Source organism: Barbus barbus (genome assembly GCF_936440315.1).
Source record: "Barbus barbus genome assembly, chromosome: 4".
Lineage (NCBI taxonomy): Eukaryota > Metazoa > Chordata > Actinopteri > Cypriniformes > Cyprinidae > Barbus > Barbus barbus.
In genome coordinates this window covers 29,590,883-29,867,604 of record NC_136732.1, presented here as the reverse complement: position 1 = coordinate 29,867,604, position 276,722 = coordinate 29,590,883, and the positions used below count along the sequence as shown (strand labels likewise).

The 276,722-nt window shown below is 38.2% G+C and overlaps 10 protein-coding genes across 26 annotated transcripts; 2 read left to right on the top strand and 8 right to left on the bottom strand.

The window, feature by feature from the left end:
- Positions 1 to 4,335: 4,335 nt before the first annotated feature.
- LOC306864649 (nucleobindin-1-like) lies at positions 4,336 to 11,134 on the bottom strand. The gene is made up of 13 exons (XM_079408785.1): positions 11,054 to 11,134; positions 10,657 to 10,786; positions 10,453 to 10,560; positions 8,193 to 8,325; positions 8,012 to 8,115; positions 7,080 to 7,265; positions 6,900 to 6,990; positions 6,762 to 6,820; positions 6,411 to 6,503; positions 5,943 to 6,032; positions 5,676 to 5,849; positions 5,227 to 5,353; positions 4,336 to 5,088 (listed from the first exon to the last, which is right to left on the bottom strand). The coding sequence occupies exons 2-13, from the start codon at positions 10,768 to 10,770 to the stop codon at positions 5,000 to 5,002; spliced, it is 1,368 nt and encodes a 455-aa protein (XP_079264911.1). The 5' UTR covers positions 10,771 to 10,786; positions 11,054 to 11,134; the 3' UTR covers positions 4,336 to 4,999.
- A 481-nt stretch (positions 11,135 to 11,615) lies between these two features.
- Positions 11,616 to 14,706, bottom strand: LOC306866424 (G1/S-specific cyclin-D2-like; the record flags this gene model as incomplete). The annotated part of the gene is made up of 4 exons (XM_079411635.1): positions 11,616 to 12,165; positions 12,489 to 12,809; positions 13,391 to 13,606; positions 14,497 to 14,706. The coding sequence occupies 4 exons, from the start codon at positions 14,704 to 14,706 to the stop codon at positions 12,025 to 12,027; spliced, it is 888 nt and encodes a 295-aa protein (XP_079267761.1). The 3' UTR covers positions 11,616 to 12,024.
- Positions 14,707 to 16,452: 1,746 nt separating this feature from the next.
- LOC306868980 (TBC1 domain family member 17-like) lies at positions 16,453 to 28,648 on the bottom strand. Of its 3 annotated transcripts, XM_079415493.1 has the most exons (18): positions 28,569 to 28,648; positions 27,781 to 27,876; positions 27,567 to 27,644; positions 25,417 to 25,534; positions 25,154 to 25,340; positions 24,949 to 25,060; positions 24,693 to 24,863; positions 24,486 to 24,611; positions 24,299 to 24,402; positions 22,752 to 22,846; positions 22,549 to 22,665; positions 22,350 to 22,450; positions 22,169 to 22,268; positions 21,946 to 22,043; positions 20,744 to 20,860; positions 20,545 to 20,631; positions 20,258 to 20,452; positions 16,453 to 17,311 (listed from the first exon to the last, which is right to left on the bottom strand). In XM_079415493.1, the coding sequence occupies exons 1-17, from the start codon at positions 28,593 to 28,595 to the stop codon at positions 20,267 to 20,269; spliced, it is 1,920 nt and encodes a 639-aa protein (XP_079271619.1). In that variant the 5' UTR covers positions 28,596 to 28,648; the 3' UTR covers positions 16,453 to 17,311; positions 20,258 to 20,266. The 3 variants fall into 3 exon arrangements, with proteins under 3 accessions (XP_079271619.1, XP_079271618.1, XP_079271620.1); XM_079415492.1 differs by lacking the exon at positions 16,453 to 17,311 and having other exon boundaries at positions 18,422 to 20,452; positions 28,569 to 28,634; XM_079415494.1 differs by lacking the exon at positions 16,453 to 17,311 and having other exon boundaries at positions 19,648 to 20,452; positions 20,550 to 20,631; positions 28,569 to 28,629.
- Positions 28,649 to 30,154: 1,506 nt separating this feature from the next.
- Positions 30,155 to 36,851, top strand: LOC306866383 (uncharacterized protein). The gene is made up of 6 exons (XM_079411566.1): positions 30,155 to 30,275; positions 30,915 to 31,548; positions 31,625 to 31,892; positions 31,983 to 32,066; positions 34,692 to 34,861; positions 35,771 to 36,851. Exons 2-6 carry the CDS (start codon positions 31,165 to 31,167, stop codon positions 35,906 to 35,908), a joined length of 1,044 nt encoding a protein of 347 aa, XP_079267692.1. The 5' UTR covers positions 30,155 to 30,275; positions 30,915 to 31,164; the 3' UTR covers positions 35,909 to 36,851.
- A 954-nt stretch (positions 36,852 to 37,805) lies between these two features.
- Positions 37,806 to 47,291, bottom strand: LOC306868420 (tripartite motif-containing protein 16-like protein; the record flags this gene model as incomplete). The annotated part of the gene is made up of 4 exons (XM_079414572.1): positions 37,806 to 38,216; positions 39,322 to 39,461; positions 39,567 to 39,629; positions 47,237 to 47,291. 4 exons carry the CDS (start codon positions 47,289 to 47,291, stop codon positions 37,806 to 37,808), a joined length of 669 nt encoding a protein of 222 aa, XP_079270698.1.
- Positions 47,292 to 55,945: 8,654 nt separating this feature from the next.
- Positions 55,946 to 59,539, bottom strand: LOC306865186 (ER membrane protein complex subunit 10-like). Of its 4 annotated transcripts, none has more exons than XM_079409648.1 (8): positions 59,383 to 59,525; positions 59,185 to 59,251; positions 58,999 to 59,111; positions 58,753 to 58,866; positions 57,878 to 58,062; positions 57,484 to 57,577; positions 56,825 to 56,927; positions 55,947 to 56,245 (listed from the first exon to the last, which is right to left on the bottom strand). In XM_079409648.1, exons 1-7 carry the CDS (start codon positions 59,452 to 59,454, stop codon positions 56,841 to 56,843), a joined length of 732 nt encoding a protein of 243 aa, XP_079265774.1. In that variant the 5' UTR covers positions 59,455 to 59,525; the 3' UTR covers positions 55,947 to 56,245; positions 56,825 to 56,840. The 4 variants fall into 4 exon arrangements, with proteins under 4 accessions (XP_079265771.1, XP_079265772.1, XP_079265774.1 ...); XM_079409647.1 differs by having other exon boundaries at positions 59,418 to 59,524; XM_079409645.1 differs by lacking the exon at positions 56,825 to 56,927 and having other exon boundaries at positions 55,946 to 56,245; positions 59,418 to 59,539.
- A 5,361-nt stretch (positions 59,540 to 64,900) lies between these two features.
- Positions 64,901 to 94,029, top strand: LOC306868903 (myosin-binding protein C, fast-type-like). Of its 2 annotated transcripts, none has more exons than XM_079415364.1 (28): positions 64,901 to 64,965; positions 77,595 to 77,630; positions 81,543 to 81,626; positions 82,514 to 82,662; positions 82,741 to 82,858; positions 83,253 to 83,301; positions 83,965 to 84,021; positions 84,379 to 84,551; positions 84,740 to 84,872; positions 85,026 to 85,150; positions 85,279 to 85,384; positions 86,222 to 86,382; positions 86,521 to 86,686; positions 86,931 to 87,037; positions 87,131 to 87,160; positions 87,255 to 87,397; positions 87,529 to 87,688; positions 87,804 to 87,908; positions 88,058 to 88,246; positions 88,377 to 88,511; positions 88,649 to 88,816; positions 90,081 to 90,169; positions 90,287 to 90,482; positions 91,913 to 92,052; positions 92,599 to 92,758; positions 92,894 to 93,030; positions 93,144 to 93,330; positions 93,645 to 94,029. In XM_079415364.1, the coding sequence occupies exons 1-28, from the start codon at positions 64,944 to 64,946 to the stop codon at positions 93,674 to 93,676; spliced, it is 3,357 nt and encodes a 1,118-aa protein (XP_079271490.1). In that variant the 5' UTR covers positions 64,901 to 64,943; the 3' UTR covers positions 93,677 to 94,029. The 2 variants fall into 2 exon arrangements, with proteins under 2 accessions (XP_079271490.1, XP_079271491.1); XM_079415365.1 differs by having other exon boundaries at positions 77,595 to 77,640.
- Positions 94,030 to 129,123: 35,094 nt separating this feature from the next.
- On the bottom strand, positions 129,124 to 164,247 carry LOC306865459 (leucine-rich repeat-containing protein 4B-like). Of its 4 annotated transcripts, XM_079410063.1 has the most exons (5): positions 164,143 to 164,238; positions 155,287 to 155,448; positions 143,130 to 143,255; positions 134,904 to 135,401; positions 129,130 to 133,348 (listed from the first exon to the last, which is right to left on the bottom strand). In XM_079410063.1, exons 4-5 carry the CDS (start codon positions 135,147 to 135,149, stop codon positions 131,390 to 131,392), a joined length of 2,205 nt encoding a protein of 734 aa, XP_079266189.1. In that variant the 5' UTR covers positions 135,150 to 135,401; positions 143,130 to 143,255; positions 155,287 to 155,448; positions 164,143 to 164,238; the 3' UTR covers positions 129,130 to 131,389. The 4 variants fall into 4 exon arrangements, with proteins under 4 accessions (XP_079266186.1, XP_079266189.1, XP_079266188.1 ...); XM_079410060.1 differs by lacking the exon at positions 143,130 to 143,255 and having other exon boundaries at positions 129,124 to 133,348; XM_079410062.1 differs by lacking the exon at positions 155,287 to 155,448 and having other exon boundaries at positions 164,143 to 164,247.
- Positions 164,248 to 171,748: 7,501 nt separating this feature from the next.
- Positions 171,749 to 198,133, bottom strand: LOC306864665 (mediator of RNA polymerase II transcription subunit 25). Of its 8 annotated transcripts, XM_079408809.1 has the most exons (21): positions 197,934 to 198,114; positions 197,336 to 197,476; positions 197,216 to 197,261; positions 197,025 to 197,149; positions 196,802 to 196,900; positions 196,607 to 196,727; positions 194,637 to 194,796; positions 194,343 to 194,464; positions 193,116 to 193,191; positions 192,773 to 193,014; positions 192,596 to 192,682; positions 189,320 to 189,481; positions 187,820 to 187,905; positions 187,666 to 187,723; positions 186,197 to 186,304; positions 185,437 to 185,610; positions 179,076 to 179,183; positions 178,828 to 178,899; positions 176,896 to 177,054; positions 175,468 to 175,576; positions 171,750 to 175,284 (listed from the first exon to the last, which is right to left on the bottom strand). In XM_079408809.1, exons 2-21 carry the CDS (start codon positions 197,458 to 197,460, stop codon positions 175,178 to 175,180), a joined length of 2,346 nt encoding a protein of 781 aa, XP_079264935.1. In that variant the 5' UTR covers positions 197,461 to 197,476; positions 197,934 to 198,114; the 3' UTR covers positions 171,750 to 175,177. The 8 variants fall into 8 exon arrangements, with proteins under 8 accessions (XP_079264937.1, XP_079264940.1, XP_079264941.1 ...); XM_079408811.1 differs by lacking the exon at positions 189,320 to 189,481 and having other exon boundaries at positions 171,749 to 175,284; positions 197,934 to 198,115; XM_079408810.1 differs by lacking the exon at positions 178,828 to 178,899 and having other exon boundaries at positions 197,934 to 198,133.
- Positions 198,134 to 201,589: 3,456 nt separating this feature from the next.
- On the bottom strand, positions 201,590 to 251,001 carry LOC306861644 (synaptotagmin-C-like). The gene is made up of 13 exons (XM_079404039.1): positions 250,777 to 251,001; positions 240,226 to 240,592; positions 239,693 to 240,115; positions 225,060 to 225,464; positions 224,803 to 224,911; positions 221,942 to 222,121; positions 218,090 to 218,216; positions 217,547 to 217,765; positions 213,922 to 214,042; positions 213,201 to 213,372; positions 208,213 to 208,342; positions 205,479 to 205,569; positions 201,590 to 204,723 (listed from the first exon to the last, which is right to left on the bottom strand). Exons 3-12 carry the CDS (start codon positions 239,838 to 239,840, stop codon positions 205,483 to 205,485), a joined length of 1,698 nt encoding a protein of 565 aa, XP_079260165.1. The 5' UTR covers positions 239,841 to 240,115; positions 240,226 to 240,592; positions 250,777 to 251,001; the 3' UTR covers positions 201,590 to 204,723; positions 205,479 to 205,482.
- Between the last annotated feature and the right edge of the window lie 25,721 nt (positions 251,002 to 276,722).

Here is a 276,722-nt window from a genome sequence, read left to right as displayed (position 1 = left end):
GGTGCTGGCTCTTAAAGAAACACTCGCGCCTGCTTCACAAACACGAGCTGTTGCTAGGGCTAGGACCACTGTAACTGGGAGATATCATGCCTGTAAATGACACGGTCCAGCATCTTTCCTCGCGTAAGAGGACGAACGTGTTATTTTAAGAGCGATGCTTGAGCATTCATGGGCAAAAGGTCCAAATGATCAGCGGCGTTGGGTACCAGTGAGAACTTACTCGCTCTCTGTGTGTCGCCACATCCACTCCCTCTACCGAGCGCCTTCGGTATTGCGCCTCTGCACTTGATAACAATTTTCACTTCATTTTATTTATTTTTTCAGCGTCTCATTGCATCATCACTCAAGTGCGGATTTTATTGGGTTTATATTAGGCTACACTAGTCTATAAAGCGTTTTTTATATATATTAAAAATAATTTCTTTATTTAAACATACACATTTTCCAAGAACACACCTGAGTATTTGTTTACGATAATTGTGTTCAGAGATTAAATTAATATTTAGCATAATATTCCTTTCCAGTCCACGTGTCTGGCAACACCAGCAACATTACTCTAGTCTATAAAACATTTTATTTATATATTAAAAATAATTTCTTTATTTAAACATACACATTTTCCAAGAACACACCTGAGTATTGCACGAGTGGTCAAATTGGTGTAGCTATATAAAGTGTAGCCTATAGCTATTATATAAAGATTTTCATGAGGGTCGACGTGTATAGAAATTTCTGTCAGCCTAAATTTGCAAAGTAGCATATGTTCTTCTCATGCATGCTTTACATCTAGTCATGAAACACTCATAATAAGAAGCGCGCGCTGGAGGAAAACCAAATTCCCCGCTACGCGTCTCGAGCTGAGGAGCCCCTTTCAGTGGTGGAGGCCACAGACATGAGAGCTACAAACCAATGAGAAACAGACACCGGTGACTTCTCCACCAATAAACCAGACGACGAGGAGGGCTTCTGCATTGATAAACGCCAATAAAGCGGGGGGAGCGCAGGGTGGAGCTATGAGAAGGGTCCCGAAAGGGATGACGTAATGTGTTTTTAGGGGATGATGTCATCGTTTGCACAAGGAGAGGGTTTAAAGATGTGGTACAACTTGCAGCTGGAGAAGTGCTGCACAAGAACAATGTGGGGGATGTCTGCTTTTGCACCAGTCCAAATAAAAAAGCCTCGAATGATATTCTCTAAGCTTTTCTACTTTTTTACTTCTCATTTTGAGAGCCCCAAACTCTAAGCTTTTCTACTTCTCATTTTGAGAGCCCCAAAAGCACAATATAGGACTTCATATACAATTTTTACATAACAATTCGACGTGCATCTTAAGCATAACACTATTCTTATGCATTACAATGTATCCGTAAATTGCATAGCTTGTACTACTAGCATCTCTACCCATGCACAGCCGGTCACTATGGCAACAGAGGCAACATGGTGTCTATCAGAGTGTCTTTTGGAGCTGCAGCATCAGAGCCTTCCAAACCAGTGAGCACTTAGGGAAAGAGATAAGGACAGGACACTGCGGAGGTGCACTGGGATATAATTAACCCTAGTCCTCATGGGTTCAGGAAAAGTTCACAATGAGCAGCTGGTCACAACAAAGCCTCTAATTTAAGAAGACCCTAAATGATATTACCATTACAATAACTAAGGAGGATTTTTTTAGTTCACCCCCAAATTGACAATTTTGTCATCTCTTGCTCCCCCTCACGTTCCAATACCTTTATTTTCATCTATAAAACACAAAAGAAGATATTTTGAAGTTAAGTCTGTATCCACATTTTGGTTACTATTGAGTTGCATCAAACGACTGAAAATAAAATAAAAAATAAAGAACAGTTCTCAAAAATTCATTTATATTCTACAGAAGATGAAAATTATGAGTGATTTTAAGAAGTTTGCTGCTTAAAATTATAGGTCTTTATTGGCATGTTTCCATGAAGAACATTTAAACATTCATGGAATCTTTCAATTCCACAAAATGTTCTTTAAAGGCTCTAAAAAATAAAGGTTCTTTTTTTGGCATTTATGGTTCCATGAAGAACCTTTAAAATCCATGGAATATTTCCATTTCACAAAGAGTTCTTTATATTGGAAAAAGGTTATTCTGCACTCTTTAAAATAAAGATTATTTATTGGCATCTATGGTTCCATGAAGAACCTTTAACATTCATGAAACTTTTTCATTCCTCAAGAGGTTCTCTGGATAATTTAAATATTCTTCACAAAAAAAGGTTCCCCTTTTGGAACCCTTATTTGTAAGAGAACACAGATGTAAAACAGAACCCACACAGCAGATCCATGATCATCAATCCTTCATTTCTTTTACATTTAAACATTTATTCGAATTCTGTATTTTAGGTTCTTCTTATCTTCTTCTCAAATCTAGAAGTGCTGTGGGAAGTTTTATGAGCTCTTAGCTCCCTCTCCTGTCCATAAAGACAATTGCAATATGGCCCAGATAGAAAGACAGGAGGTGCTGTAGTGTTGAATAATAGTGCTGTGTTAACTGCTTAGTTGTCTCTTATCATCACTCAACCCTCACAGGCAGAGAAAGCACAGTGAGCGGAAAAGATCAAGGGTACAGATGTAGGAAATGTGAATGAGAGAATGTCAAGAGAGATTATCAAATACTTGGTCTTCCAGTAAGAAATCAGCCAAAGTGCAACTCTAATGCTCGCTTTCCTCCACAAGAACCGCATACATCTGCTTCAGATCTGCTTCCGATTTTAAAGATTTTAAAGGGGTAGTTCATCTAAAAATAAGAATCATGTCATCATTTACTCACCCTCATGTTGTTCCAAACTGTATGACTTATTTACTTCCATAAAACACAAAACGACAGCCTCGTGCACCATTAACTTTCATTGTATGGAAAAACAAAGATCTAAAGGTGATTTTTAAATGATTTTTTGGTGGATTAATCCATTATAAAACTTGAAAAACGTCATGATAGCGGTTTATGTAGAGGGTGACTGTGAAGAAAAGCAGAGAAATCACTGTTAGGGGCCTAACATAAACAAATGCGAGAAACAGGATGTGTAAACCAGACAGTCAATGCTCCAGAGACACCGTAAACTACCTACTGACTTCATAAGGGTTGGTATCAAAAAAATATATAAAAAATGAGGCATTATGAAAAGTGGATGATTCAGCAGCAGTCAGCCCACTCGGTGATGCAAATGACTCGAACAGAAGCCCTCTTTCACACTATCCAAAGCAAGTACTCGTTTCATCTGACTCTTCCCACAGTCTCTGACTCATCTTTCTTGGCTCTTTATTTTATTCCTCTTGTCCTCTATAAGCTAGAGCATTTTGCTGGTTGACAGAGTTCCCTGTCCTTGTGAAACGACATCAGACTGAAGCAAAACCTGTCTTTGTTTGTCACAAAGGATAATTAAATGAATTAAATGCATGAAAACAAATCTCTTGGAGCAAAACCCCTCAAGTAAACAATCCCTGTGAGAAGAGTTTAAATATGTGGACAGCACTTAGTTTCAGATTGCTGTACTGATGTTTGAGTGGAGGGACATTATTTACATATCTATGGTAGCATCAGTGGAGAGTGTAAGTGAAAGGTGTCAGCTGCAGCAGAAGAGGCAGAGCAACGAGGTCACTGGGGTTAGGGAGTGTCTCACAGAATTGGAATGGAATTTACAGCAAGTATGTGCCATGTGGCAAGGAGTGTGAGCAAATGACACTCAGCGCAGATCAGTGAATGCTTCAGAACAATGCCGCTGTCACTAGTTTTCACAGAGATGGAAAAACAACAAATTGACTTATTGGAAGAGAAATGCAGAACAGCTGAATCTGACATTTGGAGCCATGGAATTAGTTTAGTTCAGAAACAAATGGGCCGAGTCATCATTTGAATGGTTTTGATGGTATTTGTTGCAGATCACAATTTGAATTTAATGTTCAGTGTCACTCGTAGATCCAATAATTTGGATTTTTGCTGTTACACATGTTCATGTGATCAATACTTGTAAAGCAAAGCACTATAATCTTGAAGTATTGGTTGCGTTAAAGGTTTCACCCAAAAATGAAAATGTTGTCATTATTTACTTACACTGTAAAGTTGTGAATAAAACTCTATTGGAGTATGTTTGACAAGAAAATACTATTTTCAGGTTTTCTATGTAACATTAAATGTGTTACTTGCAGTTTGTTGTATTTACTAGCAATTCAAAAATTCAGTCAAAATTGTTTCTACATCTAGTTATTTTCAGTGTACCCTTTTCTTTTACTATATAAAAAGAAAAACAGTGTTCGTTCTAAATATCTTTGTGTTCTACAAAAAAAAGGAACAAAATGAGGTTTACTCAAAATAAGTAAATAAGAGATTTTTCATTTTTAACATCCCTTTAATAAAAACCACATTGTTTTACAGGATTTAAAATCTGATTGTAGCATTTTTTTTATTAAATATCCTTTATTAAATGAAAGAAATAAAATAGTCAAAATCAGTGGGATTTCAGATTACATTAATAAAAGTAGATTCTTTGCACATTGCTGTATCTGAATGTTTGATTTACAGTTCTGTGCTGTAAGTCTATTAGAAACCTTATATCAGGTTTTACTCACATAATGTGAACCACAGATAAGAACCACTTTATTCCAGTCTAGAAACACAACGAAAAGCAAGCAGGGCTGTAAACTGTGAAACCAGGGCAAAAGTAGCAATATTTAAGAAAAGACCCTGACTACCACCATACAAAGCCACATATCCGATATTAATTTGCCATTCTTTAGAAGGGAACATGCGAACGGTCTATATTGATGCCACTCTATTAGGCATTTGAGCATATTTAGTTGAGGATGAAGCAGAAAACACCATGAGTATGTATGAGGAGTTAATTATTGTTGTTCTGGTCTGGTTACGTTATGCTGAGAGAATAAGATAAGTCAATAGGCTTGTATGTGTATGTGCACTGTGCAATTCAAAGGCTGGTTCTTTAACATTTTAATTTAGGTAGAAGTGTGTATGTTTGTGTTAAGAGGTGTGATGTGGCAGATTCTGTGGTGGCTCAGCTTGCAGGTTATTTGGAACATTTCCATTCTGATCGACAGGGACTTTTACCACTGAAAAAGACAAAGCGGGCAATTTTTAGCATGCTGAAAAATTCACCTTCATAGTGTTAAACAGTCCATTTTTTATTTAAATATCAAGTAAGGTTAACCAAGTGTTGAATTACAGACTATTAATTTCATTTTTCTCACCCTGACTGTCTTCATTTGCTAGTTTCTGGATCTCTTGTTGAAACTGGAGCTCACCATGAGGACCTGATGGAGGCTGTCTATTCAGTGCCTGTTGCTCCTTTTGTTTTTGTGACATCTCCATTACTGCCTGATTAGAAGTAAAACAAGCTGTCAATTCTCTGGCATCGCAATAATGCATCAACAATTACTACAATATGCAGTACTGATGTTGTAAATTAAAATAATTTGTTTTAGTAAATTATATAATATCAAAATTTGAGTTTTTAAATGTGTTATTTAATAAAAATATCATTTGTATTATTTCACACATACACTTTTTATTTTTAAATATTATACAAGCATTCTTTCCAAAGAGAATTTGTAACAATAGCTAGAAATTATACAGCTATTTACATAAAGGCAACACCAAGAAAAGGGCTGCCAGCAACCAATTGAAATCAGTCTTTTACCTGCTGATATTCTCGTTTCTGGGCTTCTAGGGCTTTGCTTCTCTCTTTCAGGAGTTCCTGCTCCTGTCGTAATTTCTCCGCCCTTCTGCCAAGCTCCACCTCCCTATCCTGAAGTTCTGCCTCAAAGCGCTGCAGCTCCTCTTCTGTGTACACCGGCTTTGTATCATCCAGTGTCTTGAAGTAGAGAAAGATAATGAGTTGGCACAAAACACTGTCATGTAAAGACAGAATAATAAAGTCAGACATGCATCAAAATCTGGCTCTAACCTCCCATTCCTTTGGGTTGTTAAACTCTTTCTTCTCCGTAGATTTGAGGAACTCTTCCATGCTGACCAGTCTATCACGATTGAGATCTACCTGCAGGAAGCAGCGAGAGAGGAAAAAGCTATTTAAAAGGTAATAAAAAATGAACTGTGAAAAGAATGACTATTTCTTCATCTCATGCATCCTGAAGGAACAGAACAGATGGAGTCACTGCTGCTCCACACATTGTGAAAGTGTTAAAAAGCTGAAGGAGAAAGCCAGATAAAGGGAAAGAGAGAATGAAAGCGTTCTTACAACATTCTAACAGCTTATTCAGGGTTCACTTATTGCACATTTTAAACAATAAAATCAAAAGAAAAACATTATTTCATGTAAACAGCATTTAGGCTTTTATGAACTGATTTTGGTTTAGATTTAGCAGTGTGTAAACACACTCAATAAGAGTCACTGCAAAACAGGTGAAGGCTTTACGTTTTGCATGACGTGTTCTCGCATCCTCAGCCTCTCCTCCTCCATCTCCATCATGTCATCTTCTTCATTCTTGGGATCATACACCTTCTCCAGCTAAGACAGTAAAAAAGAAAAGATGAAAACGTCAGAAAGATGCTCGCCATTTGCTCATTTTCTGCATGTCAAGAACAGCTTTTATTAGCTTCATCAAAGGTGTCATCATGGATTCCTATGTTAATGATGTTTTGCTCAGGACAGCCACTAGAGCCCACTAGAGTCTTAAACAGCTGACTCAGTCACAGCATAAAGAGGCTTCCATCACTGTCAATAACAGATTGCAATGATTCACCGACCTCAAAGGTGAAACATTACCTCTTTTGTGAAAAGGGCTTCTAGCTCTTGCTCATCCAACACACCGTCACCATTCGAATCTAAGTGAGAAAACACAATTAAATTCATTTTGCCTGTGGAACGGCTGCTTATGGACTACTTGAGGACAAAAAGACTCACCGTGGAGCTTAAAGAATGTCTTGGGATTGAACTCCTGTGGATCCAGCCCATCGGTCTCTTTCCAGACCTCCCGTAACTGATCCACGCTACCCTGAAATGGAAGTAAAAAAGAAAGTTTTACCCAGGAAATACAACAGTCGATCTTTCCATCCATACATCTCCCGCTCTTCATTCTCTCACCGGTGCATTAACTTTAGGGTGTTGCCGGTGCTTTTCTTTCAGCTCCTCGATTCTCTTCTCCTCGTTCTCTCTCTTCTCCTGGTCCAAACTCTTCAGGTACTCCCTCCTCTCATGTTCTTTCAGCATCTCGTAGCGCTTAAACTCCTCGTGACGCTCCGCATCGTAATTCTCAAGATCTTTAGTGGCCTAACGAATAAGCACACACAAAAAAAAGTATATGACTATTCACTTTATTTCTTTTTCGGTTTGTTTGATTTTATTAATTATTTTTCAATTATGTGTTTGTGTTTTTATGTAATATTGTGGATTTTCACTTGTGGTGAATGGGTCCGTTATCTGTGCACTTTTTATTTTGAGTAGAAATAAAAAAGGAAAACAATTAGTATATTATAATCTGATAGAAACAGATACACAATAACAGAAGAAACAAGATGAAAGGATTTTATTCACTCGCATTTTATACTTTGCAACAAATACATGTGCCCCCTTTTTTATTCATGTGAATTTCCTTTTTTTTTTTCATTATGTATTTGTGTTTTGTGTTTTATTCTTTTCAAATTTTATTACCCTACATTTTATTTCACTGTTTTACTGTATGCTATTGGTTGGGATTTTGTTAATTGGGGTAATACAATATTGTGAAATTTTCACTTGTGGCGAATGAATCAGTTATCTGTGCACCTGTTCTTTTGGTGTAGAAAAATCCAATAAAAGCAGCTTAAAAAACGAGAAAAATATGTATACTATAATCTGATAGAATCTGATTAACACAAAAATAAGAAAAGAAGAAAGATCAGGATTTTATTTGCTAGCGTTTGAAAGGTTAAATGCAGTTGCCGAACAAGTATGCACTGAATGCTTCTCGATATGTGTTGTTGGTTAATGATTTTTTTTGCTATTTCACATTATAGCATGTTAGGAATAGGCGTTACCGTTACGATAAGCAGCTCCAGGTCTTTGGCTTCAAATGTATTTTGATTATGAGGGTCCAGATGTTCAAACTGCTTCAACAAGGAGACATGATCCATCTGAACACCTGCAATCACAACAAGCATTTGTGAACAGATTTTCTTGCTCATCAGTGTCACTTGAGTAATACATAAACACACTCACTCTGTGTGTTGGTGCTGTCCAGTTTAGCCTTCAGCAACATCCGGAGGCGTGAGACCTCTTGCCTCTTCAGTTCATCCAGTCGCGTCCTCACATGGTGGCCCACCAAATCCAACTCCTTACTGAGGCGTCCATTCTGAAACACAGTAGCTTTCCATTAAGTACAGTTGAAATAATAAAACTTCAATGATCAAAGGCAAAACAACGTAACAGTGCTGTGCACAGACTGTGCACATTTGGTATTTTCCTCATTCATTTTCTCCATAGGGATTTTTATAAAATCATGAACCAAACAAACCAGCTCCACGAACGAACTGAATCACAACATTACAAACTTTAATTTGAAGCAAAAAAGCATGACAATTTAAGAAAAAGAAAAAAGTACAAGTTCTATGTACTTAATGTCTTTTATGAAGCAATAACCTACGCGTCTCACATTACATAAAATAATAAAACTAAATATACAATATACACTCAAGCGGCCACTTTATTAGGTACACCTGTTCAATTGCTTGGTAACACAAATTGCTAATCAGCCAATCACATGGCAGCAACTCAATGCATTTAGGCATCTAGATGTGGTGAAGATGACTTGCTGAAGGTCAAACCGAGCATCAGAATGGGGAAGAAAGGGGATTTAAGTGACTTTGAACGTGGAATGGTTTTTAGTGCCAGACGGGCTGGTCTGAGTATTTCAAAAACTGCTGATCTACTGGGATTTTCACGCACAACCATCTCTAGGGTTTACAGAGAATGGTATGGAAAATCAGAGAATGGTCTGAAAATATCCATCGAGCGGCAGACGAAAATGCCTTGTTGATGTCAGAGGTCAGAGGAGAATGGGCAGACTAGTTAGAGATGATAGAAAGACAACAGTAACTCAAATAACCACTCGTTACAACCAAGGTATGCAGAATACCATCTCTGAACGCACAACACGTCGAACCCTGAAGCAGATGGGCTACAGCAGCAGAAGACCACACCAGGTGCCGCTCCTTTCAGCTAAGAACAGGAAACGGAGGCTACAATTCGCACAGACTCACCAAAATTGGTCAATAGAAGATTGGAAAAACGTTGCCTGGTCTGATGAGTCTCGATTTCTGCTGTGACATTCAGATGGCAGGGTCAGAATTTGGCGTAAAGAAAATGAAAGCATGGATCCATCCTGCCTTGTCTCAACGGTTCAGGCTGGTGGTGGTGGTTTAATGGTGTGGGGGATATTTTCTTGGCACACTTTGGGCCCCTTAGTACCAATTGAGCATCGTTTAAACGCCACGGCCTACCTGAGTATTGTTGCTGACCATGTCCATCCCTTTATGACTACAATGTACCCATCTTCTGATGGCTACTTCCAGCAGAATAATGCACCATGTCACAAAGCTCAAATCATCTCAGACTGGTTTCTTCAACATGACAATGAGTTCACTTTACTCAAAGGCCTCCACAGTCACCAGATCTCAATCCAATAGAGCACCTTTGGTATGTGGTGGAACGGGAGATTTGCATCATGGATGTGCAGCCGACAAATCTGCAGCAACTGCGTGATGTTATCATGTCAATATGGACCAAAATCTCTGAGGAATGTTTCCAACACCTTGTTGAATCTATGCCACGAAGAATTAAGGCAGTTCTGAAGGCAAAAGGGGGTCCAACCCGGTACTAGCAAGGTGTACCTAATAAAGTGGCCAGTGAGTGTATAATAACTGTACAAAAGTACGTTATAAATGTAAAATACTTGTCATTAATATAAATAAAATTCCTAAATAGTTAATAATAAAGTTTTTGAACCATGAACCAGCTCTGAGATGAATAACAACATTACAAGCTTAAAAAAAAAGCAAAACGTAACAAAAAAACAAGACTGTGTACTTAATGTCTTTTATGAGGTAATGACCTACACATCTCAAATTATATAAAAGAGTACAAATAATGATACAACAATGGACTAGCCACTGTATACAATTATACAATACATTATACATATACAATACAATACAGCCTAGAATTTAAATAAATATTTATTTGTAATTATTTTTAAATAAACAACATATGATAGATAAAATAAGTTTTGAGAGTACTGACCAAATAGATTAAAAATAAAGCTGAAATCACACTTGCTTGTGACTTCTGCAGAAGCTTATGTTATAACTTCATCTCTGAGCTCCTGCTAGGTGTGTTTTGAAGGATACTTCCAGCTTATCATTTTTATAAAGAAGAGGAATGGGACTCTCCCGTTTGGAGCCCTACTGTTTTTGTGCTTTACCTTGATGTCGTCTGTGTTGGCGGTCTGGAGTTTTTCTCTGAAGTGAGGGTCAGTCTCCAGCACCTCAATCACCTCTCTGAGGTAACGGTCGTAGTACAGACCAGTATCCTGAGATATGCACGTACAGCCAAAACAAGAGAGCATGTGAATATGGAACAGGTGATTAATGCACATGGCATGTTCTAGTCTTGAGACCAGTCTTACCACATTCTCCTCTGCTCTCTCCTCCTTGGGAGGGTCTTGGTGGCGATCTATAGGCACTGACCACACCACAAGACACAGAGACAAAAGCAGCAGCCCCTTCAAGCCTCCTGTCATCCTTGGACACCTTTGGCTACAAAGATTAGACAGCCTTTACTTTCACCCTTTAGAGACAGAGCGGTCTCTTTAAGCAGACAGGTTTATTTATATAAGGCTCATTGAGTACACGTCGATCATGACAAGAGAGAGCAGCCGAAGAAAGGAAGTCTGTGGGACAGTTCGCGAAAACACACTTTAACTTACATGTTTCACAACAGTCACAGTCATCTACCGACATCTGTAGTGTCGTTTGGTCTAAACTCTTCAGTCTAAATCAGATAAAAAAAGCCAGTTTTCTTACCACAGAGTCAGATCCTGTTTGAGCGGTGAGTGAAACCTGCAACAAAAACAAGGGCGGCCATGAGTTATGACGCAATCCAAACGCGACGCTTTCCAGAAACATGACCCAACAGTATTGTACAGTACACACAGTACAGTATTACACCGTTTGTTATTAAAATAATAAATGGGATACATTTTTTTATATATAATTCCATTAAGCCACTTTACCCAAAAAGGCCAATGTAATAAAACTGTCCCTTACAAATACAACAACAACCGTTTGTATGCAAGAAAGGTAGCCTAGCTATATCTATTTTTAGCCTATAGGCCTATATATATATATATATATATATTATAATTGATTATTACTATTTACACAAGGACCAAGATTGATTAATTTAGTTTTAGATCTTGCACAATGTTTTTCTTTCTTTCCTTCTTCTTTCTCATGTCATATTTTAATTGTTTTATATATTGACTTTGAGAGTCTTAACTAATTTATAGTTTTTTGAATATCTTGCAGCACTTCTTTCGTCATACATGTTGTTATATATAAATAGACTTTGAGAGACACACAATGTTGGCAAACATATAAACTTTATTTGAATTACTTGGAAAAATAGATATTAATTTTTATCCAACACTCTGATTACAAACAGGCTGAAACACTGACAAACAAAATAAATTAATATAAAAATGTGCACACAATAAATAATATGATCATTTAAAAAGTAGAAATGTAATACATAAAGTGAAAAGGATAACCTGAAATACATAAGTCATCACAATTACAGTTATGGCAATAGAAGTTAATAAATATGGCACAAGTAAATCGTAATCCCTCAAACAAATAAATAAAAATGATTATAAATTAGATCACTTCAGAAGTTACATAAGACAAAACATAAATGTCACATTGTGTTTAAATCAGTTTAACTGATAAATAAAAGTGAGGCACAGAATAAATATCCCTCATAAATCAACCCTGCATTAAAAGTCTATTTCTCTTAGGTCTGTGGGTGTGCTGGCTCTTTCCTCTTCAATATCACCATCTTTCTCCTCATGTGCTCCATTCCTCAGTCTCTCCCCGAGAGCTCCCTCTATCAGCTCAGTGCAGCACTGCAGCACCGCCTGTCAGCACAAGCAGGAACAGTTACAGATATTCAAGAATAATAATAATCTTTCTCTCTCAAAAAATAAAATGGTATAACTTTATTTTAAGGTATCTTTGTTACACAGGTTACATGTAGGCTACTTACAATTATGCATAATTGCATGCAAGTAACCCTAACCCAAAGCCTAAGCATAGAGTAAGTACATTAATATTACTCAGTACTTACATGTATAATTACACTGACTGTACCAGGGACACCTTAAAACAAGGTATAACCAAAATGATTATTATTATTGTATGTTTAGCTCTCTCATAGTCACTGAGATCAATCTTGGCTCACCACATCAGTCTGACAGAGTGTGGCCAGGGCAGAGGTCATGACACACAGCTCTCCCGCACTCTTGGCCCTTAAACCCCACAGGGCAGAGTTCAGTGCAGCCGCAGCCACCAGTGAAGGAGGAGTTCCCAGAAAGCGCGAGTCACACACACACAAGGCAACGAGTGTATCACTGTGGCGCCGCAGCGTTGCGAGAAAGTCTCCTGTATGCACGTCTCCGTCCCTGAGTTCCCCAAGAATGCGCAGGAAGTGTGGGCTGAAGTCCTGAGGAGTCACTGCTGCCACATCCCACCGCAGAGTCGCCAGCACCACACGCTCCATTTCCTGTTGGAGTAAGCATATATATAATACTGCCTATATACATATGTATGGGGTAGAGTGGGGGAAAACACCCCCCTTAAGGATCGTGTCATTTTTTTTCAGTGAAACAAAAGTTAAATGTGTTCAGAAGAGTTAGCATAGTTTTAGTGACAATGGCATCAATTATAAACCAAATATTAAAAAATGTCCAGTTTTCATGTTATTAGACTTTTAACAAAAATTACATTTGTGCCAAGGGGTGATGTAAGTTTAACCATGGTGAAAACTTACATCATTCTTGTCAACATAGTCCATAGTTACAACTTACAATAAAAATTGGTCTTGACTTTATCTTGTGGTTATTTTGGGAAAAACAGTAGGTGGGGTGTTTTTCCCCACTCTACCGTATGTCATTTTTATTACTATTTTTCCCAAAAACTTTTCACTTAAATGATTTAATTTATACTGGAAAAAGTGTTAAATTACAAAAATGCAAAACAGCACTATTTTCTAACGATTTATTTGAATGTTTCAGACTTTTGGACAGCACTGTCCATAATATTAAGCCTTTAGTGAATTATTATTATTTTTTTTTAAACACTCACCCGCAGGTTTGATGAGAGAAAGTCGTACTCTGCTGCCGCACAGAGCGTATCTGCACTAACTGTGTCACTTTCTGTCAGTTTTGAGGCCACCAGAACGCAAGCTGCAGCCAGACAGGATGGAGAGACAGGCAGAGATAGAGTGGCCGACAGATATCGATCCAACAGGGAGACAGCCAGGGGAAATACAGACTCATCACAGTCACATTCACAGCACACCTATGAAAACACAGAAGAGGAAGATTTCAGCAACAACAAAAAACCCTCATAGTCAAAGCAAACGTATAATGAACTGTAGAACTGTGTCCCTGTCATTTAGTTAGTCTGCTTAATCTTGATCTAAAGTCCTCAAATAATGTGCATTTAAAAGGATAGTTCGCTCAAAAAAGGAAAATGCTGTCATTATTTACGCACGCCTTTCTAAACCTGTATGACTTTCTTTAATAAAAAAAACGTCTCAGTCTTTTTGCCCATACATTGAAAGTCAGTAGGTCCAATGTTCTTTTGAAGCCTTTTGACTTTTTAATTATATGGACAAAAACATTTGAATCTTTATTTACAGTTTGTGTAATTTTTTTTTTTTAGGAGAACCATCCCTTTAATCATAAACATAAATGTGAAGTATATTTTTCTTTAGGGTAATAAACATAAGTATTGTTGTTGTTGTATATTTAGAACTAGACTTTCATATTTAATATTATTTTTAGTTTTTTTTCATAGCTTTATGCATCTCGAAACTTCACCTGTGTGACAGTCTGTTATTTTTGTATTTTTGGAGCCTAGGAATGCCAACCTATTTTCATTACAAATATATTTTTAAACCATTATAAGTAGTTTACTGATCTTCATAAAGCCCCAAAATCTTTCTCCGTGGTCCACTTTGCCAGCTTGTGTTAAGTTGTATAAGTGTTATACTTTAATTTTTTTATTTTAAAATTATTTATTTTAATTTATTTTTTAATGCTTTCATTAGTTTAATAATCTTTGTTTTAATGACTCTTTTAGGATATGCCCTACTTGTTAAAAGTGCTTCAAATACAAATCTTAAAAACATGAACAACACACTTGATGTCTAGCACTGGATTTTGGTTATTAGCATGCAAATCTACCTCCATGGTCCACTTGGTCAGTTCCTCTCTGCGCTGTGGTTCTCTCTGGATGAGAGAGATGTAGAGAGGAGAGGGCAGGTATCTCTCCTCTGACTGCAGAAGTCTCTGAATAACTCTCAGTCCGGAGGCGCTGGGGTCCCATGGGGCTCGGACCGAAGACTGAGTCCTGTCCTGGCCCTCTTCCTCCTCACACCACAGAGACACAGACATCACTCCTGCCAGCAGTTGTGATCCAATACTGAAGCTGTCCCAAGTGTGTTTCAAAAGTCTTGGTCCCGAGTGGAAGAGTTAGTGTCAACTTCCTTGCCCTTTTGAAAGTGCTTGTGTTTAAATGTGTGAGTGAGTGTCTGTGTGTTTCTTGCGTTGTTCTCACCCGCCTTCTCTCTTCGGTCCACTTATATATCCTCTGAGTGAATGGGTGACTGCTGATAAATAAAGTGAGAAAGTGAAGAATAAAGAGGGGTGTGTAAAATGAGTGGAGTAAAATGAGTGGACCACAATGCTGGCTGAGCAACAATGGCATCAACAGGTGGAGAGAGGGAGAGAGAGAGAGGGAGGAGCCCAGAGGGACACAGTAACAGCTTGTCACCGTCAGTGAGCGAAGAAAAGAGAGAGAGAGAGAGAAAGAGGTCATCACCAAACTGTGACAATAGGAATGAATAACAATAAGACAAGGATGTTTGTTGACAGTAAAGGGTATCAGATAAAGATGGTGCGATTACATTTACACATCTATATATCAAATAAAGATTTAAAACTGCATATGCAGTAATTCATGGACTTTGATGCATTTGACTCTAGAAAAGTCCTGCTAGTGGCTGAAGGTCAGGGTTTTAAAGCATTCTCAAGGCACATTTCACAAATATAGTCTTATAACTTTAGCATTGGAGGTATAAATATCATTTTTGGCTAAGAAATGTTACGTAAACTATTATATAACATAAAATTAAAAGGGATAGTTCACCCAGAAATTAAAATTCTGTCATTAGTTACTCACCCTCAAGTCGTTCCAAATCCAAAAGACCTTTCATCTTCAGAACACAAATTAAGATATTGTGATCAAATCCGAGAGCTTTCTGACCCTGCATAGACAGTAAAGAAACTGAAATGTTCCCAAGACCCGGAAAGGTAGTAAGGACATCGTTAAAATAGTCCATGTGACATCAGTGGTTCAATTGTAATTTCATGAAGCTTTGAAAATACTTTTTGTGTACAAAGAAAACAAAACTAATGCTACAAAATAACCCCACAAAAAGTATTCTCGTAGCTTCGTAACATTATGTTTGAACCACTGATGTCACATGGACTATTTTAACGATGTCCTTACTACCTTTCTGGGCCTTGAATGTGTCTATGCAGGGTCAGAAAGCTCTCGGATTTCATCAAAAATATCTTCATTTGTGTTCTGAGGATGAACGAAGGTCTTATGGGTTTGAAAGACATGAGAGTAATTAATGACAGAATTTACATTTTTGGGTGAACTATCCCTTTAACCTAGCATAGTGAGTTTAAAAAACATCAAAAGTTTGTATCTCTTGGAAATTGTGATTTTGGTCTCACATAAGACTTGATTATTGAATTGATATTCAGCGTTCAGTTTCAGTTTGTTTTTAATGATTAACTCAAAGCTGAACCATTTAAACATGTTACTAGTGTTGTAAGAAAACATAATTAAATATTTTTATTTATGTAAAACAGAAATGCATCATTACTTAGTAAATCTTTTAAAATAGTTTAAATAGTGTCTATTTAATTGTTATATTATATTATACATTGGTAACAGGGTTAAAATTTGCAAATGACAGTAAGGGAATAGAAAACAGAACTCGTATAATATTAATAAAATAAGATCAACATTTTCTAAGCACCTGACCTTTTAAGTCAGGGATTCCAAAATGTTTTGTCAGGCATGTTTTGTGACCTTAAATATTTAATTGAACTACCCTCTGAGATTTTCATTTAATATTTTAATTATTTAACAACACATGCACATATTCACAGTTCTCAGATGTCAGTTAATGTTCAAAAATGTAAAAGAGTTTTCAGTTAAATGTTTTATTTTATTGAACATGTTCAGTTTTTAGCACTGGATTTCGGTATTTATTGGTATTTATCACTGCAGTTTTTGTAGAAGCAGCCTTTTGAGGCTTCATTGCATATTCTAAACAAGACAAAGTTTTTGTCTAGTCTAGAATACGTAATGAAGCCTCAAAAGGCTGTTACTACAAAAACGGTAAGAGTGTAAGAGTGAAACTGATAACCCAGAACACCTGATTTTCCAGGTCTGAAATGACCTAAGCCTCAGAGCAGATGGAAAAGCTTTTTGAAACCTGATACAGGAGTGTGAGACAGAGACTGAGACTGATGGGAGATGGAGAGTGTGCAACTTTTGTTTTCGGTGCACTGAAGTCACACTTACTCACGTGCCACCTAATCCCCCCATCACACTCCACCCCCCGTTTTGTGTGGAATCTCATTGTCAAAGCAACTAGTCTCCCATTATGGCTCTCCATCTCACACAGACAGCACACACTCGTTCCGCCCCTCCCTGGGCCTGTGGCAATCTGGTGTCCTGTTTCAAGAGCGGTGGGTCCTCATGGGAGGGCTGGGCGAGGTATGTGCAACAGACAGTGGAGCCGGCAGGTCAATGAGCCGTATTGTCTCTCTTTACAAATCACTGTCAGACACCAGTGCCTGGCCTTCTGCTCCCACTCACTTCACACACTCGCACTCGACTCCTGGATGGCCCTCACAGTCACAGCAGGACACGTTTAAGTGGTGGTTTGTCAGGTGGCTGAACATTTCAGAAGTTGAGCTTTTGTATAAAAAAAAAGAAAAAAGAGTCACACTAAGTTGATTCTACCTTTCTTCACAGTAACATTTTTTGTTGTTATTTATAATTGAGTGCATTCATTCACAGGACATTTGTGTGAATTCTATTTTCTTCTTTAGCACTAAGAACAAAACTTTCGCCATGGCAATTTAAAAAAATTAAGTAATCATATAATATATTAGAATGATTTCTGAAGGTTCGTGTGACACTGAAGACTGATAACCCAGATAATAAAATTGTTTCTTTAAATTGTAATAATAATATAATAATTATATACATTTTAACTGCATTTTTCATCAAATACATTGAGCGCTGTTTAGTTCATTATATATGTATATAATTAGTTAGGGAAAAATAGCCTGGTTAGAAAATATTAACTTAATATTAATTTTTAATGTTTCTCATAAATAGAATTATAGAATATGGAGAAAGAAATGATTGTGGATAGAATAGTTATGCAGAATAGAGTAAACAATTATAGAGAATATAATTCAGATAATTTAGTTTTGGAATTTTTGCATTCATATTAAAATCTTTGACATTTGAGTAAATAGAAATAAATACAGAAACACGGCAATTGAGTCAATGTAAAAAACTGTTGAACGTGAATAGCATATTTTTTGGTTTGAGTTCATATTAAAATGTATTTCAAAAGTTTAAATTGTAGAATTTAATTTGTTTAATGTCTTGGCAAATTAGCAAACAGTTCAAGACATTGTTTAGATCCATAGAGAAGACACATCTTTGACTGACAGGAAGTTATAGATGGTTGCCAGGGTGTTCTGACTGGTTGCTAGGTGGTCGCTAACTGGCCCAAGTCAAATAAGCTCAACCCTAAGTCTCTACCCTAGTAAAAAAAATATATATATATATTTAAAATACATTTATTTCATACTAAGTCTAGTTCAAATCTATTAACATATTTACTGAAATATCGCTTGAGATTTACGGTCTTTACATGCAAGATATTTGAAGTGTCCCTGAAGTCAATTTGCAATAGTTCCACTTTAGCACAGTCAATATACTTCAGTAGGTCTTTTAGTTGGACTTCTGCACTACTTCCACACAATTAAAGTGCATTACGCACAAAATTAGTTTTAGCAGACTTTAAGTATACCAATTTATTATACCAAAAGTACAATTGCAGGGTATTTTTAAACACATAAATATGTAAATATAGCATGAAATAAGTGTATACATTTTAGTATATTTGTTTTTTTACTAGGGTATGATATTCAGATTTCTAAATATTACCTATTTTCATTTATTTTCAAACCACCAGGTGAAAACAGCAAGTCTGGATGTTTGTAAAAGTAATTGCAAAAGAATAACATATTCATCTCTCTCCCATTTGTGTAAGAAGTAAAGAGGACAGAACAATGGGAAAATGTCACGAGTCCGATATCACCCTCTAAAACCTGATGAAGTTCTCAAATGCACAAAGAGAGACTTCACTTAGACACCATAGAGCAGCTTGAACTGCTCCAGCCCTGGAAAACTAACTAGAGCTTAACTCAGAGCAGATTGAGTCTGAAAAAGACATGCCTGCCATAAAAGGGATAAGATGAGTCTCAGGAGTAAACGTGTGTGTTTGTATGAGACAAAGAAGGGTGGCAGATCGCAGGGCTGTTTAAGTGCCATGCTAAATTCATAAGTTGCAGCTGTATTCAAACAAACACAGTGGGAAAGTGAAGGGAGGGCGAGAGAGAGACAGACAGAGAAAAGAGGAGGACGAACAGTAGAAAGAGCAGTGAGCAGGACGGTGAGGAGGAGGCGTGGTTCTCCACCCCTCATTTTCCAGCTCATTTAGTAGGGCAGTGGACAACAGTGACCCCATTTACCCTGATCTTTTAACCCCAGTCAGACACCTGCTGATGGAGTGTGTGAATGTGTTTGCACTGGTGGTGAGCCATGCCGTTCTGTGCCAGACATAAATTAAACGGTTCAACAAAACATATGTCAAATGTAGAAATAAAAGATTTTCTGGTTCATTAATTTGTCATTTTACTAAAACATGGATTTTTGGTTTCTAAATAAAAAAGAAACTCCTAAATTCAAAATAAAAGTGATCTAATAAGTTCTCATCTCTCAGTTCATTCTCCTTTTAAGAGTTTTTTTTTTTCTAATCTGTTGTAATCCTCCAATTGATGAAGTGGTTTTATCCACTCATATGGAGAGAGAGGAGGGTAAAAACAAAAAATGTAAATACATTTAAAAAAAAAATCTTTATCTAGGACATTGACTTTTGCATTATTATTTTTAATTTATTCAAATAAAAACAAAATGTGGGCAAGGAATGAGAATAAATATCAGGAACTACATTTCAATGTTTTATTCTTTAGCCATATGAAAAAGCTTCACTTTAAAAACTAACAAAAGAAATCGTTCTTGCTACACTGCATGCAAAACGGTAGTGCACAGCATCTTCTTCTAGCTGTCACTGAGTGTAACAGTAAAGATAGGGAGACAGGCAACATAAACAGAAAGGCAGAGAAAACAACTAATATACATTATCATACAATACATAATGAATAACATGGTTTTGGGTAGTACGAGTATAGTAGATCAAACAATTAGATATCTAACGCTCATTATTGCATAAAATATTAACTGATAAAATATGAGCTGCGACTATAATGCTCACACTATAAACTGCAAGCATTCCCTCTCTTCAGTGACTCTGTCTGCAATGCCCACAGTCATTCACACATCAGTTTAAACAGCATGTGGATAATACTCGGCCCTTCTTAGGAAAGTACAGTATGAAATAGTCAGCTGATCTCATTTTTATTAGGTCGCTGCAGATCTAGATTTCAATCTCCAAATTACATTCACCATATTTTATAAACACGTTAATCATTATTTTTTGGGGGGAATATTCATCATTATGGTTAAATTAAAATCATCTGTTCCACTTCTGCCAATCACCTTCTGGAATTAGGGGCATGTAGGAGGCGGGTGCTGTGGTGTCTGTCCATTAAACGGCTGGCAGGATGAAGCTCCTCTGGCCTCGGACTGAATGAGAAGGGTGTCTGTCTCTGTGGGATCTGAGTCTGGACTCTCTTCTGATAAGCTGGTCAGGACGTGCAGCCCAAGAACCTCCTGTACTTTCAAAGACAGCTCCTGAGAACAGAGCAGTCAGAAAGCATTATGTAGTATGCATGGCCACTGTTATTTTTCATAGCATATCAGCAGTCATATCTGTTCCGTCTCACCTTACAATTTGTCAGCTGCAAATAAATAGCCTCTGCTCCACAGAGTATTGACTGCAGATCCAGCTTCATGGTCAGCTCATTAATGTGCTGGAAACACACACACACACAAATACACACTTAGAATCAACTGACTTACTGTGCAAGTCATTTTCCTGGTTCTGCTTTATATTTTCATGGGCTTAAACAATTCTGTGCTTACCTTCAGTATAGAATTAAAATCATGATTTGAACCAATCAGCTCCCCTTTTTGTGACTCAAGAATGAAGCAGGCCATAAGTAAGTGGAAGTTTTCACAAGGCAGACGGGTCCACAGAACCTGCAAAACATTGATGTAGCGGTGTTGTTATTGTTCAATAAAACTACTAAAATATTTTTTTTTAATTGAAATAAAGTTGAAATAAAATAAAATATAAATAGTAGATGAAAAACTTAAACTTAATTAGAAAATTAGAAAAGTTGCCAATGGCATCTAACTGAAATAAAATGAGTTGAAGTACTAAAACTACAGAAATATTTAAACATCTGAAACTAAAACTGAAATAAAAATAAAGGAAATTTAAGTAGAAATATAAAAAAAAAAATCTAGAAATACAGAAACTAAAACTAAAATAAAAATAAAATGTAAATAGAAATATTAAAAACGCTAAAACTAATAAAAATGACAAGCACAAAATGGCTTAAATTAAAAAATAAAATTTAAATGAAAACAAGAAAATAAAGCTACTTTATAACATATATATAAATTACTAAATAATACTTATATATAATAATAATAAAAAAACACTGATGAGAAGAGTTTTTAATATTTAATAAATTAATATTAAGAACAAATCAATATTAAGAACCAAAACGTTTGTGCTGCTTTTGTGTATGAATATATACCGATAGCAGATTGCATATTCTTTTAAGTTATTTAAACAGAATACAACATAAAACCACTGTAAGTTCACATGCTGGATGTGCTTAAAATATTTGAGTCCGTATATTTTGCTATAATATATTAATCAAAATTAATTATAAAACATATTATATTTTATATATTATTACTGATGATGAAAGTCTTAGAAAATATTACAAATTCGAGTCTCGGGCCGGCAGGGATTGTAGGTGGGGGTGGGGGGAGTGAATGTACAGCGCTCTCTCCACCCTCAATACCACGACTGAGGTGCCATTGAGCAAGGCACCGAACCCCCAACTGCTCCCCGGGCGCCGCAGCATAAATGGCTGCCCACTGCTCTGGGTGTGTGTTCACGGTGTGTGTGTGTTCACTGCTGTGTGTGTGCACGTTGGATGGGTTAAATGCAGAGCACGAATTCCGAGTATGGGTCACCATACTTGGCCGTATGTCACGTCACTTTCACTTTCACTCACTCACTCACTCACAAATAACCTCCCTCTTACCTCCCAAAGACTCAAAATGTCTTCAAAAGAGAATTCTCTCTTAAACCAAATCAGCAACCAACGGAAACAGAAACAAAGTGAACCACTGTCCTGAGAGTCTAAGAGAGAAAAAAACAAACAAACAAAAATAATTTAAACCAACTGTGCCACTGTGCATTAGCCAATAGAAAAAAAAACTCATATAGAAGGTAGAAGTTTATAGAGAATGTGTGTTTGTGTTTACCCAGGTAGTCACACAGCTCTGGATCAAGTGCTCTCAGTAGGAGGCTGAGCTGAAGCAGCTGCTGTTTCATGGCCTCTTGAGACTCTTCAAAGTTTTGGTGCTAAAGACAGATAAAGGCTTTATATCCAGAGCCAATGCATCGACTGAATAACACAATCAGAAAACAAGTGTGTTTACTGACCACTAAATCCATAAAGCCTGTCAAACACCAGAAGGACTCCACCTCATTCTGGGTAACAAAGAGGAGAGGAGACAGAAGATCACTCATCCCCTGGACATAACCTAAAGGGCAAAGTGAGAGAGAGAGCGATAAGACAGATAACAGCATCCTCTAGTGGTCAGTAGCTGGAATTAAAATGACATAAGGGAAATGCACATACCCAGATCGAAGTTATACATGCAGTACGTCATCAGTACGTCATGGAGCAGCTTAAGTCCTGGGTTCTCATTGCCAGAAAAGAAGGAATTGTGTCTGTCTGTTCGATTCACATCCCGTTCTGTCCAATCAAAGAGCAGGAGCAAATCAGATGTAGAAAGTGACTGTTTACACTTGCTGTAGGATCTATGACACAGCTAAACGTACCTATGAGGCTGCGGTATCCTCGGAAGAGAGAGTTCCTCATCTCCTGATCTTCACTGACTGATTTCCACTGAACCTTCATCCTGAAATACTCATCCCTGAAGAGAAAAATAACAAAAAATGTAAATAATAATTCACCCTGACGATCAGGGGTTTTAGAAAGGAAAGAGGCAGGGTAGACACATTATTGGCCTTATGATTCAGGTTTATGTATATGAATTAAGTAGTCATATGTGGTGGATTAGAACTTAGAAATGTAAGTATAATTCCTGTTAGCATTCAAAGTCTGAGGTCAGTAAGCTTTATTCATCAAAGCTGCATTAAATTACCCAAAAGTGACAGACATATAGAATGTTACTAAAAAGGTTTCACTGTTTCCACAAAAAATTATGTAGCACAATTGTTTTCAACTTTGATAATACTAAAAATGTTTCTTGAATGAAGAATGATTTCTGAAGGATCGCGTGACACTGAAGACTGGAGTAATGATGCTGAAAATTCAGCTTTCCCATCACAGGAATAAATTATATTTTAAAATATATTACAACACAAAACAGTTATTTTAAATGGTCATAATTTTTCACAATATTACTGTTTTTACTGCATTTTTGTTCAAATAAATGAAGCCTCGATGAGTATAAGAGAGTTCTAAAATTTACTGACCCCAAACTTTTTGACAGCAGTACATATCCTATGCTAAGCTTAGGTCTAAAGTGACAAATGACACAGGAAACCACAACAGCTGCAAATAGTTAACTGGGTTGAGGAACAAGTACACTATGGCCACTTACACACTGCAAGTTTCAGGAGTGACAACCTCAATTAAATACGGGAGTTAGTCCCGTAAATTATCGTTCCATGTGTGTACGGAACAGCAGTCTGAATAAGAATTTAGCCATTTGGTATGTGCCATTTTTTTGGCTAAAGACTCTTTTTGTCTGTTGATTTTAACTAAACTACAGCTGATAGACGTGCTGTGTTTTGTTTATGCTCGGGAGGCTGTTAGAGAGCGCTGTCTTGTGGTGTTGCCATGTCCGCATATTTACAAGCGCTTTTAGGCATGTTGTTTGGTCTTAGCTCATAAAAGCTAGGCACTTTATAAAGTAAATAAAGTAGTCTGCTGCAGATATGAGATACAAAGTATGATTTTTTTGGTGTTATAAAACAAAGCATTTGGGTGTTTTAGTGTTTTTTGTGTTTGTCCTTGATTGTTGTTGTTTTTTTTCTATGAGGATCTGGCAACACTGACACTTCACCGCAGGTTTCGTGAGCACACGTTTAAATACGTCATTAACAACTAGTTGTTCAGTTCAGTACACACTGCATAGAATTTCTGTAAATGCAGTTGTCACTGTCTGTATTTTTTTCGGGTGTTAATGTGGTTGTCGAATGCGGTTGTCACTCCGTATTTTAGTGAATTATGTGCATACAGAATGCGATTAAGGAGTAAAAGGTGAAGTGACAACTGATTTTAGCTGCAGTGTGTACGTGGCCTATATAACTTTTGACACCTTTGTGGTTTGCGTTAAAACAAAATGTGTTTAGCTTACGTTTTCACCTGAAGGATGTCCTCTCTCTCTTTGGTTGTGCTGTTCCACGGGTAGAACCCCAGTAAGAACTTCCACACCTCCTTCCGCAGAGATGGAACAATGCCCTAGAAAAAGCAGGAAAGATTTTAATCAATGGAAACGTCATTGGTTTGTGGCATATAAATAGGATTAAGAAAATATCACGAACCCCTCTAAACACCAGCTCCTTGACCTTCTGTGGATCAGTGACACGGCCCTCTGGATCCAAAAACTGATCCCAGTTATCAAAAGGATTTCCTCTTTTGACCTCCGGTCTGGGGCCGAGCTCTGCCCCCTGGTGGAATACACAATCTCTTTTCAGGTTTATGCACAATCAGCATTTATACACAAAGAGCCAGGACTCTATGTAACTCACACAGGTAATGAGCTCGAAGCCTGGCTCCTCATCAGCTGAGTGTGGGAAATGGGCATCCTGGGGAGAGCGGTTACCGAGGGGCGACTCTGGATGTCTAAGTGCTCCCCGGAAGAAGTTAGTCACTTTGGAGAATCCTCCGAACGTGGTCGCATAAGGGTCCTGAATGAACCTCTGTAGATATGACCAATCAGATAACATGTTTACAGGCCCATGTTTATGGCTTTAATCACATTAAAACACAACATATATAACTTACAGACACTAGATCTGCACTGGTATCATCAAAGAGGTGCAGCTCATCAAATGACTGTGATAGGGCCCCAGAATCATGTGGGTATGCCAGGAAGAGCCTACCATCCATGGGAGACCTTACAGCAGAATGTGTCACAAGAGTATGTAAATATATAGGTACTAAAATACAAAAGGGTTGGTTGAAAAAGATAAATTAGTATGCCACTCACGGGGCCAGTCTGATGTAACGCTGCATGGCTTTTAGCAGTTCTCTAGTGCCCCCTCGATGGAAGTGCAGGGGAGGGAGAGGATCGCCCCCTCTGGTTGTCATCACCAAGAAGTTTCTGCCCAGAGAGAAGCGAGCCCTCCGGAGAGAGTACAGCTCTGAAAGGGGCAGGGAGAACGAGCCCCACTGACCTGCCAAAAGACATAAACGTACGTAAGCATGTACAGAAGCGCACTTCATTTGAGAAGCACCAGTTTGGCGCAGTACCTGTTTCTCTGACTGGTGGATGCTCTTGCCGTCTTTCCTGCTTGACTGTACTGATGACGGCCCAGTCTGGCTCATAGCCTGGGTCAAACTTAGTTTCCTCTTCCCCTCCTTCCCCATCCTTTTAGAAAACAGAATATAAGAGAGATTAAGAGAGGAACAGAAGTTTAGGAAACAGGATACCTATCAAATTATGGAGCTGGTAAGATTTTTAATGTTTTGAATGTTCTTGCTCTCAACAAGGCTGCATTTATTTACTCAAAAACACAGTCAACAGTAATATTGCAAAATAATATTACTTACTTTTACTTGTACTTTTGTCATTTAGCAGACGCTTTTGTCCAAAGCGACTTACAAATAAGAAAAAGTAACTAAAACTAAAAGTTACAACTCTATAAATACTATATACCCACATATTGAAGAAAAGAAAGAAATTAAATAAAATTGACACATGCATATAACAACATTTCAATAATAAACATATAAATTAAAAAAACTAAAATAAAAAGCGATACTTCTATCCCTTGCCGGTGTCCCTGCCTGGTGGAGTTGCACGGCAGAGTTGATGGTCTTCACACTAAGAGGGCTTCACACGACGGCTGCCGCGGTATAATAACCAATCCAACAAATCACCATTTCAATTCAGCTGGACCCACTTTCCTGTTTATCAACTAAAAATGGCCAAGCAAGTGCACACACTGACAAGATACGCGATACAGTACGAGACCAAACGCGATTTCAGCACCTCTCATCCCAGTAAACAAAAATAAGCGTTTCCTAGCAACGGCAAATGCACTAAAAATGAGACAAGTAAATACACTTACGAGCTGATTTTAAACTTCCGCTGATAGACTGCTTCTCTTAAAGACTATTTCATTACACTTCCTTCTGCTGGCGCTTGACCCCACTTTCCTGTTTATCAACTAAAAATGGCCAAGCAAGTGCACACACTGACAAGATACGCGATACAGTACGAGACCAAACTACAAATTACAAATGTGTTCTATTTGAATACATTTTAAAATGTAATTTATTCATGTAATAGCATAACGGAATTTTCAGCAGTCCTTACTCTAAGCTTCAGTGTTGCATGATTCTTCAGAAATCATTCTGATATACTGATTTGGTGCTTAATCATTTCTTATGATCAATTATCAGTATTTTTCACGACTCTGTGATACATGTTTAAGGATTCTTTGATGAATAGAAAAACATTTATTTGAAATTGAAAACTTTTGTAACACTATAAATCTTTTTACTGTCACTTGATTAATTAAATGCTAAAAAAGAGAATTCCTTTCTTTCCAAAAGAAAAAAAAAGATCTTCCTGACTCTAAACATTTGAATGATAATGTACTTGTTAAGCATTTATCAGAGATTTGACCATTTACATTACATTTAGTCATTTAGCAGATGACTTTATCCAAAGCAACTTACAAATGAGAACAATAGAAGCACTCAAAACTAACAAAAGTGCAGTAATATTTTACTGCTATGACAAGTCCCAGTTAGGCTAATGCAGTACATGCAGCAAGGATTTGTTTTTATATAATAAATAAAAAGAAAACAAGTAGATAGAATAGAAAACGAATAGAGAATGCTTGTGTTAGAGGATCTTTTTTTAAATAAAAAAATTAAAAAACAAGTGAAAAGAATGGCAAATTAATACACAATGCTGTTAGAGGGTCAATTATTTTTTAAATAAAAAGAAAACAAGTAGTTAGAATAAAAAAAAAAAGAATAGTGCAAGTGTTAGAGGGTCAGGTATTTTTTAATAAATAAAAAGAAAACAAGTAGATAAAATAGAAATAGAGAGTGCTAGTGTTGAAGGGTCAAGTGTAAATCAAAGAGGTGCGTTTTTAGCCATTTCTTCAGGTCATGATGACTTGCCAAATAATTTTTATAGAAATGTATGGTTTTATTGTATGTGTGCAAATATCTTCAGTAGGACCAAACGTTTTAATTTCTATTAACTTTCAATGACCTCTATTTCCATGACTTTGCAAATCACAATTTACAAATTTCCCAAAATAAGTTTTTTCTTTGAACATGCTAAGTTTTAACATTTTAAATGAACGTGACAAGTGACCTGTGACTTTGAAGAGCAAACTTCATGGTGCTCCGTCCTCTACTCAAGTCATTCTCTTACCAACCTTTTTAGCGTAGAAGACAGCAGGAGCATTTCTCACATCCTCCTCAACAGGGCTCCACTCCATTGCCGGCTCTCCATCCTGAAAGAGTTTAAATATCACTTTGGTGTTAATAGACAGAAGAATTACTAACACATAACATCATTAATAACATATACGCACATGAAAGTGTTTAATAATAAAATATGTTAATCCTGATACAATGTGTTGATCATACCCGCTCAACTATCCGGATGAAGCCGGGGATGGTTGTGTCCTGATTGCTTCTTTTGGCATTGGTGTGAAGGTAAACACCCTCCTTCTCAAAGATCAGCTGATGAATGACATAATACATCACACTTTTACTACAGGACCAAATGTCAACAAAACTACAGATGAATAATTTGAAACAAGATGTCAATATAAAACGATTATCCTTCAGTTTGGATCATATCAACAGCATGATAAATGTTTGTTTTGTTCTAATAACCTAACAATAAAATAATTCTGGCTTTAATACTATAGTAGACATTTCCTGAAATCCCACAATAGATGAATAATTTAGCGGCTTACAAATAATACATTTCAGAAGTTCGATTAGCAACAGATAATCACATGGAGGAAGCGCTAAATGTCAATCTAGCAGCTAGTTTTCTATAATCTATAACACTTCATTGCGTTAAGACCAAAGCCCTCCAGTTAACTGGTTTGACCAGTAACCAGTTCAATAAAAACCTCCTTGCTGGAGGTGTTACCCAACGGGTGACAGTGGTATTTGAAATTTCAGTCCATCATAAAGACATGACAGTGACTAAACCATCAGGTTTGAACGACATGTCAGTCATCAGCTTGGGCTATCGCTAACTAACTAGCTCCAGCTATGGAAAAACGGTCTTTTCCTGAGACATTAAACACGTAAAAAGGTACAAATCTATAACGTTATATAGTTTTGTGTGATGTCATGTCAAATATGGCATCGTCGATATACTTATATTAAGGTTACTAACAAACACTGTCGCTACTCACCTTGTAACTCTCTGGCTTCGCCTCCATTCCTCCTCCGTATTTTGACCAAAACAATCACTCTTCCGTTTTTTTTCCTGCATGACTCCGCCCACATCCGCAGCAGCCAATCAGAAGCCAATTAAGCATGACGTTGTTATTTTGAGGATGGTTATGTGCTTTGTTGATTTTTACATAACAATGATCTGCAATACAAATCAAAAATAGATTCTTTGTTTAAAAAAGTCCTCCTCTCTGTCATAATTTGTCGTTTCAAACCCAAAAAGTTAAGACTTTTTTTTCTCCTTCAGTGAAGAACAAAAAAAAAAAAAAGGAAAGAAAGAAAGAAAGAAAATTAGCCAGAATAAAAGTCAGCATTTATTTTCATTGCATGGGATTGAGGCTGTCATTCTGCAGGATGTCATTCTCAGTCATGGAAGAAAGTCTTAGTCATGTTTAAAACACCACTGGGGTGAGTAAAATTAAGCCTTTTTTATTTTGCTCTTTAAGTTCTCTTACAAAACTGTTTATTATGTACAAGTACAAATCACTATAACTCTCGGTAGTAAGAAAACCACCTGGAGAAATGTGACCGATTTAGTGTGCACCAAATCCTTAGCCTACTGCACATGAAGTCCAGTAAATCATTATGTATTTATTATCAGCTTCCTTCAATGTCACCTGCTCGTATTTGTTCTTTCTGAATGTTACCTCTGCAAATGTGTTGCGCTTTAATGTTGCCATGTCCGCTTATTACGTGTCTTATAGCTTTGCCTGTACAGATGAACAAGAGCTGTCCATCATGTGTTGCACCGAATTAATGACTTCGGCTGTTGATACTTAAGAGTTCCAACAGGGTTTATTTCCAGAATGCACCCACGTTTTGGGGGGATTTCATGTGCTATCCCAGCCCCGTTGGTGCATAAATATGTTTTCCATAGGTGCATGTGTGCATATGGCCGAGATAATTATTCATGTATTGTTACTATAATCGAGCAGGTTGGATACATTACATATTTTGCAAGGCTATCGTTGTTAGTTGCATTTTAGTATTGGTTAATCCGAAGGTTTTTAATATGGGGTCCAGAGTGACCCTCAGGGGGCTGCAAAGGTGTGTTGGGGGTCCATGGAAAAGTTTAGGGAAAATCAGTGTAAAAAAAAAACAATCAATAAAAAACAATAAATAAATAATATAAATAAGATTAAATAAATGAATAATTTAAATATATCAATAAAAAATAAACATTTAAATGTTCATTTATAGTACAGTAGTGAGTAGAATTTTTTTAGAATGTAATGTTAAGAAAATAAATATTTTTCTAATATTTTAAATATTTACAATATTAATTTTTCACAGTATAAATTTGGTCTTTATACATGAAAAATGGAAAATAGAGATGCCTTTTAAATTTTAGGATGGGGTCCCTCGCACAAGGATGGTCATATTTGGGACCATGGCATCTAAAAAAATAAAACCACCTGGGTAAATCTACTTTTGTGTGTGTGTGTGTGTGTGCGTTTTAATCAACCCACACAAAGAACGCGTGAAAATAAATAAATAAAATAGGTGCGTTTCTTTTGCGCAATCTGGCAACCTGCACCTACTGTAAACAGCGCTGTGCTGGAGTCTAGGGGAGAGACAGGCACGGGTAACAAGCTCCTAACAAAGAGGGTTTAATAAAGTTTAGGAGTAAAGGACGATTGTGACAGAGGCGGGAGGATATAACGAGGGTATGTCAGTCACTTGCTTTTCATTTCACGAATCATCCCGATGCAGTTTTAATTGTGCAAAAAGATGAAATAGATTTTTAGCTGCATTGCTAACGCTGGAGCGCACTGGCCTGTGTATTTCACTTGGCCACTTACCAATGAACTGATCAACAAGCTCTAAAGCAGTTAATGTCGTAATGCAAATACCCCGCTGTTTAGCCGCTGATTTTGCCAACTGCATATTAAAGCTGACAGTGACAAACAAACAAACAAACAAAACAAAAGCAGCAGAAATCATGGCTGGCGGTTCGTCATGTTATCCCGAAAATGCGAGAAACGGACAGAACCGCTACATGCAACTGCACAAAGGCCTCGAAAATGATTTTTAGCATTGTGCAAAGCCTGGTCCTCATTTAAACCCTATAGGGTCAAAGTGAGTGCGGGGTTTGCAGTTGATGAGCTTGTTGATTATTCATATAAACTAGTTTTTAAGCTGTTCTACAGTTCCAAATGTGACCCTGGGCCACAAAAGTGCTACAAAAGCTACTTATGACTGGTTTTGTGGTCCAGGGTCACAAATCAAAATGCATGTTCATTTTGCCTAAATAAGTTCCGATAGTGTGCTCTTGATATTTATGCATATTATCTTTTCTTTTCTAGGTAACATCAGCAAGTGGTGGCATCCTCCCATCTCTCCCCTAGTTCTCTCTTGCACGCAGACACCATCACCCATTTCAATTGTGCCTCTTCTAACAGTGTCATCAGCATTAACTAAACCCAAGTTCTCATTACCAAAGAGTGCTAACCACAAAAAGACCAACACATTCACACACACCAGCATTTCAACATTCCAAAAGAACAAATTCCGAAAACAGTTCAACAGAGCCATAGGCTGTTGCATAAACACATCATGGCCTCGGTCACCAAATCCTCTAACCCCGAGATCCCCGATAATCACAAGGAGAGCTGGCTGGCGCTGCTTGCTGCCGCTGAGGCTTACAGTCAGACATCTGGTTGTGATCTGGCCATTCTGACCGCCTATAAGAAGTTCCGTCCTTCCGGGGTCGAGGTGGAAGGAACGAGGAATCACGAAGGGGGTGGAACTCAGGTGTGGAAGTTTGATTATGCGTATCATGTTTGGGGACCAGGGGCCCTAGCTGAGTCGTCACGGCGATACATGGATGACATCGCAATTTTGCATTCCACCACTGTACTAACGGCTCAGAGACACACGCGTCTGAATGCAGAGGAAGGAAGAGCCAAACTGGGCGTGGATGTGCCGTCTGACAGGCTGGTGAGTGCTATTTTTTTTTATTTTTAAGCAATTTTGAGTGCAATGCCTTGTGATTTACTGTGTCCTTTTTCCAAAGAGCTTGACTGGAGATGGAGTCGGGACTGTTAGTCCCAACATGAGGCTCTATTCTCAGAGCTACCCGTCGATCTACAGCCCAGTCGCTGCTATTGGCCAGCCAGGCAGTCAGCATGGGAACGGAGAGCGTGACTGGGAGAAAGCGGCGATGGAGGAATGTGAGAACGCAAGAGAAAGGACGGAAATTGTGGACTTGGAGGATGAGGAAGAGGAGGAGGAAGAGGAAGAGGATTTGGATGGGAGGAGACGTAACCTGAACGAATCGGCAGGTAAATGCACCTATTTTTTTTTTAGATAAGAAGGGGTTTGTAATTTCAGATCTCAAATTCAAACTGAATGGATCTCTCTGTCTTTCTCAGGTGTCTTTTCAATGGATGAGGATTCTTTGTCCCGGGACTGCGAGCCCTTCTTCGAGTCTGACGGGGAGGAGGAGAGCACTGATGGTGAATTACTGTTGTTGTTTTTTTAGTGAGATATTTTAAATGATAAATGTACCATATTTAAAATTCTGGTAAATTCCCAAAATTGTTATTGCCTATTTTTTCACATTTAGGCTTCACAGCATTATAATGAAAAATAATAACACGTGTTATTTATAGATAACATGTTATTCAAGTGTTATATAACTTTAAGTGGCTGTTAGATGGTGTTGAAATGTAAAAAAATAGGGGAAATCAGCTTATATAAAAATATCCCATTTCAGCTGATACAGTTCACCACTGTTCAAAATACGTTCTTTTGGCAAGGACACATTATATGGAATTAAGGATGTTCATTTCGGTTATTTCTTCTAACTGACAGCCACCGCTCGTTAACCAATTATTAACTGTTAACCGACAAGATTATTTTAAATTGGAATTTAATTAAATTAGAAAGGAAAAGTGTCTGTGACCCGTTAAAAATACTATAACGTTTGTTATCCGGGGATCAATATTACATGCGTGAAAAGCAGCAAACAACAGAACATGAGGATTCACATGGACATCATATCACATCACGCACATGCAGCGCTTCTGCGAGCGGAGAATATATATGCCATGTATATATGCAGTCTTTTGCAAACTGCTCCAGGTCATTCAGATTTGAAGGATGCCTTCTCCCAACTGCCATTTTGAGATCTCTCCACAGGTGTTCTATGGGATTCAGATCTGGACTCATTTCAGATCTCTCCAGCGCTTTGTTTGTAACCATTTCTGAGTGCTTTTTGAAGTATGTTTCGGGTCATTGTCCTGCTGGAAGACCCATGACCTCTGGTGGAGACGCAGCTTTCCGTCACTGGCCACTAGGTTGCGCCCCAAAATTCTTTGGTAATCATCAAATTTCATGATACCGTTCACACAGTCAAGGCATCCAGTGCCAGAAGCAGCAAAGCAACCCCAAAACATCTTTGAGCCTCCACCATGTTTGACTTTAGGGACTGTGTTCTTTTCTTTGAAGGCCTCATTTCTTTTTCTGTAAACAGTGCCATGATGTCCTTTACCAAAAAGCTCTACTTTTGTCTCATCTCTCCACAGTACGTTCTCCCAGAAGGATTGTGGTTTTGTCACATAAGTTTTGGCAAACTCCAGTCTTGCTTTTTTTTATGCCTTTGTGTCAGCAGTGGTGTCCTCCTGGGTCTCCTACCATGGCATCCCTTTCATTCAGATGGCGACGGATAGTGCGAGCTGACACTGTTGTACCCCGTGTCTACAGATCAGCTTGAATTTGTTTGGAAGTTAATTGGGGTTCTTTATCCACCATTCGAACAATACTTCGTTGTAATTTTTCATAAATTTTGCTCTTCTGTCCACGTCCAGGGAGGTTAGCTGCAGTTCCATGGGCTGTAAACCTCTTGATGATATTGCGCATAGTGGACACAGGAACATTAAGATCTCTGGAGATGGACTTGTAGCCTTGAGATTGTCCATGTTTTTCCACAATTTCTTCTCTCAAATCCACAGACAACTCTTCACACTTCTTTCTTTTCTCCATGCTCAGTTTTACACACAACACAAGGGTTGAGTCAACTTTTCTCCATTTTAACTGGTTGCAAGTGTGATTACTATATTGCCCACACCTGTTACTTGACACAGGTGTGTCTAAATACAAATTATCTATAGCTTATAGCTTCTTACATTTCTAATTCTTGTTCTTTTCTAAATACTGTTAAATTGAAAGGATTTGTTGTTGAGTGAGGGGAACTAAAATAGCCTAGCTATGTTTACAGTGTTTATTATAATGTTTGTAAACATTTCGCGTCGGCATTAGGCATATTTCTGAATGAAATAATAAAATGTGACTTATATGCGACTTGTTTTTTTTTTTTTTTTTCAATTTGTTTTTATGCGTGTAGCGTATTTTAACCATGCAGCAAACCTTTTAAAATATTTTCATAAATTAGGCCTACTGAAATTTTTTTTTTTATAAATGACTTTTTAAACCGTTTAACTGATTGTAATAATCGGTCAAAATTCTTACGGTCAGTTAATGGTTAACCGGCTAAAGTGAACATCCCTATATGGAATCAAAAGTAACAGTAAAAACATTTAAAATATTACAAAAGATTTCTGTTTCAAATAAATGTTGTAGTTTCAAACCTTATTTAAAAAAAAATAAAGTATCACGGTTTTTAAAATGTTAGGGAGCACAACTATTATTGATTGATGATAAATCCTTTTTGACGTAATCATTGAATGATTTTTGAAGGATCATGTGACACTGAAGACTACAGAAATGATGATGGCTGAAAAATCAGCTTTGCATCACAGAAATAAATTAGTTATATATATATATTCAAATATGTAACTATTATTATTTTACTGTATTTTTTATCAAATAAATGCAGCCTCTGTGAGCATAAGATACTTCTTTCAAAAACATTTAAAAAATCTTTTTGACCCCTAACCAGCCAATAACTGATATTGTACCAATATAATGTGTGATCTTCTTTTTTTTAAATCCTTATTCAGTAATTCAGTTTCAATCACAGTGAGTGTTCAAAGAGATCATTATCTGAATTATGACACTGTAACATCCGTTTGTTTTTATAGCTGTCGTTCATATATTTATATCTGTTTTATTGCTGCCAGGCTCTCTGAGTGAGGAAGCACCTCCCCCTCCGCGTGGCTTGGCGATGGGTCACCTGGCGTCTCGCTCTTCTAACCCCATGTCAATGGCTCGTTCACTGCCCGTGTCTATACCAGTGTGGGGCTACAGGAACAACCATGCCTCTCAGGGCGACTCCCACAGTGGAGAACGGGTCAGTTATTTATCCGCTTCATACATACCCTCACCCACATACCCCCTACAACAGCTTCATACAGACTGACAATTCAAATAGATTTTTTTTGCAGATTATGTATGCGCTTTTAATACAAAGGATGTGTAAAATTGTAGATGGCAAAATTATTCCACCTACTAGATTACTCATTTGGATCAAAATTTAAGACAAAATTGTATTTATCATTCATAATAAGACAAGTTCATAATTAATGTGTGCAACAGTTTCATACAAAATGGAGGACAGGGCCAAAGGAAATTCAGATTATCAATATAATAAATAAATGTATTTATAATAAATAAATACATACTACTAAAAAGTTTGGGATTGGTAAGGTTTTCCAATGTTTTTGAAAGAAATCTCTCATGTTCGTCAATCCTGCATTTATTTGATCAAAAATGTAGTAAAAACAGTAATATTGTGAAATATTACTACAATTATTAAAATAACTTTTTTTTTTTTGTGAAATATTTTTGTTGTATAGTGAAGTATAAGATTTATAAAAGGTTCATGACAATTAAAAATGTCCAAAAGTAAACAAATATATTGAGTGCTACATATTTTTGTGATGGGAGGGGATAATATTTCAATGTATTATGATAATTTTACCTCAAAAGACTGAGCCAGAACCAGTATTTTTCCATGACTATACTGTTTCTTTTTGGAAAGTCTATACTCTAAACATAAATGGGTGCAATATTATTGTACTGCATTATTGACACAGTTATCTATACAACATTTGCCAAGTCTTTTCTGATTAACACCCTCAATACCATTGTGATTATATGATGTGTTTTTGTAGAAGAAAAATTGAAGAATAGCAATTAATTATTATTTTTTCACATTTAATCACTTTTACACTTGATTAAAATGTATCTTTTATGTTAGGTGGGCTGTACAGACCTGGACCACATAGCTGCCAGTATGAAAGCCCTGCTGGTCCCTGGAGCCACAGATGGAACGGAGATGTTTGGAGCACTGCCACGACCTCGCCTAAACACGGGCGACTTCTCTCTTAAGCACTGAGAGTGGACGAATGCGTGCGTATGTATGTTTGAGTGTGGGGGGTGGGTGAACCGTGAGCATGTTTGTGTGCGAAACATTTGATTTGAACAGAACTGGAGAGTTTTATGGATGTTTTTAGCGAAGATGTTGCCAAAACTGAAGCTTTTCTCGCATATCATTAGTATTTCTATGGCATTGAAAGTAGTGAAACCTTTACCAACCCTTCACATCTGCAGCAGAAGGAGGAGAGGGTTGATTCGCATGTCTTAATTGGAGAATTTATTTTGGCTTTGACCGAATGGTTGTGGCAGACTTTAGTGACGTAGTGCATTTCATTGAGAAACACTAACAGAGCAAACGTACATCATTGTGTTACTAATCATACCCAGTAACTGTCCTCTGCAGTGTGGGATTTACTGATAGTATATGAGCCTATTTACATGCTGAGATACTCGCACATCCATCACCAGAGGAGCATTGTACATTAGCAAACACTACATGTACTTGGATATATAGACTGCTGCGTTCAGATGTGAATTCAGTATTGTATATTCCATGGCAAGATTGCCAAAGCTGACTAGATGTTAATGCGAATGCTTGCAAAAGATGTCACTCTCTGCCTGTGTGCGTTCACTTTTATTTCAGATACTGTCTTGAAGACTTTCTAAATCAATGCTTTGTAAAGACAATGAAAGGACAAAACATTTCGGAAACACGAATGTGTGGGATTTTTCTCCCACAAATGACAAGTGTTAGCATTATAACTTAATAATATGCTGATAACTGATACGAATTGTTGATTAGTATGATGACTTCTCAGAAATCTTGATAGACTGAAGGATATGTCAAATATGAGGGTGTACAACACTACAGATGTCAACCAGCTGTGTGTTCATCTTAAACATTTCACAACTGTTCAATGTTTAAGTAAATGCGTTTTCAATAAACAAATTGTTTGTTGTCGAATTCTGTTGCCCTTTGTGTCTTATTTGCATTTATAAGTTCAAAGTTTTTATCTTGGTGCGATTGAGCAGGCTGAAGAAAATATTGTGCAAACTCTGAGGAAAATCGAAGCTTCCTGTGCTCAGCAGAGGGCGGTGTTGTTTTTCTGCAGCTTTTAGTTCCTTTATGCATTTAGTAGGCTTTTATTCAAAGCATCTTGAGTTAGGCCTATACAGCAAAGCGATTCATCTTACATTTATCTGATTTCATTTCCATTAATCTCATTCAGGTTTGTATTAGCCAAGCCATGAATGCAAAAAAAAGTATGTTCTTACAGTCTCAGAGTTTGTAGCCTATATTTTGTGTACTTTTATATACAAAACTTTATTTGCGACTGCACAGAGCTGAATTTTGAAGGCACCTGAGAGGGTAAATTCTGTAAAAATGCTTTCAAAAGTATTTTTGAATGTCTGTCAGTAGAGAAAACCTTTGTGAACTGGGTCACGCTAACCAGATAAACACAGACCCCTTGATTATCCCCCAAGACCTTTACTTGGTTTTAAAGACATGTCAGCAATAAAAACACTCATATATCACACATTATTATTTTGAACTAGTTTATTAGACTACAGAGATAAATATTTCCTACAGTATTTGCATTTGCCATCACATGGAATATAAAATTAATACAGTGACTATTCAAAATAATTAGTATAAAGATTAATGCTACACCAATTCAGTTGCTGGTTAAAATACTAAATCACTACATTTTGAATCAACCGGTTACTAACAGGCAGATTCAGGTTTAGAATGCAAGTCTCCATTTACAGTTTCAGTAGTATTATGTTGTTACAGAATTTTTTTGTGTGTCTTACTCCCTACCAATGACTCTTTCTCAAACTTTCCTCTCCTCTTTCTTACATCACCCTTACCCTGTTTCTTTCCAACCCCTCCTTCTCTTCATGTGTTCACCCCCCTACTGATCCTTCTTTCGGATCCAGCAGTAGGAGTTCCTGCCCACCCAGAAACCAGGGAAGAGCTTCTCCTTGAAACTGGTTGCAAACCGATGAATCAGTTTGACCTCCTTGGAGCCGTTCTCTCCATCTTCGACTAGGAAAAACTTGATGATGCCAGCTGGCTGGTCAGCGTAGATGGCGATGGTGGGACAGAGGGGCGCCTGGAATTCGATGTTCTCTCCGTTGTGCCAGACATGGTAGCAGGATCCGGCCCAGCCCACACCCCACGACAGGTCATTCTCTCCCAGCCCACATGAGCCATCCTTAGCTTTCCGCCCTGCGCTTTCACACGCTGCCCCAATCACCACCCAGCCCTCGCAGTCCACCTCCCAGTACCCACGACTGCCCAGAAGACCCTCCTTACACAGCACCTTCAGGAGGATATTGTGAAAGTTATGGTTATTGCATGGTTACTACATGTTGACCATAACAGTCTTATGCATTACATTCTGTCATTTACTCACCCTCGTGTCATTTCAAACTTACATAGCTGTCCTTTTGAGTTGAACTTGTGAGTGAATGAATCATACCATGACTGGTTTTGTGAACCATATCAATGGATTCATTGAAATATTAGACTAATGATTTTTCAGCAATACAATCACATACATAGAACTATGAAATCCCATTTCCTCCAAATACAAATATCATGCTGAAAAATATGAGATAAGCATAATTATGACAAAAATGTGAGATGTCTATGTGCTATGACATAAAAAGCTGAAATTATGACATAGAAAGACATAAAAACTATGACAAAAAGTAAAAATTATCATTTAAAAATCATGACAAAAAGTTTAAATTGTGTGAGGCTAAGTTATACTTAGATAGAAAACAAAAATTATGAGATAAAAGTCATTGTGGCAAAATGTTGAAAATGAAATACTAAGTAATAATCATGAGATCGAAATATTTTGTCATAATTATGACTTTTAGTCTTATTATTCTAATTTAGAATGTCGTAAGTGATTTTTTTTTGTCTCAATCATGACCTAGCATTTCATAATTTCAATTTGTGTCATAATTATGGCTTTCATGCTTTTTTAATCCGTGCTTATGTGTGAATAAATGCCTAAATCAAATCTTTCTATCATATAAAACAATCATGTCTCTTGAGAAAACTTGGATTCACTCATACAGATTTATACAGATTATTTTTATGGTGCCTTTATGCAGTTTGTGAAGCTTGAAAATGTTAACTACTGTAAAACTAATGTAAAAACTTTCAATCAAAGAACAAAAATATGATTTTTCTTTTTTATTAAATTTTGTTCTGAAGGCTGAAAATCTTTGGAAAGACATGAGGATGAGTAAATGATGACATTTTTGCAAAATCTTTGCATGACTAAGCCTTAAAAACATAAGAAGATAATGCTAAATGAAAGAATTACATGAGCTGTTCAAAAATGGATTTTTATAAATCACACGACAGAACAAAAACAAAGTAGAGACAGATTCAGAGACTCACTTACATACCTGTGGTGAATGTTCATATCTCTCTGGCCTGTCTAGGACAGGACACACTTCCTCTGACATACGTGACACTTTGGCTCCACCTTCTGAGAGCCACAACATTTTCTGAGCAGTTCTGTCATCCAGAGAGAGATTTATCCAATCTGAGAGAGAAATAACATTTCAGAGGTCAAGGGCCTATTCAATTATAATACAGAACTATATAAAAAGCATAAAAACAAAACAATTCTTGTAATGTTTGTGCGTACATTTCATCAGCTCAGCTCTAGTATTGGGTTCAGCGATGTTGGGTTCATATGGTGGCAGCTTTTCTGTGATGGAAGGAAGAAGAAAGAGCGAGAGTTATAGGTCATTATATTCTATACCATGACTGCATAATCCTATTTAAATGTCAGCTGTCTAATGTAGGCCCAAGCTTCATGTGACTTCCATTGTATTATGATCCTCTCCCATTAACACTATTAAGACAGCGAGGCGTAAAGACAGCAGCACTCACCTTGAAAAAGTCATGGTAATGATCACACATGCAAACCATATTGTCAGATTTACATGCTATTTTGATCTGAATATAAGTGTCAGTTCTATTATAAGAACAGTATGTTCTCCAAACCTTAAATGACTTGTTGATAATGGTCCGTGAGGTGGTTTTAGTAGGCATTAAACATGGTCACCTCTGTGTCCGTGACCATAATAACACCTGCATTGTTTACCGAGCTTTAATGAATGATCATGTGACAAGTTTTAAAACAAATAGTTGAACTTCAGTTCACATATAAAATCTGAAAACTGTTACCTCATTCTAAACACATTAATATTTTGGAATAAATTTAAAATGCTAAGCATTACATTTATACTTAATATATATAACTTTAAATGCATGGGTAATGTAAGCACGAAAATACTATTGTAATGGTTGTTTTTAATAGTGTAATAAATGGGTTTTATTATTATTATTTATTTATTTAAATCCATGTTCCAGCTGACACATATTTCAGGTTTAAAAAAAAAAATGAAACATTACATCCGAGAAAACAACAAACCAATACAATTACACTATGCAGTTTTACATTAACAATGTAATTATTGTTCTGTTTATTAAAACAGTGTATTATTCATAAAGTTTGTGCTTTTAAGCATTTTTACATTAATTCAAAAATATACAAATGCAGCAATACATTTCATATTTCATGTGCATTTAGCCTTTTTTATATAATCTTATTTTTGGATATTCGGTCATCAGTGTTTGGTAAATGTAACTTTGATTCAGATGTAACTTTAATTCACCAAACTGACTGATAACAAAAAATCATTGCAGATTAAATTGTTTTCAAGTCATAATTTAAATGTTACATGACATAAAGCGGTGCTATCAAAATGAAACAGTTATGTAATCAGTCTTCCCATTAACACCATTATTTATTCAGACCAATTTGTGGATGCGGGTTGTGCACAAAAATGAGATTTATCATATGGCGTGAACGATGCAATAGGCCAATTATAGCGCGATCATAGCCCCATTCATTCTCTATTACTCACAGTATGCTCAGTGGGCTCAGGGGAGGCAAAAAAAGAGGCTACCTGCTGATGTAACTGTCCCTGTTGGACAGTGTCACTTTAAAAAAATGGTTTTGCAGGTTTGTATGTTTCTGAAGGGAGGGGTTTTGGAGAGCAGCTGTAGCAAAAGGGGGCACTCTGGGTAAGACTCAGCAGGACTACATAGTTTACAGTTACCTGCAGGATTTGCATCTGCTCTTGATCCTTTTCTTCCTGTAGGGGTAAAAATGTACATTAATTAAAACCAGAGGTTACCAACAAACCATTTTAAACAAAAGCACAGGCAGTTTGGAAATTATATTTATGCTGCACAAGCATTCTAGAGTCTTCCCTTTCCTTACATTGCTTTTCTGATCCTCCTTCCTTACCTCTCGTGCGCAATATATCACCCTGTGGTATGTCATTCATCTACCCCCACTGTTGTTAGCACTGAATCATATAGTTTACCCATGCCTGTCAGGGTTTAGGTTACATCTAAGAAGCATGCTAGCCCTAAACTTACATTCAACATGGACACACATCATAGGCTCTGACAGCAGTTTCCAAGAATACATTTTTGTTTCTGCCACACTTCATTTCAACAGTGTTAGTGGTGTTGGCATGTTTATGTCCAGCACTGTGCTTGCAGGTTTAACACTTTTCTCGTTACTGTTGATTTTCTCAAGCACCTTCTGAGAAAGCCATCTGCAATCATGTATTACAGCTCACACATTTTTTCTGCCTTCTTTTGTTAATGTGGACAGTAATATTAGCTGCTCCATTGGGTTATCGTAATTATCAGTGGTATTTAGTGCATTGGTGCAATTTTTGTCAGTTTAAGTGTGAATTGTATGTGAATTGAAGTAGCAGATTAGTGGCAAAAAGGGAAAAGGTCACTGTAACAATGAAACACAACTATCCACATAACATCCTGCAAACAGAGTGTGGTAGTGGCTAAAAATTAGGACTGAAAAGGAAAGGTTGCTGGTTTGAGTCCTGCAAGAAGCATTCCTCAATCTAGACTATATATACTATGTATTGTTTTTCAGTTAAATATCTAGAAATTAAAAAAAGATAATTTACTAGACAAGTAACACTGCATAATATGTTTTCAGAGAACACCTTTAAATGTATTTTTACTACAAAAATAGATTTTATGTTGAAATATTTGGATAAAATAATTCTATTTTCTAATTCTATTTTTTAAACTAAATCAGTCTATTTTGTTTAAATGCAGTTAAATGCAGCTTTTTTAAGTTTAAAAATGTTGAAAGGAAATTTTAGAAAGTCTATATTTTTGCCTTAAATCTTATATCTTATCCAGTGTTGCTTCACAAGAAAAAAAAAAAAAAATTTTAAAGTATACTTTTTTTAGCTATTTTATTTTCAGTATTTTATTTCAGTATTTTTATATATTTTTTTGTTTAATTTTTTTTAGATATTTTTAGTTAAAAACAAATCTAATTAAAAGTCTTCTTTTCAATGTAAGATTCTTTTATTAGCTGATTGGGTAAAAAAGTCTGAAATCTTCTCTATGAAGAATTTTGTCTCGCATTACAGTGACATCAGATACCATCAGCAAAAAAAAAGTCATGCTGTCAGTAATTCCTCAGTCACATTTAAGCAAGCCTGCGATGATGGTCGAAGCGGTTTGGACTTGAGACTCTCTTTTGATTGGCTGCGCTGTTCGGGTGGTGGGAGGGGACAAGGGTGACTGACATCACCATAATGGGTCACCTCTAAGTGATCGGGTCAGCTGTGTTTCTGCACATATAGGATGGGGACTTCTGTACACCTGTTCAAGACCCCCAGCGCTGTTTGCGATCTTGCTGACAATCACTGAGAACAGATTGTTTAAAGGTCACCATCATCATCCTTATAATTTTTTATTTAAAGTGTTATACACTGTCACAAATTGTGGCACAAACTGTCACTGCAGCGATACCCTTTCAAAAGGTACTAATATGTATACTTTGGGTACTAATATGTACTTTTGAACCACTGATATGTACCATTTAGGGTAAAATAAAGTATAACGATATAACTTCTAGCCTTTGTACCTCAGGATACCAACTCAGTGACAATTTTGTACCTTTTTTTCTGAGAGACACACATGTTCTCCACATATTACAACAGTGAAGCTCTAGTAGGCCATCAAAAAATTATGAGATACAAGCTCATCCAAATGGAAGATAAGGGGAAAAAATGAAATGTCACAGTCATTCATCTTTCTGCAGTGAAACCTTAGATATAATCCTGGTGCACATATAAACTCCATCAGTTGCTTGGGACTTAAAGAGGGAGTTATAGAGGAATGGATGGTACAGAGCGAAGGGAACAGAGGTGGTAAAGGGATCAAGGCTAGAGATTAGCAACTGCTGCTGACAGGTCACTCCATCAGTCATAGCCTGTTTCACCCTCTCTTCGGGACCTCTCCCTTATAGGGGCTGGTATGGAGGGAGTCGGGAAGAACAGGAGGGAGGGGTCGAGCATAACAGCCATGGTCATGAAGCAGAGCTCCAAAATAAAACAAATCAGAAAGATCTAAAAATGTCGGATGTGGAGTCTGTGTTCAAGCAATCTGAAGCCATGCTGACAGCCCTTCAAGTCAAGGTTTTCTCCCTGGTGTGAGATTCAACCCTGGTGTTTTGGGAGTGGTGACTTGGTGGAGAATGAGCATGAACGGAAGAATGCTGTAAACAAGCAGTACATGGAGGGGGTCCGGGTGAAAGTCTTGTTTCGAAATCCCCAATGTCCAATAAGGGATCATTCACAAAGCCTCGTTCACTCACATCTTTCACCAGACCAGCACGTGATTGTGAAAGACTGATGGCGGATTTAGAAGACATAGCAAACAAACACATAAATACATTCTGAACACACTCTAAAAATCAGTAGAAAAACAAAAAAGCTACTGGTAAATTTTTACCAGGACTTTATGTCAAATTTATGGACATTTTCTTTAATCCTAAAACAAAACACAATGCAAGGCGTAATAAAACAAGTGGAAAAACCTATGAAAAATAAATATGCAATTTTTTTTTACACATTTAAAACAAGATACATTTATTTTTTATATTTAAATATATTACATTATTAAACAACTGTGTAAAATATTAGGGTATTTTCCTTTTTTGAGCATCAGTTTAACAAAATTTAGTGAGGTTTATGCTTAAAAATAATTTAATTGTAAAACAAAAATGTGAAAGCTACTTATTTTTATACTATGTTTATGTATATAATTCTCTAAAGATTTATATTCTCTAAAAAAAGTTGTATTTTCTTGCAAAACATATGCTTAAGTAAATTAAAAATAATAAAATGAGCATGGCAATGTGGGAAAACCATGTTGTATTTTGTTTCTAAACATTAACCCTCGGGTTTACAGACAAGGCTTGGGCTTATGTAAGTCTGAGCTGTTTTAACTGAAAGAAACTTGCACTGACTGATCTTAAAATATATCAGTGTTTTGTCTCAAGATGGACACCAGTAATGTTTTTTTTTTTCTAAGGCACATTTATAAAAATTACTTAAATGTCCTAATTGAACTATGGCGTAATCCTGGTTTAGTCTAAGCCCTGTCTGTGAAACCAAGCATAAATGTTGTCAACTGAACCACATTGTCAGTGTTTATCAAATCTTTACAATAAGAGTGGCATCATATCAACTGGAACAACCCTCTGCTGTTGAGTAACTTTGAATTTGACCTCCTTTTAGCATCAGCAGTTATGTTGATGACCTCAGGGTCATTGCTGGGCTTTGGTGTCTTTCGCTCGTGATGACAGTGCAGAAAGCAAGCTGTTTGTGTTGGACACGTCCGTAGCGTGCCTTGGCAACCCCTGCCATGCTACAGGCACGCTGGTATGGTTCATATTTGGTGGCTGGATCAAGGAGACACTATGCATGATGATTTGAAAGGGAAGGCGATGGATATGATCTTGTGGCCCCCCAAGTGTTGTAAACCACATGCTGAGTGCCGGCCCTCTGTTGATTGCTTACTTGAAACAGGCCCGATGGAAAATAACATGAACAGACAGATGCACAAATAGAGGGATTCATGTCTGTAAAGGGAGATTTCAGAGGTGTGACCCTTCACAGGGCTGGGAAAGACACTCAACCCGCTCGGATAAGAGACTTTCTCAGATATTGGTTAGATCGGATCTCTCTTAACAGTGATTGAGTTGGTTTCCATGCTGACTTAGATTGCTGAGAATTACGCACTCACGGTGCACCATGTTATCTTGCCAGATACTGCCATGCCCAACTTGGCTAAATCTCAGAAGGCATAAATAAAACAAGAACAGTAGAGCTGTGGAGATGAGTTACAGTGGAGGGTTTTACACTTCATTACCCCTGTGATCAAGAAGGTGGCATGTCATCATTGATAAGTTAATAAGAAACCAGCAGGAGCCTCTTTTCATCTTTTAATGAGGTGCAAGCAGGTCCTAACTAGATGAAAAGCATATATTATATTATATTATATATATATATTTTAATTGTTAAGGCTGAAGGAGGTACAATGCAACTATATTAACACCTGAAAGAAGATTCATCTGATGAATGCTGGTCATTTCACTTGTATATCAATCTTACTGTGTGATATTGAATTTGGAAACATTTTAAAATATGCAATGATTTACTTGTAGTTATGGGCATACACAATATACCTTTCTAGTATATATAAATGCTGAGTAAAGCACAGCTACAAAGCCCTCCATATGTTTGCATTTGACCTCTTTAAAGTACTTAAAATAGTATGTAAGTCTAGAGGATTTTTGACAACATGCTTACCTTAAAATATATGCAGGCTCGAGGGAGTGTACAAGGTCTTATATGGCCATCCCTCCTCTTATAATAATTTGTTGTCAATGGATTGAGTACAGCAGCTGCTAAACCCTTTGTCACTGTAAAGACTATTATTATTTTCCTTTGAGATGTTAAGCTGTGCATAAGAGCCTGGAGAGTAACAGAATGACAATAATGTTCAAGGTGCCCTCTTCTCATACTGTTGCCCATTAGTCTTTCCTGTGTACCTTTGATCTGTGCTGTCTCAGAATATACACAAACTGTTAGAATAACCCTCCATCAAGTCAGCATTGTGGTGACACTTTTAGTTTGTGTACTGTCACCAGCACTGTAAATACTGCAGGTCTTAAGCACATAGACTTGGTTTAAAGTGTCTAGAAAGATGTCTGGTTGTATCACCAGGTGCATACCATAGTCTGAGGTGAATTATTTATTTCATTTTAGACACACACGCACACACACACACACACACACACACACACACACACACACACACACGCACGTTCATCTAAATAGGGACATTCCATAGATTTCAGAAAAGAATAATATGTATAAAAACTTTATTTACTTCATTTGTACACTTCATTTTAATTGAATTGAATTGAATTTTACTTTACTTTACTTTACTTTACTTTACTTTTTTATTTTATTTTATTTTATTTTATTTTATTTTATTTTATTTTATTTGAGTACATCCCCAAAATTAGGTTTTGGGAGGCTATGTCAGATTTTTATACACTACTGGGTACATAATTGTCCCCAAAATATGGCTAGGTAGGTACACACACACACACACACACACACACACACACACCTTTGTTTTCCAATTGCACATGTCAGTCTGTTTCAGTACCACATGCAGCATGTATTCATATCTACTATTGCTGCTGTTTTTTTATTTTGTGATATACCAAGATGACAATGCGATAAACTATCTTTAAAAAAAATATATTTTTTTTTTATACATAAAATAAATAAAATATATTTATAAAAAAACAAATTTACATTTTAAAATTAAGTTGTTTTAATGTGCATTTTACCTTTCCGTTTATATGACTTATTATTTTTAATTATTATTTTTATTATTTTATTTTATTTACTTATTATTTTTATTTATTTTTATTTTTAATCTAAATAAATATAATTATACCATAACCAGACTTTGTTCTCTAGGGCTTTTCCTCGGACAACTTATTTTTTCTTCTTCCCTTACATAGATTTGCTATCTTTCTGTATTATATTTTGTTTTGTATTTCTTTTTTTTATTATTATTTCTATGTACTATTTTATTTTTATTTGATCATTCTTACAACGTCAGTTTTCTCTGTCAATTTTATCGCCTTCCTTGAATATATTTGCAAAAGTTAATGTACAAATACATTATAAATGTTTTAAAAGATGCTGAAGTTTTACTTATTTATTTGTCATTGCCAGATTATTAAAAATATAAAGCAACATCCAATGAAGCATTGGTAGCAAGTTACAGATCTTAACAACAATAAATGCATCCTGGCACACAGCTGAGCCTGTTCTGCTGATAATGAACTGATATAGGTGAGGCGATGAGAGCAGCCCTTACCTGCTTTCTTTACTTCAGGCATGATTCCGTTGGTGCTTGGGACACTACTGGGCATTGCAGGGCTGGATGAGCGTCTTTCGACTCCAAGACTCTCTGTCTCTGGGTTCCCTTCTTATTCACTCCGTGGAAAAGGGGGAGGAAAAGACACTACCAGAGGGGAGGGGAGGGGGTCTGTAGGTGGTCGAGGTGCTGATCATGAGGTCCATCCTGTTATCTAAAGCACTCACATGTTACCATTAAATGAATCAATAAAAGGATATACATTATGACCACACGCATGCAGTTATAATTAAGAATCTAGATATGCAATGCCATGAAGACAGAATGGGTTCTTTGGCCTCAGAGTTCAGCAGGGGGGTCTGGCATTGCACTCACATTACTGTCACGTCTGAAGGACATCTTCACACGCAACACAAGGCATTTTTAGTTTACGTTGTGGGAAATGTTGTATCCACAGCAACTTTGCTAAAACTGAGGTATCAGAACATTATGACTTTGCAAATGGATCAGAAGGGAGCCTGTGATTTAGATTAACCTTACCGCATAAAAAACACACCTTGATTGAATGATTTACTGAAGTTTAATTGCAGCAAACCTCATGTCATGCCTCCCAAAATGACAATAGCATCAGTTTCTTAATCAAACGGATGGATCAGAAAAAACAGCAAAGCTGTACTAATCTGAGGTGGATCCGCTGAACTGCATTACAGGACATTATCACTCAGTAATGAGAGACATTTCTTCATCTCAAAGCTCTGAGTCTTAAATCACACGGTATTCTTTAATACTTGAAAGCAGACTGTTAATTATGTAAGTATCTGGCCTGTCTTCATTCCTGATAAACGAGACAGGTGTATTGCTCGTCCCTCAGACACTCATTCTTTTCTCACTCTTCCTCTTAGCACCTCTGTTCTCTCTTTATCGTTGTAATGAGAAACAGCTTCCCTTCCACGGAGCGCTCTGTTTCTTTAGCTCCTCACACTTTGAAGATTTGTAAATTAGGCGGTGGAATTTTAATAGGTGGCAACTGTACGCTATGTTTAGCTAAAATACAGAGCATTGTATGGGTATGTGAATGTATAGGACGCTTTAAGAGACACCCTAACCATGCCTCCCTCCAAAATAGCATCGGCAGAATGACAATGATTTGTAGGCTAACCTACTCATAGTTTGACACTGTTTGTGTGCTAGTCTGTTCTGCATAAATCAAATCAGACTATATATAATCTGCATAGCTTATTTCAGTTTGATGCTAGTTACCTGTGATTTATGCATTACAGACTAAAACATTATGTAAATTATGTGCAGTGATAATAGTAATTATCACATAATAAAAATAATATCACACATTATACAGACAGACAGATAGATAGATAGATAGATATTTTATATTTTGTATTATAATATCTATCTATCTATCTATCTATCTATCTATCTATCTATCTATCTATCTATCTATCTATCTATCTATCTATCTATCTATCTGTATAAAATAAATAAATAAATACAATATAATACTTAATTATTAAATATAATATTATTAATAATAATACATAATAAATATGATTGTCTATAATTGCGTATTATTAATATATTAATATGAAAACATTATATCATATATGATATTACACTTTTGATATTATTAATAAAATATGATATGATTCTAAGATGGCGCCGCAGATGGCAGCTGCTTTGCTCTTCGGTGTTTGTACTGTTTTTGTTTGTTTTTCCTGTTTTTTGTTTCTCAAACACTATCAGTTTTACCAGGGATGATCTGCTGAACATTCGGCAGAACACACCACAAAAGTTTTTACCGGATTTTGATTCGGACGTTTTGCTGGATATTATAGTTGGCGGAGCCATAGCTAGCTCTGGTCAAACACTTCAGGACGCAGATGGGGAAGCAAGCAGGCGCGCGATTTAGAACAGCATTGCCTAGCATCCATCTGGCGAATCTCTGCTCTCAACCCAACAAAACGGACAAACTCCTGCTTTCCCGGTTAAACAAGGACTTTTCAAACTCTGCTCTGTGTTTCTCTGTGTTTGCTGATCAGAGCAGATCGCGACGCGGAATCAACGGGGGAAATCGCGGCGGTGAGACATGATTCTACATCAATGAAAGGTGGTGTATAGCTGTAACAGTGTTAAAGAAGATGTGCTGTTCTGATCTAGAAACGCTTTTCATCAACTGTAAACATTTCTACTCGCCGCGGGAGTTCTGCTCGTTCATTCTCGTGAGTGTCTACATTCCACCGCAAGCGCACGTGAGCACAGCTTTACAGAAACTCGCTGATCAGATCACAGACACAGAACAACAACACCCGGACTCTGTTTTAATCATTCTAGGGGAATTTAATAAAGCATATCTCCCGTGAACTGCCAAAATACAGACAGCATGTTACATGTCCCACCAGAGACAGTAATATACTGGATCACTGTTACACAGCAATAAAGGACGCATATCACTCTGTCCCACGGGCAGCTTTAGGACTCTCTGATCACTGTTTGGTTCATCTTATTCCGTCCTACATGCCGAAACTGAAGTCAGCTAAACCTGTATTAAGGACTGTAAAAAGATGGACTAAAGAGACAGAGCGGGTTTTACAAGCCTGTCTCGACCTTACTGATTGGACTGTTTTTGAAGCTGCTGCAAACAATCTGGACGAGCTCACAGAGACCGTAACATTTTATATCAGTTTCTGTGAGGATATGTGCATTCCTACCAAGACTAATCTAACTTACAACAATGACAAATGGTTCACTGCAAAACTCAGACAGCTCCGTCAGGCCAAAGAAGATGCTTACAGAAATGGGGACAGAGTCTTGTATAAACAGGCCAAATACACACTGGAAAAGGAGATCAGAGTGGAAAAGAAGAATTATTCAGATAAGCTAAGGATCCAATTCTCTTCTAGTAATTCTGCTTCAGTGTGGAAAGGTCTGAAAGATATCACCAATTACAAGACGCCATCCCCCAGCACTGTGGAGAATCAACAACTGGCAGACGATCTGAATGAGATCTACTGCGGGTTTGAAACAACACCATTCACACCTCCTGCAACCCCCTTCTCCCCCACACCTGAACTGCAGATAAGAGAAGATGACGTGCGCCAGGTCTTCAAAAAGAACAAGAGAAGGAAGGCACCAGGCCCAGACGGTGTGACACCAGCCTGTCTGAAATCCTGTGCTGACCAGCTGGCCCCCATCTTCACACAGATCTTCAACAGATCACTGGAGTTGTGTGAAATCCCCTCATGCTTCAAACGCTCCACCATCATCCCCGTCCCAAAGAAACCTAAAATTACTGGACTTAATGACTACAGACCTGTGGCTCTAACATCTATGGCCATGAAATCATTTGAAAGACTGGTTTTGGCTTATCTGAAGGCCTCCACTGAACCCTTACTGGACCCCCTGCAGTTTACCTACAGAGCAAACAGGTCTGTGGATGATGGAGTCAACATGGGACAGCATTACATACTGCAACACCTGGACAGACCAGGGACTTATGTGAGGATCCTGTTTGTGGACTTCAGCTCGGCCTTTAACACTATCATTCCAAACCTCCTCCTGCCCAAACTAACTCAGCTCTCCGTCCCCACCTCTGTTTGTCAGTGGATCAACAGCTTCCTGACAGACAGGCAGCAGCTAGTGAGGCTGGGAAAATACACATCCAACACCCGTACGATCAGCACTGGAGCTCCTCAGGGCTGTGTTCTCTCCCCACTGCTCTTCTCCCTCTACACTAACGACTGCACATCTAAAGACCCCTCTGTCAAGCTCCTGAAGTTTGCAGACGACACCACACTGATCGGCCTCGTCTAGGACGGTGACGAGTCTGCTTACAGACAGGAGGTTAAGGAGCTGGCCATCTGGTGCAGTCTTAACAACCTGGAGCTCAACACGCGCAAAACTGTGGAGAGGATCGTGGACTTCAAGAGAAACCCCCCTGCACTCCCCCCACTCACCATCATGAACAGCACTGTAACAACAGTGGAGTCATTCAGATTCCTGGGCACCACCATCTCTCAGGACCTGAAGTGGGACTTTCACATTTATTTTATTGTGAAAAAGGCCCAGCAGAGGTTGTACTTTCTTCACCAGCTGAGGAAGTTCAACCTGCCACAGGAGCTGCTGAAACAGTTCTACTCTGCCATCATTGAATCTATCCTCTGCACTTCAACAACTGTCTGGTTCAGCTCAGCTACCAAATCTGACCTCAGAAGACTACAGAGGGTAGTCCGGACTGCTGAGCGAATCATTGGTACAACCCTCCCCACTCTCCAAGAACTGTGCTTATCCAGAGTGAGCAAAAGGGCTGGTAAAATCACTCTTGACCCCTCACATCCAGCACACTCCCTCTTCGAACTGATACTGTCTAGTCAACGCTACAGAGCTCTGAGAACCAGAACGACCAGACACAGGAACAGTTTCTTCCTTCAGGCAATCCATCTGATGAACACTTGACATTAAACGTGGAACACACAACACAATTATACATTATTTATTCACCACACATACTTTTTTTTTTTTCATTTCAAATTTGCACATATCAGACCTGTACACACATAATTGTCTATATTATATATTGTGTTTTTGCTATTTTGTACATTGCCTATTTGTATATTTGTACATTATTCTTTTATTATCTGTGTCCTGTCCTGTTGCTGTCTTTCTGTTGCACTGTAGAGCTTCTGTCACTATAACAAATTCCTCGTATGTGTAAGCATACCTGGCCAATAAAGCTAATTCTGATTCTGAAAAATATCACAAATATAATATTGCATCTGAATATGTGTAATGTTTGTGTGCGCATATTATCACATATTAAATTATTAAATTAATATGAATATATAATTACTATATGACTCTCTGTGGTCATTAAAAATCCCATGGCACTTCTCGTAAAGAGTAGGGGTGTAACCCCGGTGTCCTGGCCAAATTCCCTCTACTGGCCCTTGTCTATCATGGCCTCCTAATAATCCCCATCCACTTGATTGGCTCTATGACTCTCTCTCCTCTCCACCTGTAGCTGGTGTGTTGTGAGCGCACTGGCGCCGTTGTAGTGTGGCTGCTGTCGCATCATCCAAGTGGATGCTGCACACTGGTGGTGGTAGAGGAGAGACCACCCCTCATGATTGTAAAGCGTTTTGGGTGTACAGCAATACACAATAAAGCGCTATATAAATGCATAATTCATTCATACTATGTATGTTATTATGTATATTATATCACATTTAGTATTACATCTGTTAACATTATTATTAAAGTTTTTGTTTGTTCTACATAAATAAGTTTATTTAGTATATAAAATTATATGAATATATATATAGGGAAGCATCTAATAATTGCTTAATATATTATTATATTATTTGTATATATATATATATATATATATATATATATATATATATATGTGTGTGTGTGTGTGTGTGTGTGTGTGTGTATGTGTGCAATGTCAACTAAACAAAGGTGTGCTCTGAGTAACAGGTAGTAACCGTGACACTAGTCACATAGTGAGAGGATGTGAGATTTATGACTGTCCACTGACAGAGGTCTCTCCAAAACAGAGCTTTCTGTTTCCTTTTACTGCAATATGTATTGCTGTGGTCTCATGTGTTATGCAATTCTTCTTGTGGACACAAGTGGATTGGGTTTGAGAATCAGATGTTAGCAAAGGCTGAGCAAGTGACACACCATGTATCTCCTGAAAAACAACAAAATGTCTTATTCTTTTTCAAAATCATCTTATTTTGCAGATGTTTGGTGTCCTAAACACAATACTAATTAAGTAAAACTAGCATATCGTGTCTGTTTCTCTTATTTGGGTTTTTTGAGTCGTTTGAAAAAATACAGCGGCAAGCGTAGAGCGACAGAGTGAGCGAGAAAGAAATGCACTTACCGTGGCACACACACCTCTGTTCTGTCTCAGTTTCAACCATGTGCTTCTTGGTATCCACACATTCATCAGAGCTGCGATGATAGTTATACACTGAATTGGATCTCTATGTAAAGAAAATCATGAGTTACCTAACACCAAAAATTTACAGAGGGATAAACATTTGAGATTTGTAAAGTCAGATGTACACTTTTTACTTCTCATTAGCTTAAGACAGCTAAAGCGGTAGAAACAAATAACCTCCTGCTGCGTTGTCCTTTGACCTGGTACATTTTTAGTCCACCAGAGCTCTTTACAGAGGCCTGTAAGCACAAAGGTGACAGACCTTTACATACCAGCAGATCCTTTTACTTCCAAATGACTTTGAAATTCATTCAAGCTCTCTCCTCCTTGCTTTAGATTTTAACTGTGATATTGACTTTGGCCTGAAACAGTGATTGATCGAGGTCATTGACTTGTAGATGTCCTGCTCCATGGGACTACAAAATGTTTCAGAGAACACAGGTGGGTGGTGTGGTTAAGGATTTAGGGGAACGCAACAGAGTGTTGTCGGCGCTGAGCCTCATAAGATCCAGACTTACCACACACTGCCAGTTACACATGAACAGACCCAAGACAAACAGACCCACGAGCTGAGAATGACTGACAGCTGACAAAGATAGCCACAGGTCTGCGGGAGCCGGTCTAGAACATTCTCTCCCCAAGTTCGCTTCTGTTTACAGCACACACACTAATAGCATTATGATTAGCAACATCTTATGAAGCAGGATGGATAAAATCTCAAAAAGCCATGTCCGTCGAAGGTCAAACTTCCATGATTAATCTCAACCAACTGTGGCCATGAGCTGCCTTTTTTTCTGAATCTCAATAATAATAATAAAAAAAAGTGAATATTTTGTGTAAAGCTTCTGAGATATTATAATTATACTAATTAATACGAAATAATGGTTGAAAGTCAAACTAATTTTAACTGAAATGTTGAAATGTTTTTGTTTAGCTTTGCCGGTAACCTACCTTCCATTTTAAGCTCTTATTCTACTCTTTCTATTTGTAAATATATATAAAATGTAAGTCATTCCTGTGATGGCAAAGCAGAATTTTCAGCAGCCATCACTTCACTCTTCAGTGCCACATGATCCTTCTGAAATCATACTAATATGTGGATGATTTTCTGCTCAAATAACCTTTCTTAAGGTGGCAGAGAGAGCTCAACGCGCTACAACTTCAGAAAACACATGCAAATAGAAAAAGCACCAGCAAATTAAGAAAACATCTTCAACAGTTTGACAGCAGGTGCTAAAAATGCTCACAATGCAAACAAATAAAGAAACGCACAGCAAATGCTCGCAACACACCCAAATAAAGAATTTTATTTGCAGCGCGTTTCTTTGTTTGGTTGTGCTGTGAGTATTTGTAGCATGTGTTGTCAAATTGATGAAGTTGTTTTCTTAATTTGCAGGTGTTTTTTTCTATTTGCAGTGCGTTTCTTTATTTGGTTGTGTTGTGAGCATTTGCAGCGCATGTGTTGTCAAATTGATGAAGTTGTTTTCTTAATTTGCAGGTGCTTTTTCTAATTGCAGCGCGTTGAGCTCTCTCGGCCACTCTACTTTCTTAATATTTTTGATGTTGAAAACAGTTGTGCTGCTCAATGCTTGTGGAAATAGTGATGCATTGTTTCCAAGATTCTTTGATAAAAAACAAAGTTCAAATAACCAGCATGTATGAAACAGAAAATCATTTGTAACAAATTAACTGTCGCTTTTGATCAATGCAATGTATCCTTGCTGAATAAAGTATTAATAGATAAAAAACAAAAAATCTTACTGACCCTGAACTTTTTGATTATAGGCCTAATGTAAATTGTAATTTTATTTTCAAACAGTTTATTTTCTTAAAAAAATGTCAAGCTCAATACATCAGTCTCAGGCAATCATGAGGATTTAAAAAGCAGTATCCACCTTATTTTCACCGTATGAGTGGATGCAGTAATTTGTACATTTTATGGGTCTGGCTTCTGGTGTCATTGGCTTTTAGCTGCTTGATTTTGCAAACTGTTGTGTCTTACAATATTATTTTAATGCATTATCTTAATTATGAACACACTGGTTTGTAGTGCACATAGTTTAACTGTTTACTACAAGTTGTTATTCTTCTCATTATTTCCCTACAGCGGCTAATAAACCGCAAGTCGCGCACATGCCCAGAAAATGGCTTGCTTCCACATACAGAAAAATAAGGTGGGTATGGTATTGTTTTTCATGTTAAAACATTCAACGTTTAAGTCATTTGGCTATAACAATGTGCATTTTAATATTTTATCCGATTCAATACCTAGCACCTTTGATATTGTAAGTATATTACTGTCAGGCAGAATATATATATTTTTTTTACACCTTACTCTATTGCATTAATACTGAAATCCAAATATTTCTTTAAATTCAAAAGAGCTTTAACTAAACTAAAGAGAGCTTAAGTTATTTTTGTGACTGAATTTTCCCTGCAGGAATATTTTAATTTATATTAATTTAGTCTTGAGCTTATACCATAACCGTGATGAAGAGATATTTGGTTTACAGTAGATGACTAGTTTTTTATGGCATCAAGGTGCAGAGAGGTGTGGTATTACCAGCAACATTCAAAACAAACTAGCTCAAATGGCACTGGGCCAGGAAACAAGTGCAAGAGCTACATATAAGAGAATAAAGAGATTAATTTTTAAAGCTCTCCATTCACTGATCACCCGTTTCAAAATGCCTGTATTATTATTTATGAATGGCATGACTTGTAGTAAATAACCATGCTGACAACTTCAACGATCATCAAATTATTTTATTAAATCAGTAGTAGAAACGCAATCCAGCAATGCAGTTATAAGTTAAGTTTTTCAATCATCTCTCTAGAACGATCCTTCGTTTGTAAATGTTTGTGTCATTATGCATGTCAATGAACTCAAAATCTGGTTTAAATTATTATGTACAACCCAGGAGTTTTTGTTGCCATGGGAATTATCGTCCTCCGCCATTGGCCGCACCACCACCGGCTCCGCCTCCAGACTGATCCTGAGCTCCAGACATCATCAGGAACAGAACGAGAGGGACAATATACATCCACTGTTGATGAAAGAGAAAAGAAAAACACAACAGAAAGTTTGAACACATTTGCACACATTTTAAAATGCAACACATGACGGTTTCTCTCCAGAGTCAATGATTAGGTGCAGGACAATTACAAGCCATTGAATTAATCGGTTTCCCCAAGCAAATAATTTTCAGTTTCATCCTTCCTTGCTCTCTCATTGTCCACCACTTACTGCTTCTTACAAATTACTTTCCACTGGGAGGGAGAAATGAGACTGAAAAAAAAAAAACAGGAAAGAGTGAAGCAAGCAGCGTGGGTCATGAACATCTCTTAGCTTGAGACTACAATCACCTGCTAAAATTACCGGCCAACCTGATTGTGAGGCCCCTATTTAATCAAAACACCACTGATCTGGTCATGACCCAGCAGGAAACGTACACAAAAAGCATAAGAAGGACGCACACAAACAACTGAACACCAAGCCGAAACAGAAGAAGGATCAGAGGATTTGAGTTTGTATGTATGTGGGTACGTGTGCTGGCCCATATACACACACAACATTGAGAAATGCAGCTGGAGAGACCAAGTAGGCTAAAATGAGATTTCAGTACTTGAAATGAATGGAAATCAGCTCTGCTCTCTGGCGCCCCCTGGTGGGGCCTGTGCTGAACTGGTGGCCATGAGGAACACTGCACCTCCCAGAATCAAATACCACTGGAACACAGCACAGACCGGCACAAAGTCAACACAGACACAGCACAGTGAATGCAGAACAGCCGAGCACGACACACGCTGCTGGAGAATTAAGAGATCGGTCACAAAGAGGGACATTAGTACTGGTAGGCGTATTCAGGATGGGGCGGAACGGACCAGCAGCTTCAACACGGAGCAGAGCAGCAAATGAAATAACGGTTAGCTCAAAATATAACACCCAAAAACAAAGTAACGGTCAGCTTAGGCACGGCAGTCCACTAGTTCCAGAACACACTGTTAAACAAACACGGAAGAAAACATATGCTAAGAGACACAGTTGAGCAAAAATCTATAAGCAGGAATTGATGCCATTTGGACAGGAGGTGAAATAAAAGATGAGAGGAGATTAATGTAATAATACAAAACACTTTTACTACCTAGACAGCTGGGAAAAATGATCACATTAATTATTAGTCAAATACAAACATAATTATTTATGTGAACTTAGTTTTTACCAAAGTAAAAACTGTCAAAACAGTAATGTGACACTTCATACTGAAAAAATACAAATACTCACATATTTGGCAAAGAAGGATTTCTGCTCTTGTGGGTTTTTGCCTTTCTTTTCCATTTCTTGTTCCATTCTCTCAATGTAGGGTGCTGTTTCAGGTCTAAATCAGAGCCAGAAGAGACAAACTCATTTCCAGATGAGCTGATAATAACATATGCAGACAATGCAATTTGTGAGTGAAGTGTTTACCTCCTCTATTAAGTATTATTTTAAGGCTAACTAATATAGTACACATTTTTCTCAATTCATTATGAGACCTTTACAAACTTTCAGGGGTTCCCCAATAAGTCTTATAATTAAAGTTACTTATAATAACAAACTTAAGACAAAGGGGGCCTTGGAGTCAAAAAAGTATCAGAAGTAGCAGTCTGAGAAGGTGTGTGTGTGTGTTTGTACTCACGGAGGTGCAGTGACTGGCGACACGACACTTATTGTTGTGTTAAAGACTTCCAGGTCAACCTCATCCTCCACCTCTACCCCACGACATGACCCAGGGATTGTTACTATGGAAATGCCGATGATAGATCCACTGACATCAGTGTGAAGCGTGATGAGATCACTAAGGTGGGACTCCACCAGCGAGCACTTGGGAGAAAAGCAAGATATGTCCAATTTTGCATGCATACTATATCAAAATATTTATATTTATACATACACACTACACCTCATCTCTTATGCTCACCTTGGCTGCAAAATACAGTAAAAACAATATTGTAAAATATTACAATTTAAAATGATTTTCTATTTCAGCGTTTTTAAATGTCATTTATACCTGTGATGGAATGTATTCATTATTCTTCAGTGTCACGTGATCCTTCAGAAATCATGCTAATACGCACATTTGGTGCTCAAGACACTTTTTAAATCAGTGTCACCATTGCTAATATGCAATGTTAATAAGTTAATATTTTATACGTTGCTTTGATGAATAAATAGTTCAGAAGAACAGTATTTATTTGAAATAGACCTTTTTCTAAATTGTCTTTAACTTTTGATCAATTTAATGCATTTGCACTGGATTAAAAGTATTAATTTCTAATTAATAAAATCTTACTGACCCAGAACTTTAGTGTGTGTGTGTGTATATATATATATATATATATATATATATATATATATATATATACATATATATATATATATATATATATATATATATATATATATATACATATATATATATATATATATATATATATATACATACACACACACACACACTAATACTTGTAATCAAATATATCTAATGTTGTTATTTGCAGGAGGTTGACTTACGGCTCTAACGAATGTAGTAAGGTAACCTTCAGACTGTCTCTCTGTCTGTCGATCCACCTGTAGAGAGACTCTAGGCACTCGAATCCTGTACAGACCGTCAACTGCTGCCACATCCTGAAGGACACAGACAGAGAAAAACTATATCATACCAGAGAGACAGCAGATACACTTAAGACACTTCAACATGACATTCTTCCCTCCTTAGCCACAAATATCCTCGCTTTCCTACAAAAGGCCTCTTCTCACCTTCAGTGTGCTCCTGTCTTTCTCAGAGAGCTGGTTTTGGGAGAGATGCACACTGTTTTCTCTTCCACCCCTGAATTGTAGGGCACCACGAAGGCGAAATCTGGGGACATCATCTGAAACAAAGACAAACAGTGACTAAACTGCAAAGAGACACGCTAATTATTAACCAATTACCTTAATACTCACCCACTTCAAATGAGTGCTCTAGTGGCACAGAAAATCCGCTAAAATCGGTGTCCACAGCATCTCCTGACTGGCAGAAAAAAAAACATTCACATTCAGTCATTGCCATGCATTCATCTGCATTCATTCAGATCAGACAGCAGCCTAGCATGCTAACAAGCTCCCTACACAAGACAGCAAATACAAATACAATACAATCACCTGACTGTGAGGCTTCACAGATACATAGGACTTACCCTTCGACCAGTATTGCATTCGCCAGATTGTGTCCATAACAGCGTTACACCTGACAGAACAAGCGACAAGACTCTGATCGTGGCCATTTTGTCGCAAGACTTCCCCTCTGTGTAACCGGAAGTACAGTGTTTCAAAATAAAAGTCGTAGAAACATTAAAAATGCCGATCGAAGTACATGCATTATTATATTAATTATAATTTTTTAAATCATTAATATGTCTTCATGATAATTGTGCTTCGTTTCCTTTAACCATTAGAATGAACTAGAGAAGTTTTGTCAGACAAAAACAAAACCTGCTCTGACAAAAACAAGCCCCAAATAAACATCTTGCCTCACCTGAAAGAATATTTATACTTTTAGCACTCGATCGTGTTCATATTTTAACTACTTTCCTAAAAAAAATAAAAATAAAACATATTATATATATATTTATAACGGCTTATTTCTTTAAATTGGAAAAGTATGTGCACCAAAAACAGGACGTTGGCTGAAAGAAATGGTAACAAATATGTCAATGGAAAAATAACATATATTAAGAGATAAATATAAATACACAATTTTTGATGGAGTTTGGGGACCTTTCAAATTGTTTTTAAAATGTGGTGGAGTTGATAAAAGACTAGGAAAAGGTGAGGTGATATTTTATTAAACGACTAGCCTACATGTAGTTAATTAATATTACTCAGCACTTAAATCTATGATTACACTGTAACAAGGACATCTTAAAATGTAGTGTAAGCCTGCTTTTTGAAAAAATAAAGTACAACATACAAATGCAAGCACCTTTCTGAAGAAGCTCAAATGCGCTGGTTTGAAGCGGACATGGCAACACTGCGGTTGTTTGTGCTCTTGAGCGCGAGAGGGCGCGCCACGCACTAGAGCACACTTACATTGAAGAGCTGCTCAGATCAGGCTTCTCTCGCCGGGCGCAGTGGCGTGCGCCTGTAATCCAAGCTGCTGGGAGGCTGAGGCTGGCGGACCGCTTGAGCTCAGGGGTTCTGGGCTGCAGTGGACTATGCCGATCGGGTGTCCGCGCTAAGTTCGGTATCGATATGGTGCTCCTGGGGGAGCTCGGGACCACCAGGTCGTCTAAGGAGGGGTGCACCGGCCCAGGTCGGAAACGGAGCAGGTCAAAGCCCCCGTGCCGATCAGTAGTGGGATCGCGCCTGTGAATAGACACTGCAGTGCAGCCTGAGCAATACAGCAGGACTCAGTCTTTTGTGTTTTTCATCACTTTCTCATTTTATATTGGATTAAATTAATATATTAGCTTGCAAATGTACTTTTTTTATTTAACTTTTAATGTTATTTGGTAAATTAGTCAACGTTAGTCAATCTCCAAAATTAAAAATATGCCGATTTATGCGTTTTATTTGCAATATTGCACAAAAATTGGTTCATTTTAATGCCATTTTAGTGGCGAGAAAATAAGGGATGTACTGCCCTCTCTGTGTACGAAATTGAAATTACACCTGAATTTTGTGCAGCATGAATCACTGAACCAGTAGAAGTCGCTGCTCGCATTTGTTTTTTAATTCAGTTAATGAGAGGGATTTTTCTTCATGGTTATAATCCACATTTAGTGGTCTTTTTTTCTTTTTTTTTTTAGATAGCCTATCACTTTATGATTGCTTTATCACGAGTCTGCAATCAACATGGTTCACTGTAAGACAAAGTCAGATTTCCAAAAGACATTAACGGGCAAACTGGACAAAAACACATTCTTGAAAAAGATAGAGATCTTTAATGTACATGAAGGTTCAATAAATATGTGCACCCATTTACAGGGCTCTCTCTGTGTTACAAGTTGTGGTTAACCTGTTATCACAAGAAAAGAATCAAATGTAATGACTTCAGCTGGACACTAGAGAGTGGTTTAGTTACACAGGAGAATGTGCCCATGTTAGAAGACATTTCAACATGGCTCAAGTCACATGAATTGATTGATGACAAGACCTTTCCATTCATCTCAAATGGTTGTCTGCAATCATTATTATTCTAGGATCTTACTGTCAATATTCAGACGTTAAAAGCACATGCTGAATTTGGCATGTTATAGTTCATAAGGCCTACGAACTATACCTGATTGTTATTACACATCATTCTTTTCCTCTTCTTGGAACTTGGTTAGTGTCAGTCAAGACTGGAAAGTTTGCTTGTGATATAATGAGGCATGTAATACGTGATGTGTGGAGAAAACAAAGAAAGTTTAAGGGAATAACATGCAAAAAGTGTGAAAAATGTGTTTAGTTACAGCAATACTAGGTCTGAAATTACATCAAAAAGGGAAAAAGTTAGATGTTACTCAGTTTAGTTTAAAGATGACATTTTGGCAGAAATAACAGTGTGGTGAAAATCTTTGACTTTCATGTTTATATAATTTAATAAACTAGTCACGGTGTGAAAAATGACAAATTTAATAAACTAGTCACAGTGTGGGAAATGTTTTAAGAAAGTTTATTTCTTAAAAGTCCACAGGTCCAGAAGTGGCTGGAATGTAATGTATAATGTGTAATTATTTAAATAAAATGTTTTCCAGTTTAAGCCATTACAGACATGACCGAAGTTATGTGTGCTTAAAATTTCAGTGTTCCCCAACCACCTGAGAACTAATTTGCCTGAACATCTGTCATGGCAGTGAACCTTAAAGATAATAACTGCATTGACAACAGTTCCAGAATGAGCCATCAGGGCCGCAGCTTAATCACTAGCTTAGATAGATTACAATCAATAACAGTAGCACACAGCTGCTGTGCTCCACAAACTCATTTTGTTCTGTACTGTTCTGTTCCTATTGTACTGTAAATCAAAGTTAACAATTATCTTACACTCTTTCCCCCAATCAATAGTGCACCTATTTGTGCCACTCAGTACGGGACCCACGGATTGCTATTAAGATCCAAGGCAGGAGAAAAACAAACACACGCACGCCCTTTCAATTACATTAATCAGATGACAGCGAGGTAAGTGATACAGCGTGGCATATTGGCATTTCCATAACTGAACACATAAGAGCGCCTGTATGATTAATAGACTGTTTCAGCAGAAGGGCTTGGGTTCTCCATGCACTCATGCCATGTGATTTCCAAGACATTCCTACTTTGAAATGAATATATACCTCTTCCATCTAGTCATTGCTGTCTGTCAGCACACCCTCAGACAATGGTACAGCCCCACACTCCTGCAAGACTATAATTAGCCATCTCCTCACTGTAAAGGCATGTCTGTTACTCGTGTGTTGACATTTAGTCATAAAGCGTCATAACAGTTTTCTGCTTACATTTCATGATGAGAGTCGTTCTGCTCTTATGTATTTTGACATATGATTTATATTTTCTTTACCAAGCACTTATTACGTGTAATTGAATCAAATAAATGAAGTTAGCACTCTATGAAGCATGAAGTATCTTGTTTCCTGCCTGTTGTCTTCAGTATATCACTTTCCTTTCCACTGCATATGTCTTGTACTTGTACGTGCGTCTCTTCTGTCTCTTCTCCTCTGTAATATTTCTCTATTTCCTTTTCTCCTTGACACCTGCCTCTCAAGTTGCACCTTCTATAAATAGCACAGTCTCTGCCCAGTCTTCTCTCCCCCAAATTAAAGTTCAAAAGAGCATTCATTGGTGTGTCAAGCATAATAGAGCGTCACTGAACTCTACACTTGAAGCTTTAGCACCAGGGGCATGACTAAACTCTGATCTCCGCAGTTTTGCCTTTAAAGAGATCTGTACACCATACACAGGGCATTTTGTGATCATTGCATTTTATATTCTTTTTGTTTTAGCCAGTCGATGGCTTTTGAAGAAAATATCCTTTCAATTTGGTCATTATTATGTAATATCATATTCATTTTAGTCAGTTTTTCACAACATGTCTTCAGAGTTTACATGACAAAAATAATATTTTATCTGATAAAATTGACAAATATTGAAATATTTTATATACACTGCTGTTTAAAAATTTGGGGTCAGTGTCTGCTTATTAAGGCTGCGTTTATTCAATCAAAAATAAAGTAAAAACAGTAATATTGTGAATTGTTATTGCAATTTAAAATTAATGCTCTCTATTTGAATATATTTTAAAATGCAGATTTATCTTGTGATGGCAAATTTGAATCTTAATAACAGTGTACTGCTTAATATGTTTATGGAAACCATCATCCCCCCCCCCCCCACCCCCCAGAAGTCTTTGATTAATAGAACTTAAAAAAACTAAACTAAACTAAACAAACTGTTTTGTAACAATGTCAATGTTTACTGTCACTTTTTATTAATTTAATAATCCATCCTTTTTCCTATTTGAAAATCTGGAATCTGAGGGTGCAAAAAAATCTAAATACTGAGAAAATTGCCTTTAAAGTTGTCCAAATGAAGTCCTTAGCAATGCATATTACCAATCAAAAATTTTAAAAAGTTTTGATATATTTACGGTAGGAAATTTACTAAATATCTTCATGGAACATGATCTTTACTTAATATCCTAATGATTTTTGGCATAAAAGAAAAATCGATCATTTTGACCCATACAATGTATTTTTGGCTATTGCTATTGTGGTCCAGAGTCACATATGTATGTATTTGGGCGAGTTATTTAACCTAGGACCATAAAAGCTTTGGGCTAGTCTTAAAAGTTAGTCATCTAATTTTTTTCTTTAAGACTGGCCATCTTTTTTTTTTTTTATTATTATTCATTTAATACATTAAATCCTGGATTAGTCTTAGTTAAATCCAAAAATGAGACTGATTACCCCTTTGCTAACTGCTAGTTGGTCAAACTTGTATTTAAGACAGTCTTAACATACAGTAGAGGCTGAGTTTATGCAACTGACCCCAGCTACCAAAGCACAAAAAGCACCTCAGTTTAACTGCTTTCATTTAATCTTTAGCCTTATTATTTGTAAAACACAGTCAGTGAGTGTCTTGTGAAGGTCTACGAGCCTAATGAATGAGCAGAATTGTCAGCAGTTATACTTGTTGAAAAAAAAGGAGTGGTTAGATAGCTATAAGGTCAAAGGTCAGCCTGTCAAACGCAGTTAACCTCTGACAGCATTTCAGCAGCCTGATTCCGTTCTTGACAAGTCTCTCTTATTTTCTGAGGTAAGAGTCACTTCATAGATAATCACAGGTGTCAAGCAGCTCCACTGTAATGTGCTTCAAACAGGCTGTCAGTTAAAATATCTATGAGTATATCATGCCATTAGCGAATAGCCTGTTTCACAACACGCCTTAACAAGATATCCAATTAACATAGAGACACCCTGTTTGTTATAATGTTAAACTTTTTTCACTCTCTGTTTATCGTCTGCTCCTCTTGTCCAAGTTGTACTCCCTTAAGATCTCAAGTAACACTTGTTCTGTCACTCTCTCTCCCTGTATCGCTCTTTTTTCTCCTCACCCACCCTCCTCTATCTTTCTCAAGGATGGGGACGACATGCTTGCCAAGGTAGGAGGGAATAAAAGGGATGAAAGATGAGTAAAGTGTGGGAGAAAGAAAAGTCAGGGTGACCGACATATGACGAACCACCATGCCTGAACCGAAGAAGCCAGGTAAGCCTCTTTAAATTCATTTCAACATCGATTTTACATTTAACACTACGGTATATTTTCACACCACTATTTGTCATTTTATGTGTCACGTTAATGTAAACAATACTCTTTTACTCTGACTGGCAGAATGCTCGAGTGTCTGGCCCATACTTAACATCCATAAAAACATTAATTTGTTGATCATTTCATTCATCTGCTGAATTACTTAAATCTCGATCACTAGTTCACACTTTTTGTTAGCTAACTATCTGTTAAGGCTGAGAAATGCTGCTTAAAGGGTAAATCACGGGTCTGAATGTATAACTTGTTGTAAGGAGATGTTTAGATGGTCTTGGCTGTGACAAGCGCTGAAAGATGAATTTTATAGTTTGGCAGTATGGGCGACTATACAGAGAACATACCCAGTTTGAATTATGATTGTGATGATTACTTTAAGGCTGGGATACAGTGCACGACTTTTCAAATCTGAAGAGGTTTTTAAACACTAGGCATACACTTGTTGACTTTGCATATGGTTACAGAGGAAAACTGGGCATAATACACTAAAACGACTGAGGATCACACACTACCAGACTTTAAGGTGATTCTGAACACAAATTCACACAGAAACATGTGCCTTGTTGCTAGGAGACTTATGACAAATGAAAACAATATGTGTTCTAAAATTGGCTCGAAATATCAAACATGTTTGATATCCTCCATCTGGATGGAATTATCATCTAAATCTGTGTCCATCGTACACGATGCGATTTTCTGTGAAATGGGTCAAATGCGAGCTCCCAAAATCTGCAGACTGGCTCTGACTTTTGGCAACCAAAGGCAACTCCTCCAGACTGTAACTCTGGCTTTGTTGTGTTGTGTATTCCAGCCTTGAATCATTATGACTAATTATTAACCAATGGACAATACTTTTCTGTAATGGAACCCAATTGAAATGATCTGCGGTAGAATCCCGTTCCAAGAGGACTCATTATATGTGAATACTCAAAGGATATCACATAACGCTGCATGAATATGTTGTTTCGTCCTTCATTCAAAGACTCAATTCTTGATTGACCCTGCAGGTGACATTCTGATCATTATGAAAATGAATCTATTGTTTGAAGTAGTGCACAATTAAAAATCAATAGCATATCAAGTGTGGTCCTCAAAGTATTTTTGCTGATATTTGGAGGGGGTTAGTTCTGAACACACAGTATGATTTCATTCGCTGGCACTGATATAGAGGTAAAAGCTTTTCCTGCCACACCTTTTTATGGAGCTTTTAAGGAGAGTGAATTGCAGGCATTGAAGTGTAACCAGCAGATGGAATTAGCATCAGATAAGCATCAGATATCAAAAGTTGATGTCAAAGGATACCCATGTTCAGCCATGTAATGATGCTGTGAACTTGTGTATCTGACTGAGGCTCTAAAATATGACCTTCTTCATTTTCATTGTGCAGTACTGTCTCGAGGCAGAAAAAAATGACAGATTTGACAGACACTGAAAAATCTTCAGGTGAAAGAAGCAGTGCTGTTCAGCGTAGAAGCAGATTTGGAGGGCAAAATAGAGGTTGTGTTTCAAATCGAAGTCATCCTCATAGAGAAGTCATTACTCCAGCAACAGCAGGATAATAAGCAAAACTGCAGCTATGCAGTAACACTCTCAAAATGCATTTAATGTACAGGGAAGTAATTGTGGCTCTAAGCTGCTTAACGGTGGATGCTGTTAAGGAAAACAGATCAGAATGTTTGTAATTACTGTAAATGGAACTGGAAATTCCAGATATTTAGAACTAGAAATATGGAATAATACCCATTCTCAGGAAATGGAACCATTTATGCTAAAATTATAAATAATGATTACAAATAAAATTTTATTTTAATTAATATTAGTTTATTTTTAATTATTTGTTAAAATGACTAAAAATACATTTATACAAATAATTTGACAGGGATAATCAGAAAATGCAGATACAAGTGTGAGCATTTAAAAAAAGAAAACTACATAGTGAAAACATTATAATTTCCATTGCAGGACATTTTTATATTTATATGACCAATTGAAATGTATAAAATGTTTAAAAATAAAAGGAATTTTTAGAATTTTCAGACTTTGCTTTAAACATGAAACTATTCTGTAATGTAAAAAGCTCAGTATCTATGTTAAGTACGTCAGTTGGTTGTCATAGACATGTATTTAGCAAACACATGTCTCCTGAGTATGACCTTTTTAAAAAACACAAGGTCAGTTCAATGTCTTGGGTCTTATGTCACCATCCCTTCTTGAGATCTGCCTTGTCTCTGTTACGATTCAGTTTTTCCTTCTAACTCAGCCCCATGACTCCGTGTTAATCCCAGTCGGAGAGCATGGCATCAGAGTGTCAGATAACTGGATCATTTCACCGGAGCGTAACCTGTTGTGTCTTCTCTTGCCTATCCTTCTGTCCCACTTTCATTTTCTCATTCATCCTACCTCCACACTTCAGACCACACACGAGGCCCCTCTTTTAGTTTATTGCTTTTTAAAGATCACATTTACCACCCTCCACTTAAGTCCCCCTGTCACATGCAAAGGCCACTTTGCTCAGAGTGGGGAACTGTCAAGATAAAGTCTGTCTGGATCTCCTGAAGCCATAGTGACTGGCAAGGAGCACGATTCCTTAATAAACAGCTTCCAGAATAGCCCTGTGGCCTTGAGCAGCTTTTAGGAGGGTATGCGATTTTACAAATGGGCATGTTGACAGTGGAGAAGTGTTCAGAGTTGTGTGTCTCTGCATATTGCTCCATGATTATGGATACTTTGTAATGATAGTACTGTAATAGTGGGTCAAGGCTGTGCGCTATAAATTGTGCATTTGCATTAATATTGGATTGAGGCTGAAATAAAGCCCATGTGATATGTCACATTAATATAAATTACTTCACAAAGAGTCCAATATAATATCCAAGCTTTACCATAATAGTCAAATGTCTTGCCTGTGACAGTTTGAGATGAGTGAAGGATTCCTTGGGACTTCTAAAATGTCCTAAAATGATTATTTGCTTGTGCTGTTTAAGCATCTTCTGTGACAATATTGAGGCTCTTTTTCCATAAGCCTTTGTTGCCCTGCCAGGCTGAAATAATGTGGTTTCTGTCCTGGCAGGACAACAAGAGCTTGGTTCCCTGTAACCCTGCTAATGAAACACCCGGAGTATTGAGTATTAGGGAGGTTTAAGCCTCTTATTTGCCATCTGAAATGTCATTATGATGGTGCTCCCTTTTCCCAAATCTCCCTATTTTCACCACAATACAGCACAGAATGACACAGACACTCTCTGTGAACTCTGTGATCCAAAATGGACATATTCTTGCTCCATCTTCTTTTTTGACCCACACACATAAATATTTAATTATACATATACCAGTGGTTCTCAACCAGGGGGCTAGAGGGCCTCAGCACACCTCCAAGGGGGGATGCAAGATGCCTTAAAATTATTTAAACTATTTATATAAACAATTGTATATGTTTTGTCAAGCTCTATAATATTTTATCAGGAAGAAAAAATATATATATACTGTATATATCCTTTTAAAAAATCCTACAAAAGTCATGTAAAGTCATAGTTAATAAAAAAAAAAAGTTTTATTCAGTTTGAAAACTGCTGCCAAATCTTGACATAGACAATGACGTAAATAAATAGATAGATATATATATATATATGCATATTTGATGCAGATTTTTATACAACTTTATTTTATGTACAAATTGTTTTTCCAAACTGAGGTCATCATTGGACATCCCCAAAGGGAGGTTTTGTATGCCTGAAAATGTGGCTAAGTAATCCCATCCCCCAACCCCCCGACACACATACGCATACACACATATACAGTAACAGTGACAGTGATAGGTGTCTTAACATTCAATGTCTCATTTCCAGCTGGGGTAGTGTAGCATTACCTCATACCCGTTAACATCACAATGCACTCCTTGGCATGCGTCTCCTTCATGATGGATCACACGCAGATGTGGGAGCGCTTGCCTTTTGTGTGTTTTGTAATATGTCCTTCAACTTAACGTACGTAATGGGATATGTACTGCATGACCCGATATCGTTGTATGAGTATATTCATAAACCCTGTTGCATATTCCACACAACAGTCTTGTTCAGTCTTCCTCCTGGAGATCTGGAATCATGAAATATTCAAGAGAACCCAATGACCTTGATTAGCTGGTTCATGGGTATTTGATTAGATTTGAACTAAACTCAGCAGGAAGGTAAATCTCCTCGAGCGCCCCGACAAAACCACTGTGTTAATTTGTACCTCTTTATCCTTTCCTTCACCACCCAAAATCTCAGCGCCCACAGTATAAACAATTTCCATTTATGTAGAAGCAACATGCCCATTTAAAACATTTTTAATGCAACTTTCAAAAGAAAAAGTGTATCCTTAATAATTAAATTGCAGTTTAAGTAATAAAGTGTTTGCATGACTCAACAATAAGGATGGCTCACTGACCTGGGACAAATGTGAAAGAGCTTCAGGACATTTGACCAAATTGTTGCTTGCCCTCTTCAGTCCGCAACATTTCTATAATACATTTTTTACTATAATTTTTTAACATTTTTTTTTTTTTTTTTTTTTTTAATTTTTTTATTTGTTTATATATATATATATATATATATATATATATATATATATATATAAATGCAATCCTGCTCTTTTCCTTAATCAGTCCATGCTAAATATAGAAATGTATTATTACAAGTACAAGCAACGTTTCGGCCCACTGACAGTTTGTGTTGATTGAATTTGTTTATATTTAACATTTATTTTAAATTATTTAAAAGTATATTATTCTTTGTTCAATTTTCACAAATATAATTTTATTTTATTCATTTATTCATTTTTTTGCACTTAACATTATATATTATATACATATTTTAAACATTTTCTGTCAAGCAATTAGAAATGTAAATTATCCTTTACATGTGATGAAACAATACATTTATATTTGTGAAAAATATCATCTCTCCATCTTCAAAAACTTGCTCAAAACTTTTTTTCTTCCCAATAAAAAACAAAATAAGTTCAAATTTCTAATGTGCTCTTTTCCTTAATGCATGATGATCACAGACTGTCAAGTTCATTTACAGCTTGGTTTATTAAAAATGCAATGTGCTATCCTGAGTGTGGAAAAGAGAAAGAGATCACTGTCAGGAAAGAAAAGATGCCATAATTAATCTCAACATCATCACACCATAAATCACACCTTTTGACATTTATTTTATATGATAGCCTGTCTTTAGTTCATAAATACAGGGAGAGAGAATCATTTTAATTTAATATGTTTGAACTTCAGCTCATGGAAATATTTTTGTTGAATCAACTGTGATATTCAGTTTAACAAATTCATGTAAAATTATAACTATTCTTAGAAATTATATAGATTGTGATTACATACACAGCATGACCCATAGCAACCGGTTTATTTATATTCTCAGATCAGATGATCGTGATTAAACTGCTTCTGCGTCACCATCTCCCCAATCTTCATCTTTATCCTCACCACCTAATCTTTCCATGTATGTAGGAAAGAGATATTTACGATCTATTTCCATAACTCAAATCATCAGTACTGTCACGGAGAGATTGATAGATATTATAGCGTTTCTCTTAAGTGTTTCCTCTCGCTGCCAAAAGAATCACTCTCTCCATCCTCATAAAACAGGGAAACTTCATCATGTGTGGCCGACCCTCCCCGCACTTGTATCCACTCCAAATACTTCTAATGCCAAAGATACACCATCACACACCCGCTTGTAAAAATAGCTGCTTTCAATCTGGATCTGAGGAGCTGAATGAAGCCTGAGGGGATTTTTTTTTGTGATATCCTTACAAACACTACATATATCACTAGGCTGTTTCCATCAGAGTCTGTTTATCCTGAAATTGAAATATTTTAAAAGGATTTCAATATATACATTCGGCATCAGAGATGAAGTCAGGACCAGCAGCTAATTTCAACAAACTCCTTACAATAGGAATCCCTAGTTAATAATAGAATTAAAGGGTCACGGGCCTTGCACACTGAGTCCAAAATTTTCATATGCCTTTTTTCCTTTTGTATTAGTCATCCTTTCCTATCAAAATGCTTGCTACAGATAAGAAAACACAGAAAATCGAACCTAATCCTAATTTTTTTTATGACGGACGAAATTTTCGGAGGCAGTGTGCAAACGTGAGTGACACAATATGAGGTCACATTTATTTTTTAACGTGCAAAAATTTTGGACTAGAATTTCGGACTCAGAGTGCAAATACCTTTAGTTCATCCCAAAATTAAATTCCTGTCAGTAATTACTCACCCTCATGTCGTTCCAAACCCATAAGACCTTCACTCATCTTCAGAACACAAACTAAGATATTTTTGATTAAATCCAAGAGCTTTCTGACCCTGCATAGACAACAATGCAACTAACACATTCAAGGCCCATAAAATGTAGTAAGGACATCATTAAAATAGTCCATGTGACATCATTGGTTTAGCATTAAAGGGGTCATGACATGAATCTTTTAAATTTTGATATGTTCCTTGAGGTTTACTTATAATGTTAATAAAATTTTTGCACAAAAAACAAAACAAAAAACAATTTATTATTTTCAACCCTCATTCTGACCCTCTCTCTGAAATAACCTGTTTTAAGGGTCGTGTCCTCTAAGGCTTGTCAGGAATCAGCCACTGTAATGACAACATGATCAAAATAAAACAGTCATTTCCAGACAAAGCATTATGAAATCATTTACTTATGGATTGTGATGCAGCTGCAGTCAGATCTGTTTCATCTTTCAACATATGTTTCTTTGTGAACTCTCCATGACACTGTGCCTCCTTTACAAAGCAATATGCTCTGATCAGTCCTCTGACACAATCCAGGGTGCCATTAAAAATAAACTATCCACTTGTTCTTTATGCTGGGATCCTTCTGATAACTGTACAAATGCGACTGAGCTGTTTAAACCAAACGCGTCAAAGCGAACATTCTTTCACTCATGACTCAGTGTGTCATGACTGTGTCAGAAAGTGAATGTGCATCTGTATACTGTATCCAGTGTAGACAAGATAACGGCAGTGATTGTAATTTCGAATTGCTTTTGATGGCGACGCGACACTCGCATTCAGCGTAATCAAGTGTCAGATGTTAAGCAAGTGAACGCCAGTGGGCGGGGCCTATGGTGAGAAGTTGACTATTCATCGATGCATTGCTCTGGAGGCAGTGCTTATGCAAATGCTTGTGACGTCAGCTTGCACCTCAGATTCGAAAGAAGCCATTTTTGGAGCTTGATTAAATAAATGCATTGTTTATAATGAGGAGGACGTTTTGAGCTATGAAACTTGCAGGATGTTTTAATGGTACAAAGACCTCTTATATGCCAAAAGATTAAGGCAAATTTGATTTCTCATGTCATGACCGCTTTAATTTTATAAAGCTAAGAGAACACTTTTTGTGCGCAAAATAAACCAAAATAATGACTTTATCGAGAGTACCACGCCACTTGCATTTGCTGCAGCTGATGTAGAACATGTGCTGTGGCTTGTTTACGAGCAGAGGATGCGATTGCAATTGTTGAATAAAGTCGTTAATTTTGTTTTCAGTGCACACAAAGTATTCTCGAAGCTTTGTAAAATTACGGTTCAACCACTGATGTCACATGGACTATTTTCCAAGGAACATTTCAGTTACATTCTTATCTATGCAGGGTCAGAAAGCTCTCCAATTTCATCAAAAATATATACAAAGTTCTACCATGAAAATCTAGATGACGCAGTCTGATAGGTCTAACTCAATCTGAGCCAATGACCTCATTACCACATGGCACAGCTGATTGGTTCTCTCCTGTATCGGTAGCCAATGAGCTCTCTGCTAAACATTCAAATATATGACTAGTACTTGTTGTAGCAGTTTCGCAGCATGCTTCATAAACCCTCCACCTTCCCCAGCTCCACCTGTATAGATCTGCTACGAGGTGATTCATGTATGCTATAGGGGTTATTTCATGTATGTTATATTTGCAGCAGCAGTATTTCTTACATGCTCACAGCAGTATGTTCTGGATGTATTGGCAGTAGAAAGTCTCGGTACTTGCTCTGCCACAGCAGCAGCGGCAGCAGCAGTGTAGCAGATCTATTCCACCAAGACCAAATACATTAACATTGTCATGTACATTACCATGCCAATCCCTCCGAGAGTTGTCATGACAGAACTTAATTTGTGTTCCTAAGATAAACAAAGGTCTTACAAGTTTGGAACGACATTAGTAATTAATGACATAATTTTCATTTTTGGCTGAACTATCCCTTTGAGGGATACTTAATGGGTTTGTTGCAACTGGACCACAGAGCCTCAACTTTATGGGTTAGGTTAAGACTTAGACCAGAACTGGGTATGGATGCAGATTTCAGATTCAATTTGTTTCCAATTTACAAGCATTTTATTCAATTCCAATTCACTTTGATCAATTAACTTTCGCAAATTTCAGTGATAATATATTACGATCTATATCCATAACTCAAATCATCAGTATTGTCATGCAGAGATTGATATTTAGACATAATAAATTATCTCTCAGGTAATGTTAGAAATTTTGTAGGGATCTTTCTAAACTAGTACATAAGCAGATAATTTACTAATTTAACAGTTATAATAATACAACCAGAAACTAATGCTGTGGATACTAATGGAAATCACTTTAAATCGCATTTGTTGTAGAAATAGATGAATACAATTATGAACTTATGGGGACTTCAGCTATAAACTCCCAAGAAAGTGGATAGAAAGTTTTTGATTGTTTCACTGAGAGAATCAACTCATAACAGTCATATGTTTGTGACTGGAACTACACTGTTTGTGCTTCGTTTTTGATTCCCTAAAAAGGAGTCATTCATAAATATTTTAGCTTGCTGAAAAGTTTGAGATCATTAACCAAGACCCAGATCCAGACCAAGATATTTTCTATATTACGTATCTTAATTGAAATGCATACTATTATTCAGTACCATAACACATTTGTTGACAATTTAAAACATTAATATGGGATTGGATTGGCCATATAGGATAAATAACAATAGACTGCGGTTTCGAAGGGCAGAGATCACATGTTTTCTTGTATTAGTCACACTTGAAACACATTTGAGCCTGACTCTGAACAGTCAGATATCCTTTCAGGTTTTGTTTGTATAACACTGTATGTGACAAGTCGCAGTGCATTGGAAGCATATATGTGCTGATATGCGAAAGGCATTTGTCGACATTAACGCAGGGTGGTGTAGGTCGACAAGTTAACTCAAGGCCACTCGGAGTGAGAGATTTGACAATGTTGTGAAGTCTATCTTCCTCCATTGGCCTGTCAAAATGGTTGAAATCAGCTGTGTGTGTTATTATATGACATGCTCTCTCGTTTCTTTTTAGACAACCTGAACTGAACTGTCCTCAATTGCATCTGTATTTTGATTAGTGAGGAAGCTTTTATTTCAAAAAAGACTTTTACCTTTGGTGAAGAAAGAGATATAGAGAAGTAGTGAAGTAAATGTCATAAGAGATTAGCTTCGTGAAAATTCCACAGAGTTTAGTTGGCCAAACAGAGTGAGGAAGCGACGAGAGAGAGAGGAATACAGAGTAGAGAGTGATTTGTCAGCAAAGTGAAGGAGAGAGTACTAGCGCTGTAGGCTAATGTAACTAAAGTGAGCAAATTCTGAGTGCGGCCACGAATATGATTTAGTTTCAAATGCTGATGCTGGATTTCAGCCTGCTCTCAATTTCAGGGCATCGTGTGATTTGTTTTGCTATGTTACAGAATAGCTGTGTGACCCAGAGGCCAGTGGGGGTGGCGTCTCTAAAACAACCATGGATTAGCAACGTAGGACCTTCCATGTTTGGATCAGACAGAAATGAATAGGGACGTAAAAATTGATATATTCTCCAGCCTATATATGGAGTATGTGAGGATGGAGATATACTGTATGTAATCGTAGATGTGGTATTTATGGAAATGGATTCACATTATCGACACAGAGAGCGGCAAAGGAGACGAGAGGGCATTAGACCACTCGTTTACACTTTTCTCATATGTTGTTTATGAAACATACTTTTAGATATCCGAGTCTTCTCATTGCTAATTTAACACGACCACATTAAATTCGGTCTAGCTCACTGACCATCTCTGTCTGGCTCTCTTTTTCTCTCCTGTGAAAGCCCATGTCTGCCTCCCTCAGTGTACCTTGTTCACGTTTTAGGTTGTTCATAATATTATATTTTATTTTATTTCAACTTTACTTAAAATTAACTACCAAAATAAATTTGATAGTTTTAGTTAACAACTAGTTAACAATAATACTTCGATATCAGGGCCGAGGCAAAAAGCCTTTAGGTTTTTCATAATATAATATTTTATTTTATTTCAACTTTACATAAATTAATTACCAAAATAATTGTAATAGTTTAAGATAACAATAATACCACTGCTGCTGTGAAGGTGGTTAAGTGTACAATACTTTACATCACTGTGCATTAGTGTTTTAGCACTAGCATTAGGGCTACATTGGCCTTCATTTGACTTCTTACCTCACCTACACTTTTAGAACGTGTGTGTTTGTGTTGAGTGTGTGTGAGTGTCTGTTAGTATTTAGCACTGAGGATGTGTGTAGCAGCAACAGGGACCAAGACTAGCAAGATGGAGAGAGTGCTGACGACTGGAAACCAGAGAAGAGCCAACAGTTGAGTTGAGCAGGAGATCAGGAGCCCTTAGAGAATTTAGGTTCAAAAATATAATTAGGAAAAGTTATCTGTCTCAAAGTAGCACAGTGTTATTTTAATATTAGTTACATACTATTGTAGTATTTAATAATATTTTGAAATGGAATACATTTTTTTTGTTTTCAGTTTGTGATTAAATGAAAAGTTGCAACATTTCTAATTTTCATTTAAATTTTATTCCAGGTTTTTAATATAATATTTATATTTTATTTCAGCTTTGTTTCAAAAAACTTTTTTTTTTTTTTTTTTTGCTTAAAATAATAATGATATCACATCAGTAACATTTTGAGACACATTCTAAGATATTGCTTTTGCATAACATAAATGAGTGAGTTAGATGTTCAAATCACCACCAATTTTCTCCTTTAGCTTAACCAGCAAGATTGTCTTGATTTACCAAGGAAATAAAAGATGATTAATAGATGTTTACTTGAGCTCAACAGATGAGAGCAAGAGTATTATATTGGTTTCCATAGCGACAGCAAACCACATGCATAGCATTGCAGTGGCGTTAGCAATGGATTTAGGAGGACAGTGCCATTTTAATGAAAAGCTGACTGGGTCCTCCACCTTAGCAAAGATTTTTAACTATATTTTAGCTAAGCAAATTAACACTGCCAGGCCAATTCATTACGGGTAAGGTGAGAGCTGCTCAGAGCATTTGAGTATTTCCCAGTAGAGTTGTTAGTTTGTGTATAGTTTGTGTATAGTCATGAACTTCAGCTGTCTGGTGAACTCGCTGCTCTACCCTTTTTCGGGTGGACATCTTAGCCAGCTCTTTAGATCCTGAGGCAGGGGAAGCATTTATAAATCGCTGGATTGCCACATCCCGCTCCTCCTCTGGGATGAGGAGATATACCAGAAGTGTCTGAGCCCCATTAACATATTGCAATCTGAAAGACAAACCTAATCAAAAATAGACGTGTCGGTACTTTGGTATGCAAGCAGATCACGCAATCTGACCCCCAGGGCTTGGGCCAGGTGCAGTGTCTCATATCCTTAACACTAAATAGTGAAGGTCTGACCACTCCTTCCAGGTCCAGAGTCAATTCGAGGCCAAGACTTTGACTTGGAAAGTGACAGTGGCACGATGTAGCAAAGCTGTTTACACCTACTGTAGAACAGAGGAGAGGCTCGTATGCCTGCACTCCAAAATACTTTCTGCCCTCACTCCATATACTGAATTTTGTTTTATTTTTATTTTTTTTGCATGCAGTCTTGAAAATAGGTTAGGCCTTCTCAGAAGTGTTTTGTTATGAGAACGTATACGCATATATAATCAAAGTTTATTTAGTGTTCTGATTCTGAGTCATGTAGAATTTTTCACTGTTTACCTGCTCAGTTTCATGATTTACATTTATACTGTATATTTTACATTTATGTGTGTATATAGGCTACTGTATAGTTTACATTTCTGAACTTTTCTTTGGCTATTAATTGTAATAATCCAGTGAAAGTTTTTGTATGCACAAGGAGTCTGACAACAGCCAATATGCAGTTGAAATATGTTTCAAGCATCTTGGAGACGTTGCCGCAGTTCTTCTGGATTTTGTCTGTTTCTTCATGTGATCCCAGACGAACTGTTGGTTGATGGTGAGATCAGATCTCTGTTGTCTGACTCCTTGCGCAAACAAGAATCTCAATGCATTAATGCGGAATGTAAACTGATATTTCCTACTGACACACATAAAGAATAACTGGTTTAAAACCATTTTTTGTTGGTGAAAATATGAATGGCCTGAGACTTTTGCACAGTACTGAACAAAACTAACAAGAAATGAAAAGTTTGACTTGTACTTTAACATGACCTATTTTGAATGCTGTGATTATAAATTTCTTTTTTTTTTTCAGGTGCCAAGGGAGAGAAGGTGGAAGCTCCATCTGCTGGTTTGTACTTGTATCTCTTTACTAAATATTTATAATCTGTTTGATGAAATGAATCATTTAAATACAGTGAGACTCACTCTCAGTATGTCTTTTTTACATGAATACATGAATCATACCTGAAACCAACTAGCATTAAACTTAGAATCATATTAACACATATATGCAGTGCAGTTGAACAACAATATAATTTATTCATCATAACACCATAATGCATAAGGACTTAATTGTATGGTTGTATAATTGTATAATTGTAACTCCTGCTTTTAGAAATAGAAGCGCAGTCGGCAATAATACATTTGAATTTAACTTTGTATTTATGCAGAACCATATTTATTTACTATTACTATTCTAGATAATACAGTTTAAAAATTACAGTATGTTGTTTCTACCTACATAAATAACTTTAAATCCTACTTAACTCACTGCCGAAGATGTGTTATAAACTAATTGAAATTTGTTGACCCATAGAATATTTTTGAACAGCTTTAGGAGGTAAGGGCTTTAGTCTTTAAACAGACATGAATCTATATCTATAAATGTTTATTTCTATGTGTGTTTATATGCATTTCTTTGAACAATATGTGCGCTGAAGATGATTGTGAACTTCATTATGATAATGTAGCTCAATATGAGAGTGAACACTAAGCATGTGCATACGTGCTTGCAGTTCTTGGTTCATGTTGTCATGAATTTGGTGTCATAAAATGAACACTATACTGAGGTACAAATCGTTCCTTCTGGAGGAGAGTCAACACTTAGAGTGAAGGGTGAGATCTTTACACACTACATAGTGTAATGTGGTGTCAACATGTGTACTTTTTCAATCAGATGTGCTTAGGATTCACATTTCAGTGTGGATTTGTGACTTTATGTTAACAGCCTACAGTGACCCCAAACAGTAAATGTCATTGCACAACTAACTACCAAAACAAATCACGTTTATTCAAAACTGCTGACATTGTTTGACAGGTATGCTGCTATTCTTTTATTTGTCCAGGTCTGTTTACACTTTCTCTCCAGCTCTAGTTTCCAGACACAAGACACTGGGATGTAGTTTGTTATAATGTTAGTGTATAACCCGTCTCTTTGTATGTGCTGCTTTAACCTCATTATGCTTCCATTGTTTCTTTAAATTTAGATGATGAGGGCCGCGACGGTAAGGGAAAGAAACACTCCTTTTGGCTCGCTTGTGTGTGTGCGCTTATTTGTCAATGTGCAAGTTGCTTTCCTGTGACTGTGCATGTGACCAAATGTCAGTCACTGTCTCTGTCGGTGGTCCGCAGGTCTGTCACAGGGGTTCTGACTGGCCAAATCAAGACCAACAAGCAAACAAGTGGTTTGAAATCTGAGAATGCTTTGGCGAACGCCAGCAAGTCTGTTTTCATTCGTGTTAGTTCATTGGTCACTGAACAGTGCTCTCTTTTTTAACGGCCATATTATTTTTGGAGACTCACTATAATAGAAAACAGACTCGGCTGTCTATTCAAATTAAGTTTCGCCAAAGCATCCAGATGAAGAGTATGTAATATTTTAGCCCTTACAGGTGCTGTAAGTGATTTTAGGCAAAAAAAAAACACTCAAAAAAATCCCTGTTACCTGACAGATATTACTAGAAAGCATTAAAAAAGTTTACCTTTTTCCTTTTTTATTTTTATTTTGTCATTTTTATATTTTTTTAAATATTTAATAATATTTCTATTCAGCTTTGTTTTTTCAGTTTTAGTAATTTTAGTCCTGAAACCTAAAAATTGTAATATTTTTCATGTAATATTTATATTTATTTTTTTATTTTATTTCAACTTTATTTTAATTACCAAAATGATTTTTAATAGTTTTAGTAGGCTAATAGTAGTAATAGTTTTACCCCTGCAGATGTAGTAACACCATCATCTGAATACAAATTGAATTTACCACCATTGACTGACATACAAAATTAATTTATAAAATAATATATTATTATACATTAGATGTGTGCTTTGTATGTTGAGTTGAATTGGAAATACTAGTTAATAGCTATCTCTCTGTAGACTATTTAAGACCCTTTGGTCTCTCTTGGTTTTGAAAAGAGGAGGCATGTCTCATTACATAAAGGTTAGCGGTTCCTTAAAGGTTAGCAGTGACTAAAATGGTTTACAGCACCTTAAACTATCCCTTTAATTGTAGTTTAGGTCAAATAAGTTAACTGGAGAAAATTCGGATATATACTTTATTTACTAGTTTGTGTATATATCAATGAGTGCTGGTGTGCATAAACCAAAAGCTATTTCAACCTCTGGCCATTTTACAAAATATAATGTATATATATATATGCATACAATACTATTTCATTCAGACTAATTTGGTTGGTGTTACATTTATGACTTATTTACCATGACAGACATCATCTTGATGTCTTGCGACCATGTTTTATTTTAACCTCTGAATCTTTTTAGAAATGCGGTGACCATTTAAAAAGCCAAGGTTATGCAGTATACTGATACTCTGAAGTGGTTGTCCCTTTGAAAGTTTCACTATTGGAAATATCTGGATCTGTGTATGAGATCCAGCACTGAAGTGTGCGAGTGTGAGGGTCAGGACATTTAGCAACATGAGATTAGGACACCCAGAGCTGGACAAGCATTTTCACAGTGTACATGTTTAGTGGCTGACATTAGTGTTAAACTACTTCTACATCTATCTTATCTGGGTTATGTGTATCTGGGTAATTCATCTTCATAAAATAGGATGGGTGGCTCTAAGTTAGGAGAGCCTTATGCAAAACTACTTTGAATATAAGCCAAACTATACATTGCACTGTGACGTTTCATCCTTGTTCAATTTATCAAATTAACTTGCATAAACATAAAACAGAGTGAAGATTTGTTCTCTGGTTTTATGGAAATGCGTGACATTATCTGGGCCTAATCCCACCACAGATAGTATTTGTAAAAAGACACACTTTTAGGCTTGTTATATTGTCTGTTTCATATTTACTGCAACTTTTTCTATAGATATGTTATCTGATTCTGAAGGTGAGATGGAAAAGAATGCAAAAATTGGTTTTAAAGAATCAGCCATCAAAGCCATCAATTTAACTCGATTTTAACTACCAAAAATGATAGTACCACTATGATTATTATGGTTTGCAGGATACTGAAGTTGACTGGTTTTGACTGGATATTGAAGAATATAACTTAATTAATGGCTATGCACTCTCTTCATTCTGAAAAACTGAAGGACAGAAGGACGTTAGTTTCTACATTTATGTGTTTTAGTATGTACAGTATGTGTGTACATGAATGCCTCCTAAAAGGTCAGTCTTAAAAGAGCCATAATGTCATGCCATATATAACTTCCTAATGGTTTCCTTCAATCTGTTTTCTCTCTTTTTCTTTGATACAGAATTACCTGAGGATGGTAAGACACACAAATCCTTTAGCATGTATTGTCAATGACATATACATGGAAAACAAAAAATTTTATCTCTCATGCAAAAGGAAATTGTGTAAGTGTCTTTCACATCCCAGTGCAGGTCCTAAAGGGATAGTTCACACAAAAACCGATTCTGTCATCATTTACTCACCCTCAAGAACTGTGTTCCACAGAGAAAAGAAAGTAATGTTAGTTTGGAAAGATATGAGGGTGAACAAAAAATGACAGAATTTTAATTTGTGGGTGAACTATCAGTTTGTGGATCTGGAAGGGTTGAAAGGTGAGAGTCAATAGTTGTGTTTTGTTAGATGGTGCTATAATGTTTTAGGAAGCTTTACCCCAGGCTGCTTCCATTTCAATATGAATAGCAAGTATCATGAATGATTCACTGTTTTCAGCCTCTTTTCAGTCCTGGTTGACTATAGCTTGTCTTAGTGTCCATTAATGTGGGCTTTCAGCAGTTCATATCAGTTTACATTGTTTCTCTGACTCTGCCGGTAGAACATGTCCCAGGAGAAGAGCCTCAGCTGTCTCAGATAAGTGGGCTGCTTGTGGAGAAGCCTCAGAGTGTCACTGCTGTTAAAGGTGAGATTCTGAACTGTCCGTAGCTGCACTGCTGAATTCACGATATTGGTGTGCTGTACAGTTTCTTTCCAGGCTCCTAGTCTGTGCATTAGTGGTGTTTTTTTTAGTGACTGCTTCTGCAGGTTCAATTGTTACGCCAGTAGGTGGTGACTGTCTTTTTAACTGAGTCATTGAATTACTCTCTTACTCAATTCATTCAGAACACTTATTCATTTAAGAATGATAAAAGTGACTGTGTTTATGAATGAGTCATTGAATCATTTACTTAACCATTTCGTTCAAAACACTGATTTGTTCAGGAATGAAGCAAGCAAATTTAATCATAAACAAATGATGAACACCAGTTAATTCTGGAACCAAACGCTACTATTGTGTGTTGCTCAGAGACGTGCAACAGTTTTTAGCTTCTTATGGAAATAATTAAATAAGTCAGTAAGGCAACATTGTGGCTATAATGTAACTTCTTATTTATTGAAATGTAAGTAATCAAAAGATGTTAAATCACTGTGCTCAACCAATACTTTGGGTGTGTAGATCAATAAAAATCATAACGACTTCAAATAGAAAATGCAGGATCCTCACTCACTTGTATATTTCTTAATGATTTATAGATTTTTTGTATTATACAAAAAGCACAGATGAATCAGTCTGTTCTTTTTGTATAATAAAAAGTCCATAAATCATTAAGAAGTATACAAGTGAGTGCAGATCCTATTTTTTTTTTCATTTGAACTGTAAGAATACTAACAATATCAGAAACTGATAAAAATATCCTATATTCATAACAATAGCACTCTTGCTTGTGTGATATTGCTTAATATATTCTCATAAATAATGGTATATCGAAAGTTCAGCATTGTTTGTTCATGTCATTTTATTTGTAACAGGGAAAAATGTCACGTTTGTGACTAAGGTGGACTCCTCTCAGATGCTGAGGAAGCCAACTATGAAGTGGCTGAAGGGGAAATGGATGGATCTAGGCAGCAAGGCAGGAAAACATCTGCAGTTCAAAGAAACCTACGATAGGAACACCAAGGTGTGTGAAGAACAGTGCATTTTGTTTTAGATTTGTTCATTACAGATCAGAGTTAATAGTTATATTTCTTAATGCCAGATATACACCTATGAGATGACCATTGTTAAGGTTGTGGATGGAGATGCAGGGGGTTATCGTTGTGAGGTCACTTCCAAAGACAAGTGTGACAGCTGCACGTTTGACATCGCTGTCGAAGGTAGGACATAATGCAGCTATGGGTAAATGAAAATAAAATTTTTACATATTCTGATGTACAAATAGATTCACAAACTCTTGTGTTATCACTGAATCGGGCTATAATTAGAGTTTGAAACAACTGAAGTAAATAATTTATAATGCATATAATGTAGTTCTCAGATAAATAAAGTCAGTTAACACACCTGGTGTGTGTGTGTGCACACTTTACTGTAAGTCTAGAGCTGATTCATTATTCAGTAGGTATTTAGCTGATTAGATCCTCTCCTGTTAGTTTCGCAGCACTTAGTAAATCAGCACTACACATTTATTGGCTTTGATGGTAATCAGATTGTGGAGCAAATCAAACACTCACAGTTTCTCATCATCATCATGTATTTCATCTTCTCCTTCAGCTGCTGAAGAGACACAGCAAACAAACATTTTGGAGGCGTTCAAACGATCGTAAGTTTGTTTGTGTGGCTGTGTCTCTCACTCATTAGTAACTGATAGATGTCTTGATGTCACATTGTTTTAACGCACTCCAAATATGTTTATGGTCTCTATTTGGAGGAATTTTTATTCATATTGTCAGTGTCTTTATGTTTAGATGCTGCTGTAGGTGTAATTTCAGCGTTCATGCTCCTCGTGTTCGTATGATACTCTTGCATATCATTGAGGGAACTGTCTGTTGCCAGAAGCTGCTCTTCTGAGCAGTAATAATCTCATGGACCGATTGAGAGATGTTTTTCCTCGTGTCTGAGAGTTTGACTCCAGGTCCAGCTCCGGGAGGTCTTTGTTTAGCCCTAGGACTGAGCAAGGCTCCTTGATCCACTCTTGAGCTCCTCCAACAGTAGAGCATGATGCTAGCAATACCATAGCTTTGATTCCCAGGGAATGCATGAACCAATAAAATGTATATCTTGAATGCAGTGTTAGTCGTTTTAGATGAAGCCGTCGCCAAATTCATAACTGTAAATGTCAGTAATATGTCCTTGATATATACAAAGGTTCCATGGATGTTCTTCATGTTCTAGGCTTTACAATAAACAGTATTTATTAAAAACATGATGTACACCTAATTGTTTATTTTCCTTTTTCTTTTTAATTACCTTCTGTCATCTATAGGGGAGATGCAGGAGAGGATGCAGGTGAACTGGACTTCAGTGGTTTACTCAAGAAAAGGTTTGGAAGATGTTCTACACCCTCCATGGTTTTTCTTCTCACTCTGTTTACTTATGTGCACTTGAAGGTCTTCCGTTTCACTTTCATTAAAATAGGCTTTAACATTAACCATTAGTTCTGTTTGGGTTCAGAGAAATTTGGATGAGTCAAAGTTCTAAAATATGTATGCATATTTCATGATACAACAGTGCAGCCAAATTAATATTAGCACACTCGGTTTTGAGTAGGTCATAGAAACTTATTAATAGAATTTGAAGGAAGCACAACATCACTGGGGTCCCTAGGACTCAACATAAAAATGGTCAATTGCAACCAAATGTGAAGATTAACCATATTTTTGGATTCCATGTGCTTCAGAGAGAGGAAGCAGAAGGAGGAGCCTGAGATAGATGTGGATGTGTGGGAGATCCTGAAAAATGCCAAGCCATGTGACTTTGAGAAGATCGCCTTTGAGTACGGCATCACTGATCTCAGGGGCATGCTCAAAAGACTTAAGAAGATGAGGAAGGTGGAGCCCAAAAAGAGCGATGGTGAGACACATGACGGATGTACCAAGTCATGGTTCCTCACTCACACACACACATACTGTACATACATATGAAGGGTTCAAATCCAACCCTAATATGTAATTTTGTTAAAAAACCAAGCAACAAAGATTTGGAATTAGTGGGCGAGTATTGTAATGGACTGAATATTTTAGTGCTGCTTCTGTTTTAAGCTTTCCTAAAGAAGTTGGATCCTGCTTACTCTGTGGAGAAAGGAAAGAAAATCCAGCTTAGTGTGGAGGTGGCTGACCCCAATGCTCAAGTCAAATGGCTAAGAAATGGACAGGAGATCAAACCTTCAGCCAAGTATGACCTTTTGTATTTGTATTTAAAAGTACTGGAATAAATGGTTTTACATAGCACTTGAGAGGTGCACTGGTCATCATTGATGACCGCTATTGATGGTTGATGCTCGATGCCTTACATGAGCTTTGTGCTGAATTTCTCTATTTCTGTTAGATATATCTTTGAGAGTGTGGGTGGTATCCGTAAGCTCACTATTAACAAGTGTACCCTCGCTGATGATGCCGCATATGAATGTGTGGTTGGAGAGGAGAAGAGTTTCACTGAGGTCTTTGTCCAAGGTACACTGTCATTATCACCATCTTCATCATCATCAGCCCCAGAAGCTGCTCTGTACTTTGATGAAAATGTTGTTCATTTTACAGTGTTTGATTGTATTAGCCACTTATTGGTGTGCTTATATGAACAGAACCACCTGTCACCATCACTAAGATGTTGGATGATGTCCATGTGGTGGTTGGGGAGAAGGTGGAGTTTGAGGTTGAAGTGTCTGACGAGGGAGCCAATGTGAAATGGTGAGATACTGTTGGGCACACTTACCTGGTCAACTAGTCACCAGCTTCTTTAATTCAGTAAACAGGCCTACAAATAAATTGACAAGCTGTACAAATTAAAATGCTGAAAACATCACCAGCTGACTAAATTTCATTACTATCAAGGTCAACATCGCTAATTACTGTCATTGAACATTAACAAGCCATTATTAACATTAAATAGGCTAAATGGTAAATTATCTGACTGCTTGTTTTTCGTTTATTACCAACAATTATAGAATACAATGACTCATTTAGCAACTACTATGGTTATGTAAAAAAAAACACCTATTAGCCTATAATAAATGCCACATTTAGTTTCAGATTATGCATTTTTCTCTGTCATTACCTCTCTCTGTTTAAATGAGTAATGTGGCTGAGCACTGTCTGTGACTGCTTGTGCTTTTCGACATTTCTGCTCAAGTTCAGACAAGCAGATGGAAAAATTTCCAGTCTTATTGTATACTCTTTCAGTATCATTTTTTCAGCTTTGAGGTTTTAAGATGTACATTAATTTACATGCTAAAGAAATGATAAAAGCTCTAGTAGGATCAATCCTCTCAATGCAATTACAGTATCATACGTATCTTTCAAGGTTGTTTTCTGCTGTATCAAAGGACAAATGATCTTTTCTCTTGCTCTGCATCTTTCCATCCTGTTTTTTTCCCATCCATGTTCTCTTTGCACACGTCCCACTCTTTCTTATTTTATCTTCAGTAATATTGGCATAGATTGCCTTCCTTGGTTTCTTATGAACATTATTTCCATCTTTGTCCCTCTCTGTCTTACTCTCCCTCTGTCTCTCTTCATCTCTCTCAGGATGAAGGATGGAGTGGAACTGAGCCGAGATGGAAAGTATCGCTTTAAGAAAGATGGGACAAAGCACTGGCTCATCATCAATGAGGCAACCACAGAGGACATTGGAACATACTATGTGTACACTAGTGGGGGGGAGTCCAAGGGAGAGCTGGAAGTGGAAGGTACTTGTTTTGATAGAGTAAAATGACAATTCTCCCTTCTTAGTCCTACCAGCATTTGGCTGGTATTTCAGTTATGTTTCTGTATTTATGTTTAGTATTAATGGACACATTGTCCTTCTTTCTCTTTCTCTATTATAGAGAAGGAACTGGAGGTTTTGCAGAGTATAGCTGATCTGACACTGAAGGCAGCAGAACAGGCTGTCTTCAAGTGTGAAGTGTCAGATGAGAAAGTGACTGGCAAGTGGTTTAAAGATGGGGTGGAGGTCATTCCCATCGACCGCATCAAAATGACACACATCGGCAGGTATAGCGGACCACCTACAGCCACCCTTATCGATTCATGCATAAGCAGGATCACCTCGTCCTTGACCTCACCAATATTGCGCTTTGCCAGGACACTAAAACCGATTAGTCATCAAGTATCCATTATGCTCTTTCTTATTGAAAGAATTGTATTCTTTCAGTAGTGTATTCATTGCCTTTTGGGTAAAAATAATGTGGCATACACTTCTTATGTTGTGGTAACATTTTTAATCCTGGTATCTCAGGACTCACAAACTGGTGATAGATGATGTGAAGCCTGAAGATGCAGGAGATTACACCTTTGTACCAGATGGTTATGCTCTTTCTCTTTCTGCCAAACTCAACTTCTTGGGTAAGAGAGAAAATCATTTTTTTTATTTATTTTTTTTTTTTATCAAATGTTAAATTTCAGCATTCACCAAGCATTATAATTTTGTACCCACAGAGATCAAGATTGATTATGTTCCTCGTCAAGGTAAATGTCTTAACCTGCATCAACAAATCTAGCAATATATTTTGTGTAAGGGCAACAGTTTTTTAATGACACAATTCTTTCTTTCATCATCCAGAACCACCCAAAATCCACCTGGACACCACTGGCAGCTTTGTCAACAAAAACACCATTATCGTCGTTGCAGGAAACAAGCTCCGATTTGATGTTGACATTACAGGGGAGCCCCCTCCCACTGTGTGCTGGAAAAAAGGAGATACAGTGAGACCTTGCTGGCAAATTGTCACATAATCTCATTTGATATAAAGCCTATAGGATATGGAAATCAACTTTGAAATGTAGCATCTCCAGCATATCAGCTTGTTTGAAAGCATGACGTTTGTATGATGCAGGAGATCTCTGAAGCTGAAGGGCGTGTGAGAGTGGAGACCAGGAAGAACCTGAGCTGCTTTGTTATTGAAGGGGCAGAGAGATCTGATGAGGGCCTCTATCATATCACTGTAACCAATCCAGCAGGAGAGGACAAGGCTGATGTCATGGTTAAGATTGTTGGTGAGTTTATGCATCTTAACCATCTGCAACCCTCTCTTTCTGTGCTCATTAGCTGCTTTGTCAAATCTCTTCATTACAACTCTTCACCCCTGTACTTTTTCTGTGATGTGTTCAGATGTACCTGATCCCCCTGAGAATGTGAAATGCACTGGAGTGGGTGAGGACAGTGCTTCTATCCAGTGGGATCCACCCAAATTTGATGGTGGAGTTCCAGTGAAAGGTAAAACAGATTCACTCCATTTATGTGTGTCTCCAATTTGACATCCAATATTTTTTTGAAACATACCCAGAAAATATTTATGTTAAAATAACATTAATTATTTTTATACATGTGTGGGAAACCACTAACACTTTTGGTGTACTTTCAAGGTTACCTAATGGAGAGAAAGAAGAAGGGCTCTTCCAGATGGACAAAGCTGAACTTTGACATTCATGAGTCCACAACATATGAGGCTAAGAAGATGATTGAGGGTGTGTTATATGAGATGAGGGTATTTGCTGTTAACGGTATTGGCATGTCCCAGCCCAGCGCCAGCTCCAAACCCTTCATGCCCATTGGTTAGTTCCTCATCAGGCTGTCTGCCACAACTTTTGGTTTATTTTATTGCTTTTGTTGTTTTTTTCAATTCAGTTCATATATTTCAATTCATTCAGTATTCCATCTCTTGGTTTTCCTGCTCCTTCACAGCACCAACTAGTGAACCCACACGTCTGACGGTGGACGATATTACAGATGGTGCCTGTTCTCTAAAATGGCTTCCCCCAGAGAGAATTGGAGCCGGTGGCATCGATGGGTACATCATTGAATATTGTGTTGAGGGAGGTGAGGCACGCGGTGGACTTTGCGATAGAGATGACATAGAGTGCCGTCTCTGTGAAGTAATCGTTTTTGATCATTTTTTGACATGTTTACATATCTTGTTGGTGTGCCGCTCGCTTTGCTCCTGGTGGAACTCACAGCCACTGAATGGGTGCAGGCCAACGAGACGCCTGTTGAGAAGAATAGTTACAGGGTCAGAGGTCTGCCCGTTGGAGAGAAGATGCTGTTCAGGGTGACAGCTGTGAACATCGCTGGTCGTAGCCCTCCGGCTACGATGGCGCAAGCTGTCACCATTCGGGAGATTGTCGGTGAGACTCACACACATGCATACTTGCAAACAAACACCATACAACGCATTCTCAGGGATCAAAAATGGAGCTAGTGGAGTTTAGTTAATTTCAAACTCATGAAAACTGAAGAAATTAACCTTAAGCCAATATACACATATTGATATACTGTCTTCCAAAAAAAAAAGAAGGAGAAAATAGGGATAAATATTGCTCAAAACAACATAAATGAAAAAAAATGAAATGAAACTTCTAGAATTAAAGTTCCTAGTAATTTACTCACCCCCCTATCATCCAAGATGTTCATGTCCTTCTTTCTTCAGTCAAAAAGGAATTCTGGTTTTTGAGGAAAATATTCTAGGATTTTTCTCCATTTAGTGGACTTCAATGGGTTGAGGGTCCAAATTGAAGTTTCAGTGCAGCTTCAAAGGGCTCTACATGATCCCAGCCAAGGAATAAGGGTCATATCTAGCAAAATGACTGGTAATTTTTTAATAAAAATAAAAATGTATGTACTTTTTAACCACAAATGCTCATCTTGCACCAGCCTGTCCTCAGGCATTACATAATCACATTGGAAAAGTCACGCGTGACGTAGGTTTCCAGTGTAACGTAGTACAGACCCAGTGTTTACAAAGCAAACGTGCAAAGAAAGTCAAACACCGTTTACAAAAAAAGGTAAAACAATGATATAGGATGATTTTGAAGTTGGAGGAGAAAATGAGATGGAGTTTTTTGCCTTACTCTACCTTTTTGAACCAAAGTACACAGACGAAGAACTAACCACGTTTGAACTTTCCAACGTGATTACATAATGCGTGAAGACAAGCATACACATCGCAGAGCTAGTGCAAGATGAGCACTTGTGGTTAAAAAGAATAGAAATTGATTTTGTTGTTTTTTAGAAAATGACTAATCGTTTCGCTAGATAAGACCCTTATTCCTTGGCTGGGATCATGCAGAGCCCTTTGAAGCTACAGCTGCAATTTGGACCTTCAACCCATTGGTCGCCATTTCTTTGCGACTGAAGAAAGAAAAACATCTTGGATGACATGGAGGTAAGCAAATTATCAGGACATTTTTATTATGGAAGTGAACAAATCCTTTAAGTGATGAGAGAATTAAAATTTTTGTGTGAACTATCCCTTTAACTACTCAATGCAGATTTGACACAACACACTTGTCTGTGACACACTGAACATGAAGTATATAAACGCCCCACTGTCTGTTGTCATTTTCAGCACGTTTTCTTCTGTCTTCTTCCTCTCTCAATCTCCTCTCTCAGAGCGTCCTAAAATCCGCCTCCCTCGGCAGCTTAGGACTAAGTACATCAAACGAGTGGGTGAGAAGGTCAACCTTGTCATTCCCTTCCAGGTCAGTCATGCACATACATTCTTCTGCTCTGTACTTGTGTAGTGCTACTTTTCCGTTCAGTCGCTGCTCTTCGCAGCACTTCAAATTATCGACTTAAACCATGTCAACTGCTATCAGGGCAAACCGCGTCCGGTGGTGACCTGGCTCAAGGATGGCGTACCTCTAGACACCGGGCTTGTGAATATCCGCACAAGTGATGTGGACACTATCCTGTTCATCAGGCAATCGGTCAGAGAGCACTCTGGCCAGTACACCCTTTCCGTGCAGATTGAGAACATGGAGGACAAAGTCAATCTTGAGATCCAGATTGTAGGTTAGTGTCAACAAAATGATTTGGTTTTATAGGGATATGCACAACAGCATAATTTCAAATTCAAGAGTTACAGAGGCATGTGTTGCCTGAATTATTAGATTGATTAAGAAGTGACAAGCATTCACCTGACCTAGGTTGCACACACTTCTTGGGGGACCTTTACATAAGACGTGTTCTTGTGTTTAACAAGTACTGTACAACCAATTAGAACAGAATGCTGGGATCTTGTGATATGTTAAAAAAAAAAAAGAATTTAATTTTACATTTTAATAATTTTGTTTTGATTAGAGCATTTGGGCAGAAACAGCAAGCGTGGAACAGGACAAAAAATTTGAACGGGATTGGGATAAGACCTTGAGTCCCCCAAAGTGTTGTTGTGTGATACGTTGGAGCACTGCCCACAAGGCTGTGTCTCTATGAAATGTTTTTTCCAATTTGACATGCCATCATAAAAATGCAACCCTCGTGGCAGGATACTCACAAAACAGGGAGATGTGATGCGATGGCTGAAGACATCCGTCACAATGAGTCCGGATGTACTTGATAATAATGATAATAAAAATGTGAATTTAAAGACGCAGAGAGTTTTACCTGGCTAACAGATATGGACAAAAATAAAGTTATGTTTAAGGGTGTTGAAGATGCTGCACATTCATTTGTGGAGATCCCTCACATCAGCATTATAGACATCACTATATAGGGCCACAAATACAGTGATGACAGAAAATTAAAGGATTAAACTGCACAGTTCAAAAGGTTCATTTCCCTGCGAAGTGAAGTGTGAGTCAGGTTAATTTTGTTAACCCGTGGAAAGTGTTTGAGGATCACTTTGAAAAGTGACGCTGAATTTCCAGCTCCTAAACTGTCAGAAAGGTTTCATATTAAACACTTACACTTTCACCAAAATCGAGGATGTCATAGGTCAGTTCGGTTGCAGGGATTATTCTGCGGGGTGTTGTTTGGATTATTCCTGGTGTTGAACGGGATTAGGATAGGATTAGGGGACACTCACTCTGTGTTCCCGCTGGGAGGTAAGCTAATGAGAGTGCAAAAACCCTTCAGATGAGCCAGACAGCCATTTAGTCACAGTTTGCTGCCAGCATCCCAGCAGCCTGCCCAGGATTAATGCCAACCGCTCCTAGCCGCAAACTCCAACTCTCTTGCTTTCAATCTTTTTTCTCTTTTTTTTTTTAGCTTGATCTCAATATCCTTACCTCACGCTCATGTGCTCACCCTCTTTTTTCTCCTCTCCCTCATTTTATCCCTCTTTCATTTTTATCATTCCTCTGCTCATTCACTTGTAGCATCTTCTCCGTTTACCATATGTTAATTAGTCTCATGGCTAAAATTAGGACAGTGTATTGGTGTCAAACTCTAAAGTAATACCTACAGTGTTTTTTTTTCTTTCCCTTTCCTTCCCGTTCTCACAGACAAGCCTGGGCCTCCAATTGCTGTCACTGTAACTGATGTTTGGGGGTTCAATGCTGCTTTGGAGTGGAAGCCTCCAAAAGATAATGGCAACTGTGAAATCATTGGCTATACCATCCAAAAGGCCGACTTGAAAACCAAGGTAAACCATCTACAGTACCTACTGTATTGGGCAACATAATTAGCAGGTTAGGCCCCTTAAATCTTAATACCATTAAGGAGGCTTTGTTTTCTGCTCCTTCTGCACAAAGTAAGCACCATGAAGAATTGTTTACTGGACTTGTAGTCTGGTGTGAGAGCCTACACCAAATATTTTGGGCTGTTATATACTTCAAATAAATAAATAAACTCACCTGAACAGTTGTATGTAGCCTATGTTATGGATAGATAATTAATACCCTATATCTTGAAAAATATTTTATATGTAAAAAATATAAAAAAATTTGACAAAGCAACATTTGTGTTCTTATTAAGTTTTATTTTATATATATTTTTTACATTTATTTGAAGTATTTAAAAAAAAAAAGTTGCACAGAAAACCTAGCACATCAACTTTAGGGGATATCGTAACTAATAGTGAATAGAGAAAGGTTTGCATCTAGGTTTTGTACAAGGGCAATAACAGCAGATGTTCTTTGTGTGTATGGCTGTTAACTACAAATCTGTCTTTTGCTCATTCACCTGTTAGGAGTGGTTCACGGTTCTTGAACACAATCGCAGACCTAGTTGTACCGCGTCTGATCTGGTGATGGGGAACGAGTACACCTTCCGTGTGTTCAGCGAGAACATCTGCGGCATGAGTGATGATGCTGGTATCAGCAAAAACACAGCTGTCATCACCAAAACAGGTGCCTACATACTGGTGGTTTAAAAAATTCATCTTGAAACACTGAATGTTGCTTTACATGATGATTATTGCCCAAGTGTCTCTGCTGAAGCAATACTTGTAATGTGCAAACCTATTTCCATTCTCTTTCTCGTAGGTCTTCAGCAAAATCTGCAACCCTACAAGGAAAAAGACACGTGCCGCTCTCCTAAGTTCATCACACCTCTCATGGACAGGTCTGTTATTGCAGGATACAGCGCTGCCATCAGCTGTGCTGTCCGTGGGTATCCAAAAGTAAGTGTTAGTACAGTGCCTGACTATATAAACCCATTCACCCGTGCAGTCGCTTCTAAGCCCATTAAGCAACAATGCACTCTCTTTCTCATTCTCTTTTGTTCTCCTCCCAGCCAAAGATTATATGGATGAAAAATAAGATGATTATTGGCGAGGATCCAAAGTATCTCATGCAGAATAACCAGGGTGTGCTGACTTTAAATATCCGTAAACCCAGCTTGTTTGATGGAGGGAAGTATACATGCAAAGCCATCAATGACCTGGGAGAAGATGAAGTGGAGTGTAAGCTGGAGGTTCGAGGTATGGCCAAAAATCTCCATCATCTCCAGTGTGTAACTCTTGACTATGACTATAATGTTTAGGGATGCAAGATATTGGATATTTAATTGTGCATGCTCATATTTTATATTTAAATTACATTTGCCTCACTTAATGTTACTCATTAAAAACACAAATAATTTAAAACTATAACCCAAATCTATCATACTGTAGGCTACATTACAATGTTATGATGCCTAAACTCACTTGTAGCATTTAAAATGACTGAGTTTAGTTTGTGGCTAAACCCTCAACCCTCTGTATTATTTTCTAATGTAATCTTGTTTTTTCTTAAGTCATAAAAGAAAAGGAAGAAGCAAAGAAGTGAACAAAGCCATGAAGATACCCTAAAGATGGCTGCCAGACGGCATCATGAGAGTGTCAGAAAAGCAATAAAAAAATAGAATTATTGATTTAGAATTAAATTGTCATTATGCTGCCGCTGCATTTTTACTTTTGATTCTTTACAAAAAGTACTGTGGTGCTACCAGATAATACCATTGTACTCCCATGCTCATTTACCATGTTAAATATACTTGGTAGAAAAAAGCACCAAACAACTATGGTAATACCGGTAGGCTACTGTTTTGTGTGAGTATAATCGGGCTAATATAGTATAATATTTTTTTCTCTGACGGTTTGTCAAGTTAAATAGCTTGAAATAAAAGCACATGAAAAATCAAAAAAATGTGTTGTTTTCATAGTAAACTTAAAGTGACGTGTGTTTGTATGTTTGTGAACAAAATTATATCATGCATCTCCTATGTCTGCTAGCTGATCAGGGAGAGTTAGACAATCAGGGTCTCATTAGCATATCACACTAGAGACTCATTTATGCACCCATCAACACTGCCCCAATTACCTCTCTCCCACGTCATTACTGAGCAAATGAATTAAAGCTAATTTACACACCGGTAAAACAAACACACCCGCGCGGCTCCGCTGGGAGAAGCGGCGGCACGGGCCCCGAGGTGCGCTCGCCCCAGGACGGTGCTGCCGAGTCCCTGATCCGTGCGACAGAAGGTGGGCTTGAGCAATTAGAAAATAGTTATTTTAGCAACATAAAGACATGAAATGTATTTTTTTAAAGTAAAAACCACGTATGTTATTATATGAGGAGTGAGGCGGAGGCCGCTGAATGTGTCAGTTTGTGAAACAAACAAAAGCTTCTCGAACTGACCAGCAGATGGTGCACCTAACTTACTCAACAATAGCTTCAGGACATTCACATGATTACAGCTGTAATGAAATTAAATCTAACCCTTACTTACATCTGAACCCATATAAATTAATATTTTGCTGACCGTACAGGATTTAAGTTACTTTCACTAAAAGTTCACTCGTTGTGTTGCATCCCCTTTTCTTTGTTGAGAATGAGTATGATAAGAACAGACATGCTCTACAGACATGCACAGTGTGGAAATATGTGCAGTACTATTAGTGTAAAACCAGGTAGGCCTAAATCAAAATGAAAACGTGGAGCGTCCAGTGTTTTTGTGAGGGACAACAATTTAAGAGCAAATGCACAGGCTAATAGCCTACACCTAAAGATTTGCAATTGAATTGTGTTGTTTATATATGCTAACAAATACAGACTATTTTCTATAGGGCCAAATTGGCCAAATTGCCAAACACTCATGCAAATCTTTTTGCGTTTTTAGATTTCCATCAAGACATTATGCAGTGTTTATTAAGCAATTTCTCTTGGCTGCTCCCCACAATATGCAAACTCTGACCCACGCATCTTTTATAGCCTACTGAAATATTTTTTTTATTTATTTACTTACTTACTTTAGTGACCCAGAAACATTTTTGCATTTTTGGACTTTATGTTAGGATATTGTGTCCCCTTATTTAGCTAAATGAGCTTGTACCACACACTTATTCTAACCTCTCAAGTCCTAAGCCTATAAGAAAATGTTCTGCTTTTTGAGAATTTGTCCTCAAAGTAGGCTATAACCAAATACACTCCTACAGACATTTCTAAATAAGACTTTACATCCAGCTGTCATGCTCCCATCAACGCTCCACTTTATCTTCCCATGTTCCTTTACTCCCTCATCAGTGACATTCTGTTGCTAAGCAGTCTTGCTAATTGTACCTGCTGGGACGTCACATTCACATTGTCTCCATAAAAATTAAATGGGTAAAGTTGACATCCTTGTGTCTCTCTTACCAAGCTCTCTCAACTCCAGAGCACAAGGACTCACACAAACACTCGTCTGAAGCGTACAGGCAGGGAGTGTGCACCACCTTTTCTCAGCAGGGCCTCTCACATACTCCATTTCGACAGCTCAGGAGAGGCACTGTAAGCCGCTCGATAAGAGCTGCGATACAGCGTCCTACGATATGCTTCTGGATCCAAGCGAACCAGAGAGAGAGCGCTACGGTGAGCAAGACAAAACCATAACAGAATGGAGAGAACTATAATTATGCAAGTAATTATGCATGAATTCCATGAGAGAGAGAACAGAGGGAGATTTTCATGCATGTAATTACAGTATAGAAACTTGGGAAGACAGAGGAGTGAAACTCTGTAACATTATCCACCTCATAACCTCATTTATGGCAAACAGCCACACACACACGAGGATATTCTTGCATTTATACGTACAAAGGTCTTACCCAATAGGTCGTGGCCAAATATGAATATGAATTCATATGATGTGATTTGTACAGAGAGCGGTTTAAAGCAAGGTTAAGGACAACCCCTAAACCTAAACGTCAGTGGGGCATATAGTAGATTGAACAAAGAATGTACGAATTAAGACCTGTTCACAACAAGAACTTTGAAGATGACTATAAAGATCACTATATTAGCAACAGATTATATTCTGCTTGAACTTTTTAAAGCAGGATGGATTCTGACTGCAAATATTTTTTATCGTTAGCTGGAAAAAAAGTGATTCCAGTGATATTGTTTCTCTGTGCCATTACCATTATAACTGCAGTGTGGACTTCTTTTCAATTTTGAACTATATTTTTCTTTATAGTTGTCGATCTTGGTTTGAACAGGCTTTTAGCCTACAAATTGCCAAGAAAGTGAGTTCGACATGCATAAATACACATTTCCCCACATATTTAATGGGTGCTGGTGGTGGTGTTGTATTTTCTCTGCTGTTCTCTTCATTAAGATGGCATGGTTTTGACTTTGACTCATGACCAGTATAATGAGCTAACTGTATCTCATAACATCAGTACATTCATCATTTAATTTCATAGTAATACAGACCGAATACTTGAGGTTATTTGCGTACATGAAATGTTACTTTAAACTTACAGACGTCTAAAATTTGACGTAGAGTATGGCTGTCATTTTTATCTGCCTTTTGAAAACGCTTTGCCAGCCTGCCGTGTAAATTCTTCATCATATCCGTGTGAACACAGTCAAATGTGGAGATTGCATGGTTTTGCCCTGTTTGGCTAATTGTCAGTGACACTTCTGCTGTAGGTGTGTGGGCTCATCTGCTATCACAGACTGTCTAAAAAGGCTCTGAGGTCTTTTAATTAAAAGAATTACGCTAATTACAGTTTAGTGGCTGTGGGAGAAAAGGAAAAAAGCCTTTTATTTCTGGATGAAAATGGAAGGGAACAAAGACAACACACAGGAAGCCTTAAGACAGAGAGGTGTGCTGGGAAAATATGCTGTTGATGGGTATCGATTGACATCCCTGGGACCCCAGAACTGTTTATTTTGTAAAATGTTAGGAAACAGATGACCACACAAGTGACTTGACATCTAATTTATGCTATACCCTCGTAATTAATAAAAAAAGATCAAATTATACAACCTAAAAGTTAATGTTTATGCACTGAGGATTGTCTACATTTCTGTTTCCTTAAGAAGCCAATGTTAACCATTGACTTGGTCTTAACATAGAAATCATATAAGACAACTTCTGCTATCTCAGTTTTGAGACAAAAGAAAACTTTAAGTGTCTTTGAGAAGAATCTCGCAGTACATACAGGCAAACACATCCTCATTTTCAGCCGGCATCATGCAGGGACTCAGGACCCAATTTAGATCCACACTCACAGGCGCAGTGGGAAAACAGCTGAGGTGGGAGGAAGTCGCTCATATGCAAGTCACAACCGGGTTTCAAGTGCTTAGGTCTGCAGTGAACACAATCAATCAATCAAACAAGACAAGTAAAGTCAGTGGCTCACGGTCACATCATGCAAGTCGAGTGCCTAAGAGTCATGTGAAGTCAAGGTACCAAACAGCAACTAGTTGAGTTAAAAATTACTTATTTATTTTCCTCCAGGAATTAGGAACTTTCTGAATAATGAATTATACATATTTAAGTGGAAACTTACTCTTGCTTCCAGAGTACATTTATAGCTGAAAACTTACTTGACTTAACTTACTTGACATGGCCGAAGTGTATAAGAAAAAAATCATAATCTAAACCAACTTACTTGATTATCTCTCATAATCATTTGATCTGATTACCACCCACAGGAAGAGACCATCTGACTGACATGGTGATAGAGTTTTGTTATTACATGCCATTAAGGGATGGGTTTATCTGTAATAGATAGGTTGACATAGAAAATGGTTTTGCAGTATCTGCAATGGTTGTATAGAAAACACTGGAAAAATAAGGAAAATGTGCATATAGGATGTGATAAAAATTTCTGCCTGTCCAAAATTAAAATTAGGTTACAGACCATTTTACAGACATAACTGGATATTAACATCCTACAAATAAAACTTTAACATATTTGATGACAATTCGGCAAATGTGCTGAGTTAGTTTATCTTCAAAAGCACTCAGACTAGTATTCAGATTAAAGATTTCTAGATGTTTTACAGTTTTGTGTGCAATACGGTCAGTGAATCACAGTGGGCGGCCCTCTTGAGGCTGAGACGAGTGGTTCTTAAATTTGTGTCATGTAGCTTAAGTCCCCCACCTCTGGAAAACAGAGAACATCAAGTTAACATCCTTTATGGGCATCTCTCTAGCTCACTTTTGTCCTAGTAAACACCGTTGGCTTTCTTGATCAAACATTGACTGATCTCAGCACGTTACGCTGAGCAATACATTTCTTCAGCTCTTATGGGCCATTTGTAAATGTGCATTGTGCTGTTAATGCTGGCAGTGTGTTAGAGAAGCATTTGCATCTTTCCACTCATTCAATTTCTCATGGCTGTTTTAAAGCTCATGATTGGTTACCAAGTACAGCTGTGAGTCTATTTTGGTTACATCAGTTCACTGACTCAAATGCAAATGTATTGTATGTCAGAAGAGTTTGTTAAAAGATGTATCTGTTGCACTTCCATCAATGCATTGATAAAAAATGTGTGTGTGTAGTTTAGTGTGTGTGAGTAAAATATTTGTGGAAACCCTCAGCCAGGTATCATAATTGAATTAAACCACAAAAGTGATAACCCCCCCCCCAAAATGTTTCTACTTCGTGACTTTCTTGGTTGGATTTATGCAGCTGGTAAGCTTTGGGACGTTGGAATGTATTTATACAGTCCCCTCCAAAAGTATTGGAACAGTAAGGCCAATTACTTTATTTTTGCTGTAGACTGTAAACATTTGGGTTTGACATCAAAAGATGAATATGAGATGAGAGATTAACATTTCAGCTTTTATTTACAGGTATTTTCATCTAGATCTGATACACGACTTAGAAGATAGCACCTTTTGTTAGAACCCACTTGAGCAAGGCACCAAACTCCCAACTGCTCCCCGGGCGTCGCAGCAATATGGCTGCCCACTGTTCCGGGTGCGTGCGTGTGCGCATGCTCATTGTTTGTTTTTGTGTGTGTGTGTGTGTGTGTGTTCACTGTGTGCATGCACACTTGGGTGGGTTAAATGCAGAGCACAAATTCCGAGTATGGGTCTTGGCCACACTTCACTTCATTTCCACTAAATTTGTTTATGTCTGGCTGTTTTCTGAATGAGGGACTATTCAAGGCAGGTTTTGTTAAAAAGTTAAAACTCAAGGATGGATCAGCACCCATTGTTCATGATTCAGCTGCTTCTCCAGAAGAAGTAAATCTCACAATTTATATTTTTTATGATTATTTGCAAATCGCCTTTGCTCTTCCACAGAAGAGAGGGGCTGGGTGAGCAGTACTCATTAGCATGTAAAGCTGTTTTTGACAAGGTAAAAAGGGTTTCGTTTTTCGGATAAGCATTTTATAAACTTCTGAAACACTGGTGTTTCATATTTTGGAGCAGTCACTGCAATTTATTAAATAAATCATTTAAATCTGTATGTGGGAGTGTGTGTGAAAAAAGATGTAACCCCCTTTGTAATCCTTAACATTTTCATAAGTAACTGTAATTTGATTACATATTTTTTCTTAGTAACTGTAACTAATTACAATTACTTTTATTTTGTAATTAAATTACGTAATTCCGTTACATGTAACTAGTTACTCCCCAACACTAGTTATGAGGCCCTGAATATAAAATACAACATGATTTAAAAGACCAGAGATAGCTCAAAGAAGCATTAACGAATTAAGCATTTTTTAAGAATTTAAAGAGAATTTATTATTTCAAAAATGTTAAATCCATTTAAATGGATACCTAAAATCTTCTCAAATTAAAACTACCTGGTCTCATGGCATTTATGTACCTGGGTGCACTTTTTAGCGAGACGCGAAATATGTACCAATAAGTACATATCACTGCAGTTTCCAAAAGAAATGAACACTGGAGGCACTAAAGCTTCGATCCCTTTTATTCCTTTTCACACAAATTTACAGAGTTTTGATTAAAAAAAGTAATTTTCGCACAATTACTTGAAGAATATCATGCTATGATTTCAAAACAATATTAATATGCTGGGAGATTTGAAAAATTATGGTTTTGAACGTTAGCATTGCATATATCGCAAATGCCGCTGCAAGATTAATCTTTAATGAGCCGAAAAGAATGCACGTCACGCCTCTGTTCATCAGTTTGCACTGGCTACCAATAGCTGCTCGCATTAAATTTAAGGCATTAATGTTTGCCTACAGAACCACCTCTGGCTCTGCACCCCTTTACTTAAATTCATTACTTCAGACTTATGTGACCTCTAGAAGCTTGCGTTCTTCAAGTGAACGACGCATTATCGTACCATCCCAAAGACACACAAAAACACATTCACAGACTTTTTCATTAACTGTTCCCATCTGGTGGAATGACCTGCCCAATTCAATCCGAGCAGCCGAATCCTTATCCATCTTCAAGAAACGGCTAAAAACTCATCTCTTCCATCTTTACTTGACCCTCTAACTCTAGCACTCTCTATTCTAATTTTATTTTATCTATATGTGTTTTTATAAAAAAAAAAAATGATAAAAAAATTAAAAAATAATATTTATCTGTACTGCGTTAGGCTAAGCAAGACTTGTAATAGCACTTGCACATTGTTGCTCTTTTGTTGGTTTTGATTGCTTCTTATGTCTTCATTTGTAAGTCGCTTTGGATAAAAGCGTCTGCTAAATGACTAAATAAATAAATAAATAAAATATCCAGCTTCATATCTATGGGTTTTCAGAGACAGTAGGTTTGTTCGGTAGCTCACAGAGTACGGAGACGTACTTGAGAGGTGAGGAGCTCCGGTTTGAATTCTGTATATCCACGGGTCGACAAAGCAGTTAAAAAATGCATGATAAGGAAGTTCAAATGGTACGGTTGCATCAACAATTACTTTTTTATATCAGTTTTGCATTTGTCAACACTATCAGGTAGGTTTAGGGTTGGGTTTGGTGTAGGGCATATTTCCAACACGATAGAGCATACATTTTTAGCGACAGTCCCCGGATATTTGAATTCTGAACCGCCGCAATACGTTCCTGAAGCAACGTAATAAAAACACAGCATACGTACCTATATCAACGTAATAAAAACGTGCCAGGGTTTACATATTGAACCCGTGTTTTATCGCCACATTTCTCTTTAAAACTGCGGCGAAACGTGCAGTAAGGTACGTAAAAACGGGTGTCGCACAAAGAGTGCACAGACGTACATATTTTTATGAGACCAGGTTGAATTAAAAACATTAAAAAATATTTAAGTTTGAGAAAACCTTGGTTAACATCTGTTAGATTTGGTTTTCCTTAATGCTTGATTGATTTAGATATAACCAAAAAATATTATCAGTTACTTCATTTGGATTATTTCTTATTTGAAAAAAATAAAAAATAAATAAATAATACCTTTATATCTTTATTGATGCTCTTTTGAACCTGATCTGGAAGAGCTGGGCAGGCAGTCTTTCCCAGCACACAAATGTATTTAACACTCAGCACCCTGAACACTATCCACTGAGGTAATGCAATGTGAGGATGCCAGAGCAGATCAAAAGAAATTTAAATTTGCCATTTTTATTACATGAAGTAATAAATATAGCTGCTTTTCTTCACTGAATCTTCTCTGCAGTCCATTAGCAGTGTGATCCTATTAACAAAAGACAAGATTCACAAATCAACTTTTCACTTCATTACTCAGTGAGATATTTACTAAGCTGTGCACTTCTTTTCAGCATATTTGAAGTTATAAAACACAAATTTAGTTAGCTGAAAAACTGTTGTGTAATTGTCCTAGAACAAAACATCTTGTTCCCCATCCATTATCCTGCTGCTCTGGGACAGTGAGAGCAAGTACACCTTCATGCTTAATCATTAATGCTGTAGAGCAAGAGTTCATACATGTTAATTAGTAGAGAGGTGGAAAGGTCATTACTGTTCCTCTCATCTCTCCAGATACTGTACTATGTATGAACTCTAGATTTATATCGAGTCAGCCAGACTGAGCAGAAACAAGCAGAACTTTTGATGAAATTAGACTAAATGCATGAGATGTCTACATGCAAAAAAAAAAAAAAAAAAAAAAAGTGTCGTTTTGTACACTACTGCAGGCTTTTGGGACTAAAATTTATGAAGTGATCACAAACACAGGAATGTAAAATATACTATTGCCTCTTCAGGAAGGTTTTGAAAAACAAAAAAAAAAAAAAACAATGCCTGAGAACTTAATTACATCTGTGGTGTAATTTGTGACTTAAAAATGACTATTAGTAACAACAGTCAGGTTCTGAAAACGTCATTCATTTTTTCCATAGGGAAATGGATTTTTAACTTATAAACCTTTAAAGACTGAACTGTTCACATTATTTCAACTTATTTAAAAAAAAGTAAAAAATGCTACATTCCCATGAATTTGCATCCAGTAAATCACAGCAAAAGTGCACAAACAACGAGCCAGTTTACCTACACTTTCAAACTGCTTAAATATTTGTGTGTGTGTATGCATATTTACTACATATTTATATGCAATAAACCTAAAATATATTGTTTCTATAGAATCGACAACTTTAAATGAATAGTTTTATATTTCACTGTCGTTTTCAATTATGTCATATGCGTTTCATGGGATTGCGGTTCATTTCCTCACTAAAGTTTAATGTTGTGATTCACCTTGTAGCTGGTTGATTTTTTCCTTAGGGATTTTTAAATCTTTTTGATAAAGACATGAACCAAAGCTTTAACAAAAACATTTTAAAATCCCTAAGAGAAAATTGAATTTAAAAATAAAAATAAAAAAATACCTCCAGAACCAACGCCAGTGAAAAAGTGGATGAGCACTAATGCACCTCATTATAAAAATGTTTGTGTCACTATATCATTGTAGTTACTGTTTTTGATTATGCACAAATGTTTTAACCTGGCAACTGTTTAAGCTTCAAATGAACCTGGATCAATGATTACACCCAAACATGCCCTGCTGAAAAACACAGCTGAAACCAGTCAGTTGGCTGGTCCTCCAGCTAGGACTTGGCTGATTTGTACATTGGTTTTAGAATGGTTTTGATCACTTTAGCTGGTCAGTCTGGCAGACCAGCGGACCAACCAGCTGGACCAATTTAATCCAACTATGCCCATCTTAAACCAGCTATGACCAGCCAACCAGCATAGGCTGGTTTCAGCTGTTTTTTCTTCTTCTTCTTTTTCAGCAGGGTGGGAACTTTGACCTTTCAGATGTCCACATTCTGCTGTGTCCAGAATAGGCAACAAATTTGACACTAGTTTTGTTCCACCAGCACAAACCATGCAGCCTGGAAATGTATTGATCTTGATCTTTTAAACAGTAAACTATATAAACCGTGACCTGTACAATCTGCCATATGTTGTTGTTCGACATCCAGTGGGATGACTGTACATTTCCCACCTGATGATATTCAGTGAAATCCTGCTTTGATCATGCATATGTTCGCATGGGAAGCGGCTGTAGCACCTGTGGAATCTACGTGCATGTGTTTGTAGGCATTCGCTGGCTCGCACATGCTAACAAGTCACATGCTCATTTATACCCACAGTCGCATTCACACGCATTCACTGGCTGACTAGATGCTCAGAGAGAGAGGGGTGGGGGGGGGGGGGGGGGGGAATGCAGCAGTTTTTAAAGAGCGTTTGGCTTGGTTCAAATAGTTGCCATGGTTTCAAGATGTTACCATGGAAACACAAGCTGCCAATAAAATGAATCTGAATGCAATCTTTGCAGCGAGAGCGGCAATGAAGGGAGGAGAAAGGTAAAGTGAGAGAGAAAGAAAACGCCCCTCCGGATTGCGTCCCACAGTAAAGTGAGCAGTACGGCGTGGAGGTTTGGCGGGGTGGGGATGTGTGCTAGGAGGTAAGAGAAGAAAACAGCGCCACAGAGAAAGCAGGGGGTGAGAGCTAACTATTTTAGGCCGCCTGTCGTCATAGAAACGACGGCCTCCCCATAGCATGAGGAGGTAGTGTGAGAAATGTGAGGGAGAGAGATAAACATTTTTCCTAAGCCCCATGACACTTTGCGCAAATTATGGGAGTAACTTCTGTTTACACTGTAAACAATCAGCAAAAGGTACACTCTAACGCAATGAGCATTTTCGAAAATGGGGAAGAATGAGGTGAAATTATTTTACTCACCCTTCAACCATCGATCATTAAAAGGAAATTTAAAAGTCGAAAAGCATTAACAAATTACTTTTAACATACCATGAACAACTATATAAATGAATAACTATGAATAAAGATCTTCCTTCTATCCGCAGCAATAATGCGGATGTGTTAAATATCATTATAGTACTATAGGTCTAGGCCTATATTTCGTAACAATTACATTTTACATCTTCCGTGTGAAAACAAACCTGGAAAGAGACATGAAGATTTGGGGAGAAAAATTAAAGATTCTTAGTGCATTCAATGAAATTGTTCATGGTTTATATCGTAAATTAAATTGGGAGAGCAGACCACAAATGCTATTTGTTACCCTGGACCCCAAAACCAGTCTTAAGTCACATCTGTAGCAATAGCCAACATTTCTATGGGTCAAAATGATTGATTTTTCTTTTATGCCAAAAATCATTAGAATATTAAATAAAGATCATGTTCCATGCAGATATTTTGTAAATTTCCTACCGTAAATATATCAAAGCTTAATTTTTGAGTATTAATAATATGCATGGCTAAGAACTTCATTTGGACAATTTTAAAGGTGATTTTTTTGCACCCTCATATTCCAGATTTTAAAATATTTGTCTCCGCCAAATATTTTCCTATCTTAACAAACCAAACATCAATGCAACGCTTATTTATTCAGCTTACATATGATTTATAAATCTCAATTTCAAAAAATTTACCCTAATGACTTTTTTTGGGTCCAATGTCACATACAGAGCCGATCCTCCCTATACTCAGAATATGCAAGCTGCGTAGGGCCCCCGAAACACCAGGGGGCCCCCTTGCTCTCAAAGATGTTTTAATTTTAGTTTCGTTTTTGAATTTGGCCAGCAGTTAGGAAAACATGAATGGTACTTTCTTTTAATGTGGTGCACTGTCACCCTCTCTACGTAAAAATCAGCCAAATCATGTAGCTTGAATGTCGTACAGTCTCTTGCTCGAGACTTAAAAAAATGAGTGGAAAGCGTACCGAGCCGCGGAAGAGACACTGTTTCTCGAGCAACAAAGTTTTGCGTAGGGCCCCCAGAAGTCTAGGATCGGCACTGGTCACATATGTTGTTTTCTTTTCATTTACTTACAGCGCAATACAAACTAAACATGAAAATAATCAGGAGGAAAATAATGCAGCAGGCTGAAAAGAGCTAGCCTATTCTACAGATTATGTCACATTAATATAGCTACCAAACGTAACGTTATTCTCCTGACTTCTGAAAATAGAAAATGAATCAAAATTTACAGCCCATTCAGGATTATTTGTAGCGCAATCGTATGATTTGAAATTATTTGTTTCAGTCTTTTTGAGTGGAACTTCCCCAAACCGGAAGTGCCTCCTGTAAATTAAAATGCAGTAGGCTCGTTGGGAAAAAGATGAAAAGATGTGGGGGCTCAGGAAATGTGTCCAACGTGAGTCAAATCAATGTCTCTCCTCAAAATGTCAGGCTTTCTGCGCAGGAGCCACAACTTCGGCTGCTCTTCGGACCGTTGGTCTTACCGCGTATATTTGCATCTCTTGCGTTCCCTCTTGCTCCCTCTCTCTGAAGGACAGAGGTATTCCCACATTTCTTGGTCGCCATGGCAACGCTGCAGCAAGAAAGGAAGAGAGGCCACGAGAGGAGGAGGGGAGAAGGAGAGATGAGGCCGGGGATGTATGAACAATGCTAATGCTACTTCACTGATCCCCAATTGTGTATTTACTCCTCCTCCTCCTCCTTGTCCTCCTCCTCTGCCGCTCCCGCTTTCCCTCTCTTCTCTCCGGCGCTGTTTGTCTTGCTCTCCTTTCCTGCAGGCTCGAAACTCTCTCTTTAAACAGTGGTTCCATTGTTATCTGTATTATTGTTGGGTCATTTAGCCGTCGCCGGTATCCAGGGTAACCGGGGAGATGTGACATTGGTTCTCCACGTGAATACAAATATAGACAAGTATTCATCAATATCCAAAAGAGCCATTATGGGTGTAATGGCCGAGGCATCCCTGTCAAATCGCTCTATAAATAATGCAGTTTCATTAGAATCCTGCCGCAAGTCCAGCAGACTTCATCTCAGCCTGATTGAGTTTATGCCCAGCTATGGATATATATGTGTGTGTGTGTGTGTGTGAGACGCTCAGGACCAGAATGAGTAAATTACCCTGCCGGTAAACCAGCTCAGGTACTGGATCTGGCGTCAACAGGTGTGTGTGTGTGTGTGTTGGCACAATCACCTGCATTTACATGCAGAATTCATCTTCTTCCGCCTCACAGCGTGTCTCATCCTAAAGGCTTTTCTTGGTTTAATCCATAAATAGATATGCTTTGATATCCCTAATTTAATTGAACACAGCTTGTTATCACCTTCTGAAGCCTGTTGAAATGGCCTTTTAAATGGATAGGTTTTCCGAGAAATTAAAGGCACCATGAAATCAAAATTGACAATTTCTATTTTTTTAAATGGAATATTGCAGTATTTATTTATAAAATCTTTTTTTTTCCGGTGCACATCATATTTTCTTTCTTTTTTCTGTTTTTAAGTAACTTCTCCTCCCTCTTCCAATGACTTGTCTTCTGTGATGACATGTTTACTGGAGCGAGGGCGGGACAACCTGTCACTCACATGACATCAGCGCCAATAACAAACGTTAAGGATCCAATCAATTCCCAATGGACAAAAATCAGGTCCTGCCCTACATTTTGTTCTTGTTAGAGAAGATGTTTTACTCAGAATTTACGTCGTAACTTGAAGCAGCGCTGTGCAGAACGATATGTGAATGACATCAAAGTATTGTGAGAGCTATCCACCTTTTTCCTGAGGAACCGATGAGCAGCGCCATGATGGATTCTTACTTCGGTTCGGGTGCTCTCGTGTTCCGGTCTCTGTGATGAAACTATGGCACCATGTGCTTTTTAAAACCATTTTCATAGGTTTAATGTTTTATTAAACATGTTAATTTGACTAGAAACATCAGAGACCGGAAATGTAAAGCACCTTTCCAGTCATGTGAGACTTCCGTGTTCAGAAAAAGGTGGGTAAGAGAGTAGACGTCTCCCAATGCTTTCGAATCGCTCATGCGGTACTTTGATGTCATACACCGATCGACCTGTGCTGCGCTGATTAAAGTCAAACACACCTTATTAGAACTTCTGTTTCATGCCGACTTTAAAATTATGTCATGTTTTACTGACCTTCATGTTGTTCCAGACTTTGGTCGCTCTCATGCATTCAATCGGTAGGACTGGGGAATTAAATTTTGTTTGTCAATCAAAACTATCCTTACTTTAGAGCGGTGGTTCCTAACCACGTTCCTGGAGGCCCCCCAACACTGCATGTTTTCCATGTCACCTTAAACAAACACACCTGATTCAGATCATTAGCTCATTAGTAGAGACTCCAAGACCTGAATTGGGTGTGTCAGACAAAGGAGAGATGCAAAATGTGCAGTGTTGGGGGGCCTCCAGAAACGTGGTTGGGAACCACTGCTTTAGAGGATGTGTATCGTGCACAAGTCATATGGAGTATTTTTAGCATAACTATTTCAAATTGAAATCTGCAGTCTGAAAAGAGCGAAAAGTGTGACTAGATTTTTTATTTTTTTTTTAATTTGGGAAAAATGTCATGCATCAATTATTTTGTATTTATGATTTAGTCTAGGGGTTTAATTTCTGTTTAGTATAAAAAAGGTCAGACGTTAAAACCCCTGATTTAATGTGTGTGGTTTTGTAATAAAGCAATAAAAACTGATAATAAATCCATTGGTGTTCCATGGGGAAAAAGGATATCCTGTCAAATCTAAATAAATAAGTTATTACTACTACTATATAAATAATAATTATCAATATTTGGTAGGAATCCTCCTATGCGCGACACAAATCAAATTATTTGAAACAGTAGTAATAAAAAGTATTTTAAATAATTTAAAATTGGACAAAAAATTTAACTGTGTACTTAATGGCTTCAGTAAGGGAAAGAACAACAATCCAAAGAAACATTATTTAATTACAACCATACGTATTCATACACATATATTTTGTACATAAATTTATTTTTTTCTGTTAAACACAAAGGAATCTGTTGCTGGTAGCCACCAACTTCCATAGTTTTTTGTTTTGTTTTGTTTTTCATTACTATCGAAACCAATGGCTACCAGGAACTGTTTGGTTAGCCACATTCTTCAAAATACATTCTTTTGTGCTCAACAGAAGAAAGACTCATACAGTTTCGGAACAACATGCGGGTGAGTAAATGAAAACAAATCGTACTCGGTTACTATCGTAACCTCGGTTCCCTGAGATATGGGAACAAGTACTGCGTTGTATGATGCTTGTATGGGAAAAACGCCTTTTTTCCTCTTCACTGAAGCCTTTTCAATCACGCAGTGAAACTGCACGTCCATTGGTTCGTGCAGTGCTATAAAATCGAACCAATGGCTCAGCGGTGGCGATGAGTAAGCCTATGGCTAAGCAGCCCGCCAAAATGGGGGGGGGGGGGGGTACTTCTGGCTATATAAGTGGCTGCTTCGCCGCCGCAACTCAGATTTCTTCGAATTAAGTGACTGGGGCGTGCAGCTCATAGCACTGCCAGGAACGCAGTACTCGTTCCCATATCTCAGGGAACCGAGGTTACGATAGTAACCGAGTACGCTCCCTGTCGATATTTCACTCGTACTGCGTCGTAAGACGCTTGTATGGGAACCAGTACAATCACGCCATGCTATGATGGGAAACGACTCAAACCATAACTCCCGTGGGAGGACCCAGGGGAGTTAAAAATACAAGTACAGGCTGAGCCACCAGGGTCAACCATGGCCTGGTTGTCGTACCGTAAGTAGACACTTAGTGCCCATAATATGGACCTTCCAAGAGAAGGAGGGACTTGAGCAAAGTTGGTCAAGTAAACCCCTGAGGTAGCTTATCTAGCCAGAAGCGGCGAACTAAGCAGAAAGGACTCTGGCCTCTAAACTCACGGACCTCGGCCTAAACTCCTCACTCTGTGACTGGATTCAAGACTTCCTCACCGGCAGACCTCAAGTGGTGAAAGTTGGCCAGTTCACCTCAAACTCCATCACTCTGAACACAGGAGCCCCACAGGGCTGTGTCCTGAGTCCCCTGCTCTATTCTCTCTACACGCATGACTGCATGTCCTCTCACAGCTCCACATCTATTATCAAATTTGCTGATGATACTGTGGTTCTGGGCCTCATTTCCAACAATGATGAGACCGCATACTTGGATGAGGTAGAGAGACTCACATCATGGTGCCAGGACAACTGTCTCTCTCTGAATGTGAGGAAAACTAAAGAGCTGATCATGGACTTTAGGAAGAGACAGCAGCGGCCCTACACTCCTCTTATGATCAGTGGGACCCCTGTGGAGAGGGTGAGTAGCTTCAAGTACCTCGGTGTAAACATTTCAGAGAACCTGACTTGGACTAAACACATCCAAACACAGGTTAAGAAAGCCAGGCAAAAACTGTACCATCTGCGACAGTTGAGGAAATTCAGGGTCTCACCAGCAATCCTGAAAACGTTCTATTCAGGAACCATAGAAAGTGTATTGACTCAGTGCATCTCAGTGTGGTATGGTAACAGCTCCAATCAGGACTGCAAAGCACTACAGAGAGTTGTGCGCTTAGCTGAGCGCATCTCAGGGTCTGCTCTCCCCTCTCTGCAGGACATCTACCTCAAACGCTGCAAAAGTAGAGCTGTCAAAATCATCAAGGACTCAAATCACCCTGGTAACCGTCTATTCACTTTGCTACCATCTGGCAAGCGCTTCCGTAGCCTGATGGCAAAAACTGAGAGACTTAGGAGGAGCTTCTTCCCCCAGGCCATCAGGCTCCTAAACTCTAACTCTGTGTCATAACATCTCGCGACTCCATGTAAATATCACTATATCAATAAGTTATTCATAATTTTTTTTCTACCTCGTATTGCTGCTATGTAAATACCCTGTATAACTTTTTGCACATTCCTTCTATATTGCTGTTTAAGTCAACAAACATACTGACCTGCACATTTATATTTTTTATCTTTTATTTTATTTTATTCTTTAATTTTTTTTTCTACTTTTCTTTTTCTTAATATTTATGTACATTCTGTGTTTTTTGTATTCTATATAATTGCACTGTCCTTGGAGCGGACCTGGCTCACATTTCACTGCTGGTTATACTCTGTATAACTGTGTATGTGACAAATAAAAATCTTGAATCTTGAATCTATGCCACCCTTTCGAATGCGATTCTCAAGAATCGTCTGTGATGGGGGGCTACCTGGATGTGAAAGTATGCGTCTTTCAAATCCAGCGACATGAACCAGTCCCCTGGGCATATTTGCGAGAGGATCTGCTTCAATGTGATCATCCTGAATGACCTCTTTACCAGGGCGTGATTCAGGAGTCTGAGATCTAGAATAGGTCGCAGGCCACCGTCTTTTTTGGGGATGAGGAAGTAACGGCTGTAGAAGCCTGACTTGCTCTGAGCTGGAGGAACTATTTCTATGGCTCCCTTTACCAGCAGATTCATCACCTCTGCGCGCAGGACTTGAGCGTCCTTGCTGCGCACTGTGGTGGTGGTCTTCGAGCGAATTGGAGTGAATAACCTCGTCTTACCGTAGCCATTACCCACTCTGACACACCGGGGATGGCCTGCCAGCAGCAGCAGAAGAGCTGAAGCGTTTCGGGAGGAAGTGTCGCATCGCCTGAGACGACTTCTGAGCCTCCTTAAATCGCTCTGCAAAGCCCTCCACAGCCGGCGGCAAGAGGCCGGGGTCAGACATTGAGCCCAAAAACTCTTCCGCGTCCGAAGCTGCAAAGGAAAGGCTGTCCATATCGTCGTCGCTCCCACCATACGAGATCATGTCGCTCGCAACCGCAGAGGGACGCTGATCAGGTTGGGTAAAGAGGACAGGAGAATCATCTCTCTGTGGAGACGGCGAGGCACCGCAAGTCTACGGCCGCTCAAGATCTCTGCTCCGCTGTTTCTTCCTCGCAGGTCCCTGGGAGGAAGAAAAATGGGAGGGCGTGAGGGGCGGAGTCGCTTTCTGAAAAGAAAGCCATCCGCGAGCGCAGAGAGAAAAGACTGAACGACTCGCAGTGCGAGCAGTCAGTCGCGCTGAGCGCAGCGTCAGCGTGGGATTTCCCCAAGCATGACACGCACTCAGCGTGACCGTCATCAGCCCTGCACATCTTACAATGACGGCACGGCATTTAACGCAAAGCTCTTTTTGTGAGGCTCTTTTAATGTTCGCCGGATGGCGGCAGGGGATAGACCGGGAAAAGCAGGTGGAAGCTGCAGGGGTCCAATCCAGCTGCGAGGCGTTTCAATGGCGAAGTCGGTGTCAGCGAAGAGTCAGCGAGGAAGAAGCTTCATCGCTGAAGAGACGAAATCTGAGTTGCGGCAGCGAATTGGCTGCTTATATAGCCAGATACACCCCCCCCCCCCCCCTCCCCATTTTGGTGGGCTCTGGCAGTCTGCATAGCCATAGGCTCGCTCATCACCGCCGCCGAGCCATTGGTTCGATTTTATAGCACTGCACGAACCAATGGACGTGCAGTTTCACTGCGTGATTGAAAAGGCTTCAATGAACATGCATGGGCAAAAACAATAGATTTTTTAAATCACCAATACATTTATACTTCAAGATTCTTATTTTTTTTTTTATCAAACTTTGTATACAGATGATTCTCAACTATGTTATAACAATGATTCGATATACCTTTTTTCTTTATGCAAAATGTGTGTAAAATGGCCATAAATGTTTTTTTTTTCATTATATACAATGCATCTATAAAATAAATCTAATTTGCATATTAATGTGTTTTTGGGGCAACATGTAATGAAAAAAGAAGTGTAATAATGGGAGTAATAATTGACCAGATCATAATAATATATAATATTTAATAGAATATTGAAATATAATTTCTTTCCCTATTAATTTGTTATGTCTCCCAAATGCGTAATAAACATGCTTTCAGTGCCGGTGTCCTCATATGAGGACATGTATGAAATCAACATCCTGTTTCATAACAGAAGGTCATATTTGGATTTGAAACCCCAATAATATAATAATATAATATACATAATATATGACACAATTTAAAAATTTGACAGATTTAAATGATAATTATAAAATATTATTATATTACATAAGAGTGTCACTAAATTAATTTCAGACATTTTTGAAGACCAAGGAGAGGGAGTGGTCATAGTGAAACATCCAATCATTTGGTATCTCTGTAAAGCCCTGAATGTGCTCTGTACAGGACATATAATGTCCTCATATGAGGCCGCAGGGTCTTAAGAGGTTAAGTAAATAAAAAGTATTTAGGGTAACATACTTGATTGGATCATTCTGACTCTCTGGTGGGATTTTCACAGCATGTGAACAGCTGTCAAACGATTTTTGTCAGCTTATTGAATTAAGTTACCGAATTAAAATAGTTTTTAACAAGCAACGTTTATCTTATATTAACATTAGGTTAACTAATGTGAAATTTTATGAAAAATAAAATCTTATATTAGCTAGCTTAAACAAGTTTTATGGCTAGCTGCCTTTCTAGTTTTAGAATTAGTTTGTTATAGATTTACTGCATTTCTTGTATTTGTGTTTTAAAGGAAACTGCAATGAAGCATCAAGAAAGACATGAACATGCCAGCCTGAGACTGATAATTCATGGTAAGAGAACAACTGTGGTTTTGAAAATTCTACATGGGGTTTGCCTTTTAAAAGTGTGTTATTTCTACTTGTTTTTCAGAGAAGACATTTCTGTCACTAACAAAGTGGATGATGAGCAAAGGTGATGGCCATGTTTAGAGCAGCACCGGGTTTTTGCAGATGGCTATGTATTCTTTGGCTGCTTGTCTTTTTCCCCCCATTATGTTTCTGTTGCCTAAATATTCTTTGTAAGGATAAATCCAGAGGATACAACATAATGCACTGCAAAACGTCTGACAGGAGAAATGGTGAAGATGCACTGTTCCAGCATTGGAAGACTGTGTTTATAAGTGTTATACATGCAATGTTTTAAATAAATAATTTGATATTTTGTAATTATTGTGTCTGTTTTAATTGAATGCCAGTAGTACCTAGGTAGAGTAAAAATAAAATGAGTTCTATATAAAAATTATAAAATCTAATGAAATCTATATTAAAATGAATTAATTAAAGTAGTATACTGATGAATTCGATTTTTTACAGTAATTTACTTAAGTAATTTAAATCTTAATTACAGTAAGTTACTGTAAAACCCTTTGAAATATCTAACAGTTCATATTAATATTATTGTTATTAATAAATTTGTAAAAATATTTAGTTTTCTTTATTTACATTTTTATTAACTTTTTTTGGAATAATAATTATTACAATATCTTACAGATCCAATGCTTTTGAACTGTAAACCAAAGAAAGATCTGTAATCATTGTTTCACATACTGGAGTAAGCGATGACAGAATAGTCTTTTTTGGCTAAATTATTCTTGAAATACAAAGACAGCAGTGCATTAAAGCCGAGCATGAAGGTTCCATGAAGGCATTTATTTTTCATGTGTGAATTAATGCCCAGCCAACCTGCAATGGAGTCAGCTACATGCACTACGCTCCGCTATCTTGAGTGTGAACAGCATTGATTTTGAAACGATCCATGTGCATGTGAGCGTGTGTAAATGCACGCACAACTAAGACACAGTGCCGCCTTCGTCAGACTGCGACGTGCTTGACACATGTACTGTATACGGAGTCAGTAGGAACAGTATGTTTTCGTCGCGTGCCCTGCATTGCTGCACGCCTATACCCAGAAAAAATTATTTTGAACTCTGAGCACACAGATCCTCAAGCCCCTCAATGCCATGGAAACAGCATATCTCCGATAGCAACAGTGACCGTGGTGACATTTGTGATGTAACCTTCTGTCATTTCTGCAGTGGAGTGTTTTTAATTCTTTTTTTTTCTCCATGTTTCTCCACGTCCCTAATTGCAGCTTACTTGGAAGCAAGAACATGTTGTCGTCTTTAAAGATGCATATTAAAATTAGAAATCAAAACAGGCTATATATTCTCATCGCCTCAAATGATCTTTTGTCTGACAGAGGTGTGAACCTGGAGACCTGTAAATTTAGCAGTCTCGCACATATTTTGCGAGACTTTTCAGTCGAGCCGTAGGCAGCATATGCACAGACTGCTTATGTCACCATTAGTGCTGAAAGGCACTATTAATAATATTTCGTAAGAGTGTGTGCATGTATTTGTGCAATCTGATATAAGATTGTTGTTATGCTGTTGATGTGTCATTGTACTCACTCTCCGACTATCATCCTGTCTTTCTTTACTTCGCTCACTCACTCATGCACCCTGCTTTGCAATCAATAACTCATCTTTCAGCGTCGATTTTCCTCTTCCCCACAGGAAAACAAACGTCCTTCTACAGGACAAACATAGGGGAGAGAGGGGGAAAGAGATGATGACACACCAAAAAGAGAGGACAGGATGCAAGGCTGGATCATTGGAAAATTACAGATAACCCAGTAGATATACTGAAACTGAAACATACTGTCATTTAACGGGAAGGGAAAAGTGGGCCAGGGGCTGCTGGGGGAAGATTGAAAGGGTAGCTATAGGATGGATGATTAGCCCTTGTCTCCAAGGTTACCCTTTACAACTGTATCAGCGCAGAGCGGATTGGAAGAGAGAGGGGTTGTTTGGGGGGATGGCATATGGAAGGGATGGAGCTTAAGTCAGCACAGAGATCAAAGAGCTGTATTGACCTACGGTACAGCTGCATTCATTTCATAGAACTTGGGCTGCGAAAGATAGACAGGTTTTAAGGCTCACGAAGTGAAAATGATACTCGGCTCAGGATTAAAAGGCAGCTGTAATTATGACTAGGAATCTTCTTAAAAAGATAGTTCACCTAAAAAGCATTTACTCAACCTCAATGTAGTTCCGAACCTGCATGACTTTCTGTATTGCGAATAAAAACCAAGAGGTTTAGCATCTGCTCTTTACCATACAATAAAAGTGAATGGTGACCAGTGACCAGGGCTGTCAAGCTTCAAAAATGAAAAAAAGGCACCATAAAAGTACTATAAGGGGCTGTTGACACAGAATGGTTTTCTATTCCACTTCATTGGTTTGTAAACATGCTAGATGGATGTTTTTGACTGCTGATCTAATGAAGTCATACAATCACACAAAGCTTTAGTAAGACTTAAAAAGACTTAGCACATGTATAATTTTGTTACAGTATGTAGAAATATAACAGGGCAAATGTTCTGAGTCTTTTGTGGTCTGTGGTACAAAAACAAAATCATATTGAAGTTGAGTGTGAATTTTTTCTTTTCTTTTTATGGCTGAACTGTCCCTTTAACTGCACATAACAGCTGGAACATCTATTAATAATAGATCTCAACAGATGTAGTTTGTAGCTTTCAGTCTGAGAGCAGTTCTGTTTATTAAGTTCAAGGGTGGAAACAGGGGGCAATACAAAACCTTCAATAAAAAAGCAAAAACGCACACAATGTGACAAGATTTAAGTCACTGGGAAAAGGAAAATGAAAGATTACTGGCAAAGAGAGGCAGCATTTTCACAATACCAAAGATGGAGCGGTCATTAAAGTTCAGCTATTAAAAAAATCTAGAGAATCTCTAAACTGATACTACATGACTTTTGGTTTTGAATGGAATGTGTTGCTATGACCAGACCTTGACCATTTCGGACATAGTTTGGTGGGATATTAACAGTGATGCAGGATTCAGGGATGCAGTGTAGCCTGGGTTATTTGTGCGTGTTAGCAGCAGTGTAAACATTCTGCATGTTCAGATGCTCAAAAGAGGTGTGAAAACAGAGCCCAGCCGAGGCTGTGGTAACACTAGTGTACATATGTATGTGTGCCTCGAGGTGAGAATGAGGATTGTTAAGCTGCTCACATAATTTATTCAGTGCGAGTGTGGATCGGGCACCCTGGGTGCGGTGTGTGCCACAGCACTATTGTGAAGGGCATGCTTACACACTAGGCTGCCTTCAGCTGATCTCCTCCTCTGAACTCCATACCAAGAACACAAAGAGGAAGTCAGAGCTTTGATTTTAAGATTCATACATCAGGTTTGTAGCTTGTATGGTGAAACAAAAATTTTCTTTTAAAATCACCTATACAAAATGTATTGATATACAGATTGATAAATACAATGGTACTAAATACTAGCATACTCAGCATGTTTTGTTTTGTTTTTCATTGAAAATGCAAACGTACTTTAAAGAAACCTTGTCCAAAAATGTGTGGAATTAACATACTATATTTGTAAAGAATGCAAAAAGGAGTACTTTCCATTCTGAATGTGTATATATATATATATATATATATATATATATATTAATATATATAAATTTGATGTATGAAAATGTAAAATGGTTGCATAAATTTATATTATTTAATTAAAAAAAATTATCAATCATATAATTACCTGTAATTGCTTCTATATATAATGTGATGATAAAAAAATGTAATTATATTATGAGAAGTCAAGACTGTGACTGTGTCTTGTTTTAAGCCTTGTTTATTTTCCAGATATTTTTAATAAAACACTGATTAAGATTTTTAAGTTGACCTTTTTAATCTGTGTAACGCTTTACTTTCATAAAGACACACGCTCATAAACATGCACAGATGTACAAATAATAAATAAAGAAATCTATCAATTATTTATATTTTGTTTTTAAACTGCAATACATATATAAATTGCTTATAGTTTTTCTTTTAATTATGTTTAGTTGTAAACATAAATCTACTATATATTCAGAATAGCTATCTTAAATATTATATATTTTGTGTAACTCTGTTTTAAGGATGTTCATATATATTTAATGGAAAATAAATCGTGATTAAGCTTTTTTTTTTGGTTGGGTTTGAGTTGACCTTTACCATGTATCCCTTCATAAAGACACACATGCTCATAAACATATGCACATATGCATGCTTTTATTCATGCAAAGAGAAAATGCCTCCACTGAGGTGGAATGTAATGTCCGCCGAAACCTTTACACAGAAACACACAGAGCACAGCCCCACTCCGCAACGTTCTGCACGTCCCTTATTTTTGTATCTAACATGCAAAACACAAATGGACGTGAAGAAACACAATCACTTTGTCACCTTCACACACAGAATAACACGCACACCCTTAGGTTAGCCAATAATTGTAACCCTGAGTCAGAAGTATTCAGACGCTGACCCCGTAGCTAACCCCCACCCAGCACAGGAGGCGTGTAGACTGCAGGATAAACATCAGCCCAAAGAGACACACGAACACACACGCTCACTCGCACAGCACAGGCGGAGGTCAGCTATCGGGGTCAACCTAAACACCCCGCAGCTAGCAAGTCACAGCTCTAGTGTCAAAGCAGTGATAACACATTGACATAATGGCTGCTTGACGCACATACAGTGCCCTCCAAAAGTAATGGAACAATAAAGACAAAATTGCTCTGTTGGCTGTGGAGTCAAGACATTTACAAATATGATTCAAAGATGAATATGAGACAAAACTACAGGATGTTACATTTTATTATTGGGTGATTCAAAATAGACGTTTTACCAGCTAAGAAGTTCAGCACTTTTAGAGTTTCATCCCTCTATCTGATGTGAGCATAAGTATTGTAACAGTTGCCTCACAGGTCTTTCTAAGTGATCAGCTGTGTCCTGTTGCATTAATTCATCAGATATTAAAAGCAGGCAATATATCATATCAGTTATATCCATTACTTCTGCATTCTGAATATTGCATTTGATGATGACACACACAAACCAGGATGAAGACGAGGGAGCTGACTTTGAGAGAAAAGCAAGCAATTTGGATGCTAAAAGAAAAGAGGAAGTCAATTAGAGCTCTAGCAAAAACAAAGGGCATGGAGAAATCAAGAGTTTGGAAATCACCAGCAACCAACAACGACCTGATCGGCTGAGAAAACAACAGTTGATGACAGGCAAATCATAAAAGCTGTGAAAATGAACCCTAAAAGACATGTCTGTAAAATCAAAAACAACTTCCAGAAAGCTGGGGTGATGCTCTGACAATCTACTGTCCTCAGGAGACTTTGACACAGAATTACAGATGCTACACAGCAAGATGCAAACCTCTGACCAGCACCAAAAATAGAAAGGCAAGATTAGAGTTTGCAAAACAGCACAAAGGTGAGCCAGAAGAGTTTTGGAACTGTGTTTATGGACCAATGAGACAAAGATGAACCTTTATCTAAGTGATGGGAAAGCAAAAATGTGGAGAAAAAAAGGGAACTGCAATGATCCCAAGCATACAGCCTCATCTGTACCGCATGGTGGAGGTGGTGTCATGGCATGGGCATGCATGGCTGCCTCTGGAACAGGCCCTCTCAACTTTACTGATGACTTAATGTATGATGACAGTAGTAGAATGAATTTGGAAGGGTACAAAACCATCTTGCCTCCCAATATTCAAGAAAATGCCACCAGATTCATTGGGAAGTGCTTCATATTGCATCAGGACAATGACCCAAAACACCCTGCCAGTTCAGTCAAGGAATTTATAAGAGCAAAGAAATGGAAAGTCTTAGATTGCCCAAGTCAATCTCCAGATTTAAATCCGATTGAACATGAATTTCACCAGCTGGAGAGGAGAGTAAAGGCAGAAACTCCCCAAAACAAGCAACAACTGGATTGTCTGCATTAAAGGCTGGGAAAAGTATTTCAAAGGATGAGACCAAGAGTCTGGTGATGTCTATGGGTCACAGACTCACTGCTGTGATTGTGCTCAAGGGATCTGCCACTAAATAATAGCTTTTAATCTTTTATATCTGTCTTATGTTCAACTGTCCCAATACTTATGCTCACATCAATGAGTGGGATGAACTCTTTTTATTTGGTAAAACATATATGTGTTGAAACGGCTAATAATAAAATGTGACATTCTGTAGTTTTGTCTCATATTCATCTTTTAATCATATTTGCAAATGTCTTGACTCCACTGTCTATTTTGTCTTAACTGTTCCAATACTTATGGAGGGCACTGTAGATTGATTCAGGACACACTCATATACTCACACGAATCACTGAGTCAGATGTTTAATGTCAACATGACATCAAAATGAACCCTATTAACTGTCTAAATGATCTTAATGTGTGTGATACATCAGTGCATGTTGTTCCATTGGAGAAAAAAAAAAAGGCTTTATAGTCTTTATAGTCAAAAGGAGATGACTTGCTCAACCTCTTATGTAACTTTTTGGCTAATGTCATCAAGTTTTTACTGTCTGAAGTCTGTCTCCTCCACTTTACAATCCAATCAAATCCCACTCTACTTTTTACTGAATTTACTGAATTAAAATTGGCTGCGAATGTCATTTCATGTCGACTTTAAAATGTATGTCTAAATTCATACAAGCAGACATACAAAACACACACTCATGTTCATACGTCCCCCATTTTGTTGGTTTGATCCTGTTTTTGTCATGAAAAACATCCAAAATAACCACCCACAGTTCAATACTCATTTTGTGAAAAAAAGAACATCTTTTATTCCATAAATTTATCAGTATGGCACATGAACAGAGATTGAATGGTCTGAAAAAGATTTGGCACAGAACCATTACAGCAGAACGAATCTGCCCTCCTCCACACACACACACACACACACACACACACACATGCATACGCATACATACAAACAAACACACAGACACGCGCACGACACATTTCAGATGTTAATAATACACACATTCCAGAGCGATTTATCCAACAGGTTCAAACAGAGTCAGGAGAAACAATCACATTAACAACTACTTTCAATATTTCAGTGGGACTCAAACAACCCAAAGTGGCAGATGGGGGAATGTTTAATTGAACAGAGGGAAGGAAATATCTGAGGCATCAGTTTGCTTCTCTGTTGTGTTTCTGTTTTTTTCTTCCTCTCAAGAGAGGATTGTGGTTGCAGCGCGCGTGTTTGTGTGTTAGACACCAGACAGTTGTGAATTTCTGGTCCTTCAGGAAGAAAAGGATAAACGAGAAGGCTGATGGGGGAAAGAGTGAGACAGAAAGAAACAAAAAGAGAAGAATCTATGAAAATAAGGTACGACAGCACAGGAATTAAGGGATCGTTGTTAAATAAAATTATGTCATCATTTACTCACCCTCATGTCGTTCCAAACCCATAAATTAATTCCCAAAAGTTGAATTTTTTTAAGAATACTCTGGCCATTTTTTCAATTTAATTAAAGTGAATCAGGACTCAAGCAAGCTCCAAAATGTGAAAAAGCAGCATAAATCTTTCATAACAGTGGTCCGTATGACTCAAGTGGAAGGTTTCATCTTCTAAAGCTTTATGTGAGAAACGGACTGGAATTTAAAACATCGTTCAACTTTAAACACTGCATATAAGAAAATGTCTGATTCATAAAGAAATAATTCATGCGAGTTAGAGCTTTTCAAGGAATCATCCGCTCACAAATCCACTCTGAATGATTTGGATCTTTTTGTTGTAAATGATTCAGATTGATTCAGTTCAACAGTTCAACTCACTGACTCAATGTTTTGGTTGTAGCGCCTTGTAGTGAATGGAAACTTAAATTTCAGACTGTTTGGAATACAGAGCATGAGTCATATGGACATTTATGGTGTTTTTGTATCTTTTTTGAAGCTTTACAGCCCATTTTACAGACTCAGTTTAATTATATTGAAAAGTCTTTCTAGAATATTTTTCAAAAATTCACTCTTTGGGTTCCACAAAAGAAAGCATTTCTTTCTGGAACGGGTTTGGAACAACATGATGGTAAGTAAATAATGAAGTGTTGCATGGTTGTTACTCAAGACAAAATCAACAAGGTGAGTAAATGATTTAGGTTTCTGGATAAATATTCCCTTTAAAGGAGATGGTCCTCACTGCAGAACACAAGATCCAGGGGGTGTGGTTGGATTTAGATCCAACTCCTCCCACCTTACATAGAACTGAACCTACCCGTCTCCACCCCCTGATCCCTAAACCAACCAATCTCCACCCCCTAGATGTGGATCCAACCCCGCCCCCTGGATCTTTGTTCTGCAGTGAGGGGCTACTGCTTTAAAGGGCTGATTGAAGAGCATAAAGTACAGAAAGAAAGAATGTCCTTCTTTTCTCTCTTAAGCCGGTGATTCAGAACGAAAAGGTCTGATGTGTTATCTGCATGTCGGAAGATATAGATGTAGGGAAGGAGGAAGATGGTGAGAAAAGGAGAGAGAGGGGTGATGTCAGCTGTGCGCCTCTCATTCCTGCAGGTTACTAACAGTGAGGTCATCACAGCCCACAGCAACGCTTGACATACAAGGATAGCAATGTCCCTGCACGCACACACACGCTTGCACCGAGACACACATGACTCAATTTGGCAGACGGACGGACGTCCACAGTCTTACGTACACACACATGCTGGCTGTCAATGAGCAAACACACAGAATGTTCACACAGACACCTACAGCACAGTGTATGCACCTTCACACACGTCACACAAACGCACACGTGTATATGCCCACACACTCATTGTTTGGTCGATGTACAAACACCTTTCTTACTTAGCTCACAAAGTCATTGCGCAGACATGCCTACACGCACACACACTCAAATAAGACGATTCTCATTGGTTGTCAATGTTTTTATCATTCATCAGCTGGAAAAAAAATCGTTCTGAAAGCGATTCCTACGATATTGTTTCTCTCTGCCTTTATAGTTATAGCTGTCGTATGTACTCTGCTATTCTTTAATACTGAGAACAATTTTTTTAACTATATCTTTATCTTTATAGTTATTTTCCTTGGTGTGAACAGGCCTTAAGGCTTGTCAAAGTTAGCATGTGCATTTAAGATATGATTGTTTAATGCAATGGCTATTTCACACCCACCAGTTTTACCATTTTATACGCTTTATTATTCTTTTAGTTATTTACCTATAGGAGGTAATGAATCATGTCTTCACAGGTAATAGCTTACTTTTGTGTTGAGATATAAGATGGATAAGTTCCAGTTATTTAATTTATTAAACAAACATTTCAATTTTGTTGTCTATATAGTATTCACATTTTTCTCACACAGTATAAATGGGTACAAATTCATAGCTGCCTTTACATTTTAGGAAAGGGATCGTCATATTTGGGAGTTGGTGTCATCCGAATGCTTTATGACCTCTGGGCTACAACATGAACGTGGTCTACTGTGAAGTCTTCAGTGGTTGTAGTTTTGGGAAAACCCCACTGGGGAAGGATAGAAAGGAAATAGTTGTACAAAAATGACTGCGCTACGAACATAAATCAAAAGCTTGAAAGCTGGGGGAGAAGTTTAAAGTAAAATCAATAATTCTAATTTATTTCATATTGATAAATGTTTACTGTTATGCCGCTCTGTGTCTTTTAAAGTTATTGCACCAAAATCAGTGTGCGATATTTAATGTGCTGAGATAATGGCACACTTTTGTTTCGCCTCTTCTGCAAATCTTGTTCTGTGTTCTGCTGCGCTACACTGTAACTGGGTCACATTTAGATTATTCAGTTCACTCAGTCTCCGACGGTACTGGCGCTCTGACCCCAAGATCCCAGATCAGGTTCTCCTGCCGCTCTAGCATGGGTTCGCTTTATGGCGTCACAGCATGAGCAGGTTCTTCATAAGGTGATCAGGTCACAGCTCATTGCTCTCTCACCGGCCCCTCCACAGGTTGGCTGGAGACTGTCCACTTCAAAGTTTTTCCACTGGACTGCCTCTCAAACATACAGCATCCCTTTCAAACTTCATTCAAAAACAGGGAATTGAGCCAATAAGATGCCAAAAACCCATAACAGTAGTCGCGTTTGTGGCTTAAGAGCAAAAGGCACGGTTTGAAACTCAACTGAGAGCTCATCCTCAGAGAGGAGCCAAGATGCTGCTTCAGCCGTTTTAACAGGACCGACTCATTCAAGATGCTGTCAGACATATACACAACCCTACACTGCAGAAAATCATTCGCATAAACAGTATTTTTGTCTTGATTTCCAATAAAAATATCCAAACATCCTTACAACAAGAGGATTTTGCTAGTTTAGCAGCAAACGTGAGTAAGCTATTAAGACTTTTAAGAGAATATATCTTATATTCAGTTTATTTTTCCTACTCCATTGACAATTTCTTTGTCTGTTTGTTTATGCCTAAACTTAATTTATGTGTAAAAACAGAAAAGAAATTGCCAATGGGGAAGGAAAAATAAACTTTATGCATGTATATTCTTTGAACACAACAAGCCTTAGTATCTAAACCAAACTGTGGTCCATGCACTGAAGATATGATATGCAATGAAATATGTTTACCTTAAAAAGATAGTTCACCCCAAGATGATATTTTTGTCGTCATTTACTCACCCTCATGTTAATACAACCCTGTAAGAGTTTCTTTCTTGTGCTGAACATAAATAAGATATTTTGAAGAATGCTGGTAATCAAATAGTCAATGGTCCCCATTCCCTTGCATGGTATTTCTTTCCCTACAAATGATTGGTTCTTCAAAATATCTTCATTTGTGCTCAACATAAGAAAGAAACTTATACAGGTTTGGAACAACATGAAGGTGGATAAATGATGGCAAAATGTTCATTTTTGGGTGAATTATTCCTTTAATTATCATGATTAGTTTTACATTCACAACTGCCAAATTTGAATTGACTATTTTATTCTGTTTTCTAAAGACTGGTTAGAAATCATTCTATTTTTAATCTACTGATATCAGTTTGCCATAAAATATTTTAACAATTTACTTTAGTAAAATGACAACATAAAGTGTTGTTTTTATAATAATCACACTATTTTCCTCACAGTAAATACATGAAAATATATAGCTACCTTATATTTTAGTTAGGCAGTCCCTCACAACAGGATCATCATATTTGAGGGTCCTTGCCATCAAAACCCCACGTCTTAAGCAACTTTGCTTCTAAAGTGACAAGAAGACAAACAACAACTAGTCTCAAAACCAGAGAAGCATAAGACCTTATAGTGTCTCTAAACCAAAAAGCATTGTGGGAGGACACACAGGATTGAAGAAGTATAAAAACAATATTGTGAGGGATTTGTCCCAGGATATAATCAATGCAAACTGAAATTTAACAATATAATTCATTCCCTTTAGCAAACACACTCAGCTGCAACCTTATCTTCATTGCAAAACCCAATAATAGCCATTTGTTTTCAAGGAGTGAAAACCCAAAAATGCTGCCTTTCTGATGTTTCCAGGAAACACAAAACAAGACGCTATTCAGCCACATAACCACCATCACAAAAGCCAGTGACATCTCTCAAAGTTAGAAATGGTCTAGAGAAGCTGAAGCAGGCAAGTCAAGCTACAAAATGCAATCTCTTAGGACTTGTCATGAGGCTCAGGCACATAGTATGGATGGATATTACTGCAGACATGCAGAAGCACCAGTATACATACACACATACATGTCTGGCCCATGTCCATTTACCGGTCAGTCAAGTGCCATCCAATCCCAAATAGCATTTGAGAAGCTTGTACCATGGAGGATTACATTAGATGACAAGGCACAACCTATTTGAAATCACAAAGAAGACATTGATGCGGTTTCTGAGTCTGAGGTGTCACATGTAATTATCAATGCCTCTGTCCGTAGGCGCATGTGTGCGTTCGAGGGAGGAGGCGGGTAAAAGCGCTCTTTATTGACTGAGGTGAGGGTCTAGGATACAATCTTACATTAGTGCATGTGTGTGTGTTCAGGGGCAATCAGTGTTTGACAAGCTGCTGCGGGCTCTTGTACAGATCAGTGCAATGACGCAAAGAGACGTTGTGAACAACTGATCTCATTCTCTTCATAAAACCCCTCAAACACACGCGCACATAAATGTCCTGATGGGGTATCAGGAAGCCCACACAACAACTACAATGGCAAACGAGGCACATGTTCAAACAAAGCATACACACGCTCCCTAACACGATAAATCATTATGTGTGACTTTTGCTGCACACACTCAAGCTGCTTTAATGCTCAATTCCAAATCTGTCACACACACTCAATCTCAGGGGCTAAATAAGTCTTCAGGATTGAACAACACACTGGTCCTCTCACTCTCTTTCACTCTTGGCATCAGAACAGAGGACAATAGTTTTATGTGCATTGAGCAGCAAATAACAGTAATATGTTGCCAATTACAATAATAAAACAGAAATAAGAGTTGAAACAATTAAAACAATTTAGGTCATACAAGAGAATTAAATTAAAAATCCTTGAGATATTTGTTGTTTTCAACATATACTTGTTTTTAGATAATATATTTGTGTAGACCATACATTTTAAAAATTTTGATCGAAGTCTGTATCAATTTATTACAATTTAAAATAACTAGTTTCTATTGTAAATTATTTTAAATTGTAATTTATTCTTGTGATGAAATAATGAATTTTCAACAGTCATACTCCAGTCTTCAATGTCACATGATCCTTCAGAAATCATTCTAATATGCTGATTTGCTGTACAAGTAACATTTCTTATTATCATTATTATATTGAAAACATTGCTGCTGCTATTTTTTTGGAAACTGTGATACATCTTTGATTCTCTGATGAATAGTTCAAAAGAAGAGCATTTATTTGAAATAGAAATCTTATGTAACAATGTTGAAGTCTTTGCTGTAAGTTTTGATTTATTGTAATATTAATGCATCTGTGAAAAAGTATCATTTTCTTTCTTTCAGAAAAAAAAGTTTTTTGACCAAAAACCTCTGAATTTAGTGCATATATTCTTGTTTAAAGCTAAAAAAAATATTTGCCAGTTGAGTAAGAAAAATAAACTTTAGATATATGTTCTCTAAAAACAAGTAAATTATAAATTAAACTATAAATATTATCTAGATATTACATTTACTTGACAAGTTTCTCTTTTTTTTGCATTACACTGCACAATGCTGTTTCTTACAATTGGGATCATCGGTGTCAGAGCGCCGTGACGGTCTGTGCAACTCTGGTAAAAACTGAGTTTGTTAGGGACACAAGCTACATCCACACCCTGCCATGAAAGATTTGTCTGTTCTGTCCAGCCCTGACAATTACAATGAAGCAGTTTTATATGTGAAGAATGACACCATCCCTTGCAGCTGCTTTAGAAACGGACCATCACCAGCAGTAGGGCTGAAGCATGATTTGGATGTAATTGATATTCTAAGCGACACACCCTCAAGTGAGTTGTTTATGTGTTTGACTTGGTTTTGTGACTGAGACTGTGAGGAACCAATGCTAGACCTTCTGCTGATAAATCCAGGACCAAAGTGCAAACGACCAAATACAAATCTTTGAAGTAAATGCTGGAATAAGATATTTACCCCCCACACCAAAAAGCAAGAGCTGCCCTAGATTTGTATGTCAAAGCCTGAGCATGTCTGCAACTTTAAACACACACACAAAAAATGGGGACCATTGTCGCACGTCTGAATAATGTATCACGGCTGCTATTAGGGAAGTACCTCCCACCACTTCAGCTGGTTGGAAATTGGCACTAATGCCCCCTGACTTCTCGATTGGGGTATTAAGGAAAAAAAAAAATGGAATATCCCAACTGATGTTTTTTCTCCATTCTAGCTAAGAGCATCATTCAGAAGATCATACACAAGCCTGAAGCATAGGAAAATACGCTAAATTGATTTAAACCGGGGATTTAAAATGGATGTCTGACTCTCACGACAGTCTCTAAATGCAGTACAAAAACACACAGATGTCGCAAACACACACACACACACACACAAGCTCGCCACGTGCACGCTCAATGACAACAGAGTCTCTTATTGTAAAACACACAAACTCACTCTCTCCCACACACACATACACACACACGAGAGGACAACAGAAATGCTATCAATGAAAAACATTGGACGAAATACATGGATTTCTTCAAATAAGCTTACAAAAGCTGAAATGGCCATTTCCATAGTTTTCATACACTCACACACAGACACATGCGTAAGCCAAAACCCGCGACACCACATTCTCTGGTGCTCTTTGCATAAGTCCTAACCAGCTGGTGGGCAGGGTATTTCTCTGCAAAGCGCGTTTATGAGAGAGCTGAGATGTGTATGAGTGTGTGTTTTGGGCCCTGTGACTCAGATACCGCAGTGCTACGAGGGAGAGAGAGGGCTCCTGTCTTCCTACCTTTGTCACAGCTTTCGTATGCTTCTTAAGACTTCAGGAAGCGAGAGATATCTGAGGTTGCAGGCTAGGTGAAGATCATGAGATATGTGGTATGTTATAACAGTCTCTGCCCTGTCCCACTACCAATCTGCTTAGCAATACTTTCTTGTGAGTTGCTTTGGAAAGAAAGCATATGCCTTGAGCACAAATGTAATACGATTACTGTCTGGTACACACATATGCACACACACACAAACAGATGTGTATGTTAATCACTCGAGAAGCAAATGAGCATATGCAAATCTCCGGCATGAGAGGGAGAATATGATAATTTTGAGTGTAGGGGATGATGTGCCTATGGAAGATCAATGGCATGTTAGATACGGACATCTCGATGACTGCTACTCAAGGTTCATGAATGTCAACAGAAAAGGAGGTTTATTGATATGCACTGTGCTGTGAATATGCTAACTGACCCTTCGCAGGGAGTTTGATTGACATGCGATTTGACCAATCATAACGCCGAATCCACCATTTTGTCCGACAAACAAACAGACAAGAGAGTAGATTAACTTCCATGGACTTAAATAAAAAAAATGCTGTGTATTGACATATTTCCACGGTTTAAATAAAACACCTTCTGATGTTCGTTCATGTTTATTTCATGCTATAACTAGTAAAAAGGAAGTGATGATGGGTTCGCATGCCGCTTGAACTGAGGCGTTACAGCGATCTGTCACGACAAATTAAAGAGCCACAAAATAGAATTTATTGTGTGAATTCCATTGAAAAAAATTACAAAATTTGAAAGCTGAGACATTCATGCCTAAAGTAGCCTGCTTTGTCTTGTTTGTCGGCATGTTGTCAGTTTCCTCTTTGCTCTGCAATGTATTTTTCACTGCGTGAGAACATGATGTGTGGCATGAGAGGGCCATGGGTTGTCAACCATAGCAACAGTAGCTAAGGATGGGGGGTTTTTGCGAAGGGTCCGATTTAAGAACACGGGTGAAAACGGTTACATCCTTATAAATGGCGACCTATACTGGCTCCGTCCTCGCATTTGCATCTGACACCTGAATTCTGTGATGGGGACTGTCGCAGCAGCAACAGTTGCCAGGGAAACCTCACCATAAGAACCTGTTGGGACGCTGTGCCAGAGTATGGGTGCGCCAATATGTCAGATGACAATTGACACGGTGGTGCGCTCGCTTGTGGATATTTGTACGTGTTGTAGGCTAACAAGGTTTGACAAACACAGGCACGGGGACCCACAAAGATGGCACCCTGGCTCTGACAGTGTTTGGCACATTAGTGCGAAGGCGTGTTGCCGTGGCAACAGGGTGTTGACACGGCACAGTCGCACTTCTCGGCACTGATAATGGGTGACATTCTGAGAACCAGTGTGTATCAGAAACCTATCTCTCTTTCCTCTCTGTCACTCTCTTTCATATCTCTTCCTCTGCAGAGAAGAACGCTACCACCAGCCAAATCACATTCTGTCTGCATCTCGGGAGAACTGTCTCCAAGCCTTAAGCTCTAAGGGTTAATACAGTGATACCTCAAATACATGAGAAAAAGATAAGACAAAAACATAGAACAAATCAATGCCACCAAGTTTCACAATTTCAGTTGCCAGTTTGTGTGCCATTTTTATATATATATATATATATATATATATATATATATATATATGTAATAATTATTTTTTTAATTTCGAAGTGACTTCTGCTAACAGAACATTTTTCATAATTATAACGAGTGTAATATTAGCTAATTATAATAACAATAACAATATTACAATTAAGATAACACTTGATTTTGAAAAAAATGAAACAAAACAAAAATAAACTAGATATAAACAAATAATGAAAGACACTTATTATCATAATAGTTTTGTTTTAAAAGAGCTCTATAAGTTTCTATAGTTGTCATTTATTTGTCCATTTTCATTTTTTTTTTTTTAAAAAGCTTTCCAAACTCCAATCTCGCTCACTGAGTGGGTTTCTCTTACCTTTCAAAAGCTGTCCTCTGTTCGCTTTCTGCTCAAACAGTAGTTCCGTCCACATGTCTGGACATAGTGTTCACAATAATCCATTTTACCCCTGCAGTAATCACCAGAGTTTCTGTCCTGAATCTTGTTGATTCACGTTGGCAAAAAAGCAGGGTCCTGGTAAAGTTTTTGTCTTGTACAAAACAGAGGGGACAGGCCATTGAAGGAGCCGTTATAAGGCCCATCCATTTCCTTGTTTGGAGGAGTTGTTGTTGTGGCTTCGTAATGCTTCAAGCAAATTGTTGTCATTGTCAGTACGTCCACTGCTATTCCAGCTTTACTGAGGGGATTATCAGCTGTAGCGACAATCACTTTTTACACAATGAAAAACAAACATCACCTCTAGGTAAAAACAAAGAGACCGACTAAATCCGCTATGCTTTTGACACTTGATGTTTTCCAATAATGATGATAGTAGTAGTAATGTAATGTCAACAGGAGCCTATTTTTAATTAGCTTTCAAATCGGATTTTCCTAAAACATCTCACTAAAAATATCTTTTCTCAGTACAGCAGCATGTAGATCAACGTTTACAATGTTTTACTTTCTTTCCATTGCATTGCATACTATCATCATTATTGTATTTTATAATTCTGTTGGTAATGGTGATAACTGATATCGACCCAGTTTGGATCTCAAACGCCTGCAGAATCAAACAGTAGTGTGTTTATAATGTTAATTAAAATTACTTCACCTCAATGACCCTGTTAGTTATAGAACAGGAAAGGGAAACCTTTTGAGACTTGAAAACAAAGCCAAAGTATCTGAAATCAAACGCAATTTCCAGAATATCCATCCCTGTCCATCCGTCTCCTCAAGATGCCCTTAAGTCCTGTGAGGGTGCACCAGTTTCAGCCACATTTTTGTTTTTATGCAGAGAAAGGAATTATCAGTGACAAAGCGCTACACCAGCAGCTGCTAATTCTTCAAAAGCCGTGGCTTTCAGTCAGAAAAATGTAAAGATTCTTCATAATTTATTTCTCTGAATGAAAATATATTTATATATCATGTATACTTTCATAGTTTATATATTCTCTTAAAATTTTTATATCTTTCATTGTCTTTTTGCGCTTTAAGTCCTTGTTCGGTTTCCTCTCTTCCCCTCAACTGTGAGAGCCTTCGAGAAAGGGGAGAATCTGAGTCCATCATCATCACGAAACATAAGCCCTCTACACAGTGCTGGTCTACTAATCCATCTTTCCTTCGTAGGATTGTGAACCTCTACAAAATTTTAATGATCCATTTTGTTATCTGAGCTTTACGGTTCTCTAAACCATTTTCACATGTGATTTTTCATTCAGCCACTGTCCATAAATACTTAAGGTTGTTCGCGTATTTCTATATAAACTTCTTACCTAATGATGTGTATGGTTTTGATTTTCGTAGCATCTCTGCTTTATTGATGGAGTTCTGTATTGGAGGGTGTATAGTATACGCGCAGATCTTTTCGTCTTCTGAAATGTGTCTGTACACATGTGTAGTGTGCAAAGATTTTGCTTTGGCACAGATTGGTGCAAGTTTGGCACATAATTATCAATCTTGCATTACACAAAAATGCATCGATTTATAAGGTATTGGCAAGTGTGGTTTTGTTTGCTGATGTCTGATGATCCCCTTCATAAGTGTGGATCAGAGAAATGTAAAGACTGATTTTAAACTGCGGTGTGGTTGCCTATCTTCCTTCTAGAAATTCCCCCACTCTTTGCCAGCATATTTACTTGGTAGCAATTTCACAGCTGTATCTTGTATTTTTGTGTAGGTAATATTTCATACAATGATGGGTCTGCCTTTCTCATTACTCCTGAGAACATACCCATAGGGGTTGAACAGCCAATACCCTTCATCTGTTTCTGTCTCCCTGATACTCTTTCTCCATCATTTATCTGTACATTTACCTTTCTCCCTCTCTCCCTTCCTCTCTTTCTCAACTTCAGATCTGGGTTTCTTGGACATTCTCCTTGGAGCCGCTCTTGAAAAGCAATGGCTCAATCTGTGGGTTCTGCCCTTTACTCATCAGGCCTTTCAGTGACCCGTGGATGCCAAGGGTCGGCAGAGGCATTGGAGAAGGCATGGAGTATGATGTACTACCTGCAGAGACTGGCACCTGCGTGCAAGAGATGGGGGTAGTCTGGACCTGGGAGCAGGGCGAAGGGTTGTTGTTATTGTTTAGGCCTCCACCCGAGCCTCCGCCAAGGCCCAGACCCATCATGTTATTGTTGAAGTGATGGGCATTGTAGTAATGGTTGAGATGCTCTGCTCGTGCAAGGTTTGGGAGGTTGACGATTTCGGGGTGGTGCAGACGCAAGCTCTGTCCGCCGGAGCCGGAGCCTCCTTGCGGTACCGTGGATCCTCCTGAGATGCCGCTGCCACGAATGCCCGTTCCCGCTCCAATCTCATCTTCAACATTAATGATCTCGATGGCTCGTGCTGGCCCGTGGTGCTTGTGCAACTGATGCTGCTTCCTCAGCTTGTAAAACACCACCAGCATGACGGCAGCCATGAAGGTAATGGCCACGAAGCAACCGATTATGATCTTGGTGGTCTTCATTACGTCATCTAGTCCAGAGGGATAGTTGGGCTCAGAAATGGGGACAGTGAAAGTGGGTTTGGTTGTTCGGGGAGAAGACGACGAGCCAAGGATTGAGAGAGAAGAGGCAGTAGTGGGGACAACTTCATGCCAGAGGTGCCCAGAAGGTGTAGGCCCGGGAATATGGATGAAAGTCTCGTTGAAGGCACGCAATGCAGATTCTTCATCTCCCGTAGACTCCACAGTTTCTACAGTGACAGTGGTGAAGTAGGTGTAGTTGACACTGACGTCTGCTGCAGTCACATTCAGGACAGCAGTTGCCGTTGTGTTCCCAGCTGAATTGGTCACCATGCAGGTGTACTGGCCGGTGTCACGCAGAGTTACATTGGTGAAATTCAGTGTGCCATCATGCAGAACGGAAATCCTGACCTTATAGGAGCCATGGGTCATTAGGGTGCCATTCGGAGTGATCCAGTTTACGGAGGTCATGGAGGTACCAGTGCGACACTTGAGCTCAGCAGCCATGCCCTCGGTCACATTGAGGTCAGTGGGCGGCTCCACAATGACAGGGGCATAGCAGGTGAAATGGCTCTGGTCTAGCTCTCCTATGTACCTTCCCTTGATGTAGGGTGGTGCGTGGCACCGCGCACAGCAAGTGGTGTTGCTCGGCACAGTTTCTTTCAGCCACCAGCTTAGCCAGAGCACATCGCAGTTGCACACCCATGGGTTGTGATTGAGGTGCACTCGCTCCAGCTTCTGCAGTGGTGTGAAAAGGTCATGGGGCAAAGAGTGCAGGGAATTGTGGGACAGGTTAAGCTCCTCTAGGTTCTTGAGATCATCGAAAGCATTGCGCTCGATGACCGACATCTGAGAGTGCATGAGCCATAGTTTTCGCAACGATTCCAGACCTTGGAAGGATCCGGGTCTGATGATTTCCAGACGGTTCCCAGACAACTCTAGTTCCTCCAGTCGCACCAGGGGAGTCAAGTTAGGGATGTCCTTCAGGCCACACATACCCAAGTTCAGGTAGCGCAGGTTGATGAGCCCAACAAAGGCTGCATCAGATATATAATCCAGCTTCTTGAGTTCGCCTAGGTCAAGACGCCGCAGCGAGGGGACACGGTGAAAGGCGTAGCCTGGTAAAGTCTCAATGGGGTTATTTCGTAACCACAGTTCACGCAGCTTGCTGAGGTACTCAAAAGCTTGCGATGGCACCAGCGTGAGGCGGTTGTCGAACAGTTCCAGAGTGTTGAGGTTTGGGAGGCCATTGAAAGCGCCCACCTCTATCTGACGAATTTGGTTTTTGGAGAGCTGGAGGATCTCCAGGTGCCGCAAATGTTTGAATGTGTCTGATTTTATCACCTAAGTGAGAGAATTACAGGCACAAGTTTAGGATTAAAGTTGTGTTTGATCTGTTTGTTCCTGTGAAGGATGAACATTTTAGAAAATATAAAGTCATAGACAAAGAAAATACATTCATTTTCTGTTGTGCTTAACAGAAAAGTTGTTCTGCAAGTTGTTATCAGTCACTATTAATGTTTGAAGAAAAACACATTAAAGGAATAGTTCACCCAAAAATAAAAACTGTCATTATTTACTCAACCTCATGTTGTTCCAAAACCGTATGCTGTTATTTTTAATCAGTGAAACAACAAAAGGGGAATTTTTGAATTAATCGTCAAGTAAGTTTTTTTTCAGGTCACAGTGACCATTTTTTTCCATCTCCAAAAAGGACAAAAAAACAACAGAAAATCACTGTAAAATTAATCCATATGACAGCTCTGTACAAGGAACAGAATAAAGGTTGCTGTTCACAGCAAATCTTACTCTCCGCTGTAGCACTCAAATGTAATTTGACACATTTTAACTGGCATTTGAACCATTGCAAACCATGTTCAGTTCTGACACACAAACAAATGCTGTTTAGTGTCTATGTTAAACCTGGTATGGAGCACTGGACCATTTTAGAGAGGAAAATATAAGTGAATAATGAATTAAAACATTATGTCTGTTCTCGCACACCATTATCACACGGCTTCAAAACAACAGATGGAATACTTTTGTTGTGTTTCTGTTTGTTTGTTTGCTTTTGTATCTTAACAGAAATTGTTATTATGAACTGAATGCAAAAGCACTGCATAAGGATTCCTCAAAACGCTCTCATTTTCCACAGAACGGCATGCAGGTTTTAAGCGACATGAAGGTGAGTAAATAATGACTGAATGTTCATGTTTGGGTGAACTGTCCCTTCAAAATGCTATGGGTTCTTAAACAATTTGTCTCTGTGCATCGGATGTAGCCAGAACTGCTTTTCTTGGGCAGCGAGAAGCTTCCTCCTGGCCTACTGCCACAATCCCCTCTGTATATAGAGCAGGGGAGGGGAGGAGGGTGTTAAACACACTGGGTTGGGGGTGTTGAAGAGGAGGGTGGAATCTATCAGAGCTGCACTCTTGTGGTAAAATGCTATGGGAGAGAAAAAAGCCAAAGAATCTAGGATGCCTTCAGGTATTAAAACATTTTTAGATTTTTAATCATTTCAAGTGGGGCTCGAGGACACAACAAACCAAATCTGAATTTTTATGCTTAAATGGAGGCTTGATGAAAAGCATTATTATTATTCTTCATTTTTAATAGGCTTGTTTTTGGTGAACACTTTCACTGTCGGGGTAAACTGTGTATTTGCTGTTATCTGTTTCATCTTGAGAATATATCTAAACCTTCACACTCAAAGTAGGTCATATTAACACCTGTCTTCACACTAAAACCTCAATATTTGAGCAAGGCTGAGCCATTTGAGCTATTTGATCAAGCAACATTAGTGAAACTGACACTCAATAAATCTAAGAAACAAACAAACAAATATAAACATCCTCTCCCAAAGCCAGATGGGAAAAGAACATTGTAAGTCAGTATTTACCTGTATTGAGTTCTCTTGTAAGTTGAGGTATCGTGTGTTGTTTGATATACTGTCGGGCACCTCTTCTAAGGTTCGTTTTGTACAGATCACTCGACTAGCTTGATTAGAACAACTGCACAGAGCAGGACAGGTGGAGGCGGCTCCGACTGCCTCTTGGCCTGGGAGGATGAGCCACAACAGCAGCTGAACCAATAAGAGGAGGAGGGGGGAGGGACTAGGAAGGCTGGTCACCGTGGTGATGCGCATGGCAACTGGGTCATGACCCTTCCTGTGTTCCAAAGAGGATGGTAGGCTGATTCCAATGTCACCAGTACTGTGTCTTTAATTGTTGCAGATTCCTCCCGCAATGGATGTCACTTCTGCATTTTTCTGTGAAAATATTCTCCTTGGTTGGTGGCGTGTTTTGTCCTTGTTTATTTTTTCATACAGATACAATTACAGAAGTTGTGTCGTCTTTGCCTTAACAGGTCTTCTTATTTGACAGGCCTCTTTGTTTTACTGCAAAAGAGAAGCAAAGAAGAAAGCCATTTGTTACTCTCATAAAGTGAAATATTTCAGGTTCACATAATAGCTAAAACGCCACACAATAATAACTTGCAATCTAATAAATGTTGAAGAAAATTAATGCATCAAGTTCAAAGGGACAAAAATTGTTTTTTGCGATGCAAAGACTAATTATGTTTCATATGCAGTCTCTCGTCTGAAAAACTCAACTACTGTACATTGGTAATGCACTCAGATTCTTGTCTCTCTGTGCATGTTAATGATCCTCTTGATAAGTATTCAGGTGTTATATGAACAGCAGACACTTAAAACAACATCCTAGACTTCAAAATGTACTGCTGTATGCAAGGTCCAAAATCACCTTACTGGAAAAATTACAAGCTAAATATTTCATACCAGCCATGAAAGTGTATTTTTCTACATTTCTAATAAAAATGTTTTTGTTACTATGACACTGAGACATTTTTTTTTATTTTATTTTTTATGGGTATCACTTGCAGCATCAAATGGAAAGTGAGCATTGTTGGGGAAAGTTTCTTTTAAAAGAAACACATTACAATATTGCTTTACTCTCTAAAATCTAATTACGTTATTTACTTTTTATAGAAAGTAATGTGTTACATTACTTTTGTGTTACGTTTGGATTACTTTTTAAATCTGGGCGGGGCTTGCTTGTTTGATTTTAATATACATTTTTGGCAAATGTAAAAAAAGCCCCTTCACATCAAAAGTGAAAGGAATAAGCCTCAGGCTGAAGGAGATGTAAATTCACGTTTGTACAGTAGCAAACGTTACAATGTTACAAATGCCAATAGCCTCTTGGGCACAACATATAGTGCCATTGTGCTTTGTGTGTCCCTTGGATCTTTCCTGATCCCATTCCCTGTCTCTTCACTTCCTGTCTACAATGCTGTCCTATCCTAATAAAAGGCAAAAACACCAAAGATAAATCTTTTAAAAAAGGTAATCGGATTATGTAACTCGTGTTACTTTTTGCATTATCCCCAACACTGGACATGAGACTGTCTTCTCCCATTAAAACTGCATCTGTGTTAAAAATAGTGACACATTGTAATTTTGTTCCTCATTCACATTTGGGAAGCATAATGTAAAGAAGATTTCACAAATGTTTTGCCACATGGAGTTCGGCAAAAAATAAGCTTTATCCTAGGTATCATTTTCTAATCGTTTTCTTTTTTTAGTCGTAGCAAATGTCATAACGCAGTCTTTCATCATGAATTTAAATGATTCAGTTTGAATCATTTTGTCACTTACATTAGTGATGGTCACACTATCCTTCTTTAAATTTAAACCATGTATTATATTGCTACAAACATTTTCGTTAATGCCACAACCACATATTACTCACATTTGGCAAGTGTTAATTCTGCATCATGGCTTTACGCAATACACAAAGCAGATCTAGCTACATTCACCTTTAGCAGATTCGTATGCTTAGCTCCCTTGTGCATTTCTACAATAATACTGCACGTGTGAACTATGGTACTAATCTTTATGTCCATACTCGCCCATAGATTTGAAGCTTGCTCATGGGGTCTTAGAGCAGCATTAACTGGTGCAATGTGCTATGGCTGATGGATGGCTAATTCAACCTGAACCCCATGCAAGGGGGCTTAGCTCTCTCTGGTTATTTAGACTCCAGTAACCTTATATAAGGGTATCCAATGAGACACAGGCCATTACTAATGATGATGGCCCTAATTATCGTACTCTGACATGCATGCTCATTTAACACAGGATTTTACACTCAGCACAGTGAAAAATAAGAGAGGAAGAGAGACAGGAGATGGAGAGAGAGAGAGCAGGGCAGAATGCAGAAGGATGGAGAGATTATTAAACTGATAGATGACTGTACAGCTGCAGGGATAGAAGAGAATCATCAACACTAATAGATGAATACTGAGACAGAGAGAGAGAGAGATCCAAGTGAAATGTGAACGAGAGACAGACAGTAAGGAACAGATATAGAGAGAGGGTAATGTTAAGAGGATGAGATAGAGGGTGAGGAAAGAGAGGAGAGGGATAAACATTAATATTAATAATTTCTCCCAGAGAGAGATGCATGAGGAAGGCTTAATAGAAAAGGATGAATATGAAACAGACAGAGAGATAGAAGGAGGAGAATGACAACATAGGTGCATCAAAAACAACAAGTGCACAAGAAAGATGGGAGAGATGCAGGCAAGACAACACAAGGGAATGCATATGAAACAGGAGTGATAGAGAGAAAAGAGATAACTGAACTGATGTGTGTGTGTATGCCGATAAAATTAGTCTGAACAGTCAATGACGATACAAACACACACAGGTCTGTGTTTACTGGGACTCGTTTACTAATAATCACGTACAAGTATATTTATTTATGTGCACTGGAAAGGTTATCAGACTAAATTTCTGCCAGACAAAGTGTGTATGCACATAAACCTGTGTTATTACATGTTATTTTTTGTTCATTTTAAAGGTCACATTAAACTTTAAAAATTAGAGATCACTTCAGACCCTGCAACAAATATCTGCCACAGATTGTGTCACTCTATGGCTTTTCTTTTGAATAATAAAAGTTGAATAATTCAAATTGTTGAAATCTAGGCCTATCGTCTACTCCATATTGTATTGCTGAGTCAAGCAGTCTGTTAGTCAGATGTCTTTCACCATATGATTAAGCATTTTAGTCAAGAGTTCATCAAACTTAAAAGACAAAACTTCTTTCCATCTTCTAACATTTGCGTGCATATATGGATGGAAGTGAAAGGAACATTAAGTCTGCTCCTGTCTTCACCTGTTAAGCCATTTTTCACTCTTTGCAAATGCATTCTTATGCGCTCTAAAGATGCAAGATATTTTCCCCTGAGGGGGATTTTCAAGAAATGCCAGGTTTGTCATTCTTAATGACATAAAAACAATAAAAACCTTTTGTAGAGGCTTAGACTGCACATGACCACTGCACTTTTAAAACCAAACCCAGATTGAGCTATAATGCACATTATATTGTTTAATGAAGTAGGGTCACTTAGTTAATCAGTTTATTAAGAAATATTTTCTATAAAAAGATTTTGGCTTCACACATTTGCTGTTTCTATGGCCACTTGGATTCTGTGTAATGTATGTATGTCTGTGTGGTTTTAATATTTATCCTAAATTTAGACAAAATATAAGTGCGAACTGAATTAATGAATCATGAGATCTGTCTGAAAATGTTCGCCCACTCTCTTTAATAAGCACAAATACAAGGTGGTGAACCCCCGGCTCAAAAACACACACACTCCAGTCAGGGGAACAAATGTGATGTCCCCTGCTGCTTCTTGACTGTGACCATAACCAGTGTTTTACTGTAAGCATTAGCATGCTGTTATGGGCAAAAGCCATTTGTAGAGCTGTCATGTAACAGGAAGCCATGCCCCGGGAACTTCTTCTATAAACACTGCAACTCAAGCATTACTAATACAGTCACTGCTACCTGCAGCAATACCTGCCTCACTTCTTCCCTACTGCATCTGCTGGTAACCAGGTGGGTAACCACAGTCACGATTATTAGGCTATTATAGCCCCAAATGTATTTTCAGCATCCCAGACCTTATGTGCTGTCTTTTCCACAATTTAAATAGAAGAAAACAACAATGTGGGAAATATTAATGATCAGCTGAAAATGAAAACTGACAATGAAACTGAAGCCGTCAAGTTTCAGAAAGGATCCACACAGTAAAAAAAAAGGGCCTGTAGTTGTTACCTTATGGCATTGGTTCTTAACCAGGCAGCCGGGGCCCACTACAGGGGCCACAGAATTACTTAGAAGTATTTAAAGGCAGGGTAAGCAATTTCTGGAAGCCAATGTTGATATTTGAAATCACCAAAACAAGCACGCTCTACCCCAAAAGGGTCTCGCCCCTCTTTTTGATAGATCCGCCCCACATATATGTAGCCTACGCAACCCAGGCAACGATTAGTTCTGTGAAACAAAAGCCACTTTTCCACCGAATTTACTTGGAACAATATGTCCCAGGAACTTTTTTTCATTTCAACATATCAATAGAACAATAGAATAAAGACCAAAGATTACCTGTTAGATTTACCCAAAACAAATGATATCTTATGTTTATCCCAAATAGGGCTCGCTGCAGTCCACAAGATCCAGGGGGCTTGGTTGGATCCACATCTAGGGGGTGGAGATTGGTAGGTTTAGGGGTGGAGATGGATGGGTTTAGGGATCAGGGGGTGGAGATGGGTAGGTTCAGGTGTATGTAAGGTGGGAGGAGTTGGATCTGGATCCAACCACACCCCCTGGATCGTGTGGGCTGCAGCGAGATGCTCCTCATTTATCCACTACAGAGACATCAGAACCAGCGGCAAATGTCAGATGGACTAGCTGAGGTTATTCACATTTTCAAATAGGAGCTGTTTTATAAATAAACCGCAGATTTGAGTTTTAAACAACTACATTCTTGGCTGAAATACACACGTCCAGTGGAGGCAGGCTGTAGACACGGTGTTACTCACCTATTGAGAAGAAACAAAGCAACCTCGGCGTCCGATTGCAGGTTTTTTTTTTATCCACCATCTCTATCTTTCTGTTGCTCGGCCCGGCTGTTCACTGAACGCTCTCTCCTCCACATCACAAGTAGACACACCCCTTACTGCTGATTGGCTACAAGTTTGTTTTGGGACTCGGCCCCGACTCAGTTTTCTAAAACGTTTTTGAAAAATTGCATACCCTGCCTTTAAATGAATAGACCTAAATTTGTTTAGTATAATAATAATAATAAATCACATGTTAAAAAAACAAGATAAATATTTCTTTATTTCCCTCAATAACTGTTGGTGCACATACAGTTTCAGAATATAGACCATAACTACTGAATCACAAAATAAATTGTGGTTAATTAAAAATATTACATTAATTAGTCATGTTAATTTAATTAAAAAAAAGTTAGAAAACAAGCAGTGTTATCATAATTACAGCAGAAATACTAAAAATATCTGTAAATAATATGAAATGGGGGGCCTTCAAGTCAAAAAGGTTGCACTGCCTTGTAGACTGCTCGTGTAAACTAACCACAGCGACTGGAGTCAAGAACCAGATCAGTCTGAAATGTGAATGAATCATTTAGACCAGTTTTGTGAAACAGATTCAAAATAAAGATTTGTTCTTAAATTTCTAAAGTGTGCAAGTTAAATGGACCATGACGCTTTTGCAAGTTGTTAATCAAAAACTAATAGCGTCATGGTCCATTTAACTTGCACACTTTAGAAATTTAAGAACAAATCTTTATTTTGAATCTGTTTCACAAAACTGGTCTAAATGATTCATTCACATTTCAGACTGATCTGGTTCTTGACTCCAGTCGCTGTGGTTCTCAGTTTAACAGCTCACTGGAGGAGAAGATTCAGTAAATAGTGATTTCAATTTAGGCCTTTTTCTCTCACAGAGCTGTTGTATGACTTCAACAAACTTAAAATAAATAAATAAAACAGAATCTGATTCATTAATGAAACCCACTTTCTAAATATGTGGGCAGCAGGAATCCTGCTGTAAATACCCCAAAATAAACTAAAATGTACGGTATTTGAAATACATTTCATGCTAAGTATACTACAAATACATTTACATATTTATGTACTTAATAAAAATACCCTGTAGTTGTACTTTTGGTATACTAAACTGGTATAATTAAAGTCTGCTAAATTGGGACATCTAATTTTGTGCTTAATGCACTATAATTGTATGGAAGTAGTGCTGAAGTCAAAACAACAAAAGATTTTCTGAAGTATATCTGATTGTGCTAAAGAGGAACTATTGCAAGTATACTTCAGCTACACTTTAAATATCTTGCATTTAAACACCGATATTATTCAAAGATCATACATATGCATAGGCTATGCATTGTGCAATAAATAAATACTCCAAATAAAGTTTAATTACAATTGTATACAAGTCAGTACATGTAAATTAATATATTAATAGAAGTATACTTAAGTATTTGAAGTATACTTAGTATGAAATAAATGTATTTTAAATAAATTATGGCATAGTTTTTTTTTTTTACTGGAATATACCCAGGCAGGATTTTTTTCCTTTACAGACATTTAGAGATACAGATTTATTTTATAATATAACATTGTAATGTTGTTTAGATTATACTGATTTTATGATAATAAGGTTTAGGTATTATATATACTTCTAGCAAACACACCAGTTCAATGAGGGCGAATGGGAAACACACTGTATTTGCAAGGAGGTTATGCATTTAACAGCGTGACTTAACCAGGTTACATCTGATGTTTAAAATGGATCATGGGCTCAGTCTCTGATGTTTGCAGAATCTCATCACACTCGTTCGTAACGTTGTATTTTGTGAGCTAAAAGAAAAGGGCAAGAGCGCTCACCATGAAGTAATTATTAAAACATCATCCTGGAAATTACGGTCACCTTATTTTATCTATCTGTGTTGTGTCATCTTCATGCATGACTGACAAGAGCTACAATTAGCTCAGAGTGCCAACTGCCAATTAAATGGCTGTAATGGGAGATGGCATCTGCTGTGATGTTGATGGGAAATGGAGTCCAAAATGACAGTGATGACAGGAAATTGAGTCAGCTGTGAGCCTGTTGGGAAATGTGGTTTGAATGGTTGGCTCCCTTTGCTCAAACGGTGTTTGAGGTGCACACGCGAGACGGCGTGATCCTGTTATGGTCACTGGCTCACACGCACTCGCTTTGTGACTCTGTCCATACCCGTGTTAAACCCCGCTGATTGCCTATATTCTCTCTCCCTTTCCAGGACCCTCTCTCACACTCCTGTCTGTGTCCAGTTGGTGTGTAAATATACTGTTGGCCTCTAAGCCTGATGAAAGGTTAACCTGCTGCACTGAAACATATTAACCCTTTAGCCTGTGTCCTGCATCAGCATCCTGGAGGATCTCAGGCTCACTCTCGCTTTCAAATCTTAGCACAGAGTTACCATGGTTACCTTTCACCAAACTTTCTCTCGATACTTCTATCCCATAGTGCTTTTCACACACAAATACACAACAGACGCATTTAGAATTTAAGCTGCTGGTGGATCAAAGCCTGCACTGCATACATTTCATCAAAGATGAAGTGTGAACATTTCGGTAATGAACCAATCAGTCCCTATATACTAAAATGTATTTGAAATACATTTATTTGATGCTAAGTATACTACAAAGACATTTACATATTTATGTGCTTAATAAAAATACAGTGCAATACTTTTAGTATATTAAACTGGTATACTTAAAGTAGATTAAATTGGACCAATTTTGTGCTTAATGCGCTTTTTGAAGAAGTAGTGCTGAAGTCCAACTAAAGATTTACTGAAGTATATTTGACTGTGCAAAAGTAGAACTATTCCAAGCATACTCCAGGCACACTTTAAACATCTTGCATTTAAAGACCAATATATTCAAAGATCATACAATCCTCATCAATAGTGACATTAAAACACATTTTAGGTTATAGAAATATGCATTGTGCACCAGTAGTTTTCCAGATTAAGTTTAATTATAATTTTTATATATCTGTAGTCTTCAGTATGTGTCAATAGATTTGAAATAAATGTATTTTAAATATATTACTTTTTTGTTTTTGGACAAATATTTTAAGTGAAATGTTCTTGTGAACAAAACATGTATTTTTTCAAATATGCAGTAAACATCATTTATTAAACAGTTGTAGAAAAATACCTGGATGTCCTACTACTTCTGCTACAACAGTTTTACCATCCATCGGGGCCATGCGAAGGGTGACAATGGTAGAGAACAGTGAAGAGGCTGATGTTGTTGGTTAGACTTTCTATAATCTGCTGAGGCCTGTTCAAACCAAGAAAGATAACTATAAATATAGCTGCAAGCAGCGATTACCGGGGTTCAAGCGCTTTAGGGACTTCATTGCATTTAAGCTGATATGGTCAAGGTCAACCTGAATTGTTGGACTGACATTACAACACATCCATGATGAAGAATATTGCAAAACACTCATACTCAACCTGAAATGAAAGGGCTTAAGTATAACACGTAATACAAAGTAAGCATACTTACACACATGCAAACATATTTTGTTGTAGATATAGTGATTTAAAGTAAATGATAGGCATCAAAATGCTTACTGCAGGTCTTCTCTTTATAATGCAATGTTCAGGTCTCACTGTAATCGTAATATGTCATTATTGCAAAATGTGATTCTTCAATTTAAATGAAGTGGTAAACCTTGACAAAATGTGATATACAATGTTATCATAGTGACTTTATATTTTATATACATAAAAACATGGCTAACCTGTTACAAGAGATATATCAGTGAGAAGAATGAGCCAATTAATGGTATTCTACTGCCATCTAGTGGTTTTAAAGGCAATTCCAGATATTTTGTCATTTAAATGTACTATTTTCACGTTTTTAAATGTTTTTTTTTTTCTGTCTTGTAGCGCCCCCAAGTGGCAGATCTGCGCATTTTTTTATTTGACCAAAGATTGAGCTCGTACATATGTGTACCGAGTTTCGTGAAGATATCTTAGATGTGGCCAAAACTATGTTGTTGTCTGGGTAGGTTTGGGATATAGGTCAATTTGACGGGAAAACGGTGTGTCGTAGAGCAAAAAACTCGCATATACACTTTTGTTCGTGCTAACCCAAGGATCGCAACGATGTAAGTTTTTGAGTCTACGACAAACGGTTTACGAGCTATGGCCAAAAATGCTACGGCTGTTAGGCCGATTGGGACGAGCCTTTGTATCTGACAAGAAGGCCGGACTACTACCATCTGACCAAGTTTCAGCTCTCTAGGCCTTATGGTTTGGGCTGCAAGATCAGTTTTAGGGAAGAATAATAATAATAAAAAAATTCCTAACAAATACAATAGGGCTTCTGCACTGCGTGCTTGAACCCCTAACAATAAGTATACTGGCATCCATTGATGACAATGTTCGATTTCATTAAAGTCTGATTGGCTGATTGGGATAATGTTTTTATTATTCATCAGCATGTAAAAAAAAAAAATTGTGAAAGAGATTCTAACCATATCGTTCCTCTGTGTCATTATTATTATTACTGTCAATTGGACTTCTCTATTCTCACAGAATTATTATTAAATATTTATAGTTATAGTCCTGGATGTGAATGCCCCCCCCCCCCCCCCCACACACACACACACAAACACAAATATAATGCTAATGAATTATGCACAACATTATAAGTGTTTTGTTGTTGTTGTTGTTTTTTGGAACATAAACGACATATGACTCAAAAGTATTTAAAATAATGTATTATCATTTTACTTAAATCTAAAATGTAATATTAATATTTCCCCCTAAACACCTATTGTATGTATGTGTGTATATATATATATATATATAGCCTATACACACACACACACACACACACACACACACACACAAATATTCCATAAATATAAAGATCATTGGCATATAGAACAAGAATCATTAGATGACATTAAAAGACTGAATTTCAGGATTACAGTGTAGCAGCCAAAAACTAGTTAACTGTCATTTTAAATCTTTTCCAATCTTGGCCACTATCCTTCAAACCAGGTTTCAACCTATTTGTCGGCAAGTAGACTCCATTTAAAATATACTAAAATTTAGAGAGAAAACGTTTTTGTTTATATATTTTAACAAGTACAGGTCAGAATATGTATGCCGTTTAATTTTAATCTTTTTTTTTTCATAAATGTATGCTATGGTAAATGATTATGGAACATTATTTGACCCATATTTTGATTTTATTTTCACAAAATTAATCTGAAACCATTTTACATGTAATATGCTTTCTATGTATATAAAATCACTTCTGTCAATTTAATTTGATGCGGACACTAAAATGGGAAGTATTGTCTTTAATAAATATATAGCCTAGTAAAAAAGTACATATTTAAAATACATTTATTTCATACTAAGTATAGTTCAAATCTATATTAACATATTGCTTGAGACGTACTGATATAAACTATTTAATTAAACTTTATTTGGAGTACTACTTGTGCACATTTTTAATATTAATTCTAAAATGTGTTTTAATTGATAAGGATTGATCAATCAATGAGTGAAAAAAATCTATTTAAAAAATGCAAGCTATTTGAAATGCATCTCAAGTATACTTGCAATAGTTCCTCTTTAGCACAATGAAATATATTTCAGTAAATCTTTTGTTGGACTTCAGCACTACTTCCACACAATTAAAGTGCATTAAACACAAAATTAGTTGTTCCAATTTAGCAGACTTTAATTATACCAGTTTAGTATACCAAAAGTACAACTGCAGGGTATTTTTATATATAAGTACATATATATGTAAATGTATTTGTAGTATATTTAGCATAAAATAAATGCATCTCAAATACATTTTAGTAGGCTGAGAAAGGTTGAGAACCAATTCTTTAAGGTGTGAAAGGGAAAAAATGACACGTCACCTTTAACCTCTCAACGATAATACTCACTCACGCACATGTCTTACTTTTAGCACGGATACTGTACACAGCCACACAGAGCGCTTGCAGAGCGCTGCTTCCTCCAGAGGGAAAGTCCAATTTTAGCACAAGACACTATGGATTCTGGGGGCCTCTTTGATTGAGCTACAAAACCTTCTATTATATCAGGTGTAATAGAGAGGTGATGCCTCAGCATTACATTTAAGATCCCATCACCAACAATACACATACTGCAGCGAGAGAAGCAGCGTAAATGTGAACACACTCCCCCCTGCACGTCTGCCAGCTGATGCGGAGAAAGAAAAAGAAAAAAAACGCCTATTCTATTTTTACTTCAGAGTTCAGTCCAGCAACTGTGTTTATTCCTTTTAGAGGGAGATGTTTGAGGTGGTATGCCACAGATGGGGGGGGGGGGGGGGGGGGGGGGGTTGGGGGGGGTTGGGGGGGGGCTGCTGCTAAAATAAGGGATTCTGCCGTGTAAGCAATACCCCAGAGATAACCCATTCATCTGCTGTTATACAACAAAACATGTGGACCTATGATGAAAAATGGTAATTATTGGTCGGGCAGATTGCCATTGACAGATGCACTGGCATAACAACAATGTGTATGTTGAGCTGTTATTGTTTCCCCAGTAATAAAATTGTGACAATTAATTTTAGTGACTAACACACTGGGTGGCTGCACAATTTCAGCCGAGACAGAATACTGCAGTTAGGAAAAGTGGAGTTTTTACAGAACAAGGCATCAATAAAATGTTTGTGAATCACTGGAAACAGGCATGATAATATATAGAATAGCCTCTGGTGTTCAGAGCAATATATTTAAAAATATCTGACGATCAAGTTATCTTGGTGTGAAAAGCCGGGATCAATGGTGCAAGTAACACAAAACGCTGCTGATCCTCAGCGTTGCCATGATGTTAATGAAATGTAACTAAATCCAATAACTGGGGCATACGTTCCTCACACAGAGCTGTACAGTGCGTTAACCAGGCTCAGCAGTCGGCTAAGTACCTTATCATCAGCACAGACAGTGAGCAAGCTAACATAAACTCCACACAAACTCTAGAGCAGCCATCACCATTGGAGAAAGACTCATTTTATACAAACATTACGGAAAAGAAAAACCATAAATACTTAAATCGCTACTCAGCATAAGGATGGGTTTATTCGAAGCGGTAGGCGTTTACTTTGTCTTCGCATAGAGTGGTAATTCCAAAATAGAAGTTAAAGGCTATCTGATGGTTTTAGTATGTAATTGTAATTATGAAGACATGATGACCCTGACATGACTTATAAAACTAATTTAATGCTTTATTAATAAAGACACAGATTAGGGATATCACAGCACTGCCAAAGTGCTTAGACAACCTACAAAATTAGAATTGACATTTCAAATTATAATAATAATAATAATCATATAAAAATTCTGTCTATGGTATCTTAATGTTGAAGCATGCACGTAAATCTTTCATTAATTATCAAATTGAGAATGAAAAGCATACCGAGTCTGCATGAATGTCTTCATGGTGCTAATAATATAGAAATGAAAAGAGCCGGGACTTGAGGACCTAGACTCTTTGGTGTGAGTGGAGTTTCTAGTGGCACTTGCACATCCTCGATACAAATCTACAGGTCAATTTTCTGACCAAAAATTACAGGGCACAAAACCCCCGCAGGATATTTTCCCCCAGACATGCTCCTGGAGTAAATGTGCCTGATGTCCTTTACTGACAGACAGAAAGTCACTCAAGATAACCGCAAGGAACTTATCTCTTTGTCAATAATGATTGAACTTTGTAACAGGTGCGTATGTTTGTGAATCTGATGCTTTTTAAATGTTTATTTTATTATATGAAAGATTAAAAGGCAGAAAAAAGTAGTAGAAGCTTACTGCCAACAGGTTAAATCAGTGTGCACACTGGATGGATGGACACGCACAAGTCTTCATTAAAATACAACCATCCCCAAAGGTGAAGTTAATAGATTCAGTATTAGCGAGCCAGACTGGGCTTATTAAAATAATGCCATTTTTAGTAAAGTTAAGTAATGGTCAAAAGCATGATTGTTGTTTTTTTATTGATACAATGTTTCACACTGTCAGCATTTTGGTATATACAAAAATGTCCCTGAATTCTTGATGCAGTGCGTGCCTGTTTTTCTAGAAATCAAATGTCTCAATCCAGCTCGCAAGCTCAGTATGCAGGTGATTTTTTTTTTTTTTTTTTGGTTCTGCCTGAAAAATAAATAAATAAACAGTAAACATATATCTTTGCAACTTGGTATGCCTTAATACCAAGTTCATATCAAGAACAGTATTGCTAAATAAATATTTTATCCAATGTTTATAGCCTATCTATTTCTAGGAAGAATTAAGCTCTATTGTGTTAATGTAATGTGATGCGTAGCGATATTTTAATTTTAGGCAGTCACATGGGAGAGTTGCTGACATGGTTTTTTCTTCTATTGCTTCACTATGGGCAGCAAAAGTGCATCTGTCAGTACTCAACCACAATAAGGTCTGTGTTACAACTCGTTTTTAACCTTTCTCTCCATTATTTATCAATACAGTAACCTCAAAGAGGAGCTGCAGTCTTTTTGCATGCCTTAGGTTAAAAGGTCCTCCGATCTTTGCTGTGTGTGTGCTCAGCCTAATTTCCATCCCCATCTTGTCTCCCATTATTGTTCTGGTCCTGGGATTTCAAACTGCACGCTGAATCCAAGTAAAACAGCCTCAGAGATGCACTGAGCCAAGACTTTTACATAAATAAATTTTGCTCCTTGTGCAACGTTATGACATTCACCCACTTAAAAAAAAACAGATATCACATTTCGAACCAAAAGGTTCTCATTTTCTCAAGCTCTCTGTTTAAATGAAGGATTTACTTGTGCATAATACTTTCAAGTTGCTTCTACCCCAAACTTCAAAGTGATTTAAATAATAAAAAATATATATGTAACATGCATCAGCCTTGAACTTTACCCAATAGTTTGTAAGACAAGCTTACAAACTAACTTGACAACACTCTTAAATGCAGCATTTAAAAATTTATTAAAATGTATCAAACATAAATAAATGCAATAAATTATCCCTTGCTATGATTCAGAGGCACATACTAAAAGAATTTAAATGCAAAATAAATGCCAATAATATCATCTTTACACATTCATAATCGCATCCTCTCTGACTCCAAACATAAAAAAAAACATTTCAACTCAACATTTAAGAACGTTTTAGCCATCTGCAAACAATACAGCTGTTTAACCAATGAGTCGCCATGATTTTGCCAGACATTTTTTGTTGATCCTGGATCAACATTATTGTCCAAAACATAAACCAAACCCTATCCCTACCCCTAAACCTACCCATAATTTAATCCTAAAATCAGAGGAAAATGATAGTTGAATAACAAGGGTTTAGAAGCACCTAACTGCGGTTGCAAGGCAAAAACTGACATTTCCTTTAAACTTATCCCTCAATTCTGATTGGTTGCTTGGGATGTTGTTCTAGGATCAACAAGGATGTTGATCCAGGAACATTTTGCACTTGATGAAATCACGTTCACCTTAAGTCAAGTGCAAGACTTGAACCAATGAATGAGGTTTTGATGTCACGTGCCCACATCCCACACACTCCTCCACACGCATGCACGCAGCTTGCACAATGCGACCGGCTCCAGCGGTCAGAGACATGACTAATAGTATGCTAACTCGCCTGCTTTGTGTTTGCTGTGTAGTGGCTGATTTATGTGTAGGCTCGGGGGAGAGAAGTCCCCCAGGTTACTGAAATATTCTACGTGGGGTTTGAGGCTGAATGTTTGTACAGGTAAATCGATAGTGGCAGTCAATATTCTACCCACGGCTAAGCGAGTCGAGAGGGGCGAGCAGGGGACGCCACCTGCCCTCCTCCGTACAGGTCACATTACGTATCGCAGCAAATTAATCCCAACCTCCATTTTACTTTCACACTTTATTTTTACACGCCAGAGTTAACGCTGCCGTCTGCCAAGGACATGATCTGTGCATGGCCTATTCAAGTGGTCTGTGAGAGACTGCGGGGCTGGATGAGATCTGATGGGATGTGATTGGGAATGATGGGGCTGCTGATGGTAGAGGAGAGATCCTCCTCTCGCATGTGTCAAAGTTTTAGCGCTCAGCTGCGGCAGGGCTTTGTACAGTGATGTTACGGATCGGGATGAAAGATGACGTGCGGGACTGTACGACAATGCGCACATATGCAGACGTGTAAACAACTCACACCTGCAGGGCATTTTGAAACCTCAAGTGTGCATTGGAAAACAAGTTGTAAGTATTCGGTGATCCTCATCCAATCAGATGTTATGTACACACAGACACTCCAAGATCATAAGCGCATGTACACAGCACTCTCTCACTGCACATGCATGCAAACACTCCTTCCTAATTTACTCACACTAACAATTCCTCTCTGAGACTACTGATACTTCCTGTCTGACTGCATTTTCATTTCTCCTCGATAGGATGCAGCTGGAGGGTTGGTGTCTGGCCTCTATGTATGAGGACACTTATCAAAATAAATAAATATGCTGCTGTGAGCATGTAGGAAATACTACTGTTGCACATATTACATATATGAAATAACCTCTGTATCCCATACATGAAACACCCCTACTGTATTTTCGAAATCACGAAACTCACAATTTTACCTTAAGGCTAGCTCTGCCCCAGAAAATGCGGATGCAACAAAATTATTTTATGTAGATATTATGCAAATACAAAAATATGTAAGGCCATTCAATAAGGCAAAATATTGGCAATTAATCTTTTTTGTTGTTGTTTCTTTTTAAGGAAAGAAAAATAAAACATTAAAAAAATCTATTTATCTTTCATTAAAAAACTTGAGGCCTAAACAACATTCAGTCCTCAAGGCTTTTTAAACTTGCAGGCGAGACTTTGTTAGTCTTGCCGAGCTTTCCTTTTCTAGTTTACTCTATGCTGTTGCTGGGGTAATGCAGCCAAAGTTTTTCTCCGCTTGACTATATCTGCAATAAAAGAGCTTTTGTGAAGCGAAACACCCCTAGGTTGTGAGACATATATACACGTGCTTCTGGCAAACAATTAATTGGCACTTTGCAGTGCTAAAAGTGTTGATACACTTGATTCCTGTTTGGCTGGGAGGGGAGCAGAACAGCAGCCATTAATCAGAGTGTCTCTCAGCCATTTACAGAAGCATGTAAACTATCACACTGTTGCAGTAGTGGTGCAGCCGCAGCCTTGCCAGCTCATCTCAGCAATCCGTGTTTCCAGGGCCTTCTGTGAAAACTTACTTCAGCACTTTTGACCACCTCTCATTCTCATTCCTCTCGCTCCTGTGATTTCATGTGGCTCTGCGGGCTAGAACCATGTAGACTCGGTATGTCTCGGTCAGTGGGGTGTGGATGCATCCGCTTGTGAAATCAATGCTTCTGTTGGCACTTTTATAAGTGTGTGTGTGTGCGTGCTTGATTGATTCTGTTTTCTGAATAAACATGTTGGTGAGTTTATTTACATGATCAATCATTAGAGTTTAACCAAACAGTTCAACTGAAAATTAAACTTCTGCTATCATTTACTAACCCTCATGTCTTTCTAAACCGGTATGACTTTTTTTCTTCTGTAAAACATAAAAGACGTTTGCAAGAATGTTTTTGTCTATAGAACAAAATCATCAGAGTCCAATGTTGTTTTGGACCCCACTGACTTTTTTGGGTGGACTATCCCTTTGAGAGTTAAGTGTGTAATTTCACAACTAGCAAAATGGAAATTGAAATACAATGATTGTTTCCAAACAGATTTCTGCTGCAAGCGTATAGTGAATTGAATATTTATTTATTTACTTTCTTCTTAATGCCGTTGCAGCATCTATGGCTATATTCATGGTGAGAACCAGTTAATCCATACATAAGTCTGTCGTACACACAAGTTGGGGGAGGGACAATTTAGAATCTTCACCTAACCTGCATGTCGTTGGGCTGTGGGAGGAAACCGGAGTACCCACGCTGACACAGGGAGAACATGCAAACTCCACACAGAAAGACCTCCCGTCCCTGCCGGGGCTCAAACCGGGGACCTTCTTGCTGTAAGACAACAGTGCTAACCACCATCCACTAATTTGTATGCGCATTTTGGGATATCACATTAAAAAAACATTTGGATGGAAAAGCCAAGATACATTCTAAAAATGTGCGCGGAAAAAAAAATAACTCAATCGAGGTGGATACATTTTTATCAAATAAGAAAACATGCACATAAACTATGATGGAAATACATTTACCAAATAAATTACTCAATGCGCATCAAAAAGGTCATATGACATTGTGCGATGTGATGGCATAACTGGACTATCCAGCGGACCGGTCTCATTGCACCGTGTCTGAAATGCTGTTTTGTTCATTTTGAAATTGGCACCAGTTTATCAGGAAGTTAACTTTTTTTTTCCTCTTCATTTCACTGGATGGAAACAGTGCTTTATTCGCAAATGTTATATGTGATATTCCAATTTTTACAAAAGTTAAATTTGCAAATCTGGATGGAAACATAGCTATGGATTCTGTTATTTTCCTGTTTATTACTGTATTGTATAAAGTGCTATATAAATAAATTTGACTTGACTAGAGTACTTGTATTGTCCACTGCACATTAAACTAGAATAGAAAGGTTTTAAAGTTTTTGAACACACACACACACACTTTAGCCCCAGTCTTAGAAGGCCATAAGGCTGCACCCCACACTCTTTGAGTGACACCATGACTAATGCATACACAGATAAACAGCATCTATGACAAACATGATAAGAGTGTGGCGCAAAACTCACTGACAAACACCCCCAGATCCACATCCCCATGGAAAGTTGACACATACTGACTGATGGATGTCTCCATGGATACCTGTCACCGTGGAGACAGACACCAAGTCTCTCTCAGTGCAGTGCCATCAGAATCAAAGTGAGCGAGTGAAGCAGCAGGGAGGGATGGACATGAACAGAGGAGAGCAGAAGAAAAGCTGCGTTTATCTGACAGCCAATGCTGCAGTGTTTCTTTGGAGGTCTCCTCCCTCATGGGAACCTGTCAGCTTGTTGCACTGTTTTGTAGGTGGACGAATTCATCTCTGTCCATCCTCTTTTCTGTTTCCCTCCTTTCTCATTCAACTCTCTCTCCAGCCCTCCTTGGCCTTCACTTCAGAGGCGTGGCTACGGACGGGCTTATTTACCACCCGATAGAAAATCAATTAAATTAGAGTTTTAGCTTTAGCTTGTACATTTTTCCCAATTGATTATTGGCTATGCAAGTGTCGACAGTCAGCGTTGCATAATGACAGCTCAGTCCAAGCATTTCGATTCGGCCCATGTGGTTGTTTTAAAACCTACTAAGCATAGTTAAATATAAAGTTTTCCTTCAATGACGAAAAGTATGCAAATTAATACAGGAAAACTGGATTTAAACCTAAGACTCCCCATATGCAAATTAAAAACCTTATCCAGGGCTCAAGCATATGGATTATTTTCTGCTGGTCCAGTCGGGGCAGTAGTTTTTAAAGTAGTTTTCCAATTTTAACTTCCAACGCCAACATTTCCACCTGCACCTCAATACAAGAATCATCAATTATTCATTTTTTAACAATGCAGTTTTGTGTTTGGTAGAATTCATATTTTCATTAAATGATAAGGCTAATTGGTGCACAGTTTTTGTTAAAATTACAATTATTTCATTTACTTAAATTATTAAATTTAAAGGCTTTTTTTTCTTAAAAAAAAGAAAAATGTATAAAAAGCTAAAAATCAAAAATACAGCTTTAATGTAACTTGACAAATTCTCAAACACGCTTTCGATGTAAAACATAAACATATAATTACATACAGTATGCAAAACTGAAGCTTTCAAAATGATCACAGGGTCACTTTTGAAATTTCGACAAAAGCTCATTTATGTTAGCCAGTTAGGAAACATTGTCCATGTGACAAATCAGCTAAATTTGCAACAATATTGTAGAAGGTCAAATTTTTGCAAGGTTTGCAAGGTATAAAATGGCTGTACTACATCAACGAATGTACGATTTTTAGTGGCAAAGCAGCACTGATCCGAAAGGTCCAACACTCTCTCACAATGGTCCTGAACCATCAGGCCATCCTTATTCTGGGCCTTATGATTTCTGCGATGCGGAAATGAAATTTACTGTATAACGCGGAATGTCACGGAATTTGCTAAATTTTGGATGAATAAATCCAAAGTAGGTCAGTACACTTAAATCAAATTGTGATATGGACTAGTGTCTCTGAATATATATATAAAAATACATATACAAAAAAATACCATTCAATATGAATATGAGTCTGTGCGAATGAACAACGCAGGTGCACGGTTTTGTTTACTACACACATACTGAAGTGCGCGTCGCTTGCGGTGTTTTCAGCCTCTGCCGCCTCATTTTATCAGTACATAAACATAAATTATATCTAGAACTACCCTCGAGAGTCAATTCATGAGCTTTTGTTTCTTTTTAGAAAAAACACCATCACATCATATAAAAACTGAAACTTTAAGGTCCTCCCAGCAACCTGTCCAAATAAAAGTTTGGTTTAATTTGAAGAAACTGTGACAGAAATATATTTCTTAATATAGTACTACTAATAATAATAAAATGAGTAGTTATTAATATTTAGCTACCAGAAACATTATTTACCAGAAAAATACACAAAATACACAAAGTATTTCTGAAAAAAAAAAACCCATAATATTACTTTTTTATATTTATAAAATCAATTAATTTGAGGTGCTTTTGATAATTAAAATTTAACGAAACCATTCAAATGGAATACAGAATGTTAATGGAAAATGCTGAATTTGGTAGAAATAAAACTGAATTTGAGGGAAAAATGTATTTCATAGTGCCTTAAAAAGTAAAACATTTAATACATTTCTGTTAAATTGCACAAGTTTAATGATTTCAATTAATTAGACGTGTTTTGATTCATATTTTATATTTAACCATTAAAACAAGAGTCTAATAAAATTGAAATGGAAAAAAACAGCTGAGCATTTGAGTGAATAATTTGGACTGCAACAGTAAAGCTTCACCAATTTGGTAATGGTAAAATCATTTTTCATGGCAAACTTTACAATTTTCTTCAACTAAATTTTATTTCCTCTTATATTAACTTTAGTTGCCCACACCGCATCTCCAAATGCCCACCCCAGCAAGTCATCTTAGTAACACCAGAGCATCGCTCTTTCATTCTCTGCTCTCCAGACCCTTCCTAAACTCCCTATAGCTCCTGGCAGCCTTCTCTTCAATGTTCTCCCTCCATCATTCTCTCCCACACTGGGTGAAATGGAAGCACGCTTTGAGAGCCTGGGGTTGCTATAGTAACAGGCTCACTCACCATCTTGCGTGTCACCATCACATGAGCTCCTGACGACCGTAGCCCAACTCCGAGGCTATGTGGCTGGGACGGCTCCATCACTCTGCTCTGGGGATTCAGAACCCCACCTGGGACTCCCTGTCTCTCTCTCAGCGCTGCCACTGCTGCTACATAGGGCTGTATCTACAGAGAGAGATGACAAGGTCGACCAAACAATTAACGAATGGGCAGCTTAATGAAATAAATAAATCCACACGCCTGAGTCAACTCTCTGTAGACTTCCAACACCCACAACAGGGCTCAATAATACATTTTTTTATTTTTTTTTTGGCCCGGGTTGTTTGAGTCAGATTTTTACTTGCTCTGCCAACATTTATACTGGCAACCCCACAAAATAAATAAATAGCGATGCTATTTTTAGCCACATATTTTAATGTGTATTAGTATATATATGTTTTTCATTAAAATATTTTGTTTTTTTGTGACAAAAAAAAAACTCCATTATGTATTTTCAAAATACTACAACTAAAACCAAAATAAAAAGCAAACTAGAAATATACAAAACCAATAAAGCAGACAAAAAATTAAAATACAAAAATAAAAGTTGATTCAAAATATGAATAAATACTATTATAATGCATTAATAATACTAAATAACACTGTATTGCATTCAATTATGGAGCTAGACCTGAACGTTTAAACAGCCAATAATAATAATAATTATTATTATTATTTATTTATTTGTTTTGGACTGGGTTGGCCGAGTCCAATTTTTATTTTTATCCACACAATTGAACAAACAGTTATTTTAGTCACATATTTTAATATGCATATTTACATTTTTAATCGAACACATTTTAATTTTTTGAAACAACAAAAAAACTCTATGACAGCAATTAAATAAATACATTTCTAATAATGTTTTGAAGGATGCTTCCAAGATCTTGCTAAATAACATTTAAATTAGCATAATTCACACCAACAATGTGTAAAACATGTCAGAAATCCAAATTTTTAAGTAAAAACACATGTAGAAGCTCAACAAATATAATGTTCAGTGACAGCGCTGCACTGACCCGATAGGGAAACTGACAGTTCCATCAACTGGCTCAAAATTCTCTTACACTTGCCCCGGGCCATTAGGCCATCCTTATTTGTAGAGGCCTGCACAGGATCACTGAGAACCCGAGAGAGCGAGAAAGAGAAGTACGTGTGTGGGTGAAGGAATAAAGGCCAGCACATTCGCATGATGGCACTCTGCATAATCACTCTAAACATGGAGCCAAGGCACTGATTTATCACAGAAACAGGGCTGACGTCACAGCACGGACACTTCTGTCTTGCGCTACCTTGCTCTATCCTTCACTATCTTTCTTCTTTTGCCCTTGATTCTGTCTTTTTTTTTTTTCCCCACAGCACTCTCACCTGAAGACAGGGGAAATCAAATTTTCACCACTTTCATAAACACCTCACTCAGTTTTTAATCAGACTAAATGTAAATGAGCAAATGTGTACATTTTTTAATTCATCTCTTTCTATGATGGACCTATGCATGGCTCATATTTCTATGGCACAGTGAATATTGTTGGGAATGTAGAACCAGTTTTTAACAAATGTTAACAATTTTTCAACATCTGGATTGTTCTGCTGATGCAGACAGAAAAGCGTTTCCTACTAAAAGTCAATGTGACTAATTCCCAGTGAAACAGGGTACTAAACAAGCAGAAATTAAGAATGGGACATGATTTTATACATTAGGAATTGATTGGATTGTGAAACTAAAACTAAAACAGTTAAAATCATATTTGTTATGTGAAATAAATCTGTAATAATAATATGAAAACATGAAGCTGAAATAAAAATATTCGATGAAAACCTTAAAGTTGTAGGCTAAATGAAAATAGAATATTATAAACATTTATTTTATTTTTTGCTCAAGTACAAAAGTTGAAATACTAACATTACTAAAACTAAAATAAAAAAAATAAATAAAAGCTAATTCAAAATATTAATAAAAACTATAATAGTACAAAAATAATGATAAAATTATATGTTGCATTTATTTATGGAGACAGACTTGAAGATGATGCCTAAATAGTTAAACAACTTTGTTCAAAAAGGACAGTCATGTCAGATGAAGTCCGTGTTATTAAATAAAAGATTACAAATCCAACACAGATTTGTTTCTTTAAAAAAAACAAAAAAAAACATGAAACTGAACAATAAAACAAGGAATACACAAAGTAAAGTTTGAATTAAATGTGATGAGAGAACCACAAATGCTATTACAAAGATGCCTTTGATTGCGACAAACTTTCTGGTTGCGCATAACAACAAACATTTGTGAATTAATGACTCTTCAGTTCTTTTTAATGAATCAACCAAAAATACTAAAAAAAATCATCACAAACTCATTAGTTATAAGTTTGAATCTGTCTAATGACTCAGGCAATGACTGAATAAGTCAGGGCGTTCTACTCAAGTACTAAGAGAATCTTAAATATAATCTTAAAGGAACCAGAATTACTACATTACTTATGATTCCCAGCTTTAACTGTGAAAAACGTGCATAATTCAAGGTCCTTCCTTTGCATTAAACTCTTACTTTGCGACTACTTCCTCCTACCCCAGAGGACAGCATTAAGACGTTCCACAAGCACACACAAACACACCTCATGGTGACCACCACTTCACAGTAAATAAACTCTCCCCCAGGGACAGTGTCTGCTTAAAGCCTCATGAAAAGCAGCACAGATGAGGCTCCAAATCCAGGACTTCTAATCAGACACCATCATCATCATCGTGATATACTGGATTCTGGCTGGCCTGCTTTGTAAGACACAGTCGGCGTGCTCGTTCGCAGGTACACATACATGCGCACATTTACTACAGGAAAATCCCCTTAGCCTGAGTCTACACTGCTGCGCCGAGCTTTCCTCCTGCCCTGGCTCACTTATTCCTCCGGTGACCCGAATCAAACTCCTTCCAGATAGTGTGGTTCAATGCGGCAGCACCGCCATAGTGCTTGCGTTGTGAGGTCACTGAAGCCTGAATGCTCTCATTACCAAACTGCCTCTCCAAACACATGAGCTAACCATAGCCTGACCACTTCCATTACCCCAAGTCAGCTTTACTCACACATGATCGAGCCATTGTCCGACCACCCTTACAAGTCAGGCTCTGTCTGTTTAGCCATGAAGTAAGCAGCTCCTGACAGTCTCCATTAGGGAATATCAATGTGACAATCCATTATCTATATAACATCATATTATGGCTGCCTCTAAAAATCAATGACTTATGAACACATGCCTGAATCTTAGGTTGACTTGCAGTTGACCTGGTGCTTTTGCCAATATGCGTTAGGATCATGGCTAAAACACTTCCAGATGTACAGTTCTTCATGTTTTGAGTCAAACATGATGGGCTAAACATAGAGCCATCACTTGCAGTTAGCATTAGTCATGCATGGATAAACCTCAGTACGGCTGCAGTCACTACAAACACATTGTGCAGAGTAAATGTTCTGAAAGCATCTCGGCCGGCGAGCTTTCTTCAAATAGCTGCGCAGAGGCCAGCATCTGTCATGACTCGACTTACTTCATGAGCGAAAACCCAAAAATACACCATGTGTGACCTTAAAATCCCTCCATGTATTCTTTCTCTATGAACAAAAATCTAAACGTTAATTTTGTTCACCTGCCAACAACACAAGCAGCACTAAACATACTTGCGTGAACCAAGTCTTGAAAATCTGCTAATGTACAGATAATCTAAACAGAGATAGATTGCTTTATTAACACACGGCTGCCTATTTTGCCTCAAATCCACACTGACTCATTAATAATCGCTCACGGGCAATTTACTTAACTCTGCACTGGCCATCCGTGCCTATTGTCCATCTTCGCGAACATGCGATCAAGATGTTCCCCCCCCCACCGCTCACACATGACAGACCTCTCGCCCAAATCGCTCCATCCCTAAAGCCTTTTACCTCCACATGAGCGCACTTCTATCGCTCCAGTGGGTTTCCAGACCTCACCACGGGAGACTCGAACGCCACGAATGCTTCCTGCCTTGGGAGACATTTCCACTCTTTCCAATTATGTCACTTCGGGGCTGGATTACGGTAATAATTTTATATCGCTAACCACTGCCATTCCTTACTGACAATTACTCAATAATTAAAGGTCTGACAGTCTTCATTGTTCCCCTGAAGGACCAGCACACAGGCCTGGACCGGGTAACTCAATCAAAGCAATCATGGCTAATTATGCCGTGGCCCTCTTCCTCCACGCCCTCACTCTGCGGGGAGAGCGAAGGAGGCCAGAATCAGCACTATGGATGGGTCAGCGCTCACACGGCTCAATCCACCTCGTTTATCGGTTTTGAAAGCAGGCCAGAGCATGCAGAACGCTCACCACGTCACTTCAACCCTGCGTCTGCACACGCAGGGTGACAAGCAATGATTTATACCAAGCCATCTCCATATCGACGGAGACGCCTTGGATTGCTAAGTTAGGCAGTGGTCAATTCAGCAGTCCAGCCATCTCTTCAATGAAGCCTGCAGATGGCCTTCTCACGATCCAGCCGAGAGCGGCGTGTCTTGAATGCCACTTAGGCGTTTTGCATGAAAAGTCTGGCTTCTGACTCTCGGATCGTTCGAAAGCATTTCAAGCTAAGAAGGCATCCAAGAAGGGTCATCCTTCACCCTTGCTTAAACAAGGGGATTTATATTTTATGTGCGGTGCATTAAAATAAGACAGAAGTGTCTCGCACTTGCCATGATGGTGTAACTGTTGTCCCTAGACATCACTTCAGACTTATTCATTACACTTTTATAACTTTGCTCAATGTCATAATTCAGCCAGCCAGTAGACGTAACACGTTGCAAGATGCATTAAACGTTCTGCTCTGGCATAGTGTTATACGGCCTTGAATACTGACTATGAGTACGGGCAGTGCACTGTAAAGAGGCGTCTGTCCGGCAATGTAACGGCTTAAAGATTATGGGAGGTAAAACAAAAATTCGACACAGGCTCTGATTTTTGGCTTTAAACAATGGTCAGTGGAAGCACTTAGCCCTCCGACAATACCTGCTTTTGATAAACTTGCTTTGGACTGAGATGGAGTCTTACAATCAACAGTATCGTACTGCAAAATTTCTCTGCATGTCATCAGCCAGAATTTAGCTCCAGATCCCATGGCACAAGAGCACCAAAGACTAGTGGATGGCTAACATCATCCAACATGCTACAAAACCCTCCCACGCCCCTTCTGAATTAGAAAAACAGACCTTTATTGTTATGCAGCGGATATTCCAGAAAAGAAAACTGACTTAGGGTGATGTGTCACCTGGCATGTGCAAGAAGCAGCCTATGAGGCAGTTTAGCCATGCAGTGGAGTGTGTGTGTGTGCGTGCGTGCATGCATGTGTGATCATTTCTGTGAGTCATCTAAATTTCTTGCAAAGAGACAGGTGTGCAGGTGTGTTGAACCATGTCCCATGTGCGAGCGTGTGTTTTTGCTTATCCTTGTCATTGTCTATGAGCAAACAAGACAGATTTATGACTCTAATAATTAAAGAGCGTTCCGGTTTAATTAATGCATTACTGTACACATCCATCATTGATTTTTACTAATGGAAATAGAGGTGAACAAGGGTGAAGTAAAATATATAAATAAAATTTCCAAATGGAATACATAAAGTTTGCTCCCTGGCCATCCAGTTCCTACAGGATGAATGCTTTATTAAAGGAATATTCCAGGATCAATACAAATTAAGCTCAGTAGCCAGCATATGTGGGATAATATTGACTACCACAAATAATTTTGAATTGTGCCTTGTTTTTTTTTTTGTTACAATGAGGCATAATGCAAGCGGGGCCAATTTTTGAGGAACAGAATTTTTAAAAGCTTAAACGTGGCGCTTATTTTATAAAAGCACTTACATTGAATCATCTAACAAAACTTTAGCTATAAAAACTGTTTACATCATATTTACAGTCATTTTTAGGTTCCATGGCTTTCCATTATCATAGTGACAGATGTGTAATATTGCACAGAAAAAAAAAAAAAAAAAAAATTCTCCCCCACACTAAAACCATGTTAACAGATCTTATCTCGTGGCTATACTACGGAGTTATTTTTACAATCTGAAACATGTACAGATGAAACCAATTCCCTTCCATTGCGAATGCCTCACTGTAACCCAGATTTTCACTTTTTGTAAAGGAAAAGGCAAAGCAGAAATTAATTTCTGTGTTAATCAACATGATGCCACAAATGCTGTTGATTGAGCTTTAACCATAATTGAAACCTAATTAACCTGAAATATTCCTTAAAATGTCTCAAATATGTTTCTGATGTTTAACAACAAAAAACTTTTTAATATCCAATAATACACAAAAAAAGCTGGCAGTTTCTTGCGGTTTATCCCTCTAATAGATGATCAAGGCTGTAACATGTGCAAAGTTATCATGCAACACTATGCAACAGCACCTTACTCTCCACATACACAATCTAATCCTACTAAGGCGGCTGGTTCTGTTCTGCAGCTGCGTCTTGTTTTTCCTTGATGTCAACCGACTTTCATCGCCTTCGTTTTCTGTCTCTCTAAACCACCTTTTAATCATTATCTAATTATTTAGATCTAGATTTGCCGCAGGCGCTGATGAGCAACTTGCTGAGTTGCAGCCCTGAAGGGTCTGATTGGAGCAGAAGGGTTGAGGGTGCAGTGCTCCCTAAAGCATGTCTGCGTAAAGCCTTCCTCTCTTGACGGCTGATGTCTGTCACCTTTTGACCCACTGAAGTTAAAAGCCGCTTTATACATTTAAAAAGGCACATGAAACGCTAAAGTAAGGTGAGGCATCAAAGGTCGACTAGTGCACATAAAAGGTATGATTTTAAAGGACTTTTAGCAAGAGAAGCTTGAAGCTGATGCAAAAAAATAAAGCATTAGATATCATTTATCAGTTATAACTTCACATGCAATATATTGCACAGTTACAGAGAGGAATGGAGCGTGAACAAAGGCATTTAACTGATTATTCATAAAACTTCATGTCACCTTTAAATTTAACGCCTGCGTGTTAAGAGAACCCATTGGAAAATCCACAGCAGGTAAATGGTTCACTTCAAACCATTCAAGAGGCATTAGAGAGTTATTAACGTGCATTAATTCCAACATGGTGGATGGTTTTTATGAATACAGCCCTGGATGACTCCAGAGTTTAAAGGGATAGTTCAAGCACAAATGAAAATGCCGTCATCATTTACTCGCCCTCTTGATGCTCCTAACCTGTATGACTGAGTCAGTAACTATTCATTTTAACTGCATCTTTTTTTTTATCATACAATGAAAGTAAATGGTGACTGAAGTTGTCATTTCTGCCTAACACAAATTGTACCAGCTCTGAGGAGCTGCAAGAGCTGAAAAAATGTAACGTTTTAGTACTCAACAAGCTGTTTACCAACATACATGTGGCATGATTGTGATTGCAGCCATTTTGGCCCAGCAATACCTGGCTTGCAATGTGAAATGTCTCCCTCAAAGCTTACGTTCAAATAAATGTATTTATGTGATGTGTCATGGCTTACGTTGCCAAGGGAACATATACGATAATGAAAGTACATTTCTACTCTCTTATATATGCACTCTGGATGGAGCCTGAGCTCTCTGTATAAAGCCTCAATCATTCTCTTCCAATATGATAGCATAACTCTGGATCATCTTTTACACCATAAACTTTAAATTAACCTACAACCCTTTTACTTCTGAAATGACAATATAACAGCAGCAGCATTTGCTATTTCAACCCAATAATACACAGAGAGATAAGGTATAGCTTTACTCCTCCGTAAATAAGATACAGCACGAGACACCTGTGTGAAGAATTGCACCCTGTTCCTTCAGCAACAGATGCCCAAGTCATCACCACTCATGTCACACACACACTCAGAGCGCACAGCACATGCCTATGGGTTAATTTTCCCTCAGCTGAACCACCACGACAACACATCAGCATTTAAACCCTTCGTTTCATGTGTCACAGATAACAGCAGTGGATCTTCATTCATTGCGCTTAATCTGTTTGTTTCTTGTTCGCGAGCGGTGGAGCGCTGTAGTGATTTATCACAGGCCACACAGCGCCTTCGTATATACCCATAAATTTGGACAAAGCGTCTTCCAAAGTGAAACCACTCAATCATTTTCCCAAAATACAACTGTAATCCAAAGTTTAAAGGCAACGGCTTTAGTGGTTGCCACACTAGTAAACCAAGAAACAGCGTGACAAGTAAACTAAAGAAATTGCGCATTGGTGAGCATCCTTGGTTTCACACTCTGACAAATACGCACTGAGAGGCCGATATTTACGTGTTACGTAGAAAAGTCTAAGATTATTGCACACATAACCAGCACGGACTAAAATAGCGGACGTTACGTTTTCAGACTAGGTTTGTGTTTAAAACGAATAACCCCTCATTCCGCGTCTTGTAATAAGCAGTCCTATATCCTAAAGTAATCCATCCATAATGTATGACTCTATGTCACTACATATTGCTGAAAGGTGTCTCGACAGCACAAATTCATTAGTTTACATCGACGCCCGGACACACACGCGTGCGCGCACCCGCTCTCAACTGGACACATACAGAGACACACACATACTGCCGCATTAATTCCTTTTTACTCATATGCATAATAAAACAAGGCTTTCGTTATTATAGTTGTTAACACAAATGGCAAATAATAGAAAATACAAAATTAGGCAATTATACGCAGCTGTTTACGAAGGCTATTTATGCATAAATTTCCTAGACTACATACATACAAAATGTTTGCTTTACAAGTAGTATTACTACATTTATCCAGCCTTACCTCGTCTGCTCTACCTTTGTTTTTTAATCTAAATATATCCTTCAGAAGCTGTGGTGCGGAGTCGATGTCTCCTCTAGCCTGTCTTTCTCCGTCTCCCTCGCTCTCCCTCTCTCTGTGCAACACCCCCCTCTCTCTCTCTCTCTCTCTCTGTTCAACACCCCTCTACCTCTCTCTCTCTCTCTCTCTGTTCAACCCCCCCTCTCTCTCTCTTAAATTGATTCACCCTTTCGCAGAGCTGGAAGCACAGCACTGTCTGCCTGTGAGTAGTGGCGGGTCAGATGGAAAAATACACGCAGAAAGAGATAACAGCCAACTTTGCCAGAGTAGGCTACGTCTTTCAATAAAAACATGTAACATATTAATGAGCCTGTAGAACATGGTTAAAAGCTCATGAGATAAATAAATTATAAGCCTGAATCAAAATGGTACAACAGAAATAGTAAAATAACGATTAAATAGCAAAAACCGACCACTCAAATTTAAAGGGGCCATGAACTGAGAAATCAAAATTCCTTTGATCTTTGACATAAGAGGTCATTGTTCTATAAAAAAAAAAATATCCTGTAAATTTCAGAACTTTTTTCATTAGTCTGAAAACAGCTTATATTAAAGACAATCTGCCAAAATGACAGCTTGTGGAATGTTCTACTCTATGATGTAATAGTGTGGCTAAACTCCGCCTCCACAGAAGATGATCAACGCCTGCTTCTACATCACTGCCTGTTTAGGCCCGCTCACTGTAGTGTTTACGAGAGAGGCGAACGCACAGGTCTACACAGGAACCAAATGATAAAGATGGCTCTGAAGACAACAAGGCGCTCTGCAGTATCAAGCTGTGGAAAAACAGTGTTTGCATTGCCTTCCTTCTGATCCCAAGGTTAGGAAAGAGTGGATTAACTATTTTTAATGAAAATCCAGACCGCGTCAGTAAGAACTCGGTCCTTCACTTCATTTTACCACGAATTCGTTTACAAACAAGGCAAAATTCGATGTGGGATTCTCAAAAAGATTGAAACTAGATGCTGTGCCGACTGGATCTGACAGTAATGTTGCAACACAATTGTAACTGTTTTCATTAAATTATCACTATTGCTTTGTCACTTCTTACATATTGTTTGATACGTATTGAGTTATTTATGGGTTTTTGACCTAAATCACAGCAGCGTCCATCTATGAGAAAAGTACGCTGTCAAACATACACAACTGTTAGCCAATCATAACAGTGGGCATTTACTTCCGAGTCAACAATCTGCCACGCTTATTCAAACAGGGTGGTCTAATTAAGTGGGGTCAAAAACAGCACAGAAAACAGCCTATTACTTCTCAATTATTATGTTTTTTGATGTAAAAATCATAAGTAGTTACATAGTAGTAATCATAAGTTATATAAGTAGACCTCAGAGAACAGTACAAAATAAAAAACAAAGGCAGTTCATGACCCCTTTAAAAGTGTACTCTCATTTATCAATCAAACCTAAATATGGAACCGTGAACTGAAGACTTTAGAAACTGCATATGATCCTTAAATTTGCTGTAAAACAAGGTTGTTCAAGATATTCAGACTAACCCAAACACGCCCTCAATTAATATAGCAATAATATTTACCTGTCAATCAAAAGCAAAACAAGCTCGACACCTGTCAAGTGTTTGAGGTTCTCTTTAGCCATGTAAAGCTTTAACTCTGGTTTTGCTTCTGTCTGGTCTTCCTGTATAGTAATTTTTTAACGTTTTACTGTAAAAGCTGTTGTTGACAGTTGAATAATCGCGAACATTTTGTGCATACAATTTACAAAAAAACGCTCCATGTTAACAAGCCACGCTCTCAGCTCCCGGATTCCCATTTGTGGACTTCCCACTGTGAACGTGCAAAATAGGCTTGTGCCAACAGGTCAATGCATTCTGGTTAGAAAATTTGTCCGTCTATGATTGGCGCTGCAGCAACATTATGATCACATATGCCATCAAAGTACCGCAAGTACAAAATAAGACCAGCCACCAAGGTCAGGCGCTGCAGTTGCTCAAAATTGGCTGTGAAAGCCTTGATGACAACACTTTATTCTCATTGGTCAGATTCTGTGATGACAAGGATGACAAGGTGTTGCATGTTTGTTCTTAGACAATTTCCTACATTTAATCAATCTTGAGATTAAATATCTGATATTCAAACAAAACACACAAAACATTAACAAAAATTAAGATTAGGCTATCAAGTAAATATACATTTTTATTACATTTACATTTATGCATTTAGCAGACGCTTTTATCCAAAGCGACTTACATTGCATTGAAGTTACAGTTGTTGTTTTTTTTACATTTTATCAGCTCTATATCAAAATATACATTTTTATTGCATAAGAGTAAAGGTTTGGAAGAAAATACTCTGGTTAACCTATTGCTAATATTTATCTTGACATTGGTTCAGCACACTCTGGAAAGCAGAAGTGCCCGACCTGACGGACGTCTCTTTACTCCTCCTTTGCCTGCAACTGGTAGATCTCGACAATCGGCAGGGTTGCCAGGTTTTCACAACAAAACCCATCCAATTACTACTCAAAACTAGCCCAATGGCGTTTTAAAATTCACATTGCAGGAGCTAAATACGTTATTGGTACATTTTTGTTAATGTTATTGGGGTCACTTCAACCTGCAGACACGGAAAACCACCCACGGCAACAGTGTAAAATTACCCCAATTCCGCAGGAAAACCGCAGATTTGGCAACACTGCCAACCGGTGGCAGGCTAGTGTAGTTCATCTCGAACAAGCTTAATGATTAAAAGATTATTGTTCAGTGTGGCCAAGTCCACGGTTTTCCCATGGAATTGGGCTACTTTTATATTGTTGCTGCTTTTTTTGTTTAATTCTGCAGGCTGAAATATGTCTGACAAAGCAATTTGCTTTAATCATTTACAGCAAAATCAGATTACAGGCAGTTTTATCTTAAAATTAAAAAAGTCAAATAATTATGAATTACAAAAATATAATAGTCTATTTCAGTGGTTTTCAAACCTGTCCTGGAGGCACTCTTATCAGACATTCCTGATTCAACTCATCAGCTCGTTAGTAGAGACTGCAAGACCTGAATTGGGTGTCTGTTAAGGGAGACATACAAAATGTGCAGGGCAGGGGTGCCTCCAGGACAGGTTTGAAATTTTTTTCAAAAACTATTTTGAAAAAAAAAAACGTTAGCTGATGATAACTGGCTAACTAACTAGCTACCTGATGCTAACTTGAGGTAACTTTTAAATATAAAGTCCAAATATATTTATTCAACCAACTAGTTAAAATTAATTTGATGGAAAATCAAAGGATTTGATGTTCAGAACAGAATAACTACAGTAATTGGCCATTGCCCCCTGGGAGCGTTTTACCCCACCTGGCAGGGGGAGGGCGTTTAACCCCAAACACTATGTTTGAGAAAAAAATAATGTCATTCTGAAAATATAATAATATTTTTATTAAATAACGTACTCTCTATCTACAGGCCCTACTGTCCTTACATCAAATATAACTGTGATGGTCTACAAAACAACAAGCTTTAAAACACTTTTTTTCTTACTGCTGCAAATTAGATAATTTACAGTGAAATCTGTTTTCTCTCCGGTACATCACCAGTGTTAGCTTCATGCTGAAAACTTCTACATCACTCTCATCAACGTAGTCCATAGTTACAATACAAATGTATCTTGACTTTATCTTGTGGTTATTTTGGAAAAAACAGTAGGGGGGCGTTTTCCCCCACTCTACCCTGCCTTCTGATGTTCATTCATGTTTATTTTTGCTATAACTAGTAAAGACGAAGTGATGATCGGTTCACATGCTGTCTGAACTGAGGCGCTACAGCAATCCGTCACAAAACATTTAAAGAGCCACAAAACTGTATTTATTGTTTAACTTAAAATAATACAAAATTAGAAAGCTGAGACTTCATCTCATATCAAAAGTAACCTGCTTTGTCTTGCCTTTTCTTTGCAATGTTTTTTTTGTGAGAAAATGATGTGTGGTGTGAGAGCACCATGACTTGACTTGCAACAGTTGCAAAGGGTCAATTGGGTTTTGTTTAGCAGACCTGGCTACCCTGTTACTGTTGCTCTACTCCACTCACAACTGTGTTCCAGTATGTGCATTGCTTGAGATTGATGCATTGGCCTCTTCTCAAACTATTTTCGTCGGTCTTGCCAAATTTAGTTTGACATGTAAGTTACTCAATATTAACTTACTATTATTTGAACAATTTCTTATACAAACAATTTTAAACTTGCAACAGCATTGTTGTTATGAGTACCTGCTGCCGGATCACTCGCTCATGCGAATAAGCCATAAAATTTGTAGTTTAAGCCCCTCCCGTGTATGTAAATCTCTCATCTACAGGGACAATTACTTATTTAATGAGCAATGGCGCAGATGAATGACCGTATTTCATGCGCATCACATCAGAACGCGTAGGACATGTCAATCAATCGATGCACTCTACGGCAGAGACAGACATCTGTCCTTTTATCGACACGAGACAGGCCTGGTAATGCATAAGAATTCCCTGCTCAGCTTCGCACTTTGTGTATTTGTGTAGGAGTGATATTTGTGCGCGTATGCGTGAGTGAGGTACAGAACGCATGTGCATGCGTGCGCTTCGCTTTGAATGTTGCGTTGGCATAGCAACGCCGGGAGCGAGCATCCAGCATCTGGCTTTAAACACTTCCACCAAGCACCTTTTCTTAGCAATTTAGAGCGAGGTTGCGGTGAAGATCGCGATAAATAATTGTGAGGGATATCGCTCGATACACGGGGGCGTGACAACTTGAGTTGGTGCTTGGAGGAATTGGGGGGTAAATGAGGTGTGAGAGGAAGAGGGAGAGGTCAGCGGAGGAGAGAGAGAGAGGGATGAGGGATATCAGATGGCTGATTAGCACTGAATTGATAACATTCTAAATTCAGACATGAGGAATCAGTCAGTGCCTCACTCTCTCACTCTACTTTTAACTCTTCACATCCGACTCTGAACTAAGTGCATTCGTTGCTTGCAATAAACGTCTGAGAGATGAGATTGCGGCTGACTTTACCTCCCTTTACCCCTCTCTTATTTTTTTTTCTCTCAGGACGGATGTCTTTCAGCCTAAAATTATATTTACATTGGGCTATACGGCTTCCTCGGAGGGGCTCGTACGGTCCAGTGGCCAATCCCAGCGGCACCCTCGAACTCCTTTCACCTCACTTTGGTCTCCCCTCCTCCGTCGCTCTCTGCGGTGCACTCGCTCCACTGACATCACATCTATACCATTAGCTCCCTCGCTCTCTTTGAATACCCCCACCCCCTTCCCTTCCTGCCTTTTGCCCCCTAACTGTGCTGAATGCAGTAGTAGAGGAGGCATTGTTCACAGCCCACAGCTCAACCCTGGAATTGTTCACCAGTAGGTTCTCTCTCTCTCTCTCTCGTCCAGCTTCAGCATGCTGCTCCTTCTTCCTCTCCCTCCCTCTCTCTCTCTATTAAATTTCCAGTCACACAACAGTGCAGTGGATATCCCTCCCTCCCTCCCTCCGGTTCTCTCTCTCTCCCTCTCCTCTTTCCAATCTCCTCCTTTCTCCCACAGATACCCTCCTATGTTGAAATCTTCCTGGATCTCTGTATGTCTCCCTATTGACTGCTCTCTCTCTCCAAGTCGAAGCCCTCAATCTCCATTGATTAAGACTGCAAGCTGTCCCCCTCCTCATTTACAATCGCCTCATCTCTTCCGCTTTCACCCCAATTAAAACAAAACCTCTCTCTAGTTTAGTTCCCCCCCAAACACACTCACTTGCAGTTATCCGGCATGGCAGTCGTGTACGTTGCGCAGTGTGTGTGTGTGTATTTTGACCATGTGGACTGTGTTTTTTTTGCCCCTCGCGGGGCAGCTGAGATGTGACTGATTATGTGGACACCACGGGTCATTAAATGAACAGTGATGCGGGCCGGCTGGAGGATTAATGCAGTTCATATGATGAAGACAGAGCGGGCGCACTGAACACTATAGGCCCTGTGTGTGTGATTACCACCCTTCACAGGGAGCCAAGGGAAAGCGAGGCCCTTTGAGCACCATGATGCTTTACTAGCTTTAGCTATAGTGTCCTCACCCACAGAGTGAAATACTCTGGGACGACACGGTGCTCTCGGCAAGTGTTTGCTGTAGCAGTAACAGCGCACTTCAGAAACCCTCCACCTTCCCCAGCTCCACCTGTATAGATCTGCTATGGGGTGATCATGTGTATTTGCAGCAGCAGTATTTCTTACATGCTCACAGCAGCATGTTGTGGATGTATCAGCAGTAGCAAGTCTCGGTACTTGCTCTGCCACAGCAGCAGCGTAGCAGATCTATTCTGCCAAGACCAAATACAGTAAAATGCCAATCCCTCCAAGAGTTTTCATGACAGAACTGATACTATTTTTCTTATATAAACAAACTGCTTCACAGCTTATCCTTATTATTTTTTTCAAAACAAAGAATATGACAAAGTGGATCCCTGCGGAAAACATTTTTACATTATTTTGACATGTATTTATTGTAGGGAAAATGCAACAAGTTCATTAAACTGGACCTTGAAAATGAAAATATAAATGTTTTTAGAAACCATACAAACCTAACATGAAGGACTAGATTTTGAAAAGATTTTTCCTTTTCTTTATGGCGAACTCTGTTTAAAGTGTTTCCTGCTGTAGTGTTGCTCTTCAGAGGCCACTCTTGTGTTCAGGCGTTGAAGTGTCTATTGTAAAATCTGTGCCTCTGTGTTTTTGTAACACTTTTTTTGTACACAGGTTCATGAGACATGTGGAAAGCGCTGCTTCCTCTCTGCTGCATTAAACTATGTCAGCAGATTGAGCCATATCAAAATTTGCTATTCTCAAGGGCATGTCAGAATATATCTAACGCAGTAAGTAATTCATGCCATGTTTGTGTCAAATCCTGTGTTGTCCTCTCCAGATGACAGAAAGGTGGGGGTACTGTTCTTTGCGTGCCTTTTCGAAAGGCACCAATACAAAACAATAATATGCAACATGATGTGTGATGTCACCGTGTGTGACGCTCCATGGGCCATCTTGCAGTTGCTTCCAATTGCATTAAAGTTTAACTACTGCATTAGCACAAAGCACACTTTCAGTTAACTGCATAATGTTAGTACTTTGCTCAGCGCTGATTGCTGAGATGTTTGTATGTACAGATGCATACTTTCCCTGTGACAGCAAATATTTTCTGAATGAAAGGCCAAGTTCTGTTCTGAAATTCCACCTCCCCAGCTCCACCTGTATAGATCTGCTACAAATCATTAGATGTGCTATTCATGCAGCAGCAGTATGCGTCTTAAATACTCACAGCACTGTATCGGCGTCTGTATTGGAAGTAGCAAGTTCCAGTACTTGCTTTGCAGCAGCAGTAGCAACAATAAATCTACAGCAGCAGCAGCTTATAGCAGATCTATTTCTCCAAGACCAAATACATTAACATTGTCATATCCATTACCATGCTAAAATCTTCAGAGAGTTGTCATGATAGAAATGCATTTAAAATATTTCCAGCTGTGGTAATCAGCTTATTACTACAGTTCTAGTCCAGAATACCAAGTGGAAACAGCAGTGTCAGATCTGTCCCACAGATACACAGTACTGTGATGTTTATTGGGAAGTTCTAAGCAAGGACATGAAAGCTGGTTATTTTTCATGTGTTAGCTTCAGCACATTGTGTTTGTCCATACTCATGATTTAGATGAAGATCAAATTACATTTTATGACCAAGTAATGCAGAACAACAACAAATTATCATGGTTTTACATGCTTTTTTTCTTGGCCTGTGCATATATTTGTATTTTTAGAATTACATTATTTAAAAAAAGTGTATTTTAAAAAAATGATATATCAGCAAGTCGTAATTGGGAAGATTATTATCAGCATATTGTCAAAAGTGTGTCTAAAACTCATTTTCAATGTGACAGGTGCAACTGTTGCTTGAAATTATGGATTTGTTTTCTCTGTGGTACACACGAGTTCAACAAAAATATCAAAGCTGCCCTTTTTTCAGTGAAAATGCATGGCAAGCAAGGGAACCCGAGTTCACATTCTGACAATGTATATTAGTATATAAAAAGTTTTTGTTAATGTCATTTGCCTGGGGCACAAGTGAGCCAAAACTACTTCCGTTGCCCCTTCAAAACAAAAGGTACACGACAACCTTGAGCAGAACAGTGAGATTAAAAAGAAAGTGGACTGAACCAATCAAAACACGGTGAAGTCTGTTGACCAATGTGAGCGCCATGAAAGGGCCACTGCAGTGAACCCGTTTCGATAAGCTCTTGTGGTGCCTTTCTACACACTGTCTCTCAATGGGCTGTGCTATTGGTTAATATATTTCCTATCAGACCTCTCAGTTGCACCTCCTGTTCTTAGCTGTGCATCAGCCGCTGTACCGCGTCAGGTCAGGATTTGCAGAAGGCTTAGTCTTGCTGTGAAAGAAATGCATTACATCTTTCTTTGTCCTCTTTTTCCCTCTTCACATGGTCTGACCTGTTCAGAGAGAGGGCAACGTGGTGCTCCTGCGCGATCCGGCCAGAGCTTTTGCCCCAACTCACCACGGGAGCTCAGCTGCTTTTGCCTTACGTGTCATACAAGAAACAGATCAGCTTCCCCTCAGCGGTGCAATTACACCCAATAAACATCTTCATTGTCAGAATGCAAACCCTTCAAATGCTCCCTCATAGGCACGAAACTCAAACAAATCCCTAAAATCAAACCCCGACCCTTGCATTTTGGATGTGGAATGGATTAGGCCTTTGAAAATCACAAGAAAACGCACCTACACACCAAGCCTCATCAGTCAATGCACATCTATTAAGGCCACAGATGCATCTCTGCCCCGGAGGTCCAACAACCGCATCACTTTTTCAAACACCTCTGGGAGTAAAACAACACTCGACTTCCGTTCTCCTGCCACTGTGTTTTACATTTAAAATAAAAGTCTGTCAAAGCGATCGCCCCCTAAAACAAACTCTCCGTGGCTCCATGTCCCACTTATTCCCTTGGCCATAGCTCAACGTGGATCGAGCAGACGCTGCAAGATTAAATGCAGCCATACGGCCACTGGAACTGCAACAATACTCGCTCTTCCAGATGAGTGAGCAGAATGGCCCAACTCCTCACGTTAGGCTTTAATATACTGAAGCATAGGCACCAGTCATCACTGTCTTTACCGCGGCGATTTACTCACTGCGATGCTACTTTATTTAGACAATAACGAGCCAGAAAATGTGCATCAACACACATCAAACTGATAAGTGCAAACAGTCTGCGTATTCCAAGGAGTGCCATCTAAACTGATCTGGCTTTAAATAGGAACAAGCGCAGACTAGAAAGTGTGGAAGTGAAAAAACAACAAAGAAGGAATAAAAGCAAGGGCACATAGCCCACAGTTGTTCAGCTGTTGACGTGACCTGGATGGCAGCGAAAGGGATGAGCAGCCGTCACTGTGAGACAGAAGAGCCTCTATCTATGAGTGTATGCGGCATGTGTGTGAGGAAGGGATGGAGAGAAAGCTTAGAATTAGATCCCAGTGTCAGTGTATCTTAGCAACCGTCTCCGTCTCCCAGGAGACAGGGACTAACATCACTTCCTGTCTGTGCGAGAATGTGTGTCTATACTAAAAGGTCTGCACGCGAAAAAGCATACAAAAACGTGCACACCAGTAAAAACGGTCGACTGCTCTCTGACCGGAGGCTGTTTAATTCTCCTGAATGTCAGCGCTTGGTAACTCGCATTGTGCGCCCATGTTCCCATTACTGGTGCGATGGATTCAGAACACGCATTCCTAATGTGACAGATATGTAGTAATGTCACATGGCGCTTCATAATTAATGCCTTAGGGTGCTCTGAAAGAATAAGCATGATGGGACAGTCAAGTTCGGCCATTAAAAGTGTTTGTTCAGCACACAAGATGGTGAATCAGAACAGTTCAGTGTCAGATTATGCATATACGACCGCACAGATCCAAGATATCTCTGTATATGTGTGAATTGTAGTCGTACATTGTATCTGTGTCCAGCCTGATTACATGTTATGCCAAGGAATGCGTGGCCAAGTGCTGCCATCTGGTAGAACTACTTGGCACAGAGGTCCACTGTATGGTTCCATGACATATTGGAGTGGTTAATTTTAACGCTGTGACACCATTTGGCAGAATCAAGCATTTTGCAACCTATCACTCAGTCTATTTAAGTCACTCGTCCGGTGCTATCACAGCACTACCAGGTTGACACACAAACAAATACTTTGCCTTAAAGGGACAGTCCACCAAAAAAAACAGAAAATTCTTTCATCATTTGCTCGCTCTCATATCGTTCCAAATATGTATGACTTTTTTCCCCCCTGTGGAACAAAGAAAAGATATTTTGAATAATGTTGGCGACTAAACAAATTTGGTTACCTATGACTTCCATTGTATGGATAAATACACAATGGATGTTAGTTAATGGGTGTGTGTATTGGTTTGTGTGTCCAGCAGAAGAAACCAAATGCATAAAAATTTGGAATGACATGAGTGCGAGCAAATGATGGCAATTTTTATTTTTGTGGGTGGATTATCACTTTAAGGAAGACCTCAAACACAAAAATTGCTTGAGAAAATTAATTATTCATTTTCATAAAACAACATACTAGATTTCAAAAGACAAATTAAGAAAAAATAAAAGCGATAGAAAGTAAAACTTTCATAAAAATACAATAGTAACCGGATTCATTTGATTAATCTTTAGGAGAGAGGTGTAGAGTAATGAAATGCCTTGCTCTTCAGTTCATCTGTATGTACAATCAAGTCACCGCTCTCATGATACGGTGATAGGTTTGTGTGTAAATGCATCAACGAATATGTGAGTATGAAAATAAACTCCTGATCTCACTCTAAACACCTCTAATCTTCCCCTATGCACCTGCTTCTAACAAAAAGTAAAAAGAACAGAGCTTAGATGACTCCTGTATTATGTAATGAAATCTCTGAAGCAAAGAATGATGGGTAAAGCAGTCCTTAGAGAAGGTCCATAAGAATTTCATCCTCCATAATGCTCGACACCGGAGGCATCCCAGGATTCTGTGCGACTGGACCCCGTGGACCTGTAGGGATCATCAGCGGACCTGTGGGAATATAAAACTTATCGCATAAATGTATCTAAGCGGTATTAAAAAAAAAAAAGGATTAAACATAAATAGCAGTACCAGCCATAGCAAATAAATGAAATCTCTTACACAATTAACGAGGTCACAGATGTGATAAAAATAAATTGTGCTAATGATACTGTACTGGAAATGAAGCGCTACCTTGGTGAGGCTGCCTCCACTGAGGCTGCATCTGAGCGCCCCCTCCTGGTGCAGGATGGACCATCTGCTGGATGGGATGCATTCCCTGCATGCCCTGCATCCCACCCTGCTGCAGAGAGAGATTATGGTATAATATAAAAGCAAGCCGAACTGTGAATGGCACTTTTCATTCCATTGACTTCCATTTTTACAGTATGAATGCAAATGCGGAAGACAGGAAATGCAAGCTCATGCGAATTTTGCTGCGTTTCAAAGTTCAAGCTTGGTGAACTCTTGACCTGTGAATTCATAACACATGAAGACGTGCACACAGATTATTGATGCATCACAATGTGACCTCTTATCTGAATTAAAGAACGCAAACTTTAAATATGCTGGACTGAAGTAAAGTGCAGTAGATTGCATATTTTTATGTATCAAATGTTTAATTATTTGATGAATTAGGAATTATAAGTTGAATTATGTTAAGATGCTGCAGTGTGTGGCGTAATATTACAATATTTGCCGCATCTGTAGAAATGTCACATGCTTACGTTTTAGTGTGACCACAGCTTAAAGGGATAGTTCACGCAAAAAATTAAAATTCTGTTATTAATTACTCACCCTCATGTTGTTCATAAGACCTTCCTTCATCTTTGGAACACACTTCTCTTTTGTCTTATTTTTTGACGCACATTCATGAGAGTACCACGACACGTGGTAGGGGTGTGCCCGAAGCGCGAATCCATATCCATATAGAGTACATGTTTACAAATCTCAAAAATGAAAGTAAAAAGAGAGCGGGAATACAATAGTGGTCTCAGTGCCCTGATAGCGGCTCCCTGATGCCCACAATTTATATACAGTATAATTACCCAACAATAAAATTGAGAGAGAAAGTATCTCGTATTTATTCCCTTTAGGGTTTCTGTAGTACACGTCATTTTCTTTCAGAACAGGATATTGGGATGTGGCGGATTGCGGGGGAAGGAATCACGAAGTCGGGTCAACATTGTGATGTCTGTCAGCCATCGGCGAACCCATCGTGAACGCGCATCGAAGATTGACAAGGAAGAGAAGAATTGTTAAATAAAGTTATTTTTGTTTTCTTTGCGCACAAAAAGTATTCTACTAGCTTCATAAAATTACGGTTGAACCACTGATGTCACATGGACTATTTTAATTATGTCTTTACTACCTTTCTGGGTCTTGAATGTGGTAGTTGTGTTGCTGTCTATGCAGGGTCAGAAAGCTCTCGGATTTCATCAAAATTCAAACGATCAACTATTCAACATTAATTCATTTGTGTTCCAAAGATGAACGGAGGTCTTACAGGTTTGAAACAACATGAGGAATAATTAATGACACAATTTGCATTTATTGGGTGAATTATCCCTTTAAGGAAGTCCTATAGAAGGGCTTCATGTGGTATTCGCTGCACACACTTACAGGTTGTTGGCTGAGGAGGAGACTGCGGAGTTGGGGGTTTGCGCCTGGGTTTGGGAGGCGCAACATGCCACCAGGAGGCTGGGCTTGAGCTTGGGCCACCTGATTGGGCGGAGCACCTGTGACCGGCGGCTGCTGATTACCTGTTGCGGCTGCTCTCAGCTAATGAAAATCAAAACCACAGTGATGAAGATAGAAAGTAAGTGGACATGAAAAGGCTGCTGTAAAACACTATTACATAAGTGCTAGTTCTGTGTGCGAGTCTCACAGGAGAGAACCGTGAATACAGAGCCACTGTAACTGCGTTAAAGGTATTAAAAGGGACATATTCCACACTCCTTCCCAGAAGTCCACTTATAATACAAGTCAAGGCTTCTCACATCAAATACAGTTGTAACTTAGTTTTACATAACCATTTTCCACTCTCTTTTTAGTCTCAGCCCACGGACCAATATTCACACAGATATTCAGAGTTTAGTTTGACACAGTTAGGAAAAGGTAAACTAGATATTCACAAGCAGAATTGTTTATTTTATGGATGGGAACCATAGAAAAAAAATTTATGATTCCAAGCTATTTAAAGACGTATTTTTAGAGGGAGATTAAATCCAGTAACTATGTATTAAATAATACAAAACAATGTAGAAACATATTTCATGCATTCATTTATTATTTTTTATAAAAAGAAAAATCACTTACAAATTAATTTGTTTTGAACTAAACATCATAAGAACAAACAGTTGCACTTGTCACGCTTTAAAAAGAACCAGCTAATAAACTCAAATAAGATTGACTCATTCAGGAATGGGATGGACTACACTGGTTGTGCTGTGTTTAGTCGGTTGCATCTAGCAAGGGGTTACTTGGAATAAGCTGCAAAGTAGACCTGATTTTATTGTAATGTGACACCACCTTCTTTTTGACCCTTAATCAGGCTGCATCTTTAAGACATCTATATGTAAATGGCATCCGTTATGTTTGGCTAACCTCTTTGCATTTGAAATAAGAACTCTACTGCAAAGGTGCTGAATACTGAAAAGGTGTTGATTTGTCGATGAAATATACGTGGTCATATCAGTTAATGTGCTCATCAACACTATTGTACATTCTCAATTATCCATCTTTGCAGCTTAGTTTTCATATACGGACTAGACTTAAACTATCATTCAAACGTTTGGGGTTAGTAAAATAAATAAATAAATAATAATCCTTAGTTACATTTTATTTTAAGGTGTCCTTGTTACAGTGTAAATATACATTTAAGTACTGAGTAATATTAATTAACTACATGTACTTACTATATGGTTAGTGTTACTTGCATGATGTAATTATGCATAATTTATTGTTATTATAGTAAGTAGTAAGTGGTCTCAAGTGTCAACAAGTGCATAGGGCCAGAGACAGAGAGAGCAGGGCAGGGGAGAGAGGAGAGGAATATAGGAATATATAAAATAAAGTGTTACCTTATACTTTTATTCAGCAAGGATGTATTAAATCGATCGAGATTGACAGTAAAGACTTTTATGTTTTTAAACAAATGCGGTTCTGAAAATTATTACTGATTCCACAAAAATATGAAGCAGCACTGCTGTTTTCAACATTGATAATAATAAGAAATGTTTCTTGAACAGTAAATCAGTATATTAGAATAATTTCTGAAGGATCTCGTGACACTGAAGACTGGAGTAATGATGCTGAAAATTCAGCTTGGAATTAATTTAATTACATTTCACAATATTACTCTTTTACTACATCTAATAAACGTAACCTTGGTGAGCATAAGAGACTTCTTTCAGCAATGTCCCCTTTAATACAGAACGCTGTTCACAAGATGGAGAAATGGCAGAAAATCAAGTTGTGAATCCCTGTGCTTGCAGAAAACATGGTCCAACTTGTGTGCGTGCATGCATGCATAATTAAGTTTCTGATTCTCACCATGTTGTTCTGTCTCTGCTGGTCCTCCATCAGTGTGACCTGACTGACGGAGGGCAAGCCCACCACCACAGACTGAGGCAGAAAGAGAGGGACAGAGAGGAGGAGACCAGGAGGGTTTAGAACAGCATGCACATTCCATCTCAAGCCGAGGAGAAATAGAAACGGGGTGAGCGCACAGGGCCAGAGACAGAGAGAGAGCAGGGCAAGGGAGAGAGGAGAGAGGAGAGGGGGAAGCACTGCTGCTTTACCTGCTGTTGCACATTGCCATGCGTAACGGGGATGGGGCCCGGCGGTCTGTTGAGGAAGTTCTGATTGGGTGGGACCTGTCCAGGTTGCATCTGAACAGCACTGTTCATCTGAGAAACAGACAAGCGATGGATTAATGACAGAATTAAAGAACAAAGCACAAAAATATCATAATTAAAACACAAACACACTTTAAGCTAATTTTTTGGTTGTTTCATTTAAGTATCCCAAAATGCTGTTCTTTTCAAGGTATATTTGTGTGCGAGTATGTTTTCATTATTGTACATGTTATGCTAGAATTCACATGGCATGCACATTTTCAAGCGTGTGACCATATAATTGATTTTGTATGCATGTGCATTCATGTTTGAAAACAATTATTTTTTTTGTGCAGTGATTTTATTTAGGTTCAATACAAGTTAAGCTCAATCAACAGCACTCGTGGCAAAATGTTGAAAACAATTACTTCAAATCACCTCTTTTAGCCAGGGTTGTGGCAAGCCACTAACAATGGAAGTAAAAGGGGTTAGGTTTGTCATATTTACAGCCATTTTAGGGTTTTAGGTGTGCTGTTGTCATTGCAATGAAGTTTAAAAATAGAACCATACACAGAAAAGGCTAGTTAACACAATTGAAACAGTACTTAATTATTTATTATTATTATTTTTAAAGTGACTATTTTGGTAATCAAAATTTTGTCCAGTGATGCCAAAAATGTGAAAAAACTGCAGATCTGAGGATATGCTTTTTTGAGAATTTATTGTTCCAACTACAAACTATTTATATATGATTTAAAGGTGCACTTGCTCTGAAAAAAAACTAACTAGAGACGAGTCTTTAACATTTAAATTACATTTCTGACAGTTATTTACAATTTTATTATAAGGTGTTTAAGTAAACACACCAATGTATACAAAATGAAATAATATTTAATTTAATAACAGTACATAAATATTTAACAAAATAAAAACTGAGCTGACGAAAGCATGGGCTGAAACGTCTGCTCTTTGGTCTGTTTTTAAGACACTTTGCACTTTTGTCACTTTTGCATATGGAAAATAAAAAATATATTGGATTTTTCCAGTGTGCAGACAATTTCAGCACCCTGTTGGATTAAAACTTCCTCCTTTTTGTTCTACGCACCTGAGAATTCATTGTTTTTTTCTTTTTGAGCGCACACAATTCCTGTTTGAGGGATAAAAACTTAAAAAGACACTCATAAATATGACGATAACATTTTTATAAAAAATATTCTGACTTCACTGGCCTGTACATCAATCATATTAGGGAGTTTCCTTGTTTTCCCTCATGTAAGCAACTTACATCCAGCTTAAGACTGCTATAGTATTATGCTTTTATATCTTCAAAAACAAAAAACATACACGCACATATTAGCCGCTGGAGTCAATTTATAGACATTTATTCAGGGCCTGAATTTTATTTTTGAGAATGAATTCCTCTCTTAGGTGACTCTTGTGAAAGGTATTTTTTTAATTTGAGGGGGCATTTTTTTTTAGACATTTTTCAAAAATATATATTAATCTCACCTAAATATTTAATCATGCAGTGCATTTTTGTTTTACAATCATGCAATAGCTTACACACAGCACAAGCCTGATTTTGAGAGCTGTATATGAGGTAGCATTTTATGCCAGGTTCACACACAGGCCTACTCCGTTTGCAGTGTGTATGCAGTCCATGTGTGTATGCCAGTCCACGTACCGTAAGCGGTGCAGAAGCAGCACTGACTGCTTTCACACAGGAGTCTAAAACTGATCTGTGGCTGTTTACCACAAACACAACATGTATCCATTATTTTGATTTCAAATCCAAACATTGTCACTGAAAATGCTTTTTCAGCATTGTGATTATTTGTTTTACACAGTACAGAAATACAATCTTTCATAGATGTGTTTAAACAATAAATATAAGCAAAGCAACATTATTCAATGCATTTTACTTTTGCATTTACTTCTAGATTTATATTAAGTTGCTCAAGTGGCAAAACATTTAAAATACTTCTTACGTTATCACAAACTTACTTTTAAACAGTCAGCTCTACTGCCTTTCCTTTTGCATTTAAATCTTTATTACAAGCAATCCTGCGGTTCATAAAGAACTTTGTTTTTCTACCTCCAAGAGTACCATTTATTATTGCCTTGTTTATCTAAAAGTGCTCTTTCCCTTTAAACCTAGACAGAAAGCCCTATGTGTTGACTGTGAAACAGTAGACTTTAATTATATGCATTTATGGTGTTATTACTACATTTTTGTATCAATCCATGTTCATATTTACTGCACGAATGCGCTGTTACTTTAATTCAGCGCGTGCCGTGGAAACGATCTCTGCACTGCTGCAGACACACCACTCCTGGAACGCACCGCTGGACCGCAGCCGTGTGCAGTGTGAACGCTTAAATCCGTTATGATGAGCGTGGAAAAAATACGCACCGCATAAGAACTGCAAACGGATGTGAACCTGGCGTTATGTGTGTGTGTGTGCGCTGAATGGTTTAAACACTGGCAAGAATGAAAAATAAATGCAATTTATAAACTATAGTGAGGACGCGACCCTGCCTCGATTGTGCAAGTGACAGTTCCTGTCAACTGTTCAGCCTGCAGCTCGCTTATAGTGCAGACGCAATTTGATTTGAAGCCGTTTGCATTTTGAGAGATCGCCACTCACGCTGTTTGTGAAATTACGTCTCTAAGGTTTTCAAATGACTTTATAAGTTATTTAATTTAGAAATATGAATTGTACCTCACCTTCAGCATTATAATTATTTCACCCGCGCCGGACAAAGACTGAGATGGTGCGCTGCATGTCGTGCCAAATCTCTCACAGCAGGCGCGTCATCAGCTAGAGATCGTTTTATTTTTTTAGATCGGCCTTTTTAGAAACCGCAGATCAAACATCCCCCAAGCGATTATCGGCCGATAGTGATCGGTACCCGATCAATCGGAGCACCCCTAGTATATTTGTAGCAATAGCCAACAATGCATGGGTCAAAATGATCAATTTTTCTTTTATGCCAAAAGTCATTAGGATATTAAGTCAAAACTATGTTCCATTAAGATATTTTTTAAATTTCCTACCATAAATATATCAAAACTTAATTTTTGATTAGTAATATGGATTGCTAACAACTTCATTTGGGCAAATTTAAAGGCTATTATTCTTTAAATTTAAAGATTATTAAGATTATTAAGTGCTACACGATTAAAACTGATCTTGAAAAACTGAGCGAACACATTGCAACATTAAACTCTGTAAAATGTAAATGCCTCATCTGCAGTCGTTCTAGACGCACATTAAGACTGAATTAGCAGCGCTCTTACTGCATGACTTCAGTGGCGCCGGTGCAACTATAGGTCAAAGAGCTTAAAATATGGGTACACAAGTTAACAGGTTAAAGTATCAGTTTAGATGTTAATATGGCAACACTTTACTATAAGGTTCATTAGTTAACATTAGTTAATTACATTAGTTAACATGAAATAAGAATGAACAATACTTCCACAGCATTTATTAATCTTAGTTCATGTTAGGATGTTTTCACACCCTGGCTTGTTGTTTCAGAACCTGGCACGTTTTCCCCCATAGCTCGATTCGTTTGGGTATATGTGAACACGGCAATCGTGCTTGCATCCACGCCAAAACAATCAGTCCGAGACCGCCTGAACGAGGTGGTCTCAGCTCGATTGAAAACGAGCTCTGGAGCGGTTCGGTTGTAGTGAGAATGCAATCCGATCCAACGGACCAACGATCCAGGCTATATCACACTGGATAATGGGTAATTACGTTAGTTTCGTGAAAAGCAGTGGGTGAGCACGACTTCGCCATTCAAAATCAAAGTGCGCCTTTTCATTTTATAATGCCATCTTAATGCTCTTCGTATAGGTGCATTTTAACAATGTTTTGCCCACGAATCCTGGACTCCTGCTCAAAATTATAAATTAATATATATATTGACAGCTACAAAAAACAATAAGCCCTCAAAGCTGTTGTCGTTCCATCCTGTGTGTGTGTGTGTGTATATATGTGTGTGTGAGAGAGAGAGAGTTTGTTTGCCTCTCTTTCCAAATGAATCATTGTCATTCCAGCTCCGTGGAACTTTGACCAATGAGAGGACAGTTTACTCGCACGTGACTTGTATTAACAATTTTGGTCTGTTTAGAAACTTTGCCGTGTGAAAGCGAACCGCACCAAGAATAAAAAAAAAAAAAGAGTCTTGTGCCCTGCGTTTATCAGTATCCTTATGTTCGTTAGGTGAAAAGGAAAAACTCAATAAACAAAGTCAAAAATTATTTGACCGATTTTTTCACTGCCAAGGTTTCTATAGATACATCGATATCGTGAATTCTTATGGCTACAATAAAAGTGATATGAAAAATCTAATATCGTGACAGCCCTACTTTGGAGTGTTACAAGCTGTTTGTGCATAGATAAGATCCCTGAAGTTGCAAAGACTAAAGTCTCAAAACCAAAGAGTATTCTTTATAAAATTTAAGAGTCGTCCACGCCTCCCCTAAAACAGCTCATTCAAACACGCCCCCACGCCTACGTCACGATATAGAAATATTTGCGTAATGCCGCCCAAATGTTCACGCAAACAAAGGCGGCGTGGTTTCAGTAACCTCAGTAGTGTTGATGCAGTGTGTCAGGGAGACTGTGTGTTTCTAGGCGAAAGCAAAAGCACTTTATTTGACCTTTCGAAAGTAGATGCATTTAGGAATTATTATGATTACTTACAACAGAACAGCACAACCCAGATGTTATCATAACACATTTTATGGATGATAGTTTCGTGAACCTAGGAGAGGAGGTCATTCTGACCTTGCAATGACAATCTGGCGCTTCTGAATCAGCGACTGCATGTTTTGTTATTAGTTTAAATATTTGCTATTGACTGTTCAAATGCAGAGTTTTGTGCGTCGTGTGTGTACAGGTGTATGTATTTATTTTGAAAGCTGAAGCTCGCGATTAAAGTAAGGGGCGTTACATTTCCAACGTGTGGTGTTCGGCCAATCACAATGCACTGGGTCAGTTGGCCAATCAGAGCAGACTGTCCTTGTTGGAAGGAGGGGTTTTGTAGAAAACGATGCGTTTGAGAGAGGCGAGGCATAGAGGACCTACAATAATGTACATTATTTGAAAAATAATGTGTTTTTTTAACATTAAAGCATGTCAACATATTCTGTTACACCAAATACAGAAAATAATGATCTTTAAAAAAAGCATCATATGACCCCTTTAAAAAATTGACCTTGTTTTTGTGGTCCAGGGTCACATATTGTCAAGGTAAAACCATAGACTGTAAAAAAAAAAACATGGACGTAGTGTCCGTTACGTCACCCGTAGGTTTCTGAAGAGCATTTTTGAAGCCCAAAGTAGGTGGAGTCAGCCGTCGCCATCTTGGCAAGCGCGTCACTCCCGGATAATCGAAAATGGGCAAAGAAGCAGGACATGGGCGGAGCTGGTTGCTGAAACCACGCTAGCCTAACTCGGCAGTGATGACAGCAGCGGCAATCCGCCTGTCACTCAACTGGCCATGCTCTAAATTATGCAGAACTTTAAGGCTCAATATAATTTAAACGGATGAGTTATAAAAGATTCACCCCCTCACAGTTGTCATGAAGGGCAAAATTAGCTATATAGACCAAAATCATTTTTTTAACAAGGCTGTAAACCTGTTTTTTTCTGATGTAAAGTTGGGCATTTTAACATGGGGAATCTATGGGATTCACTCCCACTTTGCAGCCAGCCTCTAGCAGCCCGTCGATTAATTACAGTTCCGTGTTCCGAAGTCACTTCCGTGTTGGTTTCACGAGAGACTGGAAGGTTGCCGCTTGGGTAAAACAGGTTCTTCATCTCCGGTTTTCTCTAGAATGGCTGGTATGATCCTCAATATCTGGCATGTTGATGCCAACCAGGACATGTGTCAGGGACACATGGATACAATTTGGCAATGTTTACTTTAACCTTGTATTATGTTGCAGGTCCTAAAATAGTTACTGATCAGCAGGCATTTGTTTTGAATTGCCAAAGCAATGGGTGTGTTTGAACTCACAATCAGCACTAAGAAAGTGTTCATTTTAGGTGCCATATGCATTATGTGTGCAACATCAAAGCAAAACCAGAGACAGCTGCTCACAAGGTGCAAGAAACATAACAGGATCAATTTCCCTGTTAAATAAACTGTTAAAAAAACATTTTACAGGAACAAAAAGGTTGTGCTACTTTAGATATAGATTTCACGTGAGCATTTATTTTTACAATTTTACAGTTTTGTTCTGCTGTCTATTTCATATTAATAACTGTGTTTGTTAATAGTGAAAACTACACCATTTCGTGTGACTCACCGAGCGTTGCTGCTGCACTTGTTTGTGGTTAGTGATGACCTGCCGGATGCCATTTACGAATCCGCTCTGGTCATTAGGGATGAGACCCATGAAGATCCTCTTCCTAGACGAGTACAGCAGCATCAGCACACGCACCTCACATGGAGCACTGTGGGGGAAGTGCACACAACCAGCCTACACAAACATACACAATATACATCAAACTGTGTGCCAATCCACACATCTACACAGCACACACAACTAGAGTGACTGAAGAGCTGCCTGGGCCTACACAATTATATTTGAAGACAGGATTAAAATGAACTAAGCAGCCATTTCCCAGAGACAGATTGAACCTAAAACTGAATTTAATTAGTGTTAATGGTGATTCACTACTGATAGATCTCTTAGTCTGCGTCAAGGGATCTAGCTCCAGGGTAAAGGTTCATTTCAGAGCCTTTCATTTTCAGTGGAAATGCTGGCTATGTGACTTTTTTATTAGACTTTTTTCATGGCTAAATATGAAAATCTTTCTGACATTCAAAAGCAGAGGAAGAACTCCACCAAGAGGATGAAGACCATTATTACACACTTTCAAATTTTCTTTCGAAGTCTCAAATGGGAAATAGACACTTAAATATAGTATAAAAATATAGATATATGCATAGAGAAAATAAAAACTTGGCCTAGATGAGAAGGTTCTAGCTTGATTATTCATTTTGAACTGATCGATATACCTTACAGGAGGAAGTTATGAATATGATTCTGTAATTGTACTCACAAATCCATTGGTCATGATACGATACAGTCCCTTCAAAGACTCCATATCTTTATTAGTAAACAGAAACTGCACCATACGAGAGTTCCTGAACAGAGGGCCTAGAGTAGTCTATGGAAAGACAACAAGACATAGGGATCACTGCGTTAATAAACTATGCGACCCAGATGTTTGACCAACCACAATTCAGCATGTATATTTGCTGTATAGGATGACATCAACAAAAGCCGTTTAAAATCGACATTTTAAAGGTAATGCAAGAGTTTAAAATGATACTTTATGCTATAATTTAGCAATTAGAGTATGGTTTTTAACTTAAAGGGATAGTTCACCAAAAATTCTGTGATTAATTACTCCCCCTCATGTGGTTCCAAACCTGGAAGAACTTTGTTCGTCTTCAGAACACAAATGAAGATTTTTTTGATGAAATCCGAGCGCTCTCTGACCCTCCATAGACAGCAAGGGTCCTAACACGATCAAGGCTCAGAAATGCAGCAAGGAGATCGTTAAAATAATCCATGTGACATCTGTGGTTCAACTGTAATTTTATAGAAAACAAAAAACAAAAATAACGACTTTTTTTTTCTCAACGTGTAAGGATCCTTGCTGTCTATGGAGGGTCAGAGAGCGCTCGGAAATTCGTAATGCATCAAAAATATCTTAATGTGTGTTCCAACAAAGGTCTTACAGGTTAGGAATGACATGAGGGTAATTTATGACAATTTTCATTTTTGGGTGAACTATCCCTTGAAGTTTAATTAAAGTTAGAAATTTGTGCAAAGAATACAGTCTATGAATGAACATTCTACCCATTTGACAATGAATTTTGCATACTGTGTGTATCAGGGAAGTATGCATAGTCCGGCACGGGGAGGAAAACATAAGTAGAAGGACAACATGATAGAAAAGCAGGAGGTGATGGTGATGGTAAAGAAAGGAGGAGTAGAAGAATTATGAGACAGAAGAGAAAAAGATGAGGAAACAGGAGAAGAGATGACAATTATGCAGTAAAAAAAGATTGAGAAAGACTCAAGAGAAGAAGAAAAAGTGGGAGAAAATATGAGGAAGAGAAAAAAGATGATTTTTAGACATGATGATTTAGGAAGAGGAGAAAAAGTAAGGGAATGAAAAGATTAAGGAGGAGGATAAAAAAGAAGAAAAAAAATGTACAAAAGGAGATGATCAAGGAAGAGGAGGAGATGGAGTAAAAAAGAGGAGATAACAATGGAGTAGAAAAGGAGGAGAAAAATACAGAGAAGGAGAAAAACAAAAAAGGAAGATGATACAGGAAAAGCAATGATGGTGAGAATGAGGAGGAAATTAAAAAGATGGGGAAGGAAGAGAAAAAGGACCAGAGAAAAAAAGATAATGATTGAGATAATATAGGAGGAGGAGGAGAACAAGAACAAGAAATCCTTGCTTCCTTTGCAAGCCCAATACATCCTGCAGGAAACATCCATATTCACATTTACCAGGAGCTGCTGAGGGATGAGCTGCATGATCAGCTTCTGTGGCCACTGGTCGGTATTTCTGAAACAAAAGATGGGAGGAAAAACTTCATCCTCTCTGTGCATCTCTACCATATATTCTACATTATGCAAATATGGGTCAAACGGAGTCACTCACAGATTTTCCCCTTGGCTGACCTGGACCTGGCAGGGCAGGGAGCGCGTAAGTTTTGTGTTGGAGTCCATGGAGGAAGCCTTGGGCTTCTGCGGTGATTGATGGAGACAGAGGGAGAGGTGACAAGGGGAGGGAAAAAAAGGAGAGACAGAATAAGATGAAGAGGTTAACATACAGAGTAAAAAGACCTAGCTGGTGGAGATGGATGGTAGGACTTAAAGCAGGAGGTCTCAGAGAAATATACAACCTGTGTGTGCAACTTCCAGAACAAGAGAGATCGCACTGACAATGGAAGAACTGAAGCGTTATTATGTCAATCAAAAGAGTAACTAATGAGCAAACGGACCATTTTAAGAATTTTTTGATGGAACCTAATTTTTTAAAGCATCATTTAGACAAACTGTTGACTCAGTCAACAACACTTATGGATTTTAGAAATATACCAGTTTTGGACATCTTTACTACATCCACCTTACAGTATCGCTGAAAAAGGCCAGTGTGGAGAAAACGCAGGACTCATCAGCGGATCGACAGAGTTGTGGTGCAGAATTACTATTGATTTAATTTACACAGCGCAGCTTGGCAGTGTTTGCGAATAGTGTGCGGTGAGCTGTGTGAACTCATCCAGATCGTGACTCTATGACAGGCCTCAACAACCGAGCGTGCCGCCGTGCTTGATAAGCACACATTGGTTTGCTGGCATGTTATTGACCAGATGGTGATAATGACCATGGCATGTGCATCTGTGTTTTTGTTTCCTGATCATTTGTGTTGACCCAGTGTCAAAACAAAACATTTCAATAGTTGATTGTGCGTTTGGGAACATTCGTTGCTGAGATGATCTTGAGGCCATTGTAGAATAGTCAATAGCGTTAAAAGAAGGCCTCTCCCATAAATCAAGCAGAAATCAAGAAACATCACTGATCCCATTACAGTCTGTGCAAATGGCACCCCAGGCACAATACCCACGGGTCACCTAACAATACATCAATGAAACACGGCTAGATAGCTTTACCAGATCGAATCAATCTTTTTCACACGTCTAGAAAAAACTACATTTCATTTGAGTCACAGGGGAGTTATGAGAATCTTTCAAAGAGATTAAATGAGATCCCATTTATGTTTCCTTTTCCAGTAGTAAACCACAAACAAACACTCGTGTGTAACACACTTTCCAATTTTATTTTTTTAAATTTCCATTTAGCTATATTTTTATTTCAGTAATTTTTTTAATAATTTATAATGATTTATAATTGATATTATAATTTTTTTAAATAAAATAATTTAAACATTTCTAATTTAATTTTAGTTGTTTTTTGTTAACAACTGTTTACAAAACAGCAGCACAAAACAAAAAGCAGCTGCACAAACCCAAAATTAATTAAATAAAAATAATAAACACACCAATTAATATTAATACATTAACAAATAACAACAAAACAATTCCTTCAAAGATCCTAGATAAGACGACACAACATCAAAAGCTGAATGCCATGAACTCACAGTTTTCATGTTAGATCCATGTATACGAGAAGTAGAGAGTTCCATTGAGACAATGTCCAACATACACACAGTCCAGGCTCGTCCGTCCACCGTGCGAGGAGGACTCCAACAGACGACCAGCAACTTCCTTGTCGCTGTGAGAGCAGCCAACAGCAAAGATCCCTGCCGGACGGACAAGGTGAAGTCCCAAAAGTCATTCACGAAAAAATGGCGCGGCGTCAAACACATCCCAGCACCCAACAAACAAGACAGGTCCCGTGAGAGCAGGGTCCAAAAAGGTGAGAGAGAGGAGCACTCCCAAAAAAAATGCAAAAACGTGCCCAAAACTCTCTGGGAACAGAGACAACATGTAGGAGAATACGACAGACCCATACAAAAACGTTTAATTGGAGTCAAGCAAACCCCATGCAGCAATCTCCAATGAACCACCCGGTGACCAGGGTCTCCAGAACACAATTCAAACACACCCCATACCTAATCGGAAAACAAAACATGCACATCCTCACCAAGATCAAGACCAAACAGTTGCAATAGACAAAGGCCTGCGTGAATGCCCAAGAAGAAAGAGACAGATGACTGAGACAGAGGAAGGAGACCCCCCAGAAGGAAGGACTAGTCCGCGCAAAGGACGAACAGGCAGCCGAGAGCTCCAAGGCACCCCACATCCCCACAGGGCCAATCCAACACGCAAACACATAAAAAAGGAGGTGCCTAGCAGATCATACCGAGCCCCAAGATTCTGGAAGGATTCCAAACCACCATCACCATAGACATCTCCCAGAGTGTCCACCCCACTACGAGTCCATTGAGGACAACGAAATGGAGCACTGCCTGACAAAAGGCCACCATCGTGGAAAATAGGAAAATGCCCACGCTACCCTGCAACCAGTTGCGAACGTCCCCCAACATCCCTCCACGTGGAGAGGAGATGGGCCACAATGGGACCAAACCGAGATCCACACTGCCCAAGCAGAACTCCCGAAAAAACAAGATGCCCCAATCTACACGGATAAACAATAGATTCCTCAACTCAACTGCAAACCCAGAGAGAGATCCAAAATGGTCAAATAAATTCAACACGAGGAATAGAATGTGACGGCCCCTCCAAAAACAACAAGACACCATCAGCAAACAAAGAAATATGATGATGAGCATTCCGCACATCCATGGGAGAAACAGCTCCAGACTGTCGGACCGCTTGAGCCAAGGGTTCCAAGGACAGGGCAAACAACAGAGGAGAAAGCGGGCAACCCTGACGACCACCCCGATGTTCAAAGAATGGGCTAGAGCGAACTGCACCCTTGAGAACAGTGGCCGCCAGACTGGCACACAGAACCTTCATCACATTCATGAAATAGAAGCAGACCCAGACCCAGATGCTGCAGAACCGCCCACAAATAGCCCCACACTCCAGGTGGTCGAAAACCCTCATCGCATCCAGAGATAACACTGAGCAAGGGGAGGACAAACTATTATTTGAAATAATAATATGATATAACCTGCGCAAGTTATCCGAAGCTGAGCGAGATTTAATTAATTCTGTTTGGTCATGATGAACTAGCCTATTCACAAATTTCTCTAGATGACGAGACAGCACTCCAGCATATATTTTAACATCAGTCTCTATTAAAGAAAGTGGCTGGTAACTAGAACAGGAAGTCGGATCTTTATCTTTTTTTAACAAGAGAGAAATAACAGCTATATTAATAGATGGGTGAAATGAGCCTTGAGCAACTGAAAAATCTATCATATCTAACATGAGGGGGCCTAAATCCGACCAAAAAGCAGTACACAATTCAATTGGAATGCCATTCATGCCCGGGGACCTCCCCCTGCCCACAGATCGAACTGCTGACTCCAGCTCCCGAAGAGCTATCGGCCCAGCCAGGCACCCCGAATCCGAAAGCCCAGTCAAATCAACGCTGGACAGAAAAGATGCAAAAGAGCCAGGGCCACCACCAGCAGAAGTAGCACAGAGATTAGAACAAAAAGCGACACCAATGTCCCTTGGGTCTGTTATAACGAGCCCAGACTGGGACCCTACCGCCGAAATACCAGCAAACTTTTCACTGTTGCGCAATCCTAGGGCTAAAAGGTGGCTTGGTCTACTCCCCTGAAAACAACAATCCTGCCCGGACCAGGAATTCTGCCTTGGATCTCAGCAATGAACCGAGCTCGGACCCAACCGCCATGATTCCACCGAGTGCACTGTCCGAGAAACAACGCCGACCATCTCCAGTCAGACTCTGGAGCTGTGACCCCAGCCCAACCATCCCTCCGCATCGGCTTCTCAAAGTAAAGAGACACACGAAACCGAGCCACTCCTCACAAATCCTCCAACTCACAAAGTTTTCGAGGATCATCCACCAAACCCCGGACAATTCCAACAAACCCAGCAAATTCACTTCTGAATTGACTGCAAAAATTTCCATCCTGTAACAACCTAGGGCTAAATCACCATCCAGTGGCACGAGATGGCCGAGGGATCAAAGATAATCCGCACAAGCCTCCATCACGATCCGACAAAGACAAGGAACAGATATCGGCACCACGAACAGCTGAAGACAGAGAAGCAGAAATGAAAACATAGTCAACTCACAAATAGGATTTATCAGTAGCAGAAAAGAAAGTGAAAGACCCAGCAGAAGGACCTAACAAACGCCAACTATCCACCAACGAGGATGAGGCCACACATTGCCGAAGCCTGTCAGAACACAAAGCCTGAGAGTGTGATTCCCCCGGTCCAGATCCATGCAGGAAATGCGACACCACAGAATTAGCATCTGTACACAACACAATCCCAAAATCCCAAAGTTTTGTTTTTTTTTCCAATGAAGAAAACTATTTTAATTAGTTTACTTAACATTAACAACCCTTGCTTGCAAAGCAACGTTTTGCCGATATGCCAATTTACTGTCACTGATGACCTGATACTATTACCTTCCACAACTGTCTGGCACACTGTCAGAACATGCATACAGTTTGTTTTGTCTGTGCGCTCTCAATTGCTCAAGAAATGTTCCATTTCTTTTTTTCTCTCGATTTTGTTGTTTTAAACACATGACAATCTGCCTTGAGAATTGTTTATCCCTCGACAATCAGATTTTTCTACATAAATTAACGCTGCAACATTGTTTTCTTTCTATTAAGCAAGAGATTCAAGTGGTTATTGTTAATTATGGTTTGTTTTTCAGCAGCAAACCACAAAACTGATCTGAAGACGACCATTTTTAGTATGCAAATATTGGCATGACGTCACTAGTATAATTTTCTCACCTCCTGCCATTCTAGAACTCCACTCCATGCTACAATCTTATTGGCAACACCTTGCTGTGCCCCAGCTGGAGGTACAGGTACAGTTGCCTAAAAAAACAAGAATATATTGAAATTGTATGGACTCTAAATGAGTCCAAATAAGTCAGTATTCACAGAAATACATTTCTCAAGTCTGACCATGCCAGGCTGTGTTGTTGGCGGTGTCTGCTGATTGGTTGGCATTGGCTGAGGGGCCAGAGGAGGTTGCTGGTTGGGTGCAGGTGGACCTTGTGGTGGGACTTGTGGTTGCTGTGGTGGCTGCTGAGGTGGAACTTGTTGCTGCGTTAACACTGGTGGTGACACTGTGGTAACTGTAGATAGGTTGGGTTTACCTCCTGATGTAAGTGACTGGCTAAAGGGAGTATTTTGCATTTGAGGAACTGCAAACAAACATAAACAACTAAGCAAATGGCGTTTTAAATATGGAAAATGCAGTGAAACAGCAGAAGATTCAAGAATACAGGGACACAATTTGACTCACATCGGCTCTTTTGCTGCTGAGTGGCTGCATCTAGCACCTTCTGTGCTTCATCATGGGCCGCCTTTAGAGAGGGATTCTTTGGCAAGAGAGAGAGTGTGTATGCAACAGAGAGACAACATTCATGAGGTCTCATCATTAGCGTGCACAGCCTTGCTTAAAAAACAAAGCCAGATCCTTCCACCAAATACAAATGCAGTCATGCACATCTCATCTACCACTTAGATCTATTCAAATGAGTTTATAACAGCGGTTAGTCTTAATCTTAAGAATCAAAATGAGGCTCTGTATGCTGAAAATTACCAATAATGTGCCTCCAATTAGGCACAGAAAGGTTCAGAATGAGCAGACCGAGATTAGCCTGTTATTGAGAGAAGCGCTCTGATTACTCTACATCACCGAAGCAGTGAGATAGCAGGGTCCAAAATTAACCTTTTACCTCACCTGCCAATGGTAAGTGAACTGCTCATTAAAACATGCATATATTTTAGTTTTTCCTTTTTGTCCCCATTTTTCCTGTGGCAAACCCATTATATACTATTTCTCTGATCTGACTGAGCTTTTCATTAGGCCTATTCGTCTTTATACTGTATAATATATTGTTTTAATGTGACTACAGCAGACAACATACTAAAATGCTTTACCATTTTTGTATAATTTTAATACCATAAAGCTTTCATATCTCAAAAAAAATAAATAAATAATAATTCCATCCAAAGTTAAATAAATAAATGCCATTATTTATACAGGCCTATGGTTTTATAAAACACACTGCCATTCAAAAGTCTGAGGTCAGTAAGATTATGGTTTTCAAAGTCTCATGTGCTCACCAAAGCTGCATTTATTTACTCAACATATAGCAAAAACAGCATTATAATTATATATTTTAAATATATAAATATATAATAGCTGAATTTTGAGGAGCCATTAATCCAGTCTTCAGTGTCACGTGATCTTTCAGAAATCATTCTAATTGACTGATTTGGTGATAAAAACAGCTGTGCTGCTTAATGTTTGTCGAAACATTGATACATTAAATGAATGTTCAAAGAACAGCATTTAGTTCAAAACAGAAATCCTTTACAAAATAAATGTCTGTAATGTCACTTTTGAACAATTTAATGAATCCTTGCTGAATACAAGCATTTATTTTGGGGAAAAGAATACTGACCTTAAACAGTAGTGTATATGTAATGAAGTTATATAATTCAATTAATTCCATTAACACACCTGGTGTGAAAGGGGAGGAGGAGGAGTCTGGGTTACTGAGCCCATAGACTGGGACACTGGCAAAGACGGAGGTGGCAAGACAGGTTTAAGGGGGACTGGACCACAACCTCCTCCAGGAGCAACTGGACACACACAGATGTAACAGAAAGCATTAATCAGAGCAAATCTAATAATACAATAAAATACTACTTTCTTCTCCCATATTCTCCCATCTGCTGTTCAGCTGCTGACAAAAGCTGTTGCTGTTATATCACTGCACATTCACAAACATATCAGGACAAGTGTCTTTCTTACCAGGAAGCGCAATGCCCCTGACTAACACCATGTGAAAGGGGTCTTGACTGTAGTCTGGGTGTGAGGATTCTGGTGCACCTGCTACAGAGGATGCTCTTTCAAAAAGAGATCGAAGTGCTGGAAGTTTCCGTGGAGCGATTACAGAAAAATGGATCCCCCGCTACAGCCAAAAAATAATAAAAAAATAAAAATAATTTAATTAACTACATATCAGAAACAGACATCAGCTTTTATACATAAATGGCACAGTTCAAAATTTGTCAGGACATCACACAGTGAGAAAAAAATAATATTGCACATAATATTGTAGACTATGCTCGTATCAACCAGCATGAGCAGCATCAAGGCAAATGCATTATACTGTCTCACCAGGGTTTTGCTATTCTGCGATCACAGAATTTAATGTAAAATTCATTCAATGCATTATTTCTACAATACTTCCACAAAAATGTTAACCTGAGATCCATAATATATTCAATAATACTGCTGTTGCATTGCAGTGAAATTCTTTGGTAAAGTGAGCAGGGATGGAAGGACCATACAGCGCACTGGGATACCTGGTTATATACAAGTGTTTTAGGCGAGTGGGATGAAATGAAAGGTTCTAGATGTTGATACAAATAAACTGCTATAAATAATACTGATTGTAATGTATATTGTGGCGAATATTTGCTAGTCTCCATAATGCTTGATTTCACCAGTAGATTTAAATAAGCACATTATTTTCCAGGAAATATGAATGCATGATTCCTATGAATGCAATCATTGATAACAATATCATAAATTGAAAAGAAGCACAAACTATCTTACAACAATAGACAAATATAGAATTGTAAAATGCATGGTAAATAATCAGTGTCACTGATTAAATACTGATTTAGTGACAGTTTGCAAACTATTCTGTCTAACACCGTTCTGTATTTTCAGCAAAGAAGAATTATGAGTATTTCTATGCTGGTGTCACCACTGCCTTGTGCACGGGGGAACCAGAACCACCATGTTTTTAGTAATTAACTCTGATTACATAAGTAAGATTAATTTTTAATGAGCCGAAAATAATTCACGTCACACCTCTGTTCATCAGTTTGCACTGGCTACCAACAGCTGCTCGCTTAGAATTCAAGGCATTGATGTTTGCCTACAAAACCACCTCTGGCTCTGCACCCCTTTATCTAAATTTATACCTCAGATTTGGGTGCCCTCTGGAAGCTTGCGTTCTGCAAGTGAACGTCGCTTTATTGTTCATCCCAAACAGGCACAAAATCACTTTCACAGACTTTTAAATGAAATGTTCCCTCCTGGTGGAATGACCTGCCCAACTCAATCCGAGCAGCTGAGTGCTTAGCCATCTTCAGGAATCTCTTCCATCTTTATTTGACCCTCTAACTCTAGCACTCTCTTTTCTAATTCTATTCTTTAAAAAAAAAACATGTCCCTTTTAGACTCGCGCACTATTCATTTACTGCTTGTTTTCTTAAAAGAAAAAAAAAAACTAACACTAGCTTTTCTAATCTTTTTGTATTCTATCTATTTGTTTTCTTTTTATTTATTATACAATTAAAAAACGCAAATAAAGCCTCTAACATTAGCTTGCTCTATTCTTTTTCTATTCTATCCGTTTTCTTTTTATTTATTATATAATTATGTAATTTAAAAAAAAAAAATACTATGTGTACTGCGTTAAGCTGACTGAGACTTGTTATAGCACTTGCATATCATTGCTCTTTTGTTGATTTTGATTGCTTCTATTGTCCTCATTTGTAAGTCACTTTGGATAAAAGCATCTGCTAAATGACTAAATGCAAAAGTACATCAAGATTATTGATGGGTTTTCACTGCAAAATGACAGATATTTTTATAATATTTGTGAACCCACAGCAAATTCAGTGACTCAAGGTCGCAAATCTATCATTACAGCAGAACTCTGACAAACAGACATATCTGATAAAAGTAGATCAGTGCAGACTCACGTCACGTATGATCTGGACCAGGCTGTCTGCGGTGCAGCCCGTATAGCTGACGCTCTCCACAGCTGGTAGTAAGTATGGAGGAGAATTACACAGCAACACGCAAACCTTGTGGGTCTGACCGCTGCATAGAGAAACAATGAGAACACATATACAACCACACACTTTTGATTACACAGAACAAGTTAAAGAACTCACATTTGCTCCCTCATCTTTTTGAAGTCATCAAAGAGCTGCAGGGCCACGGAAAGACCCTCAGCTATGAGACTGCAGCTCTCTGCCCCGCCTCCCATGAATCTGCGCAGAAAGCATCAGTGTAAAAAATCTTCAAAGCAGACAATACACTCATAAACTAGCACCTCATCTAAACAAGCAAAAGCACACTTTTATCTCAGACTTTCTATCGTGGAGCAGCTCTTACTGAATGCTGTCAATCCAAGAGACAAACTCAAAAGCGGAGCTGGTGGGAGCGTGGCACTGGACGTAGGATTCTGGAGCACAATCCACTGTGTTGAAGACCACCAGTCCATATTGAGTGCCACCATACTATAAAAAAGCAAAAATATTATCAGATGTTGAAATGACAGCACTAATGTAATTCATCCAACTTACATCTCCTCCAAAATCGGTTTCAGCAGGTGGTCCTCCATTAAAATACCTGTGATCACACAAGGTAGGTCAGTACAGAAGTATAACAAATGTCAGCGTGAATAAACAGGTGAAGACTCTTACTCTATAGTCGGTAGTATGTAATTCTTCTGAAGTGATTCAAAATATGGACCAAGGTTTGCAGTTCCCTCTATGACAAACACCACATCTGACACCTGATTCAACCCAGACTTGGACGTTGGGTCCATATGGGTCGCCTTGTGTCTGCAACCAAGGCAGGCGTTAGTTCAATATCATACGGAACGTCTGCTGTAATTAAATAATAAAATATGTAATAATACAGAAATCATGTGTACGCCCACTTAACCTTTACTGTGACTGAAGTGTTATTTACTGTATTTTATTATCTATTGTAACGTCTCTGTTCTAAAAGCAAGAATACCGAACCATGACATATACATACTGGCTGTGTCTAAATACCAAGAAAAACGCCTACAAATACATTTCTGAATGATTCAGTCCGTGCCAAAGATGCCTGACAGAGACATTTTTCTCCATTCTCTCTATCAAACATTAACTCCATAGTAACGATAATGCAAATACAAATCAATGAAAACATAAAATGTGAATAAGTTCAAGTTTAACATTAAGTTGCACATACAAGTCTTAGCATGTTTGTTAGCCGTTATCCTCGAATGCTAATTTATCTCGTGTGTCTTACCTGCTAGTATTAATAGAACTGACTTCTAATGAGAATAAAACGGACTGATACAGTCATTTAACTTGATTATATCTAAACCAGCCGTCTTAAGTTGTATTACGAAAGCTTCAGATAAACGTTAATGCAGACCGTGATAACAACACATTTCTGAATTTACGCTCGGCAATCGACAACACGGTCTGGTCGTGGATCTGGGAACTGGACTGGGTTGGTGAATCGATTTATGAGTGATCGATTTTTATGCCAAAAGTACGTCAATTTCAAACCCACCTAAAATATAATTATGATCCATCCATGCATCAGTTTACACCGCTTGTGCGTCGCAGGAATGCGTAAATGGCCAGTAAATCACCTCTAAACTAAACATAGCCTAGGCATTATTGTGTTTGCATAAGGAAATAAAATGTATGCTTAAGAAAGTAAATGTAGGCTATATCAGAATCAGAATCAGAAAGAGCTTTATTGCCAAGTGTGTTTGCACACACAAGGAATTTGTCTTGGATTTAGGAGCTTCCAGTACAGAAAGTACAAACATAGTGCAGACAACATATAATTAAGGTGATAAAGAACACTAATGAAGAGAATATACAATAATTAAGAATAACAATAGTAATAAAAATAAAAATATTCAGAAAAGAGACATGACCATAGACAGAACTGTGAATGTGCATGTGTCCTATGTACAGATGAAGGTTTGATGGGTTATTTACAGATGTACAGTACCGGGGAGTGTTATGTGTTGTTCATATATATAATAATAATAAGGTATGAAGATTTTGTTAGTATCATCATCATATTTTAATCTTAAATGTATCCTATAGTGTATGTTTTGTTTCTTTATTATTTAGTTTTAATTTCCAGTTTTTATATTTATATAGCGGTCTCATCTTCAAACTTATGTAAGGCTACATTATTGCATTTTTAATGTTTTAAGTACCTGGTGCTTTTTGTGTGGTTTTTTAATTGTATTTATTACTATTATTAAAGGGCTGCTAAAAGGGGTTACGTTGTTGTAGGGTGAAGTCAGCTAAAATGGGCCAAATAAGGTTGTAGCATCATATCTCATATCAATTTTTTTACAGAAAATCACATAACTGATCTTGCATGCTTGCTTCAACACTTGTTGACATGAAACAATAAGTTTTTTAAGGCGGGCAGGGCAGAGTGTTATATGAAGCTTGTCAGAGAAATTGTAAGGTATAGCATTTCATTCATCATTAATAATTGTTTCCGGATGTCCGACATTATTCTCTGGAGAGGTGTCCTCCAGGTGGCACTGATTGAAACACGAAGCCTTTCCTGGTCCTCTCTGCTGGGAGACAGGAGCCATCTGGACCTCACACCAGGCGACCAGAGCGCGCAGAACACGCCCATATACCACCATATCTGGGTCACTGGGGCTACAATAACACGCCTCCAGGGTACATTTCACAGGGCACAGGTGAGGAATAACAGGTGCATGTTCACATACACATGCACACACAACACCAAACACTCATACATTAGACTAATATTTTCCCAATTACAGAAATGAATCTCGATCTCGAAATGGATGGATGTCTTTCCCTGAGGCTGTGAAAATGAACATAGCATTCTCTATTACAGTCACAGCTATTAGCAGTAATGATAATTAAACCATGTTACTAATTTCACTCGACCATTTCTTCTTTTTCCCCCCACAAGTTTCTCTCTCTCTCCCATCTCTCTTTCAGCTCAGTGAGCCGGGTGAAATATCTTTCTGACTAAATTATTTTTTGCACTGTGGGAATGTTGCCATGGAGACTGCGCTCCCCCACCCCTCATCAGCGCGCGCGGAACATGGGTAGTTGTGAACTGGCGCGTCTCCGCCGCGCGCGCCTCACGATGTGCTGCAGGTGCACACACACGTCTCGGTGTTTTCTTTCGCTCTTATATTCTATAATCCTTGAAAGGAATGTCCCGGGTTCAATGCAGGATTTGTGGCATGATTTTTAATGAACGAGTGAATGAATGAATGGTGAAACACAAAGAAAGTATGCCTAAATAGAGCCGAAAAATAACAAATAGTGTAACCATAATATTTGTAGTAAAACTGTGTTTATAAAAACGGTAATTAACACACGGTTACTACACAATAAAACAATGGTTAATTTTCGAACCTTTAATAAATAAATAAATAAAGCATAAATAAATTGTAGCAAGGTGAAGGAATTTCTAGGTCTAATTCTAGTTGGGAAGTAAGCCTAATATTTAACTATTTGCGAATAATATAGGCCTATTTTAAAATATGCATGTGTACTTTTATTTGCATGCCTAAAATGTCGAAAACGTTTCTTGTCTCGTCACATTCTGTTAGGAATTAGCCTACACTAATGATACCACATTTTCATTCAATATATATATATATATTCGCTTTCATACGTTTTTCGTTAAAACTGAGCTTAGTCTGAGCTCTAGCAGCTTCTGTGAACAGTAAACTCCGCATACTTTCATATGATTGTCATCTCATTCATTGGTCAAAGTGGCAAAATCAACGCGTGAACTGGATTTTAAAATTCGCCGATCAAAGGTAAATGTGACCACACTTTAAGGCTACGTTGTCATACTAAAGAAGATTAAAGGCATCAAAAATAACATTTCTGTGTAATGGTTATTTGTTTTATTTTTTTGACAAAACTGAGAATTTTAACATTTACAAAATGAGCTCATTCAAGTTTATTGTAAGTGCGTCCCTGTAACCAAAGTCTACATTAATTTTTGTACATTATACCACAAGCTTAACTTGCATTGAACCTGAATTAAGAAATATTACTTTAATTCCATTCCCCTAATAGTTTTCTCCAGCTATTCTCAAACATTTATCCTCTTACCACTCTTTTCATATTTTTCGCCCTGGGGCCAGTTGCGTAAACTGCTTAGACTAAAATATTAGAAGTTTTTTAAAGACCAGTAGCCTACTTACTTTTTTGAAGTCAGTGCATTCAAAAATAGACCAAATTTGATCATTTTGGTCAGACTACCTCTTAAGATACTGTCTTAACAGAATGCCTGTGTTAATGAAACTGGCTCCTGTTCTCTTGTCAAGATTTACCCCCTGCTTTTCTCCTAGTACATGTGTAGTCTTCACCACACGCGCTAATTCCCTGCACCTGTCTCTTTTCCTGCTTCTGTGTGTCAGAGTGCTGACTCTGGCTGTTCTGCGTACAGTGAGGCTCAGATGAACAGTGCATTAGTCAAGATGGATGCTGAAGAATCAGGCAGTAACAAATCGAACCCTCTAAGAATCACACCACATGGGTGCAATTAACACCAGGAAGTTTTGTGACTGGAAAAACCTTAAAGATATAACCTGATTTGAAGAACGAGGCTGAGGCAGAGAATGGTTTGATGTATGGATACGACATGTGTCTGTGAGTGCGTTTGCATGCCTATGGAAATACAGAAAAACAGAATCATGTACATGAATGCAATGCTCCACAATGCGTTTATATAAAGTGGGCCCTCGATAAAGAATTTATGATGGTAACTAAATAATTACACTCAAGTTAATGCACAGCAGGAGGAGGGGAAAGGGAGTGGGACGCAAAGTAAGAGGTAGACCAAAAGATCAGGATGATTCACTACTCGTTACATGAACACAAACAGCTGTATCACGCAAACTCACTGCAATGATTTTTCATACATGTTTTATTTCAGCCATCATAGCTCCAGCCTTTGAATCATCCTTTTTATCATTCACATAATCATCCTCCTAAAATATTTTTTGTTTTTGGTCTTTTTTTGTTCTTTTTTTTTGTTCAGCTGAAATGTTCTCTCGCTCTGACTGCATTTCATTTTTATCTTGCTCTAAGTCTCAGCTTAATCTGAACATATAAAAAAGTAAACCTTTTCAAAGAAAACTAAAAAAGCAAACAAACAAACAAAGAAAAATATATCCAGAAACTGTAATACCATCTCAAAGAGGATATACAATATTAACAACATTAATCATCAGTGTTTTGATGATATCCAGCAGGTTGCTAAGTCAACATGTTTGTTATTAGTAGTGTTAGTATCAAGTTCATCGTCAGTTTTTTTTGTGTTGAGCATCACTTATTAAATTATCATTGCATCAAGTTGACATCATCCATGTTAATATAAGCATGCAAACACATTTCCTCAGGATCATTCAGAATTGCACTGACAAAGAGAGACAGAGAAAAGAGGGGAGACAAACAGAGAGAGAAAAATATGGCCTGGGGTGAACCAAAGAGAAGCTATTGTCAAAGTTTGTCTTTTATGGGAGCTCATGATGGGGTCAGAGGTCACTCTACAGGGATCGTGCCTCCACAGTGTAAGATCTAAGGCAGCAGAAGAGATGGGCCTGGAGACAGGAGCTGAAGACTGCGGGTCGATACCACATCCACGTGTATGACGGAATCAATGGCCTCTTAGAAAACAACAAGAGCTGATATACGATAACGGACTAAGGACTGAGCACACACCGGCGTCCAAGGCCTGGCATGTGATTAATAATGGAAACAGAGAAAATATGAGCTCAGTGGGAAATAATTATACTGATGTACATTTCAATAACAAGAGTGTTAGTGATTGGTAATGCAGTATTCCTCCATTGAGGGATGTGTGCGGTAGCATTGGCAGTGGTTGTACTGCGATATTAAAGAGATAGTTCATATTAAATTAAATATTCTGCTCTCATTTATGCACCGTCATGTCATTTCAAACCAGCTTGACTTTCTTTCTTCTGCGAAAAATGATATTTTGAAGCCAGTGGTGTCCAAAAACAGTATTGGACCCCATTGGATTTCATTGTATAAGGATTTTGTGTTTCACAAAAGAAAGCCATACAGGTTTGGAACGGCATGAGGGTGAGTAAAGGACAGATTTTTCATTTCTTGGTGAATTATCCTTTTAATAGAGGCAGTGACCCTGGATATCAAGGGTATGTGAATTTGGAGCTTTGGCCACTATATTGCTTCTGTGTAGAGAAGCAGTGACTTTACTGAACGTATACAAAAAAAAGCATCTGAAGTCAGTTTGTAATGCAAAATTATGTAAGTAAACTTGTGGCCTTAAAACAATAAAATGTCCCCCTCTTTGTCTCTATTTGCAAGGAATGCTCAGACAGAAAAGATAGTCACATTAGCCAAAAGAGATGAAGAGAACCAGTTTGTCTTTTTTTTCCCCTTTTTCTTTTAAAGACGATGAAAAACTTCCAACATTTTATTCCTCGACAGCTGTGGCCACCAGGTTTGTCCCCTCGTACACACAGAGCACATTTACAAAAAAAGAAAAGCACACCCAACACGAGAACACAGATCAGGCTAGGGACACGTTTCAGTAACGAGCTGGTTAGGGACACAACAGAGACAGGTCACTACCACATTCGACGGAGAACGACCGAAACACGTGTCTGAGAAATAGACCCTGTCCCTACCAAGTGCAACAGGTCCTACACAAGAAATAGTTCCTCTAAGACACAGGACAGGAGACACTTGATTGTTCAAAACGAGATTTTCTCTGCGCAGGACAAAGGACGAGAAGTGGAGACGTACACGGGGTCACGGTGACATATACCGACACAGGCATACACGCGCACACACAAACCGACGAGCAAACGCATATCGACACATAAGAGCACTCCTACAAACACATAGAATACATGGGAGGAAAAAAGAGGATGAATGCGTGCGTCTTTCCAAAGCGGTCCTCTCGGCAGAAGGATGATGGAGAGCACACACTTCCTCCTTTGAAATTAAAAATGTCTAAGAGGGAAAAAAAAACCTGGCGTGGTATAAAAATAAAATACTATGGCCAGATCTTTTCCCCATAGGATATGTTTCCAGGAAGTGCACACAAATCCAAGGTCCGTCCCAGTTAGGGTCCTCTGGTAATATTTGAAATCAATGACAGCTCCCTTTGGAAGAGTTCTCAGTGGGATTCAGTCTGCCAGTGTGTCCATGTCAGGGAAACATATTCTCAAATAATTTCATTCAGTATCTGGTAGAACAAGAAGAATGGCTGGAACAAAGGAAACACTGCTGATCTCAATGAGCTCCAAGCAGAAGGTGATAAAAATGTAAAAGGCAGAGGGACACATTTCAATACTGCACGACACGATTTGGCCAATGTATCCGTCCTTATTTCTCCCTCTCCAGATGGGAACGGTCATAAAGTAGTCCTCCTCTCCAGAGAAACAGGAAACATTCGCAAGGATTCTGCATTGGCAGAGAAGACCACTCCGAGAACTTGCAGCTATTGTCAGACTGAAAACACCTTGTAGAGATTTTCTATAGCTACACACAGACACCCGTACAAACTCACATACACACATGTGCTCGCACATACACAGAAACATTCGTGGTCCATAATCTATCAGGTCTTTCCTGATTATTTTTTGTTTTTTTTAAGTAATTAAAATCACTTTTTTTGTAGGCTCATTTTCAAATAAATAAATAAAGATTATCTATTTAAAGTGGGAATGTTTGTCATATTTCCCCTGAATAAATCATGACATATTTTGATTTTAACATCATTCCTGAAGCAAAACCATCCATGCCAGTTGTTTTGTTATGATTCCATGTGTGAGTATATCTGTTTGTGTGTGTGGAGATGTATCTGTGTGTAAGTGTGTGATTTGTGTCCGGTCTAGTCTAGTTATTTTTCTATATATTGTATTGGGTCTGCAAGGTTGACTTAGAGGAATAGCACTACCACAAGCACAGTCTCTTCTCTGGTTCTTTCTTGATGAATAATTATTCACAGGTGAAAAGAAAGAATGTATTTCTGTTGCTAAAAAGATAATGCTGACCTGAGGATGAGAAAAAGAAACAGAGAGACAGAAAAAACACTGTTAACCATATAAACTCAAATGGCAAGTTACATAAACACAAAGACCTTCAGTGAACAGATGGCTGCAATCATTGACGACTGCATTTACTATCAGATGTGACTGTTAAATAGCTGAGAAAAGCAGCTTGAATGTCGTCACATAAACAAATAACCGTTCTGAACAATTTTTTAAAAAATCATGAATAAATATCAAAGATAGTGCCTTTTTAAACACCAGAAAGCACCACAATTTACATAATAAAAAATGAGTTAAAAAATAAATCCAACTGAGGAGCAAGTTAATGTGTCAAATGTTAATTAATCAATAGTGGCTTCAAATGCGGTTTTAATTTTTTCAGACAGCAGATTTGGGTTGCACTCAGACCACAAAACAAGCTCATATCTTTGGCTCGTCTTCCTCGGTGAGTTAACAGAACCCCACATAACTAGTTGTTCAGTGCGGCCCCATTTACATATCAACCACACTCGCTCTCAAAATTCGCCTTTGAGTCCTGAAAATTTTGTTTATAGAATGCAGTTGTTAGTAACAAAACTGAGAACGCTCCAATATTACCATATCCTGCTGCTGTGTAAACACTGATGTTTTTGTCAATGTGTGTTAGTTCATGACTGAAACCTGAAGTACTCCAGTGTACCACCCACACAGATCCCCTATGTGAAGAAGTACCATTCTATTTACAGCATGCGATTATGTTCATGTGTGTGTGTACTCACATCTCTACTCAGAGTGAGGGCTGTCCACCACTATGTTTGGCTTAGGGGAGGCTGTGGCACTCTTTGCCACGTATGCGTTTATGGATTTCTCCTGTGTAAGGTAAACAGCAATGAGCATACATGATTATTCAGAAGGTGATTTCATACATGTAAGGCATTATCAAAGCAATTAATGATTTATTATATTGTATCTTTTCAGTATTAACTGTAACCAGAGTTATAATCAGTGCTGGGTAGTAACTGATTCTATATAATCTGGACTACATGATAGAATTCCAAAAACTGAGTACTCGTACTTACTGTGTGTCAAACCATTTAGCTTTGACCGTATTCACAATATAGAATGGCCAGTATAAATCTCATGTAAATAATTTTCCGATCCATGCTTCTAAATTTAGGGGTGGGGGAAGCACCCCTCATGTAATTAGACCAGTGTTTCCCAATCCCAGTCCTGGAGAACCCCCACCACTGCACGCTTTTGTTGTCTCTCTTTTCTGACACACACATTTGAGGTCTTGGAGTCTTTACTAATGATCTGATGAGATGATTTAGGTCTGTTTGATTAGGGAAACAAGTCAAATGTGCTGTGTTGGGGGTTCTCCAGGACCAGGATTGGAAACCACTGAATTAAACAATGTATGAAATGAATAATTATGCAAGTTACTAAACACAGGTGATGTATAGCTGTGAAGCACTGTCTTCATCATATCCAGTGACCTTCAGAAATTGTTGGTTCTGGCAGTCATGACAATAATATTTCCAACCTAAAATATTTTCTCTTTGCCTTTTTTATACATCAATATGTAATTACCATTTAATGGTAAGTTTAAAACAAGTTAGGTAGAAAGTAATCTAAAAAATTAGTAATAGTACATTACCTAAAATGAATTCCCTAGATTACGTTACTAACAACAATTTTCATCGTAATCTATAATCAGTAATGAACTACAATTTGTAAGTAATCTAGAACCCAGCACTAGTTATAATACAATACAATATTTTATAATGAACTATTAAACTTACACATAATAGCACACAATAACAAATGCAATAGAATGTTGATCAGGTGTTGTAATGAACTAAGGTATTAATGCATTAAACATGGCATTCTGCAGTCATATTTTAGTATAATGACCCCTGAACTGTGTAACTGATCATTGTCCCAAGAAACCAAGTTTACTAAACAGAGCAAGATTTACTAAACAGAGCAAATTAGCATGAGAGCGCAATCGCATAATTCACCGATAGGAGTGGAAAGTTCTGCGGTTGATCTACTGAAAATGAGCAAATTAAAGAACACAGACGCAGCCAGTGCATTCCTGTAATGACCAGCGCAATCTAAGAGCGGCTCAAATTAGCATAGGGTCACAAATAAGCTGAGCCGATAATAATCAGGTGTGTAATTTACATGCAGCCACAGAATGGATTAAGATATGCTATTATGCTTTTTTGGGGGGGTTAAATAATGGTGCAAATACCAGTAAACTAACTAGCATAAACCTTAGTAAATCACCTTGCATGATTTATTTAAATACTCTGCTCCCATAAATTTTGCATCTGAAATGGAAACTCCTACAAATGCATTAGCCGCAAAAATAACTGTCCACACCCTTTCAGTGCTAATGTTTCATTGCGTGCCTCTAAACCCTGACCATAGTTTTTTAACGCCAAAAGAGGGTTTGAGCTGGCACAAGCTATTAATAAATCTGGCCCTATGTCTCCTTCTCACATACAAAAAAAAAACAAAAATCAACTTAAATCAGTATTCCATGTTCATTTATTTATTCATTTATAAGAAAGTAGCCATGTAATAGGAAAGATTATGTGCAATCAGTCGCAAAATAAATCGCTTCAGGGATCCTAATCCTGCTGTTAAGATTTAACATATAATACGTTAGCCCTTACATACAAATCTTATTTTATATAATCACGAGAAAGTTAAGCATTTTACTAATTAAGATTATAAGGTCATTATAAATGCATTATCGTGCATTATGAATACCTTTATTTTAATGCATTAAATACACAGGCTTCAATGAAAGAGGGTTTTCTTTCTTTCTAGATTTTCTTTTAGTCTTATCAAGAGAAAGCAAATTTTTAGCAGCAGCTGACACCAATACCAGGGAAAATATGGTTTCACAATTACTACAGCTATATTAAATTAAATTAAAACAAAAGAATGTAGTTTTAAGTATTTTTCAATGAAGAAAACATTGCTTCAATTATTATTCACGTCAACAGTGAGCGAGTAAGTGGTCTGCTCTTTTTTGTGCTAATGCTTTCTGATTAATGTTGTCAACATAATAGACAGCAGCAGCTCTATTAGACTGTATTTACATTGCAGGCTCTAATGCACATATCCATTTTTTTCTCCCGTCTGTTTACATTCACTTAAAACATAACTGACTGTATACATTAATATCTCACCCAGATGGGGATTTTACTAAAATGTGCATTTGATTGTGAGGTGCAAGCACTCTTTACAGGGCTTGCAGGCAAATAAAAACCTAAATACATACTTTTGACAACCATAGTCCTTTTTAAGACAAGTGAATCTGCTTGAATGATGTACACTTTTAAAGATAATCAGGTATCAGGATTTAAAGGCATTTTAAATAAAACTTGGCTTGTATAGAGGACATTGCCTATACACAATAACACACAGCACACACTGATTGATTTTCACATGCTCGCTCACACACACACACACACTCCATGCAGTCACGCTGTCTACCTCCACCAGCTGGTGCCAGTGTTCAATAGGCTTGCGGGGATTCGCCAGCATGGCTGTCCAGTGCTCCCTTCCCGGTCCATCAGCATCACTGCCCACACGGCACATCCCGATCACCTCATTATGACCGATACTGAGAGACAGGACGAGAGAGAGTGGGAGGGAGAGAGTGAATTAATGCAGTTAAGCTAAGAAATCAAGGAGAACCACAGAACAGTGCATCCATTACATCAAATGGGTGAGAGAGAGAGAACCAAAGATGGAAAAGAGACACGGGAGAACATGAGGAGCTAGGAAGCACAAAGTAACAAGATAAAAAAGCAGGCCTAATCGGCATCATATAATTAGAAAGATGCAGACAGGACCTTTGTGTCATATAGCAACCTGCCCATTAAGACACACACACACACACACACACTGAGAGAGTTTCCACACGCAGTCCTTTAATTACGCGGACACAGACTGAGAGATCACATAATTACACAGACAAACAGAGAACAGAAGAAGAGAGAGACAGAGGTACATTCCAATTATTGAATTACTGAGATAAACAAAATGAGGCAAGAGCACAGGGAGTGGATTCAATGATTTGAGCGAAAATTTGTCACAGAGGACAGATGGGAAGTTGTTTATGATAGGTCCACTGATTACCGAGATAAAGAAAACGAGAGAGAGAAGATTAGAAGAGAGAGAGGTGTCATAGTCACTTAATTACTCGAAAAGTGAGCATGAAAAGCTGCTCAAGTGACGGTGGAATAACAAGCGGGTTCAATAAGTGGAACTTAAATAAATCTTTCCTCTTGCATTTACTGTTGATCAGAGACAAGGACAGAAAATAAATGTCATTAATGCTTACTGTTTACTGCCAAGCAGGAGAAGTAGAAAACAAAATACTCCACAGTTTATGTGAGTCACATGACAGGCCTGTATAGAGACATCAGAGACTTTATAAAGACCTACTTTCATGAGTGTAACTATGCTATTGCAAAAGAGACGACATATACTTAATAATAACAGTCATTTCACAAGAAATACGAGACCTGCAACAGTTTTATAGAAGTTCAAAAATTAGAGGTCGGTAAGATTCTTGTAAAGGATTAGTTAGTAATAGAGTAAAAAGTATATAATTTTTTATTTATTTTTTTTAGAAAATGACAGATTTATTTTATTTGATAAGACCTTATTCCTCGGCTGGGATCATGTAGAGCACTTTGAAGCTGCAGTGAAACTCCAGTTTGGACCCTCAATCCGTTGATCCCCACTGAATTCCACTACGGTCCTTCTCAAAAAATTAGCATATTGTGATAAAGTTCATTATTTTTTGTAATGTACTGATAAACATTAGACTTTCATATATTTTAGATTCATTACAACACAACTGAAGTAGTTCAAGCCTTTTATTGTTTTAATATTGATGATTTTGGCATACAGCTCATGAAAACCCAAAATTCCTATCTCAAAAAATTAGCATATTTCATCCGACCAATAAAAGAAAAGTGTTTTTAATACAAAAAAGGACCTGTATATGAAGAAAAATCCTGGAATGTATTCCTATTTCTTTTCGACTGAAGAAAGAAAGACAATAACATCTTGGATGAAATGGAGGTGAGTAAATTATCAGGAATTATTTATTCTGGAAGTGAACTAATCCGGTCTCTTACGCTCACCAAACTGCATTTATTAGATCAAAAGTACAGGACAAACATGAATATAACATTAATAATACAAATTAAATCACAATAATGAAAATGACTGTTTTCTATTTGAATATATTTTAAAATGTAATTTATTCCAATGATGCAAAGCTGAATTTTCAGCATCATTACTCCAGTCTTCAGTGTCAGAAATCATTATGCTGATTTGCAGCTCAAGAATTTCTCAGTATTATCAACGTTAAAAACTGTTGTACTGCTTAATATATTTGTGGAAACCGTGATACATATTTTCAGCTATTATTTAAACCAGAAATCTTTTAAAACATTGTAAAATGTCTTTAATGTCACTAATTTCACTGAATAAAAGTATAATTTCTTTAAAAAATTCTACTGACCCCCAAAGTTTGAATGATAGTGTAGATAAATAAAACTGTCCTCTAAGGGAAGTCGTGGCCTAATGGTTAGAGAATCGGACTCGTAATCCAAAGGTTGCGGGTTCGAGTCTCGGGCTGGTAGGGATTGTAGGTGGGGGGAGTGAATGTATAGTGCTCTCTCCACCCTCAAATACCACGACTGAGGTGCCCTTGAGCAAGGCACCGAACCCCCAACTGCTCCCCGGGCGCCGCAGCATACATGGCTGCCCACTGCTCCGGGTGTGTGTTCACAGTGTGTGTGTGCACTTTGGATGGGCACGAATTCCGAGTATGGGTCACCATACTTGGCCGTATGTCACTTTCACTTTAAAATAATTTAAAATAATTTATGATTTGTCCAGATGGTTCAAACAAAGAGGTAAAAATAAATGAGTCACCAATTCACTTGAGCTGAGTCTATTGTTTAAAATGCTGCTGTGCCCTGTTTTAATAATTTAGTTTTTAGTATAAATGTATTTGGCTAATTTAATGCTGTCATCCTAATTCAGATCTTAATTTTGTGTCAAATAAATACAGCTTTGATAGTTATAAAATTGAACTGAATTAACCCCCTTAAATAGCTTCAGTGTAGCTATTTTTTGTTAGCAGTTTGAAGCATAGCTAACTATTTTTTTAAATAGTATTTTTTATTTTATACTATTTTTAATTTTTTTTAGTAGGAATGTAGGAAGCTACAGATTCAAAGTAGCTCCACCAACACTAAATCAAGTCATGCTCAAAGAAATGAGTGCCAGCAGGATTTATGTCCTGCCTTTATTTTAATAACAATAATGCCAAAATAAAGTCAATCAAGCTTTGTGTTGCAAAAGTCTTTGTGTTGCAAAAATCCTAAAATCAAATGAATAACATCAGTTTTATGAAGCAATCTGCATGCCATGAACAACATTTCTTCATCTCAAACTAAAATAACTTGCTTTGCCTGCAGCTGTGTGACGTCACCCACAGTAATGCCAGTAAAAATAAAGAAACACTAAAACATTGCAAAATGGATGGTTTAGCATGTCAGATATATGTAATAAATGACTATTATCCAGCCGATAATGCTTCTGAATGGAGCGTTTAGCACAGATGGCATGCAGCAAAGCTAAGAGCAATTCATCAGGCATTATCTGCAACTCACAGATGAGCTGCTTCATTAAGAGGGGCGGCTGGTGTGCTACGTGCCATTGGGAAGTGATGAAATCACGGAGATCATCAACAAACGCGCATTTGGGAAACTCGGATGTGGATTTCCTCAGAACTGACAGCGGTTCTTAAAATAGAATCTGATACCCGATTTGTATGCAAATTTTTCAAGGCGCGTTTTGCACACAAAATATGGGCATAAAAGTGACATTAGGTGACACTACCCACCTAGCAGTAGGTATCCTTCAATTTCAAAAGGTAAAAAAACATACAGAATAATACATAAATACCAATCTAAAGGTCTATCATACTGAAGTGCAGCAAGAAGAGCCTTACACACACACACACACACACACACACATACACACACACACACACACACACACACACAGAAGAGGTGACTTAAGGTGTGCCCACCAGACAAGAAACACAGGCTGTGTTACAGAGTGTCTCACCACCAGACACCACTTCCATTAGTATTAGGCTATCATGTATATTCATGAGGTGTCAGTCTTTATGCAAAACAGTGCAGAAGTCCACCAGGAATAGTCTGACACATGGGGGCATAAGGCCCTGTGTTCAGTGGAGCGCATACACATACAAATATGTGCAACAGGAATTCTAAATCACCAATTAAACAACAAACTATCTCATCAGTATCAGTCACGGAGATCCTTAAATGCATGAGAAGAAGATCATATTTTATTCAGTTCTCCATTGCTAATTTCTCAACAACATAGTAAATGGCACTATTTTGGTCTATTCTGAAATTTGTTATTAATTATAGTTAAATATTAAACAATAAAAGCTATCACTTACATCTGTAAACATTACAAATGTTACATAATTAATAAGAAAACAATAGTTAATATAACCTACCATTTTTAATATTGTAATATTACACTGTAGGAAATATTTCAGATTCGGTTTCTAGGTCACTAATCAAAGAAGAAAATGTTGTGAGTGATCATGACATGACTTTGTAGAAATGGTGAGAGGTTATTGCTTCTGCTGAAGCTCAGTATTCTCTTCAGATCATCTAAAATCAAGTGCACTCATTAATTGTTAAGCTGGTAATACAGTTTGTTGAGGGAACAAATTATTGTGAATATCATCAAATATTATAACAATTTAAAGTATTTAATTTAAAGTATTTTCTATTTTAATATATTTTAAAATGTAATTTCTTCCTGTGATTTAAAGCTGTATTTTCAGGATCATTACTCCAGTCTTCAGTGTCACATGATCCCTCAGAAATCATTCTAATATCCTGATTTTCTGCTCAAGAAATATCTCTCAGTATTATCAACGTTGAAAACAGTTTTTGTTTTGTTTTTCAAGATTCAGGGATGTTCAGAAGAACAGCCTTTTATATAGCCATTATAAATGGCTTGACTGTCACTTTGGATAAATTTAGTGTGAATAGGAGTATCAATTTCTTTAAAAAATCTTACTGATCCCAAACTTTGGAATGGTAGCATATATTCCAGTATAGAAATATTACAATAGAAAAGTATTTACACGACTGGACTCTGTAGGAAAAATTATGTTGCTCTAATTTGAATCTCTCCCACAGACCTTCAATAAAGGCTTTATTCTTTCAATGAATGGAAAATCCATGTGTTCCTGAATAAATTCTGTGAGACACAGCCTGTAAGCATGCCTAAAGTTACAAGTTGGCACTTCCTGTCAAGCCTCATATCACAGCAGGGAGCCTGATGTGTTGCAGCATGTCTCAGAGCCCATCACAGCATGAAAAAGACAGTCATGATCTTACCAGTCGTAGTCCATGACGGCGATGATGAGCGACACATTCTCAATGTTCTCGTTGGGGATATCAAAGACCAGAGCCTCATTATACGTGGGATTGAGAGTATTCTTCTTTATGGACGTCTTCCTCTTTTTCAGCCTTCGACCTTCACAAACCAGAGATGCCTTTACGTACGGATCTGAGAAGAACAGCAAGAGTGAAGGAGAAAGAAAATTTGTTAAATAAATAGCAACAGCACGACGTAATGATTTGACAATATTAAAATTAATGCTAATAACGGCATCAATAATTATTGAGCTAGCAGTAACGATACATTAGCATTACTTTTTCATAATGCACCGTGATAGTCCAACATAATCATGTCCTATGAGAGGAATCTTTATTACATTACTTTAAGCCTTGCTGTGACAATTAAATAAGCCAACACTAATTAAAGATGTCTCTTGTCCTTATCACTGTGATGTTGATACCGTTATAAGGCGTTTCAGTTTTGACATTCAACTTTTTAGAGGTGCTATTTGATATTCACAACTTTCAGAACTGATGGTTTTGTGACCTTTAATGTTATTTCATTATTCACATGCCGGACGCGTTACATCAAGGTTATTAATGAGCGGCAGTTTCATCACGTCTCAATGTTAACAATGTCTGAGGTGCTAATGAGGTATCGCTGTTAATTATGAGGGAATTAGAGGAATGGCTGGGGACCACGAGCAAAGCTGGGTACCTGAGAAGCCTGTGAGGTCCATGGCTTTCAGATTGGTGGCCTTTATGATGGTAACGGTCAGTCGGCCAGCTGTTGGCAGGTAACACAGTGAGAAGTTCAGCTCGCCCAGGTCAGCTTTCTCCTACAGATGCAAAAAAGCATATGGAAAGATCCTAAGGTCAATTTGAAGTTATATTGTGAGTAATACAAATGCTGAAAGTAATGCAAAAAAAAATAAATGAAATTCATGGAATCCTTTAAATGATTACACCATTTCAATAATTTATTTGTCCTTTTATTAAGATTAAAGGATAAACTGAAGGAATGTCTGTGGCTTTTAATACTTAAACATTTTTAGAGGATTTCCCTATGTTCAATTCAAATACAGATCTATTGACAGCTTATTTGGCCTGCAATTGATTACCACAGAATTCATTTGAACTCGTCCTTGAATTTTTACAAAGAAGAGGAAAATCGTGTTTACAGTAATGCACTTACAATGAAAGTCCATGGAACTGCACTGCGATAAACATTAAAAACACCCTTTTTGGAGTGCATCCTCAGGTTATGACCATGTACATCCGATAAATGCTGCAACTTAAAAAGCAAGACTACTTTACAGAGACTGTTTACACGCAAGTTCAAAAGTTTAAGGTCAGTATAATTGTTAACAATTTAGTATCGGGACCTATTCTCACTATTAACTAGCTGCTTATTAGCATGCCTGTTATGAACATATTATTGGCTGTTTATTAGTCCTTATAAAGCATATATTCTGCATGAGCATATTCTGCATCCCTAATCCTACCTACTACCTAAACTAAACAACTACCGTACTAACTATTAATAAGCACCAAATTAGGAGTTTATTGAGGCAAAAGTTGCAGTTAATGGTTTGTTAATAGCGAGAATTGGGCCTTAAAATAAATGATCATATCATTTTTAATGCTTTATTGTGAGATATTATTATACAATTAAATAACTGTTTTTTATTTTAATGTATTTTAAAACAGAATTTATTTCTTATCACTTGCACGAGTTTAAAGAAATCAAATGGGCGGATTCTCCTATCTGAAGCAAATGTGTTGAGATGCTAGGCCTGCTTTTTCCCTTACACTCTTTATTGAACCTTTCATCTTTCTCTCAAGTTCTTGTTCTGCCAGACAGAATTAATCATCAGCTATGATGAAAAAAGAACAAGGGTAGCAGAGGTAAACAGAAAGAGCTGCAATATTTAATCAAAAACGTCAAGCATCTGAGGTACATCTCCAAGAACTATAGGAGCTGCCAGCTTTGGGTCTGTGTCCGTACACGTGATGTGAATTTGTTTTTTTTGTTACACACCAGCACCTCGAAAAATGAATTATACCTGAAGTCATTTTTTTTCGAACCAGCCGAGTAAGTAAATCCGCTAATGCCACCTGAGCAGCCGATTGGCTGAATCCTGCGTGTAAACATTTAATTTACATCCATTCACATGTCAGACACACAAATGTCAGAAACATACTCAAATCCAGCATGCATCACTGAATCATTTTTAAATTTGTCTTGTCAGACAGAATAGATGGTGCCAAATTTATCTTCTTTCCTTCATTTGACCTAGTCGTGCTGTGGAAAATTTCATCTACCTTATTTAAGCACACTGCAGCTAGTGTTTGATTTGATTTATTCTCTCTGTTCTCCAAAGGTACAAACAGATTTTAAAATAACAATATTCTATGATGATGATAAAAATGTTTCTAAAAACTGCTCCATGAAGATGCAGTGGCAATTTCTGGAGTGCTCTTGAAAAAAGTCTCCTTTGCACAGTTGACCTTCACTAATTCCATGTAATTTTCTCTGGAAGGACAAGCGCATGCATCACTAGATCTCCTCACACCTCTGCTACCAACATCCCCAAGGACACATCATCATCATCGACTTAGCATGTAATCATGCATGATTTCAAATTGTTAAAAAACGTCTCATGAATATAAAATGAGCTTTTCAGAAATATGCAAGCACCATAAAAGATACCACCATTATTATAAAATCTGTCCTGGCAATAAGGTTCTTTTGTAATCCAGTGCAATTTCTTGGGCGGAAATTCACAAAACCGTGTTGGGTCTTAAATCACACGCCACTCTAAAAACAGTTAACAGACACATAGGCACAAAAACAGTGCTGAATTTAATTTTAAATGCCATTTTTAAAAGACAAACATGCCTCCATTCTATGTAAAATGTAATTTTCTACAGGACAAACATGCCTTTCTACATATATTACATTGTAAAAAGTGGTTACCTTAAAAAAGCTATTTCTACCTGATTTAATCCACAAAAATGTGTTTTGTTTGTATAAGTTTTCAGGTGATATTAAACAATATTTTTGACTTAAATAAAACATCATATAGATGTTAATATTTTTTTAGTGTAGACTCAGTGAAGATGTACTTTATTCACAAAACTCAGCGCTATTTGTTTTGCGTAATTAACACTGCGTATGTACTGCCCAGGGAAAGCAATTTTGCTCAAAAGAGACATTTGTGCATATTTTTATTGATGACAGCACTAATTTATCAAATGATGATCAAGTAAAGGAGAAGAGTGTTACATCTTGGCACACATCCAGAAGTTTGGTGTAGTCAAGCGCACTTCCAGCATTTCCTATTGAGGTGTTGGCGTGATGCCGATGTGTTCACTGTGAGTGCATTGACATATTGAGCAGTGATGCTCACAGCAGACCAGGGTTTGAGTATGGCCCAGGTCATGTTGCCACCCTGTTCCCCGCTCTCCCCTTGACTTCCTGTCTCTACTATTGTGTATGGCAATAAATGTAGCAAAAAAAAAAAACGATTGCTGTTCTGCTCAGGACCTGGATGGCCTCTTTTCTGCAGGGTTTAGATTTAACCACACTCTAATATACCTCAACTGTTCACCCAAAAATTAAAATTCTGTCATCATTTATTCACGTAGCCTGTATGACTTTCTTTCTTCTGTGGAACATAAAATAATTTTGTCCTCATAATGGAAGCCAATCTGGTTTGGTGATCATCATTCTTAAAAAAAAACACTTTCTTTTTTGTTTTGTCGAAGCAAGTCAGTCATACCAGTTTAGAATGATTTTTGGGTGAAGGATTTCTTGAAAATTATCCGCAGGTGTGTTTGATTAGGGCTGTAACTCAATCCCCGGGACAGTGGCCCTCCAGGACTGAAGTTGAATAGCCCTGCTATACGGTCTCAATATAGTCATCGAACATCTGTTGCCTCCACAACCTAGCACTCAGAACCGGTCTTTTTTGCCGTGTTTGTGGCGTTACCTAATTTGCATAAATCAAGTGCTAAAACAACTCAGACAGCATGTTTGTGTAATATTATGTGGCTAGAAGGGATACAGCTTTGACCTGAAACTAACAATGAAATTTAATTTTATACCTAACAGATTGTGTTTTGTTATCATCTACACCTATACCCCAACCCTAAACCTACCCCTTACAATAATGCAAAAATAGTAATTATTGTTGTACAGTGTGACAAAAGTTACGCTCTATTGATGTGCGCAGGTCCAGTAGCCACAGCTATCGCCCTCCAAGACTAGCCTATAAAGCCCTCTCACCGACTCTTTTGTGTTTATGAAGGTTTAATATGTGTTTGTGTCATTATCTCACCGCGGTTCCTTCTACGATGTTTCTCCAAATTGGCTTCTCCCCGGTGCCCTCACTGAAGTCCAGCAGGTTTTCCACCACCACTTGACCTATGAGGTCATGTCTGGAGAAGCGGTCAAAGTCGTAGATGGAGAAGTGGAGCTTGCGCGAGTGCAGCTCGGCCAGGGGCACGCCAAACTGGAACGTCTCATTAAAAACCGGGTTGAGAGTTTTTCTGTGCACCTGCGAACCAGAGCCACGGAAAGCCCAAGTGGAAATGAGAGAAAGTGAAGGAAATTAGATAAGCGGAGGAGCTGAGAGGGAAAAGTGAGTGAAGAGAGTGAACAAGAGATTGGTTAACATCAAAACTGCAAATGCATAAAGTTAATTTAGAATGCACCGGCTGATAGAGATGCATTTTTAGATGAACTAGGGCACTGGGAAAAAAAATCCACAGGCAGGCTGAGAAACGCAACCAGATCTTAATGAGTCCTAAGAGGGTCTGCCATCTGAACAGTGGATTATTGTAAAAGCAGCGAGCTGACTCGCTAGGATAAAAAAAGATACCTTGGTCTGAAATTTCTTCTTCCTATCAGGCAGTAAGTAGATCTTGACATAAGGATCGGAGAAACCATTGGCATCCTTCGCCGGGAGGTCCAGGGCTTTCAGTATCTTAACCACCAGCTGCTCCGTGCTGTAAGAGAGACATGTCAGCGTCACCGTAATTCACTTTGAACTATCAGGAAATTTCTGTGCTCGCTAGCCTGGGCGTGAGTTCATTTCAGCATCATCTAACCAGCAATGACAAGAGCGTTGGTTTATGTTGAAACAGGCTGACATCCAGGCCAGTATCAGGACAGCGCTGCAGCATCGAGTTCAGTGAGTCTCAATGGCTGTCAGGTTCAAGAAAACAGGGGAAAAAAGAGAGGAGGTGCCAATTGTACAACCCAGCTTAACGGCTTGGAATTAATTGACAGATGGATGGAGCCTTACTTGTGCTGCACAAGCTAAATGGATCTTGTACGAACGTGAATATATGAGATAATACATCCCTAATGTGAATATAAAGACATGAATATTTGATGTGTAATGCAATGACTGTGGCCTCCAACACCGGACTTTATAAATAACACAGAGCTTATTATGAAGCAAACCATAGGTCATTTCATGGCTAGACTGCAGCGGGGTTGTTGCGGTCTGGTGCCAAGCACAGCACGACCGTGAACTTCTGAAGCGCGAGGCTCACCCAGTGTTTGTGCAGATGTAAATAAGAGAGGCGGGGGAACTTCTGTGGTTGCTAATCAGGCCTTGTTAGAATGTGTCTCTCAGTGTTAACAAATGCGTCACCCTTTCATTAGGACACTTAAACAAATCAGCAACGCCGGGGGAGGGAGAACACAAGAAGAAATCCAATACGGCCTTAGACTGACATGTCATCATAAAGAATGTGCGATGACATAGTACAGATCTCAACCAATCAGAATGGAAGCAAATAGATGAAACGTGATATTATCATCCAATTTGTAAGTGACAAATTTAATCATTAATTATTGTACAATTATATCAAGACAAGGATTAAAGGGCTATTCATGCTGACAGCAATTTTTAAAGATTTATTTTTAAGGACAGTTTGTGATTTCCAGCAATACGAGCGAAAACAACTGATGTGATGAAGTTAAGCAGAGCTTGACTTGTGCAAATAAACAGTACGTGCAATATAGTTGGTTTATAGTTTCATATATATGCATTTTTTGTTTTTTGTTTTTTTGCGTTTTATTCATAGAATCCTGAAAAACATTAATCACAATTTCCACACAAATATTAAACAATTTTTTAAACTGTAATAAGAAGAAGAAATGTTCAAGCAAATCAGCATATTAGAATGATTTCTGAAGGATCGTGTGACACTGAATACTGGAGTAATGATGCTGAAAATTCAGCTTTGCCACAAGTTACATTTTAAAATATATCAAAATACAAACCAGTTATTGCAATTATAATCCAGTTTTTACTGTATTTTTTTTATCAAATAATTGCAACCTTTTAATAGACTTCTTTAATTTCATTAAAAAAATATATATAACTGACCCAAAACTTTTGAATGGTCAAGTATATTTATATAATTGTTAATGTCATGCTCTTTACTTCCACAAAAAACACATCAGTTGATAATCAAATGATGGACGGGAGAGTTATAATGGGATTATGATCAGATAAATTGTAGATGAACATAACATTTTAAACATGATTCAGATTCCATGATCAGTACAGAAATCACCAATGCAAGTGCAAATAATTTGATCAAATTGTTGGATAGTGGTCGAGTCGGATCGTCTACTAGCAACCAACAGCACAGAGACACTGAAACCTCCTGCGATTTAATTGCTGTCAGCATGTGCAGCCCTAAAGACATGCTTGCTAATAGTAAAATTACATCAGATTGCAAAAGAAGATACTTGTTAACGTTTCAAGCTTGAAAAACTCATCCAGATGCATTTTGAGCTGTCCAGTCTAATATACATTATATCAGTTTAGCGAATTAGAAATGAATCTCAAGTCAAGTGGCATGCAGCACAACAGGACACTTTATATCAGGCTGGTCTTTAGAAACGTGGGGTGCCATTAGCACTCAGGGCTATGATTGAAAATGACAGGCTCTGTCTTGCCCACATTAGAGCGAGCATTTAAAGCACCCCCCCCCCCCCCCCCCCCCCCCAGTCATGTGTTGCACTGCACAACAGCTTTTCATTATTCAGTCATAGGCCCCCCTCCCCGCCCCCTTTACAATATCACTACGAAACAAAACAAGACCTCAAACAAAAGTCATGCACTGCTGTCTGAAAGCGCTCTTCCAGAAAACGCAATGATCGGCACTCAGCTGGAATTTGACAAATAGATGGACAAATTAAAATAATAATAAAACAACATTCAGCTCCAACCCTCCCAGACAATGGGTTAGAAATAGCTGCTATTCCCTCCGCGCCGCATGTGTTATCGGCCTACTGCTGCGCTGATAGAAAGCTATGTCCCACCGAATGCGACTCTGACTGACAGTGTCAACCTGCCCGCTATTCCCAAAATGATTGTAGCTGTGACATATTCGCATTGATGTATTGCAAACGCAACAGCATAGCAGGAGGTGTTATGATGTCAATTAAACACACATGGGGATGAGAAACAATCTTGGCCGTTAGTGCTCGTGCAAACGCTAAGCATCATTTCCGTTCGCATTTGCTTTAAAAAGAAATTCTGTTCATTTACTCACACGACAGGTGGGCGAAATCATAAAAAAGTATTATATCATTATACGAGTCATTTAATTTCATGATAACAATATATAGTTATTTTTGCTGGAAAAAAAATCAACTAGGCCTATACTAAATCAAAAAAGACTATTTTAATGATGTCTTTACCACCTTTTTGAGCCTTGAACATGGTAGTTCTGTTGCTGACTATGCAAGGCATAGAAGCACAGTGCTGAGTTATTATGTGTTTCTAATCCAAAATCTAAACTAGTTGACAAAGTTCTGCCAGTTTATCATGTCTACAATAATATATTGCTCACCCCCAGCTCACCTTGACTGTTTCAAACCCTCTTTCTTCCGAACAAACTATGTTAGGCAGAATGTCTAAGCTGCTCTTTTCCATACAATGAAAGTGAAGGGAGATCACGGCTGTTCATTATATGCAAAAGAACAGCTTAGACATTCTGCTAAACATCTCGTTACTTGTTCCACAGACGTAAGAAAGACAAGGTTTGAAGCAACACGAGGAAACAGACGTTTTTTTTATTTTTAGGTGATCTATCCCTTTAACTCAAAAGCTTTCCATCTCACGCGCACATGCAATCGTAACATACTCACCTTAGAACTCACAGCAGAACATAATAGACCGATAATGTAATGAACAGGGACAGAGGTGTCAAATCTTTTATTTGAACTGCTCCCTATGTGTAAGGAATGAGATATCAATCTCCATTCACCCATCTTCATCTCTTTCTCTCCCTCGGCCTCCTCTGTAATTCTGGCCGTAACACAGTACTGTGTTATTATGTGTTGACAGGCTGTGCTGTTTAAAGTGGCTGGTCATATATAATTCATGAGCGAAACAGCCTCTCTTTCCTTCATTTCTCAAACATCAGCACTTTCCACCATTCTAATGTCCCTCTGCGTGACGGCAAAATAAAGGACCTGGTCTGACGTGCAGGGGCTGCCCACGGCAGGCCTGACTATAACTCATTGTACTGACTGCAACTCCCCTGCTTCTTTCTCCAGCTCACCTTTTCAATTGTGAGCCCTGCCGATGAGATCTATTTATAACTCACTGATGTATTGAGAGGCATGGATCCACATTGTGTGACAATTCCATACGAGATGGTTCCCCGTGGGGAGAGGAGGTAATGGATCCGAGTGGACTCACTTGAAGGCGTAGCGCAGGAGGAAGCTGATTTTGCCGCAGGTGTCTTGTTTGCCATCCCCCTGGTCTCCCTGGCGCAGCCGGTAAAGTTCTGGTTTGATCTGCCCAATGCTGGTCAGCTGCTCACTCTTCTCCTCACCATGGAAATCAGGGCTGGAAAGCTGGTGAGTCATGGGCTTAGGCCTGGAGAGAGACCAGAGGGTGAACTCACTCACACATATGCACGCATAGACAAACACAGGGACTGGTAGGGGGAAACGAAACATCTTCGTATGATATTTATGAAAGAAAGGCCTATCTGAACGATTTTGAATGATTTTTAGATTTTTTGCGTTGCATTTTCGTTTAAAAAAAATTCTGATTACTAATTCAATTGAGGAGAAAAAGTGGGAAAAATGTGAATGCAAATAAAAAAAAATTATTAATTAATTTAAGCTTTAATTTAGATGATCATATTTACAATAGTATATTACAAAAAATACTGTACTACCATAATGAGATTCTAATTAAAGACAAATTCCACAAAACTCAGAAGTGAAATACCCATGTGCTTATTTGTCATAACAAAATAAAGCCTGTTCTATTTTATTGTTTTATGCAATATATAATATATAATATTATAATTTATTTATAGGCCTACACAGGGCCACTGCTGGCCAAATGGGTGCCCTAAACAGAATTGTATTGTTGATCCCCCTCCCTCAAATATTATGGAAGTAAAAAAAACAACAACAAAAAACGCCTACTATAGGGGTCAAAACAGAACTTAATAAAATATAAAAGTAAATAAATTAATACATTGTAATTAAATTGTATTATTTGCAAATTACAATTGTAGCTCTAGAGAGTTACCTATGGCTATGATTTTATTAATACAGTTGTCTGATTGATTTTATGGTCTCAAGCATTCAGAAATCACACACAATAAAATTAAGCAGTTTTAATACGATAAAACCATGGTTAATTTTTGTAAGTGTTGTGATGTCCACATGTTTTTGTTGAAGAAATTATAGAGATTGTGTCATCTATCACTAAAAGGTGGCCAAAAATTTAAGATTAAGTGGATATTTGAATTCAATGTATGGTCAATATTAAACAAGGATTTGATCGTCCTGTAAGTGTAACAGCAGCAATTACCAGGCCTTTGGCTCCCTTTGCAGGCATTTGTAATAATATGTAGGCCTATTGTACATAAATAGTTTATTTTGTATTACATTATGTATTTTGTGTATTATGTATAACACTGCTCCGGGTGTGTGTTCACGGTGTGTGTGTGTGTGTTTGTTCACTACTCACTGCTGTGTGCACTTGGATGGGTTAAATGCAGAGCACAAATTCCGAGTATGGGTCACCATACTTGGCCACACATCACGCCCTTTGCCTTTGCCTTTTAACAGTGTTATAATGAAACTGATTATTAATTAACTAATCGTTATTGTCTCATTATTTTTATATAATGCATTTTAAGTCATTTTAAAGGTTTTTGATGGCTTAGATCTGTTTTTATAACCACAAAAAATATTATCTTAATACTTCTTTGTAAACTATTATTTGAAATAAAAAAAAAAATATTAAAATAATTTATTTGTCGTTACCATGGCTACAAGAACCATGATGTTTTTTGTTTTATTCATAGTAAAGCCATGTCTAAATTTTCGTAAAGGAACACGGTATCATCAACAGCCAAAAAATTTCACAGGATTCTGAATACCTGAAAGTGATGCATGCACGGGCTTCATGTTTTTTTTTCTTTTCTCGGCACCGGATTGCTGATGTCTTTTCATGGGCATAGCTGTCCATCAATTATGATCATTTGCGTTCAGCCGCAAACATGAGCTGCAAGCGGTCGCGAGCGCGTATATGGGAATGGTGCATCACGTGCGCTTAGCCTGCCTACCGCGTTCACTGTAAAATAAAGTATGTTCATATACTTATTTATGTATATGTACATGTTAATATTAATATAGAATGAAAGTTATTATTTTTTTTAGCAACTGATGTGGCCCCCCTGGAAGTGGGTGCCCTACGCAAACGGCGTACTCTGCGTATAGGGAGCGGCGATACTGGGCCTACATTTGGGTTATGACCATGTTTTAATGAAATTCACCCAGCAAGTTTCCTGTATCAAGGTATTTAACCCCAGATTGCTCCAAAGTCATGGTTGTGAAATTAATAAATAGTTTAAACTGTTCTATTTAGACCTGGCAAAATATATGGTCCAAATACACACAAATGTGCTGTTATACTGCATTCAAAAGTGATATACATACAGTATTATCATTCAAAAGTTTTGAGTAAGATGATTTTTTTAAGTAATCAATACTTTTATTCAGCAAGGATGCATTAAATTGACAAAAAGGGACAGTAAAGGCATTTATAATGTTATATACATTATAAATAATGAGCATTATTTCAATCACTGCTGATTCTATCACTGATTCCACAAAAATATTAAGCAGCACAACTGTTTTCAAGATTGCTAATAATAAGACATGTTTTTTGAGCATCCAATCAGCGTTTTAGAATGATTTTCTGAAGGATTATGTGACACCGGGAACTAGATTAATGATGCTGAAAATTCAGCTTTGCCATCACAGGAATAAATTGCATTTGAAGGTACATTTAGAATATATAGAAAACAGTGATTTTATACAGTAACAGTATTTCACAAGATTAGACAATAGGAAAAAACATTTAAATGGTAGCATATGTAAGACCTTTTAAAAAGAAAAACATTATATTTCACTTCAATATAACATCCTGCACACATTCTGCAAGACACAAACCATTCACTCCATCATCCTGCAAAACACACACACACACATAGAAACCTCAGACAGGAACAAGAAGAGAAGGTCACTGACCTTGTGGTGACCTGCTGCTGGGGATGGGCATTGGGCAGGTCTTTCACAGCTGAGCCTCCTTCTGTTGCTGGGGGCAACTCGGGAGATGTCTGGCTCAACTTAAGGTTTGCTGAAAACAAAAGAAACCATAAGCCATAGAAAAGATGAAAGGAGTAGTTAAGAGAATGGTGTATTATTAACAACAATCACTGTCTCTTAGGTCTCACAAAGAGTAAAGTAGTGCTTCTGAGTTTGATAAACAGCAGACTTTTACTCACCAGCATTGTTGGGATAAGAGTCCATGTCTAGGTAAGAATGCTCCTGCATCTCCTGCGGACCCCCAACCACACCCCCAACTACCAGCCCCCCTCCGCCCTCCACCCCCATCAGGTCGGCGAAATGGGGGTGATGCTGACCATGCTGCGAGATCGAGGGATACAGCGAGGAAGAGGAGTGAGTATCTTTCCTCTGCAACAGGGGAGGAAGGAGCGAGGAGCCCCCTCCTCCTCCGACCCCACCCAAACTGGCCCCACCGGGCAGGAGCCCCGACGTCAAGCTCAGACCCCCGCCTTCCTTATCTCTCCACGGCAACCAGCAGAGCTTCCAGGAGACGAAGAGAGAGACAGAGAGCAGCACGATGCCACAGAATGTCACAATGACGGAGAGCAGACTCACTGAGATCTCTGAAACAGAGAGAGAGAGAGAGAGAGAGAGAGAGAGAGAGGTTGAACAAAGCTTTATTATAACATTCAATCCAAAATTTACAACAAACTCATTACTGTTATTATTTTCTCAACAACAATAAAATCAATTTAAAAATTAAAAAACAAAACTCCATCATCAATAACACATATGGCATCATTAATACCCCAAATTCCTAAAAAACTCTCAACATTATTAATTAATTTATAATATGAAAATTCCATTTTTATCCTTCCTTTTACCATGCACTTCAACATCATTTCTGCATCTAATGAACCAAGTTCTAATTCTTTATTTTTCCTTGTTTTCCACATTGCAAGTTTTGCTGTACCTACTAAATAATTTAACAAACACACTTTTCCTCTATCCACCACTTTGTATTTGAGTCCCCCAATAAAAACCTCATTGGAAAACTCTTCACCAAAACCCTGAAACCAAGCATTAAGCAACCTAAAAAGATTTCCAAGTCTCGAACATCTTAAAAACAAGTGTTCTACAGTTTCTTCAAGCCCACAAAACCTACACTCCCCCCCAACTGCTGGATTCAGATGTGCTACATGTCTGTTTGTAGCTATGGCCCTGTGAATAATCCTCCACTGTAGATCCGCTGTCCGCTTCTCAATTGGAGGCTTATACAGGGCTCGCCACCTATCCCTCACTAAAAAGTCTGGCTCCATTGTCTCCATCCACTTGGAAAAACTGTACCTGCTGAGTGAGTTCATGTGAATAACTTTCACTGTAACGTAGTACAATGCTTTTTTCGAAACAATGTCAAACTCTTCCAGTTGCGGGGTTTTAAAAAACAGTATAGATCCATCAAGTTCTTCTTCTTGTTCTCTACTGATAGCAGGACTTATTTTGAACCTTGGAAAAACTCCTTTCAGTTGTTGTACCTTCCCTCCAGCAACAAGATTCCTGTAGCTGCTTGGCAGGACAGCAAAAATGTCATCCCTCAGTTTCGAAGCAATTCTTGTTGAGCATAAACCAGACAATTCTTTAAAAGTTTCCACCGAACTCCATCCACCATTATCCAGGAGATGTCCCAGTTTAGTAACTCCATTCTTTATAAGAGTTCTCCGAATGCTTACTGATGACAAAAATCTGGTCTGAATCAGTGGATTATTAAATAAGGGTTCCTCGTTAATCCAGTCCCCAGATTCATCCAACTTTCTCTCCACTTTCAAGACCTTACTCCAAGCTTGTAACATTGACTTATAGAAGGAAGTAAGATTGTTTAGTCTCAGCCCATCCAATTCTAGTAAAAACAAATGTTTATCCAGTCCAAAACTTTCAACCTTCTGCAGAAATGCACATGCCATCTGTGTCCACGATAATTCTTCTTGATAGAGCAATTTCTGTACCATTTGCAGTCTGAAAGAAGCGATTCGACTCTTCACATCCACCAGACCTTGACCTCCTTCATGTACTGGTAAATGGAGTACTGCAGCTCGAGTCCAATGTTCACCACTCCAGAAAAAGTCTACAATTGTCCTCTGTATATTGCAAACCAGTTCGTTTGGTGGTTCCAAAACAACAACTTTATGCCACAATGTAGAAGCTGCTAGATTATTTGCCACTAAAACTCTCCCTCTATAGGATAATTGTGGCAATAGCCATTTCCATTTAGACAATTTAGCTGCCACCTTCTCCAGCACTCCCTCCCAATTCTTCTTTTTAAAACTGTCTTTTCCTAAAAAAACACCTAATACTTTTATACCCTCCCTCCCCCATATCAAACCTCCTGGAAGTATTGGAGGTCCAGTGTCTCTCCACTGGCCAATAATAAATCCCTCGCTTTTATCCCAATTAACTTTAGCTGAGGAAGCCATCTCATATTGCCCAATGCTTGCCTTCAAAGCCATCACATCATTTTGTCCAGAAATACAAAGAGTTATATCATCGGCATATGCAGACATATACACTTTAAAAGTTTCCTTTACACTTGCAACTAAAAAACCCCCAAGATTCCTCCTTAACTTACATAACAAGGGTTCAATTGCAAGACTATATAATTGTCCAGAAAGAGGACAACCCTGTCTAATACCTCTTGTAACTTTTACTGGAGCGCTTATTCCACCACCAACCTTAATCAATGCTGATACATCAAAGTATAACAACTTGACATATGCAATAAATTGATCACCGAATCCATAACTCTTTAACACCTTAAAAAGATAGTCATGATCAACCCTATCAAATGCTTTTTCCTGGTCTATTGACAGGATACCCAAATCAGAATCGTTTATACAACCATAATCAATCACGTCCCTTAAAAAACACAAATTATCTATTATTGAACGCTTTGGTATACAATATGTTTGATCTTTATAAATCAGCATATTCAAGCAAGTTTTGAGCCTATTTGCAATAGATTTTGATAATATTTTATAATCTAAACATAATAAAGACACGGGCCTCCAATTTTTTAAAAATCCTAAATCCCCCTTTTTTGGTAACAACGAAAGTACAGCCCTCCTACAACTAATAGGAAGTACTTCGTTTTTAATACTTTCTAATACCACTTCATAAAAATCTTCCCCTAATATTCCCCAAAAATGTTTATAAAATCCAGCTGTTAAGCCATCTATTCCTGGTGAACGACCCATAGACAGTTGTTGCACTGCTTCTGTTAATTCTCCATAAGTGATTATATCATCCAAAGCATTCCTTTTTCCTTGCTCCAACTGTGGTAAATCCTTGAATAAGTCCTTCGCACTATCAAGGTCACATTTCTCAGCACTGTACAACACCGAAAAAAAATCAACTGCCAACTTTCTCATCTCAGATGGATTTGTTGTCAAATTTCCATTTGGACAACGAAGATGATGCATCTGTTTATATTGCACAGTCTTTTTTTCCAAGTTAAAGAAATATGCAGTTGGGGCATCCATGTCCTTCACGGAACAAAATCTTGACCTTACAAGCGCCCCTTTCACTCGTTCTTGCAGCAAAGTTCCAAGTTCTTGCCTCTTCTCATTTAAAATTGTCCCATTGTTCTGTACTCCTTTTTTATTAATCAAATCCTCCTCCAAAATCGCTATTTCTTTTTGCAACGTTTGTATGGTTCTTTTCACATTCATAAAGTTATAAGCAGAAACATTTTGACAAAACTCTTTAATTTGTACCTTACCCACATCCCACCATTGACTAAGATTTTCAAAATCACTTTTTCTTTCCTTCCATTTTTCCCAAAACAACTTAAAACTATCACAAAAACAATTATCTTTTAACAATTTTTCATTAAAATGCCAATAATACTTAGGTCTTGAAGTTTGCTTTATATTAAAATCAAACATGATCAAATGATGATCAGAAAAACCATTTGGCAATATCGATGCACTGATTACCCTATTTTCCACCATTTTACTTAAATAAAATCTATCTAGTCTGGCGCCACTGACCATATTTCCCGCTACTTTAATCCATGTATATTGCCTTACTCCTATATTCCTCCTCCTCCACACATCTATTAAATCGTATTTCCCCATTATACTGGACAGGGATTCACTAGAGTGACTATGTGGTTCTTCACCATTCCTATCAATTAAAAAATTAATAGTGCAATTCCAGTCCCCTCCTAGCACAAACCAAATATTATCATCAAATTTTTGAAGTGCTTTATGTAGTTGTTCAAAGACTCGTATTCTTTCTAACCCATTATTTGGAGCATATACATTCACCAACACAAAGGCATGTCCTCCATACTCTATTTTTAATAATAATACCCTCCCTTTTTCAACCTCCTCAGTATATAAAATATTAACATTCAAGCCTTTTTTAAATAATATGGCTACTCCAGCACTATTATTTTTCCCATGGCTTAATACCAGATTTCCTTCCCACCATCTGTTCCACTCAATTTCATTTTCATCATTACTATGAGTTTCCTGTAAAAACACAACATTAACCCGATTTATATGTAAAAACTCTGAGACTACTGCTAATTTACCCCTATCTCTTCCTCCATTTATATTTAAGGAACCCACTTTTAAATTCTCCATAAAGAGGTTAAAATACAAAAGGGACAGAGACAGAAGGAAGAAAGAAAACCACATCATGAGAATCACCCAGTGCTTTTTAATCATTACTTTTTAAAGGGCAACGATCCTTTACTTTTCCTCAGCTTCGTAACAAATTTCTTCAATCTAAACCTCTTCTGCTTACTCAATGCATCATAACTCACTGTGCGCTGCAGTACTTTCACTGATACAATAAACTTTTCCACATCTGGGAAGAAATCTTTCACCTCTACCGCTTTACCAAAACTTGTATCCAAAAAATCATTAATCTCATCCAAAGGATACATCTCCTCCATATTTTGAGACCCGATCTCAGAAATATCAGAAAGCATGTCATCATCCCTTGTTTCTTCCTCTCTCACCTCCTCAATACAAGTCAACACCTTGTTTATATTAACTACTTCATTCATCTGAACAACCTCACTGTCCTTGCATGTTTCCAATCCAAGGCTTTCCCCTGTTTCTGCAGTCTCATCAGGAACAATTTTTCTTTGTCCTACACTACTACACGATGCAACATCATTCCCATCCCTTTCTTTTATGTCCTTATGAATCATTTGTTCTTCATTAGATCCACTTCTGATCTCTGAATCAACAAGCGTACTTACATCAGGAGTCGCTTGCTCTCCATTAGATTCATTAGCTACCACGTCAACAACTGAACTCGGTGTAACACTAGCACCGCTACTACCAGCCTTATGTGGACATGTAGACCTCTTATGCCCCACATCCCCACATTCATAGCACTTTAAACTTCCTGTACTTGCATAAACCATATACGTCTTCCCTTCATACGAAACTCTGAAAGACACATCCAAATCAGGTTGTTTCAGAAACATTGCCACCTGTCTCCTAAATGACATTACATGTTTTAAAGCGGTATTTTTACATCCCAATGGAATCGTTCTTAACGAACTAGCAAACTTTCCAAAACATGAAAGTGCACGTTCGATTTCATCATCGGGGATGAATGGCGGTACGTTTGAAATGATCACCTTTCTTGTCGGATTCGCTAGCGGTGAAACAGCAACAAAAAGTCCACTTACCGAAACTCCACTGCTTACTAGACGGTTAACCAGATTCTCCTCCTTTAAGAAAACCACCACAGCTTTATTCATTCTTGAGGCCGAAGAGATGTTGTCATATCCAATTTGTTCTCCAATCGATAATAAAACTTCCTCCACCGCTACACTTGCTTCAACCTCACACCTGACGCCATGACGGAGTGACAATGGCTCTTCCCCGCCCTCCGGCCGAGACGCCATCTCAACCCCGTCAACAATCCTCCCTACGGCCCTCCAAACACACTTTACTTTCTAAAATCTGACCTTTATATTTTTCCGAAAGTTAGAAAGAAAGAAAAGAATAACAGATAAATAAAGTCACGTTCAATCGTCCTCTCCACGTGAACTCTCACACGCACCCCAACACTCCCAGCATGCACTCCGAAGAGAGAGAGAGAGAGAGAGAGAGAGAGAGAGAGTTTGATTTATTACAACCTTGTGAGGTAACACGAATCCTAAGGAATTTAATGATTCTGGTTCAAATTCCAATGAATGCTTCCGGTTCCTAATAATTACACCAAGGATTCTTTTAAGACTTGAATAATTGGTTCTAATTATATACTAAAGATAAATACTAAACAAAAAATGAAGAAATAATGATTCTGGGTTAAATTCCACTGAATGCTTTTGGTTCCTTAATAATTATTCTAATGATTTCTTTATTACTTGGTCCTAATTATATACTTAATTATATATATATATATATATGCATACAACCAACTCATAACCTAAATAAACACTTAATAACCTAATAAAAATATTTTGTAACATTATTTTTTTAATTAAATTCAAAAACAGTTAAATATATTTTAAATATATATTATATTATATTTAATTGATATTAATATTTAAAAATTTCGAATTGTTACATGAAAACAGTCATATATTACATTGATTTAAGTATCACAAGCCTTAAGTACACACAGCGCACAGTAGGCGTTCTCGGTTGATTTCGAGTTGTGGTTCAGTGATCGATTTAGTCAGTGAGTGAGTCATTAGACTGATTCAAACTGACAACTCACAGTCTTTTTGACCAGTTCATTATAAAGAACAGATTTTGTGACTAAATCCTACCCCACTGTCAAAATCCCACCCTACTGGGACCCCAAAGCAATATTAGAACTTATTTTGGGTACTCTAGTGAGTGCCTGTTTTTTTTTTTTAAATGTGCTGCCTTAACTATGACTTCTCGTTTATTTTTGACTTCTCTTGTCTATTTATTATCTGTGTATAATTTTGTCATCTTTCTCTCTCATCACATTCAATTGCCATTGCAAAATCTTTTTCTTTTTCCTTGAATGCAGATGTTCAAGAACCATTAATGGAAACGAACATCATGGAAACCAATCGGTTATGGTACAGTATTTTTTTTTAAACGCAGCACAGTTCTCAGTTCCCAACTCTAGGCAACAAGCTTGATTGCATAACCTGGGAGGATGAATGCAGAAATATTTTTTAAAAAAATGTGCAAATGAGGTAGCGTTGGACAGATGCTGCGCTTGGGGGATGACTGGGAGAAACCGAAGGAAGTGCACAGAGAGAGAGAGAGGATCAGAAGAAGAAAAAGGAAAGGAGATGGCGTATTGTGCCTGTAAATTACCACTGGCTCTCCCAACATTCACTAGCTCTTATCTGAATACAAAGCCAAGAAAACGATGGATTTATTTCCAAGCAGAAGAAGTGTCAATGCCAATGACAATTTCCACAAAGATGTCCTCTAAACTGTGATTAAGCCTTATGACTCTGTCTCTCACAGAGTATGAGCTTTCAATCATGCAGCCTTTAATAACATGAGCATGAGTGAGTCACTTGAAAAAATTAAACTTGGGCAACTCAGTTTCAGCACCAGACTGAGTAGAACAGCCACTCTCCAACAAGCACGGACAAACAAGTGCCTGCCAATCAAGAAAAACAAAGGGCCTGTCTGTCAGCCTGACTCTCAAGAGCTCTATTCAGATCTCACACCCACATAGTTCCTCCGCTTACCCTGCATTCACATAACTTCTTCAGACGCAACACCCACCAGCTCTAAAAGCCCCCAGGATGGTTCTACCTTGAGCTGCTCTGTAATTTCTATTATGCAAGGAGGTTATATCGTATGGCTGTCAGCTCGCCCTTTATTTTCCTTTCCGTCATGCTTTCTCAGTTTTTGTTCCACCATCTTTGCTTCTGCTCCCAACTACTCTGTATTCCTCCATGTATGGCTCACACATTCGCAGGTCTCCAAAGAACCAGTCTGGGTTGGGCAAAAGTCAGAACTGGCTCCCTTTCCATTTAGAATTTAGAATTGTAATTGATTTGGCCACGTTTTATGGGATGTTGGAATGGAATTTAAACTGGAATAACAGGAAGATAAATTCTTTGGATTGCAAACAGTCATAAACAGAGGAGATTTCAGTAATCCAACATAAAATGGGAAGGAAGAAAAAATGTCAAAATCTGAATCATGAGGTTTGGCTATCCTTTGGAAGCCTTTGGTAAAATTAGAATATTGTGAAAATGGTGTTCTCACACCATGCTTCATAAGCATTCATTCATTTAGAAATATATATATATATTCCAAACCTAGATTAACGGCTGTGTTTTACAATTAAAAAACCTATGTCAAGGGTTAAAAATACTTATTTTTTCTGTTTCACCCTGTTACTGTATGCTTGACGGCATTAATACCCTTCAGCAATAGTGCACATATGGGCCATCCAATGAGCAAACAATTATGAAATTTTGATTTCACTTCTGAAACCTTGGCGTGACTGCATACACACACAATCTCTTCTGAAACGTTACAGGAAAGACATTGTGCTTTCCATCCTCATCTAACACCACCTTCATCATTTGTCTCCTTTGCTTCTCCTGTGCCCTCCTCCTCCTTTCTCCCCCTCCATCTTACTCCTCTCCTTCTACCCTTCTCATCCTCCCTCTTGCTGTTTTCCTTCTTCCTTTCTCTGTACTTTCTGTCTCTCTTTGGTGAATAATTCATCAGTCTCCGTATGTCATTAATCACAACTTGTTCAAAGATATGATCAGAGAGAGAGACAGAGGGAGGAGAGAAGGTACTGATCTGTCAGCTTGAAGAACAAGACGCAGATAGAGAGAGTGAGAAAAAGGTAAATAGGAGGAAAAAACGGAAGAGAATGGGACAGGAAAGGAGATCAGAGATATCAATGGAGGAAAGAGGGAAATGGATAAAGGAAGGACGATTGCGATGAAGCAGTGGTTCTGTGATATGCAGGTCACTGTGTTTGTAAAGTATTAAAAAGAACTAAATAAACACATTTATAAATCTTGATAAATAATAGATTAATACAGCCATTTTAAATATTCAAAATATAAAAGACAAAATGCACCAACATTAACTAATAATAAACGCATAAATATAATTAAATGTGTTAAAATTGTGATAATATTTCTGTTGTCTCAATTCAATAACATTACTACCTGTCAAATGTTCGATGCACTCTATTCAGGTTCATTAGCTGTGAACAATGTGAACAATGGCAAAATTATGGGCTGCTAAAAGAAAGGCTATTTTAAAAGAGTTTCAAAATTATTAACGGAGAATAATTTATAAAATGTAGGCAGCTGTTGTTTCTCCCCAGACCTGGAGTGTTAGGTAGGCCACAATTTTTGTTTTACTTTGGTCCACCAGCTAAAAAAAAAAAATTGAGAACCACTGTGAGAAAGGATGGAGAAAGTCCTAACTTTGTTTTATGCCATTTCTAGCTGCTGGTCATAAATTGGTCACTAGCTGATGCAAGCTGGTCAGCAGCTGCTTTACTACCGACCATGAGCTAAGAATCAACATGACCCCTTTGACAGTGGAAATGAGCAGCTTGGACCAGCAAGACCAGTTTAGACCAGTTAGAAACCACCTAAAACATATTCACTGCTTTCTCCATCCTTTATAACAGTGGTTCTCAAACTCTGAAACTTTAGTTGGTGGACAGCAGTAAAACAAAAATTGTGGAACACACATCACTCCAGGTGTTGGGAAAAACAACAGCTCCCTATTTTTTTTTTTTAAAGTAGTATATAAATTATTTTCAGTTTGTAGTTTTGAAACTTGAGGCTGTATTGAAACAGCCTCTCTTTTAGCGACCCATAATTTTGCCACTGTTCATATTTCATTGAAACAAATTGAACGCTATAGAAGTCAGACGACAGAACTGCTAGCATGTCCCAAAACACAGCTGCCATTTGTAAGTGGATTTTCCAGCAGCGAGCTGACAGAGAGGAAGAATAAAAAAAACAAAAAAAAAGGACATATCAGAGGAAAAAGGGAGCTGGAGAAAGGGGGAGGGGCCAGGAAGAGCTAACAGATTAGTGTACATGTTGAAGCAGACACATTGGCTGACTGGTCAAGATAACACATTCCCTCCACACGTCAAAGGTGAGGCGAGAGAGAGATAGCGCCAGAGAGGGGTTAATAAAGTACGCAAGCATTCCCTTGTGAGAAAAACAGGCCTGGAAAAAAAGTGGACAGTGATGGAGCGAGAGAGAGCGAGAAGGATGGCTGGTGCGGGAGAGGCGGAACTGCAGGAATGAAAGATGTGGAGCCAAACAAATGGACACTGATGGAGAGATAACTAAACACGGGAGGGGTTTGGGATTAAACAGGTTAATGTATTGATCTGCTTGCAAAGAAAAAAGACTGTTCGGAAGCAGTATATCTGAGGAGGGAGTTTGATCTACAAACTCTGGGTTGGCTGAACCAGGAGGATCGGCATTCTGCCCCGTTGCTAAGATTTCATTTCATCTTGTCTCATAGACTTTTCCACACCATCACCACCTCTTAAAGAGAGATGGGTAGGGTTGCACCAGCCCATCACAGAGTCTTAACTGTGCACTTAATTTGGTTGCATCATTTCTTCTTAAAGCAAGAGCAACTAGTAATTTGCAAGCTGTCCATGCAGGAATGTGCAGTTGCATAATATGACATTTACTTTTATCTACCTAGTAAGCCTTCAATTTTGTAAATCTAAATAGTCTTGAATTTAATTTTCTTTTTCTTTTTTTTGCCTTACCTAACTGTTTGACAATGATAAATTACATGTTCCTTAAGTTTTAAGAATATACAAAGACATGACATACTGTACAATAAATGCATATATAAAATATGTATTACATAATGCATACTGAAATATTTTAAATAAATATTCAAGAAATATATATTAAACAGCAAAACTTATTATATAAGGAACTTTTTCATGACAGGTTTTTTAGTAAGACAGTAAGTCTGTGCTACTCACCAAGGCTGTATTTACGTGATCAAAAATACAGTAAAAACAGTAATAGTGTGAATTATTATTAGCAATTTATTCCTGTGATGACCAAGCTGAATTCTCAGCATCATTACTCCAGTCTTCAGTGTCACATGATCCTTCAGAAATCATTCTAATATTATGATTTAGTGCTCAAGAAACATTTTTATCAATGTTGAAATGTTGTGCTGCTTAATATTTTGTGGAAACTATGAAATAAAAAAAACAACAGAATTGATTTGAAATAGAAATATTTATTTTTAATAAGTTACGTTTTTACGGTGACTTAAGGTGATCAATTTAATGTGTCCTTGCTTAAAAGGGCAGTTACCCATTAATTAAATTTTTGTGATCATTTACTCACCCTCATGTTGTTTCAAACCTGTATGAGTTTCATATTTTGAAGAATTATCAGTTGAAGGTAGCATACTAACACATTAATATTAAATATTAAAATAATATTTGGTTACCCACATTAATATTAAAATATGTTTTTTGAGTTTTGAGTTCATCAGAAGAAAGAAAATTATACAGGTTTGAAACAAGTGGAGGGTAAATAAATGATAACAGAATTTTAATCTCTTGCTGAACTATCCCTTTACTAAACGTATTTTAAAAATCCTACTGTCCCTGAACTTTTGAACACATATTTAGTAGTGAGTCATTTGTTAAGTATTTTAGTGCTCCTTTATGCTACTATTAGGCTAAGTTGAAGCTTACGCATGCAACACATCTTTGGTTTTATTACATAAGCATTCACACGATTTCATTCTCACTGTGACTTAACACCCTGCAGCATGGGAGGAATCAAACGTGAGAGTGACTTTTGGGTTTTATCCTGAGCGTGCAAATAAATACACTCTAATATAAAATAGAGAGTGGCAAAATGTCTTCGCAAATCCAAATCGAAATGTTCAATCCTGCTTTACAAGTAAGCGGTAACTGACCGTGGCTTATACAGAGACCCAGAGTTAAAAATAGCCTGTTTCACCTTGTTACACTATGCTTGACAGCATGACTACCCTTCAGCTGTAGTGCACATATGGGCCATACTGTGAGTACAGAAGAATTTAAAGAGCCTAAGGCAGCTTCCCCAAGTTTCCCACTAATTAATACTATGGTAAGCTGCCCATCCTGCTCAACTATGCGTGTCACTATTTTGCAATGCATTCAGCAAAATAACATCATGAACCGTTTTTCCCTTAGCTACATTAGTGCTTTCCAGCTTTTGATCTCCAGGTATGGGTGTCAGATATTTTCTTTAGCAGACGGTTTGTATGTCTTTGACTTGAATTGCTCACTTTTCTTACATAAGTGAGAGTCATACTATCATTCACACAATCGATTTAAAATCATGTATTACATTGCAGTCCCTTATAAAGTTACCAGCCACTGACATGTTTTTTATGCCATTTTTATTTGCATGTGGTGCTTGCTGAGTGATACTTTTCCACAAGCCTCTGCTAAGTGAATAAATGTAAAATGTAACTGTAATTTTTGGACACTGCTTCTAACATAGCTCTCATGATTCAAAATGCAGGATTCAATCTAGTACCGCCCTAATAACTAATGACCGACATTTAGTCATTGTGTCAAAACCTGTGCCCCTCTGTCAACAAGCTTGGCCCCCCCTTTGGCCCCCCTAAATTTGGAATCATATTACAGCAAACAATTTTGGGTGAAATGTGCAGTTTATCCTGTAAACTATATGTATATAAAAAGAAGAACATCACCAGCTGCTAAATTCAAGTCTGCGTTCGCTGGCTGGCACAGAGCCAGAGACACGCACGTTTTTAAAGCACAGCGCATTATAACCAATCACATATGATTCTGTTGAGCTTATGAATGCAAGGACCAATCAGAGGCGTTTAGATGAGTCATCGCTGAAACACTTTCGTCACCGCGCGCGCTGGCAGACTGAATTCTCTGACTAACGTTAATTTTCTCATCAAAAACAACAAAGTGAAGATGTACGAATGTAAGTAAGATATTAATTTCACAGTGTAAACAGCTTTACAGATTATTATGACAGGTTCTGAGAGTGCTTGAACTCGCTGGACTGAAGTGAAAATGTTCTTTGCTCTCTTTTTGTACACTAAAAATGTTATAGGCTAGTTAGTAACTTATTAATTAAATCAATTAGTAATTAGTAACAAGTAACAGTAATTAGTAACAATGTTTTTATTAAATTCACATTAAATACAAAGTCAGTCGTATTAAACGTATTTTATGGTATAACACCCATATCTGGTACTTAAGTCAAAAGACGGCCTTTTATGCGTAGTTAATAGATTACAGTATTAGGCTACTCCCATTATGGACCAAATAACATAATACTGTATATAAAGGTGCAAAATGCATTTACTTACACATATTTGAGAATCGAGATATTTCATGATATATTTAGGGATATATCGAATAATAAAATAAAATAAATAAAACCCCTTCTGCAAAAAAACAATAGACACCATTACAAAATTAGTAATGGTTTTACTGGTTATAATGGGACTTGTATTGGTTTTACTGGAAACTGTAATGGACCCTGTTGGTCTCTACTGGTAATTGGTTGCCTTCTATTGGTGGCTTGTAAAAACCAATAAGTCCTAATGGAATATGTCCCAAAACACACTACAGAAAACAATTATTTAATGGTTAAATGTTGATGGCTTGTATTGTTTGTAATGGTATTTGTAGTGTAAACCATAAACATTTTCTGTGATGTTTCTGTGAATTTTCTTTTATTGTTTTGTTTTGCTTTTTCAGTAGGGACATAAGCCGATATCAGTTATGCAGTGGTTTTGTGTCTGCTGATTGTCACATGACAAGCATTAGAACCCCCCACCCTTCACTTGTGCCCCCTCAAAAATAATGAGTGCATGATGCCCCTGACACTACAATACAAAATTATTTGTTAAATAAATGAAACATGATGAAATATTTAATTTAGTTGAAATTGTTATAGATTACTTCCAGAGAATGCAGTGATACATGACATGGTGAAAAATGACTGAATGAATAATACTTAAAGTAGGTTAAGATTAATTTTAAAATTGTGCCCCCTAAAAGCACAAGTGGCCCCTGTCTGGCCCCCCCAGTTGCTGTGGTCTAGAACCGCCCCTGCCCACGTAGCTTCATTTCTTCTCCTTCTTTTCACAAGGAGCTTAGAGTCATTTAAATTACCTGCGGTTGTGCCATTTCATATTAAAGAGAATGCAAGTCCAATTCCATCTCAATCACTGGGCACTTGGGAATTTAAACAATAATGACTAAATTTGTAAACAGGACAGTCTCACTCTGAACACAGCATCCAGCCATAGCACCTGTGGTGGGCATGGTGTGAATACAAATAAAAACGGCCAGGCGCAATTACATGAATGAGCAGCTTTTACCAGTGAGGCTCTTTCCTGGTCTCATGACTCAGTGAGGTGGGCAGAGGATGAAAATTACCCTTTTAGGCCATTTGTCAGGTGCAAGTCAATATTTTGGTTAGAAGTCAGACATAAATCATAGCAATTCATGCTTTGAATAGGGTTTAAAGTGATAGTTCACCCAAAAATTAAAATTCTGTCATCATTTATGACTCGCCCTCCTGTCATTCCAAACCTGTAAGACTTTATTCTGTGAAACTTCAAAAGACTTAGAATATAAGTCATATGGACCACTTTCATGATGCCTTTGTGCTTTGTAGTTTAAAAGCTCCGGTCCCTATTCATTGCTACTGCATGGACAAGAGAGATACTGGCACAATGGCTTCTTTTGCATTCAAAAAAAGTGAAGTGAAGAAAGTGACAACATGAAGTGAATAAATGATGACAGTATACTCATTTTTGGACCATCCTTTCACCAGGTTGTGGTGTGCTCTTACCTGCGTTCAGCTGTCTGTTCGGTCCTCTCATCATGTAGCTGAACTCTTGACAGCTGGCACTCTGGCTCAGGCCTCCAGACCGGAAGCACAGCTCCTCCACCAGCACCAACGCCTTCTTACAAAGGTCGTCTTCCCAGTCCCCCGACATCCTCCAATCCGCATCGCACACCCACCCCACACTCAACCAATCGCGCTGCAGCTCTCACCGCCCGCACCAACTGGACGGCTCCTGAGCAGAGAGGGTGTGTCTGTCCACTTTCTGACGATTCCAATTACACGAGGTCTCGTTTTGGATTATGAAGGACAATGTTTCGACAAGGAGCTGAGACGGTCTCTTTATGACCGTTAATTGAAAGCTTTAATGGTTGCTAAACCCATTGGTAAGTGTGCCACAATCACGCTTTTCAATAATAACATAGGCTCCTGGGGAAAAAAAAAAAGGAGAAAAAATCATAAATGAGATTAGCATTTATTATGTTAGATCCATTTTTTAATTGAATGTGCTTCGCTCGCGAATGTTTTTGTGCACATACTTGTTATAAAGGATGACAATGACATTCCTGAGTCCTTGTCATGGTGAAGAAGGTTGAAACCAATTCAATTCACATAAATGTTAAGAATTTGCTCAATGGATAAACAGCGAGACTATATTTAGGTCTGTTGTTGAGAAAGCATAGCCTAGATTTCGTGGGCTATTACTCTCAGTTAAATCATCAGTCAGGGAAGAGAAAAGTGTGTGCAGGCTCAGTCCTTAAAGCAGCATCAGGACAGGGTTGAATTTGAGAAGTACGGTCTATTTCCACTAGGTTTTCACTCTCTTTGTTTTTCAATTCAGGCTTTATTGTGCATTGTGGTCCATGGCTGTATTTCGGGAATGTTCTACAGGAGCTCTGAAACTGCCTGAATAGAGAGGAAGAGAGGGAGAGTGTGTGTGAGGGAGAGAAAATGAGGCACACATCATTAAAAAACTGCTGTAAAATTATGGTTAAATTATAAAGGCAACCCGCTGAGCTCTCAGAGCTCAATAGCATGCAGAGAAGAACCAATCGTTCTGGATATCTGTTTCTTCTCAAAGACAAACAGCTCTCCTTGTACAGTTCATCTCGGGAACGAGGATGTGGTTTTGTTGCATGATACTGTGAAGATTAAAGGTGACATGCAATTTCGATGCTAAACTTGTAATGTTAATTTGATGGTGTGAGGTTTGGGCAGGGCTATATGTTTGAGCAATAATTACGCTAGTCGCTTTTTCTTCTTTTTTTGCGATTCTATTTGGTATCTTTAAAGCTGAAGTCTGTAATATCTGCATTACTAATGTTACTAAAGAGAACTGTATAAATAATTCATGTTTCAGACCATTGGTCTGATTAAATGATAGCCTGACCCAAAACTCAAACCATTGGATGTGCAAATAGGATGACATAATAATACCTGTTTATAAATATTAAACTGGGATTAGTTTTATAATTATTATACTGCCTCCAAATAAGTTCTGCAGTGCAGACGAAACATACATTACTGTTTAAAAGTTCAGGGTCCATACAATTTATGTCTCTTATGCATTTATTTGATCAAAAAGGCAGCAAAAAAAATAATATTGTGAAATATTAATACAATTTGAAATAGGCCTCGCTGTTTCTATTTTAATATTTTGTAATGTAGTTCAATCCTGTGATGGCAAAGCCGAATTTTCAGCAGCCATTACTTTTTAATTTTAAGCCATTATTATTAAGTTGTTGTTGTTTTTTCACTGACCTGACACTGAATTTTTGCACGGTAGTAAAAAGTATCCTTGCCAAAAAGAACAGCAATAAAAAATTAAAAATAAAAAAACAAAGAAAGCATTTTAACATTGTAGTTCATTGTAGACACACTTCACCTTTAGGTTAACACTGTCCTAACAGGGTGCAATGCAACAAGATTCTAGTGACAGGCAATTTGTCTGTCCACACCAAATGTGAAAATGGGGCGTGACAACACAATCACACAACACAGAACAGTTCTCACACTCACAGCACACGGCAGGCGAAGATCATAGGAAACACTAAGAAAACAAACCTTGTTTTTTCATGCTTGTGAATGGGCAAACTTTGAACCCTCATGTAGAGGATAAAAGCACTTAAGGTTCACGTTAAGTAGACAAATACTCACAACATTGATCAAAATTTAAGGATTTTTGAATTACAAAGAACCTAAAATACATATGTTACAAATCTGTGTTTTCACAAATCAGAAGGCATTGAGTAAAAATGTTGCAGGTTGTAATTCATCTGCTGCGGGACCATGTATGTACAATTTGTCAGTATGAGGTTCTGTATCTATGATATCTCTCAGTATTCTTTCTTTGTTCTGTGCTCATTCTGTCTCACAAAACCAGGTCAAAGCTCCACCTTTAATTTCCCTTCTCTTTCGCTCCGTGTCTCAGTGTTTCTTTCCACCCCTCATCCCCTTTCTGCGTCAGCGAAAACGGTGCAAGCCCAGAAAAGGTGTGCAAATCTATCAATATTCGAATCGATTCATCGATCGTCTGCTTTCATCTGAGAGTTTTTTCCAAAGCCAGCGAAATCCCTCAAGAAGTCCGATCTGTTCCTTTCTCTGACGAGACACCTCCTCTTATTGAGCCGATGGTCCATCGATCATTCTGATAGACTATTCTTTCATGCTTTTTCGGTCTGTAAAATGTCATTGGTCTTTCATCGTAAGGAGGATGGTTTCTCTCCAGCATCTTTTCCATCCGTCTCCGATCCATCAGTCAATCAGTCAAAGTCTTAAGTACAGCTATAAGTCAATCGGGGCAGGACTCAGGCCAAGATGTTCACCCAGACACTCATTCAAACCTTCCTTTTGAGTTCCCTAATCAGCGTGCCCAAGCGGTCCATCAGTCCCCCCACCCCCAAATCTATTGTCTGCTCTCCTCACCACGGTTCAGCCTGTAAATCTGTCTGAGTTTGACTTTGACTTGAATTCTGCATATCTCAATCTGAAAGATGGCCGTCTGGCAGTGAACTACAGTGTCACTGTCCAGAAATGCCAGGTCGATTGAGAACAAAGTTAGAGAGGAACTGAGAGGGGACAGCAGGTGAAAGAAAGAGGCAATGAAAGAGAAAGCAGGAGCAATACATAAACTATAAGGCTTGAGAAGAAAAAGAAGTCAGAAGGGCATATAGCATGTGGCTTTGGAGTCCAGACGGAAAAAGCGTCTTGATGCAAGTGTAAACGTCTAGAGGACGGGCATTTACAAGTGATATGCTGTAGAAAAACTACACTGACACTCTGGGACATTATGGGCTGTGCGAAAAAAGCCAGAATACAATAATGTGGTGGTAAAATCCATGCAAGTGACACCGACATGAAACACACGGACAACAGAACATGAAACCGGTCTCAGACATTTCATTGACTGCTGCCCAGGTCTCAATCAATATCTTCAGGAAAAGCAATACCCCACAACAGGGACCCCAGCAACCTGTATGGTCACTGTCCAATCACACGCAAGCCAGACGGAATTGCCACAGTCCAATCATGTCATAAAGGCCACAAAAGCCCCTGTCCAATCACACACTAGAGATGAAAACGTATAATAAAATGCAATGATTATATGGATATGTACACGGACACAAACAACCAGAAAGGTAAGTGTTCAGTGACATCCATCGAAACAGCCATAATTGCATTGCCATTACATACAGAAACATTTGAAGGTTGCAGGTCTGTTTGGTGTCTAGACAATCCACACAACATCCAGACGTCCAATTTCAACCAGAAAGCAGAAAGACTAGATCAGGTTGCTGTGTCATTGAATGATGGACAATAGTAAGCGAATCCAAAGCAGAAGAGATGATTCTCAGATGCGCACTTGAAGATGACAAAAATAAAAATAAAATCAATAACAACACTTTAGATTACAACTAAAAACCATTTAAAAATGTTGATTTGTAAATTCTGTTTAATCACAAAATGAACGTAATCAGTTTGAATCACCTTATCATAAAACAAAGTAGTGTGAATATCATTACCAACAAGCAAATGCATAATATTTATATTAATAATTTATTATATATTTTTAATAAATATATATATATTTTTTTTTTAATTCATTAAAATTAAAATGTTAATTAAAATGAAAAACAAATACCATTAAAGTTTATTCATTTTTAAACATTTTCTAGTACTTCAGAAATAATAAGTACAATACAAAAGCAAATTTGGTTTAGCTTTTTTGTAAATTACCAACCATTAATAATCACCTTTTTTGACTATCAGTCAATAAATCCTTATAAAACGCTGAAAGCGTAATAAAGGGTGCAGGCACAGGGGTGCAGCTTTAATTTAAAAGATGAGTGTCCTCTAAAAATGGCACACAGATCATCACTTCACATTTATATCAATTCGGACGTGACTGAAAGAGATGATGTCCGAGTGGATGAATCTTTTAATTTGTAATTAGTCTGTCTATTTCCACCAGTTTGATCCATTCAAGCGGATTTGCAGACGTTTTGGCGGGCATGAGCTAGCGTGACAAATGAGGCCGTCCTACAATACAGCGTGTCCTAATAACCTCTAAATAACTGCAGCCCGCACTCACAAATGTGTGTTGTCATAAGGCAACTGACAATGATAATGTTGCTGACTGTTCATACATAAGACACCTGGCATTCACTGCATAACTGTCAGGTGTCTTAAGTCGAGATCTGTCAGAGGGGCTGTCCGTCAACACCACAGATCAGCAGCAGTCGCTCAGGTCACTGCCAGTTTCTACAGCAGAGCGCCGATGGGTCTGAGTTTCCGTCCTCGGCCCTGAGGTGAAATTATTTAAGCCAAAGAAGAATGATGCAATTTGTTTTGTCCTACAGGCAACATCCACTGCCCTATTTAAGTTGACCGGTTTGTAGGCTAATGGTTAAGTTGATGTAAAGTCAAAGCAAAAGATGATAAATGTCAACATGCCTGGAAGCAGGGTCTTCCATTCTGCTCGCAAAGAATCTGACATAAGATACACATTATCAAATATATGCACCACTCAAACCATACACATTATGCTACATTTTAAAGAGGATGTACACTGATAAAACTTTATGGCTAATAAAATGTATCTCCTTTTTTGTTTGGCAATCTGCTACAGTATTTTGGCTCTTTGAGCCACTCCAGTATCAAATCTAGTGTTTAAATATACATATATATAAATGTTTTAGTTGCTGTGTAATGTAATTCAGAGGTGTCATTGGATACATTTATTCATTTTGCACTTAAGATATGCAAGATAAAATTCCGGAAAATGTTGGGACGTTTTTTTTTTATTTGAATAAAATGAAAACTAAAAGAATTTCAAATCACATGGGCCAATGTTTTATTCACAATAGAACATAAATAACATAACAAATATTTAAACTGAGAAATGTAAAAATTTTATGCATAAAATTAGCTAATTTCAAATTTGATGCCTGCTACAGGTCTCAAAATAGTTGGGACGGGGGCATGTTTACCATGGTGTAGCATCACCTATTCTTTTAAAAAAAGTTTGAAGACGTCTGGGCATCGAGGTTATGAGTTTCTGGAGTTTTGGTGTTGAATTTGGTCCCATTCTTGGCTGATATAGATTTCCAGCTGCTGAAGAGTTTGTGTCGTCTTTGACATATTTTTCGTTTAATGATGCGCCAAATGTTCTCTATAGGTGAAAGATCTGGACTGCAGGCAGGCCAATTTAGCACCCAGACTCTTCTCCTACGAAGCCATGCTGTTGTAATAGCTGCAGTATGTGGTTTTGCATTGTCCTGCTGAAATACACAAGGCCTTCCCTGAAATAGAAGTTGTCTGGAGGGGAGCATATGTTGCTCTAAAATCTTTATATACCTTTCAGCATTCATAGTGCCTTCCAAAACATGCAAGCTGCCCATAACCTATGCACTTATGCACCCCCATACCATCAGAGATGCTGGCTTTAGAACTGAACGCTGATGACACGCTGGAAGGTCTCCCTCCTCTTTAGCCCAGAGGACACGGCTTCCGTGATTTCCAATAAGAATGTCAAATTTGGACTCATCTGACCATAGAACACTTTTCCACTTGGAAACTGTCCATTTTAAATGAGCCTTGGCCCATAGGACATGACGGCGTTTCTGGACCATGTTCACATATGGCTTCCTTTTTGCATGATAGCGCTTTAGTTGGCATCTGCAGATGGCACGGCGGATTGTATTCACGGATAGTGGTTTCTGGAAGTATTCCTGGGCCCATTTAGTAATGTCAATGACAGAATCATGCCGATATGTGATGCAGTGTCGTCTGAGTGCCCGAAGATCACGGGCATCCAACAAAGGTCTTCGGCCTTGTCCCTTTCACACAGAGATTTCTCCAGTTTCTCTGAATCTTTTGATGATGTTATGCACTGTAGATGATAAGCTTTGCAAAGCCTTTGCAATTTGACATTGAGGAACATTGTTTTTAAAGTATTCCACAATCTTTCACAGATTGGAGAGCCTCTGCCCATATTTACTTCTGAGAGACTCTGCCTCTCTAAGACATCCCTTTTATAGCTAATCATGTTACAGACCTGATCAATTAACTTAATTAGTTGCTAGATGTTCTCCCAGCTAAATCTTTTCAAAATTTCTTGCTTTTTCAGCCCTTTGTTGCCCCCGTGCAACCTGCGAGACCTGTAGCAGGCATCAAATTTGAAATGAGCTCATTTAGTGGATAAAAGTGTAAAATTTCTCAGTTTAAACATTTGTTATGTTATGTTCTGTATGTTCTATTGTGAATAAAATATTGGCTCATGTGATTTGAAAGTATTTTAGTTTTCATTTTATTCAAATTTAAAAAACGTCCCAACATTTCTTGAATTCAGGTTGTATATACACTGAACAAAATTATAAACGCAACACTTTTGTTTTTGCCCCCATTTTTCATGATCTGAACCCAAAGATCTAAGACTTTCCCTATGTACACAAAAGGCCTATTTCTCTCAAATATTGTTCACAATTCTGTCTAAATCTGTGTTAGTGAGCACTTCTCCTTTGCCGAGATAATCCATCCACCTCACAGGTGTGGCATATCAAGATGCTGATTAGACAGCATGATTATTGCACAGGTGTGCCTTAGGCTGGCCACAATAAAAGGCCACTCTAAAATGTGCAGTTTTATCACACAGCACACTGCCACAGATGTCGCAAGTTTTGAGGGAGCATGCAATTGGCATGCTGACTGGAGGAATGTCCACCAGAGCTGTTGCCCGTGAATTAAATGTTAATTTCTCTACCATAAGCCGTCTCCAAAGGCGTTTCAGAGAATTTGGCAGTACATCCAACCGGCCTCACAACCTCAGACCACGTGTAACAACCCCAGCCAAGGACCTCCACATCCAGCATCTTCACCTCCAAGATCGTCTGAGACCAGCCATCCGGACAGCTGCTGCAACAATCAGTTTGCATAACCAAAGAATTTCTGCACAAACTGTCAGAAACCGTCTCAGGGAAGCTCATCTGCATGCTCATCGTCCTCATCGGGGTCTCGACCTGACTGCAGTCGTAACCGACTTGAGTGGGCAAATGCTCACATTCGATGGCGTCTGGCACTTTGGAGAGGTCTTCTCTTCACGGATGAATCCCGGTTTTTACTGTACAGCGCAGATGGCGGACAGCGTGATGTCAACGTTGTGGATCGAGTGGCCCATGGTGGCGGTGGGATTATGGTATGGGCAGGCGTATGTTATGGACAACGAACACAGGTACATTTTATTGATGGCATTTTGAATGCACAGAGATACCGTGACGAGATCCTGAGGCCCATTGTTGTGCCATTCATCCACGACCATCACCTCATGTTGCAGTATGATAATGCATGGCCCCATGTTGCAAGGATCTGTACATAATTCCTGGAAGCTGAAAACATCCCAGTTCTTGCATGGCCAACATACTCACCGGACATGTCACCCATTGAGTATGTTTGGGATACTCTGGATCGACGTATACGACAGCGTGTTCCAGTTCCTGCCAATATCCAGCAACTTCGCACAGCCATTGAAGAGGAGAGGATCAACATTCCACAGGCCACAATCAACAACCTGATCAACTCTATGCAAAGGAGATGTGTTGCACTGCGTGAAGCAAGTGGTGGTCACACCAAACTGGTTTTCGGACCCCCCCGGACCCCCCCAATACAGTTAAACTGCACATTTTAGAGTGGCCTTTTATTGTGGCCAGCCTAAGGGACACCTGTGCAATAATCCACTTGATTGGCTCTATCACTCTCTCCTCTCCATCCTGTGGCTGTTGTGTGGTGAGTGTACTGGCGCCGTTGTACTGTGGCTGCCGTTGCATCATCCAAGTGGATGCTGCACACTGGTGGTGGTTGAGGAGACCCCCACATGATTGTAAAGCGCTTTGGGTGTACGGCAATACAAAATAAAAGTGCTATATAAATGCATCATTCATCCATTCATTCATAATCATGCTGTCTAATCAGCATCTTGATATGCCACACCTGTGAGGTGGATGGATTATCTCGGCAAAGGAAAAGTGCTCACTAACACAGATTTAGACAGATTTGTGAACAATATTTGAGAGAAATAGGCCTTTTGTGTACATACAAAAAGTCTTAGATCTTTGAGTTCAGCTCATGAAAAATGGGGGCAAAAACAAAAGTGCTGCGTTTATAATTTTGTTCAGTGTATATATATATTTTTATTTGCTTTAGTATATAAAGTGATGTGTATGTGTATTGTATGCTTTGGCTTAAAGGACCATTGAGATCAATTGAGAATAACAAATGTACATTTTAGGCAAATACGAGACACATTCCACATTCCAAGCAATTGTAGTTTCCACAATCTCCTTTTGAGGTTTTGCCGTCTTTCCTCTTTACTCAATTGAAACCTGCCTCACAACTTCCCTTATTCCCCTGTAATTGATAGATGTGACTGAGACTAATTGTAAAAGAAAAATGATGGCTAATCCTTTTCTTCTCTACTGAGGCAATGAATTTGAACACTTCTATTGACAAGGGATGTAAATCCATTAAGTATAACCAATAGGATATTAGAGTAATTTCTTAATGAAGCCGTTGTGGTTTTTCATTCTCTCCTTCTTTTTACGTTCCCTTTCTTTCTCACACTCACTGTATCACCTCCATGCCTGTGGTCTTATCTGCAATGTCATCGGGAGTCTAATCTGCTTTTGTTTTCTGTAAGGCTGTTGCTTTTTTTGCTTTTTTTTAAACCTTTCAGAAGATAACAGTAATTTTCTTTACCCCTCTGGCTTCAAAGCAAAATGTGTCCAGACTTCCTGCAAAGTGGGAATGAATGAATAAATGATAACAACGCTGTTTTAGTAGACTCGTGTAGCAATTTCTCTTCATCTCCCTCCCTCTAAAGCCATCGCTCTCTTGCTTTTCTAACCCTTCCTACCTCTTTTGTCAACTGGTACCACTCTGCTCCCTGATCTCATGCGCTTGAAGAGGAAACCAGGCTAAACGGCCTTCAGCGTGGTCATAACCTCTGCTTACGAACACTCAGCCAGATCACTGCGTCATCGCATCGTCTTGCTCATATCTGCTACGATACTGTGAGTTCCTGGATACTTTCTCCATTGTCTCTGGTGTCTGGCCAACTCACTGGCCACTAAACACTCATCAAAACTGCCCTGCCAACGGCTGCTGTCATTTACACAACCGGACCTCCGCCGCTGGCCAAAGACAGGGGTAATATTACATATCACTGTAAAAAAGATACTTTGGGCCTTTGCGGCTGCAAGCTGAGGTAGTGTAGAGCATGTTGTAACATTGTTTTCAGCATCTAAAAGGAGTTCAGTCCTATTCAAAGCCTGTACAAAAACGGTGGGAAATGGATTTTGCAGGTGAAAGTCTGCTTCAAGTTACCCTTAGGCCCAGATGGAATCTGCAGGCTTTTTCCTTCACGGATTTCAGGGAATTCTGTGGAAAATGTGATAAGCAATAGCTGAAAGTATAATCAAATTAGCCCAAGTAATTAATAAACAAATACGCAAGGGAGGTGGGAAGTTTCTAGAATTATGTGAATGACAAGCGTCCCAGTTCCGAGGAAATCTGCAGATTTCATGTGGGCCTGGTTTTCCCCTCCCATCCTCTCTCTCCTCCGCTCCGCTGTCCAGGCCCTCAGAGTATCTAAATTATCTATAACATCACACAGGAAAACACAGGCAAAAGAAAGAGCAGTGAGCAATGCGAGGAACCCTGTAATACTGGTGACGCTGTGTGCCAGCCCTTAAGATTCAGCTCCCACACAGATAGAGCGTAGAGGGAAGCTCTCGGCAGCCCGACAGCCAAGCAACGTCATCACCCGCTCCGTCACATTGTGGGGGGAATTGATCGCCCCCTCATATGGCTTTTACCAATGCCGTTATAAGCCGTCAGTGAGCGAAGGAGAGGATTCCTGTGATGGTTCCAGATGGATGTATTAATATTTGCATAATTATGGTCCTGTGCCTGATAGAAGCCCATGTAAGCCTGCCTTTGAAGACTGTGGGGAGGGGTGGAGTTTGGAGTGGAAGGAACACTGATAAGGGGTTTAACAGGAGGGAAGCAGCCTCATATGTACATTTCACATCCTTTCCTCTTGAATTTCATATGCATATGCAGATTAAGCATGTAGAGTAGGAAATATGGAAGTTAAGAACAGAATTACATAAGTGACAGAGTGACTGATAATCCCTCTATACATTGTTGCATACACATATATGCACATCTGAAAATGCGAGGTCACGATGCTCAGCACATATTCATGCATGATTTTGCAGTAGAAAAATTAAGATTACTGAAGCAGCTGAGAGGTTTTTTGCGCGACGATACCGGACAGACGTGCAGACCTTAACAACACGGGCGCACAAACAGACAGATATTTTATGGATAACCTGAAGACAAAAATCCATAGAGAGTCTGTGCCATTTCAAGCAATGCAGATCTAGAACGGAACGACTGTCTACAGCATATCCACACTCTCTCTTCCGAGCTCACATTCATCCAAATATTAATTTTCTCATGCGACGCGTTACAACAGCAACATCATAACATCCGCCCCGCACACCCAAAGACAGATAAAGGCTGAAATACCGCACCTGGGACAGAAGGATGCCAAAGGGTAGACCGAGAGGGACAGAGGAGGTGTCTCTCCGCTCCCCTCTTCCTCTTCTCTTTCTGTGTTTTCGCCTGTCTTCACAGCCTCGTTTTTTTTCTCTCTATTTCACTCTCTGCCCTCCCTCCTTCGCCTTGTGCACTGAATACTAAACGAGCCTCGTCTCCGCTCATGGGCTCCAGCGCGCGTGCAGTGCTAAACACATACTGATGTATAGAGAGAGCGAGAGAGAGAGAGAGAGAGAGAGAGAGAGAGGGGGGATAAAGAGAGAATACTGAGCGGAGGGGTGAGACCTGCTCTACTTGTATGAAAAAGTTATTCTTTTTCCATACAATAGGTTTCAACAAGGTCTTCAAACGTTTCAGTAAACATAAAATTAGGTTATGCTGTGGAGAATTTGATTGATCCCAGTGTCTTTCATTAAAAAAAAAATTTAATTTCCACTGCATTCATTAAAAAAGATGCACTCTTTTTTTGCAGGTTACATCGCTGAGCCAGTAGGTGGCGATACCGTCAGTCTTTTTGTGTGTTATGAGCGAGTCACTCACTGAATCATTCACTCAACCGATTCATTTATAATCTAAGCAAACCATATTAGAATTTGGGTCTACAAATCTACTAAGAGGCTCCAGAAGGAATTCTAAGCGTTTGCTCCACACATGACAACAAACTGTCTTCCTTCGCTTAATTACTCAATGGAATAAAGACAATGAAAGCGTAAATACATCACTTTTTTCAGTAACGCCCTGCTACAAAAAACAATAGAAACCATCACAGAATTTGTAGCCTAATGGTTGTACTGGTTATAATAGCAACTGTACTGGTTTTAATGGTATCTGTAATGGATTGATCCCTCTACTGGTAACTTGTCATCTTCTATTGGTGGCTTGTTAAAACCACGAAATCATAATGGAATAGCCTGTCCCAAAACACACTACAGGAAAAAAAATGTAATAGTTTTTATTTTGTTGTTTGTTTGTAATGTTTGTAATGGTATTTGTAGTGGAAACCAACAGAATTTATTTTTTGCAATGTTTTCTGTTGTTTTGTTGTTGTTGTTTCTCTTTGTTTGTTTTTCAGCAAGGTGTCCTCCTTACGCATTTTAATTGAGTGTGGTCATAAGTAATTTTTCAAACAGTTCTTACACCGCCCTTCTCTTCATGTTGTGAAAAAGATTGACGGACATAACGAACCAATGAATGGCATACCCGCTGTTCAGTCTGTCAGATGTTCAATGTCAACAAATAAACTATCCCAATTCATTTACTTCTTGAAGGCAGGAAAACAGTCAAGCACTGCAAAAAAAAAAAAAGAAGAAGAAAAACATAAGAGATTAAAAATAGGAGTGATTGCGTGACAGCAGTTATGGGTCACTCAAAATATTTGTTTAACTACACCACTAGTCAGTGTATCTATTTTCACGTGTCGGCATTTTGGTTTTGGTCTGATTCTAGTTGAATAGGTAAGCACACAACAGTAAGCAGTTTGCATAACTGTAAATCACAAATATATCACAAAATGTGTTGTAGTGTTTTGTTTTAAAAGACTTTTAGATATATGTTTAGTTAACTGTGCAAAACCTAGAAAGATTGGTCTGGCCCACTAAAAATATAATACATTATAGATGTTTAAAATTCTTTTTCCCTCTAAAAATAGTCAACCCCATGAATGTCACAGTATAATTGACGCACTGATATGAGATTATCCTGTCAATCTAATTTATATAATACCCCTGACAGGCTAAGCTCCTATATTTTGACTCATTAACTACAGCAGTTCTTATGTAATTATTTCAGATGGGATAAAAAAACGTATAGTCAAGGGCACTTTTGTGATCAGATCAAAATTTAGGTACAGCATAACCTGAGCACATGCAAATCACTCAGTGTAAACTGTCCAACATTACAGTCCAGGGGCATTACTACAGACACTACGAATAATCATTACTAAAGATGCTATAATGTTAATAATAAAGAAAAAAGAGCATCAACACACAATGAATACAAATGCCCATACAGTGTGCTACTAATCTGAGATTATTGAAGTTATCAGGAAAGCCAGTCAGTTGTGCTTGAACATACTGGTCATATTTCATCATTGATGAGATCTCACACATGTACAGCTGCACTGAAAATTCATACAGTGTGAAGCACAGGATGCCTGTGCCCCAAACTGCAAATAGTCCATTCAGAAGTGCAGAACTCTTTTTATACAATAGTAGTAGCTGTTATAGTGACTTTTTATCTGTCATTATGAATCCAGGTAATCAAGCTGTTTCAGAAACATGAATACCTCCTGATGATTTATGTTCTATCGTATAGAGTAATGATGAGGATTCTTTTGAAATAAAAGGCACGTAGAGAAGTAGCCTGAAGCACTGAGCATGATGATTGGGGCATAAATGAGTGTAAACAGCTGCCTCTGCTAACTGTCAGAGCAGTGCACACTGAGAGACAGAGGGAGACAACAGGAGAGGACAGGGCAGAGAGAGTGAGAGAGCACAGCAGCAAGGCTATCGAAAGAAAAAGAGGGAGGGAGAGGGCAGACTTAAAGACAGACTAAAAGAGAGAGAGAGGCAGGTTAGAGAGAAGAGGAGATCTGAGACAAAAAAGGGTTCAGAGATAGGAAACTGAAAGCTTGGCCTCAGGCGGCAGCCGTTGTCCTTGCTGAGTTTGTGTCACTGAGGGAACATGTACTGGCACTGCTCCTGTTTCCTACCAGGAAATTATATTTACTCATGCACACAGAGATGTACATAATCTTGGACACTCATTTCTGGCAGAGGAAATGCTACGATTCAGCTGTGGAGAGGTTTTCAGTAATCGAGGTGTTGCCCAAAATAATGAGCCCATGAAGAGCTGCATAATGTGATTTATACAGGAAGTGTTCCAGGATATTCTTATTCAGAAGCAGCTACAAATATTCTGGAAACAAAAGATTGTCATGACATTCTGTTCCAACTGTTTTTCACTGTCTACATTCTTCCACCAGTGCTGCTCAACCAGTGTAGTATGATTCACCAATGAATAACTTTTGTGATTTTGACACTTTTGAGCCAGTTCTTTTTAATGAATGAATCAAAAAGACTCCCTAATGCATGAGTTTATTTATGAACGAATCTAATGATTGATTTATCGAATGAATCGGCCTTGAAGTATGAAAGAAATATGATTCCACCCAGTAATGTTTTTTTCCCCCGTTAATTTTTCAAATAATTGTATTAAATAATTATTTGTAAATAATTGCAAATAATTGACTTAATTGTTCAAAAGAGACTCAAATCAGTCTTAGACACATGACTTCTTCATATGTACAACTCAGGAATCAGTCTACTCATTCATTAAAGGGGTCATATGATGCGATTTCAAGTTTTCCTTTCTCTGTGTAGTTACAAGCTGTTCGTGCATAGATGAGAGATGAGATCCCTAAAGTTGCAAAGACTAAAGTGTCAAACCCAAAGAGATATTCTTTATAAAAGTTAAGACTCGTCCACGCCCCCCTAAAACAGCTCATTCAAACAGGGCCCCACATGTCTACGTCACAATGTAGAAACATTTGAGTAATGCCGCCCAAATGTTCATGCAAAGAAAGAAAGCTGGTTTCAGTAACCGCCGCAGTGTTGATGCAGCCATGTCAGGGAGATGCTGTGTGTTTCTATGCAAAAGCAAAAGCGCATTATTTGGCCTTCCGAAAGTAGATGTATTTAGGAATCATTAAGATTACTTACAACAGCACAGCACAACCCAAACATTCGAATTTGTGCAACGCATTTTATGGACAACAGTTTTGTGAAGCTAGTAGAGTACAAGGCTGGCTGTGCATGAAGGCTATTTCTAAAAAACAAAAGGTCAATTCCGACTTTGCTATGATAATCTGGCGCTTCTGAATCAACGACATGAAAAATTATGTGTTTTTTGAACATTAAAGCATGTCAACATAACCTGTTACACCAAATACACACAACAATGATCTTTAAAATAGCATCATTTTACCCCTTTAAATGAATTGGTAATGTCTTGTAAGAGACTCTTTTAAGTCAGTCCTTTTAAATTAGTTATAATGAGTTGTTTAGAATTTATATATGAACCAGTCTAATAACTCATTCACTGACTGAATATGTCTTTGTGTGTTAGTGTACTCAGTCTTTAAGTCCAATTTATAAAAATAAAAAAAAACTGACTTCAAAGATTTACAATCACAGACTATTTTAAGTCTGTTCTTTTTAATTACCATAATTGGCCAAAAAGACTTCAATCATTTCCCCTGAATCTTGAGGTACACTAAAAAAAATAATTAATTGAATATACTAATTTTTTAAGTGGTTTCAAATTAAATCAATTTATTTTAGCTACATTTAACTTTCAAAAAAATGTTTAATTAAATGTTGCAAATAATTTATTTTAGCTACCACTTACCTTAAAATTTTTCAGTGTATGAAAATTTATATAGTACTCATATTAATCAGTCTACTAATTCATTCACCGACATTCACCGGCCTACTCTTTTAAGTCAGTTTTCTTTAATGAGTTATATAGAATTTGTATATGACCAAGTCTACTGAGCCATTCATTGACTGAATCTGTCTTTATTTGTTAAATGAATCTGTAAAGTGATTTTGATTCTTTTAAGTCAAATGACTCGCTGACGGAATCAGCCTTCTTTAAGTAGTAAACGAATCTGTAATGGAATCGTTAAGCAATTGGAATTGTGTAACATTCCCATAATCCCCATCACTGTTCTTGGATCAACATTCTTTGTTGCTAATGGAACCAGATTACTGTCAACCAACACAGCCACAACACTCAGGGGCGTCGCTAGTGGGGGGAAAAGGGTGACAGTGCATAGGGCCGGATGCATCCTCCAGCCGCGCGTTAAAGCAGAGCGGGATCAGCGCTGATGAACGTGCGCCGCACTTCTGCCATGATTTATAAGAGATAAACAGCGCAAGTCGCTTGATCCATTCAGATGTGACACAGAATTTTTATACAGTCATGTGATATGAGAACATTAAAGGTTCTGTAGTGATGCTGGCTGAAAACAGCCGTGACAATGAGGTAGGCTATATTGGAAAACGCCAATAGGCTGTCAATTCAGTACCATAGTAATTTAACGAAGTTATTAACACTGTACAAATAGCCTATGTGTTGGTAGAAATGTATTTATTATCAGAATCAGAATTAGCTTTATTGCCAGGTATGTTTGCACATACAAGGAATTTGTTTTAGAGACAGTAGCTCCACAGTGCGACAGAATGATAGTGACAGGACAGGACACAGATAATAATAATAATAATTTAAAAATAAATAAATAAATAATAATAATAATAATAATGTACAAATATACAAAATGGACAATATGCAAAATAGCACAAACACAATATACAAAATAGACAATTTAGTATGTACAGGTATGTTAGGTGCAAATTTGAAATGTAATAAGTATGTGTGTTAAATAAAAAATAAAAAGTATGATAGTGTTGTGTGTTTCATGTTTATTGTTAAGAGTTCAAGTGTTCATGAGATGGATTGCCTGAGGGAAGAAACTGTTTCTGTGTCTGGTCGTTCTGGTGCACAGAGCTCTGTAGCGTCGACCAGACGGTAACAGTTCGAAGAGGGAGTGTGCTGGATGTGAGGGGTCCAGAGTGATTTTGCCAGCCCTTTTGCTCACTCTGGATAAGCACAGTTCTTGGCGAGTGGGGAGGGTTGTTCCAATGATTCGCTCAGCAGTCCAGACTACCTTCTGTAGTCTTCTGAGGTCAGATTTGGTAGCTGAGCTGAATCAGACAGTTAATGAAGTGCAAAGCACAGATTCAATGATGGTGAAGTTGAACTGTTTCAGCAGCTCCTGTGGCAGGTTGAACTTCCTCAGCTGATGAAGGAAGTACAACCTCTGCTTGGCCTTTTTAACAATAGAGTCAATGTGAATGTCCCACTTCGGGTCCTGAGAGATGGTGCTGCCCAGGAATCTGATTGACTCCACTGTTGTTACAGTGCTGTTCGTGATGGTGAGTGGGGGGAGTGCAGGGGGGTTTCTCCTGAAGTCCACGATTATCTCCACAGTTTTGAGCGTGTTGAGCTCCAGGTTGTTAAGACTGCACCAGACAGCCAGCTCCTTAACCTCCTGTCTGTAAGCAGACTCGTCACCGTCCTAGATGAGGCCGATCAGTGTGGTGTCGTCTGCAAACTTCAGGAGCTTGACAGAGGGGTCTTTAGATGTGCAGTCGTTGGTGTAGAGGGAGAAGAGCAGTGGGGAGAGAACACAGCCCTGAGGAGCTCCAGTGCTGATCGTACGGGTGTTGGATGTGTATTTTCCCAGCCTCACTAGCTGTTGATCCACTGACAGAGGCGGGGACAGAGAGCTGAGTTAGTTTGGGCAGGATGAGGTTTGGAATGATAGTGTTAAAGGCCGAGCTGAAGTCCACAAACAGGATCCTCACATAAGTCCCTGATCTGTCCAGGTGTTGCAATATGTAATGCAGTCCCATGTTGACTGCATCATCCACAGACCTGTTTGCTCTGTAGGTAAACTGCAGGGGGTCCAGTAAGGGTCCAGTGATGTCCTTCAGATAAACCAAAACCAGTTTTTCAAATGACTTCATGACCACAGATGTTAGAGCCACAGGTCTGTAGTCGTTCAGTCCTGTTATCTTGGGCTTCTTTGGGATGGGGATGATGGTGGAGCGTTTGAAGCATGAGGGGATTTCACACAGCTCCAGTGATCTGTTGAAGATCTGTGTGAAGATGGGGGCCAGCTGGTCAGCACAGGATTTCAGACAGGCTGGTGTCACACCGTCTGGGCCTGGTGCCTTCCTTCTCTTGTTCTTTTTGAAGACCTGGCGCACATCATCTTCTCTTATCTGCAGTTCAGGTGTGGGGGAGAAGGGGGTTGCAGGAGGTGTGAATGGTGTTTTTTCAAACCGCAGTAGAACTCATTCAGATCGTCTGCCAGTTGTGGATTCTCCACAGTGCTGGGGGATGGTGTCTTGTAATTGGTGATGTCTTTTAGACCTTTCCACACTTCCAGACCTTTCTTGGTAGGAATGCATATCCTCACAGAAACTCATATAAGATGTTACGGTCTCTGTGAGCTCGTCCAGATCGTTTACAGCAGCTTTAAAAACAGTCCAATCAGTAAGGTCGAGACAGGCTTGTAAAAGCCGCTCTGTCTCATTAGTCCATCTCTTTACAGTCCTTAATTCAGGTTTACCTGACTTCCGTTTCTGCTTGTAGATCGGAATAAGATGAACCAAACAGTGATCAGAGAGTCCTAAAGCTGCCCGTGGGACAGAGTGATATGCATTCTTTATTGCTGTGTAACAGTGATCCAGTATATTACTGTCTCGGGTGGGACATGTAACATGCTGTCTGTATTTTGGCAGTTCACGGGAGAGATTTGCTTTATTAAAGTCCCCTAGAATGATTAAAACAGAGTCCGGGTGTTGTTGTTCTGTGTCTGTGATCTGATCAGCGAGTTTCTGTAAAGTTGAGCTCACGTGCGCTTGCGGAGGAATGTAGACACTCACGAGAATGAACGAGCAGAACTCCCGCGGCCAGTTGAAAGGTTTACAGTTGATGAAAAGCGTTTCTAGATCTGAACAGCACATCTTCTTTAACACTGTTACATCTGTACACCACCTTTCATTGATGTAGAACAGGGATAGGCAACTTCGGTCATGGAGGGCCGGTGTCCTGCAGAGTTTAGCCCAACCCTAATCAAACCCTTAATCAAATCAAATGGGCCATATAACCCATCAAAACAGTCAAGGGGGAATTTGTGGGCAGGATGGGCTTGATTTGTCTAGGGCCAAATTTTAACCCCAGTCCAGCCATAGAAAATTTTGTGCACAGGGCCCAGAATTCCTAGTGATGGCCCTGACAACACTGCCTCTAAAATCAGAGATCAATAAATGGGTGATGTTGATCGAAGAACATGCCCTACTTGTGTGAATCGCGTTAAGTGTGAAGAGCCATCTAAAGTGACGCTTAACCTTATTTTGATCTATTTTGACTCCTGACTCTGTCGACAAAATCTCGCACCAGACTTGAGAGGTACAGCAAGGTGGCGCACCGTGGAAATACTGATAACGTCTCAAGCCTTAGTGCCAAAGTTCACCTCTCTCATCCGCAACAGTTTGTCTGCCCTCTTTCACTGGATTGCTCCTTTTTGAGTTCTCCATTTTATTTTGTTACCATGACAACCGTCTCTAAGTGAGTCGCCCACATCTCTCGTTCCCTTTCCTCTTTCATTTTTTACTTTCCTTGCAGTGACTTTCATCTTTCTGTCTTCTCAACTCGTTCCCCTACTCTTTCTTGCACCATCACTGTGACTCTCAGTTTTCCACTCTTCAGGCTCACACCCGTTTTTTCTCTTTCTCACCACCATAATATGTGGTACAGATTTATGTTCAGTCTTCTTCACTACAGTCTGCAATAAAATATTTATGCTTCATTCCAAACATCTCCACCATAGAGTTTCAGATGGGTGCTGAGGTGTTTCTGGCTCTTTTTTTTCTTCTTTTTTCCTGACATAGTGCCTGTCTGAAACTGCAACCAAACAGACTTTAATAAAGGCTTATTGGGAGGATGACAAAGATCAATAAGCAAAAGCTTTTAAAAAATAGGTTTGCACCAGATTAAACATCAAATACATCACCTAAATTGACATCAAAGCATGAACTAAGTTATATCAAAACAAACATGCAGCCAGAAAAAGACTATCTTTATGGGAGTATTTATACTTCACGCTTTTTACTAATCAGTTAGCTATCCAGTCATAAAAAGATCAAAAGTAAATGCCCTCCAAGATGTATTGAGATAGATAGCAATCCAACTGATGTGTTTTGAGCTGAATAAGATGCAACATACTCAATTTTAAATATATATAGCTGTTTAGGCCACATAAATAATCTTCACACATCCCAGATGGAGTCATGGCTTTTCTGAGGCTTCTAAGTCATGCATTTTTAAGCAAACTTATAACGTATATTTATAATGACAGTCAGACATCAATTTAATACAAATAAAACTGGAGAACATGCATAAATTAACAAAAATGTTTAATCATTTAATTTGCAATCTAGCAACTCCAGTATAAAAATCTGCAGGATTATTTGTATTTCATGCACATCAGATATGAAGTATAATAACACACACACAAAGAAAGAACAACAAGGCTTTAGGTCACGTAACTTTACTCATCCCAAATAGCTTAATGTCAACAAAACAGATTGTTTCAAACCAGCTTTGCTATTAATAAACCTTTGTTACTGTTTAAATGTGTCAACTAATTAACAAATTCAGTCTCAGCTGTAAAGCAGCTTTACAGAAGATAGTATCATTATTCAGCTCAATGTACTTCAGTGTTGTTTCAGTTGTTCATTAAATGTGTCAATTTTGCCAATTTTTTCAAGTTCTTCAGTTACAAGCTCAATAAAGCAATAGTGTAACTATTTGATTGTTAGTTGATTAAATTCAAAGTCAGTTGTTTCAGTGTTGATTCAATTCAGTTTGATAACAAGTGTTCATGTTGTAAAGATAGTGTCATTGTTCAGCTCAACTGACCCTTCGCAGGGAGCTTGGTTGACAGGCGATCTGACCAATCCTAATGCCGAATCTGCCATTTTTGTCTGACAAACAAACCAGATGGTAGAGCAGATGAACTTCGGTGGACTTGAAACTTGAAAAATCTTTCCATGGTTGACATAAAATACCTTCTGATGATCATGTTGTTGTTTTTTTTTTAAGTAAATATGAAAAGATGATCGGTTCTCATGCTGCTTAAACTGAGGCACTTCAGCGATCTGTCACAACACAAAGAGCCACAAAATGGTACTTGGTTTCAATACTAAATCTGAAAGCTGAGATTTTGTTTCATATCAAAAGTAACCTGGCTCTGTCTTGTCTGTCAGCGTGTTGTCAGTTTCCTCTTTGCTCTGCAATGCATTTTTCACTGTGTGAGAACATGATTTGTGGTGTGAGAGCGGCATGGCTTGTTGAACGTAGCAACAGTAAATAAGGGTAACTAAGGTCTTTGTGAAGGGTCAATTCCAGAGTTCAGTTGATCTGATAGTGTCAGTGCAGTTAAATAGAAAATATTGCTGAACACCTTTTAAACCCCAACTTCACCATTCGGAAGTTTATAAGTGAAGAAGCCACACTTAAATGAGCAATCATGAATGAGAGGCACTAATGAAGTAACCATGAACCTATTTGCCCTATGGGGCTAAAAATGTTGCTGCCTGGCATTAGCATTCTCAACATCACCATATGGAAGTTTGGGAATGCTGTAAAACACATTCAAACAGCTCTCATGAATGAGACAGTCATGAACAGAGTAACTGCAAATCTTACAGTAAATGCTGATATACAATGCTGCCATATGGGCCAAAGAGAGTGTTGAACTGTAAAGTTTGCTGCAGAATTTAGCATATAGCCCAGGGATAGTAGATTAGGCTTCTATCTGGGACAATTTTTTGCCAAGTGTAAACTGAACACGCATACCAAATTGAATCGCAATTGATTGATTAAAGAGCATGAAATAACTGCATAAATGCACCCTGTGTTGCAAAGAAGTCATGTTTGTGTCCGTTTACATCATATTGTGTTAGAAAAAAAATGCATCCCTCAGACTTATTTGGCAGGATTATGTCCTTTTCCTTTTAAGCTAAAGAGAAAAGTGATGAATATTCAATCCTCTGGCATACTTCACGTGTGGCTGTTTGCATGGGAGTGATAGAGTGGCTGAAAAAAACAGCAAGTGCACTTCACCCGAAGCAGTCATCTCTTCAGCATCTCTCTTCAAAGCAAATACTGTTGTTCACACATTTCTCACACCCCAGGGACACAATGTGGCAAAGGCAGAGTGGTGGCATAGGGAGGTGTCTGCATTCACATGGGCTGATGTTTTTCACCACTGAAACAAGGGGCTCTATATCACACTGCTCTGGCTAAACTGCTCTGCTGTTCAGATGTCCATTTTAAAGCTTGATGCATTGCTGACTGTATGGAGTTGGCCAGTAGGCCACTAAAGCACTCTGCACAGAGAGGGGAATTAGAATCGGGAGTTCTCTATACGGGTATGAAAGCACATGGAGGATAGATTTAAAGGTGACACAGGTTACCAGACACTCATACACTGCCAAATTCAAAGAGATGCAGGGATGTGGATGATTGAAGAGAGAGGGCGTGTTTCATTCTAATCTCTATAGTTGCATAGGTTGTGAATCAGTAGATTGTGAACACAAGTTTGCATGCTAGCAAGTAGGGATAGGCCAAACTTCATATTTAAAATAGACTAGTCAGTTGGTTGACTCGACTCTTAATCATAAGACATGTTCAAAAACAGCCAGACAAAGTGCGGTATAATTTCAAGTCAAGTCACCTTTATTTATATAGCGCTTTTAACAATACAGATTGTGTCAAAGCACTTAATGGAACAGAATGAAGGGATCTATTAAACTACACTATTTTTATCATGACATTTCCATCTAATTGTGTATGGCGGTGCTTTAAAGAAAATAAAATTAAAGATGCGACTTTTCTAAGAGGGTTGATGAGCAAACTGTTCAAACAGCTAAAGCTCAGCACAAAGCATGCATGCATAAATGAACAGACAAACAAACAAACAAAGAAATATTTACTGTGCAAAAGTTTGGTGTAAGGTTTTATTTATTTTTTATTAATACTTTTATTTAGCATGGATGCATTAAATTCATCAAAAGTGAAAGTAAATACATTTATAATTCAATAAGGTTTCTATTTTAAATAAATCCTGTTCTTTTAAACTTTGTATTCATCAAAGAATTCTGAAATAATATTTCAAATTTTTCACAAAAAATTGTACAATTGTTTTCAACATTGACAGCTAATAAGAAATGTTTCTTGAGCACCAGATCAGCATATTAGAATGATTTCTGAAGGACTGGATATAAAGCTTATGATTGTCAACCTTTCATGTCAACTATTCCTTTTAGCTATGATGACCTTGATCTACTAAACACTCATGTCATGATATTTTTCTGAAGTGATATTTAGCATGTTATTTATCAGCATCATTGTTTGCTGCATAAAGTCCTGCATTATTTAAAATCAAAACCAAATATGTATAAACAATGGCATTTAGATATTATACCAATAAAAGACACAGAAGACTACAGAAAATACATAAATTAACAAATAAATCAAAAGATGTGTGGGGGGATTTCATCTGTTCATCTGATCTGCACTTTTAATCGAGCAATTCAAATTGTTGTATTACCCTTGTATATAAAGTTTGCAGGATTGTTTCCTTTGCATGCACATAAAGGATGAAATATAATTTCTGCTCATTCTCTGATGAAGTGAGATTCTATTTCTGTCCTTTACGGCTGCTCCTTATCAGACTGTTTAACCTTTGTGAAAATTCGAGGTATGACATTGTCTATCTTGACTGTGCAACATAGTAGTCAAGACTTTGGCCATGACTGACAGCGCTTACTAACTGTTTTACGTCATCGGCCCACGTTACGCATCACTACAAGGATAGCTACTCACCTGGGAATTGTATTTCCTCTTCTATCTCTCTCCAGGTGCAATTTCAATTTCAGTGAACTGGAACGATTTTGACAACGGGACACTCCTAAAAATGTCCATATTAAGACATATCCTGAGAAACGCAGAGAAGAGATTTGGGTTGAACCTAGTTGTGAGAGAAACAGATCAAAACGAAGGAGATAAAAGACAAACATTTTGAGAAAAATCTAAAGGAGAAGGAGGAGGAGTAGGGGAAGACAGGGTGGTGTGGGACCTGAAGGAATTGGAAAAAAAAAATGAAGCAAATGAAAAAAGGCTTTGTTTATTTGTTGTGTCAGGGATGTTTGGTTTCACAAGCTAATGAGAAGCAATTAGACAGCTGCCAATTAAGCATGACCATTAGACTGTGACTGAGAGGATGGGGAAAAGACAGAAATACTGATGAAGGATGGAGCACAGTGACAGGAGACTGTTGGGCTTTAGGGGAGAACGAGGGAAGAAAAACACCGAAAGTAATTATTATAGACAGAAACTTCTGGAAACCTAACAAAGCACTTGAATGTTTATCTCTGTCCGTAAACAAGGAGCCCTAAGGGCCGCCTGAATACAAGCACTCTGAGTGCTGTTGGTCAGTCAATGTGAAACCCATGTGCATGATATCTCCCTTAACATGTTGCTCTGTTTCCACAATTACCATCACTGTGGCAAATAAGCTACAAGCTCACTCAGCTGTTGTGCCCAGCACTGGGGAGCTCCACTCTTCAGACGGAACAGTCACACTGTGGAGGAGCAGAAATCTTGAGACAAGCGCGTCTGTGTGTGTGTGTGTGTGTGTGTGTTTGTGTACGTGTAGTCCAGCAGGGGGTGTTACTCTCGGTTCTTGCTCTGTCTCTGTGAGGGTTCCACTCAGCCATCTGGCTCTCAGCAGAAGAAGTGATGCTGAAATAATGATTAACCTCTACAGCGCTCCAGCTCTCTGCTAATGGAGGCTATTTCTCTCTCTCTCTTTCTCTTAGCCCTTCCCCCTCCTGCTGCTACCTGAGACTGGTCACTCAGAGAGATTGAAGTGATGGGTGTCTAGGGGTGTACAACCATAATTATAGGGGAAGCCAGGGCTACTTTTCTAACAGAGAGGATTTTTTCCCCCCAATATCCAGATGGGGCAAGTTGTCACTAGTGTTTTAAATGTACAGCGTAGAGCCCTGCACAGGCCTCAAATTTCAGCCCTAGCGCGAGACGTTCTGGCCCTAGCCCGTCCCGTGTCTGACAGCTTATCAGAATTACCGGCCGGAGCCCGACCCGAGCCCGGCTTTTTTTTCCTCCTCCTCCCAAAACGGCTTATAGAGTATCTCACAGAAGTGAGTACACCCCTCACATTTTTTTTAAAAATATTTTATTATATCTTTTCATGTGCCAACACTGAAAAAATTACACTTTGTTACAATGTAAAGTAGTGAGTGTACAGCTTGTATAACGGTGTAAATTTGCTGTCCCCCAAAATAACAACACACAGCCATTAATGTCTAAACACAAATTGAGTACACCCCTAAGTGAAAATGTCCAAATTGGGCCCAATTAGCCATTTTCTCTCCCCGGTGTCATGTGACTCAGTGTTACAGGGTCTCAGGTGTGAATGGGGAGCAGGTGTTATCGCTCTCACTCTCTCATACTGGTCACTGGAAGTTCAACATGGCACCTCATGGCAAAGAAGTCTCTGAGGATCTGAAAAAAAGAATTGTTGCTCTACATAAAGATGGTGTAGGCTATAAGAAGATTGCCAAGCCCCTGAAACTGAGCTGCAGCACGGTGGCCAAGACCATACAGCAGTTTAACGGGACAGGCCTTGCCATGGTCGACCAAAGAAGTTGAGTGTACATGCTCAGCATAATATCCAGAGGTTGTGTTTGGGAAATAGACGTATGAGTGCTGCCAGCATTGCTGTAGAGGTTGAAGGGGTGGGTGGGTCAGCCTGTCAGTGCTCAGACCATACGCTGCACACTGCATCAAATTGGTCTGCATGGCTGTTTTCCCAGAAGGAAGCCTTTTCTAACGATGATGCACAAGAAAGCCTGCAAACAGTTTGCTGAAGACAAGCAGACGAAGGACATGGATTACTGGAACTATGTCCTGTGTTCTGATGAGACCAAGATAAACATATTTGGTTCAGATGGTGTCAAGCGTGTGTAGCGGCAACCAGGTGAGGAGTATAAAGACAAGTGTGTCTTGACTACAGTCAAGCATAGTGGTGGGAGTGTCATGGTCTGGGGCTGCATGAGTGCCAGCCATGAGTAGACTGCAGCTAGTACTCCCCAAGACAAAGGCAGGAGTAGAGCCTACCCCCCGCATGGATATGGCCAACATGGTGGTGGGTGGTGGGGAGGATGGAGGGGAACGTCAGGTTCAGTAACTGCAAACACAGGAAAGGGTGAGTAGAGCGCTTATATATTCCTTGTGTAGGATGACGATTGGCCGGATCTAATTATGTGATGTAGCATTAAGTCTTCCTGGTAGAACTTGCGCTAAAGCTTTCATTTCAGTTTTGTATGTAATGGCAAAGTGATTATATTTTGTTTAGTTTTTTAAGTTAATTTAGAAAAACATTTGGAGCAATTTTTGTTAAATATAATTTGTTTCATTTTTAAAGTAACCAAGCGGCCAGCAGCAGACAGTTAGCTGATCATAGCCTATGTTTGATCAATTTAACCTTCTCAAATCATCACGACTTGCCTAAAATAAAATCTATAGATATACTAAAACAGTTCAAGCATATAAAATGTTTAAACATAAAAACTAGATAAATGTGCGCTTTATCCAATCGTTTGTGCAGAGAGTGGAAGCTAAAGCGCGCTTTGCAGGACATGGAGGTGCCAGCGCAATCACTTGCATTTTTTTCAATGGAAACAACAAAATACACCGTTATTTTTGATAAAGGTAAGGTAAGCTCACTCTGGTTTACTCATCCAGAGTGAGCAAAAGGGCTGGTAAAATCACATCCAGCACACTCCCTCTTTGAACTGTTACCGTCTGGTCGACGCTACAGAGCTCTGTGCACCAGAACGACCAGACACAGAAACAGTTTCTACCCTCAGGCAATCCATCTCATGAACACTCAACAATAAACGTGGAACACACAACTAGTACATTATCCATTCACCACACTCACTTATTTCATTTTTATTTTTCTAATTTCTTATTTGCACATACTTGACCTGTACATACATAGTTGTCTATATTATATATTGTTTTTTTTTTTGCTGTTGTTGTTTTTTTGCTGCTTTGTACGTTGGTTATTGGCTATTTGTTATTTTGTTTTTATTATCTGTGTCCTGCCCTATTGCTGTCTCTCTGTTGCACTGTGGAGCTTCTGTCACTACAACAAATTCCTTGTATGTGTAAACATACTTGGCCAATAAAGCTCATTCTCATTCTAATAAAGGTAAGAGTAATGCATCATTCGGAACTGTAAAGGGTCACAATATCAACAAAACGTTGTGCTTTTATAAAATAAAGAAACCAAACATGATGCGCTTTCTGCCGTCTTGATCTTGAACAGGAGCGCTTCACAAAAATGAACCAAAACTCAGCGAATACATGCCTCACTGACATGATAAATATATCTATAGAAAACGTTAAATGACTACTTAACGAAATAAATCAAATCGTAAACAAAAACCATTTCATTATAATCATAATCCGTGAAGATGCACTTCTTTCTAAAGGCGCATCTAATAAGGAGATGGCTAGTTTATTAGTAAATAATTCAAATATCTCCTTACTATTTCACCCTGACACATGGTAATTACTGTTGCTGGCTTTGTGGCAAGCTTTAGCCTATTGCGTGCATTTGAACGCAGAACTCTTCAGCTGCGCTGACGACACGCATGCTGCTGCTGGACACTTAACACCGTCGAGCCACTCTTGACAGTCGCGATAACACGGTCTTATGTTGTTTCCACCACCACGGCAATTTCTTTTCATCACTAATTGATGGATGTCTAAAATATAAAAATAAGCAGAAGCCTAAAACAGGCCCGAGGCCCGGCCTGCGTCTGAACTATGATGTGAAAATTGGCCCGAAGCCTGGCCCTAGGGGCGTAAAAAAGTCAGGACCCGTCGAGTCCGGGCTGAAATGCAGGGCTCTTAGTACAGTGCCCTTGGAACCCTTGGTAAATATAAGCAAAGATGGCTGTGAAAATAAATCTGCATCTTTTATCCTTTTGATCTTTCATTAAAAAAAATTCACAAAATTCTAACCTACCATTGAAGACAATGGAAAGTGTGTGTGTGTGTGTGTGTGTGGGGGGGGGTCTCATTTAATGTTTTTCTCTAGTTCACTTTGGCCACAAATTACAGTTATACATTTTTTTATATATTTTCATATTCAAATATGCATTACAACTCGGCATTCTGTTTGCTACCTTAATTCAAATTCAGTTCAAATGAATTGAAAATTAAAAGGTATTCTCATTTCATTCCTGAATGCCACGGTTCAATGAACTGTATCTTTTTTTCTCTGGGGCAATGACAGCTGAAATGCGGAATAGCTTTTTTTAGCCAAGACATTAAGGTATGTGCCTACACAGAGCTCTTTTAAAATAAATCTACCCTGAGAAATAATTAAAAAGAGTGCTATAGCTCCAGTTTTCCCTATACATTCACACATACAAACACACTCACATATTCTTCAGAGCGGACTGCCCATCTAAGCCTTCAGCTTGTCTCAGAATATTGCACACACACAAACACTACATTAAGTCCCTCTTCTCTGCGGCCAGCCAAACTCTTTATTTAATTAGGCTAATTAAAAAGCTAGAATAACCATTTTCCTGATTACTCATAATTTTGTGCATTAAAGAATTGAGCAGACAAATGAAGCCAGCACTAGTCTCTTAATTTCCCTTAACTGACCCAGTACACACACATTTTCTTGCGGTCTCTCCCACTCACGCTGTTAATGTGAAGGATGACTTGAAGCTCCACTTCTTTCTGTCAGATATTTTATATGATGTGACACAATAAGCTCCTTAACACATGGAGTTAATGGACTCCATTTCTAAAAGCATGGGGAATACGAAACAACGAGTATAAATATCCCATACCAAACCTTCCTCAACTCACAGGCTTTTAGATGTCTACATATCAAAATATTTAAGAGATGCTGGTATCTAACAGTGCTAATAGTTTCAATACCAGGTAAAGGCCATTCAGGAGCTTTAGAGATACTGGATAAGATATGAGATACCAGAACATCATCACTGTGCCCCTGAGCAAGGGATACAGTTACAAGAAAAAGTATGTGAACCCTTGGAAGGATAATAAAATGGACAGTTTGCTTAAACACAACACACACACACACACACACACACACACACACACACGGGCGTAGATTACGCGGGGGACGTGTCCCCCCCACTTTTTATAAAAAGTAAATTTGTCCCCTGCACTTTTTCATTGGACAGTTGTGTTCTCGACATGTTGAGGTTTTAATGGAGCAATGTATATAAATGCAGAATAATTAAAAATTCAAAGAGACAAGATATACATGACGTTTACATTTCCATGGCAATCAGTCACTCAGTTTGTGACGTCACGACATGCCAGTCTCGCGCCCGCCGTCCCGCGCTGTATCCATCATTCATTAGAGGTCGAGATGTTCAATTCTTCACTCCTTTTTTACGAAGAAGTCAAGCAGCGTAAGTTGGCATGTAGTATCCGAATAGTGTTGCACAATGTTGAGTGACTCTGCCTATTGCTCTTGTTGAATAATTAGCAAGTTTTGATGTTCATTATATGGAGAAATAAAAAGCTGCCTGGACAAACATGCACTTATTTATTTTCAGTGTATTTTTCCGTAACTCTTTTGTAACGTCTTTTATTTTAACACGTATGTATGTTATCAGAACCCTTCAAATACGAATAAAGATAATGTTGAACTGAGATTTTACAGCGTTTGCAGCATTGTGACACATGATGTCTACAAATCTACATGATGTATTTCAATCAAGTATGCAAGCACTGATCTGATACAGGACCGATCTTCATTTAGGGGTGCTCTGTCATTATTGCACTAATTTGACGTTTTTATGTGTTGTCAAGAATGAACAAGAAACAGTCAGCCTAGGTTTGTTAGCAGAAGCAGGACGACACACAAGAAAAACAAACTCCACAGCTGAGAAGAACTGATACTGAGTAAGAGAAGAACTGAGTGTCTTTTAACACCTGGCTGTTTTTACATTGTATAACGTCTATTAATACACAAGCGTTTGTAGGATTATATATGGACCAATCATAGAAAACACATAATTAGTCAAATATAGAAAAATAAAAAATAACATTAGTATGATGAACAACTTCTCAGCTATCATTTGTAACTACTGTAGGTAATTATTAGCTTGCATATTGGTTGTTTATTAGTACTTAAGCACATATTAATTCTGTATTCTTCATGATCATATTCTGCATCCCATAATCCTAAACTTAACAACTACAACGACTACTTTACAAGCTATTAATAAGCAGTAAATGAAGAGTTTATTGAGGCAAAAGTCATAGTTAATAGTGAATATGTGTTCCCCATAAGTGTTAAAAAAATTATTCAGTATACAAATGATTGGTTATTGTCCAGCAGTGCACTTAATGTGTTATTTTCTTCTGTATGTCACTATTCCCTGTATGTACATGTTTCAAACACTGCTTTATTTGCTATAGACAGAGGCAGAAGTGAATACAGAGTTGAGAGTGAATGAGGCAGACAGTTTCAGTGAGGCTTCAGAGGTAAAGATTATTTACAGCATTGTCTATGATAAGATATTTATTTTAACATAGACTAATCAGACTAATGTATAATAGAACAGAACAGAATAAAGAAGTATGTGAATGTGCAAGTATCCATTACTGTGTGCCATGTACTGTACATACAACACACACACACACACAATACAATCTGAAATATGTAAACAATAGTACTCTTATAAGGACATCTTTGTAACTTATACTCAAAAAGGTGCACATATAGAGAACCAATATGTACCGTAATGTACAACTATGAAACTCTTTGGGGTAAATAAGGTACAAAGATGTCCTTTTAATGGTACTGTCCCAGTGACAAGCTGTTGTATTTATTTCTTTTTTTCTTTTTTCTCTCTTTCTTTCCTTCTGTTTTATAATCATATACAACAATATAATCATAAAGCATATTAAGCAAAAAGGTATGATTAAAAATAAAACCTGTCAATTAGACAAGGGTTAACTGAAAAAAAAACAACAGGTATATCACTAGACATTCCGTCCCCCCCACTTTTGAAATGATGGCTACGCCCCTGCACACACACACACACACACACACACACACACACAAAATGAACCATTTTAAAATTATTATGAAAGAAAGAAATTAAGTGCATTTATAGTGCAGGGTGGAAAAAGTTTGTGAACCCTTCGATTTAGTAACTGCTTCACCCTCAATAACCTCCACAAAATGTTTCTTGTAATCAGGGCCGCTGCTGGCCAAATGGGTGCTCTAAGCAGGATTGCATTGTTGTGCTCCCCCTCCCTCAAATATTATGGAAGTAAAAAAATAAATAAATAAATAAAAAACTACTATAGGGGTCAAAACAGAACTTTAATAAAATATAAAAGTAAATAAATTGTATTATTTACAAAGTACAACTGTAGCTCAGTTACCTATGGCTATGACTTTATTAGTACAGTTGTCTGATTGATTTTATGGTCTCAAGCATTCAGAAATCGCGCAAAAGAAAATTAAGCAGTTTTATATACGATAAAACCATGGTTCATTTTTGTAAAGGTTTTGATGTCCACATTTTGTTGTTGAAGAAATTATAGAGGCTGTGTCATCTATAGCAAAAAGGTGGCCAAAATTAAAGATTAAGTGGATATATGAATTCAAGTTTTGGTCAATATCCCATTAAACAAGGATTTGATCGTCCTGTAAGTGTAACAGCAGCAATTACCAGGCCTTTGGCTCCCTTTGCAGGCATTTGTAATAACATGTAATGTGCATAAATTGTTTATTTTGTATTTGCCTACATATATGATTTTATCAAATAAAACTGTTAAAATACATAAATTATTAATTAACCAATCATTATTGCCTCATTGTTTTTATATAGTGCACAAGTCATTTTAAAGGCTATTGTTGGCTTAGGTCTGTTTTTATAACCACAAAAATTATTATCTTAATACTTATTTGTAAATTATTATTTGAAGTAACAAAACATGGTTAATTTGCTGTTACCATGGCTACAAGAACCATGATTTTTGGTTTTTGTGTTAAAACCATGGCTAATTTTCATAAGGGAACATAGAAAGTCAGAGAGAATATTAAATGCATTGTTGGGGGTTAAATTTTTACCGACATTAAAACACGTTATTAACGTCAACAGCCAAAAAACTTTCACATGATTATGAAGCTAATGCACAGGCTTCGTTTTAACTTTTTTTTTTTCTTTTCGTTTCTCGCTGCCGGATTGCTGAGGTCTTTTCACAGGCATAGTTGTCTATCAATTATGATCATTTGCATTCAGCTGCAAATATGAGGTACGAGCGGTTGCAGATGCGGGAATGTTCAAGTGTTTTTTTTTGAGCAACTGGGATGGTGCCCCCCTGGGAGTTGGTGCCCTACGCAAACTGCGTACTCTGCGTATAGAGAGCGGCAGTACTGCTTGTAATTGCTGGTCAGAGGCACAAAGATCAAAAGGAACTTTGCCCCGCTCCTCTCTATAAAATTGTGACAATTTATCTCTATCTGGTGAGAAATGCTCAGCTGTATGAAATGAAATATACACGTTGTCATCATTTACACACTTCCATAATTGCCTTTTTTGTTCAGTGGCACAAACTTTTTTATTTAGCAAAAAATCCAATCTGCTCCACTCCAACAAAAGTGGATCGCAACAAAATCATAAAAATCCAATATGTTCAAGGGTTCCAATGGCATTAGAGTGAATAACAATGATTCCCAGGATGTTCATTTTTGGGTGAAGTAACCAATCAGTATTTGCCCAGCCATCAATGTGTGCTTTACGTCACAAATTTGCTAATAAACAACCAACAAAATACTCATGTCTGTGCTGATATCTCAATCACCCCTGCAAAACACCTTTTATTTGTACTGGGCTACACGGAATTAGGCTGAAAGTGTGGCATATATGTGATTGGATGACACATCTAGTGGTCTTATAACTCTCCTCTTTCTCAGAACAGCTCCAGGGTCAGGGTGACTGATGAACTTGTCCTCTTGGTGGAAATTTTCTTTGGATGCCAATTTCAGGCAAAAAATCTTTTGTATTTTTCTAATAATGGTGGCAGATAGGGGTCAGGCAGCTTTGCTGTACACCAGTGAAGACTGATGTCTTGCTTTAAATTGAAACTTTTCTTTCAGTGTTTCAAAGCTTTCTTTTGGTCATTTTGTGCATTATTAGTCACTATGCTTTTTTCAGAAAGAGGTTATGAACATATGCTGCAAGGACGTGTAATATACAGTCAGTGGATCATTATCAGAAAATAAACCCAGGCAGGGTGACCTGGTATCACCCTGAAAGGGTTTATTTTACAATAATGACTCACTGACTGTACATTATCCCACTTATTACATAAATTCTCATAAATTAAATAAACATTTGGATGTGAGATATTGATCGGAGTTTAAATTATTTTATAATCTTTTATATTATTTTAAAGCTTCCACTAAGGAAAACAGTCTCGTAACATAAAACCAGCCTAGCAACAAGATGAACATCACCAACAACATTACAGTCATAATAGGGCCTTTCGCACCGCGGGACCCTTTTCATAGTACCCAAATTAATTGTGGAACTACCCACTTTTTGGCGTGTTCGCACCGCGGGAACTAGGAACGGTTTTAGTTCCAGGAACTCCGTTTGGAGGAACTAAATTAGCTCTTACTTCAGAGTAGGGTCTAAAACAGTTCTATGAACTATTCGTGACGTAAGTGTACGCTGATTGGCTAAACGCGTACAAAAACGCCCTCACCCGCCATGATTTAAAACACTGTGTAAACTTTGTATCATACGGAGAGCATTTATAAACAGCATTTACCTGAAGACTTTGTCTACGGCGTTTTGTGCTTCTATCAGCCTCAATGAAATGTAACACTGCAAGTTGTCGTTGGAGATTCTTAGTCCTCCTTTCCGTTCTTTCAGTCGCTTGACGTATACTTCAAAATTCCATGTCCATTATTGTGAAACCCGCGAGACACAACAAAAAGACAGCTCCGATCACAGCATCCTCCATCCTCCTGTTTTTAACGTTGTTCTTCTTTGTCTACGTTGTTGAACGCTGCGTACAAATGACGTCGCTGTCGACCGGCTTACGTCACTTCTTAGTACCCACTGTACCCACTTTAAATGGTACTGGGAAATAGTTTGCGCAAAATCGTCCCAGTACTTTAGTACTGTACTTTTAGTTCTGGAACTAAAGCAGTGCGAAAGGCCCTTATAATACTAATGAGAATAATGAGGTAATTTTCACTATATAGTCAATAATTGAGACGCAATGACATGTTTGCAATGAAATAAAAGACAGTGAGTTTGAAAAGTCTGTGGTTTGATCTATGAAAGTAGTGCTGGTTTCATTTACCCAGATTAGTTTATATAAAGTGTTGCCACATTTGAGGGCAAATAGAGGACAAGAATCAGGTTCCAGAAATAAAAAATTCAATATTTTGTTTTTTCAACATGAGAATTGATTTTTAATTATAAAAGCTTACTGTGAGCTACAAGGTTGTTAACTGATAGTATGCCTTTTTTGAAGCTGTCAGTCTGCATTATTTGCATGTTTTTTTGTTTTTTTCCAGGGGTATCGCAACCATGGACAAAAATGTCATTTTCTCTCAACCGAGATCGCCAAACCCCTGCCACCCACTGAAAGTGATTTTGAGGGGGCACCAAACCAAAATCAGAGCAATGTGCCCAGAATCCCAATAGCAATGCCACTGGTTGTGTTTAACAGCATTGGAAATCATTCTGGAATCAGGGCAGCTAAAAAAAAATTTTTTTAAAAAGTGGGCAGGCACTGTTGCACTCTGTAGTAGGAAATATCCATTGAATGCCACATAAGGGGTTGTTCACAAAATAATGAAATTCTGTCATCATTTACTCGCCCTCAAGTTGTTTCAAAACCAGTATGAGTTTTAAATATATTTTTTTAAGAATATTGGTAACCAAACAGTTGATGGTAGCCATTGACTGACCAAATATTATGGAAGTCAATGGCTACCATCAACTGATGAAAGATGTTCATACAGGTTTAGAACATCTTCAGTAAATGGCACCTTTCACACATACAGTCTTTACTGGTAAATTATTGTTAAGAGATCATGTGTGAACAGGACCTTTTCAAAAATACAGGTAAATTCGTTCTGGCAATTTACCGGTTTGAGAAGTTGTTACCAGTAATGTGCTCTGTGTGAACGCAGAACAAGATGACCAGTATAAGCACATACGAGTTCAGAACGTACTGATGTAAGACGTCTACTCTGGGCCGATCATAACATTCTGATGGAAGTGACGCATTTACTCCACTGCATGGTTTGGTTTGAAGTCATAATACAATGTCTAAGGGGCCAAAAACAGCTGCATGAATGTGATCGTTTGACACAAAAATGACAACATCAACAAAATTACTGATTACACCTATACCCCTCCATGTTTACAAACACAACACCGGGAGGCACAGCCATTTAAGCCGAGTTCACACTGCACGTTTTAGCCCCCATTTTCACTGGCCGATAGGTTTTTCAAAATCGCAGAGAAATCTCTGAAATCAAAGGGCAAATCGGTGCTCGTTCACGCGAGTGTCAATTACACCATGTGAATTATCAAAGACGCAGTCTGAGAGAATCACCGACACCCACAGAATATTTGGCATGCTAAATATCTGGACCTGTCTGCGATTAAAAATCCTGCTGTGTGAAATGAGTTCTGACTGAAAAATACATCGGCGATGACCTACAGCCAATGAGAGAGCAAGATACAGAGTGGGAAGTTCAGGGAGGAGTTAAGCCAGGCTCACACTACAGGATTTCTATCTGGATTTTACTGTCGCAGACAGATTTCCACAGTTTGTGACAAAACCTCGGATCCAAACCAAATCGGTGCTCGTTGAGGTCGCCGAAGCTCGTTAAGTATGAGCAGGTCAGCAACGTGATCTGAACCGGTCTCGAGCTATCACAGATGCTTCAATATTTTCAAACCTGTTTGATATTATCGCCATATGATCTCGTAATGTGAGCGACACAATGACAAGGTGGAACTAATCCAGCCAATCACAGTTCAGATGGTATAAACAGTCTTATGCAACTTTATGAACAGAAACGAAAAGCCACAAATGAATCAAATGAACTAACCAGAACTAAATTTAACAAATGTATAGATTGTGTATATCTTGTAGTATGCACGCAGCTATGACAAGACGACGACAGATGAGAAGAAATCTTGTTGCGTAGTGTGAGCAACACAGTGATTCGGCTAGTCTTTCAATCATGTAGTGTGAGCTTGCCATTATATAAAACGTAGTTTGCGGATCACAGAGTTGCCTGTGATTCTTCCTATTGTAAAGTCATCCAGTGTATAACCTCCTGTCGCTGATCCATTGTGCAGTGTGAACACAGCAGCGACTGAATGCTACCCAGATAGTCGCACAGTGTGAAAACAATGGTGATCCAACGACTTTGAAAATCGTGCAGTGAGAACTCGGCATTAGAGCTCATTTCCAGTTAAAGATGTCAGAATTTAGCAGTAGCCTATTTTGTGTGAATTAAATTGATGTGTGAATGGTGCTTTACCGGTAAAAAGACTGAACGTCATTGCCTGTGTGAACAGAGCATTTTTGTATTTACCGGTTTATTTACCGATTTAAGTCATTCCAGTAATTTTATGACAATTTCCTGGCAGGGGCTAATGATGATAGTATTTACATTTTTGGGTGAACTATCCAGAGAACAGTGTAATAATTTTCAATAATCGATTATTATTTAGCAACATGTTCCTTTGTAAAATTTAACACAGAAACACACACTAAAAAAATCTGTTTTGGTTCAAGGGAAAATATAAATGTACACAGAGCTCAAATACAGGATATAATCTCCATGCATCTGGGTGACTGTGTTTCCCTTTGTCCTTCTATTTCTCTCTCTTTTTCCTCACACACACACACACACGACGGTGAGGGGGAGCCTGTGAATGACAGATTGCTGAACTGCTCATATGCTGTGTGCCTCACTGGAAGAGCGTGAGTCACCCCCCACACACATATCCATACACATTTATGTGCATTTATCACAGACGCATGGAGTTAAAATCATCAACATACATCCACGCATGTTCGTTTGCATAAACATTAGACTTGATGACAGGACGATTTATATAAACGTAAATAT

Bases quoted from the DNA above. Each gene is read 5' to 3' on its own strand.
- LOC306864649 (XM_079408785.1), bottom strand. From the start codon at position 10,770: ATGACAGGAGGCTTGAAGGGGCTGCTGCTTTTGTCTCTGTGTCTTGTG. The intron at 6,991-7,079 runs GTGAGAGAATGA...CTTCCATTTCAG, and splicing joins ACCCTAAAGTTAATGCACCG to GGTAGCGTGGATCAGTTACG. The intron at 5,850-5,942 runs GTTAGAGCCAGA...CTCTACTTCAAG, and splicing joins ACAACCCAAAGGAATGGGAG to ACACTGGATGATACAAAGCC.
- LOC306868980 (XM_079415493.1), bottom strand. From the start codon at position 28,595: ATGGAGGCGAAGCCAGAGAGTTACAAG. The intron at 25,535-27,566 runs GTTGGTAAGAGA...GTTTTCTAAAAG, and splicing joins CTGTCTTCTACGCTAAAAAG to GATGGGGAAGGAGGGGAAGA. The intron at 20,632-20,743 runs GTAAGCACAGAA...GTGTGTTTCCAG, and splicing joins ATTTTAATTCTATACTGAAG to CACATTAATGAGCTGACCAT.
- LOC306866383 (XM_079411566.1), top strand. From the start codon at position 31,165: ATGGCCTCGGTCACCAAATCCTCTAACCCCGAGATCCCCGATAATCAC. The intron at 31,549-31,624 runs GTGAGTGCTATT...CTTTTTCCAAAG, and splicing joins ATGTGCCGTCTGACAGGCTG to AGCTTGACTGGAGATGGAGT. The intron at 32,067-34,691 runs GTGAATTACTGT...TATTGCTGCCAG, and splicing joins GGAGGAGGAGAGCACTGATG to GCTCTCTGAGTGAGGAAGCA.
- LOC306865186 (XM_079409645.1), bottom strand. From the start codon at position 59,504: ATGGCCACGATCAGAGTCTTGTCGCTTGTTCTGTCAGGTGTAACGCTG. The intron at 59,252-59,417 runs GTAAGTCCTATG...TTTTTCTGCCAG, and splicing joins AATGCAATACTGGTCGAAGG to TCAGGAGATGCTGTGGACAC. The intron at 58,063-58,752 runs GTAAGTCAACCT...TTTTCTCCCAAG, and splicing joins TTACTACATTCGTTAGAGCC to TGCTCGCTGGTGGAGTCCCA.
- LOC306868903 (XM_079415364.1), top strand. From the start codon at position 64,944: ATGCCTGAACCGAAGAAGCCAG. The intron at 84,873-85,025 runs GTATGACCTTTT...TATTTCTGTTAG, and splicing joins GAGATCAAACCTTCAGCCAA to ATATATCTTTGAGAGTGTGG. The intron at 87,161-87,254 runs GTAAATGTCTTA...TTCATCATCCAG, and splicing joins TGATTATGTTCCTCGTCAAG to AACCACCCAAAATCCACCTG.
- LOC306865459 (XM_079410062.1), bottom strand. From the start codon at position 135,149: ATGCGCATCACCACGGTGACCAGCCTTCCTAGTCCCTCCCCCCTCCTC. The intron at 133,349-134,903 runs GTAAATACTGAC...TCTCTCACTTAG, and splicing joins TACAAGAGAACTCAATACAG to GTGATAAAATCAGACACATT.
- LOC306864665 (XM_079408809.1), bottom strand. From the start codon at position 197,460: ATGGACCCAACGTCCAAGTCTGGGTTGAATCAGGTGTCAGATGTGGTG. The intron at 197,150-197,215 runs GTAAGTTGGATG...GCTTTTTTATAG, and splicing joins AAACCGATTTTGGAGGAGAT to TATGGTGGCACTCAATATGG. The intron at 187,724-187,819 runs GTGAGTGACTCC...CTTTTGTTTCAG, and splicing joins GTCAGCCAAGGGGAAAATCT to AAATACCGACCAGTGGCCAC.
- LOC306861644 (XM_079404039.1), bottom strand. From the start codon at position 239,840: ATGTCGGGGGACTGGGAAGACGACCTTTGTAAGAAGGCGTTGGTGCTG. The intron at 222,122-224,802 runs GTCAGTGACCTT...GTCTCTCTCCAG, and splicing joins CAGCAGCAGGTCACCACAAG to GCCTAAGCCCATGACTCACC. The intron at 214,043-217,546 runs GTGAGATAATGA...TTGCATCTGTAG, and splicing joins ACATCGTAGAAGGAACCGCG to GAGAAAGCTGACCTGGGCGA.